Source organism: Salmo trutta, chromosome 32, assembly GCF_901001165.1.
Source record: "Salmo trutta chromosome 32, fSalTru1.1, whole genome shotgun sequence".
Taxonomy (NCBI): Eukaryota; Metazoa; Chordata; class Actinopteri; order Salmoniformes; family Salmonidae; genus Salmo; species Salmo trutta.
The window spans coordinates 23,739,413-23,996,692 of NC_042988.1; the positions used below are offsets into that span (position 1 = coordinate 23,739,413).

General features: G+C 45.3%; 11 protein-coding genes and 4 long non-coding RNA genes across 49 annotated transcripts; 7 read left to right on the forward strand and 8 right to left on the reverse strand.

The window, feature by feature from the left end:
- The first annotated feature begins 5,814 nt into the window (after nt 1-5,814).
- Nucleotides 5,815-6,613, forward strand: LOC115170624 (neurotrophin-4-like). Its single transcript, XM_029726879.1, has one exon. It carries the CDS (start codon nt 5,816-5,818, stop codon nt 6,578-6,580), a length of 765 nt encoding a protein of 254 aa, XP_029582739.1. The 5' UTR covers nt 5,815; the 3' UTR covers nt 6,581-6,613.
- A 4,454-nt stretch (nt 6,614-11,067) lies between these two features.
- On the reverse strand, nt 11,068-51,524 carry LOC115171480 (liprin-alpha-3). 4 transcript variants are annotated; one of them, XM_029728323.1, is made up of 32 exons: nt 51,491-51,524; nt 47,845-48,944; nt 39,893-39,994; nt 38,030-38,194; nt 37,731-37,805; nt 37,581-37,640; nt 37,287-37,421; nt 37,053-37,145; nt 36,376-36,428; nt 36,141-36,234; nt 35,795-35,929; nt 33,587-33,670; nt 32,995-33,126; nt 32,609-32,671; nt 32,441-32,523; nt 31,954-32,119; nt 31,524-31,720; nt 30,998-31,238; nt 30,170-30,303; nt 29,896-30,047; nt 29,652-29,748; nt 29,414-29,495; nt 29,098-29,298; nt 28,268-28,330; nt 26,066-26,092; nt 25,720-25,895; nt 25,136-25,233; nt 24,663-24,838; nt 13,023-13,091; nt 12,674-12,836; nt 11,516-11,579; nt 11,068-11,207 (listed from the first exon to the last, which is right to left on the reverse strand). In XM_029728323.1, exons 2-31 carry the CDS (start codon nt 48,181-48,183, stop codon nt 11,527-11,529), a joined length of 3,708 nt encoding a protein of 1,235 aa, XP_029584183.1. In that variant the 5' UTR covers nt 48,184-48,944; nt 51,491-51,524; the 3' UTR covers nt 11,068-11,207; nt 11,516-11,526. The 4 variants fall into 4 exon arrangements, with proteins under 4 accessions (XP_029584183.1, XP_029584184.1, XP_029584182.1 ...); XM_029728324.1 differs by lacking the exon at nt 51,491-51,524 and adding an exon at nt 51,361-51,484; XM_029728322.1 differs by lacking the exon at nt 51,491-51,524 and adding an exon at nt 51,318-51,484.
- LOC115171481 (uncharacterized) lies at nt 46,162-53,386 on the forward strand. The gene is made up of 3 exons (XR_003871204.1): nt 46,162-46,224; nt 52,950-53,035; nt 53,317-53,386. It is a non-coding gene; the product is annotated as an uncharacterized LOC115171481 (long non-coding RNA).
- A 3,970-nt stretch (nt 53,387-57,356) lies between these two features.
- Nucleotides 57,357-75,057, reverse strand: LOC115171482 (nucleobindin-2). Of its 2 annotated transcripts, none has more exons than XM_029728326.1 (13): nt 74,892-75,057; nt 73,977-74,109; nt 73,723-73,830; nt 72,373-72,505; nt 72,186-72,289; nt 64,425-64,610; nt 64,216-64,306; nt 64,077-64,135; nt 63,905-63,997; nt 59,438-59,527; nt 59,185-59,358; nt 58,941-59,055; nt 57,357-58,820 (listed from the first exon to the last, which is right to left on the reverse strand). In XM_029728326.1, the coding sequence occupies exons 1-13, from the start codon at nt 74,903-74,905 to the stop codon at nt 58,732-58,734; spliced, it is 1,389 nt and encodes a 462-aa protein (XP_029584186.1). In that variant the 5' UTR covers nt 74,906-75,057; the 3' UTR covers nt 57,357-58,731. The 2 variants fall into 2 exon arrangements, with proteins under 2 accessions (XP_029584186.1, XP_029584187.1); XM_029728327.1 differs by lacking the exon at nt 74,892-75,057 and adding an exon at nt 74,613-74,861.
- LOC115171484 (uncharacterized) lies at nt 59,635-61,586 on the forward strand. Its single transcript, XR_003871205.1, has 3 exons — nt 59,635-59,707; nt 59,749-59,881; nt 60,876-61,586. It is a non-coding gene; the product is annotated as an uncharacterized LOC115171484 (long non-coding RNA).
- Nucleotides 61,614-62,199, forward strand: LOC115171485 (uncharacterized). Its single transcript, XR_003871206.1, has 2 exons — nt 61,614-61,781; nt 61,996-62,199. It is a non-coding gene; the product is annotated as an uncharacterized LOC115171485 (long non-coding RNA).
- A 1,006-nt stretch (nt 75,058-76,063) lies between the features above and the next one.
- LOC115170698 (G1/S-specific cyclin-D2) lies at nt 76,064-77,585 on the reverse strand. Its single transcript, XM_029726933.1, has 4 exons — nt 77,340-77,585; nt 77,017-77,232; nt 76,504-76,824; nt 76,064-76,243 (listed from the first exon to the last, which is right to left on the reverse strand). The coding sequence occupies exons 1-4, from the start codon at nt 77,583-77,585 to the stop codon at nt 76,094-76,096; spliced, it is 933 nt and encodes a 310-aa protein (XP_029582793.1). The 3' UTR covers nt 76,064-76,093.
- A 2,709-nt stretch (nt 77,586-80,294) lies between these two features.
- On the reverse strand, nt 80,295-80,674 carry LOC115170625 (uncharacterized). The gene is made up of 2 exons (XR_003871075.1): nt 80,559-80,674; nt 80,295-80,450 (listed from the first exon to the last, which is right to left on the reverse strand). It is a non-coding gene; the product is annotated as an uncharacterized LOC115170625 (long non-coding RNA).
- A 131-nt stretch (nt 80,675-80,805) lies between these two features.
- On the reverse strand, nt 80,806-88,977 carry LOC115171486 (TBC1 domain family member 17). The gene is made up of 17 exons (XM_029728328.1): nt 88,869-88,977; nt 87,648-87,743; nt 86,337-86,414; nt 86,137-86,254; nt 85,833-86,016; nt 85,447-85,558; nt 85,198-85,368; nt 84,671-84,796; nt 84,442-84,545; nt 84,228-84,322; nt 84,012-84,128; nt 83,771-83,871; nt 83,556-83,655; nt 83,233-83,330; nt 82,976-83,092; nt 82,795-82,881; nt 80,806-82,678 (listed from the first exon to the last, which is right to left on the reverse strand). Exons 1-17 carry the CDS (start codon nt 88,896-88,898, stop codon nt 82,487-82,489), a joined length of 1,926 nt encoding a protein of 641 aa, XP_029584188.1. The 5' UTR covers nt 88,899-88,977; the 3' UTR covers nt 80,806-82,486.
- Nucleotides 88,978-92,009: 3,032 nt separating this feature from the next.
- On the forward strand, nt 92,010-95,693 carry LOC115171487 (uncharacterized). Of its 2 annotated transcripts, XM_029728331.1 has the most exons (7): nt 92,010-92,159; nt 92,909-93,133; nt 93,318-93,732; nt 93,903-94,167; nt 94,248-94,331; nt 94,403-94,575; nt 94,661-95,693. In XM_029728331.1, the coding sequence occupies exons 3-7, from the start codon at nt 93,343-93,345 to the stop codon at nt 94,796-94,798; spliced, it is 1,050 nt and encodes a 349-aa protein (XP_029584191.1). In that variant the 5' UTR covers nt 92,010-92,159; nt 92,909-93,133; nt 93,318-93,342; the 3' UTR covers nt 94,799-95,693. The 2 variants fall into 2 exon arrangements, with proteins under 2 accessions (XP_029584191.1, XP_029584190.1); XM_029728330.1 differs by having other exon boundaries at nt 92,909-93,732.
- A 1,347-nt stretch (nt 95,694-97,040) lies between these two features.
- Nucleotides 97,041-113,278, reverse strand: LOC115171488 (tripartite motif-containing protein 16-like). Its single transcript, XM_029728332.1, has 4 exons — nt 113,218-113,278; nt 98,485-98,547; nt 98,056-98,195; nt 97,041-97,903 (listed from the first exon to the last, which is right to left on the reverse strand). Exons 1-4 carry the CDS (start codon nt 113,276-113,278, stop codon nt 97,496-97,498), a joined length of 672 nt encoding a protein of 223 aa, XP_029584192.1. The 3' UTR covers nt 97,041-97,495.
- A 6,915-nt stretch (nt 113,279-120,193) lies between these two features.
- LOC115171491 (ER membrane protein complex subunit 10) lies at nt 120,194-130,478 on the reverse strand. 3 transcript variants are annotated; one of them, XM_029728361.1, is made up of 8 exons: nt 130,333-130,478; nt 126,910-126,976; nt 126,690-126,802; nt 126,482-126,592; nt 126,194-126,378; nt 125,961-126,051; nt 121,105-121,205; nt 120,194-120,437 (listed from the first exon to the last, which is right to left on the reverse strand). In XM_029728361.1, exons 1-7 carry the CDS (start codon nt 130,426-130,428, stop codon nt 121,116-121,118), a joined length of 753 nt encoding a protein of 250 aa, XP_029584221.1. In that variant the 5' UTR covers nt 130,429-130,478; the 3' UTR covers nt 120,194-120,437; nt 121,105-121,115. The 3 variants fall into 3 exon arrangements, with proteins under 3 accessions (XP_029584221.1, XP_029584220.1, XP_029584219.1); XM_029728360.1 differs by having other exon boundaries at nt 120,194-120,480; XM_029728359.1 differs by lacking the exon at nt 121,105-121,205 and having other exon boundaries at nt 120,194-120,480.
- A 12,619-nt stretch (nt 130,479-143,097) lies between these two features.
- On the forward strand, nt 143,098-190,648 carry LOC115171489 (myosin-binding protein C, fast-type-like). Of its 24 annotated transcripts, XM_029728333.1 has the most exons (35): nt 143,098-143,191; nt 158,938-158,973; nt 159,101-159,106; nt 159,256-159,276; nt 161,357-161,374; nt 161,691-161,705; nt 167,748-167,768; nt 169,213-169,233; nt 169,596-169,610; nt 170,297-170,371; nt 170,526-170,674; nt 170,893-171,010; nt 171,250-171,298; nt 173,420-173,476; nt 173,565-173,737; nt 173,957-174,089; nt 174,286-174,410; nt 177,799-177,904; nt 178,057-178,217; nt 178,356-178,521; nt 178,844-178,950; nt 179,081-179,110; nt 179,232-179,371; nt 179,564-179,723; nt 180,007-180,111; nt 180,317-180,505; nt 180,642-180,776; nt 180,943-181,110; nt 181,240-181,328; nt 181,766-181,961; nt 184,303-184,442; nt 184,684-184,843; nt 187,039-187,175; nt 189,236-189,422; nt 190,217-190,648. In XM_029728333.1, the coding sequence occupies exons 1-35, from the start codon at nt 143,170-143,172 to the stop codon at nt 190,255-190,257; spliced, it is 3,471 nt and encodes a 1,156-aa protein (XP_029584193.1). In that variant the 5' UTR covers nt 143,098-143,169; the 3' UTR covers nt 190,258-190,648. The 24 variants fall into 24 exon arrangements, with proteins under 24 accessions (XP_029584193.1, XP_029584197.1, XP_029584203.1 ...); XM_029728337.1 differs by lacking the exon at nt 169,213-169,233; XM_029728334.1 differs by lacking the exons at nt 161,357-161,374; nt 161,691-161,705 and adding an exon at nt 158,442-158,462 and having other exon boundaries at nt 143,118-143,191.
- Nucleotides 190,649-220,380: 29,732 nt separating this feature from the next.
- On the reverse strand, nt 220,381-249,340 carry LOC115171492 (leucine-rich repeat-containing protein 4B-like). Of its 5 annotated transcripts, none has more exons than XM_029728364.1 (4): nt 249,274-249,340; nt 238,581-238,730; nt 224,833-225,339; nt 220,381-223,168 (listed from the first exon to the last, which is right to left on the reverse strand). In XM_029728364.1, the coding sequence occupies exons 3-4, from the start codon at nt 225,076-225,078 to the stop codon at nt 221,222-221,224; spliced, it is 2,193 nt and encodes a 730-aa protein (XP_029584224.1). In that variant the 5' UTR covers nt 225,079-225,339; nt 238,581-238,730; nt 249,274-249,340; the 3' UTR covers nt 220,381-221,221. The 5 variants fall into 5 exon arrangements, with proteins under 5 accessions (XP_029584224.1, XP_029584222.1, XP_029584226.1 ...); XM_029728362.1 differs by lacking the exon at nt 249,274-249,340 and adding an exon at nt 248,709-248,809; XM_029728366.1 differs by lacking the exon at nt 249,274-249,340 and adding an exon at nt 248,597-248,644.
- LOC115170699 (vegetative cell wall protein gp1-like) lies at nt 239,953-241,383 on the forward strand. Its single transcript, XM_029726935.1, has one exon. It carries the CDS (start codon nt 239,953-239,955, stop codon nt 241,381-241,383), a length of 1,431 nt encoding a protein of 476 aa, XP_029582795.1.
- Nucleotides 249,341-257,280: the final 7,940 nt, after the last annotated feature.

The window sequence follows — 257,280 nt, forward strand, 5'->3', positions numbered from 1 at the left end:
ATGTGATTTCCGTATCACCAGGGAACGAGGCCCACAGAATGCAAGCACAAATGCATGGCTGATGTGTCATCTAATGTCCTGGTTCTTTCACTAATCACTATTGTGTCCCAGGTGTGGTCAGGTGTAGTGAATTTCCTGTCATTTCTCTTTCTCTCACTGTATCTTTCTTTCTACCTCTGTCTTTCTCTCTCACCTCCTACCTACTCCCCCTCTCTATCTATCTCTCTCTCCCTGCCCCTCACTCAGTCTCCCCCTTCCCCTTTCTCAGTCTGTTGTCTGGTCTGGGGACACCTGAAGGTAGCAGTAAACCCACATCCCAGACATTCTGAGCATTCTACCTTTTTTAACTCTTTCTAAATGTCATCCTCCCCTTTTTCACACAACAACAGATACATAGAAGTGACACATGACTCAGTCTTGGAAGTGGGTTAATCTTTTTCTGGGTGGAGGCCATATGCTCTCCCAGAGGAATCCTCATAATCATGGTTGACTAGTCCTACATGATGTGTGACACCATCATGATATGCCACATATGTAGCAGGCCTCTTCAGACAAAACGCAAACCAGAGGAAGGCATGTGTTGTTGCTGTACTGATCAGTGTTTCCCTTATATTACTTTAACAGTGGCGCATAGCCGCTGCTAAATTGTTGGCGCCAAATTCAGAGTGACAAGTTCAGAGCGACAAGTTATAACAAGTTACATATCTTCCTCAGATTCTTATCAGATCTTCCAAGAAACCTCCCAGGTAACTAGTTAACTCGTTTGTAATCCTGGAAGTGCAGCCAACCATAGAGATAGAGGACTCTAGTGCCCAAAATCCAGTTTGAGCATGGGCAGCGCCATTGAGGACTTTTACCATTTTGAAGTAGTCACCTGGGTGGGACTTCCTATGGGTTAAGGAAGGATCACATAATTCCATCCAGGTCATCGGGGCCATCACCTGCAGCCATAACTGCAGGTGACAGTAAATCACCAACCTTGGCTTTATACCTGTTCAAACAACACACTCCAGGTGTCAGTATGCGCTTTTTCAGTTTGTTTACCAACTCAGAAGTAGTAGAAGAAGAATGGCGCTGTCCATGCTCTCACAGACGTCATAATGGGACAGATACAATGTTGAATCCTCTATCTCTATGAGCCAACCCTATTAATACAGATGTAGGATCTTAATTTGATCACCCTGTTGCAGGATAACTTTCCTGCAATGCAGAACATTTTAAAACTTGTGTATTTGAGGTTTAAAAAGGCTTCTGAAGTTCATATATAATTGGCTGGTGATGTCATTGAGGTAATGAGATAAAAGGAAACTGTCCTCGATTTTCAGAAGAGTTCTAAAGGAAGAGAACATAATTACATTTTGGAGTAGAATGTCCTTTCAAAAATCCTTAATGTTACACTTTTACATGAAACTGCCAATCCAATGCAATAGTTGACATACTAATATGACATTGAAGCTCAGTCAATAGATTATTATTGTAGTACCATATTATCTTGAAAACGTATCAAGTTGAATATGATGGTGTGCTTTGCCCTCTGGTGACAGGTATGAGTGAGAGGACAGAGGATCAGGGAATTGGTTAAAATCAAATTTTATTGGTCACATACACGTGTTTAGCAGATCTTAATGCTTGTGTATTTAGCTCCAACAGTACAGTAATATCTAACTGTCACGACTTCCGCCGAAGTTGGTGCCTCTCCTTGTTCGGGCGGCGTTCGGCGGTCGACGTCACCGGCTTTCTAGCTGCCACCGATCTACGTTTCTTTTTCTATGTTGTTCTGTCTTGATTATACACACCTGGTTCCCATTACGTTATAATTTATTCCCTATTTAACCCTCTGGTTCTCACATGGTTTTGTGCGTGTTTGTTTGTTCTTTGTTTAGTGTTCAAGACTTCTGTGAGCTGGTATGTTTTTCCCTGCGTGGAAATTATTGTTTCTTTTCGAGTAAAGTACGTCTTTTACTCAGTTCTGTGTCCTGCGCCTGACTCCGTCCTAACCGCTGCACACTGATACTTGACAAACAAGTAATATCTAACAAGTTCACAACAATACAAACAATACACACAAATCCAAAGTAAAGGAATGGAATTAAGAATATATAAATATTTGGACAAGTAATGTTGGAGCGGCATAGACTAAGATACAGCAGAATAGAATAGAATACAGTATATACATATGAGATGAGTAATGCAATATTTAAACATTATTAAAGTGACCAGTGTTCCCTTATTAAAGTGGCTAGTGATTTCAAGTCTATGTATATAGGGCAGCAGCCTCTAAGGTGCTACTGATGGCTACAGTATTTAACAGTCTGATGGCCTTGAGATAGAAGCTGTTTTTCAGTCTCTCGGTCCCAGCTTTGATGCACCTGTACTGAGCTTGCCTTCTGGATGATAGCGGGGTGAACAGGCAGTGGCTTGGGGGGTTGTTGTCTTTGATGATCATTTTTGGCCTTTCTGTGACATCTGGTGCTGTAGGGCAGATAGTTTGCTCCTGGTGATGCGTTGGGCAGACTGCACCACCCTCTGAAGAGCCCTGAGGTTGCGGGCGGTGCAGTTGCCGTGAAAATAAGGGAGAGCCGCACACTCTAGGAGCTCAGATGCAAAAATGTAATATCCAACGTTTCAACAGCCAAGCTGTCTTCATCAGGGTATGATCACAAACACTGCGAGATGACTCGTTTATATAGTAGTATCAAAAGACACACAGGTGTCTGTAATCATGGCCAAGTGTGGCCTAATATCATTGGTTAATTCTAAAATATAAAAATTGCATACAAAGAACAGCATACAAAAAAACAAATGGATAGCATACGATAATAGATTAATTTTAGACTACACAAGCTTACAAACAATTACAATGGCAAAGTCACAATAATCACAAGAATGGCTTAAGATCAAAGTCTATGTTGAGACCGAAGGGTGCAAGGGTCTTTAAATTAAATTGCAGTTGCCGTACCAGGTGGTGATACAGCCCGACAGGATGCATCTGTAAAGGTTTGTGAGGGTTTTAGGTATCAAGCCAAATTTCTTCAGCCTCCTGAGATTGAAGAGGCGCTGTTGCGCCTTCTTCACTACTATGTCTGTGTGGGTGGACCATTTCAGTTTGTCAGTGACGTGTACACCGAGGAACTTGAAGCTTTCCACCTTCTCCACTGCGGTCCCGTCAATGTGGATAGGGGGGTTCTCCCGCTGCTGTTTCCTAAAGTCCACAATCAGCTTTGTTTTGTTGACGTTAAGTGAGAGGTTATTTTCCTGGCACCACACTCCCAGGGCCCTCACCTTTAGGCTGTCTCGTCATTGTTGGTAATCAGTCCTACTACTGTTGTGTCGTCTGCAAACTTGATTGAGTTGGAGGCGAGCGTGGCCACGCAGTCATGTGTGAACATGGAGTATAGGAGGGGGCTGAGCACACACCCTTGTGGGGCCCCTGTGTTGAGGATCAGCGAAGTGGAGGTGTTGTTTCCTACCTTCAAACCTGGGGGCCCCTTGCTTAATGAAGAGCTTGGAGGGTACTATGGTGTTGAATGCTGAGCTATAGTCAATGAACAGCATTCTTACGTAGGTATTCCTCTTCTCCAGATGGGATAGGGCAGTGCGATAGCGATTGCATCATCTGTGGATCTATTTGGGCTGTTAGCAAATTTAAGTGGGTTTAGGATGTCAGGTAAGGTAGAGGTGATATGATCCTTGACTAGTCTCTCAATGCACTTCATGATGACAGAAGTGAGTGCTACGGGGCGATAGTCATTTAGTTCAGTTACCTTTGCTTTCTTGGGTACTGGAACAATGGTGGACATCTTGAAGGAAGTGGGGACAGCAGACTGGGATAGGGAGAGTTTGAATATGTCCGTAAACACTCCAGCCAGCTGGTCTGCACATGCTCTGAGGACGCGGCTTGGGATGCGGTCTGGGCCGGCAGCCTTGCAAGGGTTAACGCTTAAAAGTCTTACTCAAGTCGGCCACGGAGAAGGAGTGCCCACAGTCCTTGGTAGCAGGCCACGTCGGTGGCACTGTGTTATCCTCAAAGCGGGCGAAGAAGGTGTTTAGCTTCTCTGGAAGTACTAGGGTAGCGGTTAAAGGTTTCTCTGGTATCACTCATCATTCATCATTGTGTTCAAAGGAGGTTGTGATGTAAACTTTCTGAGAATTGGCCAAGACAGAAAAACTGTTCTTCAAGTATTTCTGGTTTCACTTTTTTAATGTTTCCAAGTCTAAGTTCAGCATCTGTCACAACAACAATTAAGTGATTAGTTCAGTTATTACTGTGAAATTCCTTATTTTCTGCCACAAGGCAAAACATTTATTGGACCAAAGCTTGCGTATTTACTCGTATGCAACATGTATGTTTTTGCAAACTGATATGCACCAAACCAAATCTGTTTATAGAATTGACCAAAGGGTCTACTTCGCACACAACCATAGATTGTGCACAGAGGACCAACTGCAACTACAAACATTTGATGTTTTATGCCCATAAAAGTTGAAAAAAGCCTTTCGAAGGCCTCATTATGACTGCTTGAGTTGTAATTCATTTCCTTTGACTGTGTAATTTATGACCCACAATCTACACACATACCAGGATTATAGAGGCTCCATTTGAATGCCAACAACCGGGCGGCAGCCAACCGGGCAGCCAACCGGGCAGCCAACCGGGCAGCCAACCGAGCAGCCAACCGGGCAGGCAGGGGATCTGTTCTGCTGCATGTCCATTGTTCCACAATATCCTCACATGGATAAACTGAGCTTTCTGCAGTTTTCCCCATTTTCCATGAGTTCTGCTAAGATTATAAAGCTACCTCTACACTTCTAGAGTTAACAGTAAAGCTACAGGTTAGCACCAGTAAAAAGGCTTGTTTTACCTTTTCATGAGAGTTCCACATTTACTGTATTGAACACTGTTTTAACCCCATTTCTCTTTCTCTCCTCTTTCTCTCTCTCTCTCCCCATACCCGTCTCCATCCTCAGTTGATACGTGTTGGGAGTGATGCACTGGCTTCCCCTGGTTGCCATGGTGATCGCCTCGGCCCTGCCCTTCCCTCACAGCCCTGTGACCATTACTGTTGCTGCGATGACGGAGCCCGGCAGTAGCCTGGACAACCACACAGAAGACATCGATGACTCTTCCAGTCGCTCCCCCGGATCTTACTCCACACTTCCAGCTCCTCAGGCCTCTGTGGACTACAACTCCCACAGTAATGCCTCACTCAAGGACTACAATTTGACTGCTGATTCTGGAAGAGCAGACCGTACAAAACACCTCAGCGTGATGGGTGTCAAGAAAGACTACAATAACCTCTCCATAATTAAAGAGGAGGTGCAAACTTTGAAAGGGAAGCGAAAACAACAAAGTTATCTGTCAAAAAGCAATTTACATACAGAAAACCCGAACAGCGTTGGTTTAAATAAATATTCTAACACTGATGGAGGAAAACTCAGGAGCACCAATGGCAGCAGTCATCGGGACTACCCCTCCCAGGAGAACTATGTACAAGGGGACTATAAACCAGACAGCAGCAGAGCTGGTGATGACAGCAGCTTTAGAGACATGGCTCAGAAGGAAAACCATCATCACTCTCTAGACCCCAGGACCGATGAACAGGATCTCAGACCTCCCAACATGTATGTGGTGGAAACTTACAAACCTTCCACTAATGCTGGACACCACAGTAAAACTGGGCCAGATCCCTCCAGTCAGAGGACCCCGCAGAGAGCAGAGGCTAGGACAGAGAGCAGTGATAACAGGGGAGAGGAGGGAAGGGAGGGTGGGCCTGGGGCAGGGGCTGGGAAAGGTCCGGATCTGTCAGAGGAAGGAATGGAAGTAGGACTAGGGTTAGGGCAGGGTCAGGGGCTGAGAGGTGTAAAGGAGAAGCAAGAGCTGCTGTTTTTAGATGCACACCCGCGGGTCCTTTTCTCTGCCTCTCCTCCAGAGCACCCGCCCCTCCTCCTCATGCTGGAGTCAGGCATGTTGCCCATAGAAGGAGAGGACAAGGAGGACAAGGAGGAGGAGGAGGAAGTGTCGGACGCAGACGGACACATGGAGGGTCATGGGGACAGAGAGACGGACAGGAGTGTGCCGCTGAGCTGGGTGGACACTCTCAGGGGGGCCAGGGAGCCCCCTCGCCCCGCCCCCAGGCACAAGCGCTCACACTTGTCCCACACCAGGCGGGGTGAGATGCCGGTGTGCGAGTCGGAGAGCGTGTGGGTAACGGACAAGACGACGGTCATCGACGATAAGGGTAAGACAGTCAACATCGTGCCAGAGATCAAGACAGTCAAGGGGGCGCTTAAGCAGTACTTCTATGAGACTCGCTGCCGCCAGGAGGGGCAGCAGAGGGGCGGTGGGCCGCAGCGGGAGGCAGGGGGGGCAGTGACAGGGGCCATAGGTGTGTCCGGGGCCAGCTGCCGAGGCGTGGACATCAGGCAGTGGGTGAGTCAGTGTAAGGCCAAGGACACATATGTCCGAGCCCTCACTGTTGACAACAGCGGTCTGCAGGGCTGGAGGTGGGTCCGCATCAACTCGTCCTGCGTGTGTGTCCTACTGTCCAGAGTAACCAGGAAAAACAGAGGAAGGGAGTGAGGGCAGGAGATGGAGGAAAGGTGGAGAGGATAATGTGGAAGAAATGTTAACACAGATAATGCTTGGGACATTGGATGTAATGTCAATGAGACAGTAGGTGTTACTTTATAGGCCAGGGTACCTCTTATCCAGAGCGACTTACATTAGTGCATTCTTCTTATGATAGCTGCACTCTTACAATAAAAGGGTTCCAAAAGGGTTCTTCGGCTGTCCCCATAGGAGAACCCTTTTTGGTTCTAGGTAGAACCCTTTTTGAGGTTCTATGTAGAACCCTCTGTGGAAAGGGTTCTACATGGAACTCAAAAGGGTTCTACCTGGAACCAAAATGGGTTCTTCAAAGGGGACAGCCAAAGAACCCTTAGGTTCTAGATAGTCAAAGAACCCTTAGGTTCTAGATAGCACTTTTTTAAAAGAGTGTAGGCGAGACAACCCCTCCACCCATCACGGGCTCAGTGAGAGTGACTACACAAAAACAATAAAACCTCAACACTACAACTTAGGGAAAACTATCATATCAAAATAGTGATTTTAGAAAAGTACTGTTTGTTTCATAATTGTTTTGATATCATACATGTTATTGCTGAGTAATACTGTATGTAAGCATGAGTTTTAAATTAATATATTTCTTTATATATGTGTACAATATGTGAACAGTTTGCCTTTATGTATGAAAGTATGTATATTTATAGAGAAAGGTATGTGGAATGATAGGTTTGTTGTTGTTACATGATTCCAGCCTCTGGTGTCTGGCCTCTGCTCTGAATGGGAGAGGAAGGGACTGGCAGCACCTAGTGATTTAGCCTGATACTGCTCAACACTCCATACTGAGCACTGACCATCCCCAGTCCTCCTTTGTGAAGTCTCACAGAGAACATTATCACTGAGTGCTTTAATAGTAAGATAGAGAGGAGAATTGAGCCATGTATACTGTGAGCACAATGCTGGGTGTCATCATGATGCCCATACTGTTGTCATGAGAGCAACAGTCCATTTACAATGTAGCCAATCATATGTGATCAGAACATTTGAGTGACCAATAGAAACCATGCAGCAGTGTGACAACCACAGAAGCATTTTATCTCTATCTCTCCCTGTAGTTAGATCATTAGATGATTGAAGAATTCCATTCGCCGCAGTTTGAACTCTGCACTCTATAGTATATGCAGTACAACATATTTATACATCTGGCTTTTTGTAATACATGTATGTATATTGTAAAGGCCTGTTTCTTATTCCATAAGTAAAAGATAAACTATTATAACTTATTTTATCATGATTTTTATGCATAATGGTCTTTCCCGGCAAGTGTCAATGTTGTGATCTATCAGTGTGTGTTGTCTCTCTTTCTGTCATATACACATACAGTATATACATGCTGAACATGCTTCTCACAAATACACAAAGCACTGCCTCTCCTCCCCTTACACACTCTCCTGTTGTCTACACACATGCCAACTCCAGGTACACAAAGTGAGAACACACATTGGGATGTGTAGAACCACGAGTCCACTTTATTTTGTCTTTTTATCACCATCATCTTCATTACTGTTTATTTTGCAGGTGTTATTTTCAATTTGTATTATCATCTTCGTCATTCATATTTTTTTCCCCAATCATAACACAATTTGTTTTCAAAATGTACACATACAGTAGCATATTTTAATGACCATTTTTAATGTTTACTTTTCAAATTAGGTCAAATTAAATTAGTAAGAATTAAGTATTAAATGAACGTGTACATACAATTATTCAATACATACATACATACATACATACATACATAATGAAAATAAATATAGTTATCAGAAAAACATAAAAAATTAAAATAAAAATACATACATTTTACAAATTGTTCCCCAGGCTTTCATCATCATAGGTTAGATTTCTACAGATATATGTGTATCATCTTCACCCCCCAAAGTTGACTTCATTGTCATCTTGGTTGTTTGACATGCATCGTAACACAGAAGCTAAAGGTTTTTCTTGACTTCCAACGGTCTCTTCTCTCTTCCTGGATCTGCTTATCATCCTTCCTCTCTTGGTTTCTGTTATGGCTTGCGTGCAGTAAATGAATCGTCTCCATCCTCTTTTCTTTTGGTCACTTTGACTGTTTTATCTCGCCTTCGTCACACCTCTATCTTTCCCCTCGTCTTTCAGGGGCACCCAATGAACCTGAGCTGATGATGAGAGCTGTAAAGTCCACCACATCTAGAAAGCCATTACCCTGGGCTTTGTACTAGACCTGCAGTATGTAACCTGGCCTCAACAACATGTCCCCCCACTCTAATTTAACTGACTTTAGTGGATACCTACAAATGACTAAATTACATCACAGCCATTTAACACAATGACTGTGTGGCCCCCCATCCCATCGTATCCCCGCTGCTGTGGCCCCCCCATCCCATCGTATCCCCGCTGCTGTGGCCCCCCCATCCCATCGTATCCCCGCTGCTGTGGCCCCCCCATCCCATCGTATCCCCGCTGCTGTGGCCCCCCCATCCCCTCGTATCCTTGCTGCTGTGGCCCCCCATCCCATCGTATCCTTGCTGCTGTGGCCCCCCATCCCATCGTATCCTTGCTGCTGTGGCCCCCCATCCCATCGTATCCTTGCTGCTGTGGCCCCCCATCCCATCGTATCCTTGCTGCTGTGGCCCCCCATCCCATCGTATCCCCGCTGCTGTGGCCCCCCCATCCCATCGTATCCTTGCTGCTGTGGCCCCCCATCCCATCGTATCCTTGTTGCTGTGGCCCCCCATCCCATCGTATCCTTGCTGCTGTGGCCCCCCATCCCATCGTATCCTTGCTGCTGTGGCCCCCCATCCCATCGTATCCTTGCTGCTGTGGCCCCCCATCCCATCGTATCCTTGCTGCTGTGGCCCCCCATCCCATCGTATCCTTGCTGCTGTGGCCCCCCATCCCATCGTATCCCCGCTGCTGTGGCCCCCCATCCCATCGTATCCCCGCTGCTGTGGCCCCCCATCCCATCGTATCCTTGCTGCTGTGGCCCCCCATCCCATCGTATCCTCGCTGCTGTGGCCCCCCATCCCATCGTATCCCCGCTGCTGTGGCCCCCCATCCCATCGTATCCCCGCTGCTGTGGCCCCCCATCCCATCGTATCCTTGCTGCTGTGGCCCCCCATCCATCGTATCCCCGCTGCTGTGGCCCCCCATCCCATCGTATCCCCGCTGCTGTGGCCCCCCATCCCATCGTATCCTTGCTGCTGTGGCCCCCCATCCCATCGTATCCTTGCTGCTGTGGCCCCCCATCCCATCGTATCCTTGCTGCTGTGGCCCCCCATCCCATCGTATCCCCACTGCTGTGGCCCCCCCCATCCCATCGTATCCTTGCTGCTGTGGCCCCCCATCCCATCGTATCCCCGCTGCTGTGGCCCCCCATCCCATCGTATCCTTGCTGCTGTGGCCCCCCATCCCATCGTATCCTTGCTGCTGTGGCCCCCCATCCCATCGTATCCTTGCTGCTGTGGCCCCCCATCCCATCGTATCCCCACTGCTGTGGCCCCCCCCATCCCATCGTATCCTTGCTGCTGTGGCCCCCCATCCCATCGTATCCCCACTGCTGTTAGCCCCCCCATCCCATCGTATCCTTGCTGCTGTGGCCCCCCATCCCATCGTATCCTTGCTGCTGTGGCCCCCCATCCCATCGTATCCTTGCTGCTGTGGCCCCCCATCCCATCGTATCCTCGCTGCTGTGGCCCCCCATCCCATCGTATCCTTGCTGCTGTGGCCCCCCATCCCATCGTATCCCCGCTGCTGTGGCCCCCCCATCCCATCGTATCCCCGCTGCTGTGGCCCCCCATCCCATCGTATCCCCGCTGCTGTGGCCCCCCATCCCATCGTATCCCCGCTGCTGTGGCCCCCCATCCCATCGTATCCCCGCTGCTGTGGCCCCCCATCCCATCGTATCCTTGCTGCTGTGGCCCCCCCATCCCATCGTATCCCCGCTGCTGTGGCCCCCCCATCCCATCGTATCCCCGCTGCTGTGGCCCCCCATCCCATCATATCCTTGCTGCTGTGGCCCGGCCTTTGATCTCCACAATAGATTCCATTCAAAAGAGATTACACTAGAGCCTAGAGCCTCTCAGCTTTCAAGGTGCCAATGGATAAACCATGAGTAGAGGAGCGGCTTGCTGCCCCTCTGATGTGGCTGGAGCCAAGATGGTGGCCTGAATGGGGACATGGCTTTACTGCAGCACTCTAACCAACTTAGGAGAACCCCTGACAGCACCATAGAAGCTAACAGATAGAGAGCCACAATGGGTGACACTGGACACCAGTCTCCTCCTCCTCAGCACACAACTCCACATCGAACAATCACATATTGAGACAGAACAAAGAGAGAGATAAAACAGTCGTCCTGCCTCATCCTACTCTTCTATCCATGTACGTACAGTATATATCCTGTCAATATTTCATACATTCTTCATGTCCTTTTCCCTTTGTTGTTTCTCCATCTTCGTCATTTCTTCTTTATCTCTGTTATTGCAGAATGGTCAGACCAATAGATTTATATTTAATAAATGTATATATTCATAGCTTTTCTGCTGCTTTCCCCTCCTGTGAATGAATGAGAGGAGGGCAGTCCAGTCGTGATCCAGTCACCATGGCCCTGAGGAGAAACACAGGATTACTCTCACACACACCACTGTCCTCCTGACTTCACTCAAACCAAATCCCCACCAACCAATGAACCAAGCCCACCGCTAAAGACCTCACCCACAAACAATGATATAACCAAAGCTCAGAACACAGCACCACAACAAACAATGTAGCTTGAAAACAAGTCAAACCACTTCAATATGCACACATACAAGCTATCTGTCATGCCATGCCTGAAGGTTTTGTTGCAAATCATACCATGAGAGAACTCCAACTAGCTACTGCATGTGTTTAATGTGTTGGTTGAGGGCTTCTCACCTCCGTGTCTTTCAGCAAGAGTATGTCCTGACTGAGGCTGCCTCACCGCGAGGCCCAGAGTTCACTAAGAGAGAAGAAGAAGAGAGAAACATTATCAAAATAACGACAAAATAGCATTGAACTTTTCCATGATGTACTATTATAAAGTTGTGGGAGGAGGAAATTGTGGTAGCCCTGCCCTCTGAACCTGCTGTGTCCTGTAGGAATGAGCCACTGGAGGTTTTGCATATGAATATCCAAGCTAACGCCATCAGTGTTGGAACTAGCCCAATAATGGACTAAAGGAGCATAATGTTACTCCTTATAGTCCTTACATGTTCATACAAGGACCTTACATGTTCTGTTCAGAGACAAAATACTCCATCTAAACGTGATTCGACTCTCAATTCTGATAAGGTTAGAAACACAACGCCCTCTACTTTCATGTCACATCCAAATAATTTCACAAATGCAGAATATACACTTACTGTAGACTGTTTTAACTGGTTTTAAAACAGTTGAGCCGACAGTATCTTTCAGTGACAACACGTTTGTGGCGTCCGTCTTCCTTTTACACACAGTTGTCCTGAGACACCGAATGCTAATTAGCACAGGTAGTCTACTCAGTCTCCTCTGTCAAGCGCTGTAACATTGGAAATATGGCCGTATGGGAAGCCTAGAAATGTGTGTAGTAATTTCACCATTTGTTTTTAGAAAATGATTTCTCGCTGATATGAAAGACAAGTTCCTTATGTTACCAAAACTGTACCGCAAGCGATGCGTGTTAACGTTTAGAGCAAGCGTCATGGCTTTTAACAAAACTTCCCCAGACAGAAAATAATATTATCAATCGGCGCAAAAGTTAGTAAGCTTCTATGAATGGGGTACATCGGAACATACTCGCATGTGACACTGGTCTTACATTTCTTCTCTTACGTAACATGCAAACCGCTTCAAGACAAATATAGTTGTTTTTCTCGATTAATAAATCAGTATGACTAGCCCATTGTAAATATGTGTTATCCAGGGTTTTAAGGGGTCATAAATTGTCCAAAGCGTGACCTTCTGAGTGATAATAGAAGAATAGCCCTGGAGGTGTAAGAAGCGGAACAAATAGGAATCTGAGAGCGTGGCCAAAGGGAGGGGTCAGAGGTTAGGGGGAGAGGTCATCCTTCTCACCGTCACTCTGAACCTTTCTCAGGGTCACGGAGGGCGTGGAGATGGCGGAGGCACGGAAGTTAGCAGGCAGGTTCTCCGATGAGTCCGAGGTCACCCCCCTAAGGTCCTTCTCCCTGAACATCTTCCTCCAGGAAGGGGAGCGGGTGAAAGTCTTAGTCCCATCCTAATGGAGGGGGGTACAGAGAAGGGGGGAAATGAGGAGAGAAAAGAGGGGGGAGGGGAGAGAGAAAGAGAGAGAGAAATAATGTCAACATTGTCAAACTGTCAAGTTAGAAAGAATGACTTGTATGAGGTGGAAAATGCGGTCTTCACATAGTTTCTGAACTAAGCGTACTGCGTTCTTTAATACCTCATCTGGTCTTCTCTCTGTTCCCATAGAGATGAGGGAGTTGTATTCCTTCTCTAGGAGTTGTCTGGCCTAGAGGAAAGATGTGAGAGGGGGGAGTACAGATAAGAATCAGGCTAGTCACTTCATCTGATCTACACTACGATCAGTTTCACCTGCATGCCTGAGATACAACTGTCATCTACCAGCCAGCAGTTAGCCTGGGGACGCTGTTACTGAGATACAACTGTCATCTACCAGCCAGCAGTTAGCCTGGGGACGCTGTTACTGAGATACAACTGTCATCCACCAGCCAGCAGTTAGCCTGGGGACGCTGTTACTGAGATACAACGGTCATCCACCAGCCAGCAGTTAGCCTGGGGACGCTGTTACTGAGATACAACTGTCATCCACCAGCCAGCAGTTAGCCTGGGGACGCTGTTACTGAGATACAACTGTCATCTACCAGCCAGCAGTTAGCCTGGGGACGCTGTTACTGAGATACAACTGTCATCCACCAGCCAGCAGTTAGCCTGGGGACTCTGTTACTGAGATACAACTGTCATCCACCAGCCAGCAGTTAGCCTGGGGACTCCGTTACTGAGATACAACTGTCATCTACCAGCCAGCAGTTAGCCTGGGGAATCCGTTACTGAGATACAACTGTCATCTACCAGCCAGCAGTTAGCCTGGGGACGCTGTTACTGAGATACAACTGTCATCCACCAGCCGGCAGTTAGCCTGGGGACGCTGTTACTGAGATACAACTGTCATCCACCAGCCGGCAGTTAGCCTGGGGACGCTGTTACTGAGATACAACTGTCATCCACCAGCCGGCAGTTAGCCTGGGGACGCTGTTACTGAGATACAACTGTCATCCACCAGCCGGCAGTTAGCCTGGGGACGCTGTTACTGAGATACAACTGTCATCCACCAGCCGGCAGTTAGCCTGGGGACGCTGTTACTGAGATACAACTGTCATCCACCAGCCGGCAGTTAGCCTGGGGACGCTGTTACTGAGATACAACTGTCATCCACCAGCCGGCAGTTAGCCTGGGGACGCTGTTACTGAGATACAACTGTCATCCACCAGCCGGCAGTTAGCCTGGGGACGCTGTTACTGAGATACAACTGTCATCCACCAGCCGGCAGTTAGCCTGGGGACGCTGTTACTGAGATACAACTGTCATCCACCAGCCGGCAGTTAGCCTGGGGACGCTGTTACTGAGATACAACTGTCATCCACCAGCCGGCAGTTAGCCTGGGGACGCTGTTACTGAGATACAACTGTCATCCACCAGCCGGCAGTTAGCCTGGGGACTCTGTTACTGAGATACAACTGTCATCCACCAGCCGGCAGTTAGCCTGGGGACGCTGTTACTGAGATACAACTGTCATCCACCAGCCGGCAGTTAGCCTGGGGACGCTGTTACTGAGATACAACTGTCATCCACCAGCCGGCAGTTAGCCTGGGGACGCTGTTACTGAGATACAACTGTCATCCACCAGCCGGCAGTTAGCCTTATCCTGGGGACGCTGTTACTGAGATACAACTGTCATCCACCAGCCGGCAGTTAGCCTGGGGACGCTGTTACTGAGATACAACTGTCATCCACAGCCGGCAGTTAGCCTGGGGACGCTGTTACTGAGATACAACTGTCATCCACCAGCCGGCGTTAGCCTGGGGACGCTGTTACTGAGATACAACTGTCATCCACCAGCCGGCAGTTAGCCTGGGGACGCTGTTACTGAGATACAACTGTCATCCACCAGCCGCAGTTAGCCTGGGGACGCTGTTACTGAGATACAACTGTCATCCACCAGCCGGCAGTTAGCCTGGGACGCTGTTACTGAGATACAACTGTCATCCACCAGCCGGCAGTTAGCCTGGGGACGCTGTTACTGAGATACAACTGTCATCCACCAGCCGGCAGTTAGCCTGGGGACGCTGTTACTGAGATACAACTGTCATCCACCAGCCGGCAGTTAGCCTGGGGACGCTGTTACTGAGATACAACTGTCATCCACCAGCCGGCAGTTAGCCTGGGGACGCTGTTACTGAGATACAACTGTCATCCACCAGCCGGCAGTTAGCCTGGGGACGCTGTTACTGAGATACAACTGTCATCCACCAGCCGGCAGTTAGCCTGGGGACGCTGTTACTGAGATACAACTGTCATCCACCAGCCGGCAGTTAGCCTGGGGGACGCTGTTACTGAGATACAACTGTCATCCACCAGCCGGCAGTTAGCCTGGGGACGCTGTTACTGAGATACAACTGTCATCCACCAGCGGCAGTTAGCCTGGGGACGCTGTTACTGAGATACAACTGTCATCCACCAGCCGGCAGTTAGCCTGGGGACGCTGTTACTGAGATACAAACTGTCATCCACCAGCCGGCAGTTAGCCTGGGGACGCTGTTACTGAGATACAACTGTCATCCACCAGCCGGCAGTTAGCCTGGGGACGCTGTTACTGAGATACAACTGTCATCCACCAGCCGGCAGTTAGCCTGGGGACGCTGTTACTGAGATACAACTGTCATCCACCAGCCGGCAGTTAGCCTGGGGACGCTGTTACTGAGATACAACTGTCATCCACCAGCAGGCAGTTAGCCTGGGGACGCTGTTACTGAGATACAACTGTCATCCACCAGCCGGCAGTTAGCCTGGGGACGCTGTTACTGAGATACAACTGTCATCCACCAGCCGGCAGTTAGCCTGGGGACGCTGTTACTGAGATACAACTGTCATCCACCAGCCGGCAGTTAGCCTGGGGACGCTGTTACTGAGATACAACTGTCATCCACCAGCCGGCAGTTAGCCTGGGGACGCTGTTACTGAGATACAACTGTCATCCACCAGCCGGCAGTTAGCCTGGGGACGCTGTTACTGAGATACAACTGTCATCCACCAGCCGGCAGTTAGCCTGGGACGGCTGTTACTAGAGATACAACTGTCATCCACCAGCCGGCAGTTAGCCTGGGGACGGTGTTACTGAGATACAACTGTCATCCACCAGCCGGCAGTTAGCCTGGGGACGCTGTTACTGAGATACAACTGTCATCCAACAGCCGGCAGTTAGCCTGGGGACGCTGTTACTGAGATACAACTGTCATCCACCAGCCGGCAGTTAGCCTGGGGACGCTGTTACTGAGATACAACTGTCATCCACCAGCCGGCAGTTAGCCTGGGGGCGCTGTTACTGAGATACAACTGTCATCCACCAGCCGGCAGTTAGCCTGGGGACGCTGTTACTGAGATACAACTGTCATCCACCAGCCGGCAGTTAGCCTGGGGACGCTGTTACTGAGATACAACTGTCATCCACCAGCCGGCAGTTAGCCTGGGGACGCTGTTACTGAGATACAACTGTCATCCACCAGCCGGCAGTTAGCCTGGGGACGCTGTTACTGAGATACAACTGTCATCCACCAGCCGGCAGTTAGCCTGGGGACGCTGTTACTGAGATACAACTGTCATCCACCAGCCGGCAGTTAGCCTGGGGACGCTGTTACTGAGATACAACTGTCATCCACCAGCCGGCAGTTAGCCTGGGGACGCTGTTACTGAGATACAACTGTCATCCACCAGCCGGCAGTTAGCCTGGGGACGCTGTTACTGAGATACAACTGTCATCTACCAGCCGGCAGTTAGCCTGGGGACGCTGTTACTGAGATACAACTGTCATCCACCAGCCGGCAGTTAGCCTGGGGACGCTGTTACTGAGATACAACTGTCATCCACCAGCCGGCAGTTAGCCTGGGGACGCTGTTACTGAGATACAACTGTCATCCCCAGCCGGCAGTTAGCCTGGGGACGCTGTTACTGAGATACAACTGTCATCCACCAGCCGGCAGTTAGCCTGGGGACGCTGTTACTGAGATACAACTGTCATCCACCAGCCGGCAGTTAGCCTGGGGACGCTGTTACTGAGATACAACTGTCATCCACCAGCCGGCAGTTAGCCTGGGGACGCTGTTACTGAGATACAACTGTCATCCACCAGCCGGCAGTTAGCCTGGGGACGCTGTTACTGAGATACAACTGTCATCCACCAGCCGGCAGTTAGCCTGGGGACGCTGTTACTGAGATACAACTGTCATCCACCAGCCGGCAGTTAGCCTGGGGACGCTGTTACTGAGATACAACTGTCATCCACCAGCCGGCAGTTAGCCTGGGGACGCTGTTACTGAGATACAACTGTCATCCACCAGCCGGCAGTTAGCCTGGGGACGCTGTTACTGAGATACAACTGTCATCCACCAGCCGGCAGTTAGCCTGGGGACGCTGTTACTGAGATACAACTGTCATCCACCAGCCGGCAGTTAGCCTGGGGACGCTGTTACTGAGATACAACTGTCATCCACCAGCCGGCAGTTAGCCTGGGGACGCTGTTACTGAGATACAACTGTCATCCACCAGCCGGCAGTTAGCCTGGGGACGCTGTTACTGAGATACAACTGTCATCCACCAGCCGGCAGTTAGCCTGGGGACGCTGTTACTGAGATACAACTGTCATCCACCAGCCGGCAGTTAGCCTGGGGACGCTGTTACTGAGATACAACTGTCATCCACCAGCCGGCAGTTAGCCTGGGGACGCTGTTACTGAGATACAACTGTCATCCACCAGCCGGCAGTTAGCCTGGGGACGCTGTTACTGAGATACAACTGTCATCCACCAGCCGGCAGTTAGCCTGGGGACGCTGTTACTGAGATACAACTGTCATCCACCAGCCGGCAGTTAGCCTGGGGACGCTGTTACTGAGATACAACTGTCATCCACCAGCCGGCAGTTAGCCTGGGGACGCTGTTACTGAGATACAACTGTCATCCACCAGCCGGCAGTTAGCCTGGGGACGCTGTTACTGAGATACAACTGTCATCCACCAGCCGGCAGTTAGCCTGGGGACGCTGTTACTGAGATACAACTGTCATCCACCAGCCGGCAGTTAGCCTGGGGACGCTGTTACTGAGATACAACTGTCATCCACCAGCCGGCAGTTAGCCTGGGGACGCTGTTACTGAGATACAACTGTCATCCACCAGCCGGCAGTTAGCCTGGGGACGCTGTTACTGAGATACAACTGTCATCCACCAGCCGGCAGTTAGCCTGGGGACGCTGTTACTGAGATACAACTGTCATCTACCAGCCGGCAGTTAGCCTGGGGACGCTGTTACTGAGATACAACTGTCATCCACCAGCCGGCAGTTAGCCTGGGGACGCTGTTACTGAGATACAACTGTCATCCACCAGCCGGCAGTTAGCCTGGGGACGCTGTTACTGAGATACAACTGTCATCCAACAGCCGGCAGTTAGCCTGGGGACGCTGTTACTGAGATACAACTGTCATCCACCAGCCGGCAGTTAGCCTGGGACGCTGTTACTGAGATACAACTGTCATCCAACAGCCGGCAGTTAGCCTGGGGACGCTGTTACTGAGATACAACTGTCATCCACCAGCCGGCAGTTAGCCTGGGGACGCTGTTACTGAGATACAACTGTCATCCACCAGCCGGCAGTTAGCCTGGGGACGCTGTTACTGAGATACAACTGTCATCCACCAGCCGGCAGTTAGCCTGGGGACGCTGTTACTGAGATACAACTGTCATCCACCAGCAGGCAGTTAGCCTGGGGACGCTGTTACTGAGATACAACTGTCATCCACCAGACGGCAGTTAGCCTGGGGACGCTGTTACTGAGATACAACTGTCATCCACCAGCCGGCAGTTAGCCTGGGGACTCTGTTACTGAGATACAACTGTCATCCACCAGCCGGCAGTTAGCCTGGGGACGGTGTTACTGAGATACAACTGTCATCCACCAGCCGGCAGTTAGCCTGGGGACGCTGTTACTGAGATACAACTGTCATCCACCAGCCGGCAGTTAGCCTGGGGACGCTGTTACTGAGATACAACTGTCATCCACCAGCCGGCAGTTAGCCTGGGGACGCTGTTACTGAGATACAACTGTCATCCACCAGCCAGCAGTTAGCCTCGGGACGCTGTTACTGAGATGCAACTGTCATCCACCAGCCAGCAGTTAGCCTGGGGACGCTGTTACTGAGATACAACTGTCATCCACCAGCCAGCAGTTAGCCTCGGGACGCTGTTACTGAGATACAACTGTCATCCACCAGCCAGCAGTTAGCCTGGGGACGCTGTTACTGAGATACAACTGTCATCTACCAGCCAGCAGTTAGCCTGGGGACTCTGTTACTGAGATACAACTGTCATCTACCAGCCAGCAGTTAGCCTGGGGACTCTGTTACTGAGATACAACTGTCATCCACCAGCCAGCAGTTAGCCTGGGGACTCTGTTACTGAGATACAACTGTCATCCACCAGCCAGCAGTTAGCCTGCTGTTACTGAGATACAACTGTCATCCACCAGCCAGCAGTTAGTCTGGGGACGCTGTTACTGAGATACAACTGTCATCCACCAGCCGGCAGTTAGCCTGGGGACGCTGTTACTGAGATACAACTGTCATCCACCAGCCGGCAGTTAGCCTGGGGACGCTGTTACTGAGATACAACTGTCATCCACCAGCCGGCAGTTAGCCTGGGGACGCTGTTACTGAGATACAACTGTCATCCACCAGCCGGCAGTTAGCCTGGGGACGCTGTTACTGAGATACAACTGTCATCCACCAGCCGGCAGTTAGCCTGGGGACGCTGTTACTGAGATACAACTGTCATCCACCAGCCGGCAGTTAGCCTGGGGACGCTGTTACTGAGATACAACAGTAATCCACCAGCCGGCAGTTAGCCTGGGGACGATGTTACTGAGATACAACTGTCATCCACCAGCCGGCAGTTAGCCTGGGGACGCTGTTACTGAGATACAACTGTCATCCACCAGCCAGCAGTTAGCCTGGGGACGCTGTTACTGAGATACAACTGTCATCCACCAGCCAGCAGTTAGCCTGGGGACGCTGTTACTGAGATACAACTGTCATCCACCAGCCAGCAGTTAGCCTGGGGACGCTGTTACTGAGATACAACTGTCATCCACCAGCCAGCAGTTAGCCTGGGGACTCTGTTACTGAGATACAACTGTCATCCACCAGCCAGCAGTTAGCCTGGGGACGCTGTTACTGAGATACAACTGTCATCCACCAGCCAGCAGTTAGCCTCGGGACGCTGTTACTGAGATACAACTGTCATCCACCAGCCAGCAGTTAGCCTGGGGACGCTGTTACTGAGATACAACTGTCATCTACCAGCCAGCAGTTAGCCTGGGGACTCTGTTACTGAGATACAACTGTCATCTACCAGCCAGCAGTTAGCCTGGGGACTCTGTTACTGAGATACAACTGTCATCCACCAGCCAGCAGTTAGCCTGGGGACTCTGTTACTGAGATACAACTGTCATCCACCAGCCAGCAGTTAGCCTACTGTTACTGAGATACAACTGTCATCCACCAGCCAGCAGTTAGCCTGGGGACGCTGTTACTGAGACACAACTGTCATCCACCAGCCAGCAGTTAGTCTGGGGACGCTGTTACTGAGATACAACTGTCATCCACCAGCCGGCAGTTAGCCTGGGGACGCTGTTACTGAGATACAACTGTCATCCAACAGCCGGCAGTTAGCCTGGGGACGCTGTTACTGAGATACAACTGTCATCCACCAGCCGGCAGTTAGCCTGGGGACGCTGTTACTGAGATACAACTGTCATCCACCAGCTGGCAGTTAGCCTGGGGACGCTGTTACTGAGATACAACTGTCATCCAACAGCCGGCAGTTAGCCTGGGGACGCTGTTACTGAGATACAACTGTAATCCACCAGCCGGCAGTTAGCCTGGGGACGATGTTACTGAGATACAACTGTCATCCACCAGCCGGCAGTTAGCCTGGGGACGCTGTTACTGAGATACAACTGTCATCCACCAGCCAGCAGTTAGCCTGGGGACGCTGTTACTGAGATACAACTGTCATCCACCAGCCAGCAGTTAGCCTGGGGACGCTGTTACTGAGATACAACTGTCATCCACCAGCCAGCAGTTAGCCTGGGGACGCTGTTACTGAGATACAACTGTCATCCACCAGCCAGCAGTTAGCCTGGGGACTCTGTTACTGAGATACAACTGTCATCCACCAGCCAGCAGTTAGCCTGGGGACGCTGTTACTGAGATACAACTGTCATCCACCAGCCAGCAGTTAGCCTCGGGACGCTGTTACTGAGATACAACTGTCATCCACCAGCCAGCAGTTAGCCTGGGGACGCTGTTACTGAGATACAACTGTCATCTACCAGCCAGCAGTTAGCCTGGGGACTCTGTTACTGAGATACAACTGTCATCTACCAGCCAGCAGTTAGCCTGGGGACTCTGTTACTGAGATACAACTGTCATCCACCAGCCAGCAGTTAGCCTGGGGACTCTGTTACTGAGATACAACTGTCATCCACCAGCCAGCAGTTAGCCTACTGTTACTGAGATACAACTGTCATCCACCAGCCAGCAGTTAGCCTGGGGACGCTGTTACTGAGACACAACTGTCATCCACCAGCCAGCAGTTAGTCTGGGGACGCTGTTACTGAGATACAACTGTCATCCACCAGCCGGCAGTTAGCCTGGGGACGCTGTTACTGAGATACAACTGTCATCCAACAGCCGGCAGTTAGCCTGGGGACGCTGTTACTGAGATACAACTGTCATCCACCAGCCGGCAGTTAGCCTGGGGACGCTGTTACTGAGATACAACTGTCATCCACCAGCCAGCAGTTAGCCTGGGGACGCTGTTACTGAGATACAACTGTCATCCACCAGCCAGCAGTTAGCCTGGGGACGCTGTTACTGAGATACAACTGTCATCCACCAGCCAGCAGTTAGCCTGGGGACGCTGTTACTGAGATACAACTGTCATCCACCAGCCAGCAGTTAGCCTGGGGACTCTGTTACTGAGATACAACTGTCATCCACCAGCCAGCAGTTAGCCTGGGGACGCTGTTACTGAGATACAACTGTCATCCACCAGCCAGCAGTTAGCCTCGGGACGCTGTTACTGAGATACAACTGTCATCCACCAGCCAGCAGTTAGCCTGGGGATGCTGTTACTGAGATACAACTGTCATCTACCAGCCAGCAGTTAGCCTGGGGACTCTGTTACTGAGATACAACTGTCATCTACCAGCCAGCAGTTAGCCTGGGGACTCTGTTACTGAGATACAACTGTCATCCACCAGCCAGCAGTTAGCCTGGGGACTCTGTTACTGAGATACAACTGTCATCCACCAGCCAGCAGTTAGCCTACTGTTACTGAGATACAACTGTCATCCACCAGCCAGCAGTTAGCCTGGGGACGCTGTTACTGAGACACAACTGTCATCCACCAGCCAGCAGTTAGTCTGGGGACGCTGTTACTGAGATACAACTGTCATCCACCAGCCGGCAGTTAGCCTGGGGACGCTGTTACTGAGATACAACTGTCATCCAACAGCCGGCAGTTAGCCTGGGACGCTGTTACTGAGATACAACTGTCATCCACCAGCCGGCAGTTAGCCTGGGGACGCTGTTACTGAGATACAACTGTCATCCACCAGCTGGCAGTTAGCCTGGGGACGCTGTTACTGAGATACAACTGTCATCCAACAGCCGGCAGTTAGCCTGGGGACGCTGTTACTGAGATACAACTGTCATCCAACAGCCGGCAGTTAGCCTGGGGACGCTGTTACTGAGATACAACTGTCATCCACCAGCCGGCAGTTAGCCTGGGGACGCTGTTACTGAGATACAACTGTCATCCAACAGCCGGCAGTTAGCCTGGGGATGCTGTTACTGAGATACAACTGTCATCCACCAGCCGGCAGTTAGCCTGGGGACGCTGTTACTGAGATACAACTGTCATCCACCAGCCGGCAGTTAGCCTGGGGACGCTGTTACTGAGATACAACTGTCATCCACCAGCCGGCAGTTAGCCTGGGGACGCTGTTACTGAGATACAACTGTCATCCACCAGCCGGCAGTTAGCCTGGGGACGCTGTTACTGAGATACAACTGTCATCCACCAGCCGGCAGTTAGCCTGGGGACTCTGTTACTGAGATACAACTGTCATCTACCAGCCGGCAGTTAGCCTGGGGACGGTGTTACTGAGATACAACTGTCATCCACCAGCCGGCAGTTAGCCTGGGGACGGTGTTACTGAGATACAACTGTCATCCACCAGCCGGCAGTTAGCCTGGGGACGCTGTTACTGAGATACAACTGTCATCCACCAGCCGGCAGTTAGCCTGGGGACGCTGTTACTGAGATACAACTGTCATCCACCAGCAGGCAGTTAGCCTGGGGACGCTGTTACTGAGATACAACTGTCATCCACCAGCCGGCAGTTAGCCTGGGGACGCTGTTACTGAGATACAACTGTCATCCACCAGCCGGCAGTTAGCCTGGGGACGCTGTTACTGAGATACAACTGTCATCCACCAGCCGGCAGTTAGCCTGGGGACTCTGTTACTGAGATACAACTGTCATCCACCAGCCGGCAGTTAGCCTGGGGACGCTGTTACTGAGATACAACTGTCATCCACCAGCCGGCAGTTAGCCTGGGGACGCTGTTACTGAGATACAACTGTCATCCACCAGCCAGCAGTTAGCCTGGGGACGCTGTTACTGAGATACAACTGTCATCCACCAGCCAGCAGTTAGCCTCGGGACGCTGTTACTGAGATACAACTGTCATCCACCAGCCAGCAGTTAGCCTGGGGACGCTGTTACTGAGATACAACTGTCATCTACCAGCCAGCAGTTAGCCTGGGGACTCTGTTACTGAGATACAACTGTCATCTACCAGCCAGCAGTTAGCCTGGGGACTCTGTTACTGAGATACAACTGTCATCTACCAGCCAGCAGTTAGCCTGGGGACTCTGTTACTGAGATACAACTGTCATCCACCAGCCAGCAGTTAGCCTGCTGTTACTGAGATACAACTGTCATCCACCAGCCAGCAGTTAGCCTGGGGACGCTGTTACTGAGACACAACTGTCATCCACCAGCCAGCAGTTAGTCTGGGGACGCTGTTACTGAGATACAACTGTCATCCACCAGCCAGCAGTTAGCCTGGGGACTCTGTTACTGAGATACAACTGTCATCCACCAGCCAGCAGTTAGCCTGGGGACGCTGTTACTGAGACACAACTGTCATCCACCAGCCAGCAGTTAGCCTGGGGACGCTGTTACTGAGATACAACTGTCATCCACCAGCCAGCAGTTAGCCTGGGGACGCTGTTACTGAGATACAACTGTCATCCACCAGCCGGCAGTTAGCCTGGGGACGCTGTTACTGAGATACAACTGTCATCCACCAGCCAGCAGTTAGCCTGGGGACGCTGTTACTGAGACACAACTGTCATCCACCAGCCAGCAGTTAGCCTGGGGACGCTGTTACTGAGATACAACTGTCATCCACCAGCCAGCAGTTAGCCTGGGGACGCTGTTACTGAGATACAACTGTCATCCATCAGCCAGCAGTTAGCCTGGGGACGCTGTTACTGAGATACAACTGTCATCTACCAGCCAGCAGTTAGCCTGGGGACGCTGTTACTGAGATACAACTGTCATCCACCAGCCGGCAGTTAGCCTGGGGACACTGTTACTGAGATACAACTGTCATCTGGTTAGATGGGTGAGTACCTGTGTGTTCTGATTGGTTAGATGGGTGTACCTGTGTGTTCTGATTGGGTATCTGCAGCAGCAGGGCCAAGTCGGTGTAGTCGAAGGTGTCGTCCAGAGCCAGGAGGGCCCCATGGACCCCGCTCTCTGTCAGGTTGTCAGCGTACTCCTTCAGCCCGATGTTCTGCACCCAGCACATCACACGCTCGTTGGACCACACCATCACATCTACACAGAGGGGTAGTGGGACGAAGACATCTGTCAGAAAATATCAGAACACCTGATTCTCATTCAAAGAAACCCACAGGGTGACTGGATCTTACACTGACAGGGCCAATGTGTGTGCAGACTTTTGCTCAATCCAAGCAGTGAAACACCTGATTCTACTAATCATCAATCGAGGCTTTGATTTTTACTGAATGGAGGATTGGTTGGATGGATGGATGGATGGATGGTTGGATGGATGGATGGATGAGAAGCACTAAATTGGAACAAAGGATATAATGTCAGTGAGGAGGAACTCACCTTTGTTCTGGTGTTGGCTGTCTTCTCTCCTCCTCTCTAGCTCTTTGCGGTCGTAGTTCAAGCGCTTCAGGCACATTATGCCATAATGCAAACTAACCCTGAGAAAGGTCAAGAGAGGTCAAAAGGTCAGGCGGTTAATAGAGGGCATGGCGACTGACTCTCACCTGTACTCAGAGAAAGTATTAGAGCGCTCCGGTGTCTTTGACCCTGAGAAGGCCTGGAGACACACCTGCAGAGTGAGAGTGTCACAACAGCAGGAAATCTTTCAGCATATCCTTTAACACCTGCACGTTTCCCATGCCACGAACACACACACACCAGAGAGAGAGCTAGTGTGTCAACAGAGGAAGGGAGAGAAAGAATGATGGACAGAAAAGGAAAGGCAGTGAGTGAAGTGGGAGTGGGAAACAGTTGCAGAAGAAGAATTCATTGTTCATTTGCAGAAACTGGAATTTGTCTATTTGCTTTTCACCACCCCCTCGAGGCAGAAAACCGCCTACCCACCCAGGTGCCGAGGTTAATAACAGCAACAGAAAGAGAGAGTGAGAGCGAGAGACAGACAGACGAGAGCAGGCCATATGTACCTATGGAAGCTGTCCACCATTTTGAGCTGTCCCCTCAGCTCCTTCTTGGTCAGGTGGTCCAGCATGCGGGCGTCCACCAGGGACTCCATGAAGTAGGAGCGGTACTGGGGCAGACCCAGGCTGGGCAGCCAGTCATTACCCACCCATTCATGGTTCATATCCCCATAGGCCAGGATCTGAGATGCAGAAGAGGACTCCACTAGTGTCTCATTTGTTTCAGTTGTTGTTCGATTATTACTTATAGTACTTTTCTGTATTAATCATTTGTTTTTCAATGGCCACATACAATAGTGTAATTAGTGTGTTATATGTTGATGCCATTTAATACAGTGCTTCCATTCCTTACCTGATCCCAGCTAATCTCTTTCAGCTCCTTAGATGCAGCAGATAGACAGGAGAGAGAGAGACATGGGCAGAAAGAGCGAGAGAACAGAGGCAGAGCAGGAGAGGGGGAGCAGGCAAGACAGATGGATGGAGGAAAAGCAGAGGGAGGAGGGGAGAAGAGAGTAAACAGGAAGGACAAGACAAAGGGAGGAACAGTGTGTTAGTGAATGGGTCATTAGTGTGAAGCAGTTTAGTGAACGGGTCATTAGTGTGAAGCAGTTTACACAGAAACAGAAACTAGAGGAAGAGAAGAAGATGCTCAACACCAAGGTCTAGTAGTTCCACAAACTCAGAGAGAGAGCGAGAGAGAGAGAGAGAGAGAGAGAGAGAGAGAGAGAGAGAGAGAGAGAGAGAGAGAGAGAGAATGAGAGAGAAAGAAAGAAAGAGAGAATGAGAGAGGGAGGGTCAGAGGGAGAGAGATAAAGAGTTTGACTCCTAACTGAGCAGTATAAGTTATAACTGTAGAGCAATATATACGTACAGTGCATTCGGAAAGTAGTCAGACCCCTTGACTTTTTCCACATTTTGCATGATTTTTTTTTTCATAATCAATCTACACACAGTACCCCATAATGACAAATCAAAACAGGTTTTTAGAAATGTTGGCAAATTTATTACAAATAAAAAACTGAAATATCACATTTACATAAGTATTCAGACACTTTTGGCAGCGATTACAGCCTTAAGTCTTCATGGGTATGACGCTACAAGCTCGGCACACCTATATTTGGGGAGTTTCTCACATTCTTCTCTGGCTGGGCCACTCAAAGACATTCAGAGACTTGTCTCGAAGCCACTCCTGTGTTGTCTTGGCTGTGTGCAACTGTTGATGAGGTTGTTATCCTGTTGGAAGGTGAACCTTCACCCCAGTCTAAGGTCCTGAGCGCTCTGGTGCAGGTCTTCATCAAGGATCTCTCTGTACTTTGCTCCGTTCATCTTTCCCTCGATCCTGACTAGTCTCCCAGTCTCCCAGAAAAACATCCCCACAGCATGATGCTGCCACCACCATGCTTCACAGTAGGGATGGTGCCAGGTTTCCTCTAGACGTGACGCTTGGCATTCAGGCCAAAGAGTTCAATCTTGGTTTCATCAGACCAGATAATCTTGTTTCTCATGGTCTGAAAGTCCTTTAGGTGCCTTTTGGCAAACTACAAGCAGGCTGTCATGTGCCTTTTACTGAGGAGTGGCTTCGGTCTGGCCACTCTACCATAAAGGCCTGATTGGTGGAGTGCTACAGAGATGGTTGTCCTTCTGGAAGGTTCTCCCATCTCCACAGAGGAACTCTGGAGCTCTGTCAGAGTGACCATTGCTCAGTTTGGCCGGGCAGCCAACTCTATGAAGAGTCTTGGTAGTTCCAAACTTCTTCCATTTAATAATGATGGAGGCCACTGTGGTCTTGGGGACCTTCAATGCTGCAGAAATGTTTTGGTACCCTTCCCCAGATCTGTGCCTCGACACAATCCTGTCTCGGAGCTCTACAGACAATTCCTTCGACCTCATGGCTTGGTTTTTGCTCTGACATGCACTGTCAACTGTGGGACCTTATATAGACAGTTGTGTGCCCTTCCAAATCATGTCCAATCAATTGAATTTACCACAGGTGGACTCCAATCAAGTTGTAGAAACATCTCAAGGATGATCAATGGAAACAGGATGCACCTGAGCTCAATTTCGAGTCTCATAGCAAAGGGCCTGAATACTTATGTAAATTAGGTATTTCAGTTTTTTATTTTTAATACATTTGCAAACATTTCTAATAGCTTGTTTTCGCTTTGTCATTATGGGGTATTGTGTGTAAATTGATGAGGAAAAATAATAATTTAATCAATTTTAGAATAAGGTTGTAATTTAACAAAATGTGGAAAAAATGAAGGGGTCTGAATACTTTCCGAATGCACTGTTGATCACAGGAGGCTGCTGAGGGGAGGACGGCTCATAATAATGTGACGAATGGAGTGAATGGAATGGTATCAAACACATGGAAACATGTGTTTGATGTGTTCGATACCATTCCACTCATTTCGTTCCAGGCATTACTATGAGCCCGTCCTCCTCAATTAAGGTGCCACCAACCTCCTGTGATATATGTCAATGTTAGATGAACGTCAATGCTAAATGTCTGGAAAATGTTGAGACATTAACTTAACAGGACAAACATACTTACCGGTTTGGTGGCTGCGTTTAACGACTCCATCTCAGCATGGGTCATCCACACGTTACTGGTCGACTGTGGTCATAAGACAGGAAAGAAAGAAAACACGATCGTCAGAAAAACTATATTGTTTGTGTGTTGATAAGTCTGCTGTGAATGCAGGTAACATTTTTATGTTAATCTCTACACATAATGTAAATGTGCATATACAGGTAACTGCCAAAATAATGGAACCACTTCAGTAAATGAGGGACACAAAGTATATTGAAAGTAGGTGCTACCACACAGGTGTGATTCCTGAGTTAATTAAGCAATCACCATCCCATCATGCTTAGGGTCATGTATAAAAATGTTGGGCAGGCCATTATTTTGGCTACCATGACTATGCCCCCATAGGATGACAATGCCCCCATCCACAGGGCACAGTGGTCACTGAATAGTTTGATGAGCATGAAAACGATGTAAAACATATGCCATGGCCGTCTCAGTAACCAGATCTCAACCCAATTGAACACATATGGGAGATTCTGGTGTGGCGCCTGAAACAGCGTTTTCCACCACCATCAACAAAACACCAAATAATGGAATTTCTCATAGAAGAATGGTGTTGCATCTCTCCAATAGAGATCTAGAAGTTCGTAGAATCTATGCCAAGGTGCATTGAAGCTGTTCAGGCTCGTGGTGGCCCAACACCCTATTAATACACTTTATGTTGGTGTTTCCTTTATTTTGGCAGTTACCTTTATGTATATGTGTGTATATCAATATAGTATCATGTGTACCTCTATAATTGTGTCTACACGGTTTTTGTTCTGTGAGTGTGTACTAGTGAGACTACTAACAGAGCGATTGCTGGCCGGGGCAGATGGGCTGGTGAGGGACACCATCTCCTGGATGGCCAGTCTTAGTTTGAGGCGGTGCAGGGGGTTACTGATGCCAATCTCCCTCTGGATCTCTGTGTCAGACAGGTTGGCCATGATGGCACCACTCTTCACGTTGGCACGACAGGCTGCCACGTACCACGCTGGCATTCCCACCCACAGCTGGCGTAGAGAGGGAAAGAGGTGAGCTAGAAACAGATTGGCTTGAATGTAGTGATCGTGAGGGTTTATATGGCTATAAAGGTTTCCCATCTATCTATCAAACATCTATGAGTACCTCTAACCAGGAGACCACAGTGGGTCCATCCCAGGATGCAAAGGGAAGACCCTGACGACACGCCTCCTCCAGCAGCTCATGTCTGGGAGAGAGAGACCGGGGGAAACAAAGGTTGAATAAGCATGAAACGAAAAGTGATTTCTGAAAGAGAGGAAGAAAAGCAGTGGAACAGAGAGTGGAAAAGAGAAATGACTTCAGGAGAGAAAGGAATCGGAGGGAGATATTCCCTGAGACTCACTTCTTTTTGCTGCGGCGGTTGTCAACAGTTCCTGTCATGCTCCCCTTGGTCAGTCCCATAGAATCCCCAGTACCGAGGTCCTCAGAAGGCGTAGAGGCTGAGAGACACAGGGAGTCAGGGGTTACAAAGACTACAAATATGGGTGTCAACACCAGGTGGACTTTGACCTGTTGCAGTTCAAACACATTTAAAGCAAAGTCATAGGATATGTAGTTTTTCGAGTATAATTTCAATTCTCTCTCACCCAGAGAGGCAGACTCTCGCCCAGCCGGGCCCATCCTTCCCTTTTCCTTCTTCCCAAAAAGGCGGCCGATGGAAGACTTGATGCTTTTCTTTTTACTGGCTTTGTGGAGAGAGTCCTGACTGCTGTTGGAACTGCTGCCGTCTGCTGACAGACTGAGAGACAGAAGAGACAGAAAGAATAAGAGAAACAGGGAAGGAACGAACCATACATTTACATTTAAGTCATTTAGCAGCCATACGAGCACTACATCATCGATGATGATCGGCTGTCATACCTGCGGAATTCCCTGGGGTCGTCCATCATGGCCCCTGGGTGGGTGAGGGTCATCCTGTCTAGTCGCAGCGCTCGGGGGGTGGGTGGAGGGGTGGAGTCAAGAAGGGCAAGGGACCTATCATCCTCTTTGTTATTCTGGAGGGTAAAGTAGGAACACATTTAGGGGCCTTATACAGTATGTATACTGTACGCACGCATGTACACACACCACAGGAGGTCGGTGACCCCTTAATTGGGGAGGATGAGGTTGTGGTAATGGCTGGAGCGGAATGAGTGGAATGGTATCAAATACTTCCAAGCATGGTTTCATGTAGAAAAAGGAGGAAGGGTACAGGTACACAATAGTAGATTTTGGTAGACAGAAGGTGCTCTTTGGTAAAAGGGGTGAGTTGGTCATCAAAAAGAAAAGAGGACCAAGGCACTCTTCATATAATTCATTAAAATGCCTTTATTAGTATGGCATGTTCAATAGAAACAAAGTTTAAAAACTCTGACGCGTTTCGGCTGCATGCCCTTCGTCAGGGAGTACAAAGAAATGATAATACAATGTCCTCTTTTGAACAGCTTTTTCCAATAAACCCTGATTTAAAGAGGGAGTGGTTACAGCATTCATTAGACCACACCTAGTAAGCAATACTATACCCATTAAAAAGTGAAATACTGTAAATATGTTTTCAAAAATGTGTTTGTTAAATGCCATTTCATTCACTCTGTTCCAGACATTATTATGAGACGTCCTCCCCTCAGCAGCCTCCACTGACACACACGCACAAAGACTCACACATTCACAACACACCCACACACAGACACACAGACAGAGCAGCTGTACCTGTCTATCTGTCTCGCGGTGAGGGGAGTGGGGCAGGCGAGGGGTGGAGACCCCAGAACTGGGGGGAGAAGGGGAGGCCAGGGTGGAGGAGGTGAGGGATTGAGGGATGAAGCCGCGTCCCATACTGTCCCTCCCCAGGGAGGAGGGTGGGATGGGGGAACCGTCCAGAGCCACACTGCTAACCCTGCTCTCGATCTCCTCCGCCCGCAACTCTGTACTCTCCTTCTCTTCCTGGATCAGCCTGACAGAGAGAGGGGGAGGAAGGGAAAGAGGGAGGGAGAGTGAGAGAGATAGATAGCCAAGCGGGTCGGAGAGAGAGAGGGTAAACAGAGGAAAGTGAAAAGGGGAGAAGAGGGAAAGACGGGAAATTGAGGAGCATGTCAGACGGAAGACCAATGAATGTTGGTCTTGAATGAGAAAATGAAAAGAAACCTCAGATGAATCTTCTCCACCTGCATTTGACCTAAACTGCTTGTACACAATCACAGCACCCCTCTACCTGCATCCCTCCCTCCACCTCCCTTACTTGATCTCCTTGTTGATTGCCTCTAGTTGTTCCTGCAGCATGATGGCCAGTGTCTGGACGTCAGTCTGTCCGCTGGGAGACAGCAGCTCCGAGCCAAACAGTGTCTCTCTGTCGTCCTCATCGTCAGAGCAACCGTGGTCCACACCCCCCTCAATCCCGGTCCTCAGCAGCACTGACCCACTGTCCCAGTCCCTGTACTGCACACATACACACACGCACAAACACACATGCAAGCATGCGCACACACATACACACAGAGAAGGCTCAGTTTGTTGGGTTGTGATGCTTGCAACATAACAATTATTGGTTTAATTCCCAAATGGACAGACAACATCCACTGAATAGATGTGTTAAGTGTAAGTCAATGTGACTATATCATTATCAATATTAGACACGTCAAAGGTAATCATGTGATCATGTGACCTCTGACCTTGCTGGTGTCCTCCCGGGCTGTGCTCCAGCGCCCGCGGTGAGTCCGCCTGACCACGGCCACGGTGTTGGCGTTACCGTAGTGATCCAGGTGAGCGGTGGAGCCCGTGGGGAGGGAGCCGCCCCCGTGGGAGTACCTCAGCTCCAGAGCACTGCCTGGGAGAGACCTGAGAGACGTAGGGAGAGAGAGAGAGAGAGAGAAAGAGAGAGAGGGAGGGAGAAGAGAAAGATAGACTGATATAGACAGTGAGTGGGAGAGATAACTGAAATATACATTCATCCAGCCTCTCTGCTCCATATGTAGAGGCCACACCTGAACCTATACTGAGAGTTGGAGAGAGAGGTTATAGGAAGCACATAACACTACAAACCACTTATACTACTTGGTTACAATACTGCCAGCCACATTCATAGGCGGCAGCTGTATGAGGTGTGTTGGAGGTGTGGAGGTTGATGTGTAGGAGGTGTGTTGAGGAAGGGAGGGAGACCTGGAATAGCAGGACCCGCCGGGTCTCAGTCTGAGCTGGTCCAACTCCAGCTGAATCCTCTCCAGCTCGGCTATCAGCTGGTCCTGAAACAGGGAAAGAAAGAGAGAATAAGTTAATACAATTGAAATATTTAATAAAATGATTCAATGGAATTATCTCTTGATATACCTTGTTTGCTAGAAGGTCGTCCTGGATCTTCTTCATGTTAGAAAGTTCCTCAGAGAGAGCATTCTGAAAGGATCACCATTAAAAAAAACTTTTTTAGGTCTACTGCATAACAACAACATATCTGTAATTACACATTATCAATGCCATGAGGTCCGAACTGTATTCCATAGTAGCTGTTTAGAGCCAGAGTGGGTTTAATATTGAAGTGACAACAGTCTTGAATAGAAACTGGATGAAGAGGATTGTGTTGCCTGTTTTGAGTGGGAACTCAGGTGTGTGTGAAATGAAGGTGTATGGGTTTTGGTTGAAGTGTTGACTGTTTTGAGTGGGAACTATGCTAAGTGTGAAGAGGTGTGAGAGGGTGTGAGTGGGCCAGTAAGTAGTACCTTGTCCTCCAGGGCAGCCATCCTCTCCTTGAGATGGAGCTGAAGCCTTTCGTTAGACTCAGACAGCAGCTTGTCCACCGTGTCAGACAGACGCTTGTTGTGTTCATCATTCATCCGCTCCCTCTGCCTCGCCTAGGGAAAGGAGAGAAAGAGAGAAAGGGTGGGAGAGAGAGAGAGAGAGAGAGAGAGAGAGAGAGAGAGAGAGAAAGAGAAAGAGAAAGAGAAAGAGAAAAGAGGGAGATTAGGGAGCTAAATAGTGAGGTATTTTCATGTCTGTTATTGTTTCTACTGTTGATCCTGCTGCCATCTTGGACAAGGCCTCTCCAATTGGCAAACTCTGTGTGCCTCCCTTGCCCTGAGGCAGGGAGAGAGTAAAATAGAAAAATGTAAGGACAGAGGGTGGGTGGAGAGTTAACAGCGACCTTTCTGCTTGACTGAGTGAGAGAGAAGGAGATTGGGATCTGAATACAGACTGACAAATAGAGGGTTTAGAAAATTAGTATGCCATTGTAGAGTAAAGAGTGATAAAGGAATGGTATGAAAGAGGGGGTGGAAGGGAGAAAAAGAAAAAGGGAGAGCGAGCATGACTCACCCTCTGTAACTCCTGATTCTTCTCCTCTAGTTGCGCCTCCATCTGTCGCAGTCGCTCCTCAAAGTTACCATGACGCTCCTCAGCCTGTGATGCAAGAGGAGGAGGGTGGGGAGTCAAAACAGGCAGCATGTAAGAATGTTGATAGAACATAATTATGACTGCGCAACCTTGGGTTGGGTCAACCTTTTGATTTAAGTGATCCCCTGTCTGTGCAGATCATAGTCAAACACAGTAGGATGTTTTCTAGCATACACATTCACTTCTGATCTGTTTTCAGATGTCAGTCAGTGGCGGTCAGTGCTGTTTAAGATGTCGTTTTTCATGAGCATGGCCTTATTTCTATTACAGCACATTGGATGACTGTCATTCATATTCCATTCACCCAGTTCAATGTAACAGCGATAGGTTTAGGCTACTACAGGATACTCAAATTTTACCTATACCCCCATGAGGTTGCTACAACTTAGTCTTTGAATGAAAGTTTACAACGTAGGTGCACACAGGTCGAGAGAAAATGTTGAGGTGACAGACAGTGACACATGGATAGACAGTGACACATTCAATACCGCCTTGCACACTCTGGCCTGCATCTAGCTGATATAGGGTGTAATCATTAGTCCAACAGTTGCAAACAAGAGTTTCTATTGAACAAATTCAGGTATGTTCATCCCCGTTTTGTTCCATTTGCTTCCGTTTAAGAAACATTTTCCAACAGAATCGGCGGAATGAATACACCCCTGATCACACGTAAACACAGTTCACTTTCATAGCAGCCATTTTGTATTTCTTCTTGCATCCATGCGCTCTCCTCCTCTCACCTTGTCCCCTTACGTGACCAGGCGAAAAAACCTTTCCAAGCCAAACCATATCATAACCGCTACTCATAGCCTAGATGTTGTCACCATATTAGCTAAAGTAACATCATAGTCAACATAGCTAAAACAACTAACACAATAGTAAACCCGCTACAATCATGCAGTAACGTTACACCGGCGGGCCCCGGTGGCAATAAATTAGTAAAAGTTTACCTTGACTTGGAAGAGTTCCAGTGTTGTGTTGGATAGTCATAGCCAGCTAGCTAACATAGCATCCCTCTGTTTGAGCAGGGTGTTTGAGTAGGCTAAACTAGCTAGCTGCATTTGCTAGCTAAGTAAGTGAAACTGAAAGTGGAATAAATTAATTTGTTCAAAACTGTTCAACTATTGTCTTTCTCTCTCTTTGAGTCAGCTATCATGCAGTATTTTTCTGTTACCCAAAATAAATTCAACTACTCACCACATTTATGCACTGCAGTGCTAGCTAGATGTAGCTTATGCGTTCAGTACTAGATTAATTCTCTGATCCTTTGATTGGGTGGACAACATGTCAGTTCATGCTGCAAGAGCTCTGATAGGTTGGAGGACGTCCTCCGGAAGTTGTCATAATTACTGTGTAAGTCCATGGAAGGGGGTGAGAACCATTTTGGGGTTTTTGTATTGAAGTCAATGTACCCAGAGGAGAATAGAAGCTAGCTGTCCCCCAGCTACACCATGGTGCTACATTACTGAATGATGTTAATGCAAAATAGTGTGTTTTAATCAATTATTTGGTGACATGTGATTATATTTAGTATAGTTTTATCTAAAAAGGATATCTTAAATGTTTTACAATTTTTACAATTCACTGAGGAGGATGGTCCTCCCCTTCCTCCTCTGAGGAGCCACCACTGATGTCAGTGTACATGAATCTTATTTGGAGTGACATTTCAGCTATCTTGCCTCAACAACTACTACATAATTGGTTCTTTAGGGTTACGCTGATGATTGAGACATTTACATCTCCTTGACAATCATGTTTGTTATAAATGACAGTTTTATGATACAAGCAATTAATTATTATTCAGCTCTTGACATGTTCTGCACCTGAGGCTGAACTACAATGTAAATAGTGTGATGAAGCCAATCATTATCATGCAGGGCTCGTAGCAGCTATTTATTTATTTCAGATTTTGATTGGATATTTATTTGATTTGAGCGTGCTGTCAATTTTACACACGAATGCACGCTTGGATGCTCTCACGCACGCACACAAACGCATGCACACACACGCACACAAACGCACGCGCACACACACACACACACACACACACACACACACACACACACACACACACACACACACACACACACACACACACACACACACACACAGGTAGCGGAGGTGGTGTACCTTGTTGAGTGCAGCCACTCTCTGGGCGAGCTGGGCCTCTATCTCAGGCAGCGTCTCGGCCCTCTGCAGGGTCTGCTGCAGCTTCTGCTTGGCATCGTCTAGACGCTCCTGGAGCTGCCTGTTCTTCTCCTCACTCTGCAGGAGTGGAGGAGGACGAGGAGGAGGAGGAGGAAGAGGGAGAGGTAAGATGAGGAGGAAGAGAAGGAGGAGAAGGAATTGACCTCACAGTCAGTAACAAAAATAATTCTTAACCCTGAACGCAAAATGCAGAGCTTTTATCATTGCTAATCTACCAGTCCTCTCCACTAGCAGAAACAACCAGGAGAAAGCAGGTTGCTTCACCCACCTGCCTGTAGAGGGAGTCTTTACTGGCCAGGTCATTCTCCAGCCTGTCTTTAATGTCGTGGAGAGACGTCGCCTCCCTCTGGGCACTCAGGTACCTGCAGGCACACAGCACAATGACATACAGCAGACACATCTTGAAGGCAATGTCGTACAACTGAACACAACAGACACAATTGCCTATGGCAAAAGACATTCCCTGGTGTTTTCAGGGGGGGTGGATAGACAGTTGTATTTACCTGCGTTCTAAAGTAGTTATTCTCTCCTCCATGTCCTCTCTCTGACAAAGAGCCTGATAGAGAGGAGAAAGGGGGAGGGACAGACAGTCAGAGGAAAAGAGAGAAATAGAAAGAGGGAGAAAATAACATAAAAGTCGGGCATGATCAAAGGGACTTGGCGCTGCTGGCTAAACCACTATAACTGTAGCTGAAGTATGATAGTGGTTAGTTGAAGGAAGTTGTTGACAGAGGAAACACATCTCTGCCAAGTGACAGATGTTATTGAACAAGTCCTGGAGGAGGAGGAGGAGGGAGAGGAGGGGGAGGAGGAATGGGAGGGAGAGGAGGAGGGAGGAGGAGGTAGGGGGTGTGGTGACTGGGTGGCTCTGGGACCACTAGCCCCAAAATACCTCCCAGTCCCAAGCCACCAATCAGCTGTGTGAGTGACAGCGCCAGCTTCTATCCACGCGCTTGCCTGTTTACTAGTGATACTGTCGCCATGGCTACAGGGCAAGTCTCACACATACAGTACAGTACAGTAGCAGTTATTGCTGCCAAGTAGGAAAATGGCTCTGTTGCCACAGGAAACTGTTACATTTCTCTAATAAGAGTAGGGAAAACAGACACAAATTTCTCTCTAGCGCAATGAGATGCTGACACACACGTGTATTTTCAACCAATTGGGAAGTAGAGCTCACCTCCTTCACATCCCTCTGCAGTTTCTGATTGGCTTCCTCTGACTTGGTCACCTCCCTCCTAGCTGCAGTCAGCTGTTCCTCGATCTCCCCAACCTGGAGGGTGACATAATAGTTACACACAAGAAGCCACCATCTGGGTCAGTATCACATCTATGAAAGTGATATTCCTGTAAACACATGTATGTCTGGTGTATGTATGACTCAAACTGTTAGTTATCTCTATTTGTCACTCACCTGTCTGCACATGAGGGCCAGTCTTTCTTTCAGCTGGGCCAGCTCTGCTCTCTGCCGCTCTATCTCTGTTTCTCTCTGTCTCTCTCTGTCAATCTCTCCATCCTCCAGGATGGAGGAGGGTCCATTGGGCAGCCGCTGTGAAAGGAAGAAGGAGAGGAAAACGACAAGGAAAAGACAAGATCATGTAAAGATGGAAATGTGATGCGACTCCTTAAACTCCAAGCAAACTACGCAGCACAAGAGACACTAATACTTCAACATTTACTTCAGCCAATACAGCATAAATCCCCTCACCTCTTTCCCATTTTCTAAGCCTTGTTGGCGTCTTTTGATTTGGTCTCGTAGTGAATGGCACTAGGTAGAGATGGAGAACAGAAAGGTTTAGAAAAGACGCTTTATCTGTGGAGAGAGGAAAAGGAGAACGAGCAGAGGAGGATAACTCACCTCATTTGAGGAGGACTCCAGCTCTTCCTCTAAATCAGTCACTCGCTCCAGAGCCACACGTAACCTCTCTCGCACCTAAGGAAGTCCCAGACAGACAAAGGGGGAGAGAAAGATGATAGCGGAAAGAGAGAAAGAGAGTGGGAGTGAAGGGGAGAAAGAGAGGTGGATGTTAAATCCTGTGGAGCCAGCCCACTCACTCCTCCATTTAGCACCCAGACTGACCTTCTTGTCCAGCAACACACCACACACACACACACACACACACACACACACACACACACACACACACACACACACACCTTCTCGTCCAGGGCTTTGTGGTGTTCGAACAGGGACTTGAGGGCCTTGAGGACCTCCACCTCGCTGGAGACCCCGGCAGGAGACTGGGCCTGCCTCTTCACCACTGTCATCCTCAGACTGCGCTCATGACGAGACACCAGGCACTCCAGATGCTCCAGCAGCAGCTAGACACACAGAGAGCAGGGGCCACTTGGAATAAGGATCTGATCTACATGACAACAGAATTTCAGTGTGCTTATAGGGAAGGACACTCAACAAGCACAGCACTTACACAAATGACTGATGATTGGCTGAGAGAAATTGATGATAAAATGATTGTGGGGGCTGTCTTGTTAGACTTCAGTGCAGCTTTTGACATTATCGATCATAGTCTGCTACTGGAAAAACATGTGTTATGGCTTTACACCCCCTGCTACAAATGTGGATAAAGAGTTACTTGTCTAACAGAACACAGAGAGTGTTCTTTAATGGAAGCCTCTCAAATATAATCCAGTTAGAATCAGGAATTCCCCCGGGTAGCTGTTTACGCCCCTTGCTGTTTTCAATTTTTACTAATGACATGCCACTGACTTTGAGTAAAACCAGAGTGTCTATGTATGCGGATGACTCAACACTATACACGTCAGCTACTACAGTGACTGAAATGACTGCAACACTCAATAAAGAGCTGCAGTTAGTTTCAGAGTGGGTGGCAAGGAATAAGTTAGCCCTAAATATTTCTAAAACTAAAAGCATTGTATTTGGGACAAAACACTCACTAAACCCTAAACCTCAACTAAATATTGTAATAAATAACGTGGAAATTGAGCAAGTTGAGATGACTAAACTGCTTGGAGTAACCCTAGATTGTAAACGGTCATGGTTAAAACATATTGATGCAGTAGTAGCTAAGATGGGGAGAAGTCTGTCTATAATAAAGCGATGCTCTGCCTTCTTAACAACACTATCAACAAGACAGGTCCTACAGGCACTAGTTTTTCGCACCTTGACTACTGTTCAGTCGTGTGGTCAGGTGCCACAAAAAAATACTTAAGAAAATTGCAATTGGCTCAGAACAGGGCAGCACGGCTGACCCTTGGATGTACACAGAGAGTTAATATTAATAATATCCATGTCAATCTCTCCTGGCTGAAAGTGGAGCAGAAATTGACTTCATCACTACTTTTATTTATGAGAGGTATTGACATGTTGAATGCACCCAGCTGTCTGTCTAAACTACTGGCACACAGCTCGGACACCCATACATACCCCACAAGACATGCCACCAGAGGTCTCTTCACAGTCCCCAAGTCCAGAACACTATGGGAGGCGCACAGTACTACATAGAGCCATGACTACATGGAACTCTATTCCACATCAAGTAACTGACGCAAGCAGTAAAATTAGATTTAAAAAACAGATAAAAAAACACCTTATGGAACAGCGGGGACTGTGAAGCAACACAAACATTGGCACAGACACATGCATACACACACACATACGATAACATACACACTATACATACACATGGATTTAGTACTGTAGATGTAGTGGTGGAGTAGGGGCCTGAGGGCTCACAATGTGTTGTGAAATCTGTGAATATATTATAATGTTTTTAAAATGGTATAAACTGCCTTAATTTTTTCCTGGACCCCAGGAAGAGTAGCTGCTGCTTTGGCAGCAGCTAATGGGGATCCATAATAAATACAAATACAAACTGAACTGTATAACATATAGGTATACAGACATACTCAAGCGTAAACATATGCGTGCATGAATAGACATGCACACATCAATAGACACAAAGACGTACACTCAAGCCCACAATTCAACACACACGCGCACACACACACACACACACACGTGCACAGAAACAGACTAACCCGTGTGTTGTTCCTCTCTGCCTTGAGTTCTGCTATCTCCTCCTCTCTCTCCAGCAGCTGCTCCCGGCAGACATTCAGCTCTTTGGTCAGCACTGCAAACTCCTGCAGGGACACAAGGGGGCGGCGTTACTCACAATACACTGTATGTAGCCATAATCATATTCAGTACATTAGCACACATACATACAGCACAATTACAAACAGTTCAACAAGACACAACTAAGCACAAAAACATTTCAACAAGAAAAAACAAACATTTAAATTACAGACCTGTGACACACTGGTGAGACACATGCACACACAGTGGAGGCTGGTGGGAGGAGCTATAGGAGGACGAGCTCATTGTAATGGCTAGAATGGGATAAATAGAAGTGGATCACACACAAAGATATGGAAACCACATTTGACTCCATTCCATGCATTCCATTGCAGCCATTACAATGAGCCCGTCCTCCTATAGCTCCTTCCACCAGCCTCCACTGACCCCCCCATCACTGAGTCGACTACAGTATGATGTTGAGTTTCCAACTACGTATATCTGGGAGCAGATAATGTCTATGTTCCTGGCCTGGGTTGCTCATAACCCTCCAGTGAACACCTGATGGCCATTCTGTTGTGGCATGGCCATGGCGGGGCCAGCCATATTGTGTAGGCTAGGCTGACATTTGGCCACATATGACACTGTACCATCTTGGCTCAGATGGACTTTACCTGTGCGTGACCAAGCCGTGACACACATTCACTATCAGTGTCACAGTAAGGAAAGGCATGCAACCGCCCGTGTCCTGGAGCATGTGAAGACTGAATCATGGGCGTTCCCACAAGTCACTGAGAAGCATTGGTGCTCAGTCTAGCTCTTCCAGTATATGGTGTAATTCTACATGCCCTGGAGCATTATAACATAACACTGTTGATTATTGTGTTCAGTGGACTGGTAGGAATATTAGGGACTGGGCTGTCAGTGTGCACATCAGTGGTAACTACTGATAGAGAAGAAAGGGGAAAAAGAAGACAGGGGAAAAGGGAAAAGGAAGACAGGGGAAAAGAGAAAAAGAAGACAGGGGAAAAGGGAAAAAGAAGACAGGGGAAAAGGGAAAAAGAAGTCAGGGGAAAGGGAAAAAGAAGACAGGGGGAAAAGGAAAAAAGAAGACAGGGGAAAAGGGAAAAAAGAAGACAGGGGAAAGGGAAAAGACTACAGGGGAAAAGGGAAAAAAAAGAAGACAGGGGAAAAAGGGAAAAAGAAGCTAGGGGAAAAGGGAAAAAGAAGACAGGGGAAAAGGGAAAAAGAAGTCAGGGGAAAGGGAAAAAGAAGACAGGGGAAAAGGGAAAAAGAAGTCAGGGGAAAAGGGAAAAAGAAGACAGGGGAAAAGGGAAAAGAAGTCAGGGGAAAAGGGAAAAAAGAAGACAGGGGAAAAGGGAAAAAGAAGACAGGGGAAAAGGGAAAAAGAAGACAGGGGAAAAGGGAAAAAGAAGACAGGGGAAAAGGGAAAAAGAAGTCAGGGGAAAAGGGAAAAAGAAGACAGGGGGAAAAGGAAAAAAGAAGACAGGGGAAAAGGGAAAAAGAAGACAGGGGAAAAGGGAAAAAGAAGTCAGGGGAAAAGGGAAAAAGAAGACAGGGGAAAAGGGAAAAAGACTACAGGGGAAAAGGGAAAAAGAAGTCAGGGGAAAAGGGAAAAAGAAGACAGGGGGAAAAGGAAAAAAGAAGACAGGGGAAAAGGGAAAAAGAAGACAGGGGAAAAGGGAAAAAGACTACAGGGGAAAAGGGAAAAAGAAGACAGGGGAAAAGGGAAAAAGAAGTCAGGGGAAAAGGGAAAAAGAAGACAGGGGAAAAGGGAAAAAGAAGTCAGGGGAAAAGGGAAAAAGAAGACAGGGGGAAAAGGAAAAAAGAAGACAGGGGAAAAGGGAAAAGAAGACAGGGGAAAAGGGAAAAAGACTACAGGGGAAAAGGGAAAAAGAAGACAGGGGAAAAGGGAAAAAGAAGTCAGGGGAAAAGGGAAAAAGAAGACAGGGGAAAAGGGGAAAAAGAAGTCAGGGGAAAAAGGGGAAAAAAGAAGACAGGGGAAAAGGGGAAAAAGAAGTCAGGGAAAAGGGAAAAAGAAGACAGGGGAAAAGGGAAAAAAGAAGTCAGGGGAAAAGGGAAAAAGAAGACAGGGGAAAAGGGAAAAAGAAGACAGGGGAAAAGGGAAAAAAGAAGACAGGGGAAAAGGGAAAAAGAAGACAGGGGAAAAGGGAAAAGAAGTCAGGGGAAAAGGGAAAAGAAGACAGGGGGAAAAGGAAAAAGAAGACAGGGGAAAAGGGAAAAAGAAGACAGGGGAAAAGGGAAAAAGACTACAGGGGAAAAGGGAAAAGAAGACAGGGGAAAAGGGAAAAGAAGTCAGGGGAAAAAGGGAAAAAGAAGACAGGGGAAAAGGGAAAAAGAAGTCAGGGGAAAAGGGAAAAAGAAGACAGGGGAAAAGGGAAAAAGAAGTCAGGGGAAAAGGGAAAAAGAAGACAGGGGAAAAGGGAAAAAGAAGTCAGGGGAAAAGGGAAAAAAGAAGACAGGGGAAAAGGGAAAAGAAGACAGGGGAAAAGGGAAAAAGAAGACAGGGGAAAAGGGAAAAAGAAGACAGGGGAAAAGGGAAAAAGAAGACAGGGGAAAAGGGAAAAAGAAGTCAGGGGAAAAGGGAAAAAGAAGACAGGGGAAAAGGGAGAGTCATGTACAGATGGTACACAGCAGACCAATAGGAATTTGGAATTCTGGGATTGGTTCTAGCTGAAAAGACAGCCTTTGGCACCAATATCCCACAATTATATGCTTTCTCTCTCTAGAGTTCTCTCTTTCTATCCTTGTCTCACTCCCCCTCCACAGTCCAAGACACAATGTCATAAACTACCTCAAGGTGTCTCTCGACTGTACCGAGCCTCCATCTCTCCCTCTCATCCTCTCACTCGGCCTACTCCGCTCTCATCCTTACAATCCTTCATCCATCTCTATCTCTCCATGTGATAACCCAGAACACCTAAGAATAGACGCCAGAAGCTCCATCATTAGTATGCAGCAATATGCAAATTGGCCTGATTCGTTAGTCTGTGTGTGTGTTTCATACCACCAGTTCTCTCTCTGTACCATGCTCTTATTCTCACTCTGCAGCCCTCTCTCTCTATCAATCTGTCTCTCCACTCTCCCTCTCTCTCTCTCAGCAGTGGCGGCACACTCTGAGCAGACGCACTTAATGAACCCTGCTAGTGTTGAATCTATCACAGCGCTCTGTGCTGCTAGCCCTAGTGTTGAATCTATCACAGCGCTCTGTGCTGCTAGCTCTAGTGTTGAATCTATCACAGCGCTCTGTGCTGCTAGCCCTAGTGTTGAATCTATCACAGCGCTCTGTGCTGCTAGCTCTAGTGTTGAATCTATCACAGCGCTCTGTGCTGCTAGCTCTAGTGTTGAATCTATCACAGCGCTCTGTGCTGCTAGCTCTAGTGTTGAATCTAACACAGCGCTCTGTGCTGCTAGCTCTAGTGTTGAATCTAACACAGCGCTCTGTGCTGCTAGCTCTAGTGTTGAATCTATCACAGCGCTCTGTGCTGCTAGCTCTAGTGTTGAATCTATCACAGCACTCTGTGCTGCTAGCTCTAGTGTTGAATCAAACACAGCGCTCTGTGCTGCTAGCTCTAGTGTTGAATCTATCACAGCGCTCTGTGCTGCTAGCTCTAGTGTTGAATCTAACACAGCGCTCTGTGCTGCTAGCTCTAGTGTTGAATCTAACACAGCGCTCTGTGCTGCTAGCTCTAGTGTTGAATCTATCACAGCGCTCTGTGCTGCTAGCTCTAGTGTTGAATCTAACACAGCGCTCTGTGCTGCTAGCTCTAGTGTTGAATCTATCACAGCGCTCTGTGCTGCTAGCCCTAGTGTTGAATCTATCACAGCGCTCTGTGCTGCTAGCCCTAGTGTTGAATCTATCACAGCGCTCTGTGCTGCTAGCTCTAGTGTTGAATCTATCACAGCGCTCTGTGCTGCTAGCCCTAGTGTTGAATCTATCACAGCGCTCTGTGCTGCTAGCTCTAGTGTTGAATCTATCACAGCGCTCTGTGCTGCTAGCTCTAGTGTTGAATCTAAAACAGCGCTCTGTGCTGCTAGCTCTAGTGTTGAATCTATCACAGCGCTCTGTGCTGCTAGCTCTAGTGTTGAATCTATCACAGCGCTCTGTGCTGCTAGCCCTAGTGTTGAATCTAACACAGCGCTCTGTGCTGCTAGCTCTAGTGTTGAATCTATCACAGCGCTCTGTGCTGATAGCCCTAGTGTTGAATCTATCACAGCGCTCTGTGCTGCTAGCTCTAGTGTTGAATCTATCACAGCGCTCTGTGCTGCTAGCTCTAGTGTTGAATCTATCACAGCGCTCTGTGCTGCTAGCCCTAGTGTTGAATCTAACACAGCGCTCTGTGCTGCTAGCTCTAGTGTTGAATCTATCACAACGCTCTGTGCTGCTAGCTCTAGTGTTGAATCTAACACAGCGCTCTGTGCTGCTAACTCTAGTGTTGAATCTATCACAGCGCTCTGTGCTGCTAGCTCTAGTGTTGAATCTAACACAGCGCTCTGTGCTGCTAGCTCTAGTGTTGAATCTAACACAGCGCTCTGTGCTGCTAGCTCTAGTGTTGAATCTATCACAGCGCTCTGTGCTGCTAGCTCTAGTGTTGAATCTATCACAGCGCTCTGTGCTGCTAGCTCTAGTGTTGAATCTATCACAGCGCTCTGTGCTGCTAGCTCTAGTGTTGAATCTATCACAGCGCTCTGTGCTGCTAGCTCTAGTGTTGAATCTATCACAGCGCTCTGTGCTGCTAGCTCTAGTGTTGAATCTATCACAGCGCTCTGTGCTGCTAGCTCTAGTGTTGAATCTATCACAGCGCTCTGTGCTGCTAGCTCTAGTGTTGAATCTAACACAGCGCTCTGTGCTGCTAGCTCTAGTGTTGAATCTAACACAGCGCTCTGTGCTGCTAGCTCTAGTGTTGAATCTATCACAGCGCTCTGTGCTGCTAGCTCTAGTGTTGAATCTATCACAGCGCTCTGTGCTGCTAGCCCTAGTGTTGAATCTATCACAGCGCTCTGTGCTGCTAGCCCTAGTGTTGAATCTATCACAGCGCTCTGTGCTGCTAGCTCTAGTGTTGAATCTATCACAGCACTCTGTGCTGCTAGCTGTAGTGTTGAATCTAACACAGCGCTCTGTGCTGCTAGCTCTAGTGTTGAATCTATCACAGCGCTCTGTGCTGCTAGCTCTAGTGTTGAATGTATCACATTGCTCTGTGCTGCTAGCCCTAGTGTTGAATCTAACACAGCGCTCTGTGCTGCTAGCTCTAGTGTTGAATCTATCACAACGCTCTGTGCTGCTAGCTCTAGTGTTGAATCTATCACAGCGCTCTGTGCTGCTAGCTCTAGTGTTGAATCTATCACATTGCTCTGTGCTGCTAGCTCTAGTGTTGAATCTAACACAGCGCTCTGTGCTGCTAGCTCTAGTGTTGAATCTATCACATTGCTCTGTGCTGCTAGCCCTAGTGTTGAATCTATCACAGCGCTCTGTGCTGCTAGCTCTAGTGTTGAATCTAACACAGCGCTCTGTGCTGCTAGCTCTAGTGTTGAATCTATCACATTGCTCTGTGCTGCTAGCTCTAGTGTTGAATCTAACACAGCGCTCTGTGCTGCTAGCTCTAGTGTTGAATCTATCACAGCGCTCTGTGCTGCTAGCTCTAGTGTTGAATCTATCACATTGCTCTGTGCTGCTAGCTCTAGTGTTGAATCTAACACAGCGCTCTGTGCTGCTAGCCCTAGTGTTGAATCTATCACAGCACTCTGTGCTGCTCGCATCATGTGTGTATGTGCGTGTCCGTAGATGTGTGCACCATATTGATCCCCCTCTCAGTGAAGTAATATGGCCCTTTAATGTCCAGTCATTCTCAGTAAGAACACATTGTCCTATCACATCTGTTATTGCTTTCAATAGTTCAGAGAACATATGGGTTCTAACAAAATAAACCGCATCACTCCACTTAGGCATCCAGGGAGACTGCCTGTCTGAAATCCAAGATGGAGTCCTTTTCGCATGTTCAGTGGCGTCAGTCACACTAGAATGATTACTCCACGGGCATAAGGATGTGGGCTAATATTGGCCTGGGTATTATAGAGATCTTTACTCAATCGAATGGAACCGCCAATAATATGTAACAGTCTGTCATCATGTCTAAGTCATGATTCAGCCACAGCCCTGCTCAGTATGCACCAGAAGTGGTCCGTAGGAGCAGGAACAACCACATACCAACAAGAACAGACGGAACAACTCAGTAAAAAACTGAACAGCTCATTGGTGAGTCCAGTAGATAGCAGGATAGCTCAGTATGGATAAGAGAAGCAACATAAAACCAGAACCATGTTAAAGTCTGAGCATATAAAAACTGAAATATAACATTTACATAAGTATTCAGACCCTTTACTCAGTACTTTGTTGAAGCACCTTTGGCAGCGATTACAGCCTCGAGTCTTCTTGGGTATAACGCTACAAGCTTGGCACACCTGTATTTGGAGAGTTCCTCCCTTTCTTCTCTGCAGATCCTCTCAAGTTCTGTCAGGTTGGATGGGGAGCGTCGCTGCACAGCTATTTTCAGGTCTCTCCAGAGATGTTTGATCAGGTTCAAGTCCGGGCTCTGGCTGGGCCACTCAAGGACATTCAGAGACTTGTCCCGAAGCCACTGCTGCGTAGTCTTAGCTGTGTGCTTAGGGTCGTTGTCCTGTTGGAAGGCGAATCTTTTCCCCAGTCTGAGGTCCTGAGCACTCTGGAGCAGGTTTTCTGTACTTTGCTCCGTTCATCTTTCCCTTGATCCTGACTAGTCTCCCAGTCCATGTCACTGAAAAACATCCCCACAGCATGATGCTGCAACCACCATGCTTTACCGTAGGGATGGTGCCAGGTTTCCTCCAGACGTGACGCTTGGCATTCAGGCCGAAGAGTTCAATCTTGGCTTCATCAGACCAGAGAATCTTGTTTCTCGTGGTCTGAGAGTCCTTTAGGTGCCTTTTGGCAAACTCCAAGCGGGCTGTCATGTGCCTTTTACTGAGGAGTGGCTTCCGTCTGGCCACTCTACCATAAAGGTCTGATTGATGGTGCTGCAGAGATGGTTGTCCTTCTGGAAGATCCTCCCTTCTCCACAGAGGAACTCTTGAGCTCTGTCAGAGTGACCATCGGGTTCTTGGTCACCTCCCTGACCAAGGCCCTTCTCCCCCGATTGCTCAGTTTGGCCGGGCGGCCAGCTCTAGGAAGGGTCTTGATGGTTCCAAACTTCTTCAATTTAATAATGATGGAGGCCACTGTCAACTGTGGGACCTAATATAGACAGGTGTGTGCCTTTCCAAATCATGTCCAATCAATTACATTTACCACAGGTGGACTCCAATCAAGTTGTAGAAACACCTCAAGGATGATCAATGGAAACAGGATGTACCTGAGCCCAAACAAACAGGATGGAGTCTCATAGCAAAGGGTCTGAATACTTATGTGAATAAGGTATTTCAGTTTTTTTAACGTTTTGTTTTTATTCTAAAAACCTGTTTTCACTTTGTCATTAAGGGATATTGTGTGTAGATTGACGAGGGAAATATTTAATTATATCAATTTTAGAAAAAGGCTGTAACGTAACATAATGTGAAAAAAGTCAAGGGGTCTGAATACTTTCCGAATGCACCGTATACACTCACTCTCTCTTTTTCACACTCACAATGTGTTAGCAGCGAGGTAACAGGAAGGCCCCTATAGATTATTTTTCCAGATCTCACACTTAGTATGTAAACACACATATGACACACACTCATGCACACAGAAACACACACACACACACACAGGCAGCCACATACGCAAGTGCACACGCAAACACGGACGCATGAATGTACACACACACACACACACAGACACACCCCGCCTCCCCGTGTGTACCTGTGGTAGGGCGATGGACAGCTGTCTCGAGAGGGAGTCCTTCTCATGGCCCAGGTCTCGGAGTCGAAGCTGGGCAGTCCCCAGACTGTCCTGGGTCTCCCTCAGGCTGTCCAGCAGCCTCTCCCTCTCCGTCAGCATGTTCACCATCAGAGACTCCAGATTCCCTGTGCTGCCCCCCTCGTCACCTCCGCCCCGGGGCTCCCCTCTGCCCCCGTACCCACCCCCCATTCCCCCCATACCGCCTCCCATTCCCCCGCCACTCCCTCCCGGAGAGGAAGGCCCTCCCCCACTCCCGCCACGCCCATCCTCAGAGATGGTGGGCATCACCTCGCACATCATCTTGAGGCCGGAGAGTGTGTGGGGTGTTAGCTGAAAGTTGGTGGGTGTCGGTGGAGAGTGTGGGATTGTTCTGGGAGAATTTGCTTCAAGGACCCCACAGAATTGTTTTCAAGTGTGTGTGCTTGTATGAGGTAAGGTGTGAAGGGCACTCTATTCTCTTTTGTCTCTCTCTCTATTTCTCTCTGCCTAGCTTTGGCCCTTGGTCTCTCTCTTTGTTTGTGTCCTTGTCCTTTTCTCCTGTTACTATGTGAAAGAGGTTGGTAGAAAGGCAAGCAGAATGGTGGCACTCTGTTACCCTTCTCTCTCCTCTGTACCTCACCTCTCTATGAATAACATGTCACAGTCATCACTAACAAGCCTGTGTTTGGTTGGTTAATGGCTTGTCACTCTGTACCTTGCTACTTCCTCATCTCTACTTCCTGGCTTCACCGAATTAGCTCCTTTGGATGTATTGCTACAATAGGAATAGCTCTGCTGTGTCTGATTGGCTCTCTGCTTGTGGTGATAACAACTGATTGGTTGTCTCAGTGAGTCTGGCTGAGTGACAGGGCCCAGGTAATTGTGAGGTACCTTTAGGGTGCGGTGTGTGTCTTTGGGTGGGGTGCAGTTAGGTTTCCAAAGGCAGGGTCTAGAGTGGTAGGGCGAGTTAGGAGGAGGCCATGGGGGTGTCTAAGAGTTTAGGGAAGGGGCAAGAGGGAGGGCAGGTGTAGTGGAGGGCCTCGGACACCCCAGGGTGGTCTTCAGACAGATGAGAGAAGCAGCTGGAAAATAGAGAACAAGATGATCGGAAACCGGGGAAAGGAAGAGAGAAACAGGGGAAAGGAAGAGAGAAACGGGACAATAATAGAGAAACAGGGGAAAGGAAGAGAGAAACAGGGGACAATAATAGAGAAACAGGGGAAAGGAAGATAGAAACAGGGGACAATAATAGAGAAACAGGGGAAAGGAAGAGAGAAACAGGGGACAATAATAGAGAAACAGGGGAAAGGAAGAGAGAAACAGGGGACAATAATAGAGAAACAGGGGAAAGGAAGAGAGAAACAGGGGACAATAATAGAGAAACAGGGGAAAGGAAGAGAGAAACAGGGGACAATAATAGAGAAACAGGGGAAAGGAAGAGAGAAACAGGGGACAATAATAGAGAAACAGGGGAAAGGAAGAGAGAAACAGGGGACAATAATAGAGAAACAGGGGAAAGGAAGAGAGAAACAGGGGACAATAATAGAGAAACAGGGGAAAGGAAGAGAGAAACAGGGGAAAGGAAGAGAGAAACAGGGGAAAGGAAGAGAGAAACGGGGGAAAGGAAGAGAGAAACAGGGGAAAGGAAGATAGAAACGGGACAATAATAGAGAAACAGGGGAAAGGAAGAGAGATACAGGGGACAATAATAGAGAAACAGGGGAAAGGTAGAGAGAAACAGGGGAAAGGAAGAGAGAAACGGGACAATAATAGAGAAACAGGGGAAAGGAAGAGAGATACAGGGGACAATAATAGAGAAACAGGGGAAAGGAAGAGAGAAACAGGGGAAAGGAAGAGAGAAACAGGGGAAAGGAAGAGAGAAACAGGGGACAATAATAGAGAAACAGGGGAAAGGAAGAGAGAAACAGGGGAAAGGAAGAGAGAAACGGGACAATAATAGAGAAACAGGGGAAAGGAAGAGAGATACAGGGGACAATAATAGAGAAACAGGGGAAAGGAAGAGAGAAACAGGGGAAAGGAAGAGAGAAACAGGGGAAAGGAAGAGAGAAAGAGGGGAAAGGAAGAGAGAAACAGGGGAAAGGAAGAGAGAAACAGGGGACAATAATAGAGAAACAGGGGAAAGGAAGAGAGAAACAGGGGACAATAATAGAGAAACAGGGGAAAGGAAGAGAGAAACAGGGGAAAGGAAGAGAGAAACAGGGGAAAGGTAGAGAGAAACAGGGGAAAGGAAGAGAGAAACAGGGGACAATAATAGAGAAACAGGGGAAAGGAAGAGAGAAACAGGGGAAAGGAAGAGAGAAACAGGGGAAAGGAAGAGAGAAACAGGGGAAAGGAAGAGAGAAACCGGGGAAAGGAAGAGAGAAACAGGGGACAATAATAGAGAAACAGGGGAAAGGAAGAGAGAAACAGGGGACAATAATAGAGAAACAGGGGAAAGGTAGAGAGAAACAGGGGAAAGGAAGAGAGAAACAGGGGAAAGGAAGAGAGAAACAGGGGAAAGGAAGAGAGAAACAGGGGACAATAATAGAGAAACAGGGGAAAGGAAGAGAGAAACAGGGGACAATAATAGAGAAACAGGGGAAAGGTAGAGAGAAACAGGGGAAAGGAAGAGAGAAACAGGGGAAAGGAAGAGAGAAACAGGGGAAAGGAAGAGAGAAACAGATCTAATAATGCAACAGTATCCATGTAGCTATGTATCCATCGGTCTCTGCTCTTATCTGTCCATACAGCCGATTAGTCATAAAGCTAATCATGGATGCGCGTTATACACGGAAATGAGAGTCATGGAGGGTTACGCTGTAGCCTTAGACTGGCCATCTCGTTCAGTAGGGGGATCATGGGTAAAATAAACGAGCCGGATGTATCCCTTAATAGTCTACAGAGATAGACAGACCGATGTATTTATGCGGGGCAGTCTCATAACGTATTTGAATTTAAATTGTCATCATTGTAATTATGGACTATGTGTAGTCTGTAGAAGGGAATATATCTCTGTCTCATAATAACCTCTGTCTCACACTGTCATGTATGTTACAATCTGAAAATATATTTAGCGAGAAGGATCTATGTTAGGCCTAATAAATTAAAACCACAGTCACAACAGAAAAGCGACGTGAATAAAATAAAACAGAAGATGTCATGTGTTTAGGCTATGTAGCCTAGAGACTCTTCCCATCCGATTTCCTTCCAATGGTCTCTATGCAAATTATTCTGCAAACGAAATAAAGGCTATACGCACAAATGAAAGATTATGCATTCTTCTATTCTTAAATGCCCCAATTATATTGTAGGTAATGAAGCATCCCGTTACACCCCACCGCCTCGCCCCCTCTCCATCCCCCTCCTCAAAAACAGCTGGCCGATCATGCACAGCTCCATCTCACAACGTTAATTAAATGTCAGATACCAATGTTGTATTCATAATCTTATCTCACCCTTGTCATCGTCGAAAGCAAAAAATACATAATTCCCATTTACCCCATCCGGGCATCTCGCGGTTAAAAGTCGTATCGCCGTGAAAACCCAGTTGCCAGCAAGCAACCCCCTCCCCTCTCCCTTCTCACACATGTAAACGATGGCACTGGGCGCGAGCGACGTTACACCTCACCATAGACAACCTCCGTCTTTCTCTCTCCTCATTCTCTCCATCCATCCCTCCCTCGGATAAAAAGGTGTTGGGTCTTAAAGAAACAAACTCGCAGCTCTCACGCGCCCACTCACGCACGCGGGGCTATACAATTAATTGATCATGCATGGGAGCGCGCGCGCACACACTCATGAGGGCACAGTCGTGATTTAATTTTACATTGACACACATTAAAATTACACTCACATTCAACGTTAGACCCGACATGTATGGAAATCAGAGAAGGACTAATAACTTCTACAGCCTCATATTGTGGCTACAGTGAAACATTCTCCCCCTCTGGTGTCTAGTATGAGAACTGCGTCATTCACAGCTCAAAACTCACCTATTGCTCACATTGGCTTTTTGACCGTGACTCCCCATAATAAACTATGTATATCAAAAATATTCCTTTTTGTCTTCAACATATTTCACCATTTAATGTTTTGTTGTGCAGAGTGGGTCGTTAAATGTTTAGGCCTAAATATGGTTTATGATGAAAGACTGTTATTTTCAGATCTTTCTAAATTCAACTGTGTATATCATGGATTTTTAACGTATTTCTACAGACATGCAAATCGTCTATAAATGTTAAAACCAAACTACCCGCTAGTCATCTACACCTCTGTATTCTTCTCATGGTCGGACGCACAGACAGATGTGCAGTTGACACCAATCACCACAGGGCATCGGTTACACTTCAACCAACCGAAGGCAAGAGAAGGCGTTTTCTGGAACTGGCAGGGCCAATAGGAAAAATTGAAATTGGTTTCAGCTCAATTGGTTGGGGCGGTAAGAAGTGTCCCGGAAGGGATGACGTAATTTTCTCTTAGAGGATGATGTCATTGTAATGCACAGAGAGAGCATTCAAATAGGCAATAATCTTTTCTTTGGAGAAGAGACAGAAAGCTATTGCATCATCGAGACACTTAGTAGAATGAATGAGTCAATAGTCTGAGTAAGTCTGCGGGTCCCCACTTCAGATAAGTACAGATGTGATGTCAAGAACAATAATTGTCAGACAGAAAAGTGTGTCCATTGCATAGCTTATCATATAAAACACGCACACGCACACCCCTCTCTCTCCCTCTCTCCTTCCAGGTCAGACTAAGGTCAGGGTCAGACCAGAGGTGGCAGCAGTCTGACATAGAGAGCCAAACAGATCCTCAGTCCCTGTCTCCCATGATGCCCTTTCTATTCTTTCCTTATGATACATTCGTAAACCACCACTCTTTGGCCAAAGACCTTATTGAAAAGACACTTGATCTGCCCATTATCAACATTTAAATCCCTCGTCCAACTCATGCCAAATCACAAATACTGTTATTATTCCAAAGACTTGCTCTCTGAGATTCCACAGTGTGCAGATAGTGACAATAGATAGGACACATATGGCATAATACGTTTCAGCAACTCTCTGTCCTATACCTTGCTGTTGCAGGGAGAGGACTGGCTGACACTGATGCCTCCCCTCAGAAGACACCAGACCAGATGAGAAGTTCACTCACACACTGGGAATTGGAAAATGTATGTGCTTTTTAATCTACCTTTATCTGAATAAGGACTATTAGTGAAAGCTCAGCACAATGTCTGACAGAAAGCCCATCTGCAGGATTAAAGTGAAGAACTGGACATAATTAAATTGTATTGATCTGTAGGCATATTGGTTTGGTAAACAGCCCAAAGGTATGGGTCTTTTTCTACAAAGCTCTCAATAGGAGAGTGAGGCTAATGACAGAAAGAACTCTGTGTCCATATCTTTCCACATTTGTGCTGTTTCTGCACTGACTCAATGTCTCCCTCTGCAGGTAAATATGGATACTGCACCATGGCCTAATTACAAATAAAATAAAATAAAAAAACATGCGCCAAATACAACAGGTGTAGACTTTACAGTGAAATGCTTACTTACAAGCCCTTAACCAACTATGCAGTTTTAAGAAAATACCTAAAAAAAAGTAAACGATAAGAATAACAAATAATTGAAGAGCAGCAGTAAATAACTCAATGTGCTGGGCACCGGTGTCGAGATAATTGAGGTAATATGTACATGTAGGTAGAGTTATTAAAGTGACTATGCATAGATAATAACAGAGAGTAGCAGTGGAGTAAAAGGGGGAGGGGGGGGCAATGCAAATAGTCTGGGTAGCCATTTGATTAGATGTTCAGGAGTCTTATGGCTTGGGAGTAGAACTGTTTAGAAGCCTCTTGGACCTAGTACCGGCGCTCTGGTACCACTTGTCGTGCGGTAACAGAGAGAACAGTCTATAACTAGGGTGGTTGGAGTCTTTGACAATTTTTAGTTGCCTTCCTCTGACATCGCCTGGTATAGAGGTCCTGGATGGCAGGAAGCTTGGCCTCGGTAATGTACTGGGCTGTACGCACTACCCTCTGTAGTGCCTTGCAGTTGGAGGCCGAGCAGTTGCCATACCAGGCAGTGATGCAAACTCTCAGGATGCTCTCGATAGTGTAGCTGTAAAACCTTTTGAAGATCTGAAGACCCTGCCAAATCTTTTCAGTCTCCTGAGGGGGAATAGGTTTTGTCATGCCCTCTTCACAGCTGTCTTGGTGTGCTTGGACCATGTTACTTTGTTGGTGATGTGGACGCCAAGGAACTTGAAGCTCTCAACCTGCTCGACTACAGTCCCATCGATGAGAATGGGGGCGTGCTCGGTCCTCCTTTTCCTGTAGTCCACAATCATCTCCTTTGTCTTGATCACGTTGACGGACAGGTTGTTGTCCTGGCACCACACGGTCAGGTCTCTGACCTCCTCCCTATAGGCTGTCTCATCGTTGCAAATTGGAGTGGGTCTAGGGTTTCTGGGATAATGGTGTTGATTTGAGCCATGACCAGCCTTTTAATGCATTTCATGGCTACAGACGTGAGTGCTACAGGTTGCTAGTCATTTAGGCAGGTTACCTTAGTGTTCTTGGGCACATGGACTGTGGTGGTCTTCTTGAAACATGTTGGTATTACAGACTCAGATAGCGAGAGGTTGAAAGTGTGACAGAGTCTCTGATCTGGAGATGAGGGTGAAGAAGACGTGTCAGCAGCATCAGCACTATATCTAATACTAGGATCATTCCATAATGCTATCATTTCCTATTATTATCTGGTGATTCATTCAGGTTCCAGTGGGGTTCATTGGGGGTTCCAAAGGTCACAGGCAGAGAGACAGTCAGTTGTTCTATCCAGAGAACTAACACATGAGAACAGAGGCTGTGCTGTGCCTCAGGCTATGGACATTGGACACATAAGAACAAGGTAACACAGGTCACTTCCATAACCAACTCATGAAGTAACTAACCACCCTCCCAAATGCCAAGATGGAGGCGAGGAGCTGTAAATATCAAAGTTGAAAGATGATTCCATTATAGACAAAAAAGGAAAAACGGTTACATAAATCTGTGTGAGGGACACTCAGTTTGATCAGTGTCTACCATCATCTGCTGTGTTGCTCTGGTACTGCATGTTGTCCAACCATATACAGTGGGGAGAACAAGTATTTGATAACCTGCAAAATCGGCAGTGTTTCCTACTTACAAAGCATGTAGAGGTCTGTAATTTTTATCATAGGTACACTTCAACTGTGAGAGACGGAATCTAAAAAAAATCCATAAAAATCACATTGTATGATTTTTAAGTAATTCATTTGCATTTTATTGCATGACATAAGTATTTGATACGTCAGAAAAGCAGAACTTAATATTTGGTACAGAAACCTTTATTTGCAATTACAGAGATCATATGTTTCCTGTAGTTCTTGACCAGGTTTGCACACACTGCAGCAGGGATTTTGGCCCACTCCTCCATACAGACCTTCTCCAGATCCTTCAGGTTTCGGGGCTGTCGTTGGGCAATACGGACTTTCAGCTCCCTCCAAAGATTTTCTATTGGGTTCAGGTCTGGAGACTGGCTAGGCCACTCCAGGACCTTGAGATGCTTCTTACAGAGCCACTCCTTAGTTGCCCTGGCTGTGTGTTTCGGGTCATTGTCATGCTGGAAGACCCAGCCACGACCCATCTTCAATGCTCTTACTGAGGGAAGGAGGTTGTTGGCCAAGATCTCGCGATACATGGCCCCATCCATCCTCCCCTCAATACGGTGCAGTCGTCCTGTCCCCTTTGCAGAAAAGCATCCCCAAAGAATGATGTTTCCACCTCCATGCTTCACAGTTGGGATGGTGTTCTTGTGTTTGTACTCATCCTTCTTCTTCCTCCAAACACAGTGAGTGGAGTTTAGACCAAAAAGCTCTATTTTTGTGTCATCAGACCACATGACCTTCTCCCATTCCTCCTCTGGATCATCCAGATGGTCATTGGCAAACTTCAGACTGGCCTGGACATGCGCTGGCTTGAGCAGGGGGACCTTGCGTGCGCTGCAGGATTTTAAACCATGACTGCGTAGTGTGTTACTAATGGTTTTCTTTGAGACTGTGGTCCCAGCTCTCTTCAGGTCATTGACCAGGTCCTGCCGTGTAGTTCTGGGCTGATCCTTCACCTTCCTCATGATCATTGATGCCCCACGAGGTGAGATCTTGCATGGAGCCCCAGACCGAGGGTGATTGACCGTCATCTTGAACTTCTTCCATTTTCTAATAATTGCGCCAACAGTTGTTGCCTTCTCACCAAGCTGCTTACCTATTGTCCCTAATGTCCTTACACAGCTCTCTGGTCTTGGCCATTGTGGAGAGGTTGGAGTCTGTTTGATTGAGTGTGTGGACAGGTGTCTTTTATACAGGTAACAGGAGTTCAAACAGGTGCAGTTAATACAGGTAATGAGTGGAGAACAGGAGAAAAACTAACAGGTCTGTGAGAGCCGGAATTCTTACTGGTTGGTAGGTGATTAAATACTTATGTCATGCAATAAAATGCAAATGAATTACTTAAAAATCATACAATGTGATTGGATTTTTGTTTTAGATTCCGTCTCTCACAGTTGAAGTGTACCTATGATAAAAATGACAGACCTCTACATGCTTTGTAAGTAGGAAAACCTGCAAAATCGGCAGTGTATCAAATACTTGTTCTCCCCACTGTAGATGTTCAAAATGGTCACATATAGAACTTATGTTGCTCATAACTTAAGATTACATCCAGCTGTCTCTCCTTTATGTTGTCACATACTTGTCTCACCTACTACCAGACTGAGAATTAAAAAAAAAACATTTTGAAGAAAAATGATATTGCTAAACACACAGATATGTCCATCCCTGAGCAGTGATATCACCAGCAGCGGAGTGATTGACAGCTATCAGCTGTATCACCACCCAGAAAGAAGGGGCAGTGAGGTCATCATTGAGGTCACCAGGGGTCAGGGAAATGGACTGCAGGGTAGGAATGCACTGTGTGCCAGGGGACCCATTCCATGGGAGGCAACAACAATGAGCACATACTCCCCAGGGAACCATACCACTGGACAACAGCAGAGGAAAAGAGAGCACAGTACAGAGACACCGAAGGGATTCATTACCACATCAGAATGTTTAAAATACATTTCAAATAAGAAGGGTGATGACAGAAGGGACAAGGCTGGAATAACAATGTACAGAAGCATGCAAGATCCCAGTGACCAATAGACAAATGAGTCATTGGCACGAGAGGTCAAAGGTCAACTAGAGGAGTATGAAGGCAGAAGGGATTGGGAAGTAAATATTCAAACAATGTACCTCATCTGGGAAAGGGTTAGGGGTCACAAATCAGAAATTTGACATTTGGGAGGGGGGGGGGGAGAGTGGAAATAGTAAGCTAGGTATACAACACAGACAGACAACATAAGGGCAGAATATCTATAGACAGTCATTTCACAGGCATGACAGAGAATTAAAAAATGAAGAAGGCTAGGTCCATTGAGTTGAATAATTTATTGAGATGAAATGTAAACCACAGAGATAGGTTAACACCAGGACTGTGCCAGGGGACGATATGATGTGCTTGACTGACTGGGGTTGTGCTGTATGATGTCATCTGCTGTACCCATCTGGACATGTGTGTCAGTAAAAGAGATGTGTTCCTGCGAGAGCGTGTGTGTATCTAGGGTTGCACAGCTACCACAGTTACTGGAATCCTCCGTAATTTTGGTAAATAACAGGTGATCTATGGTAACTTTGGTGATTTATACTTGAACTAAAGAAATGTTATTCATATATAGTATAACATTTTGTATATCTGTGACCATAATGTCCATGAGTTTCTAGTGGATAGACTATATGGTTCAAGAGAAAAATAGCCAAAATCATTTTGGAAAATGTAATCTAATCAACAATTGCATTGTTTTCAATTCCCTCCACAAACTATTGTATTTTTTCACAACTGCCACCAGTTTGACCCCAAAATATTTACAACAAAGACATATTGACATAGTAAAATAAAAAAGTGTGTAAAAGAAACAAAGGATATTTTATTCTGAAAACCTGATATTAAACACCAATAACATTCACTACGTTGATGGTTTATATTTAGGATGTTTTACAGCTTTGTCATCTGATTTAGTTACTGTATATATTTGACATCTGATAAGGCCACAACAGAGGGCCAGAGATAATTCATGAGTATGTTTACATGCACATTAATAATTCGATATTAACCTGATTATGGCAGTAGGCCAAGTATGAAAATAGTAATGTGAACACCTTACTCTGCTTATCTTGAATCGGCGTACGGTCAAAATCTAAGTAAGCATACGCCGATTAAAACATCTGGTTTTCTAGGAAATCATTGAAATTATTGCATTCTAGCTGTGTTTTTGATTTGCAGCCAGCGCAAGACTCCCTCTTATGCGAGAATTTGGAAAAACAAAGTATGCATATTAGAAATTGTTTTCACATACAAACTTTATATGTCCCAACTCAGAATCAAAAAGGTTGGCAAAAAAGTTTGGCCACCGTGGTCAATTTTCTTTTTTAGATTGCTGATTCTCTGAATTTATCTGAAGTCCCATCAGTAGCCTGATTTCAGACGTAAACAGGATTATTAGGGAAATCGTTCTTCTTGCAAAGCATGTAAATGTTTTAAACAAAATCAAATGATGGTGCGCATGTAACCACGCTCACAAACACCTGTGATAATCTGAAGTACCAAAAAAAAAAAACACTAGATGTCATCTGATAATATTCCATATATTCCTTGAAAGTTACAAAAATTATGGTAGTTTACTGGTAAACTTAGAAAGTTTCCAGTAATATACCCTTCCATTGCAACCCTATGTGTATCAGGGTGCTGCATTAGGTGTGTATGGGCAGGTTCTGTGGTGGTTCTGCAGGCAGGTTATTCTGGGCCTCTTGGACTTCTTGTTCAACAGGAGCTTTAGCACCTGAATGAGAGCGCCAGAGAGAACATTCCATTACTGAAAGAACCCTTCAGATGAAACAAAAGCAAAAATGGTCCCAACTCACTCCATCCCTGCCCTTTTTATCTCGTCTATCCCGTTCACCTTGATCTTCCAGTTTCTGCATCTCTTGGTGGAACTGTAGTTCTCCGTTAGGACCCGTAGGAGGCTGCCCCTCCACTGCCTGTTTCTCCTTCCTCTGAGACATCTCTAGTACTGCCTGACAGAATCAGACAAACATTTCATCATATGGCTACTCATAGTTTCATATTCCATTGAAGATATAATTGTTACAGTGACAGTATGGCTTATTCTACAGTATTTGGCTGTTCATAGTATGGCTATCCACCTGTTGGTACTCTCGTCTCTGGGCCTCCAGGGCCTTGCCCCTCTCCTTCAGCAGATCCTGCTCCTGACGAAGAGACTCCGCCCTCCTACCCAGCTCCTCCTCCTTAGTCCTCAGCTCCGCCTCAAACCGCTGGAGCTCAGCCTCTGTGAACACCGGCTTGGTGTCATCTAAAGTCTGGAGGGATGGGGAAGACGAGTCTGACATGACTCAACACACAAACTAGAAAACGACCCAACGTCCCTCACTCACTTACATCCCATTCTTTAGGGTTGTTGAACTCTTTCTTGTCTGTTGATTTAAGGAACTCTTCCAGGCTGACGAGTCGATCTTGATTGATGTCCACCTGTCAAAACAGAAAACATCTGAAAAAAGTAATAGATAACAGACCGAGAGTGAACGGATGAGAGGTGAACCGACAGAGACTGAACCGACAGAGTGAACGGATTAGAGGTGAACCGACAGAGAGTGAACGGATGAGAGGTGAACCGACAGAGAGTGAACCGACAGAGTGAACGGATGAGAGGTGAACCGACAGAGAGTGAACCGACAGTGAACGGATGAGAGGTGAACCGACAGAGAGTGAACGGATGAGAGGTGAACCGACAGAGAGTGAACCGACAGAGTGAACGGATGAGAGGTGAACTGACAGAGAGTGAACGGATGAGAGGTGAACTGACAGAGAGTGAACGGATGAGAGGTGAACCGACAGAGAGTGAAACGACAGAGTGAACGGATTAGAGGTGAACCGACAGAGAGTGAACGGATGAGAGGTGAACCGACAGAGAGTGAACGGATGAGAGGTGAACCGACAGAGAGTGAACCGACAGAGTGAACGGATGAGAGGTGAACCGACAGAGAGTGAACGGATGAGAGGTGAACCGACAGAGAGTGAACCGACTGAGTGAACGGATGAGAGGTGAACCGACAGAGAGTGAACGGATGAGAGGTGAACCGACAGAGAGTGAACCGACTGAGTGAACGGATGAGAGGTGAACCGACAGAGAGTGAACGGATGAGAGGTGAACCGACAGAGAGTGAACCGACAGAGTGAACGGATGAGAGGTGAACTGACAGAGAGTGAACGGATGAGAGGTGAACCGACAGAGTGAACGGATTAGAGGTGAACCGACAGAGAGTGAACGGATGAGAGGTGAACCGACAGAGAGTGAACCGACAGAGTGAACGGATTAGAGGTGAACCGACAGAGAGTGAACCGACAGAGTGAACGGATGAGAGGTGAACCGACAGAGAGTGAACGGATGAGAGGTGAACCGACAGAGAGTGAACTGACAGAGTGAACGGATGAGAGGTGAACCGACAGAGAGTGAACGGATGAGAGGTGAACCGACAGAGAGTGAACCGACAGAGTGAACGGATGAGAGGTGAACTGACAGAGTGAACGGATGAGAGGTGAACTGACAGAGAGTGAACGGATGAGAGGTGAACTGACAGAGAGTGAACGGATGAGAGGTGAACCTATAGAGAGTGAACGGATGAGAGGTGAACTGACAGAGAGTGAACGGATGAGAGGTGAACTGACAGAGAGTGAACAGATGAGAGGTGAACCGACAGAGAGTGAACGGATGAGAGGTGAACTGACAGAGAGTGAACCGACAGAGTGAACGGATGAGAGGTGAACCGACAGAGTGAACGGATGAGAGGTGAACTGACAGAGAGTGAACGGATGAGAGGTGAACAGACAGAGTGAACGGATGAGAGGTGAACCGACAGAGAGTGAACGGATGAGAGGTGAACCGACAGAGAGTGAACGGATGAGAGGTGAACCGACAGAGAGTGAACGGATGAGAGGTGAACCGACAGAGAGTGAACGGATGAGAGGTGAACCGACAGAGAGTGAACGGATGAGAGGTGAACCGACAGAGAGTGAACGGATGAGAGGTGAACCGACAGAGAGTGAACGGATGAGAGGTGAACCGACAGAGTGAACGGATGAGAGGTGAACAGACAGAAAGTGAACGGATGAGGTGAACCGACAGAGTGAACGGATGAGAGGTGAACCGACAGAGAGTGAACGGATGAGAGGTGAACCGACAGAGAGTGAACGGATGAGAGGTGAACCGACAGAGAGTGAACGGATGAGAGGTGAACCGACAGAGAGTGAACGGATGAGAGGTGAACCGACAGAGAGTGAACGGATGAGAGGTGAACCGACAGAGAGTGAACGGATGAGAGGTGAACCGACAGAGAGTGAACGGATGAGAGGTGAACCGACAGAGAGTGAACGGATGAGAGGTGAACCGACAGAGAGTGAACGGATGAGAGGTGAACCGACAGAGTGAACGGATGAGAGGTGAACCGACAGAGAGTGAACGGATGAGAAGTGAACCGACAGAGTGAACGGATGAGAGGTGAACCGACAGAGAGAACGGATGAGAGGTGAACAGACAGAGAGTGAACGGATGAGAGGTGAACCGACAGAGTGAACGGATGAGAGGTGAACCGACAGAGTGAACGGATGACAGGTGAACCGACAGAGTGAACGGATGACAGGTGAACCGACAGAGTGAACGGATGACAGGTGAACCGACAGAGTGAACGGATGAGAGGTGAACCGACAGAGAGTGAACGGATGAGAGGTGAACCGACAGAGAGTGAACGGATGAGAAGTGAACCGACAGAAAGAACGGATGAGAGGTGAACTGACAGAGAGTGAACCGACAGAGTGAACGGATGACAGGTGAACCGACAGAGTGAACGGATGAGAGGTGAACAGACAGAGTGAAAGGATGAGAGGTGAACAGAGAGAGGAGAGAGGATGAGAGGTGAACAGAGAGAGTGAAAGGATGAGAGGTGAACCGACAGAGAGTGAACGGATGAGAGGTGAACCGACAGAGAGTGAACGGATGAGAGGTGAACCGACAGAGAGTGAACGGATGAGAGGTGAACCGACAGAAAGAACGGATGAGAGGTGAACTGACAGAGAGTGAACCGACAGAGTGAACGGATGACAGGTGAACCGACAGAGTGAACGGATGAGAGGTGAACAGACAGAGTGAAAGGATGAGAGGTGAACAGAGAGAGGAGAGAGGATGAGAGGTGAACAGAGAGAGTGAAAGGATGAGAGGTGAACAGAGAGAGGAGAGAGGATGAGAGGTGAACAGACAGAGAGTGAAAGGATGAGAGGTGAACAGACAGAGAGTGAAAGGATGAGAGGTGAACAGACAGAGTGAAAGGATGAGAGGTGAACAGACAGAGTGAAAGGATGAGAGGGGAACAGAGAGAGTGAAAGGATGAGAGGTGAACAGAGAGTGAAAGGATGAGAGGTGAACAGACAGAGTGAAAGGATGAGAGGTGAACAGGCAGAGAGTGAAAGGATGAGAGGTGAACAGAGAGAGTGAAAGGATGAGAGGTGAACAGAGAGAGTGAAAGGATGAGAGGTGAACAGAGAGAGTGAAAGGATGAGAGGTGAACAGAGAGAGTGAAAGGATGAGAGGTGAACAGACAGAGAGTGAAAGTATGAGAGGTGAACAGACAGAGAGTGAAAGGATGAGAGGTGAACAGACAGAGTGAAAGGATGAGAGGTGAACAGACAGAGAGTGAAAGGATGAGAGGTGAACAGAGAGAGTGAAAGGATGAGAGGTGAACAGAGAGAGGAGAGAGGATGAGAGGTGAACAGAGAGAGGAGAGAGGATGAGAGGTGAACAGACAGAGAGTGAAAGGATGAGAGGTGAACAGACAGAGAGTGAAAGGATGAGAGGTGAACAGACAGAGTGAAAGGATGAGAGGTGAACAGACAGAGTGAAAGGATGAGAGGGGAACAGAGAGAGTGAAAGGATGAGAGGTGAACAGAGAGTGAAAGGATGAGAGGTGAACAGACAGAGTGAAAGGATGAGAGGTGAACAGGCAGAGAGTGAAAGGATGAGAGGTGAACAGAGAGAGTGAAAGGATGAGAGGTGAACAGAGAGAGTGAAAGGATGAGAGGTGAACAGAGAGAGTGAAAGGATGAGAGGTGAACAGAGAGAGTGAAAGGATGAGAGGTGAACAGAGAGAGTGAAAGGATGAGAGGTGAACAGAGAGAGGAGAGAGGATGAGAGGTGAACAGAGAGAGTGAAAGGATGAGAGGTGAACAGAGAGAGGAGAGAGGATGAGAGGTGAACAGACAGAGAGTGAAAGGATGAGAGGTGAACAGACAGAGAGTGAAAGGATGAGAGGTGAACAGACAGAGTGAAAGGATGAGAGGTGAACAGACAGAGTGAAAGGATGAGAGGGGAACAGAGAGAGTGAAAGGATGAGAGGTGAACAGAGAGTGAAAGGATGAGAGGTGAACAGACAGAGTGAAAGGATGAGAGGTGAACAGGCAGAGAGTGAAAGGATGAGAGGTGAACAGAGAGAGTGAAAGGATGAGAGGTGAACAGAGAGAGTGAAAGGATGAGAGGTGAACAGAGAGAGTGAAAGGATGAGAGGTGAACAGAGAGAGTGAAAGGATGAGAGGTGAACAGACAGAGAGTGAAAGTATGAGAGGTGAACAGACAGAGAGTGAAAGGATGAGAGGTGAACAGACAGAGTGAAAGGATGAGAGGTGAACAGACAGAGAGTGAAAGGATGAGAGGTGAACAGAGAGAGTGAAAGGATGAGAGGTGAACAGAGAGAGGAGAGAGGATGAGAGGTGAACAGAGAGAGGAGAGAGGGATAAAGACACAGAAACAAGGAAAAACAGGAGGGTTAAAACAGAGAAGGTAGAAATCCAAACAATACTAACGTTCTTCATGACATGCTCCCTCATCCTCAGCCGCTCTTCCTCCATCTCCATCATATCGTCCTCCTCATTCTTTGGGTCGTAGACCTTCTCCAGCTGGTGGTAGAGGGCAGGAGAAGGCTGTTACTATACCGCACGGACACGGACACACACACGTGAGGGGAATGTGCGTTACCTCTTTGGCAAAGAGGGCCTCTAGTTCCTGCTCATCTAAAACACCATCTCCATTCGCATCTACAGGGAGGAAAATAAACATTATTTGAACACATACAAAATGTCATTATCATGTAATAGTAGAGTGCAGCTTAACTGACCATGCAGTTTGAAGAAGGTCTTTGGGTTAAACTCTGTGGGGTCCAGTCCATCAGTCTCCTCCCATACCTCACGCAGTTGAGCTACACTGCCCTGATGGAGAGACAGAAAAGAAAGGGAGAGAAAAAAAGAGAGAAATTCCATTCTACTGGTCTCGCATACAAAAAGCATTCCCTCCATCTTACTCGCTCTCTCCGTCTGTCTCTCTCACCGGAGCGTTGACCTTGGGGTGCTTGCGGTGTTTATCCTTTAGCTCCTCCATCCTCTTCTCCTCCTTCTCTCTCTTCTCCTGGTCTAGACCCTTGAGGTACTCCCGTCTCTCGTGCTCCTTCAGCATCTCATAGCGTTTGAACTCATCGTGTCTCTCTGCATCGTAGTTCTCTAGGTCTTTAGTGGCCTAGCAGGGAGACAGAGGACAAGGATGAGGGAGATACTGATGTACATTGGCCTAGCAGGGAGACAGAGGACAAGGATGAGGGAGAGACTGATGTACATTGGCCTAGCAGGGAGACAGAGGACAAGGATGAGGGAGATACTGATGTACATTGGCCTAGCAGGGAGCGAGGACAAGGATGATACTGATGTACATTGGCCTAGCAGGGAGCGAGGACAAGGATGAGGGGGATACTGATGTACATTGGCCTAGCAGGGAGACAGAGGACAAGGATGAGGGGGATACTGATGTACATTGGCCTAGCAGGGAGACAGAGGACAAGGATGAGGGGGATACTGATGTACATTGGCCTAGCAGGGAGACAGAGGACAAGGATGAGGGGGATACTGATGTACATTGGCCTAGCAGGGAGACAGAGGACAAGGATGAGGGGGATACTGATGTACATTGGCCTAGCTGGGAGACAAGAGGACAAGGATGAGGGAGATACTGATGTACATTGGCCTAGCAGGGAGACAAGAGGATAAGGATGAGGGAGATACTGATGTACATTGACCTAGCAGGGAGACAGAGGACAAGGATGAGGGGGAGACTGATGTACATTGGCCTAGCAGGGAGACAGAGGACAAGGATGAGGGAGATACTGATGTACATTGACCTAGCAGGGAGACAGAGGACAAGGATGAGAGAGATACTGATGTACATTCGCCTAGCAGGGAGACAGAGGACAAGGATGAGGGAGATACTGATGTACATTGGCCTAGCAGGGAGACATGAGGATAAGGATGAGGGAGATACTGATGTACATTGGCCGAGCAGGGAGACAGAGGACAAGGATGAGGGAGATACTGATGTACATTGGCCTAGTTGGGAGACAGAGGACAAGGATGAGGGGGATACTGATGTACATTGGCCTAGCAGGGAGAAAGAGGACAAGGATGAGGGTGATACTGATGTACATTGGCCTAGCAGGGAGCGAGGACAAGGATGAGTGTGATACTGATGTACATTGGCCTAGCAGGGAGCGAGGACAAGGATGAGGGTGATACTGATGTACATTGGCCTAGCAGGGAGCGAGGACAAGGATGAGTGTGATACTGATGTACATTGGCCTAGCAGGGAGCGAGGACAAGGATGAGTGTGATACTGATGTACATTGGCCTAGCAGGGAGACAGAGGACAAGGATGAGTGTGATACTGATGTACATTGGCCTAGCAGGGAGCGAGGACAAGGATGAGTGTGATACTGATGTACATTGGCCTAGCAGGGAGCGAGGACAAGGATGAGTGTGATACTGATGTACATTGGCCTAGCAGGGAGACAGAGGACAAGGATGAGTGTGATACTGATGTACATTGGCCTAGCAGGGAGCGAGGACAAGGATGAGTGTGATACTGATGTACATTGGCCTAGCAGGGAGCGAGGACAAGGATGAGTGTGATACTGATGTACATTGGCCTAGCAGGGAGACAAAGGACAAGGATGAGGGAGATACTGATGTACATTGACCTAGCAGGGAGACAGAGGACAAGGATGAGGGAGATACTGATGTACATTGACCTAGCAGGGAGACAGAGGACAAGGATGAGGGGGATACTGATGTACATTGACCTAGCAGGGAGACAGAGGACAAGGATGAGGGAGATACTGATGTACATTGGCCTAGCAGGGAGACAGAGGACAAGGATGAGGGGGATACTGATGTACATTGACCTAGCAGGGAGCGAGGACAAGGATGAGGGTGATACTGATGTACATTGGCCTAGCAGGAAGACAGAGGACAAGGACAAGGGGGATACGGATGTACATTGGCCTAGCAGGGAGACAGAGGATAAGGGGGATACTGATGTACATTGGCCTAGCAGGGAGACAGAGGACAAGGATGAGGGAGATACTGATGTACATTGGCCTAGCAGGGAGACAGAGGACAAGGATGAGGGAGATACTGATGTACATTGGCCTAGCAGGGAGCGAGGACAAGGATGAGGGTGATACTGATGTACATTGGCCTAGCAGGGAGACAGAGGACAAGGATGAGGGGGATACTGATGTACATTGACCTAGCAGGGAGACAGAGGACAAGGATGAGGGAGATACTGATGTACATTGGCCTAGTTGGGAGACAGAGGACAAGGATGAGGGGGATACTGATGTACATTGACCTAGCAGGGAGCGAGGACAAGGATGAGGGTGATACTGATGTACATTGGCCTAGCAGGGAGACAGAGGACAAGGATCAGGGAGATACTGATGTACATTGAACTAGCAGGGAGACAGAGGACAAGGATGAGGGGGATACTGATGTACATTGGCCTAGCAGGGAGCGAGGACAAGGATGAGGGGGATACTGATGTACATTGGCCTAGCAGGGAGAAAGAGGACAAGGATGAGGTTGATACTGATGTACATTGGCCTAGCAGGGAGCGAGGACAAGGATGAGTGTGATACTGATGTACATTGGCCTAGCAGGGAGCGAGGACAAGGATGAGGGTGATACTGATGTACATTGGCCTAGCAGGGAGCGAGGACAAGGATGAGTGTGATACTGATGTACATTGGCCTAGCAGGGAGACAGAGGACAAGGATGAGTGTGATACTGATGTACATTGGCCTAGCAGGGAGCGAGGACAAGGATGAGTGTGATACTGATGTACATTGGCCTAGCAGGGAGCGAGGACAAGGATGAGTGTGATACTGATGTACATTGACCTAGCAGGGAGACAGAGGACAAGGATGAGGGAGATACTGATGTACATTGACCTAGCAGGGAGACAGAGGACAAGGATGAGGGAGATACTGATGTACATTGACCTAGCAGGGAGACAGAGGACAAGGATGAGGGAGATACTGATGTACATTGGCCTAGCAGGGAGCGAGGACAAGGATGAGGGTGATACTGATGTACATTGGCCTAGCAGGGAGACAGAGGACAAGGATGAGGGTGATACTGATGTACATTGGCCTAGCAGGGAGCGAGGACAAGGATGAGTGTGATACTGATGTACATTGACCTAGCAGGGAGACAGAGGACAAGGATGAGGGAGATACTGATGTACATTGACCTAGCAGGGAGACAGAGGACAAGGATGAGGGGGATACTGATGTACATTGACCTAGCAGGGAGACAGAGGACAAGGATGAGGGAGATACTGATGTACATTGGCCTAGCAGGGAGACAGAGGACAAGGATGAGGGGGATACTGATGTACATTGACCTAGCAGGGAGCGAGGACAAGGATGAGGGTGATACTGATGTACATTGGCCTAGCAGGGAGACAGAGGACAAGGATGAGGGAGATACTGATGTACATTGACCTAGCAGGGAGACAGAGGACAAGGATGAGGGGGATACTGATGTACATTGACCTAGCAGGGAGACAGAGGACAAGGATGAGGGGGATACTGATGTACATTGGCCTAGCAGGGAGACAGAGGACAAGGATGAGGGAGATACTGATGTACATTGGCCTAGCTGGGAGACAAGAGGACAAGGATGAGGGAGATACTGATGTACATTGGCCTAGCAGGGAGACAAGAGGATAAGGATGAGGGAGATACTGATGTACATTGACCTAGCAGGGAGACAGAGGACAAGGATGAGGGGGAGACTGATGTACATTGGCCTAGCAGGGAGACAGAGGACAAGGATGAGGGAGATACTGATGTACATTGACCTAGCAGGGAGACAGAGGACAAGGATGAGAGAGATACTGATGTACATTCGCCTAGCAGGGAGACAGAGGACAAGGATGAGGGAGATACTGATGTACATTGGCCTAGCAGGGAGCGAGGACAAGGATGAGTGTGATACTGATGTACATTGGCCTAGCAGGGAGCGAGGACAAGGATGAGGGTGATACTGATGTACATTGGCCTAGCAGGGAGCGAGGACAAGGATGAGTGTGATACTGATGTACATTGGCCTAGCAGGGAGACAGAGGACAAGGATGAGTGTGATACTGATGTACATTGGCCTAGCAGGGAGCGAGGACAAGGATGAGTGTGATACTGATGTACATTGGCCTAGCAGGGAGCGAGGACAAGGATGAGTGTGATACTGATGTACATTGACCTAGCAGGGAGACAGAGGACAAGGATGAGGGAGATACTGATGTACATTGACCTAGCAGGGAGACAGAGGACAAGGATGAGGGAGATACTGATGTACATTGACCTAGCAGGGAGACAGAGGACAAGGATGAGGGAGATACTGATGTACATTGGCCTAGCAGGGAGCGAGGACAAGGATGAGGGTGATACTGATGTACATTGGCCTAGCAGGGAGACAGAGGACAAGGATGAGGGTGATACTGATGTACATTGGCCTAGCAGGGAGCGAGGACAAGGATGAGTGTGATACTGATGTACATTGACCTAGCAGGGAGACAGAGGACAAGGATGAGGGAGATACTGATGTACATTGACCTAGCAGGGAGACAGAGGACAAGGATGAGGGGGATACTGATGTACATTGACCTAGCAGGGAGACAGAGGACAAGGATGAGGGAGATACTGATGTACATTGGCCTAGCAGGGAGACAGAGGACAAGGATGAGGGGGATACTGATGTACATTGACCTAGCAGGGAGCGAGGACAAGGATGAGGGTGATACTGATGTACATTGGCCTAGCAGGGAGACAGAGGACAAGGATGAGGGAGATACTGATGTACATTGACCTAGCAGGGAGACAGAGGACAAGGATGAGGGGGATACTGATGTACATTGACCTAGCAGGGAGACAGAGGACAAGGATGAGGGGGATACTGATGTACATTGGCCTAGCAGGGAGAAAGAGGACAAGGATGAGGGTGATACTGATGTACATTGACCTAGCAGGGAGCGAGGACAAGGATGAGGGGATAATGAAGTACATCAACTCCAGTGTTATGATACATATTCATAACGCATTCCAGAGTAGGAATGCTGATCTAGGATTAGCACCCAATATAATCGCATTAATTATGATAAAAGATGGCGTCGACAGACAGACATGGCAGCCCTGCTTCTAGCGCTTAAGCAACTTTGCAGTATTTCGTTTTTTTGGGTGTTATTTCTTACATTATTAGCCCACAACGTTTTTTGTGTCATTACATAGAGCCGGAAATAACTTTTGGAAATCAGAGCGGCGGTAACTCACCAGCATTACAACCAGGAATACGACTTTCCCGAATACTCAGGAGGCTTGCACACCCTCCACTGCTTCCAAGTATATTACTCTCTAATGTTCAGTCTCTGGACAATAAAGTAGATGAGCTCAGGGCAAGGACCCCCCTCCAGAGAGTCATCAGGGACTGTAACATACTCTGTTTCACGGAATCATGGCTCTCTCAGGACATACTGTCCCCGTCCATAAAGCCAGCTGGGTTCTCAGTACATTGCGCAGACAGGAATAAAGAACTCCCAGGGAAGAAGGGCAGTGGTGTATGTTTCATGATTAACTACTCATGGTGTGATTGTGATAACATACAGGAACTCAAGTCCTTTTGTTCACCCGATTTAGAATACCTCAAATTCAAATGCCGACCGTATTACCTCCCAAGAGAATTCTCTCCGGTTCTAGTCACAGCCGTGTATATTCCCCCTCAAGCCAATACCACAACGACCCTCAAGGAACTACACTGGACTTTATGCAAACTGGAAACCACATATCCTGAGACCGCATTTATTGTAGCTGGGGATTTTAACAAAGCAAATTTGAGGAAAACGCTACCGAAGTTCTATCAAGACATTGATTGTAGTACTCGCTCTGATAAAACACTACACCACTGCAACTCTTTCGAAATGCCTACAAGGCCCTCCCCCACCGTCCCTTCGGCAAATTAGATCACGACTCCATTTTGCTCCTCCCTTCCTATAGGCAGAAACTCAAACAGGAAGTACCCGTGCTAAGGTCTAGTAATCGCTGGTCTGACGGTGACTGAGTTCATCAGGAAGTGTATAGAGGATGTTATTCCCACTGACTATTAAAACCCAAACCAGAAACCGTGGATAGATGGCAGCAGTCGCACAAAACTGAAAGCGCGATCCACTGCATTTAACCATGGCAAGTTGACTGGGAATATAGTCGAATACAAACAGTGTAGTTATTCCTACCATAAGGCAATCAAACAGGCAAAACGTCAGTACAGAGACAAAGTGGAGTCGCAATTTAACGGCTCAGACACGAGACGTACGTGGCAGGGTCTACAGACAATCACAGATTACAAAGGGAAAACCAGCCACGTCGTGGACAGCGATGTCTTGCTCCCAGACGAACTAAACACCTTCTTCGCCCGCTTTGAAGATAACAGTGCCACCAACGTGGCCTGCTTCAAAGGACTGTAGGCTCTCGTTCTCCGTGGCTGATGTGAGTAAGACATTTAAGCGTGGTAACCCTCGCAAGAATGCCAGCCCAGACGTCATCCCTAGAAGCGTCCTCAGAGCATGTGCAGACTAGCTGTCTGGAGTGTTTACAGACATATTCCATCTCTCCCTATCCCAGTCTGCTGTCCCCACTTCCTTCAAGAGGTCCACCATTGTTCCTGTACCCAAGAAAGCATAGGTAACTGTGAACTAAATGACTATTGCCCCGTAGCACTCACTTCTGTCATCATGAAGTGCTTTGAGAGGCTAGTTAAGGATCATATCACCGCTACCTTACACCCTAGACCCACATTAATTTGCTTACCACCTCAATAGATCCACAGACGATGTAATCGCCATCGCACTGCACACTGCCCTATCCCATCTGGACAAGAGGAATACCTACGTAAGAATGCTGTTCATTGACTGTAGCTCAGCTTTCAACACCATAGTACCCTCAAATTCCTCGGCGTACACATCACTAAATCTGAAATGGTCCGCAGGGCTCTTCAAAGGGTGGTGCGGTCTGTACAACGCATCACTGGGGGCACACTGCCTGCCCTCCAGGACACCTACAGCTCCCGATGTCACAGGAAGACTAAAAAGGACATCAACCACCCGAGCCACAGCCTGTTCACCCCGATATCATCCAGAAGGTGAGGTCAGTACAGAAGCATCAAAGCTGGGACCGAGAGACTGAAAAACAGCTTCTATCTCAAGGTCATCAGAATGTTAAATAGCCATCACTAGCCGGCTACCACCCGGTTACTCAACCCTGCACCTTAGAGGCTGCTGCCCTATAGACTTTACATAGACATGGAATCACTGGCCACTTTAATAATGAAATACTAGTCACTTTAATAATGTTTACATTCTGCTTTACTCATCTCATATGTACAGTATATACTGTATTCTCTTCTACTGTATTCTAGTCAATGCCACTCAGACATTGCTCGTCCTAATATTTATATATTTCTTCATTCCCTTCTTTTACTTTTAGATGTGTGTGTACTGTTGTGAATTGTTAGATACTACTGCACTATTGGAGCTAGGAACACAAGCATTTCGCTAGACCCGCAATAACATCTGATAAATATGTGATTGTGTACACAATCAATATGTGTATCAATAAAATGTTATTTGAAAAGGCTAAACTGATCCTAGATCTGCACCTACTCTTAGATGTTCTATGAATACAAATACAGGCCCTGGACTCTATGCTCACTGCATTACCGTTGAGATGAGCAGCTCAAGGTCTTTGGCCTCAAAGGTGTTCTGATTGTGTGGATCCAGGTGTTCAAACTGCTTCAACAGAGAGGCATGGTCCATCTGTAAACCTTGAGGATAAACAGAGGGGTTTTAACAAGTGACTGAGAAAACATATATAAACTTGGTCTTCCAGGCCTTTAGAAACCCTCACTCTGTGTGTTGGTGCTGTCCAGTTTGGCTTTGAGCAGCATCCTGAGGCGAGACACCTCCTGTCTCTTCAGCTCATCCAGACGAGTTCTAACATGGTGCCCCACAAGGTCCAGCTCCTTGCTGAGACGACCATTCTGAAGAAGATGGACAGTCAGTCAGACACATATCAGATTCACCAAGGACATTTACTGTACATGTACCAGCAACTTGACCCAGGGACTTGATGCTGCCACAATAAACAGAACATAGACAGAATACAGACAGAATGTATAGACAAAGAATTTATACATACTCGACATACAGTATGTACATTATAGATTAGGGATGGGCATTTTAAATTATTTCACTATTCAAATAATATGATTTTTTTTTTCTTCGGATACCTGGATTGTCAAAATACATGTTTTAAAGAAAACAGTACCCTACGCGGTTCAGCAGAAGGGTAAGTGAGGTGCGAGAGAGGAGCAGGGGCCGGTGTGTGACAGTCTGTGTGTGGCACAGAGAGAGAGAAAGTAGACAAACCGACTCGTGCTAGTTATAAAACCTATGGCAGCAACAAGTTATCTATCATACCATCTGGTAGTACCGGTCTTGACTGAACCAAATCGTTGTAAAGAAGCTAGCTGGATACAGTAGCCAGCTAAGTTAGCCAGCTAGCTAGCTAAAGTAGAAAGGCTAATTGAGGCTATTTTGCTGCACTCCCCGTAATTGTCTACAACAACTCCATTCATATGAAACAACAGCTTACATGTTGGTTGATCATTGTAGCCTACTCCTTCTCATTTAGCCAACTTAATTCCGTAATTGTTATTCTATTTTGCATTGATTAGAAATCTCCCACTTCCTTTGCTACACATTGAGCCTCCGACTGTAACGCCACATTGATTGACCAACAATAACAACAAGCTACACGTGTGAAGGCTACCGGAGCATCTTCTTTATGGGCCGCACTCATAAAAACTGTCATAAAACTGTTGTGTTATTAAAATGTTTAATGTAATGGTCTATCCTTGTAGGCTATGTAGCAATGTCACATAGATACTTTTATGGCATTTTAGACCAAGCCTTTTCATTGTTAAAATAGACCATTAAGTAATGGAATACTAAAGTCCATTCAGATATTCAAATAACCCGTGCCAATCCCTACTATAGATGGCTTGTGTAACATTATAGGTACTACACAAGGAGGTACTTAGTGAGTTAATACTTTGAAAAACGAATAAAAGGTCAGAAAGGTCAGAAAATATAAGACAAGGGCAGAAACAACAGAGAGAGAGAGAGAGAGAGAGAGAGAGAGAGAGAGAGAGAGAGAGAGAGAGAGACAGAGACAGAGACAGAGACAGAGACAGACCTTGATGTCCTCTGTGTTGGCAGTCTGGAGTTTCTCTCTGAAGTGGGGATCTGTCTCCAGCACCTCAATCACCTCTCTCAGATACCGGTCATAGTATAGGCCTGTGTCCTGCAACGGACAGGCAACCACACACACACACACACACACACACACACACACACACACATACATATGACATCACACATGGATACACACACACACACACACACACACACACACACACACACACACACACACACACACCAAAGGCGTACCACATTATCCTCCTGTTTGTCCTCCTGGGGAGGCTGTGCTTCCTGGGGGGTTGCATTGCGGTCGAGGGGCACTGACCAAACCTCCAGAGAGATGGATAGGAGCAGCAGCCAGCCAGGATCCAGGTTCATCCTGCTGCAAGAGAAGTATGAACATATAAGATCTGGCTATGTCAATTATATATTCAGACATTATTCAGCTATCTGTCATTTGGTACTGAACATCAACTGAATGATGTTTGACGGCTGACATCTGATAGACAGAAGCACATCACAGGAGGCGTATCCTGTTGCATGGACATTATATCGGAACTGGCAGACTGACCATCAGATACTGTGAGCTAGTGACGCACTGTGGGCTAATGCGAAACTTCGCTGAATGAAAGGTCTACGCTCTGATTTCGCGTGACAATATACAGCTTTTCAGTAGAAAGCTCAACAACACGCAACAGCAAAGACACTACCGCCCTCTTGAACAACAGCAAGCTAGCTAGCTACGGATGAGAGAGAGGCTTCCATCCATCGTGCATCCCCCATTCATATTAAATGCGCGAATCCCTCTACAAAACGTCTGGCAATGCCAACAGGCCAAATGTAGTATTATGTACACTCGGTGTGACATGAGGGATTCTCGCTTACCGTTACTTGTTGATCGGTGGCTAATTCTTGCCCGTTGTATTAGCCAGCTAACGTTAATTCCTTTACCGAAAGCTTTCCGAAATGAAAAAAAAATGTTTTTGCGTCGCAGCCGAAAATGACGTCAAAAAGAAGCGACAGTGTGTGACCGATCGTATGGGTCCGGTCCGTTGTTATAACGCGTTCAACTACTATTCGGAACTAGGAAATTCGTAAATTTCCGAGTTTGCTAGTTTCGAGTTTCCTAGTTCCGACTATTACATGAACGCGGCATTATTATACCTCAGAGTCCCCATCCCGTCCGTTCTTAATAACTGTAGCTCAGTGGTCTCGTCAGAGAGGAAGAGGCGAAGCGAGAGGATAAACTGCGCCTTTATCGAATAGAAGTTTCGTAATGTTTAGGCTGTTACAAATGTACTTATATAAGTGGGTTCACGTGGGATTCCAGCAACTTTGAGAAAAACAACTTAGTTGTGCCTGTTGGTCACACGCGTATCTTCCCTCTCATTGGCTAAAATGGTCTCACCTGATTTGTCCTGCCTTCCATCGTTGATGACATGTTTCCGTTGTTGAAATGGTCAGTCTTGTCAATATAATAGATAATCTTTGGTCTCGTTCCAATACAAAAAAACGTACCTTTCCTTTACATCTTCCTTATCTTATGAAAAACACCCACATATGCGAAGTACAGTTATTGTTTTGAAGTTAAATAAGGTAATAAATAAATAAGTGAAATTGTATTTTATTTAGATTGTAATTTTAATTGTAATCCCACTTCTGACACCATGTCTTGCTTTGTACGCTTTGTACAAATAATAAAACGCAGAACTACAGGATGTTTCTTAACATAACTCTTTATTAACTAGCTACAACTACATGTTCGCCTATCTCCAACCACGATCAACTGACGATGCCCTAACCGTCTGGGTGGTCTTAACCAATCCCTGCACAGTAGGATACGGCGGTAAAATGCATCCAATTATAATTCAGTATGTATTCACATATGAATATTACAGTGTCTTATTTCTATAAGGGTGTTTGTCCATCACACACATCACATATAAAGAGAAAATAAATAAATTATCAAATTCCAACAGGTAAAAGTATGTATTTATTTAATTAAAATAGATAGCTATGTATATTATTTCATCAATTACCTTGTCACTTCACATACAAACAGAAACAATGGTGAATTTAAATAAATTAACATGATGTAATTGTACATAATAAATAAATTGATAAATAATAGATTAAGGACATACTATCAACAACATAATGACAAAGAATCACAGTCATGAAACAGATAATAAATATGGCACAAGAAACACACAATTAATAAATAAACAATATTCAATTAAAATAATTTCAAAATATGATAATAAATTGTAGAGCATTTGAGGTCATAAAGAGTTTATATCAGTTTCACTGATGAGCTACATGCAGGACTTTGATTGACTCGCACTTTGCCTCACACAATTTAGTGTTTAGAAATCAATCTCTCTCATATCAGTAGGAGTGCCTGCTCTTTCATCCTCTATTTCTCCAGCCTTCTCCATGGCACTGTCTTGGAGTCCACCTCTGAGCCGTTGTTTGAGGGCAGCTTCTATCAATTCACTGTAACACTGCAACACCATCTGTGATCAAAGAAGAAAGATAAACACAGATTAGGATTAAAACCAGTACCCTTCCAGTCACACTAACCATATCACAACCAATCTGTAACTCAAACACTTAGTTCTGTGGTCCTTTCTTTCCAGTCCCATTTTCACCTCTAAATCAGTCTTTCATTCAGCATTGCTATTGAATAGAGTTGAACTGCAGCTCCTGGCTGTAATACAAGCGATATGTTGAGATATTTTATGTAGAGATATTAGAGATACTGCTAGGCACTCACCAGGTCGGTCTGACACAGTTCTGCCAGTGTAGCACTCATATGACCCAGATGACCTGGACCCTTGTTGCCCAACCCCCGGAGAGCAGAGTTCAGCGCTGCCGCAGCAACCAGGGATGGAGGGGCTCCCAGGAAACGGTAGTCGCAGACACACATGGCAACCAGGGTGTCACTATGCCGACGCAGTGTGGAGAAGAACTCCTCTGTGTCTGTCTTTCCATCCTTCCTCTCCCCTACAGGGGGAAGGAAATGTGGAATGAAGTCCTGAGGGGTTACCGCAGCAACGTCCCATCGAAGAGTCGCAAGGATGACACGTTCCATCTCCTTATGATGAAAGGGCAATAACATCAATATACATGTGTTTATGTGTAAAAACATTTTCATTTAGTGTATATATAGCCCACTGAATACAATGCATATAATAATACAGAGATGGTTTGCACTCACAAGGCCCACCATATTGTCACATACAGAGTTTTGAAAGTGTCTCTACTCTATATCAAAATGGTGACCTACCCGTATGTTGGAGGGCAGGAAGCTGTACTCAGCTGCAGCACAAAGAGAGTCAGCAGAGATTGTGTCACACTCTGTTAGTTTGGAGGCGATGAGGATGCAGGCTGCAGCCAGGCAGTAGGGTGAGACAGGAAAAGACAGGGAGGCAGACAGGAAGCGGTCCAACATAGAGATAGACAGGGGAAACACTGTTTCGTCACAGCCACACTCACAGCATACCTAGTAGAGAGACCAACAGGAGAGAATCAATTAGTGCCTCATCACAGTATACCAAAGATATTAATGAGGGGGAAAAAAAGATATGAAAATGGAATGAAAGTTCATACTTCCATAGCCCACTTGGCGAGCTCCTCTCTGCGCTCCGGCTCTCTCTGGATGAGGGCGACGTAGAGGGCGGAGGGCAGATATCTCTCCTCCACCTGTAGCAGCCTCTGGATGATCCGCTGCCCAGACACACTGGGGTCCCAGGGGGCCCGGAGCTGTGACTGGCCCCTGGCCTTGCCCTGCTGGGCTTCCTGGCCTTGTTGGCCTCGGACTTCCTCCTCACACCACAGAGACACAGACACAGACATCCCTCAGCTCAGCCCACACACAACTACCTAGTTGGGTTTGTGTTCCTCTCGGTCCAGAAAGTGAGATACAACAAGTCAATGTTACTCTGTCAGTGTAAGGAGAGAGAATGTAGGACCAATATGTGTGCTGAAGATCTGCAACTAATCCAACTCAATTGAACACTCTTCTTGTCACTGCTATGTTGGATGTCCTTTTATTTCCTCGCCCCTCTGTATGTGTGTGTTCCTGTGTGGCGCTGGTGTGAATCTTAGCCCGAACCTCCTCTGGCTGGGTTTTATACCCCTCGGAGAAAGAGAGTGACAGAGAGGGTGTGGTGAAGAGGGAATGAAAGAGAAAGAGGGTGGTAACATAGTGACTGACATAAAATAATAAAAAGACAACAATGCTGTCTGTACAACAATGGCATCAATAGGTGGAGAGAGGGAGAAAATAGAGAAGGAGAGAGAGGGAGGGGAGGAGAGAGGGTGCAGACAAGAGAGGGAGGGGCCCGCAGGGACAGGGCAACAGCTTGCCCCCAACAGTGAAAAAGAGAAGGGGAGAAAGGGAGAGAAGGGAGGAGAGAAAAGGTCATCTCCAAACTCTGACAATGGGAATGAATAACACGAGGAATAGGTTGTTTGTTGACAATATCAGAGGAGAAAAGAGAAAAGATGGAAATATATTTTATCAAACTGAAAGTTCAAATTCTTTCCCATTAAATAATATAAACTGTATAGAGAAATTTGAGATTATAATTGCGGTTAATTGGAAAAGCAACGTGAGGGTTTATGCTGTGTTGAATGGTTGCATTTTTACAAAATCCTTTTCAAAATCTTTTTGCCCTGTCCTGTTTGTAGCAATACAGTATTTATTGTGCTACGAACTAATATATATGTATAAAGATTTCCGGCCTCTAAATGTCTAACTTTTGGCATGAAACTCTCTCTCTCTAGTGCCAAGAACTCTCTGAGGAATCTCATTGTCAAAGCAACCTGTGTCCCGTCACTCTACTCCCCATTACCCCCCCCCCCCTCCCCGGACTGTGGCAATCTGCTCCCCTGTTTAAAGAGCAGTGAATCAACTGGGGAGGACAGGGTGAGGTATGAGCAACAGACAGTAGAGCAGGCAGGTCAATGAGCCGTATTGTCTCCTTTACAAATCAGTGTCAGACACCAGCCCCTGGCCTTCTGCTGGGTCCTCTCTCTCTCTGACATACACACACACCCTTCACACATTCATTGGACAGCAGACACACTCTCCCTTGCTCCTCGGGGACTCCCCTGACGGTCACAATGGGGTCACACTTACGAGTAGTGAATTCAGATTCTATTTGACACAGCGAGTCACTACAGGTGGTTTAAGGGACACATGAGGGCTTATGTTTCACAGAGACATTTGGGAAGCACTGAAAATGAAACAATTACACACCTCTTGAATCAGCCTTAAAATATCATAAGACAAAAGCATAAATTAAGGTTAGCTTGTATTTTTACTTGATTAAAGGGGAAATCTGCACATCAGAACCCAAAATATTACAGATTGTTTTATCCCAATGGTTGTAAACAAAGTAAATGCAAACAAACATGGTTAAAACTATCATATTGATATCATGGATGGTCAGTCCTTGCATCCATAGCTCTGTCTATGAATTTGAGAGTTGTTACATTTCTACAGCCCCATCCCTCAGCTTTTTACCAAAACAGGGGCGGGGAGTCACTTGTTTCAACTGCTAATTGCCACTTTAAATCAATCACTATAATCAGACCTTCAAATAGAGCTGCTGTAATACAGTTGTTTTCCTTTAAAATAGTATCTGTTTTATGCAAATGTTTAGCTGGAAATTATTTTCTGTTTCTCACTAACATTTACTGTGGAAAGTCAAAGCATCATTTCTGAGTCCTTTTGTTGAATCTCTTCGAAGTCGTGAGATTCCATTGCTGAAATATCCCTCTATCCCTCTTAATCATTAATCATCTGTGTGTGTGTTATTCATGGCTGCACATTCGCTGGAAAACCCCAAGAAGAATGCAAAAGGCATTCTTCTTTAGTAAGAGCACACTTATCTGGTACTTGAGATTTAAACCACAGACTTTATCTCCTCTGAGATCTCAAACACTCCAGATAAAAACCCTTCCAAGCGGTAACATAATCACAACAAGAGAGATTATCACCCCAACACACTGGGACCATTGTAGAATTAGAGGGGATGATGGCTGTTGAGAGAGACATCATCACTAAACAGTGATTGGATTAGCACTGAAAACAGATTGAGTTTGAATGAGAGCCAGAGTGAGTTTGGCTGTGGGAGTCAGAAGAGGTCAGGTCAGAAGAGAGAGGGCAGAGAGGGGCGTGGGGAAGAGAAACAGAGTGACAGATCGCCCGCCTGTTTAAGTACCCTGCTAAATTCATACATTGCAGCTGTATTCAAACTGAGACAGAGGAGAGGGAAGGAGGGAGAGAGGGGGACGGAGAGACGCATGGACGACCCAGTCGGTCTTGAGAGGGGGGTGTGTTTCTCCGCCCCTCATTTTCCACCTCATTGCCCGGGACAGTGGAGGACAGAGATCCCTTTTCACCTCACAGACACCTGCTGACGGGGAGGGGAAGGGGGTCTGCTCACTCAGTTAACACACTGCATAAACCATCCTACAGAACTGATAAACAACACTTTATCACTCTGAACTAAGTCAACCAACTAAGTGTTTTTGACACATTTCTGGCAAATGAGCTGTGTTTTACACTTAACTTTATTAGTTTACAACAATAACTACAGTGTAAACAACAAGAGTATCAAAACTCACAGACCATCTGACAAGACAATATTTGAATGAACCTTTATTTCAACAGGAAGTCATTAAGATCCAGGCCTCTTTTCCAAATGAGCCCTGCAGAACACATAAAATACAATTATTAAATACAAAATGCAATCAATAAATAGTAATACAATCAAACAGTTACCCCCAACAAACAGTTTCCCCACTTCAAATACATACTTGTATTTTAGGTTTCCGGTAAATCTTTCATTGTTTGCAATTCGATTGCTCTCTTACATGTACTAGCATTTCCATGTCTAAAACTTCATATGGAACTGAGATGAGGGAGAGGGCATGGACCAGTCACGCATTAAGATTCATGGGAGTGTTAGGATGAATAGTTTGGGAGGGTGGGGGGGGGGGGGTCACAAGGTCTGGTGGGAACATATGACTAGTAAACAACATCTGAAAAAAATGTCACCAGTAATTGATTGTTTTTGTAACCTTTATTTGGTAAGATTCAGCAATTTCAGGTAAGTGAAAATATTGTTATGACATAATACCAGTAGTTAAAAACCTTAAACATTATAGTACTGTAATGTATAACACTCTATAAGGCAGGCATTTTATAGTACTTGTAATGCTCTGTCAGTAAGATTATTCTTCATATTATATTTAGAATGACTTAGTAAGGACAGCAATAGAGAAGAGAGCATGGATAGAAGGAACAACAGGAGAACAACAGGGTGGAACTAATACAGTTTAGATCATAATGATACACCATTAAAAAGGGACAAATGGGCTGAGCTAGAAAGACAGGGATAAAACAATTTAACAGACAATTTTAAAATGGAAGCATTTCACACAAAGAAGCATTTGGAAGAAAAAAATGAAAAAAAGACAGAAATTCTCACGAGACAGGTACACAAATGGAAATATAAATGACTGGACATAACTTGGATACACACAAAATACTTAAGGGAAACAAAAAACTGTATTGCGGTATTTATAAAGACAAAGCACTGCATATATAGACCATTTCAATATTTTGGGATAGTTACATTCATGAAAAAACAACCTCTCACCGTTCACTCGATAATGCCCCGTCTGTCAGAGATGGTAACAGTCTGCAACCCTCATCCTGTACTACAGTACATTATCAAACTCTCTCTCCTATGCCCCATATCATCCAATATTTTATCCAATATACAATCAGGCGGCCAGTTTATTAGGTACACCCCCCCATTCACAAAAACAGTTAGCTCCTACAGACAGTGAGCCACATGGCCTGCTATATAAAGTAGGCAGACAGGCATCCAGTTACTGCTCCATTGAATGTTAGAATGGGTAAAACAAGTGACCTCAGTGACTGAGTGCGGTATGATCGTTGGTGCCAGGCACATCAGTTCCAGTACCTCAGAAACGGCCGCCCTCCTGGGCTTTTCACGCACGACAGTGTCTAGGGTTTACAGAGAATGGTGAGACAAAAAAAAAACATCCAGTCAGCGGCAGTCCTGTGGGAGAAAACAGCTCGTTGATGAGAGGTCGAAGGAGAATGGCAAGACTCATGCAAGCTAACAGGCAAATAACGGCGCAATACAACAGCGGTGTGCAGAACGGTATCTTGAACCTCAGAACTCGTCGGTCTGTTTCACGGATGGGCTATTGCAGCAGACGAGCACACCAGGTTCCTCTCCTATCAGTTAAACACATGAAGAAGCGGCTCCAGTGGGAACGCGATCACCAACACTGGACAATTGAGGAGTGGAAAAACATTGCCTGGTCCGTCAAATCACGATTCCTGTTGCGTCATGCTGACGACAGAGTCAGGATTTAGTGTAAGCAGCGTGAGTCCATGGACCCATCCTGCCTGGTGTCAACGGTACAGACTGGTGGCGGTAAAGTAATGGTATGGGGAATGTTTTCCTTTGCACATGTTAGGTCCCTTGATATCAATTGAGCAACATGTCCATGTCCCGAAGAATTCAAGCTGTTCTGGAGGCAAAAGGGTGTCCGACCTGGTACTAGATGGGTGTACCTAAAAAAAAAATATATATACAAAAAAAAAAAAAAAAAAAATGGCCGTTGAGCGTATATCTTCCTATATGAAACACCTCACATCGGATAATGGCTTTCTCTCCTCATGTCAATCACCCTGTCCTTCAGCGTTACGGGTAGGTAGGACGAGGGCGTGCTGCAGCAGCAGTGCTGTTACTTGACTGGCTTGTTTCCGTAGCTGCTGCCTGTGATTGGCTTTGAAGCTGCTGCGTCTCATGTGACTCTGATTCTGGGCTCGTCTCGTCATCAGGGCTGGGGGGAACGTACAGACCAATGACCTCCTGCACCTTCACCGGCAGCTCCTGAGAGACAGAGGAGGAATGGAGAGAGGAGAGGTTAGATCAGTTAGATGACAATACACAATATGTTAAATATATCATGTCCAAATGAATGTATCCTCCTCTAAGATATTCCCTACTTTGCAGCAGGCCAGCTGTAGGTAGTTAGCTTCTGCTCCTCGTAGGACTGTCTGCAGATCCAGCTTCATGGTCAGTTCATTGATGTGCTGCACATAGAGACACATACACAGTCCTTAGTACTGTACACACAAAAAGACAACATCATTAAGAAAAATAACTTCAAACACATTTCCAACAAACCTTCAAAATAGTGTTGAAGTCGTGGTCAGAGCCGATGAACTCCCCCCTCTGTGATTCCAGAATGGAAGCGGCCATCAGCAGATGGAAGTTTTCACAGGGCAGACGAGTCCAAAGAACCTAGCACAGAACAGTGCATTCACTGTGTGTTTACTTACATATATTGTAAAACAATGGGTGTTGTTTCCATGTAGTGTGTAGAGTCTACATGCGACTGTTTCTAATGAGTGTTGTGTGTTGAGTAGTATCCACCCACTCACCTCCCAAAGGGACAGGATGTCCTCGAAGGAGAACTCTCTCTTAAACCAGATCAGTAACCAACGGAAACAGAAGCACAGAGAGCCACTGTCCTGGGAGTCTGAAAGAGAGACAACTTAATAACATAATGTGAAGAATTTACTATGTCAATGGATTACGCATCCAGGTAGTGACATAACACACATTGAGTAAAGGTCAAATATAATCAATTGGCTGATTGGAGAATTGACTGCATGATGAATGTCTACCTCACTGAGTAAAAACACATTTGGGTTATGGTGAAGTGTGAGAGAAACACAGTAACTGAGTGATAGTCATTGTTTACCCAGGTAGTCAAGGAGCTCAGGGTCCAGAGCCTTCATCAGCAGGCTGAGCTGAAGGAGCTGCTGCTTCATGGCCTCCTGAGACTCCTCAAAGTTCTGGTGCTGAGGACCGGAGAGAGAGAGAGAACATTAAAATAGTGTATAAATGTATAATGTTATGTTTTAACACTATAATGTGGTAATATTTGAGTATTTAACAAGAGAGTAAGGTGCTTACCACCATCTCCATAAAACCTGTCAGACACCAGAAGGACTCGACTTCGTTCTGGGTGACAAAAAGGAGAGGAGCCAAGAGGTCACTCATCCCCTGGACATAGCCTGCAGGGAGAGAAAGAGAGACACAACAGGAACCACAAGGAGAGAGGAGAGTCAGGTGTGAGATATTGATAATAAATACAGTTGAAATGTGATACACTTGAAAGTTCAAAGCCATTGTAAGGACAAGGGGAGTGGCTTACCCAGATCAAAGTTGAACATGCAGTATGTCATCAGCACGTCATTGAGAAGAGTCAGGCCTGGGTTGTCGTTGCCAGAGAAGAAGGTGTTGTGTCTGTCCGTTCGACTCACGTCCCTTTCTGTCCAATCAAAACAACATGAACAGATAAGTAACAAATCATAAAATGTGTGTCAACCAATGAGGCGTGAGATCATGTTTAACAGACAGCAACACCGACCTATCAGGCTGCGGTATCCTCTGAGGAGGGAGTTCCTCATCTCCTGCTCTTCACTGACTGACTTCCACTGAACCTTCATTCTGAAATACTCATCTCTGAAGACAGAGAAACACAGAGGGGTTGAGGAGATGAATTTACTCACTCCCGTTTAGACAACAGTCCCAGTCTGTGATAAGAGAGCCATAACAAGCGAGGGAGATAATAAGAGACTAACGTTTTCATCCTCAGAATGTCCTCCCTCTCTTTCACAGTACTATTCCAGGGATAGAAACCCAGCAGAAACTTCCACACGTCCTTCCTCAGGGATGGTGTGATACCCTAGGAGAGGGAGAGGAGGGATGGTTTGAATGACATGGTGTAGACACTGTACAGCAAAACACATTTGGATGGAAGATGGTGTCAGGTGTTTTTTACAAGAGAGGAATTATACTGTAAGGTCTTACCCCCCTGAAGACCAGCTCTTTGATTCGCTGTGGGTCCTTCACACGCCCCTCTGGGTCCAGGAACTCCTCCCATTTGTCGAGAGGCTGTCCCCTGGTTACGTCTGGTTTAGGGCCAAGCTCCACCCCCTGGTGCCACCAAAAAGAAAATGCTCACCATTGATATCGCCACCCGTTATGTTACAGCCAACATCTGGATGATATCGCCACCCGTATGTTACAGCCAACATCTGGATGATATCGCCACCCGTTATGTTACAGCCAACATCTGGATGATATCGCCACCCGTATGTTACAGCCAACATCTCGCCCCCCGTATGTTACAGCCAACATCTGGATGATATCGCCACCCGTATGTTACAGCCAACATCTGGATGATATCGCCACCCGTATGTTACAGCCAACATCTCGCCCCCCGTATGTTACAGCCAACATCTGGATGATATAAAGTGAGGTCCTCTTCTCCATCTACTCCACAGATGTCAGGGCTAGTGATGAGTTTACATCTCCACCCCCATCCCCCCACTTACACAGGTGATGAGCTCAAAGCCTGGTTCGTCGTCAGCTGAGGGGGGCCCATGGTGGTCCTGAGGGCCACGGGGGTGGAAGGGGGAACCTGGTGGTCGTAGAGCCCCTCTGAAGAAATTGGTGACCTTGGAGAATCCCCCAAAGGTGGTGGCATAAGGGTCCTGGATAAACCTCTGGAAACAAAGAGATTAATATAATTAGAAACACACACATTACACCTTCTCAAAAAATAGCACACACAAAAGACTTACAGAGACGAGGTCGGAGCTTCCATCGTCAAAGAGGTGCAGCTCATCAAAGGACTGAGAGAGAGCCCCAGAGTCATGGGGATACGCTAGGAAGAGACGACCATCTACAGGTGATCTAAAACAAGAGAAACACACAGTCAGGCTGATAGTAAGAGACACAGACAGCGACAGAGAAGATATAGAATCTCAGAATAAAAGAAAACGCTAGCAAGAAAGAGAGAAAGTATGAAAAAGACGCTTCAAAATATATGTAGTAAGGGGGTTGGGTACAACAGCTGTTAAACTCTACTGTTCAGAGTCCAGTTAAATGCCAGTCAAATGCCTTGAATTCCTCTGAGGCATTGATCTGAGAGAGAGAGAGGGAGAGCTGGCTGTCTGCTGCTACTCACGGGGCCAGGATGATGTAACGCTGCAGGGCCCTCAACAGCTCCCTGGTACCCCCCCTGTGGAAGTGCAGAGGAGGGAGGGGGTGGCCACCCCTGCTGGTAAAAACCAGGAAGTTACGGCCCAGGGAGAAACGGGACCGTCGCAGAGAGTACAGCTCCGACAGAGGCAGGGAGAACGACCACTGGCCTGGGAACAGAGGGGGAGACATCAACATCAAGAATAGCAATATACACTTGCTGCAAACACACTTGTGAGTATAGCCTAGTATGAGAACTACAAACGCAGAAGTTATAAAAGTCTACGTACTTGTCTCTTTGACGGGGGGGTGCTCTCTGACTCGGTCTCTCTTCACTGTGCTGATGACTGCCCAGTCTGGCTCGTAGCCAGGGTCAAAGTTGGTGTCCTCCACCCCTCCTTCTCCATCCTAACAGGAAGACAGGCCGTATATAAAGAACATGAAGAAAACAGAGTGATGTGTGTCACTAGTGTATTAAACAAGCGCTCACCTTTTTAGTGTAGAATACAGCAGCCGCATTGCGGCCCTCGTCCTCTAGTGCGCTCCACTCCAAAGCTGGCTCCCCACCCTGTAAACATAGACAAACACCTTAGTCTAGTCCAGAATAATGTGTGATAGCCTAAAGCTAAGAAGAAAGGACATACTGTATATGATCTATAGGTCTATGTGTTTGACTAAAGGAAGCAAAACAAAGTTATTGATGACAAAGACTTCCACCACAGGGATGAGTACACTTTGAATATGACTAGAATTGGTTTTCCATCAACCAATAGTCACATTTTTATTTTTACCCCTTTTTCGTGATATACAATTGGTAGTTACACTCTTGTCCCATCGCTGTAACTCCCGTACGGACTCGGGAGAGGCGAAGGTCGAGAGCCATGCGTCCTCTGAAACATGACCCCGCCAAGTCGCACTGCTTCTTGACACACTGCTCGCTTAACCCAGAAGCCAGCTGCACCAACGTGTCGAAGGAAACACCGTCCAGCTGGCGACCGATGTCAGCGCGCATGTCCCCGGCCCGTCACAAGGAGTCGCTAGAGCGCGATAGGACAAGGACATCCCAGCCAGCAAACCCCCCACAACCAAAACAAACAGCAAATGCATCCAATAAGTTTGTAGGTTCACAAGCTTAATGTACTGATTGCATGCTAGGAATATGGGACCAAATACTAAAATGTTGACTACTTTAATACACATAAGTGAATTTGTCCCAATACTTTTGGTCTCCTAAAAAAGTGCTGTAACTCCTAAGCGGTTGAAAATACCCTCAAATTAAAGCGGACAGAGTCTGCACCTTAACCTCATATTCATTGTATCATTTCAAATCCAAAGAGCTGGAGTACAGGGCCAAAACAACAATAAATGTGTCACTGTCCCAACTCTTGGAGGGGGGGGGTTCATTTGTGGAACGTTCCAACAGGAATCTGTCCCAAAAATGTTGGAAATAACAAAGTTGCCAACAAACAACGCATACAAAGTTGTATAGCGGCAGATACTGGGTAGGGAGTGGGCTATTTCATTAAGTTTTTCACTTACCACGTTTTTTACAAAAAATGTCTGTCCTCACTCTGGTAGCCTATGGACAAACATTAAGAATAAGCTCCGTGGTGAGCTGATGCCTATTCGGCAGATAGTTAGCTAGGTGAATTGATCATGCTACTTTGTATGTGTTTGTTGGCAACCTCCTTGTACTTTACTTAGTTTTTGGACAGATTCATTTTGGAACGTTCCACAAATTATACCCACCCCTTTTGGAGCTCACTGTAAATATGGTGTCTATGGGAGAAGCCCAACTTACCCGTTCCACTATACGGATGAATCCTGGGATTGTGGTGTCCTGGTTGCTCCTCTTGGCATTGGTGTGAAGGTACACCCCCTCCTTCTCAAACACCAGCTGTGTGACAAAACAACATATGCTATTAATATAATATAATTTGTTGTGAAAACTAATGGCAAAATGTCATGTCATGGATTCCAGTGCAATGAATCAGAAAGTGTGATCAAGTGGGAATAGGGTGGGGAATGACAATCATATGACATCCCAAAGAGGATGAGTTAGCTGACTTTACTGTAGCCTACAAAATAGAGTCACATGAACACTATGAGTCACTCACGCAGTGATTCCACCTGTGTGCCTGCCAGGGGTTTCTTCCAGGTAGTGTCTGGTACTGGTACTCCCTGTCTATAGCTCCATTCCTGTGCATTTTATTCCTCTTGTGTTACCATTTTATTTTTAAACTCGGCATTGTTGGGAAGGGCTCGTAAGCAGCGTTTCACGGTAAAGTCTACACCAGTTGTATTCGGCGCATGTGACAAATAACACTTGATTTGTGTCTACTGCAGCTCAGAATCGAATTACCCTACTGGACTTAAACTGACTGAACCCAATTGGATAGATCTAGCTGGCTTCCATACAAATACAATATACCATCATATCTATCCTGAATATTACCCGAAATGTATAATCAATAATAATTTGCCAGCTGTGACATCAATTCAGGTGAAATATTATATAAGCCATCCTCCACCAACGAACTGCTCAAACGTTTAGTTAGTTAGATACCGTAATCACATTCACAGGGAAGTTTACAATGCTAATTCTATGGAATGGGGATCCTCGGGACCCTTTCTTCACTGTAAACAGGTCTAACTACTAACGTTATTAGTAGCTGTTAGAGAACCAGCAGTGCTTATTGCTTTACATATTGGAGTCTGCCGTGGAAAATAGCACAGCTATGATGATATCTCTAGTGACCAATTTATTGAACAAGTAATATATCACAGCAGCAAATATCAATTTAATCTGGAAATAATTATGAAGCTAGCTTGTTTGTTGTTATAATGTTAGCTAACTGTTACTGTAGTTACGTCAGCGTCCCCGAATATCACACGACTTTGTTGTGAAGGTGATATTCTAGCTACAATGGTGATAACTGAGTTTATTTACTTGGCGGCCCTTTAATACAGACCGAATGAATCAGACGAAGACGAAATCTAAACTTCAATACATTGCGCTTACCTTGTGACTAGTCTCGGCCTTTGTCTCCATTTTTCTTCCACTAGCCTTTTTTCCAAAACAAATTCCGTCAGAAGAAGACTTCCGCCTTCATAGACGGCACCGTCTACGTTACACGTCAGTCAGGTGGTCAGGAACATCAACCAATCATAGCTGGTGGCACGTCTACATTGGAATAGATGCCGCGTTCAGAACAACGGGGAACGCAGAACTGGGAAATCGGAAATCTCCGACTTCCGACTTCAGTGCGTTCAAAACAACAGGGAACTCGGAAAAAATGAGCTCCGACTCGGAAAAATCGATTAGAACAGTTATCCAACTCGGAATTCCAACTCGGGAAGTCGGGTCTTTTTCTAGAGCTCCGACTTTCCGACCTGAAGATCACCGATGTCAGGATTTGACGTATTTTCCCAGTTGTTTTTAACGTGGCAAGAGTACCACCATATGTATCATAATACCCATAAACCCTAGTGGTCAAAGCGGGAAATGGTTCCAATCTTTTTTCCACCATACATTTTTCTCATAGGGGATTTTAGAAACACTTAAAATAAGGCCTGTATTTCATTTAGGATTACCCTGGTGTTACGTTTTGATAACTGTGTGAATCTCGATTGGACAAGGTGACTTATCAATATTTTCACCTGTATTTACACCCCAAAAAGGAAACACTAATGAGGCTATTATAAAGAACTACAAATGCCATGATGATCTGGATGAGACTGCTGAATTGAGGCAAAGGTAAGAATCTCTGGATTAACTATCTAAATGTAGTAATGAATAAATTGGCTACATTTCTTTAAATGGACAATTCTGTGAACTGTCTTGTGCAAGTTTTAAATTGACACAATACCTGTTAACAAGGGTGTCAGCTAGCGATGATGTGCAGGAGCTTGCAGGGATTTGTAGTTTTGCATGATGTTCACCTTGATGCTAATTAGCATTTTCGAATCTGAGAGTAAATAGAGCCGAATATACTGATAAGTCATCTTGTCCGAGATTTACATGATTATCAAAACGTCACGCCAGGGTAAGCCTACACGAACACAGCCCTTTATTTGAAGTGTTTCTGAAATCCCATATGGGGAAAATGTATGGTGGAAAAACGATTGGAACCATTTCTCTGTTTGACAACTGGGTTTTATGGGTATTCAAATCAAATTGTATTGGTCACATACATACATATATTTGGCAGATGTTATTGCGGGTGTAGTGAAATGCTTGTGTTCCTAGCTCCAACAGTGCAGTAGTATCGAACAATACACACATCAAAGTAAAATAATGGAATGAAGAAATATATAAATATAAGGACGAGCAATGTCGGAGTGGCATTGACTAGAATTTATTTCTTTATTTTTTCTTTAACCTTTATTTAACTAGGCAAGTCAGTTAAGAATAAATTCTTATTTACAATGACGGCCAAACCCGGACGACGCTGGGCCAATTGTGCGCCGCCCTATGGGACTCCCAATCACAGCCGGTTGTGATACAGCCTGGATTCGAACCAGACGTCTGTAGTGACGCCTCAAGCACTGAGATGCAGTGCCTTAAACTGCTGGAATACAGTATATACATATGAAATTAATAAAACAGTATGTAAAAATTATTAAAGTGACCAGTGTTTCATTATTAAAGTGACATGTGATTCTATGTACATAGGGCAGCAGCCTCTAAGGTGCAGGGCAGGGTACTGGGTGGAGGCCAGCTATTGATGGCTATTTAACATTCTGATGGCCTTGAGATAGAAGCTGTTTTTCAGTCTCTCAGTCCCAGCTTTGATGCACCTGTACTGACCTCGCCTTCTGGATGATAGCGGTTGAACAGGCCGTGGCTCGGGTGGTGGATGATCTTTTTGGCCTTCCTGTGCCATCGGGTTCTGTAGGTTTCCTTGAGGGCAGGCAGCGTGCCACTGGTGATGCGTTGGGCAGACCGCACCACCCAGTGGAGAGCCCTGCAGTTGCAGGCGGTGCAGTTGCCATACCAGGCAGTGATACAGCCGACAGGATGCTCTCAAATGTGCTTCTGTAAAAGTTTGTGAGGGTCTTAGGAGCCTAGCCAAATTTCTTCAGCCTCCTGAAGTTGAAGAGATGCCGTTGCGTCTTCTTCACCAAACTGTCTGTGTAGGTGGACAATTTCAGATTATCAGTGATGTGTACATCGAGTAACTTGAAGCTTTTCACCTTCTCCACTGCAGCCCAGTCGACGTGGATGCGGGCGTGCTCCCTCTGCTGTCTCCTGAAGTCCACGATCAACTCCTTTGTTTTGTTGATGTTGAGGGAGAGGTTATTTTCCTGGCACCACTCCGCCAGGGCCCTCACCTCCTCCCTGTAGGCTGTCTCCTTATTGTGGATAATCAGGCCTACTACTGTTATGACACCTCCACTGTGGGGCTCTATTCTTCCAATATTTGTCAGTTTCATGTAATTATGAAAATGGCAGTTTATTAGGCATCAGTGGTGGTAATGAAAACCCCAATGCGAATAGTGAAACACTTCTAACAATGTATGAGTGACAATGAGTATCCTGGTGCTGCCACCAATGTTGTAAAGAACATAAAAATCACACCAAAAACAGAAGTGTTTAGGACAGAGAGAATTTAGACAGGGAGGCTAATGAAGGCGGCAAGTGGTTATTGTTGTCTGTCTTCTCAAAGTTACATCCCAGTTTTAGGACTCCCGAGTGGCACAGGGGGTCTAAGGCACTGCATCTCAGGGCTAGAGGCATCATTACAGACTCTGGTTCGATTCCAGACTGTATCACAACCGGTTGTGATTGGGAGTCCCATAGGGCGGTGCACAATTGGCCCAGCGTCATTAGGATTGGCCGGGGTAGGCTGTCATTGTAAATATGAATTTGTTCTTAACTGACTTGTCTAGTTAAATAAAAATGTAACGTTTTACTCTCATCTCTTTTCCTTCATCTGCACTGCAAAATTAGAAGACAGTTTAGGTGGGAATAATATAGAGATTGAAAAGCCTACCAAAAGCATTTGCTTCCACCTGTCAAGCTCTCCATGTCAGATCAGTGAGGATGAAGTAAATTATACCAGTAGAAGAAACCATGACAAACTATTGAGATGCGGCCAGCCCCAAGCCTCGTCCAAGTGCGCGTCCAAAACAAGACGAGTACGAGCCCGCCCACAGTCACGTGTAAAACGTGCGTCTCGTCTAGCGTCTAAACAGCAACGTCGGAGTCTAGGGGAGACTATTCTTGAGATGAAGAGTCAGACAAAGAGGGATAAAGAAACAGTTAGAACTAGAAAAACGCGTGCAACAGACGAAATAAGGAACTGAATGTGTAAGCTGACTTCTCTTCTTGCTGTTTATTTGTGTCTGTGTGTGCCAGTGTCTCTGCAAAGGCGAGAAATGGAGGTGAAATGTGTTCATGTTGGGAGGAGAGTGCACAGGAGACCAGTTGGCTAGCATGTTAGCAAACAAACAAGCACAAACAATCCGCAGTCATGAAAATTGCATTTTCATTGAAGTGCTTTCCTGGTAGTAATAATCACAGGGATGACATTTAGAAACGAGCTGGGTAAGTCTTGAGCAGGCAGTCACCCCACAAGGTTTTGGCAGAGCCAGTTCGTATGCTAACGAATCCACGAGATTGTGGGAGGGAGGAAGGGGGACGCTGAACAGTTCGCGAGACGTAACGACAGGTGGACAACGTCTTCCCACGGTTAGCATAGGTCTATTTTGGAACATCCTCAAACTGCCACTGAGATATTGACCACTGAGATATTGACCATGAACTCAAGTCATGCAACAAGGCAGTCTGACGTCAGAAAAGTTATATGGAATTGAAATGTATGTACAGTATTTGGATCATGTGAATTTTTCAAATTCTATGCTTGAGTTGAGTGTAGTCTAATTTAATGAAGTTTCGTCATGCATAAATTTATCAGATTATTATCTGAATTCTGGTTTAGTGATAATCTAAATGGTGCCTAGCTAGTGACATCAGCTAATATTGCTATAATGACTAACAATGCAAACAATTTTTTTTTGAGCAACTCAAGCTTTATTTCTCCATTTTGTTTTTTCCAGGTAACACCAGCAACATTTTCATTTCTCTCCCCTAGTTCGATCAGGCACACGGACATTAATAATATTAAACAATCACCTTGTGCCTCTGAAACCTGCTTTATAACAACTAAGGATAGTTTTATTCTTAGCTTTAACCAAACCACCAATAGAAAAAGGATCCTAACGTTTCCTCAGATTAGCCAAAAACACATCAACACTACAGCCTACAATCCAGTGAGAAAAAAGGTAAACTTATCACAAGACTTGTTAACAAAAATATATAGTATTTAATATCAAACTGCTGGCTGAGTCCTACAGGCGCCTGATTACACTAACCTAAACCATTTTAGCTATTGATCAATAAAAACAGTTACAAAGCATCGATACGTTCCATAAAAGCTAGCCCTAATAAATTAAACACACCCAACAGTCATTGGCAGTCCTGTTTACCCATCATGGCCTCCATCAACCAATCATCTGACCCCGAGATCCCAGACAACCACAAAGAGAGCTGGCTGGCACTACTTGCCGCGGCGGAGGGATATTGTCAGAAGTCAGGCTGCGACCTGGCTATTCTTACAGCCTGTAAGAAGTTCTGGCCATCTGTAGTGGAGGGAGATGAGAGGAAAAAGGAGAGTGGCAGTGGCTTGCCTGCCGGAGGCCGGAAGTGGGATTTCTCCTATCACGTGTGGGGTCAGGGGGCTTTGGCTGAGTCTTCGCGGCGCTACATGGACGACATTGCGGTGCTGCACTCCACATCTATGCTAACGGCGCATAGACATACACGTCTGAGTGCAGGAGACGGAGGAGCTAAACTGGGAGTGGACATGCCCACTGTCAGGGCGGTGAGTAGACTGTCAGTTATTTTGTGCCATTCAATGTGGCTGTCATTCATAGTGCTGTGTGTGATCGTAAAATAGTCGTATGTTTGAAAAATTGAAATGATTGCATTTTTGAGGTTTTTGTATTTCGCGCCACGCTCGTGATCGTAAAGTTCTTAACTTCTCTTCCACAGGGCCTAACAGGTGAGGGTGGGGTGGGAACCATCAGCCCCAATACCACACTCTATTCGCAAAGCTACCCATCAATCTACCACTCAGGGGCTGTCATTGGCCAAGCTGCTGGGCAGCATGGGAATGGAGAGAGGGAGCGAGAGATGGCTGTGATGATAGAGGAGGCTGGACGAGGGAGAGACATTCCTGGAATTGGGGACTTGGAGGAAGAGTGTGAGGAAGAGGAGGACATGGACGAAAGGAGCCATAATCTGAATGAGACTGCAGGTGAACACAGCTCTGTGGGACAATTTTTTTTATCTCAAGGTCTGAATGACTGTAAATATGAATCTCTCTCTCTGCTTCAGGAGTGTTTTCCATGGATGAGGACTCGCTGTCTCGTGACTGTGAACCATTCTTTGAGTCCGATGGAGAGGAGGAGAGCACTGATGGTGAGTGTATGTGTGTAGTAATATTAGTTAATGATCTAATGCTTTTAATATGTGCCTCCTCTCTGCTCCAGGCTCGTTAAGTGAGGACTGTCCTCCTCCCCCGCGCAGCATGGCCATGGGGCAGTCGTTCTCATCCCGACACCCCAACCCCATGAACATGGCCCGCTCCCTCCCTGTGTCTGTTCCTGTGTGGGGCTTCAAGGGCAACAGACCCCACCAGGGAGAAGGCCACAGTGGGGAACGGGTCAGTCAACCTTCATTTAAAAACATGCAGCTCACTTTCTCTGTCATTCTGACACACATACCCACTAACTGTCTCTGTGTTGCAGGCTGGCGTAGCTGACCTGGATCATATTGCTGCCAGCATGAAGGCCCTGTTGGCCCCAGGAGCCAACGACGGAACAGAAATGTTTGGAGGACTACCTCGCCCTCGCCTCAACACGGGAGACTTCTCCCTCAAACACTGAGAGAGCCAAAGAAAGTGAGGGGATGAAGGAGTGAGAGTGTGTGGATGAAAGAGGGCTAATTGATTGGCTGGCAGGTGGAAAAGTACCCCAGTGTATTAGCTAATCACTAACCCCAAATTTAGTAGGAACAACAGTGAACCCAGAGAGGATTAACTGACATAACATATGCTGGTATACACACTAAGATCATTTTCAACACATTACCTTACACCCATACACACTTAAACACTACATGACAACTCACTACACACAACTTAACTTCAAATGTGCTCATAGTGACCTACTGTACTGACCAACATGGACACTAACATATTGAAATGTTTCTGACACAGGTGTTGACTCTGTTGTGGGACTTTTCCAAGTAGATTCGTGGAGGATGGGTCACCCTTCTAGAAATGGTTGGCTCTAGGGGGCTTTTTAACATGAAGCCTGTAGCTTTTCAAATTGTGAGTGAAGGGCACCGTGTCTCCATGAAACATGCCTTTTTGTACTTCTACCTTGCCAATGAATGACTGACTGGTAGAACGATAGTAAGTGTACAATCTCTGATGTTGACACTATTATAATAATAATGTCCTCCAAATGTGTTGACTGTGAGAGCGAGAGAAAGCGAAGGATGGGAACAGAGATGTATCTATCATCTCCCAATTTTTCAAAAGCAGATAAATGTTTTAATTTGGGTACCTGTATGGTTTTAAATTAAGGAGCAACATCCGTGAATCAGACTGTTGGTTCTGACACTGAATATTATTTGGATGCAGTATAATGGCTGTCCTAGAGAGGGCAGTATCAGATTAAGAACTACACCGAACAGAAATAAACACATGTGAAGTGTTGGTCCCATGTTTCATGAGCTGAAATAAAAGGTCCCAAAAATGTTCCATACGCACAAAAAGCTTACTTCTCTTATTTTGTGCACACATTTCTTTACATCCCTGTTAGTGATCATTTTGCCTTTACCAAGATAATAAGATAATTGGCATCCACAGGTGTGACATAACAAGATAATTAAACAGCAATATCATTTCACAGGTGGACAGTGAAAGGCAACTCTAAAATGTTTAGTTTTGTCACACAACACAATGCCACAGATGTCTCAAGTTGAGGGAGAGTGCAATTGGCATGCTGACTGCAGGAATGTCCACCAGAGCTGTTGCCAGAATTGAATTTTCATTTCCCTACCATAAGCCACTGCCAACATCATTTTAGAGAATTAGATAGTACGTCCAACCGGCCTCACAACTGCAGACCACATGTAACCACACCAGCCCATGACCTCCACATCTGGCTCCTTCACCTGCGGGATCGTCTGAGACCAGCTACCTGGACAACTGATGAAACTGGCTTTGCACAACCCAATAATTTATGTCAGAAACCGTCTCAGGGAAGCTCATCTGCGTGCTTGTCATTCTCATCAGGGTCTTGACCTGACTGACTAAAGTAGGTAAATGCTAACCTTCAACGGCCACTGGCATGCAGGAGAAGTATGCTCTTCACGGATGAATCCCGGTATCAACTATACCGGGCAGTTGGCAGACAGTGTGTATGGCGTCGTGTGGATGAGCTAATGTCAACGTTTTGAACAGAGTGCCCCATGGTGGGGTTATTGTATGTGCAGGCATAAGCTAAGGACCACGAACACAATTGCATTTTATCTATGGCAATTTGAATGCATAGAGATACTGTGATGAGATCCTGAGGTCCATTGTCGTGCCATTCATCCACAGCCATGTTTCAGCATGATAATGCACGGCCCCATGTCGCAAGGATCTGTAAACAATTCCTGGAAGCTGAAAATGTCCCAGTTTTTCCATGGTCTGCATACTCACCAGACATGTCACCCATTGAGCACGTTTGGGATGCTCTGGATCAACGTGTACGACAGCGTGTTCCAGTTCCTGCAAATATCCAGCAACTTTGCACAGCCATTGGAGAGGAGTGGGACAACATTTCACAGGCCACAATCAACAGCCTGATCAACTCTATGCGAAGGAGATGTCGCGCTGCATGAGGCAAATGGTGGTCACACCAGATACTTTCTGATCCACACCCCTCCTTTTTATTTAAGGTATCTGTGATCAACAGATGAGTATCTATTCCCAGTCATGTGAAATCCATAGATTAGGGCCTAATGAGTTTATTTCAGTTGACTGATTTCCTTATATGATCTGTAACTCAGTAACATCTTTGAAATTGTTGCATGTTGTGTTTATATATTTTTTCAGTGTAAATAGTTGAACTCTATTGTTACAGTTGTATTTATTCATCACGTTCATACATGACCATGGTTCAATCCGATATAAAATGATACAAGCTATGAATTTAAACTACACACCCTACTTTAACACTAACAAACTAGTGCTGTAACAAAAACGACTGACAGTACTAATAAATAGTAATAGTCAATATAATTGTCATTCTAAATATCATAATATAACCTAGTAATTCATATGTATGTTGTCCTCATGCAAGAGGGATAACAGCAACACTTAAAACCATAGACATGATGTGAATCTTACAGATTACAACTGATTTCATGTTGTGAAGATTCCATTATTCTCTGCTTCAATTCTGGATTCTGACACCAGTGCTTTTTCTCCAAATATTAGAAACATATATCTTCTCGTTCACTCTACCTCCCTCTCTTACAAATTCCCTGACCCGTTATTCCATCTCTCCTTTCCTACACCCTTTTTGTTACTGTCCCTCTTTCTTCCGGATCCAACAGAAGGATTTACTGCCAACCCAGAAACAAGGCAGAATCTTCTCTTTGAGGTCAGTTTTGAACTTGTGTATCAGTCGCACCGCCTTCTCCGCCTCCCCTTCTCCTTCCACGATGAAGAACTTGATGATGCCAGCGGGCTGGTCCAAGTATATGCTCATGGTGTTGCACAAAGGGAGCTCGACCTCCACGTTCTCCCCATTGTGCCAGACGTGGTAGCAGGAGCCGGCCCAGCCCGCACCCCATGAGCTTTCGTTCTCCCCCAGCCCACATGGCCCGTCCTTCCGGCCCATGCTCTCGTACACTGCCCCAATCACCACCCAGCCGCCATAGTCCACCTCCCAGTACCCTCTCTGCCCCAACAGCCCCTCCTTACACAGCACCTGCACAGAGTAGAGAATGGATAGTAGGAAGGGTAGATTAGAGATGTCTTAGAGCCAGGCATGCACTGATGGCATGTCCAAAACGGTGGGCACACTTTAGTTACACAATGGCACTATGATGTGTGCCCTGTAACTGAGGATGGCAGACCAACCTGTGGCGAATTCTCATATCTCTCCGGTCTCATGGGGTATGGACACACCTCCTCTGACATACGCGACACCTTGAGGTTGCTCTCGGATATCCACAGCAGCTTCTGGGCCGTTTTGTCATCCAGGGAGAGGGGGATCCAGTCTGAGGGGAGAAAGAGAAACGATGAGGTAAAGAGAGAGGAGTTGAGTTGAGTGGTTGGATGAAGATGGATGAGATGAAAGGGTCGGAGAACAGATAAGGTCAGATGAGTACTGTGATATTATTGAGAAATGTAATCTCTTGTGTGTAGGCCGTAAAGCGGATATACTGTAAGCCGGGTCATAATTGTGCATTTCAACATTGTATAGGCTGTGGGCAAGCAGGATTTAGCATCAAATGCATTACAGAGAGTGAGGCCCAAAGTGATAAAGAGCCAATTACATGGCCTTACATTTCATAAGGTCAGCTCTGGTGGTGGGATCATGAATATTGGGCTCGTACACCGGTGGCACCTCTGTTATCAGGAGAGAGAGAGATAAAGTGTGAAATCCATTAACGGTATACTGATGACATAATCCAGTTTGAATTACACCACCGATCTAATGTAATTCCTGGGATGCCATTGTTAGTCAGGATTTGCAAAGGCTTTTCAGTACTTATACATGCAGTATTACAGAAATCATACCCGCAGCAGCTGCCTGGGATTTTCTTCCTACAGAAAAGAGGCAAAAATGAATTTTCTTTCCCAAGTAGAACATTATCTTGTGTCAGATTGTTGTTATGTATTTATTCACTGTGCATTTGTAGAGGTTGTGCTAGCTGCAGTTTGCAGAGGTTGTGCTAGTTGTAGTTTGTAGAGGTTGTGCTAGTTGCAGTTTGTAGAGGTTGTGCTAGCTGCAGTTTGTAGAGGTTGTGCTAGTTGCAGTTTGTAGAGGTTGTGCTAGTTGTAGTTTGTAGAGGTTGTGCTAGTTGCAGTTTGTAGAGGTTGTGCTAGTTGTAGTTTGTAGAGGTTGTGCTAGCTGCAGTTTGTAGAGGTTGTGCTAGTTGTAGTTTGTAGAGGTTGTGCTAGTTGCAGTTTGTAGAGGTTGTGCTAGGTGCAGTTTGTAGTTGTGCTAGGTGCAGTTTGTAGAGGTTGTGCTAGTTGTAGTTTGTAGAGGTTGTGCTAGGTGCAGTTTGTAGTTGTGCTAGGTGCAGTTTGTAGAGGTTGTGCTAGCTTAGGGTGACCATATTTTAGTTTCCAAAAAAGAGGACAGTGGGAGCCGGAGGCAGACGGACACGGTAAATACAAATGCTTTCACAACCATGCAACTATGTTATTGAACTTTAATACATAAAGTAATATATCCTTTAAATTCAACTGTTGGCCCTCAACAATAGAATAATAACAACAAACAAATAAAAAATAGTTTAGCTTTTAACACCTTTCTTTTCATGGCCATAGGTTAAAATAAAATTATAAAAAACAATTATAAAAAAAATCCACTATTTCAGTCAAAAATAATGTCAGTCCTCCTGATGCTCTCTGGTATACTTTCCCGAAGATCGAATCTTTCGCAACAGTCCTTGATTACCAATCAAGTAGGCATGAAAGTCTTTGCAAGACATGTTTTTAAAGTTGTATTGTGTACACAGAAGCCCCTTCAGTGACTCAACAGACAAGTGATTCCTTTCCTTTGTCCACTGGCTTTGCATCAGTGAAAAAACTCTCTACATTTGCATTGTGAGAAGGAATAGCAAAGAAAAACTGTGCAATCTTCAGTAGCTCTGAATGAAAATCTATGCTTTTGGGCCTTTCAAAATATTTGGTCCACTTGTTGTGTGCTTGCAGATTACTGAACTCTCCATCACTGTTCCACCTGTCAGTGAATTTCTTCAGGTTGGTGACCTGATCAAAGCACTTTGCATCATCAATTGGCACCCCCTTTTCTCCCAGGTGTTTTATACAGGCTCCTATGTCATTCCAGTCAGGTGTCTCACTCAGATCCATCCACATGAAAGAGGAGAACTCCTCCATGGGTGCCATCCATTTCTCCAGATACTCCAGGCATGAACTGTACAGACCCTGTACTTGAGCACTGAAATGGTCACAATTCTTACCAAGTCCATCCTTGTGCTTTTGTGCCAATAGTCCCTTAACTTTAAGGGACAAGAAGTTATTGGTCTTGTGTTCAAGAAGCATGGTGTGGACTTTGTTCAAAAGGTTCTTCACTTCCACAATTGAATTACTCTCCCTTTCCATCTCCTGAATGTGTGAATGAAACACACACATGAGTGAGTGCATGTGCCAGAGGTAAATTTCACTGAACTCATCTTCAAAAAACTTCTTGATCAAGGAGGGTGTTTTTTCCTGTGACAAAAAGAATGCTTTCAAGGCTGGAAACATCTGTAGCAGCCTCTCAATACCTGGGAATAATGACAGCCATCGCGTCTTGCTGTGAGAAAGGAGACTTCTGTATTCAACATCAACAAATTCACAGTACTCCTTCAGATTCTCTGTGCGCACAGTGTAGATGTGAAAGTATTGACCTATTTTGAAGATGACGTTCTCAATATCGACATCTAGTGTGTCTGCCTTGTAATGAACACAATTGTTCAAGATGTGTGCTGGGCAGCCCACACCACTTGTTCTGCAATGACTTCTTTAAGTTTGCGAAAACGTTCTTTCCTTCTTCATCACGCCGGATTCCCCCGAACATTGTATTGCAGTTGTCACCTGTAAATGCAATACATTTGGAAAAAATCCCATTATTTTCCAGTGTTTCTTTGATGTATTGCGCGAACGTATTAGCTGTCTCTTTTGGAGTGTTTTTAACTTCGACTAATTTACTTTGCACGCCATTCTTCCAATCAAAATACTGAATAAGCAGAGGGAATATTTTCACAGCACCGTGATTGCTCCCATCAGTAGAAACACCACAGTAAGGTATGTCTTCTAGTGCTTTCTGATGTATGTCGACAGAATGTGGTGTTATCACAGCGTTAACAATGCTTCGGTCTTAGTACGAGCGCTTGAAAATTTTCGCGCAGTCTCGGAATCAGGGAAAGCCTTTTTTAACAAGGCAGACGTGCAGTCCATTGATCTGTAGCTATTGTGATGCTTCGTGTTGTGGAATGCAAAAACTCCCTCCGCAGCAGTAACAGCATCTTTTGTTTTACCTGCTCTCACAAAATAGTCAGTTCATTTACCTGACGAACTCTCTCCTTTAGCTGCAATTTTGTGTTTTGCGGAGCTTATGTGGGCTTCTAGGTCGCTAGCGCCTTTATTTGACACTGACACGTACGTGCCAGCTTTGCAGGTCATGCATTCTGCTTCACACGGACCCCGACCAAGACGAAAACAGGGGAATTTTTTCTGTAAATCGTCTGTGAATTTACATTTGTGTTGGGGCATTTTTACGCTGTTCTGGAGCCATGTGCCACTGTTGACAAGCAAGCTGCTGCTCTGTCTCTTGGCTGTTGCCATGGTGAGGGTAATGATTGAGATGCAGTTTGACCAATGTTTGCGTAGGCCTACATGACCCACCAATGGTGGCGTGTGAGAAGGCGGGACCTAAAGAGAAAGGTCAAAGCAATTCGAAACCCCAAAAACGCACACAATGAATGGCGACTGTAGAAAGCAAAAGCCGAATCCCGGACATTTTGGGCGATTTAGAAATCCCGTCAGGACGCATTTTTTTTGGTCCAAAAAGAGGACATGTCTGGGAAAAAGAAGACGTATGATCACCCTAGCTGCAGTTTGTAGAGGTTGTGCTAGTTGCAGTTTGTAGAGGTTGTGCTAGGTGCAGTTTGTAGAGGTTGTGCTAGGTGCAGTTTGTAGAGGTTGTGCTAGGTGCAGTTTGTAGAGGTTGTGCTAGTTGCAGTTTGTAGAGGTTGTGCTAGTTGCAGTTTGTAGAGGTTGTGCTAGTTGCAGTTTGTAGAGGTTGTGCTAGTTGCAGTTTGTAGAGGTTGTGCTAGTTGCAGTTTGTAGAGGTTGTGCTAGGTGCAGTTTGTAGAGGTTGTGCAAGGTTCAGTTACTGTCCATGATTCCTTCTCTCCCTTCCTTCTCTTCATCTCTCCTTCCCTTGCCTCTATCTCCCTGCTCCTGTCACTCTCCCTTTATCCCCCCTCCCTCCCACTATTTGCCTTTATGCCATATATCACTTTGGAGTGTGTGTGCTATTCTGAGTCTTTTTTCTTAGCACTGATTAATGTAGTTTACCCATACCAGCCAAGGTTTAGGTTACAGCTTTACATCCGCTAAGGACACACATCACAGCCACTGACACCAGGGGTCAGGCTGTTATAAGATTATAAATTGTGTGTGATGGACGTTATTTCACGCCACTGACAGCATGTTTGTCTCTGCTGCTGAAGTACTCTGGCTGTTGTTTAATTCTGGTTCTCCCTCCTGCCCATTCGTTTGTCATCCCACTTTCTCAGAAAACTGGGTGCTGTTGCTGTTTCCAGTCTCCTTTCGTCTGTGGGTGACATTAGCTCAAATTACTTGATTTTCACAGGGTCATCCATCTCGTTTCAGCTCATCTCTCATTCTCACCTATCAGACTTAATCTGTTTTAATTGCCTCAACAAGGTTCACATTAAAGCTCCTTGATATACAGTGGCTTGCGAAAGTATTCACCCCGCTTGGCATTTTTCCTATGTTGTTGCCTTACAACCTGGAATAAAAATAGATTTTTGGGGGGTTTGTATCATTTGATTTACATAACATGCCTACTACTTTGAAGATGTTTTTTTTTTTTATTGTGAAACAAACAAGAAATAACACAAAAAAACTGAAGACTTAAGCATGCGTAACTATTCACCCCCCCCCCCCAATAGTAAATACTTTGTAGAGCCACCTTTTGCAGCAATTACAGCTGCAAGTCTCTTGAGGTATGTCTCTATAAGCTTGGCACATCTAGCCACTGAGATTTTTGCCCATTCTTCAAGGCAAAACTGTTCCAGCTCCTTCAAGTTGGATGGGTTCTGCTGGTGTACAGCAATCTTTAAGTCATACCACAGATTCTCAATTGGATTGAGGTCTGGGCTTTGACTAGGCCATTCCAAGACATTTAAATGTTTCCCTTAAACCACTCGAGTGTTGCTTTAGCAGTTAGCTTAGGGTCATTGTCCTGCTGGAAGGTGAATCTCCATCCCAATCTCAAATCTCTGGAAGATTGAAACAGGTTTCCCTCAATAATTTCCCTGTATTTAGAACCATCCATCATTCCTTCAATTCTGACCAGTTTCTCAGTCCCTGCCGATGAAAAACATCCCCACAGCATGATGCTGCCACCACCATGCTTCACTGTGGGGATGGTGTTCTTGGGGTGATGAGAGGTGTTGGGTTTGCGCCAGACATAGCTTTTTCCTTGATGGCCAAAAAGCTACATTTTAGTCTCATCTGACCAGAGTACCTTATTCCATATGTTTGGGGAGTCTCCCACATGCCTTTTGGCGAACACCAAACGTGTTTGCTTATTCTTTTCTTTAAGCAATGGCTTTTTTTCTGGCCACTCTTCCGTAAAGCCCAGCTCTGTGGAGTGTACGGCTTAAAGTGGTCCTATGAACAGATACTCCAATCTCCGCTGTGGAGCTTTGCAGCTCCTTCAGGATTATCTTTGGTCTCTTTGTTGCCTCTCTGATTAATGCCCTCCTTGCCTGGTCTGAGTTTTAGTGGGCGGCCCTCTCTTCGTAGGTTTGTTGTGGTGCCATATTCCTTCCATTTTTAATAATAGATTTAATGGTGCTCTGTGGGATGTTCAAAGTTTCAGATATTTTTTTATAACCCAACCCTGATCTGTACTTCTCCACAACTTTGTCCCTGACCTGTTTGGAGAGCTCCTTGGTCTTCATGGTGCCACTTGCTTGGTGGTGTCTCTTGCTTAGTGGTGTTGCAGACTCTGGGGCCTTTCACAACAGGTGTATATATGCTGAGATCATGTGACACTTAGATTGCACACAGGTGGACTTTATTTAATTAAATATGTGACTTCTGAAGGTAATTGGTTGCACCAGATCTTATTTAGGGGCTTCATAGCAAAGGGGGTGAATACATATGCACACACCACTTTTCCTTTTTTTTTGAATAAAGTTATGTTTTTCATTTCACTTCACCAATTTGGACTATTTTGTGTATGTCCTTTACATGAAATCCAAATAAAAATCTATTTAAATGACAGGTTGTAATACAACAAAATAGGAAAAACACCAAGGGGGTGAATACTTTTGCAAGGCACTGTACCTCTTTGACATGCCAGCGGTTGACAGTTTGGTCATCAGGTATATGCTTGATTTGCGGTAAATGGTTTGTTTACTTAGATAACTCATTGCGAATTGTCAATGAAACAGTAAAGCGGAAGTTGTTGCAAATGTGGTCCAAAGTTATGCTAAATGTGGCTTTGTTCATGTCATTTTGATTGGTCCAAATAGTTATTATGATACCTTGTGATGGCTTACAATACAAGGGTGTTCTTAGATACTTGAGTCCATAGATAATAAACAGCGAGTAGCAGCAGTATGAAACATAGGGAGGGGGTCAATGTAAATAGTCCGGGTGGCCATTTGATTAATTGTTCAGCAGTCTTATGGCTTGGGGGTTGAAGCTGTTAAGGAGCCTTTTGGTACTAGACTTGGCGCTCCGGTACCGCTTGCCGTGCGGTAGCAAAGAGAACAGTCTATGACTTGGGTGACGGGAGTCTTTCACAAGTTTTGGGGCCTTCAGCTGACAAGCCTAGTATATAGGTCCTGGATGTCAGGAAGCTTGGCCCCAGTGATGTATCGGGCCGTACGCACTACCCTCTGTAGCGCCTTATGGTCAGATGCCGAGCAGTTGCCATACCAGGAGGTGATGCAACCCATCAGGATGCTCTCGATGGTGCAGCTGTAGAACTTTTTGAGGATTTGGGGACCCATGCCAAATCTTTTCATTCTCCTGAGGGGGAAAAGGTGTTGTCATGCCCTCTTCACAACTGCCTTGATGTGTTTAGACCATGACCAGGAACTTGAAACTCTCGACCTGCTCCACTTCAGCCCGTCGATGTTAACGGGGGCCTGTTCGGCCCTCCTTTTCCTATAGTCCACTATCAGCTCCTTTGTCTTGCTCACATTGAGGGAGAGGGTGTTGTCCTGACACCACACTGCCAGGTCTCTGACCTCCTCCCTATAGACTGTCTCATCGTTGGGGGCAGCCCGTCAGGAAGTCCAGGATCCAGTTGCAGAGGGAGGTGTTTAGTCCCAGGGTCCTTAGCTTAGTGATGAGCTTTGTGAGCACTATGGTGTTGAACACTGAGCTGTTGTCAATGAATAGCATTCTCACATAGGTGTTCCCTTTTCCAGGTGGGAAAGGGCAGTGTGGAGTGCGATTGAGATTGCGTAATCATTTAGGCAGGTTACCTTCGCTTTCTTGGGCACAGGGACTATGGTGGTCTGTTTGAAACATGTAGGTATTACAGACTCAGTCAGGGAGAGGTTGAAAATGTCAGTGAAGACACTTGCCAGTTGGTCCGCGCATGCTTTGAGTACACGTCCTGGTAATCTGTCTGGCCCCGCGGCTTTGTGAATGTTGACCTGTTTAAAGGTCTTGCTCACATCGGCTACGGAGAGCGTGATCACACAATCGTCTGGAACAGCTGGTGCTCTCATGCATGCTTCAGTGTTGCTTGCCTCAAAGCAAGCATAAAAGTCCTGTATTGACGCTTTGCCTGTTTGATGGTTCGTCTGAGGGCATAGCGGGATTTGTTATGTGTCTGCCCTTTGAACCATTTTTTGTGGTGAAAGTGTTGGGATTGGTAAGAATTTCGAGCATTCTTTTTTTAGTGTCGTCATTAAACAGTTTTATGCAGTAATATTGCTGTGATTTGACTGTTTTATACAGTAATAGTGTGGTGATTGGTCAAATTTGCAACCCCTCATATATTATGCAGAATCGCAAAATTCCAAAATCCTGGAGGGACTGATATGGGTATTTTCTCCTTTACATAACACACACATGCACATATGGGATACCGGTACGCACATGTACCCATACACATCCACCCACGTGAGAACTAGGTACAGAGTGAGCGTTTCCATTTCTTTTCTACATCCATTGCGATGCCAAAGTGCTCTCAAATGCCCCAAATGCATGTTTGAGGATGTCGCTGGATAGCAAACTTTCAGTGATGGAGGGGATAGCATAGAGCGTGAGCGATATGTCTTCATGGTTCTTCCTGATAGTCTGCACCATTGCAGGAAGCCAGGGCCTTTGCTAACACCAATGGATTATTTTTTAGAGGACAGGTGGTCAACTGGTCATTGATCACGGCGGCCCTGCCAACACATTGCTGGAAGGATTGGCCAGTCTGTCCTTTTTGCGCAGGACAGTCCATGCTGGCACCTGTCTGAGGGAAACCTAACTCTCCAGCTTTCGCTATGTGTCTGCCCAGTGCTGAGAGGGAGCCGACAGGATGATGACCATGAGGAAAAATGTGAGCTTGTTACATCAGCAGAGGCCAAGCGAAACTGGGAGGATGAGCAAAGGAAGAATAAGGCTGAGAACTTCACTGTCTTCCTTGCTTGAAGCATGTGTACCAAAGAAGCTGCCACATTACTGTATGCCCAGTTTAGAGGTTATGATGTCTTTCAACAACTTCCCATCGTGGTTGGCTGAACTCTGATCCACTGGTCTTTCCAATCAAGCTTCCATGTTTGTGACTTACACTCCACTGTATGTGTCCTGAAGACTGAACAGCTGCACACTGACCCAAAGAGATTAAAATGACTTTGACAGAAAGGTATGCATATAATGTATATTGTGCTGAACAACAAGTAGAAGTAATGATCAGGGAAGGTTTGGCAAGAGAGAAAGGGAGAAGGACATCTGATCTCGGGAGTCGGGACGTGGGCAGTAGGAAGGAAAGGGGTTGATGACAGGTCACTTAATCCGTCATCCCTCCCCATACTCTCCCAGAATCCTCCCTTATAGGGACAGAGCGATGGGAGAGGGAGGGACACAGAGAAAAATAGCAAGAGTCGGCTAATGGGATAACCAAGGATAGTTAGTAGATGGCAAAAGCGAGACATTGATGTAGGGTGTCAACAAGGGATTCAGGAGAATCATTGCGAGGGTAGAGAGATTTAAATATACATTTTAAAGCAGGGATGGGCAATTGGCGGCTCCCAATTTTTTTTTAATAAGCCTTACTGTTGCAAGTTAGAATAATAGAATACACAAGGTGCAATTTTGAAATTTGGTTGTGCATCAGCAGTTTTTCCCTTGTTGTCAGACACTGATAGTCACTCAATTAGCCCAATGTCAGCAAAACATTTGTATATTGGAAAATTAGTCTAGCGGCCAGCTAGCTACTTAGTAATCATGGTTGAATTATTGGCTGGGGGGCCCCCATTGATTTTGTTAGTAAGTGATTTTGTTAGTCAGTCTCACTCAGATATCATAAAACCTGCAAACATTTCTCTCCAACCTTTAGAAAAATGTATAGAATTGCAGGAAATTAGCTGTCAAACAGCCAATTTTTTTCTCTCCGCCCCATGGCAAAATGAGTACAATTACATGAAATGAGTTATAAAATTGCTAAATTGTCTCTCCGCCGCATGGTAAAATGTGTAGAATTGCCGCAAACTTGCTTTAAAAGGGGGCTGCTAAAATGTTTTGCTAGCACAGTAATGTGATGGAGCATTTGACAGGCAATCTTGCTATTTGAAAGTGTCTGATCCTCATTTGAAGAGAATGTTTCACAGGCAGTGCATTCGGAAAGTATTCAGACCCCTTGACTTTTTCCACATTTTGTTACATTACAGCCTTATTCTAAAATGGATTAAATAGTTTTCCCCCCTCATCAATCTACACACAATACCCCATAATGACAAAGCAAAAACAGGTTTTTAGACATTTTAGCAAAAAGGGAAAGGGTCTGAATACTTTCTGACATCCAGAAAACATCCAGAGTCTCCATGGAGTGAGACATCACCCTGGCTGGTTATTATGAGCGGGGCCAGGCGGGGGTGGGGATATGAGTGGGCTCTGGCTCCCCTGTGGAGGATAAGCCCAGCCAGATACCCTGCTGCTCTCAGTGGGGTCACCAGCAAAGCCCCGGACAGATTGACAGATGGATAAACAGATACTCAGAGAGATTGATGCGTTGACACAGAGATAGAGGCATTTAAAGAAAGAGAAAACAAGTGGATGAATGTTCAGGCACATAGAGACAGTGACAGAAAATGACAAACAAGGGAGGTTGCTACCTCAGGTCAAACATATGGGTCAAATGCATTGGAATCCATTGAACCATAAATCTAATTGCGAAATCATAGGATTGAATTGGCAGGGGAAGGATTAGAATGGAAGTCCAACAGTATTGGGAACAGCATTTTAATAGATTTCTTCTGATCTTGGAAAAGTTTGTCCATTTAACCAACATTTGTCAATTTCTAGAGATGTTTTTGAAGATGAGTATGATGTTTATTCACAGTAACAATGACATTCAGGACATATGACAGGTGTGCTGCGGATGGACAGAAGCTAATCAGAGAATGAAATGAAGACTCCTCCCTGGTAATTGGAGGAAAGCCAGTCGGCCATGTTGAGGACATCTGACCTGGTAGAAAAGAAGCTGCTTATGTTGGACGTGCTCGTCGGTGGTCTGCGCGACCCCCCTGGATGAGATGGAGCGCTCTGCCCGGATCGGGTTCGGGAACAGCGGGATCTCCACTGATAGGGAGATCACGAGATGTGACGGAGAGAGGTGAAGGGAGCTGGCCAAAGCTCAGACCCATCCCTTTGCCCTCTGTTATGAAGTTTCTAGAAAACCCTTGCTGTGTTCCATGCCGATGATGAAATGGAGATGGATGGAAAAAGCATGGACAGAAAGATGTACAAACCAACAGGAGGATACATGACAGCATTCTTGAAAAAAAGGAGAAAGTCATTGGGAGGTTCTCAACATGAGATGAAATGTGATGGGCTCCAATTAGAGGTCTTCACTGGTCTAAAAAGTTGGACCAGAACCAGAATGGACCCAAGGACAACTCGACCTAGACCCAACCCGTACCCTAACTGGAACGAGTGACCAAAAAAATCTGCTTATCAGCCAAGTTGTTCTTCTGGTTAACAAATAGGTCTTTACAGTATATGTTGGCTAGGCCTTCTATAAGTCAATAAATTCACCTTATTAGCGTAAAATAAATATTCTAGAGGCTATGCAGAGCCGTGGCCGGGTCCAATCAAACAGGACCCAACCCGGACCTGAGGGACAAGTTAGAATTTCAGACCCGAACCTGATCAGGCCCTGGTCCGAAATCAGGTATATCGGGTCCACCCGGACCCGTGAAGACCTAGCTCCAATTGACTTTGTAATAATCAATGTTTAGCTGTACATTGTCATGAAAAGCAATGCAACTGTCTAAATGTAAATCTGACAATCTGAAGAAATATAATTCTTCATGAGTCAGAACTGAAGCAATCAGATACGAATCTCAGCAGTCAGATTTTCACAGAATCAAACAGCCATGAATAAAACGTAGTGTTTCACAGCCAGGTACTTGAGTTACTGTCCATGACTTCACACTTCATTACCATGGGAGCCAGAGATGGCAGTGATAGGGAGTGAGAAGGGAGTGATGGGACATTGAGGCCACACTGGGCTGGGACTGGATCCATGTGAAGGATCCATAGCAGGGTTGGATGGACAGAGGGATATATGGAGAAGCACAGAGTGGAAACTGGAGAGAGAGAAAGAAGATGGGAAATATAGCAATATAGAAAAAAAGTGGATGGGATCTTTGGCAGCATTCAGAGAGTTAGTTTCATGGAGCAAAGTGACAGACAGAGATGAGGTGTGAGACCTGACATGGCCAACGGGCCAGTGAGGCTGTGTGAAAGCTGACTGCTGAAAGAATGGATTTGATCCGGTGGGAACATTGTGGTCTGGAGAGGCGATGTCAGAAGAGGGGGAAACAGTTTGATGAGCTGATTGATGAGATGGGGGAGAGATTTGGCAGCAAGACAGGCGGAGAGAGGTACTTGGCAAAGTGTGCCTGTCAAAGGAACAAGATACAGCTTGTAACTAACTGGTGGCCAATAAACAACATGTTATCGACATCATACATTCATAATAAACACTATCTCTCTGCCTGTCTGTCTCTCTCTCTATCTGTCATATTTTGTCTATTCTGTCTCTCCTTAGCTAGCCTTATAATAAAGTCCATATGCCAAAACAGTAGTTAACACTTAAGATACCAAGTAGCTTAACCGTAACTGAACAACACTCTTATAAAAGTGAACCTGCACAGAAATGCTACTGTAAGAAGTAGGGTGTGAATATCATAGTACACACAGTAGCCTACATATAGACTCCACCATGCCACATAGCCTACATATAGACTCCACCATGCCTCATAGCCTACATATAGACTCCACCATGCCACATAGCCTACATATAGACTCCACCATGCCACATAGCCTACATATAGACTACACCATGCCCCATAACCTACATATAGACTCCACCATGCCCATAGCCTACATATAGACTCCACCATGCCCCATAGCCTACATATAGACTCCACCATGCCCCATAGCCTACATATAGACTCCACCATGCCCCATAGCCTACATATAGACTCCACCATGCCCCATAGCCTACATATAGACTCCACCATGCCACATAGCCTACATATAGACTCCACCATGCCACATAGCCTACATATAGACTCCACCATGCCACATAGCCTACATATAGACTCCACCATGCCCCATAGCCTACATATAGACTCCACCATGCCACATAGCCTACATATAGACTCCACCATGCCACATAGCCTACATATAGACTCCACCATGCCACATAGCCTACATATAGACTCCACCATGCCTCATAGCCTACATATAGACTCCACCATGCCCCATAGCCTACATATAGACTCCACCATGCCCCATAGCCTACATATAGACTCCACCATGCCACATAGCCTACATATAGACTCCACCATGCCCCATAGCCTACATATAGACTCCACCATGCCCCATAGCCTACATATAGACTCCACCATGCCTCATAGCCTACATATAGACTCCACCATGCCCCATAGCCTACATATAGACGCCACCATGCCCCATAGCCTACATATAGACTCCACCATGCCACATAGACTACATATAGACTCCACCATGCCACATAGCCTACATATAGACTCCACCATGCCTCATAGCCTACATATAGACTCCACCATGCCACATAGCCTACATATAGACTACACCATGCCCCATAACCTACATATAGACTCCACCATGCCCCATAGCCTACATATAGACTCCACCATGCCCCATAGCCTACATATAGACTCCACCATGCCCCATAGCCTACATATAGACTCCACCATGCCCCATAGCCTACATATAGACTCCACCATGCCCCATAGCCTACATATAGACTCCACCATGCCACATAGCCTACATATAGACTCCACCATGCCACATAGCCTACATATAGACTCCACCATGCCCCATAGCCTACATATAGACTCCACCATGCCACATAGCCTACATATAGACTCCACCATGCCACATAGCCTACATATAGACTCCACCATGCCCCATAGCCTACATATAGACTCCACCATGCCTCATAGCCTACATATAGACTCCACCATGCCACATAGCCTACATATAGACTCCACCATGCCACATAGCCTACATATAGACTCCACCATGCCCCATAACCTACATATAGACTCCACCATGCCACATAGCCTACATATAGACTCCACCATGCCCCATAGCCTACAAATAGACTCCACCATGCCTCATAGCCTACATATAGACTCCACCATGCCCCATAGCCTACATATAGACTCCACCATGCCCCATAGCCTACATATAGACTCCACCATGCCACATAGCCTACATATAGACTCCACCATGCCCCATAGCCTACATATAGACTCCACCATGCCCCATAGCCTACATATAGACTCCACCATGCCACATAGCCTACATATAGACTCCACCATGCCTCATAGCCTACATATAGACTCCACCATGCCCCATAACCAACATATAGACTACACCATGCCCCATAACCTACATATAGACTCCACCATGCCCCATAGCCTACATATAGACTCCACCATGCCCCATAACCAACATATAGACTACACCATGCCTCATAGCCTACATATAGACTCCACCATGCCCCATAGCCTACATATAGCCTCCACCATGCCCCATAGCCTACATATAGACTTCAGCATGTCCCATAGCCTACATATAGACTCTACCATGCCCCATAGCCTACATATAGACTCCACCATGCCCCATAGCCTACATATAGACTACACCATGCCCCATACACCAGTGCTAAAACTTGTGTTTGAGTATGACACAGTGAAATGGCTGTCGGTTCCTTTGTTAACTTAAAACAACAACTAGTTTCTTAATCCTGCGGCCCAGAAAAGCCTGGAGGCACTGGCCTTTTGCAACTGAGGTTGTCAGGCAAAACAACACTGGCACCATTGCACAGTACGATACTGGACTTACTCCATATTTGGATGTAGTTTTCAGTGAGAGGAAGGCATAGGAACTTGAATAACTTGATTTTCAGAAATACATCAGCCACAATAATCCTATATATTGTTATGTCTCAAATGATTCATCTTAGTTTGACAGTAACTCAACTAAATAATAAATAGGAAATAATTTAATTACCATTGGGTCATTTTTTTTTATTATACTTTTGAGATGACATTGTCAATGTCATCTCAAAAGTATTATAAAAAAATGACCCAATGGTAATGAAATTAATTCCTATTTATTATTTAGTTGAGTTACTGACAAACTACAATGAATCATTTGAGACATAACAATACAAAATGTCAATAAAGTAAAACAATCCAAAATGATTCATTATTTGCCTGGTGTTTGATAAAGTAAAACAATTTATAACACAACAAAACGCAAAACATGTATGAGAATGTGAATATTAATTATGAATGCTAATTTCTGAAAATGTGAAATATACATAAAAAAATGGTCATTTCTATAATTTATTGGGAAATCCAATAAAATGTTATATTAATGTAATACTGATTGACTGATTATTACATTTGCTTTAAAAATCTGTTCAACTGAGGAGGAGAGGGTTTTGGTCCGCTTTCAATTACATCATGTATTGACACATGTAAGCTCACAGACTAGATCATGAACCCTTACCTGCTTTCTTTGGCACAGGCATGACTTCCTTACTGCTTGGAGCGTAGTTTGGCAATGGCATGGTACCTATGGTCTTCAGCAGAGATAGTGGCTGATCCTTTCTCCATGAACACTTTTATTTCCTCAGGGAGAATGGGGAGGGGGTGACGGGTTAGGACAGGAGGTGCCCAGGTTGGGAGATGAGCGGTGTCTGGTGAAGGTTAGTTGGATGTAAGGGGTTACCGAAGGGTTGGTCCTGTCATCTGAAACTTCTGCAACCCTAGGGAACCTTTCTAGAGCGCAAAAAACACAAGCAAACACACACTGTACAGTATGTTACAAACACTATACTCCTTTTACATACAGTACCAGTCAAAAGTTTGGACACACCTACTCATTGAAGGGTTATTCTTAATTTGTACTATTTTCTACATTGTAGAATAATAGTGTAGACATCAAAACTATGAAATAACACATATGGAATCATGTAGTAACCAAAAAAATCGAAATATATTTTAGATTTTAGACTCTTCAAAGTAGCCACCCTTTGCCTTGATGACAGCTTTGCAAACTCTTGGCATTCTCTCAACCAGCTTCACTTGGAATGCTTTTCCAACAGTCTTTAAGGAGTTCCCACATATGCTGAGCACTTGTTGGCTGCTTTTCCTTCACTCTACGGTCCAACTCATCCCAAACCATCCCAATTGGGTGGAGGTTGGGTGATTGTGGAGGCCAGGTCATCAGATGCAGCCCTCCATCACTCTCCTTCTTGGTCAAATAGTCCTTACACAGCCTGGAGGTGTGTTTTGGGTCATTGTCCTGTTGAAAAACAAATGATAGTCCCACTAAGCCCAAACCAGATGGGACGGTGTATTGCTGCAGAATGCTGGGTTAGCCATGCTGGTTAAGTGTGCCTTGAATTCTAAATAAATCACAGACAGTGTCAACATTAAAGCACCCCCACACCATCACACCTCCTCCATGCTTCACGGTGGGAACCACACGTGGATATCATCTGTTCACCTACTCTGCGTCTCACAAAGACACAGCGGTTGAAACCAAAAATCTCAAATTTGGATTCATCAGACCAAAGGACAGATTTCCACCGGTCTAATGTCCATTGCTCGTGTTTCTTGGCCCAAGCAAGTCTCATCTTCTTATTGGTGTCCTTTAGTTGTGGTTTCTTTGCAGCAATTCGACCATGAAGGCCTGATTCACATAGTCTCCTATGAACAGTTGATGTTGAGATGTGTCTGTTACTTGAACTCTGAAGCATTTATTTGGGCTGCAATCTGAGGCTGGTAACTCTAATGAACTTATTCTCTGCAGCAGAGGTAACTCTGGATCTTCCTTTCCTGTGGCGGTCCTCATGAGAGCCAGTTTAATCATAGCGCTTTATAGTTTTTGCGATTGCACTTGAAGAAACTTTCAAAGTTCCTGAAATTTTACGGATTGACTGACCTTCATGTCTTAAAGTAATGATGGACTGTCGTTTCTCTTTGCTTATTTGAGCTGTTCTTGCCATAATATGGACTCTGTCTTTTACCAAATAGGGCTATCTTCTGTTTACCACCCCTACCTTGTCACAACACAACTGATTGGCTCAAATGCATTAAGAAAGAAAGAAATTCCACAAATTAACTTTTAACAAGGCACACCTGTTAATTGAAATGCATTCCAGGTGACTACCTCATGAAGCTGGTTGAGAGAATGCCAAGAGTGTGCAAAGCTGTCATCAAGGCAAAGGGTGGCTACATTGAATAATTTCAAATCTCAAATATATTTTGATTTTTTTAACACTTTTTTGGTTACTACATGATTATGTGTTATTTCATATGTGTTATTTCATAGTTTTGATGTCTTCATTATTATTCTACAATGTAGAAAATAGTTTTTTTTTTAACAACCTTGAATGAGTAGGTGTTCTAAAAGTTTTGACTGGTAGTGTATATGTGTGAAATTTGTTTTGATTTAGAATGGACCAATATCATGGACCTCTCTCTCGAAACTGTGGTTCATTTTCATGCCAGCCAGGTAGGCTATACTCCTGTTGTAAAGATAAGCAATGTGCTTAATATTAGGAAAGTTGAGAAAAAAATATAGTAGGCCTAGCCTATAGAAAGGTGATGGGATATTGTGAATGTGTAGTGTGGAGCTAAATGCGGAGCTATTTAATGACGATTGCATTGCCCTTGCAGATACTGTATGATTCTTGGGCTGCGGGCTTGTGTTGAAGTGTTCTAGCTTGTAATGTCAAAAGCCATGCTGTCGGCATCCTCAGATACTGCCTGGGAAGGTGCACCTTACCTGCCTCTTATCTCCAAATAATTTCAAACAGGAGGATTTCTGTATTTCTGTAACAAATCAACTTCCTGTCAGGACACAGTGTTTCATTGGGTCACTGTGTTCGGGGACATCTAGCTATTAGAAGAGGCATTTTAATGAAGTGTAAGTGCCTGCTTCGTGCTGGCCACCAGAAGACCAGATATGTTGTGTATGGTATGCTAATAAACATCAGCATTCAACACCCACAGCGTAGTGTTGTCAGTGTGTGAACTTAAAGAGTATTACACTAAGATCTTTCAGGTACTCCCAGGGTTACTATGCATCATTATTATATAGACTAATACCACCACGGTATATTCCATACAGGAACATGTCCACTCACTGAGTTATCTGATAGCTTGTGTTTTATTCCATTTGTTACGAGTTATGATAATGTTATAGTGGTATGGTGAAATGACTAAAATAATGGCACACTACGCATACTGTACCATATAGATTTAGAAGCATAATTGTATGTGGGACTGTAACGCCCTTGCGATCCTTTCCCTTTTTTGACACGCTGTTAGGAGCCTGTTACCAGCTGATTGAAAAGCCAGGTGCTTTCCTCCTCTCACGTTTCTCATGGTGGCTGTTTTTCTATGTGTGTTTTTGGGTCAGTACGAACTTCACAACCTTTCCAGCAACTTGGAAGGTGACTCTCTGCTTACACTGGCAACCCAGGACCCGCAAATGCAATGAAGCTCGTACGTGAACTTTACCAAGCTTGTTAATGCTGAATTTAAGCAATGGCTAATACACCTCTTGTAAAAATGATTACATAGTTTGCTACATGTACTAATGTAATGTATAAGAATTGTTGTTCATGACTTATATATGATAACGTGTTCTCATAAATACATGGAGGCAGGTTTTGCCGCATAGGTTAAGCCTAGTCTTGGACTAAAAAGCACTTTCAATGGAGATTCACTGTCTGGGAAACCATCCCATGGTGTACCATGTATACATAAGTTACAAACAGTTTACTAAGTAGGCCCTGGAAGGAATAGGACTTGGTATCCTACATTGTGCTTACAGAGCAGGGGTACAGACAAGGTAAACATGTAACGGCTGTCTTTGGAAGAAGAGGACCAAGGTGCAGCGTGGAATTTGTTCATCTTTTATTTTGGATGAAAAAAGGCACTTCACAAAGAAAAAACAAACAACAGCAAAACAGTCCTGTCAGGTATCCTAACACACTAAACAGAAATTAACCACCCACAAAACCCAAAGGAAAACAGGCTACCTAAGTATGACTCCCAATCAGCGACAACGATGTACAGCTGTCCCTGATTGAGAGCCATACCAGGCCAAAACAAAGAAATACAAAAACATAGAAAAAAGGACATAGAATGCCCCAAAACCCCAAAACACACAGAAAAACACCCCCTGCCACGCCCTGACCAAACTACAATAACAAATAACCCCTTTTACTGGTCAGGACGTGACAAAACATTAACCAGCATTAAAGATGTTAAAGATGTTTGCACTAAATATGTTTTCCCTATAGCTGCGTCAGAGCAACATAAACCCCATAATACTCCTTAATCACAGGATATCCCAAGCCGGAGGTCCCTGCCCACACACGGTGTCATGGTGACATTGTTGGTTTCTTAGTGAAAGGGAACCCAGAGATTTATGTGGCACCACCGGCATGCAGGCGGCAGCCCAATTGGTCTGTAAGATTTCTCTTACTCTCTTCACCCTTTACTCACTCTATCCTCTACCTTCTTTCTCACCCTTTCATTTCTTATCCTTCGATTTGTCTATTATCCCCCTTTCCTCTATCCCATGTGGCCATCCTCACTTTTCCAAATTTATTTTGGTTTCTCTTGCTTAGCTATCTGTGGCCTGTGATATATTCTCTGTCCTTGACACCATACACCACTCCATAGTGCTATGCAGAGCCTTATATATTGGTATATTGATATATATTGGTAGGCCATCATTGTAAATAAGAATTTGTTCTTAAATGACTTGCCTGGTTAAATAAAGGTTAAATAAATACATAGAAAATATTGAGAGGCTTTGGTGCTATGAACATGGCTGTATGCTGATAATATACACACCTCCATGGGACCCTGTATTACCCACTACTCAACGTGTGTGTGAGTGGGCAGGTTAAAGCATATGAGCTGGACAGGAAACATTTGAACTCCTCACATAAAACATCAATATACCGCTCACTTTTGCTGGTCGACATGTTCTGTAACAGAATTATCCAATTTGATCACACATCAAAACAGTGTTTCATCTAGAAACTACAGTATGGACTTGTTTATGCATTTTCTTAAATCCCTTTTTAAAGCTAAGCAACAAACTCATAAGATTCCATTCTTGAAGATTCCAACTCTCATGTGCACCAGTGTCATCTTCCCCCAGCTTCCTGGTAGACTGGTATTCATCAGGCCTGGTGCTGATAGGCTCCTCTGGATGCAACCTGGACTCATGGGTAGATGTAACATAGTAAATGTAAATCCTGACACTCCAATTAGTATGATATGTTACGTTTCCTATGGTATGTATTAATTTGTGGATGTCCATCATCCATTTCGTATGATATGTTATGAATTACAATTCGTATGATATGTTACAAATTGCAATTCGTACAATATGTAAAGCATTTGCTAAACTTATGACATGTTATGAATTCCAATTTGTTATGGCTAATGTTAGCCATTAGCCAGGTGGCTAATGTTAGCTAGTCTAGAAGTTAGGGTTTGGAGTTAGGGTAAAATGTTAAGGTTAGGGGAAGTGTTAGCTAACATGCTAAGCAGTTGCAAAGTTTCTAATTAGCTAAAATGCTATAGTTGTCCTTGATGAGAATCGAACATGAAACCTTTGGGTTACTAGACGTTCACGGTATACGCCCGACCAGCCACCCAACTTTCGTTTTTGCCTTAAGTAATCTTCTGTCTTATGTAACCATACCGAACTTAACATATCATACTAATTTGAGTGTCCTGGATTTACATTTACTTTGTTACGTCTGGTCTATGAGACCAGGCTGCTGGATGAGAGCTATTTGTGGAGAAAGTAAAAGGTGATCAACTGCCAAATGCTGATGGACAGGCTGGTGTTTACGAATCATTTATGAATAAGGATGGATTTTTCATTCAACAAAACATCAGTGGTTAGTTTGAGAGAGATTGGAGAGCTGCAATAACGTAAATATAGGTCGGGTATAACATTCAAAATCATATTCATTCAGATATATACATTGTTATAATATTTGTATTTCATACTTCCATATATGGGCTGCCACTAGAAAGAAGACAATCAGACATATTTTTCTGATATAACTTTCCCCACGTTGCTTGAGTGTTTTCTACCGTCATATGTCTTCCCACCTGACACAGTGGCATATCTTTTTTACTAACAAATTACTTTGTCGCTCTCTCCCTTCTTCCATTCAAGCTCTCCTTTTTCCTTCAGCTGTCCTCGTCGCCTCATCCCTTCCTTTCTCAAGTTAACAGAGCAAGGTGGGATGAACATGGAGATGGGGATAAGGTTGAGGTTAAAGGTTACAGGGCAGAGCCTAACATAATGCTGTGTGTTTGTAGGACCAAAGTGGTAGCTGGTGATGTGGGGTGGGGGGCAGAGCGATGGAGCTCAACACTGAGCCTCTGAAAATAAGGGGCTACACCTCACAGCTGTGTACATAGACTAAAAACAGACAAAGGAACGTTGAGGCTGACTGACGAGGGGTGGCCATGTTGACACAGGAGTTCCAGAACATTCTGTCTCTAAAGCTATACTGCTGGCATTCTACAATCCCCCTAGCCTGACTCATTCTTATAAATATGAGGGAGAGGAGAAGTGTGATTGGAAGACAGAGAGTGAGAAGGGTAGAGACCAATTGGGAGATGGGTAGAGACCGAGAGGAGTGGTAGAGAGACAGAAGGAGAAGGGTAGAGTCAGAGGGAGAAGGGTTGTAGAGAGACACAGGGGGATAAGGGTGGTAGAGACACAGAGAGAAGGGTGGTAAAGACAATGAGACAGAGTGAAACTATGGCTTAGAATTCAGCAAAGATGAGATGGGAGTAAAGGCTGTACCAGAGAGCCAGGCAGAGAATTGAATAGAAGATGGACAGCAGAAGGATTTTCACGAGGGACAGAGCAACAGATCAGAGAAGAAATTTGAGGAGAGGGGTTGGACTTAACCAGTGACTCAATAGTGTCCTGGCAACACTGTATTATTGGACTTTGAAGCATGACTGCTTTGATGTGGTTTTATGTGCCCGCTTGAATATGCGTGCCAGTCAAGCCATGCAATAAAATAAGAGATGAATGGCAGGACAGGGCATGTGATCTGAATGACAGTTCTCTGACACTGCAATAGCTAAACACATAAACACACCTTATTACACTACTGTATGCAGCTATTACACAACATACTTTTAAAAATGACCACAAACAAAATGCTGCAAATATTGTCCATGGTGACATGTTCACGAAAGTGACGATTTCCCTTTCCTCCATCGAATTACATCAATAAGGCATGATTCTGGATGGGCAGAGAAAGAGGACATCTAATGGAGTAGAGAAGACTGAAAACAACTCCCATTTCTCTTTTTACTCAGCATGTCCCCCACCCAACCCACTCTTGAATATATAGCCAGTGGCATCATACTGGCTAGTGGCTATCAATACCATAGTCAGACAGACACAGTTATCAGGTAGTAATAAATATTTTATTTTTCTCATCACTTCAATATTAAAAATGAAGTTCATGACATACGTTTTCAAGGTTAGCTCATCTGTCCATATTAGTCTATGTGTAACAGTGTGTTGAATGGTGTGCATTTCTCTACATAATTATTTACAAGTAGAAGAAACTGCTCCACATAAATCATGTTGGCATGGCGATCATCGGCCTCCTCCATTAGCTGCTCCACCCCCGGACTGATCCTGAGCTCCTGACATCATCAGGAAGAGAACGAGGGGAACAATGTACATCCACTGGAGAGAGGGAGGCAAATGTTCCTGTTATTATCAAATGATACCCTGAGTTAGATGAACATCTTGTAAGGCTGTGATTAGTGATGCTTCTCCTGCACAACAGTCCCACAGTTTCATCCTGTTCAATGTCCACCTCACTCAGCAAACGAGAGAAGGACAAAGAGTGGCTGAGAGAGTGAGGTGAACAGTGAAGTGAAACACATCTCAGGGTCAATGCCAATGTGTGTGTAAAAGAAGGAGGCACAAAATGACTGGTGACTTTGGCTACTTAAACTGTGATAATCTAATCTACTTTAGCAATTAAGGTGTGTATGTTGTCCAATCCTATTTTACCAGAGTGCTTCAGTTTATTACTAATCAATGGGACACACCTGGATTAATTAAAGGTCTGCAGTGACAAAAAAAAAAACTGATCATTAGCATTGACCTTGAATGACAAGGACAGGAGGGGAGGGACAAACAGGAAAAATGATTAGTGAAAAATGTTAGCGTTAATCAAATCAGTGAACAGTATAACACATATATACATAAGCTTGCAAGAAGCAGAAGAGACACGGAGCACAGCACAGACATAGGCTGACAGCCCAGAGTGAGTTGCTGAATGAGCCAAAGTGAGAACAGTACTTGAGTGGGAATCAGCTCTGCTGCTCTTCGGCTCCCCCTGCTGAGGGTTGTGCCGAACTGCTGGCCATGAGGAAGATTGCACCTCCCAGAATCAAATACCACTGGAACACAGCACAGCATAGCACTAAGTCAACAAACGGCACAGCACTGAGTCTACAAATGACAGTCACAATCAGCAACACAGACTCAGACAACAGCACTGATTAAATCAAACACAGCAATGGAAGCACAGCACATAAAACAACACAGCACAAAGCCCTATACCATGAACGCGGTTTGAGCAGTTAGTGAGGTAACGTTGGTCAACTGAGTTAAACTCGGGATAACTGGTACCACGGAAGTGGCTCACCTTTTCGCCAGGTACATTTCTATGGCAACAAATCCTTCAGAACTACCCTGCTCCCATTCAAGTTAACTCAGGGCTAACTCCATTTATCCTGAATGAAGTGTCTGAGCTGCGAGTCGAGGACCAACGCAATCAGATTCCCTCCCTCTCGCAAAGATTGCATCACCATCCCCTTCATTTGAGGAAGACGACTTTGTGTTAAAATACGTAGAGTTAGCGGCAGGAGGACAACAATATCAACCGTCGTAGTACGGATAAAGCCTGCGCTGGGATGTGAAGCTAACTGATGCTGGCTAGCTTTAGAAAACCCCGAGTAGCTTCAAATCGTAGCATACCACTCAGGACAGGACATATTGCCTAGGGTTAGACAAAACAAAGACACAAAACAACATGCAGATTTACCCTGAGTATACCAAACTTAAGAACACCTTCCTAATATTCAGTTGCACTCCCCTCTTTGCCCTCAGACCAGCCTCAATTCATCGGGACATGGACTCTACAAGTAGGGCTGTTACGGTGACGTATTACTGCCACACCGGCGATCGAGTCATGATTACAGTCAAATTCCATGTGACCGTTTAGTCACGGTAATTAGGCTTCGCCAAGCTCTGATGCGGCTGCTGGTCATTAGTAGCCTACAAAACTTGCTAACTGCTTGGTACTCAGCTCTCTATTGTCCCTCTAATCACTTTGACATCAACGCAAACGTAATTGAAAACCAAAACACTTAATGAGAGCCCATGTGTGTGATGGCCTCTATTAAAAAGAGGAGGATCCCGTCAGCTTTCTATAGGTTAGGCCTACTATATTTATTTCTCAACTTTCATAATATTAAGCACATTGCTTCTCTTTACAAAGGGAGCATAGCCAACCTGGCTGGCAAGAAAATGAATCACGTGGAAATTGTCCTCTATTCGCTATTTAAGTGCATAGATGACATGCATTTTTGCCCCTAAATGTTCCGACAGGTGAATGATAATGGTACATTCTAAATCAAATACTAAATAATGTGTGAAATGTACTTATGTAAAGACAAGAATAAATCAAGAATAGTCTGATGGGTGATGATATTAGCCTATCACTTGTGAATGATGTGTTATCACTTGTGAATGATGCCCAGCTTGTGTGCAGTAAGGAAAGAAACAGCGCATGCCTTTTTTTGGCAACTTTTTCAAATCATAGTCGCACACGTCATGTAGCCTGGCCTATATGTTCAGTTGCGATACAAACCATATCAAAGGGTGGCCAAATAACTTCTTAAAATTAAGCATATTAAATCAGTCAAGTTTGGGGGAAGACAATTTTCACCATAAAAATACACCTTTACATATACAGTGAGGGGAAAAAGTATTTGATCCCCTGCTGATTTTGTACATTTGCCCACTGACAAAGAAATGATCAGTCTATAATTTTAATGGTAGGTTTATTTGAACAGTGAGAGACAGAATAACAACAACAAAAATCCAGAAGAACGCATGTCAAAAATGTTATAAATTGATTTGCATTTTAATGAGGGAAATAAGTATTTGACCCCCTCTCAATCAGAAAGATTTCTGGCTCCCAGGTGTCTTTTATACAGGTAACGAGCTGAGATTAGGGGCACGCTCTTAAAGGGAGTGCTCCTAATCTCAGTTTGTTACCTGTATAAAAGACACCTGTCCAGAGAAGCAATCAATCAGATTCCAAACTCTCCACCATGGCCAAGACCAAAGAGCTCTCCAAGGATGTCAGGGACAAGATTGTAGACCTACACAAGGCTGGAATGGGCTACAAGACCATCGCCAAGCAGCTTGGTGAGAAGGTGACAACAGTTGGTGCGATTATTCACAAAAGGAAGAAACACAAAAGAACTGTCAATCTCCCTCGGCCTGGGGCTCCATGCAAGATCTCACCTCGTGGAGTTGCAATGATCATGAGAACGGTGAGGAATCAGCCCAGAACTACACGGGAGGAACAATGATCTCAAGGCAGCTGGGACCATAGTCACCAAGAAAACAATTGGCAACACACTACGCCGTGAAGGACTGAAATCCTGCACATATACATGCCCATCTGAAGTTTGACAATGAACATCTGAATGATTCAGAGGACAACTGGGTGAAAGTGTTGTGGTCAGATGAGACCAAAATGGAGCTCTTTGGCATCAACTCAACTCGCCGTGTTTGTAGGAGGAGGAATGCTGCCTATGACCCCAAGAACACCATCTCCACCGTCAAACATGGAGGTGGAAACATTATGCTTTGGGGGTGTTTTTCTGCTAAGGGGACAGGGCAACTTCACCGCATCAAAGGGACGATGGACGGGGCCATGTACCATCAAAGAAACGTCTGACCTCTGATTGCCAACAAGAGTTTTGCCACCAAGTACTAAGTCATGTTTTGCAGAGGGGTCAAATACTTATTTCTCTCATTAAAATGCAAATCAATTTATAACATTTTTTACATGCGTTTTTCTGAATTTTTTGTTGTTGTTATTCTGTCTCTGTTCAAATACATCTACCATTAAAATTATAGACTGATCCTTTCTTTGTTAGTGGGCAAACATACAAAATCAGCAGGGGCTCAAATACTTTTCCCCCCTCACTGTATATAAAAAAAAAAGCATTACATGCATAATCACATTTGCGGTCACCTTTGAGAATTATGTTTTCCCACTAATGGACATCCACACTTACAGCCTACTGCCATGTGCGCATTGCTGCGCTTATAATGTGAAGAAATGCCTAATAGTTTAGCAACATTTTAAACTAAATGTTCTGATCTGTTGTGTCAGCTTCATTACTTAAAAAAAATGTTTTGATGCTAGTGGTGGTATTCATTTGGGATCTATCCCATCCCACAACTGTCCCAGACTATTTTGGGAATATTTATTTATCGCACAGAATAGGTCAATTTTTGTACTATGGGGGATGGTAGATTGACATAGTCGAGTGCTTTTACTATTCGTTAGGCCTTCTCATCTTGTTGGCTGACGAAAAGTAAATGTGGACAGTTCTTCCAATATCTTCAATATGCGCCTCGGAATTGGATAAGGACGCGAGCAGTGGCGTCCCCGAAGTGTCTGTCTTCACTTGTAGCCTGTGAGAAAGACATGATCACGTGACGGAGAACCATTTGAGTGAGAGGTGCTTTGGATCATGCAGCCGGGAGAAGGGAATTAGAATTATTATATTCAGCCCAAGGGCACAACGGCCACTTGTGGCAATGGCATGGATTTTTTTAGGAGCAATACGGCCACACAAAGGGAATGCCGCCAGGAAATTCGAGGCATTATCAAGTGCTTGTCAAATTGTGAATGAGAGACTGATGTGCACAGCCTGCGCAAGAAACAAAGCAGAGCTCATGCGTTTCATGCGACTTTTTTCAAATCATCATTACAGTCGCATCATGCAGCCTTAGAATGTATTACAAATCAAAACATATAGCCCAACATTTGTATCACAACTAAAGTTAGATAAATGTCTCTAAATTAAGCATATAGGAGTACCTGTTTCTTTGTTAATTGCTCAACACAGAATAGCCGCATGTGCGCACTCCCTTAAATCAAAATATCCTTTCTATTTTATTCAACCATGTTCAATTGTATTCTTCATATTATAAAATAATGCCACGGAATTCTAAGCAAATCTTGTCTGCTAAATGAACTAGTGCAGCCCACAGCCATATGGCATAGCCAGATCAGGGCCTAACACTCAGAGTATGCTATTCTGTTCTGAAATAGACTACATTTTCTTCATATCATGTTTCTTTAGACCTGTCTAAAATAAATAATGGATTTATTGTGAAGGTGTAGGCTATATTACATGGATTTATTAGACTTTTTAAAATGTAGATGTTCCAAAGATCTCCATCAGTGGCTAGTAGGCTATGCGTGGAAGACAGGAGATGCTAAATGTGTTTATGTTAATTAATGGTAAATTACCGTGAGACCGGCAGTTATTTGCTTGACAATCACCGGCTTATGAAATTTCATTACCATCACAGCCCTATCTACAAGGTGTCGAAAGCGTTGATGTCCTTTGGGTGGTGGACCATTCTTGATACACGGGAAAGTGTTGGGAGCGGACAAATCCAGCAGCGTTGCATTTCTTGACACAAACCAGTGTGCCTGGCAGCTACATACCCTATTCAAAGGCACTTAAATCTTTTCTCTTGCCCATATACCCTCTGAACGGCACACATACACAAGCCATGTCTCAATTGTCTCGAGGCTTAAAAATCCTTCTTTAACCTGTCTCCTCCCCTTCATCTACACTGATTGAAGTGGATTTAACAAGTGACATCAATAAGGGATCAAAGCTTTCACCTGGATTCGCCTGATCAGTCTGTCATGGAAAGAGCAAGTGTTCCTAATGTTTCGTACACTTAGTGTATATATAACGGAACAGAGCAGCTCAAGACTGAACAGCAGAGCAGAGTTTAAAAGACTTGAAGAGCCCAGGGATAGACCCAATAGACGGTCATAATGACACAGTGCAGGACACAAACCACGGATGTCTATGCACACTTACATATTTGGCAAAGAAGGATTTCTGCTCCTGTGGCTTGCCTCTCTTTTCATGTTCTATGTCCATGCGCTCAATAAACAGAGCAGTCTCCGGCCTGGGGGAGAGGATGATGAAGGATATTGTTAGACAGAGAAAGGTTGAAGTCGACCCAAAAGAGTTAGAAAATCAAATCAAGATTTGATAGAGCCAGAACCATATTTCTGTAACCAGAACATCAATAAGGACTGATGACTCACTGGGGTGCATTGGTAGGCGCTATGATGGTCAGCGTAGTGTTAAAGGCCTCCAGATCAACTTCGTCCTCCACCTCTGTCCCCCGACACGCGCCTGGAATGGTCACTATGGAAACACCGATGAGGTAGCCAGAGACATCAGTGTGGAGGGTGATGACATCGCTGAGGTGGGACTCAACTAAAGAGCACTGAGGGAGACAGAGAAGAAACAGATATGTTTACAAAAGAAAATGCCAATGAGGTGGGTTGTCTTTTTAATTTCAGCTTGCTATGAGGGTGAGACACACATACCGCTCTGACGAACGCCGTCAGGTAGCCATCCATCTGGCGCTCTGTCTGCCTGTCTGTCAAAGACACTCTGGGCACTCGGATTTTGTACAGACCATCCACAGCAGCCACTTCCTGTGTCAGAGGGACAGGAGGGATACAGATTCAGAACAAAATCCTGACTGCTGACAGTAAACTCCAAACCACATCTGCCTCTACCTTCCTCTCCTACCTTCAGAGTGTTCCTGTCCTCCTCTGATAGCTGGCTCTGGGAGAGGGACACACTGGTTTCCCTCCCACCCCTTAACTGCAGAGCTCCACGCACACGGAACCGAGACACATCATCTGAAAGAAACAAATGGTATAACACACGATGAGCACCAAAATCGTGACCTCGATATCTCCTGGAACCTTGAAGAATAATGTATCACAGTTAGACAATACATACTCACCAACTTCAAAGGAATGCTCAAGAGGGACAGAGAATCCACTGAAGTCTGTGTCCAACCCATCACCAGTCTGCGGAGAAGGAAATAGATGCAGTTCTACTAGAAAGAATAGATTCCGACTCTTGCTTACAGGTACACTGTGGTTGGACAAGCTTCCTGTTTAGATTAAGACACCGCGGAGCTGGAGCAAGATATGGCTTGGAAAACGTACCTCACTCCACAGAATTGCGTTGTACTACGAATTGTCCAATTATCCCAAATGTCAGGCCGAGAATGTTATTTTTAATGGCAGTGTCTGTCAGCCTTTGTTGTGTCAAGAGTTGTCTGTTCTTTCGACCAATCGATTGACACATCCTATGTGTTTCAACTATATGCACAGAGCCTGTCTGATGCTTTAAGCGAACTGTTTGATGAAATAGTTAAGACACAAATGACTAGAGGGAGTCTGACCGCAATTGATTTGATTGTGCTGCCTGGCTCAGATTTGCTGCGCTGTGTTACAAAAAAAAGAGACAGCGAATGACTGTGTGACTAGCACCCGTTGTCTCTCTCTCCTCCCTGCTGCAGCGACCACCACAGAACATCAGTGTGTATAGCACTGTCTGTGTTCCTGAAGCTACAACATAATTACAGCCATTTCTGACTGAAAAGTTCTGTTACCGAAATTCCTCATTTGTTTAGGAAAAACTATCCCTATTCCCTCAACCTGTCCTCTCTTTATGTGACACATGTATGCTTCGCATGCACGTGACGTGACCAATAGGGCCTGACCTATAGCATATCATAATCACATCAATAAATTGGTTATAACAAACTCTGTACACCTTAACACATGTGACAGCAAAATGAATGCAGAGGACGTGACAAATAAACTTGAAGCAGGGGAACGTTTACTGGTTGTGCAGGAGGTAAAGGGGAAGCCAGATGTGTGGAATAAATTTTGCTAGTTGTGGAAAATACTGGAGATCAAGAAAAAGATGGTATGGAGCAAGCGCTGCGTGCGCCAAACAGGTGCTATTAGACTACAATATAATTTTTCGGACCATTTCGAACAATGTAAACAACACTAAATAAATTAGAGTCTGTTGTAATGTTTTTTTGTAAAGCCTTTATTACAGCAAAGACTAAAATCATTTGTGAATGCAATTTCCGAAATGAAACGGTTTAGGCCTATTTATTGTTTACGCTAATTATTAATTAAATCATTGCTTGTTATTTTATTTTAAAACTAAAATGCTTGATTCCATTGCTGTGTGATGACATGAACGGATAAATGATTGAGTGATGCAGTAGCCTATATAAGTATTGAAATATAGGCCTAAGTAAGTTATGGTATTAAGACTAAACAGGATGCACTCTTTGGCCTACAGCTTGATGGTGGTTATACAAGGTTGCTATACTATGCCTATGTAACAGTATTGCTTCCGTCCCTCTCCTCGCCCCTACCTGGGCTCGAACCAGGGACCCTCTGCACACAGAGAGCCACCCTTGAAGCATCGTTACCCATCGCTCCACAAAAGCCACGGCAAGGGGAACAACAACTTCAAGGTTTCAGAGCGAGTGACGTCACCGATTGAAACGCTATTAGTGCGCACGCCGCTAACTAGCTAGCCATTTCACATTGGTTACACCTACTAATGATAATGACATGACTTATTATTATAAGGATGATAATAATAACAACAACAATATGAAGGAGATCAAGGAAAAAGTGTTCGATTTTTTATTTAAAAAAGTATATTTTTTCACTCAATCTGGAACAGTGCAAACACTAAATAAATTCTAAATAATACCAGAGGCTGGTCTAATTAAAAAAAAGTGTAAAGCCTTTATTACAGCATAGCAAAATTTAAAAACAGCAGAATTTGTGAAATTGTTGGTGCTCACAGAATCAGTAGGCTATCAACTAAACACTCAAATAGGCAACAGAAGCAGGATCTGTCTTACGTTTAACAGTTAGGCTATTGATTATAGGCCTAATTAATTTGGCGTTTCCTCTCTCCTCATTTTTCTTAGACAATTAAGGCAAGGGCTGTTTTCTCCTCTCCTAACTCCGCTGCTGGCTCAGCCGCATTGTTCTCAACACCAATATGATGGTTTACTTTGCTATTATGCACATTGCAACATGGTCTAGGAAAAGGCGCCAATTCAACAGGCACTGATGTGTTTCAGAACTGCAGACTGCGACCACTATCCAACGTGGGAGAAAGCGCATTTGTTATAAAATAACCATTATTTGTGTTGCACCATTGTTCTTAAATAATATAACCATATACAAGTTTAGTAGCACATGTCTTAGACTGATAAACTGTGGCATTTCAACGGCCTCCACAATGGATGTTCACTCAGACAGGTGCGAATCAGACAGGTGTCTTGTACACCATGATTTTTTTTTTTTTTTACAAAAGAAATTTCAGTCGACCAACAACCAAACAATCGACCAATTGACTAAATAGGGTCAGCCCTATATTCAACACGACCTGTCATTCCATAATGGCTGCTGTGGCTACTGCTAGCTAGCATAAGGACGAAAAACGGCAGTTTTCCAAAAAAATTAGCAGTCCTTCATTCTTCTCGGTGTAACAGTTGGGATAATGGGACATTTTGAAGTGTAACGCATTTTCTCATCCCCCGTGGTGTATTAACCTAAACAAGAATCGAAACTATCCGACCCCAACGCAGCTGTAAACACCCGTAGGATCGGAATCTATTCTGGCTAGCAGTTTTACTTACTGCATTGGCAGTTCCCAGGGCAGATCTGCACTATGGGCTGCAGAACTATTTTGATTGGCTTTTGAAAGTTGGGGGTAGAACATTTTTCAACAGAAGTGCTGCAGCAAGAAGGAGCAAAAAGTGCAGTTAGCTAGCTAGGGCCCTATTGGATGCTGTAATAGAAATATCTACCCTGGGAACACTTTACAATGAGCAGTTCAGATGTAAGATGACATTTCCACAAATTGGTCCTGCCATTCAAACATAGTGGTATTGATCCGAATTCTTCTTGATTTACAGTGCGTATGTGTTGAACACATCCGTGCAATATTACAAATAACTACCATGGCGTGACAGAAATTGAGCACCACCACCAAGGCTGTCAAAGCCACCTACCTAGATAGCTAACTAACTACGGCTAGCTAAACAACATAATATCAATCTAGCTAGCGTTACTATAACGCTAATTTTGCTGACTACTTAGTCAACGTTACTTGTTTGATAGACGTTGGTGAAAACATTATCTGCACAGTAAGTAAAGCTGTATTTGATGCATATTGAACAGCTGTTTTGCATTCATGCGTTGGCCTTCATGAACTCATTTGGCTAGTTAGCTAAGGTCGGACGGTTAGCAAGAGCTAACAGCAAGCACACTAGTTGTCTAAATTAATGGAATTAGATATTGGCAAAGAAAAAAAAGTGGTTTTGTCATACCTTTCTGCCAGTGTTGCAACACGCAAAATCAGCACACAATATAAGTATTGTGGGAATAATTGACAGTAACAAAAACGACGGCGTTATTGAAGCCATTTTGTCGGTCCGTGCTTCAAAGTAAACATGGAACTACAATGTTACGCGATGACGTAGTACACTGGAGAACGAGCACCAACCTATAGTAAACTGCAGGTGGCGATAGAGTAGCGTTGATAGCAAACTTCATGCAGGACTGTTGAAATGTCTAAAACGGGAGATTGAAAAACGAAAGGTAGGCCTACTCTTTGGTGACTCAGGTGTGAAACGCCAACCCTCACAAACGACACAATTCAATAATGCTTAGGCCTAAATGTCTGAAAGTATATATTGTAGCGACACGCACAGACAGTTGTGTTAGGCTATTAGTTGGTTGTGTTGAACTTACCAGTACCGTGTTCGCGGGGTCCGACTTGCCAATCAACCTGCTATCTGCCAATCGTGGGAATGTCTGGAATGTTCTGATGCCGGGTTTCCTGGTGGTTGGTGGAGTGGCGTGGAGGAGGGTTGGGCAGGAGCATTGGAAGTTAATAAGACCAGGTTTAGCCATTGTTCTCTCTCTTACGCCTGGCCTTCACAAGAGAAGGTCACAGTTGTTTTATAGGTTGTCCTTCATTTATCTGGCGTGGCCAAACAGTAGCCTGTGTGAAGTTGGGTTAATAAACCGTAAACTCAAACCTCTGTCTGGACAATTGTTCCTCTATGATCTAGTCAGGTCATTAAAAAAAACTCAAACATTACAGTTCTTCAATGTAGGAAGCAAGCATTTTTGTAAACGTGTGGTTAGCGTGTATTTGAATACATTTTTTATTATGTTTAAAAAAAAGTCGAATAAGATAGTACTTTATTAATCTCCCAAAGGGGAAATTTGATAAAACAATAAAACACAACAAAACCGCACAGACGCTAAAAGCTGAACATCAAACGAATATAAAAAACGAAGTGTTCGTGTGACTTATTGAAGAACACGTTATAAGTCTTGTTCAAAACACACAATGTGTTGAGCTCCCGTTCTTTGTGTTTTAATTTCACTGTCATAATATATTACCATTATTTTACTAAATAATGTATAGGCCTAGGGTTATCCGTGAGACTATATATGTATATTATGGACTTCAAATATATTATTTGCTGTGACAGAGAGCGAGGGCGAGCATAATTCTAGTAAATGGGCTACACAGATACACTCACATTGTCACACATTCAATACAAGCAAAAGGCCCAGGAGTGTAGTCATGTACCATCCTGTTTCACTTGGAACCTGTATATTTTACCTTCCTTCCCGGGATTCCTGTTTCTGTCTGAATGTGTAAGCGTTCCTTATGGGACATGGCAACTCCCCTGCCATGTGATTCTCTCAAATTCTTGGTTTGAATCCATTCCCTCTCGCTGGGGCTGCCCATTACTCTCTGTCACCACTCTCAGACAATGGTACTGCCTCCCTGTACACCCCTCCATACTATTCTTAGGACAATCAGCACCATGTACAGAGCATGTCCCTTCATGTGAAACTGTAGAATGACCTTCAAAAATAATAATCTGGATGCATCACGAAACTAGAGCAAAATAAGATTTTCATGTAATTTAATCCACAGAGTAAGGATTGTTGACATATATTTGACATTTTTATCTTAAAGTATAATTGAGAAATAATTAATTGAATATGGATTTTTTTTTACATTTTGGCCTTACCCAGGCCTCCTTTAAGACTCCATAATGTTTAATTTGTAGCTGCTACAAAGCAACAATTGGTGTCAACAATCCTTCCAAAAGACCCTTCTATGGATTACATTTTGTGGAAATCTCTGAAATCACCTTCTTCTGTTGTAGTTTGTGAGGAATCACCCATTAATATCTTACTACTTACTACTGAGAAGTTAAGAACCTTGGAAGATCAGAGTAGGTGCACGAGTTGGTGTATGGTCCTTAACATGTATCTCAAATTAGAATTTTAGTGTTAAAAGAATTAAGTGTCAACCTCTACTATGGATCATTCAGTCCTCTCGGGACAGATCTATAGTAGCAGTTCACATCTTTAATATTTCATACATTTACAGTATTCAGCTGAGTTTTATGATAATGGAAATGTCATGTTTGTTAGTGAAATGTGAAATAGCCTGAATGGAGTTATGTATAGTCATATTAGAAAGACATTGTGTAGTTTTAGATCAAGATCTCATAACAAAACATTAATATATGACAGAGACTGAGATCTCTTTGCCTCTCATTCACCCTCCTTTCTTCCGCACTCCAGTTCACCCTCCTTGGACATTGTCATCTGAAGTTGCACACACAAAAAATAGAGAGGTCTTCAATCTCTTTCTATCCTTCTCACTCCCAAAAGTTCTATCTCCCAAATTAAAGTTATTAATGGCGATTATAGATATTGCAAGGTTATGGGCAAGTTGGGGCGAGAGCAAATAGTTGATAGAAAACGGAAGTCGCAATACTCAGTATAGATTTACTACCATGGACACATGGAATTATAGCCCACGTGTCACGACTTCCGCCGAAGTCGGGCGGCGTACGGCGGTCGACGTCACCGGTCTTCTAGCCATCGCCGATCCACCTTTCATTTTCCATTTGTTTTGTCTTGTTTTCCCACACACCTGGTTCACATTTCCCTCATTACGTGTCATGTATTTAACCCTCTGTTCCCCTCATGTGTGTGTGAAATTGTTTGTTGTAATTACTTGTGCACATTGTGACTGGGGCGCGACGGGTTTTGTACCCATATTTTGTTATTCTGGATGCCGTTGGTTTTGATAATTAAACTGCTCCAGTTATTACCAAGTTCTGCTCTCCTGCGTCTGACTTCCCTGCCACCAGTTACGCACCCCTTACAGAATTTCACAACCACAATATGGAGTCAGCAGGAGCAGGTGCCCCTGGTATAGGGGTCGAGGAGCGCGTCCGGGAGTACGTGGCGATGCTCCACCATCTCGGCGTCGCCATGGACCGCGTTGTCTAAACAGGGAGTTCCTCCAGCGCCTCCACCAGCACCACCAGGGTCTCCACTACTCGCCCCCCCCTTCACCCGGTCCTAGTGGGATTCGTCTCGCCTGTCCCTGGGAGTACGACGGGACGGCTGCACGCTGCCAGGGTTTCCTGTTGCAGCTGGATCTCTACCTGGCAACTGTCCACCCGGCTCCTTCAGGCCGTGAGAAGGTGTCCGCCCTCGTCTTGTGCCTCTCGGGGAAAGCCCTGGAGTGGGCCAACGCCGTGTGGGGAGGAGATGTGGCGCTGGACCATTTCGAGGATTTCACCCGCTGCTTCCGGGCAGTCTTCGACCACCCGCCCGAGGGTAGAGCGGCGAGTGAACGCCTTTTCCATCTGAGGCAGGGGATGAGGAGCGCCCAGGAGTTCGTGATGGACTTTCGGACCCTGGCCACCGGCGCGGGATGGAACAACAGGGCCCTGATTGACCACTATCGCTGCAGTTTTCGCGTGGACGTCCGTCAAGAGTTGGTCTGCAGGGACACCACCCTCACCTTCGACCTGCTGGTGGACCTGTCCATTCGGCTGGATAACCTGCTGGCTACCTGCGGACGTCCAGAGCGGGGTCTGTCGGTTCCATCCCCCAGCACCACCGCGCCGATGCCAATGGAGCTGGGAGGTGCTGCGTTCAGGGAGACCGGAGGAGGTTCCGTCTCGTGCACCATCTGTGGCCACAGAAGTCACACTGCCGGTCAGTGTTGGGTTGGTCCCTCTGGGGGTCGAGGCAGCAGGCAGGGCACTCTGGCATCACCCCAGGTGAGAAGGCACCATTTTCACCTAGAGCCCTCTGTTGCACACATGTTTTTGTTTGTTACTTTTCCAGAGTTTTCTCTGCATTCCTAGCATAAGGCGCTTGTCGATTCAGGCGTGGCTGGGGATTTTATAGACAGATCATTTGCCCATAGTTTAGGGATCCCCATCGTTCCAGTGGCCATGCCTTTCCCAGTTCACGCCTTAGACAGTCAACCATTAGGGTCAGGGTTGATTAGGGAGGCCACCGCTCTTCTGGGCATGGTGACGCAGGGGGGTCACAAGGAGAGAATCAGTCTCTTCCTCATTGACACTCCTGCGTTTCCCGTGGTGCTAGGCCTACCCTGGTTAGCTTGTCATGACCCCACTGTTTCATGGCAACGGAGAGCTCTCACGGGGTGGTCGCGAGAGTGCTGGGACATGTTTTTCACCCGTTTTGTTTTCACCCTTTCTTACAGACCAGGTTCCCAGAACGTGAAGGCAGACGCACTGTCCTGGCTGAATGACACAGAGGAGCGGCCCATGGATCCCACCCCCATGCTCCCAGCCTCTTGCCTGGTGGCGCCGGTAGTGTGGGAGCTGGACGCGGACATTGAGCAGGCGTTGCGTGCAGAGCCCGCTCCCCTCCAGTGTCCCGCTGGGCGTCTGTACGTTCCGTCTGCTGTCCGTGACCGGCTGATCTATTGGGCCCACACGTCACCCTCCTCTGGTCATCCAGGCATCGGTCAGAGTGGGAAGTACTGGTGGCCCACTTTGGCTAAGGACGTGAGGGTTTATGTTTCCTCCTGCTCGGTGTGCGCACAGTGTAAGGCTCCTCGGCACCTGCCCAGAGGTAAGCTACACCCCTTACCCGTTCCACAACGGCCATGGTCACACCTGTCGATTGATTTCCTGACCAATCTGCCCCATCACAGGGAAACACCACGGTCCTGGTTGTTGTGGATCGTTTCTTTAAGTCTTGCCGTCTCCTTCCTCTGCCCGGTCTCCCTACAGCCCTACAGACTGCGGAGGCCTTGTTTACACACGTCTTCCGGCACTACGGGGTGCCTGAGGATATAGTGTCTGATCGGGGTCCCCAGTTCACGTCGAGGGTCTGGAGGGCGTTCATGGAACGTTTGGGGGTCTTGATGAGCCTTACCTCGGGTTTCCACCCCGAGAGTAACGGGCAGGTGGAGAGAGTTAACCAGGATAAGGGTAGGTTTCTGAGGTCTTATTGCCAGGACCGGCCAGGGGAGTGGGCGGCGTTCGTGCCCTGTGCAGAGATGGCCCAGAACTCGCTCCGCCAATCCTCCACTAACCTCTCCCCCTTCCAGTGCGTACTGGGGTACCAGCCGGCTCTGGCGCCTTGGCATCAGAGTCAGATCGAGGCTCCTGTGGTGGACGACTGGTTCATGCACGCGGAGGAGACATGGGACACTGCTCATGTTCACCTTCAGCGGGCCGTGCTGCGCCAGAAAACCAGCGCAGTGAGGCCCCGAGTGGGAGGGGTACGGTCCGGAGGAGAAATGCATGCTGCTGAGAGCAGTCTAGGTCAAAGTCCTTGAAATGAAAGCATTTATGATTGCCAAAATCTATTCAATCAGCAATTATATTTTTGTATTTCAAGAAGAGAGAGAGTGTGTGTGTGTTTGGATGTTTGTCTGGGTATGCGTGCATGTGCTTGTGTGTTTGTGAGTGTGTGCGTGGAAGGATGCCTCCAGAGCTCATGACCTTCTATGACCTTGTCCCTCTCACCCCGATGTGAGGGCCACAAACCCCATAAACTATAGTGTGTTGACAGCCAGACTCACTGGAGAACAAATCATGTTGTTGTAGCCTAAGAACAAAATGTTTTTGCCCAAACAAAATTGGTCTCGACTCAATTTTATTTTTGATTGAGTGAAGAAAAGGTGTCTTTTATTCACAATCTGAAGTCTGAGTTTCCAGTTGTTTTGAACGTGGCAGAAGTCATGCTGGATTGACAGCATGGCCAATGTATTCAACCTTTTCTGGCCCATTGTGTTGCATGTGAATGTTTATCCTTTTAAGCTTGGAAAAGAGACCCTTAAACCCAGACTTGGACCACACACCCTCTCCACCGAATAGCAGGCTAGTGATTGCTTTGCAATGCTTGCAGTTAGCCACTGATTCCTTCCAAACCACTCATTGTTGAATTTGCGATTTCCAACTTGTTTTGTAATGTTTATGTCCAATGGCCGATGAGCACTGATACGTTTTTACATATATCTAAGGATTTGCCAGTAGATTGTCGACTTGATTCATGATGATGACTGCTTGTCTAGTTTGCTAGCTAAGATTTAGAAAATATTATTTGACATCATTTTATCTGTGGCTAATGACCTTGAGCCTTCTTGGCAGCACCCAATGGGCTTGAACTTTCTAGCTCTCCCTGTAGATTTTGCTGTGATGTAGTGTCTCCATGAGTGACAGAACACTGAGACATTCATGGCACAACTAGAGAACATTACCAACCCCTACACTCTGTATATTCCGCTAGCTGCCCCACCGCCACAGAAAGCACTGAGCTAGGCTGAAACACCTGCATTTTAGAGCTGCCTTACTCAAGAAAGCAAAAAAGAGACCATATTTGTATGGGACTTTATTAACTCAAATATTTTTTTTACATTGTTTGCAAACTGATATGTGATATGTATTAATGCCAAAATAACATGCAAAACAGGCAACAAAATGTTATATATATACACAGTACCAGTCAGAAGTCACGTGCGCCGAATACAACAGGTGTAAGACCTTACAGTGAAATGCTTACTTACAAGCCCTAACCAACAGTGCAATTTTTAAGTAAAAAATAGGTATCAGGTGAACAATAGATAAGTAAAGAAATAAAAACAACATTAAAAAGACAGTGAAAATAACAGTAACGAGGCAAAATACAGTAGCGAGGATACATACAGGCACCGGTTAGTCGGGCTAATTGAGGCAGTATGTACATGTAGATATAGTTAAAGTGACCATGTGTAACCGGTGCTGTACTGCACCGCTGTAACTCTGCGTGGTGTGTGGTTGATTGATACTATAGATGTGGACTTTGGAGATCAGGATGTTTTAATTAAGCAGAATTCACTCTGCATCCTGCATCTGCATCCAAAAGAAAATAAAACATTTGTAGAGCACATATGCTCTGCAAATCGTCACCTCTTTCTACAACAGATGCACAATACAAGGGACTGGGATCATTCGAGGAGCTAGCCATCGTTCACACATACAATAGCCTGCTAATACCTTAGATAGCTGTTAATCACATGTTGAATTCAGAATGTTAATATCATCCTAAAAAGTAGTTACAAGTGCATCTTAACAATACCATCCACTTATGAGTAACCTCTAAATATACAACATTATTCATGAACAAAACACTGTGTGTATGACTTTGTGCTTAAAATAATCAAACTTTTCTGAAGATGACAGAAAAAGCGTGCCTACCTCTCATAGTGCATCAAAATGATATGAGCACGAGTACGCAGGGCAAAACGTAAGTACACACTCCCCTACTCCCAGGATGCAGGCATGCATAATAACAAATCAACATGTAATATTAATTATATTAATATATGAACCTGGTGAAATTCACACAGTACTTTAACAACTGTTACATATGCATAGATGATAAACAGAGAGTAGCAGCAGCGTAAAAGAGGGGTTGGCGAGTGGGGGATGGCGGGACACAATGCAGATAGTCCGGGTAGCCAATGTGCGGGGGCACCGGTTAGTCGGGTTAATTGAGGTAATATGTACATGAATGTATAGTTAAAGTGACTATACATAGATGATAAACAGAGAGTAGCAGCAGCGTAAAAGAGGGGTTGGACACACACACACACACAATGCAAATAGTCTGGGTAGCCATTTGATTACCTGTTCTTATGGCTTGGGGGTAAAAACTGTTGAGAAGCCTTTTGGTCCTAGACTTGGTGCTCCGGTACCGCTTGCCATGCGGTAGCAGAGAGAACAGTTTATGACTGGGGTGTCTGGGGTCTTTGACAATTTTTAGGGCCTTCCTCTGACACCGCCTGGTGTAGAGGTCCTGGATGGCAGGCAGCTTCGCCCCAGTGATGTACTGGGCCGTACGCACTACCCTCTGTAGTGCCTTGCGGTCGGAGGCCGAGCAGTTGCTGTACCAGGCAATGATGCAACCAGTCAGGATGCTCTCAATGTTCCAGCTGTTGAACCTTTTGAGGATCTGAGGACCCATGCCAAATCTTTTTAGTTTCCTGAAGGGGAATAGGCTTTGTCGTGCCCTCTTCACAACTGTCTTGGTGTGCTTGGACCATGTTACTTTGTTGGTGATGTGGACGCCAAGGAACTTGAAGCTCTCATCCTGCTCCACTACAGACCCGTCAATAAGAATGGGGGCGTGCTCGGTGCTCCTTTTCCTGTAGTCTACAGTCATCTCCTTTGACTTGGTTACGTTGAGGGATACAGTGGCTTTCTAAAGTATTCACCCCCCTTGGTATTTTTCTTATTCTGTTGCCTTACAACCTGGAATTAAAATAGTTTTTTTGGGGGGTTTGTATCATTTGATTTACACAACATGCCTACCACTTTGAAGATGCAAAATATGTTTTATTGTGAAACAAACAAGAAATAAGACAACAAAAACTGAAAACTTGAGCATGCATAACTATTCACGCCCCCAACGTCAATACTTTGTAGAGCCACCTTTTGCAGAAATTACAGCTGCAAGTCTCTTGGGGTATGTCTCTATAAGTTTTGCACATCTAGCCACTGGGATTTTTGCCCATTCTTCAAGGCAAAACTGCTCCAGCTCCTTCAAGTTGGATGAGTTCCGCTGGTGTACAGCAATCTTTAAGTCATACCACAGATTCTCAATTGGATTGAGGTCTGGGCTTTGACTAGGCCATCCCAAGACATTTAAATGTTTCCCCTTAAACCACTCAAGTGTTGCTTTTGCAGTTAGCTTAGGGTCATTGTCCTGCTGGAAGGTGAACCTCCGTCCCAGTCTCAAATCTCTGGAAGACTGAAACGGGTTTCCCTCAAGAATCCCCTGTATTTAGCGCCATCCATCATTCTTTCAATTCTGACCAGTTTCCCAGTCCCTGCCAATGAAAAACATCCCCACAGCATGATGCTGCCACCACCATGCTTCACTGTGGGGATGGTGTTCTTGGGGTGATGAGAGGTGTTGGGTTTGTGCCAGACATAGCATTTTCTTTGATGGACAAAAAGCTACATTTTTGTCTCATCTGACCAGAATACCTTCTTCCATATGTTTGGGGAGTCTCCCACATGCCTTTTGGTGAACACCAAACATGTTTGCTTATTTTTTCTGGCCACTCTTCCATAAAGCCCAGCTCTGTGGAGTGTACGGCTTAAAGTGGTTCTATGGAGAGATACTCCAATCTCCGCTGTGGAGCTTTGCAGCTCCTTCAGGGTTATCTTTGGTCTCTTTGTTGCCTCTGATTTAATGCCCTCCTTGCCTGGTCTGTGAGTTTTGGTGGGTGGCCCTCTCTTGGCAGGTTTGTTGTGGTGCCATATTCTTTACATTTTTTAATAATGGATTTAATGGTGCTCTGTGGGATGTTCAAAGTTTCAGATATTTTTTATAAAGTAACCCTGATCTGTACAACCCTGATCTGTACCACAACTTTGTCCCTGACCCTGACCTTTCAGAACAGGTGTATATATACTGAAATCATGTGACAGATCATGTGACACTTAGATTGCACACAGATGGACTTTATTTAACTAATTATGTGACTTCTGAAGGTAATTGGTTGCACCAGATCTTATTTAGGGGCTTCATAGCAAAGGAGGTGAATACATATGCACGCACCAACATTCCGTCTTCTTTTTTTTAGAATTTGAAACAAGTTATGTTTTTCATTTCACTTCACCAATTTGGACTATTTTATGTATGTCCATTACATGAAATCCAAATAAAAATAAATGTAAATTACAGGTTGTAATTCAACAAAATTGGAAAAATGCCAAGGGGGGGGGGGGGGGGGGTGAATACTTTTGCAAGGCACTGTAGGTTGTTATTCTGGCACCACCCGGCCAGGTCTCTGACCTCCTCCCTTCAGGCTGTCTCGTCGTTGTTGGTGATCAGGCCTACCACTGTTGTGTCGTCTGCAAACTTAATGATGGTGTTTGAGTCGTGCCCGGCCACACAGTCGTGGGTGAACAGGGAGTACAGGAGGGGACTGAGCACGCACCACTGATGGGCTCCAGTGTTCAGGATCAGCGTGGCGGATGTGTTGCTACCTACAATCACCACCTGGGGGCGGCCCGTCAGGAAGTCCAGGATCCAGTTGCAGAGGGAGGTGTTTAGTCCCAGGATCCTTAGCTTAGCAATGAGCTTTGAGGGCACTATGGTGTTGAACGCTGAGCTGTAGTCCAGGTGGGAAAGGGCAGTGTGGAGTGCAATAGAGATTGCATAATTTGTAGATCTGTTTGGGTGGTATGCAAATTGGAGTGGGTCTAGGGTTTCTGAGATAATGGTGTTAATATGAGCCATTGCCAGCCTTTCAAAGCACTTCATGGCTACGGACGTGAGTGCTACGGGTCTGAAGTCATTTAGGCAGGTTACCTTAAGTGTTCTTGGGCACAGGGACAATGGTGGTCTGCTTGAAACATGTTGGTATTACAGACTCAATCAGGGACATGTTGAAAATGTCAGTAAAGAGACATGCCAGTTGGTCAGCAAATGCCCGGAGCACACGTCCTGGTAATCCGTCTGGCCCCACGGCCTTGTGAATGTTGACCTGTTTAAAGGTCTTACTCACGTCGGCTACGGAGAGCGTGATCACACAGTCGTCCGGAACAGCTGATGCTGCCATGCATGCCTCAGTGTTACTTGCCTTGAAGCGAGCATAGAAGTGATTTAGCTCGTCTGGTAGGCTCATGTCACTGGGCAGCTCGCGGCTGTGCTTCCATTTGTAGTCTGTAATAGTTTGCAGGCCCTGCCACATAAGACGAGCGTCGGAGCCGGTGTAGTACGATTCAATCTTAGTCTTGTATTGGCGCTTTGCCTGTTTGATGGTTTGTCGGAGGGCATAGCAGGATTTCTTATAAGCTTTCCTGGTTAGAGTCCCGCACCTTGAAAGCGGCGGCTCTACCCTTTAGCTCAGTGCGAATGTTGCCTGTAATCAATGGCTTCTGGTTGAGGTATGTGCATACAGTCACTGTGGGGACGACGTCCTCGATCCACTTATTGATAAAGGCAGTGACTGATGTGGTGTAATCAAAAGAATCCCAGAACATATTCCAGTCTGTGCTAGCAAAACAGTCCTGTAGTTTAGCATCTGCTTCATCTGACCGCTTTTTTATTGACCGAGTCACTGGTGCTTCCTGCTTTAATTTTTGCTTATAAGCAGGATTCAGGAGGACAGAATTGTGGTAAGATTTGCCAAATGGAGGGCGAGGGAGTTTTGTATGCATCTCTGTGTGTGGAGTACAGGTGATCTAGAATTGTTTCCCCTCTGGTTGCGCATTTAACATGCTGATAGAAATGAGGTAAAACTGATTTAAGTTTCCCTGCATTAAAGTCCCTAGCCACTAGGAGCTCCGACTCTGTGTGAGCGGTTTCCTGTTTGCTTATTTCCTTATACAGCTGACTGAGAGTGGTCTTAGTGCCAGCATCCATCTGTGGTGGTAAATAAACAGCCACAAAAAATATAGATGAAAACTCTCTTGGCAAATAGTGTGGTCTACAGCTTATCATGAGATACTCTACTTCAGGCAAGCAAAATCTAGAGCCTTCCTTAGATTTCGGGCACCAGCTGCAGAGGATAAGTTTATTAGAGTTATCTGCACCTCCGATTGCAACCCATATAAATGCTTCACAGAGTTCAAGTAACAGACACACCTCAACATCAACTGTTCAGAGGAGACTGTGTGAGTCAGACCAAGAAACACAAGCAATGGACATTAGACCAGTGGAAATCTGTCCTTTGGTTTGATGAGTCCAAATTTGAGATTTTTGGTTCCAACCGCCGTGGCTTTGTGAGACGCAGAGTAGGTGAACGAATGATCTCCTCGTGTGTGGTTCCCACCATGAAGCATGGAGGAGGTGTGATGGTGTGGGGGAGCTTTGCTGGTGACACAGACAGTGATTTATTTAGAATTCAAGGCACACTTAACCAGCATGGCTACCACAGCATTCTGCAGCAATACACCATCCCATATGGTTTGCGCTTAGTGGGACTACCATTTGTTTTTCAACAGGACAATGACCCAAAACACCCCTCCAGGCTGTGTAAGGGCTATTTGACCAAGAAGGAGAGTGATGGAGTGCTGCATCAGATGACCTGGCCTCCACAATCACCCGACCTCAACCCAATTGAGATGGTTTGGGATGAGTTGGACTGCAGAGTGAAGGAAAAGCAACCAACAAGTGCTCAGCATATGTGGGAACTCCTTCAAGACTGTTGGAAAAACATCCATCTTGAAGCTGGTTGAGAGATTGCCAAGAGTGTGCAAAGCTGTCGTCAACGCAAAGGGTGGCTACTTTGAAGAATCTAAAATATAAAATGTATTTTGATTTGATGAAAACAAAATTGGTTACGACATGATTCCATATGTGTTATTTCATAGTTTTGATGTCTTCACTAAACAGGTAGGTCTCCACTGATTTTGTTGGATAAACCTGGGTCAATGGAAACTTGCCTAAGGTGTCTTGTGTTAGACAGTCAAAAGTGATATAGAGAACAGTCAGACAGTCAACCTGTCAATCAATGCTAATCGGTGTGTCAATCAATTAGCTAATGGGCTGGCTCCCGCCCTACCGTGTTAACCAATTAACAGTTTCCAGCCGGGTCACCCTCTTCATTACTGCATCCAACCCCCATTCACCTCTATGCTGTCTTCCTTTCCTCCTCACCCTCTACCCCTTCCTTCATTCCTCAGAGCTCCTGGATCCCCTCTAGGTGTCATCTGACAGCCTTTTCCTGGGGAGGGGGACTGAAGTGGAGAGGGAGTTGGGAATAAAAAGGGATGAAGGAGTAAAAGCAGACAGACTAACAGACAAGGAGGGAGGGAGTCAGAGGAAGAGATAGACACACTATCGCAGCTATGCCCGAAGCCAAGAAGCCAGGTAAGCAGGTCATACACATCATAAGCTTCAATACTGTTGTACAGCTAGTGTCCTCTTTGGACATCTGTGTATCTATATTGGTCAGTGTTCTTCCTGTCATCGACCGAGACAGACTCTGTACTACTCCCATAGGCTGGTTCCCTATGTATGATAGTATGTTGTTGATAATGTGATACGTTGTTTTTGTACTTTATACCCCCATAGCGTTCACAGTAGTAATATATGAAGTTTATTGGCATATCTGTTGGGAAATGTTACGATAAGCATGACAAAGTGATGAAATCATCTGAATTAACTTAGGTTGCATTCATTATGAAGGTAGAGTGAGGTAAAGAGAAAAGTGAATGGCAGGAAAGATAGTGAGAATCTGTCTGTTTTTGTGATGGTGGAGAGTCCACACAGTGGCAAGGTAGAGGCCTATCTCGTCTCAATAGTTAGTTTGGAACTTTTATTATTATAGGCATTATGATAAGGGTTAAGGTTAGGTCTATGGTAAGAGTGGATAGTTAGTTAAAATGTTGTTGATAGATAATTGATCTACTGAACATCTACAAACCATCTATTTGGCACTATCGAAAATAGCACATATATGTTAAAATGAGGTTATAGGTTATAATAAGGTTCATGTTATTATTTGCACAGATCTGTGCTCTTTTACGTCAAAAAGTCTTCCCATGTCTGTAATAGACCCACACTGTTGATATGGGGGAAAAGTGGTTCAAGTGTGAGGACTTATACTATATTCAGACAGCATTAACACCAGCAATACGTAGGTCTTTTATGCATGGAATTGGTTGTTGTGAAGACCTAGACATTGCAGCTCTGGCATCTGTTGACAAAACATTGCCATAAGTGTCAGTGAAATGTATTGCCCGTATGTAGTAATGTTTGTCTATCTGAGGGGATCTAAAATATGTCATGGTCTCTTTTCAACAGTGACCTTAAGGCACTGTAAATCACATGGCAACATGACATTTGAGAGACTCAAACAGGGAGGGAGAGAGGGAGAAGAATCATTCTTAGAAAGAACGGTGCTATCTAAAACCTTAAAGGGTTCTTTGGCTTTCTCCATAGGAGAACCCTTTGAAGAACCCTTTTGGGTTCCATGTATAACCCTTTCTACAGAGGGTTCTACATGGATCCCGAAAGGGTTCTACCTGGAACCAAAAAGCGTTCTACCTGGAACCAAAAAGGGTTCTCCTATGGGGACAGCTGATAAACCCTTTTGAAACTCTTTTTTCTAAGAGTGTAGTGTGGAAGAACAGAGTAGAGCAGTAGCATAGTAAAGCTTACCGATAATATGAGGGCAGAAAGATGAACGAGATGATGTGTCGGAGGGGGTTATGCCATGTCAGCTGTGACCTCTTCACTCTGCACCTCAGAGGCTCAATCTATCTGACCCTGATTGCCTGTCTACATCACTTACACCTCTACTAAACTCTTTCATTGGGCTAACCGATTAATGTGGCCTGTTTGGATCCTTACCAAAGACTATTAACTATATACAGTAAATGTATTCAAAGGGCATACAGTATCTTGTACTGTATTTACTGTATGTTTCATTATTATTTTACTGTACTCTGTCTTACCTTACCTTAATCTTACCTTACACACCCTTCGTTTCACCACTTTTATTCCTGTTTATACTGCCTGCCTGGCTGGCTCAGAGTAATTCCACACCAATTTCTTTATGTCTCAGCCATGTGTTGCCAATCTAGCATCATGACATCATGTAGATCGTGTTCCTGTCACCACATTAATTCCATCCTTTAGACTGCTCTGTCTTACTTTTTCACCAACCCCAAATCCTTGCCCCCCCTTTGAACTTCAACTCAGCCCCGGAGCCTTCCCCTCCCCCATGGCGACTGTCTGGTACTCAAGAAGCCACTGGGACATGGAGAAAGCACGCTTCCCAATAAACAGCATTAAGAATAGTTCTGCAGCCTGTGTGCTGAGCCTGAGGAAGGGGATTGAGCACACCAGAGTGGGAATACCTGCGCTTGGCCAACCAAGTGTTGTGGAAAATATTCATATTTTATCAGAGATATTAATGATTAGCCATGAATGTCTTGTGTTTTGGACATACAGTATATGATTGTGAGACACATCGTGGTATCAATTACACTCAGGCTATATGAGGGGTGATAACAGGTGAAGAGTTGTTTGTTGACGCTGCTTCCTTTCATCAGGGGAGCGAAAATAACACAATTAATTACTCGCTGTAATGCAGTGAAAGATCAGAATCTTTACACCCCCCTCTCTGGGGGTCTGGAGCAGTGGACCGGTGCAGGGAAATGTCCCTAATAGAGTGTTATGATATCCAACCAACGTGTTTTGCCATGGGGAAATTTGATTAGTGAAAGTTTAGGGTTTCATGACCCCCTCAAGTGGAGGCTTTTCAGAGGAGGAAGGGGAGGACCATCCTACTCAGTGAATAAAAAAAATAGTGAAACATTCAAAAGTTATATTTTTTTAGATAAAACTGTACTAAATATATTCATGTCATCAAATAACAATTAAATCACTCTGTGAAGGTCTATGGTAGCCTTAACAGCACTCTGTAGGGTAGCACCATGGTGTAGCGAGAGGACAGCTATTTTCCGTCCTCCTCTGGGTACATTGACTTCAATACAAAACTTAGGAGGCTCATGGATCTCACCCCCTTCCATAGACTTATACAGTAATTATGACAACTTCTGGAGGACATCCTCCCACCTATCAGAGCTTTTGCAGCATGAACTGACAGGTTGTCCATCCAATTAATGGATCAGAGAATTAATCTAGAACTGAAAGTATAAGCTACAGCTAGCTATAGCACTGCAGTGCATAACGTGGTGAGTAATTGACTCAAATAGAAAGAAAGACAATAGTTGAACAGTTTTGAACAAATGGAACAGTGGAAACACGTTGTCTGGAATAATGAATCACACTTCACCATCTGGCAGTCGAATGGACGAATCTGTGTTTGGCGGATGCCAGGAGAACTCTACCTATATAATATAATAACCCACAAAACCCAGGAAGAAAAACCCCTACTTAAATATGATCTCCAATTAGAGACAATGAGGACCAGCTGCCTCCAATTGGAGATCAACCCAAAAAACAACAAAATAGAAATAGAAAACTAGAACTAAACATAGATATAGAACAAAACACCCCCTGTCACGCCCTGACCTACTCTACCATAGAAAATAACCTCTTACTATGGCCAGGATGTGACAGTACCCCCACCCCCCACCCAAAGGTGCAGACTCCGAATGCTCCTAAACAAAAACAAACAAAAACAAAGGGAGGGTAGGGTGGGCAACTCCTGTTTATGGCGGCTCAAATGCAGTCCACATAACCTTAACCTCCAGCAGAGGAGGCGGCTCCGGTTCGGGGCGTAACCTCCGCTCCACCCGCTGATCCCTCTGCTTTAGTACCACCGGACTGTGGATTGTTGTCGAAAGAACCGGACTGTAGATCATCGCTGGAGGTTCTGGGCTGCAGGCCGCCGCTGAAGACTCTGGGCTGCAGGCCATCTCAGGAGGTTCCGGGCAGCAGGCCGTCTCAGGAGGTTCCGGGCTGCGTCGCGTCGCTGGAGGCTCCGGACTGGGGAGCGTCGCTGGAGGCTCCGGACTGGGGAGCGTCGCTGGAGGCTCCGGACTGGGGAGTGTCGCTGCAGGCTCCGTGCCATGGATCATCACTGGAGGCTTTGTGCCATGGATCATCACTGGAGGCTCCGGGACATGGATCATCACTGGAGGCTTCGTGCCATGGATCATTCCTTCAGGCTTCAGACCATAGATCATCACTGGAGGCTTCTTTCGTGGAGCTGGAATAGGTCTCACCGGACTAGAGAATGTCGCTGAGAGTTCTGGACTAGGGAACGTCGCTGGAGGCCGGGTGCGCGGAGCAGGCACAAGGTATACTGGGCCGTGGAGGCGCACTGGAGGTCTGGAGCTTATGGCTGGCACAACCCGTCCTGGCTGGATAACCTCCGTAGCCCGACAAGCGCGAGGCGTTGTGACAGATCGCACAGGTTTGTGTTGGCGAACTGGGGGTACCGTGCGTAGAGGTGTCGCAGGATAACCTGGGCCGAGAAGACGCACCGGACACCAGGAACGCTGAGCCGGCACAATCCTTCTTGGCTGAATGCCAACTCTAGCACGGCAACGGTGGGGAGCTTGCACCGAGCGCACCGGGCTGTAGCTGCGCACTGTGTCGCCAGTGCGCAGCTATCTCCGCATAACATGGTGCTTGCTCGATCACTCACCCCCCACGGTAAGCACGGGGAGTTGGCTTAGGTCTCCAACCTGACTCTGCCAATCTCCCCGTGTACCCCCCACACATTTTTTTTCTTTTGGGGCTGTCTCTCGCACTTGCCTCTTGGTTGGTACAGCACCTCATAATAACGCCGCTCTGCTTTAGCTGCCTGTGTGGCAACAGTTTGGGGAAGGCCTTTTCCGGTTTCAGCATGACCTAATCGCCCAACATCAGTGCACGACCTCACTAATGCTCTTGTGGCTGAATGGAAGCAAGTCCCCGCAGCAACGTTCCAACATCTAGTGGAAAGCCTTCCCAGTAGAGTGGAGGCTGTTATAGCAGCAAAGGGGTGACCAACTCCATATTAATGCCGATGATTTTGGAATGATATGTTCGATGAGCAGGTGTCCATATACTTTTGGTCATGTCGTGTATGTTGACGTTAGCTAATATGGTGACAACGATGCAGGCTGTGTGTATCACTTATGGTATGAAGGTTTGGCTTGGATAGGTTTTTTTGCCTGGTCACAGACAGCTGTTGTGTTGTGCACTGAAATCTTCAAGCGAAGGGAAAATGTGAGAGGAGGAGAGCGCGTAGATGTGATGATGCTGTTTGTATGGCTGCTATGAAAGTGAACTGTGTGATCAAGGGTGTATTCATTCCACATATTCTGTTGCAAAATGTTTCTTCAACAGAAGCAAACTAAACTAAACGGGATGGACCTACCTGAATTTGTCCAATAAAAACTTGTTTTAGTTGCAAAACATAATGTTTTTAAACTGTTTGGACTAATGATGACACCCTAGATCAGCTAGATGCAGGCAAGAGTGTGCAATGCGGTATTGAATGTGTCCCTGTCTGTCATGTTGATTACACCAATTTGTCTCTTGACCTGTGCACCTACGTTAAACTTTAATTTGTAGGCTAGGATGTAGCAACCTCATGATGGGTATAGGACAAATTCAAGTATCATGCCGTAGTCTAAACCTATCGCTGTTACACAGAGCTTGGTGAAAGGAATATGAATGACAGTCATCCAATATACTGTAATAGAATTAAGGCCCTTAAAAGAATTAACCGTCCTCCCTAATCTTAAATGGCACCGACTGCCACTGACCCCTTCTACCCACACCCCTCCCACACCCCTTTCCACCCCTTCTTCTGGACTGGGCCCTGCTGCCTGGACAGATTGGCAGGGAAAGACTGGCGTCTCCTGAGCCTCCTCCCTCCTCTTCCACACCCTGCCCTCATGAAACCGAGGCAGTGAGTACAGCATTACCTCATACCAGGACCGTCACCATGCCCCCCCAGGTATGCAGCTCTGGCTTGATGGATTACAGACAGATGCAGAGTCAACAGAGAGCCAGAGGAGTTCACAATCAGAGTGTGAACCGTTAAGCCCCAATATGTCATTAACTAAGACTTTATAAACACTCCGTAAGCATTTTGTGGTGGATAGGAACAGTGGCAGTCGTATTTGGCAATGTCCTCTAATATAAAAGTTTTTTTCTGAGCTTTGAGCCAGACCTATTTTAAGCGCCCTCTGGTAAGGCACGGAGAGAGATGCGGAGGGAATGGTAATGAATGGAGATGAATGGAAAAGATAGAGGACAGTTTGGGATGATATTTATGGGGTCTCGTTTATTCCATTCTGCAGATTCTACTTCCCTAAAGAGGTGTCCTTTTCCTCTGTGCCAAAGTGTTTTTTGTTGAAAGCTTTCTATTTACAAGATGTTCTAAAATACTTGGTCATATTTACGACAATACCAAATAGTATTTGGTATTGTCCTCTCTCTCCGTTTACTTCTCTACCACTCATATTACCATGTCTCATTCTCTCTCCTCCACTGTTCCACTATAGACCTTCACCCCAGACGTGTGCCAGCGGATGGGGGGGAGGGGTAGCGAGAGAGACATCACTTGAGGAATGCATACAGGCTATAATTCTTATCATCATTACTGTCTGATAAAATACAGTGTGATATACTACCCTCCCAGGTTCCCTCCCAGGTTCTCTCCCCTCCCTTCCTATGTTCCCTTACAGGCTTACCTCAGTACTGTAGTACCCTAGTAAATGTCCTCCCACCTCTTCCTGTTGCCATGTTGGAAAACATGAAAGTGGTTCGTTAAACAGGTGAAGTTATAGTTGCCAGCCCGGTGACTTCTATAGCCCCCACATGCTGTGGTAAAAGACAGCTGCAGCGATTACACAGCACAACTACTGCACAGTGGAAACAAATACACCTGGCTGGGACCCACCACAACCTCCGCCAAGTTACAACCACAAATAATTACTACATTACAGTGGTATTAATGCTATTCATAGCAAGACCTGATGCCAGCAATATAGGCCTGCATATATGTTATGGTATTCATTCAACTTACATTACTCTCCCTCCACCATGCCACCTTCCCTAGTCCCCTACTACTACTCCTTAGAATATGCCCCCTCCTTCTGCCTTTGTTCAGAAAACACTGTATGACATATACCTCTATAACTCATCATCGGAACTGTCAAATAATATCACCAAATGATGGAGCGATATAGAGCAGAGGCTTAAGTGTACTCCCATGCTGCCAAAAGCATCACTCTCTTCATCCTCATCATAAAACGATGAAACTCCATCAGTCACACTCTGCCCCCAGCATAGATGCCAAATGCCAATAATACCATTGATACTCCACCACACACTCAGCGGTATAAATAGACCCTTTGAATATAAATCTCCCCTTTGAGTCCTTATGTGAATATGCCCGCTTGGTGCTATAGTTGAATATATTTATGAAAATGTGAAAATGCCTGACGTTTATTTTCATGATTCTTGCCCCGTATGCAGAACTGAGCTTTTTCCACTAGATGGGCCAGCTGCAAAGTCAAAATCGTCTGTATTGTAAAAATGAATGAAAATAAAAAAAATGAGCTTTTTGGTCTTAATTTAAGGTTAGGGTTAGGCATTAGGGTTAGCAGTGTGGTTAAGGTTAGCGTTAGGTTTTGATGACTTTGTGGCTGTGCCAGCTAGTGACCACACTTCAGAGCTGCCTCCAGGGCAAGATTCATGACAATAAATTCCAACCTGCGTATTATACCATGGTGACTTTTATAGATAAACAAGCACATGCTGATGTCTAGATAAAGATGTTTATTTGTATCACATACTGTATGTACTGTAGGTTATACACTTAGAAGTATAATTACTCATTGAATTACAATACTAGATACAACTACGAACACTAAACATTAAACACAGCTACAAGGAGGTTAGGTTTAGGTCCTCATGTTGAAGTTTATAAAGACCACAACTGATGTATAGAACAATCTTAAAATGATCTACTTTGGTTTAGAAACAAGCATCATGAAACCTCTTAACACAATCAATTAATTTGATTTGGTGAAAATCACCTGTTTGGACCTAACTCTTTTTCCATGTGGTTTCTTCCATGAAATGATGGAAGAAACCCCTTTGGCTCAACTTAACCCACTCTCCCATACTGATATGCAGGAGTTTATGGGGTGTGCAGCATCACATGTGAGTAATGTAATGAGACATGTACAGTGCATTCGGAAAGTATTCAGACCCTTTGACTTTTTCCACATTTTGTTACGTTACAGCTTTATTCTAAAATTGATTAAATTAATTGTTTTCCTAATCAACCTACAAACAATAGCCCATAATGACAAAGCAAAAACTGTATTACAAATTAAAAAACATACCTTATTTACATAAGTGTTCAGACCCTTTGCTATGAGACTCGAAATTGAGCCCAGGTGCATCCTGTTTCTATTGATCATCCTTGGTGTTTCTACAACTTGATTGGAGTCCACCTGTGGTAAATTCAATTGATTGGACATGATTTGGAAGGGCACACACCTGTCTATAAAAGGTCCCACGGTTGACACTGCATGTCAGAGCAAAAACCAAGCTATGAGGTCGAAGGAATTGTCTGTAGAGCTCCGAGACAGGATTGTGTCGAGGCACAGATCTGGGGAAGGGTACCAAAACATTTCTGCAGCATTGAAGGTCCCCAAGAACACAGTGGCCTCCATCATTCTTAAATTGAAGAAGTTTGGAACCACGAAGAGTCTTCCTAGAGCTAGCCGCCCGGCCAAACTGAGCAATCAAGGGAGAAGGGCCTTGGTCAGGGAGGTGACCAAGAACCCGATGGTCACTCTGACAGAGCTCCAGAGTTCCTCTGTGGAGATGGGAGAACCTTCCAGAAGGACAACCATCTCTGCAGCACTCCACTAATCAGGCCTTTATGGTAGAGTGGCCAGACGGAAGCCACTCCTCAGTAAAAAGGCACAACAGCCTGCTTGGAGTTTGCCAAAAGGCACCTAAAGGACTGTCAGACCATGAGAAACAAGATTGTTTGGTCTGATGAAACCAAGATTGAACTCTTTGGCCTGAATGGCAAGCTTCACGTCTGGAGGAAACCTGGCACCTTCACTACAGTGAAGCATGGTGGTGGCAGCATCATGCTGTGGGGATGTTTTTCAGCGGCAGGGACTGGGAGACTAGTCCGGATCGAGGGAAAGATGAACGGAGCAAAGTACAGAGAGATCCTCAATGAAAACCTGCTACAGAGCGCTCAGGCCTCAAACTGGGGCGAAGGTTTACCTTCCAACAGGACAACGACCCTAAGCAGCCAAGACAACACAGGAGTGGCTTCGGGACAAGTCTCTGAATGTCCTTGAGTGGCCCAGCCAGAGCCCGGACTTGAACCCGATCGAACATCTCTGGAGAGACCTGAAAATAGCTGTGCAGCAACGCTCCCCATCCAACCTGACAGAGCTTGAGAGGATCTGCAGAGAAGAATGGGAGAAACTCCACAAATACAGGTGTGCCAGCTTCTAGCGTCATACCCAAGAAGGCTTAAGGCTGTAATCGCTGCCAAAGGTGCTTCAACAAAATACTGAGTAAAGGGTCTGAATACTTATGTAAATGTAATATTTCAGGGTTTTTTTATACATTTGCAAACATTTCTAAAAACTAGTTTTTGCTTTGTCATTATGGGGTATTGTGTGTACATTGATTGGAGAAAATAACAATTGAATACGTTTTAGAATAAGGCTGTAACCTAAAAAAATTTGGAAAAAGGGAAGGGGTCTGAATACTTTCTGAATGCACTGTATGTCACACGTATGTCACACGTCTATAGGTTGTAGATATCTCTGTGGTGTTGTGAGGGACACCAAGTGCCATTAACACAACATGTTGCCTTTAACTCACGGTTGTAGACGTGTTAAAGTGTCACGCCTGCTCCCTCTCCCCTCCCTGGCGCTCGAAGGCACCACGCTCCCCAGCATTACGCACTCCTGCCACCATCATTACGCACACCTGCCTTCCCCTGTCACGCGCATCTGCAATTATTAATTAATGTTCGTATGGATTAATGTTCGTAGGATTAATGTTCGTATGTCATTGTGTGCTGATGCTGTTCCTGTCTTGTTCCATGTCTGTTCCTCATTAAATGTTCAACTCCCCATACCTGCTTCTCTACTCCAGCGTCGGCCCCTACATTAAAGAGCCTATAGGCAGGTATTTCAGAAGCCCTCTAACATTGGCTTAAGGGAAAGGAATCCTCACCAAGCATACTGTAGATGCATTACCGCAAGGCTAAAATATATAACTAATGGTAGTATAAAACAAACATATGTTCTTCTCAAGATATCACAGATTCAACTCTTTAAGACAACTCTTGCTAATGTATATACATTGTGACCTGGGTCAGTGATGAAATTAGCAAACACTTCAAAGATTAAGCCTTTGAAAGTGATTTATAAAATGAGGCCACACGTGGCAGTAGACAGTCTATGGTTTACTACTACTGTATCGGAGGGAGGAGAAGCACACAGAGAGAAGGAAGAGGGGGAAATGTCAAGAGAGATTAAGAACATTCCACGGAGGTTACCCTTCAAAGAGAGAGAGAGGGAGAAGTAGAGGGGAGAGAGCTGACAGAGTATATATATATATATATATATATATATATATATATAAAATAAATACTCAGGCTACCTGGTACGAATGTTGAAAGATTCTGTATATTTTGAGAAAGAATATGATGTCCTTAGTCCATATAACCCTGTGAGTGAAGACGTGCACTTTCATTTACTGTATAGCATAGTTCAAATGCCCCCCCCCCATGCATTTCCATTTAATATTGAATGGTAAAGAACTTGCCATTTTGATTTGTCCCTGATTTTAATCTGTAAACCTCAAATGATGATAATATAATATGATAGATTTTTTCCCAAAAAGATGAAGCACCACTTTTCAGAGCAGTGAGGCTGAGGCATGAATACAGAGAGAAGAAACTGTTCTATATCCTCCGTCATATATAAATATATGAACAAAAATATAAACGCAACAGGCAACAATTTCAAAGATGTTACTGAGTTAAAGTTCATATAAGGAAATCAGTCAATTGAAATAAATTCATTAGGCCCTAATCTATGGATTTCACATGACTGGGAAAACAGATATGCATCTGTTGGTCACAGATACCTTAAAAAAAGGGAGGGGCGTGAATCAGAAAACCAGTCAGTATCTGGTGTAAGCACCATTTTCCTCATGCAGTGCGACACATCTCCTTCGCATAGAGTTGATCAGGCTGTTGATTGTGGCCTGTGGAATGTTGTCCCACTCCTCTTCAATGGCTGTGAAAAGTTGCTGGATATTGGCAGGAACTGGAACACGCTGTCGTACACGTCGATCCAGAGCATCCCAAACGTGCTCAATGGGTGACATGTCTGGTGAGTATGCAGGCCATGGAAGAACTGGGACAGGAATTGTCTACAGATCCTTGCGACATGGGGCTGTGCATTATCATGCTGAAACATGAGGTGATGGCAGCGGATGAATGACACAGTGGTGTAAAAATACTTTAAAGTACTACTTAAGTCGTTTTTTGGGGTATCTACCCTACTTTACTATTTATATTTTTGACAACTTTTACTTTTACTTCACTACATTGCTGAAGAAAATCATTTACTTTTTACTCTATAAATTTTCCCCGATACCCAAAAGTACTCGTTACATTTTAAATACTTAGCAGGACAGAAAAAGGTTCCAATTCACACAATTATCAAGAGAATATCCCTGGTCATCCCTACTGCCTCTGATCTGGTGGACTCACTAAACACACATGCTTCATTTGTAAATTATGTCTGTGTTGGAGTGTACCTCTGGCTATCCGTAAATAAAATTAAAAACAAGAAAATGGCGCCATCTGGTTTGCTTAATATACGGAATTTGAAATGATTTGTACTTTTACTTATATTTTAGCATTTACATTTACTTTTGACACTTAAGTATATTTAAAACCAAATACTTTCAGACTTTTACTCAAGTAGTATTTTACTGGGTGACTTTCACTTTTACATTTTCTATTAAGGTATCTTTAATTTTACTCAAGTATGACAATTGGGTACTTTTTTCCACCACTTTAATGACACAACAATGGGCCTCAGGATGTGCATTCAAATTGCCGTCGATAAAAAGCAATTGTGTTCATTGTCCATAGCTTATGCCTGCCCATACCATAACACCACCGCCACCATGGGGCACTCTGTTCACAACATTGACATCAGCATACTGCTCACCCACACGACGCCATACACGTCTGCGGTTGTGAGGCTGGTTGGACATACTGCCAAATTCTCTAAAACAACGTTGGAGGCAGCTTATGGTAGAGAAATTAACATTCAATTCTCTGGCAACGGCTCTGGTGGACATTCCTGCAGTCAGCATGCCAATTGCACGCTCCCTCAAAACAAGATCTGTGGCATTGTGTTGTGTGACAAAACTGCACATTTTAGAGGGGCTTTTTATTGTCCCCAGCACAAGGTGCATCTGTGTAATGATCGTGCCGTTTAATCAGTTTCTTGATATGCCACACCTGTCAGGTGGATGGACTATCTTGGCAAAGGAGAAATGCTCACTAACAGGGATGTAAACAGATTTGTGCACAGCATTTGAGCTATATAATCTTTTTGTGCGTATGGAACATTTCTGGGATCTTTTATTCCAGCTCATGAAACATGGGACCAAACTTTACATGTTGCATTTATATTTTTGTTCAGTATATATTTAGAGGAAGGCTTGACAGTGATGGGGCAGCTTGGGTATAGAAATTGAGGAAATCAAACACTGGTTCATCAACTATCTCAAAAAATATTTGTTAAAAATATACCATGGTATCCATCTCTCCCATGACTAAATCTGATGGAGCTGACCCTCAAGCCCTCAACTGAACACTTCTCACCATATCTGACCCCTGATGGCCTTTCTCATCTCCCTCTAGCTCCTTCTCACTTTCTCTCATTTCTCACTCTCTTCTCTTCTCTCTTTCTCTCGCTCTCATCTTTTCTCTCTGTCTGTCATTCTGTCTGTCTGTCTCTCTCTCTCACACTCAATCTCTGTCTCTCTGACTTAACGCTGTACTTAGAACTTTTGGTATGAGTACGGCAGATAGACAGACACTGAGCCGGCCTGTGATAGAGAGAGTGCTGACAGGTCGTAACCAGAGAGAAGCCTTGGCCTAACAAGGCTGAAGGCCTGAAGTAGAGAAGGGGTTGGGTGTTGGTCTAACCAAAGACAATCACTTGTCAAATTCCGGCCTGTTTTTATAGTATCCTAAGGCATCTTATTTAGCAATGGAATCTAGGGATGGTCTCATCTATCAATTTCTGCAATCATAAATTTTCATGGGAATATGAACAGGGGATTTGACTGGTAACCACCGTTCTGGAACATACTGTAGTATAGGGACAGGATTTGTCATTTTGATTGCTGACTTCTACACTGTTGTCACAGAGGAGACCATGCAGTGATAGTCACCACATGTTCCATATTTCTCCTGTGCTTCACAACAGCCACTCATCCTGTGTCCTTTAACAATGTCATGATGGGTGGTTAAACAAATTCTTTGTGCCAGCTTAGGACACAAGGCCTTGTCATCGGGGCGTACCGTCTCATGGCATGTGCTCAATGGTGCATAACACCCATCCCAGTCAACAATAGTGGACTGAGCAACGAATGGAGCACCAGAACTTCACTGACCCACTTACCTTCCATCTATGGACTCGGCCTGCTAAAAAAGGCACAGAACCTGGGCTAAAGAAGGCATTTAATGCCCTGCGCGTCAAAGACCCCCCCCCCCCCCGAGACCTAAGACAGTGGGTGTTGCCAGGGATAAAACTAGATGTGCTGAGAATGTTAACATATTGCTGCCTGAAAAACAAACCTTTTCAAAAATAGACGTGTCGGCTGCTCAGTATGCCAATACTGAGACCACAGCCAGGGTCATTCAGCACAACCAGAGTGTCAAGGCCAAGGCTGAAATCTCAGAATTGCAGTTCGGTACACTCCTGGGACAATAGTTCTGAAAAGTCAGTTGTGATTGATCAGATGGAGATGGTTCGGGAGACTTGGTTGATGTTCTACATTCTGTGGTTGGGTAGTTTAATGGATTTAGCTGACTACAAATCCCAAGGCACTGAGACTATTTATGTTATCACTTTAACAAGTGCTCTGAACAAGGACAAATTATCTGTACAAATTATAGCTTTGGATGGCAGATCCATGTGTCCTGCCAGTTTGAGTCAGAGATCATTACCGTTACTGTGATGTTCAGTTTGTTTTTCAGTAACTAATTCTTAATATCTACATTCATTAGGCACCCTTGTGGAGGTATTGTTTATCTCAGATATCAGTACTTTGATGGTCTTAAACCCTATCAAAAGCATCGTAGTCTTGAGGCTGCGTTCTTTGATATTTTTCAGTCACATTATTCTTCATGATCCTTGACTTCAGCGATGTCATTTACAAAATAGCCTCCAACACTCTACTCAGCAAATTGGATGCAGTCTATCACAGTGCCGTCCGTTTTGTCACCAAAGCCCCATATACTACCCACCACTGCGACCTGTATGCTCTTGTTGGCTGGCCCTCACTTCATATTCGTCGCCAAACCCACTGGCTCCAGGTCATCTATAAGTCTTTGCTAGGTAAAGCCCCGCCTTATCTCAGCTCACTGGTCACCATAGCAGCACCCACCCGTAGCACGCGCTCCAGCAGTTATATCTCACTGGTCACCCCCAAAGCCAATTCCTCCTTTGCCCGCCTTTCCTTCCAGTTCTCTGCTGCCAATGACTGGAACGAACTGCAAAAATCACTGAAGCTGGAGACTCATATCTCCCTCACTAACTTTAAGCACCAGCTGTCAGAGCAGTTCACAGATGACTGCACCTGTACATAGCCCATCTGTAAACAGCCCATCCAACTACCTCATCCCCATAATGTTATTTATTTTATTTATTTTGCTCCTTTGCACCCCAGTGTCTCTACTTGCACACTCATCTTCTGCACATCTATCACTCCAGTGTTTAATTTCACCACTATGGCCTATTTATTGCCTTGCCTCCCTTATCCTACCTCATTTGCACACACTGTATATAGACTTTTTCGATTGTATTATTGACTGTACGTTTGTTTATTCTATGTGTAACTCTGTGTTGTTGTTTGTGTCGCACTGTTTTGCTTTATCTTGGCCAGGTCGCAGTTGTAAATGAGAACTTGTTCTCAACTAGCCTACCTGGTTAAATAAAGATGAAACAAAAATCAAAATGATCTTCTCTTTAAAACTACCCATCTCTATCAAGAATATACACACAGTAGCGACTGTTTCTATAGCATGTTGATGTTTATTGGGATGAATCTTGTCCTGGAGGCATAATTGAGTGATTTCCACAAGATGGGCCAGCTGCAAAGTCAAAATTAGCTATATTTGTAAAAAATACATTTTTAAGGTTAGGGTTGGGCATAAGGTTAGCAATGTGGTTAAGGTTAGGGTTAATTATTTTATGATTTTGTGGCTGTGCCAGCTAGCGACTACATGGCATAGCTGCCTCCAGTACATGAGTCATCCCAATGAATGCCAACCTTTTTTTCTATATACAGTGTACTTATTACATTGACTCCAATTCCAATACTCTTTCTTTGCCAGAGGCAGAGCCTGAAGAAATTGGTAAGAACTGCACAAAGCAAGGTTGAGTGAATGTGCAACTCCTCTGTGGTTACATTAGAACATGTATTTCTTTATCGTATGAACTTATGTGTTATGTGTCTATGTACAGGTATGATATTGTATGTACAATGTACATGGGAATGCATTAATGTATCAACATTCTCAATTTGCACTACAGTGCTGTGTGCAGACGTGGATTATGCATATCTAGACTTCTACATAATACATGTACATTCAAATCATTTGTGAATGTTTGTATGTATGCATGTTTGCACAGTGTGAAGTCAAATATTGGTAATTCACAGTGGTGATTATTTTATGTTAACTATATTGTAAGTTTAATGGTCCATGATGTTTTCGACATGGTATGGTTGGAATCTAACCTTTCCTCTCTTTACAGAACTTCTACATACAACTGATGAAAACATATGTCACTTAGTTATTCATTATCGTATATGTTTGTCTTTAATTGTAGCTGCCAAGACAGATAAGGCTGCAGCAGCACCTGCTGGTGAGTCCACTCATAACAAATGGATGCCAAATACTTATACATGAAATACTTCAATGAATGGTTAGGCCTATACTAAAAATCAATGTCTGATTAAATTTTGCTCCTTTTTTTTTTTTTTTTTTTACAGATAAGGGTGGGTGAGAACAGGGCATGTGTGTGTGTGTGTGTGTGTGTGTGTGTGTTAACCTGTGTCCCTTTGTGTGTGTTTGTGTTAGTCAGTAGGGCATAATCATCCCCTCATCATTCCAATGTAATGTCGGTTAACTGTTTTCCCTCACTCAGCGAAGCCAGCGGAGGATCATGGTAAGGCCTCTAAGACCAATCACAGAAGTAGCTTTCTGTGGGGATGAGACTGAGAGTGGCCATGCATGATTCTCACCACGCACCATGACAGTGTTGATCAGATAGAACGCCAATACACTTAACTTAGGCTTCACACGTTTATATTCACGCCTATCACAATTTCCTACTGGTTTATGCATGACAAAGCAGACTATATTCATTTAAATGATATATTAGTCATTATTCTTTTGATTCTTATTGTTTTTTTTTTATTACCTGAGATGACAGGTCACCAATCAGTTGGTAAGAACTACCTATGTTAAGGTTGAGGTGATGTTTGTTATGTGGGTTATTTTGGCACTGGAGTGTGTGTTTCTGGGTGCGTGTGTGTATCTGGGTGTGCGTGTGTGTATGGGGTGTGTGTGGTGTGGTCTGTGTGAGTGTGTTTATTATTATTTATTTTGTGTGTGTGTATGCTGTAAAAAAAAAATAATAATCTGTTGGTTCAACGTACATTTGTAAAACAACCAGCTGCAATAGGATTGTGAGTTTGCTCAACAAACTCACAACAAAAAACAATTGTACGTTGAATCAACATATTTTTGTTACAGTGTATACATACATGCATATGTGGAGGATTGTTCAGGAAACGGTTCGGATGTGTATTTCCTTTGACTCAGTATGTGAGTTTGTGTGAGTGTCTGCTACTGCAGTATACCGCCTTTACTACACACTTACTCCACACTGAAATCCTCTCATTTTAGTGGCAGAGGCCCAGCCTGCTGAAGAGAGTTAGAGCTGTTCTGTCTGATGTGTCATTTGTGTCGGTGTATGTATTGTATGTGGAAGTGTGCAGGTATAGGTTTTTGTCCGTGTTGTATGTTTGTATCTGTTTTTGTATGTGTGTGTGTGTGTGTGTGTGTGTGTGTGTGTGTGTGTGTGTGTGTGTGTGTGTGTGTGTGTGTGTGTGTGTGTGTGTGTGTGTGTGTGTGTGTGTGTGTGTGTGTGCGTGCGACTGTGTGTACATAATGCTAGCTCCAATACTGAAATCCATTTGTGTGTATTAACAGAGGCCCAGCCTGCTATAGAGGGGAAAGGTTTTTGTGGCTGAATGTATTACTTAAATATGTGCATGCAGCACGAGCACATAGGTTGGGCGTGTGTACACGGTAAGTTTGCATATATTGTGAGAGTGTTGTATGTGTACACCGTGCATCATGTCAGCTCTATTCAACAATGAAGTCCAGTCGTCCTCCCTGATAGCCCTGTTTATCTTTACTGACAGAAGCCGAACCTGCTGTAGAGCGTAAGAGCTGTTCTGGCTTAATATGGTCCTTCAATGTATAACACACACAGCATTAAGTTGAAGTCAGTGTGTTATCTACGATTCATCGGAGAGATGGTGGAGGCATTTGTTTGTGGGTATACGAGTAGTTTATGTGTGTGTGAGAGTGTATATGTACATGAAGGATCTTAATTTGAGCCAGATTGCTACAGCAGGAAAATAATCCTGCGGTAACTGGAAATGTGAATTATTATGTTGGTTATAATTCATGGATATTTTTTTGTAGGGATACATTTAATGTTTGATGTTTTAAAGTGGAAATTACAAACTTTAGAAGCCTTTTTAGACCTTGAATACACTACAAGTTTGCATTTCCTGCTGTGCAGGAAAATTCTGATCAACAAAAGAGTGGTCAAATTAAGAACCTGTATGCATACTGCATTGATGCTAGCTTTGGTACAGACTCAGATCATTTGGTACAGTCTAGTTCATATCACTGAAATTCTGTCATTGTATTGACAGTGGTCGACCTTGTTACGGAGGGTAAGAGCTTTTCTGGCTAAATGTGTTAGTTGTGTCTGTATGTGTGAGTTCATATTGCATCATGTAAGGCAACTCTACTCAACATTTAAGTCCGGTTCCTTAAACCCTCTTATTTATATTGGCTAAGAGCTTTTCTGTCTGAGTGTGATAGTTACGTGAGTGTATGCAATGTATGAAGATAGCAGTGTGTGTGTGTGTGTGTGTGTGTATTTATATTTACTAAGTAATTACTCAAGTTCCTCTTCTAAAAGCCCTTCGTTTTCTTGGCAGAAGCCCGGTCTGCTATAGAGGGTAAGAGCTTTTCTGGCCTAACATGTCACTTGTACGGAATGTGTGTGTGTGTGTGTTTGTCTGTGTGAAATAGGTGCAATACTACTTATTCAGTTCAACCCCAAAACCAGCCTGCTGCAGAGGGTAAGTGCTTCTCTAGCTGAATGTGTTACTTGTATGTGTGGGCATACTGTTATGTGGAAGAGTACCTGTATGTGTTTATGTATGTGTGGATAAGGTGCATCATGCTAGCTTTACAAATGGACAAAACAGTTTTTCTAATTCTACTCATGCTCAATTAATGCGCTGCCTAATATCTTATCATTTTCATTAGCAGATGGTGTTACAGATGGTAAGAGCTTTTCTGGCCTATTGTGTCACTTATAAAAATGTGTATATGATGTGTGTGTGTGTTTGTGTGCAGGACCGGCTTTAGCCTGTTGGGGGCCCTGAGCGAGGTTTTGGCTAACAAAATCAATGGGGATTGAGACCCCGACTGAGTTTTTTTGGGGGGGGGGGGGGGTTTGGGGGCCCACTAGCGGCCTGAGGCCGTAAGTGACCGCTTTTGGCGCTTATGCCTTGTGTGTACAAGTTGCGTCATGCTAACATTAAAATCATATAATTTTAATTAACAGAGGCCCAGCCTGCTCCAAAGGATAAGCTTTTCTGTCTGGATGTGTTACTTGTACAGAGCGGGTGTGCAATGTGCATCATGCTAGCATTACCAGTCATGTTAGTGAATGTGTGTGTATGTGTGTGCCTACTATTATGTGGAAGTGTACCTGTGTGATTGTATGTATGGGTGTCTGGTGCATCATGCTAGCATTACTAAGTTATTTCACCCCCTGCCTAATATGTTATCATTTTCTGTTATAGATGGCCTAACATGTCACTTGTATAGAGTGCGTGTGTGTTTGTGTGTGTGTGTGTGAGTGGTGTGTTTGTCTTTTTAAAATGCGTGCCTCATGCTTAACATCTCATGTTAGTTAAATGTATCCCCTAAATCCTCATGATCTTTTATTAACAGAGGCACAACCTGCTACTGAGGCTAAGATGTTTTCTGGTCTAACATGTCACTTGTGTATAATGTATGTGGGAGAGTGTCTGCGTTCGTGCGTGTGTGTTTTGTTTGTCTGTGTACGTACAAGGTGCGTTTTAGTTCAATCATCAGAGGCCCAGCCGCAACATTAACACAGGCCCAGCCTGCAACATTAACACAGGCCCAGCCGCAACATTAACACAGGCCCAGCCGCAACATTAACACAGGCCCAGCCTGCAACATTAACACAGGCCCAGCCGCAACATTAACACAGGTCCAGCCTGCAACATTAACACAGGCCCAGCCGCAACATTAACACAGGCCCAGCCGCAACATTAACACAGGCCCAGCCTGCAACATTAACACAGGCCCAGCCTGCAACATTAACACAGGCCCAGCCGCAACATTAACACAGGTCCAGCCTGTAACATTAACACAGGCCCAGCCTGCAACATTAACACAGGCCCAGCCGCAACATTAACACAGGCCCAGCCGCAACATTAACACAGGTCCAGCCTGCAACATTAACACAGGCCCAGCCTGCAACATTAACACAGGACCAGCCTGCAACATTAACACAGGCCCAGCCTGTAACATTAACACAGGCCCAGCCTGCAACATTAACACAGGCCCAGCCTGCAACATTAACACAGGCCCAGCCTGCAACATTAACACAGGCCCAGCCTGTAACATTAACACAGGCCCAGCCTGCAACATTAACACAGGACCAGCCTGCAACATTAACACAGGCCCAGCCTGCAACATTAACACAGGCCCAGCCTGTAACATTAACACAGGCCCAGCCTGCAACATTAACACAGACCCAGCCTGCAACATTAACACAGGACCAGCCTGCAACATTAACACAGGCCCAGCCTGTAACATTAACACAGGCCCAGCCTGTAACATTAACACAGGCCCAGCCACAGCATTAACACAGGCCCAGCCGCAACATTAACACAGGCCCAGCCTGTAACATTAACACAGGCCCAGCTACAACATTAACACAGGCCCAGCCTGTAACATTAACACAGGCCCAGCCACAACATTAACACAGGACCAGCCTGTAACATTAACACAGGCCCAGCCACAACAGAGGGTAAGAGCTTTTCAGTCAGTGTGTTAAGCCTTAATTGACACCCTATGCTGTATGCAACTACAATAAGCTAGGCAAAATGGCGATCCTCTATAGTTGCGAAGCTAAAATATGCAGACGTGTGCAGCCCCGCAATTAGAAACTTGATGCAAGTACGCAGGAGGATCGCCATTTTACGTAGCTAATTGCATTCGGAAAGTATTCAGACCCCTTGACTTTTTCAACATTTTGTTACATTACAGCCATGTTCTAAAATGTATTAATTAAAAATCTACACACAATACCCCATAATGACAAAGCAAAAGCAGGTATTTAGAAATTGTTGCAAATTTCTTAAAAACAGAAATTCCTTATTTACATGAGTATTAAGACCCTTTGTATGACACTCGAAATTGAGCTCAGGTGCATCCTGTTTCCATTGATCATCCTTGAGATGTTTCTACAACTTGATTGGAGTCCACCTGTGGTAATTTCAATTGATTGGATTGGAAAGGCACACACTTGTCTATATAAGGCCATGAGGTCGAAGGAATTGTCCGTAGAGCTCCGAGACAGGGTTGTCTCAAGGCACAGATCTGGGGAAGGGTACCAAAAAATGTCTGCACCATTGAAGTTCCACAAGAACACAGTGGCCTCCATCATTCTTAAATGGAAGAAGTTTGGAACTACCAAGACTCTTCCTAGAGCTAGCCGCCCGGCCAAACTGAGCAATCGGGGGAGAAGAACCCAATAGTCACTCTGACAGAGCTCCAGAGTTCCTCTGTGGAGATGGGAGAAACTTCCAGAAGGACAACCATCTCTGCAGCACTTCACCAATCAGGCCTTTATGGTAGAGTGGCCAGACGGAAGCCACTCCTTAGTAAAAGGCACATGACAGGCAGCTTGGTGTTCGCCAAAAGGCACCTAAAGGACTCTCAGACCTCGAGAAACAAGATTGTCTGGTCTGATGAAACCAAGATTGAACTCTTTGGTCTGAAATCCATGCGTCATGTCTGGAGGAAACCTGGCACCGCTCATCACCTGGCCAATACCATCCCTACGGTGAAGCATGGTGGTGGCAGCATCATGCTGTAGGAATGTTTTTCAGAGGCAGGGACAGGGAGACTAGTCAAGATCGAGGGAAAGATGAACAGAGCAAAGTACAAAGATCCTTGATGAAAACCTGCTCAGGACCTCAGACTGGGGTGAAGGTTCACCTTCCAACAGGACAACGACCCTAAGCACAGAGCCAAGACAACGCAGCAGTGGCATCGGGAGAAGTCTCTGAATGTCCTTAAGTGGCCCAGCCAGAGCCCAGACTTGAACCTGATCGAACATCTCTGGAGAGACCTGAAAATAGCTGTGCAGCGATGCTCCCCATCCAACCTGACAGAGCTTGAGAGGATCTGCAGAGAAGAATGGGAGAAACTCCCCAAATACAGGTGTGCCAAGCTTGTAGCGTCATACCCAAGAAGACTTGAGGCTGTAATCGCTGCCAAAGGTGCTTCAACAAAATACTGAGTAAAGGGTCTGAATACTTATGTAAATGTAATATTTCAGGTTTTTTTTATACATTTGCAAACATTTCTAAAAACCTTTTTTGCTTATGTAAATGTGATCTTTCAGGGTTTTATTTTTAATACATTTTTGCTTTGTCATTATGGGGTATTGGGTGTAGATTGATGAGGGACAAAAATTATTTAATCCATTTTACAATAAACAATTTAATCCATTTTACAATAAGGCTCTAACGTAAAAAAAATATGGAAAAGGTGAAAGGGTCTGAATACATTCTGAATGCACTGTATATTAGCCTTTACTTGTTTGTTTGTATCTTGTATACATATTTGCGGAAGTGTCGTGTGGGTGGGTGGGTGTGGGTATTTCAGTGTGTGCTTCTGCATATATAGCACCAGTGAAAGTTTAGACACACCTACTCAGGAATTATTTTTTATTTTTTTCTAAGCGCAAACCAGATATTTTCTACATTGTAGAATAATAGTGAATACATCAAAACTATGAAATAACACATATGGAATCATGTAGTAACCAAAAAAGTGTGAAACAAATCAAAATATATTTTAGATTTTTCAAAGTAGCCACCATTTGCCCTGATGACAGCTTTGCACACTCTTGGCATTCTCTAAACTGGCTTCATGAGGAATGCTTTTCCAACAGTCTTGAAGGAGTTCCCACATATGCTGAGCACTATTTGGCTGCTTTTCATTTTACTCTGTGGTCCAACTCATCCCAAACTATCTCAATTGGGTTGAGATCGGGTGATTGTGGAGGCCAGGTCATCTGATGCAGCACTCCGGCGCTCTCCTTCTTGGTCAAATAGCCCTTACACAGCCTGGAGGGATGTCTTGGGTCATTGTCCTGTTGAAAACAAATGATAGTCCCACTAAGCGCAAACCATATGGGATGGCGTATCGCTGCAGAATGCTATGGTAGCCATGTTGGTTAAGTGTGCCTTGAATTCTAAATAAATCACAGACAGTGTCACCATTAAAGCACTCCCACACCATCACACCTCCTCCTCCATGCTTCACGGTGGGAACCACACATGCGGAGATCATCCGTTCACCTACACTGCGTCTCACAATGACATGGTGGTTGGAACCAAAAATCTCAAATTTGGTGTCATCATACCAAAGGACAGATTTCCACCAGTCTAATGTCCATTGCTCGTGTTTTTTGGCCCAAGCAAGTCTCTTCTTCTTATTGTTGTCCTTTTAGTAGTGGTTTCTTTGCAGCAATTCGACCATGAAGGCCTGATTCACACAGTCTCCTCTGAACAGTTGATGTTGATGTGTCTGTTACTTGAATTCTGTGAAGCATTTATTTGGGCTGCAATCTGAGGTGCATTTAACTCTAATGAACTTATCCTCTGCAGCAGAAGTAACTCTGGTTCTTCCTTTCCTGTGGCGGTCCTCATGAGAGCCAATTTTATCATAGCGTTTGATGGTTTTTTGCGATTGTTCTTGACATTTTCTGCATTGACTGACCTTCATGCCTTAAAGTAATGATGGACTGTCATTTCTCTTTGCTTATTTGAGCTGTTCTTGCCATAATAGGGAGTTGGTATTTTACCATAGGGCTATCTTCTGTATACCACCCCTACCTTGTCACAACACAACTGATTGGCTCAACAAAAAAAATCCACAAATTAACTTTTAACAAGGCACACCTGTTAATTTAAATGCATTCCAGGTGAATATCTCATGAAGCTGGTTGAGAGAATGCCAAGAGTGTGCAAAGCTGTCATCAAGGCAACAGGTGGATACTTTGAAGAATCTTGTTAGGTGCCTCCTAAGAAGAGGTAGGTGCAGGAGTCAGGAGCAGGAGAGCAAGGAATTTCCAGTAGCACAATCGTTTATTGAACGTCCCAAAACACGACAACTACAGGTGGGGAAACACACCCAACGAATTCGCCACACACAGGGAAATAAACGTAACACACGGAGGAGAAACCTCTACTCCTAAATACATTACAAACGGTACAACAAACGGTAAAACCTGTAGCGCAGACACGCACCCCAAGCAGAGCAACAACAGCAAATAATCCCGCACAAAGACTAGCAGGCAGCTGAGGTTAATAAACCCACCGAAATTAACTAATAGGACACAGGTGTAAACAAAACAGACAGACACAAACGAAAAGGAAAAATGGATCAGTGGCAGCTAGTAGGCCGCCGCCGACGACGACCGCCGAGCACTGCCCGAACAGGGAGAGGAGCCACCTTCGGTGGAAGTCGTGACAAATCTGAAATATAATATATCACTTTTTTGGTTACTACATGATTCCATATGTGCTATTTCACTATTATTCACTATTATTCTGCAATGTAGAAAATAGTAAAAATAAAGAAAAGCCCTTGAATGAGTAGGTGTGTTCAAACTTTTGACTGGTACTGTATATATTAGCATTCTCCTCATACTTAACCATAAAACCTTTTACTTTCTTTTATCAGAGCACCCTGAGACAAGGAAGGGTACTGTAACAAAAGGATTGTAGTGCAGTGACTGTATGAATGCACAAATGTATCAAGTTTGTGTGTATTTGTATGAACCAGCATGTATGCCAGTGTCATCATGGGTAAGCCTATGTATTTTTATATGTCTTGTTTTTATGATCTAGTATTTCATATATTCATATATCCACAACTTTTTTCTCCGGTCACAGACTCCGTACACAGAGACAGTATATTTGGTTGTTGTTTAACCCTTCGCTGTCCGCAGTACTAATGTCTATGTACCAATTGTTTCTTTTCATTCAGAGGGAAGTGAGTGCAGAGATGGTAAGGAAAGGAAACAATACACAACTCCCCCTCTGTGTTTGTGTGTTCTTATGCTTCCCTGCTTCCTGTCAATCACCTGGTTAACGTGCATGTCTGTCAGTCTCAGTCACGGCACGGTGTGTCGGTGACCTGAGTGTCCGTCACGGTGGACTGACAAACGGAGACTACTGAATCCTGGGATTGCTCTGGCGAAGGCCTTCATAGTCTGACTGTAGCAGTACAGACCATTGTAGATGGCAGTCGGTAATGGAAGAGATCCTGCAGGCCTACTTTATGGGTTTATGGATACTGTATCATTTATGTAGAAATCTTTAGGAATCATCTGTTTAGGAGTTAGACCCAGAAAATCAGTCTGACAGATAGTTGTGATATCAGCGCCGACTGATACTAATTACTAGAGATCAGCGGTGAGTTTCCCAAAAACATAAAGATCATATTGGCAAAATGGCATAAAATCATCATTTTTCTATTGCTTATGAATGTACTTAAGATGATCTTTAGTGCTAAATATGATATTCATGTTTTTGGGAAACTCACCCCTGATCTGTTGAGATTAGACATTACATGATACAGTATCATGGTTTCGCCAAAGCATCCAAGTGAAGGAATTGTATTAAACATCAAATGACCTTGACTTGAAATTGATGCAGAGTGAAAACGTAATCTAAATTACAAATGACAAAATGATATATACTGTATATATTTACTCTGGGTATATATCGTGACCTGTGTGTATGTGTGCACTTACTAAGGTAATGGTTTAATAGAAGGATAAATTGATGATAAGTTTTGCTGTTTTGTTGAGTTAGTTCAAATACTGTTCCTGCACAATACCATATCCCCTATCATTAATCACTGTATTGCAAAAAATGTTGATGTGAAATATCAAGGTATTATCTGTTCCTGAAGTGTTACAGTAATAATGAATTAAGTGATATTTACCTACAATAATATTTCCCATAATACGCATTATCCCCCAAAATGATCTTAGTGAAGAATTGTTATGGTTTTGATGGTTGCCGGTTCTGCTCTTCCATTTGAGGTGTTTACCGCTGCACTCCCAACCTCTCACAGTTTCAAACCGCAGCGACTTTCCAATGTGAGAGTGAAATGGTGTAAAGAGCTGAAGGAAAAGTATCCCTTGGGTGCTGGTCCAGGATCAGCTTGACCTACTCACATTCTTACTGAAATAATTTAAATCACACTAGAGAACTGAGCCTGGATCTGTGCACAGGGGTCACTTGATTCCAATCAAATTAACCGAGCCCATAAAAGCAGAGAGAGGGGCATAGGCGGTGTGACTCTGAGTTTATGGAGGTGCATGACCTCACTTGATTCCTGACCCTTGTTCCATTCTCTCGACAACCTTTTCACCCAATCAATTGGTCAATTGATATGGCTTTTTACCTGCTTCTCTATGCTTATAAACTCTCTTTTTCCATAGAGCTCTTGTCAGATTCAGAAGGTGAGAGAACAAATAAATTGTGTTCCGTTTGCACCGCTAATAATTCCCCTAAATTCTCAATAATAATAATAATAATAATAATAATAATCATTGTAATGATGAGTACAGTGTCACCAACTGGTTTGAATTTGACGATTGTGGAAATTAACCGTCTAGTTTTTACCTCCATTTTGAAAAGAAAGGAAATGTTCATCCAAGTTAGAGAGGGAAGAGAGAGACGTTAAGTGTGTGTGTGAGAGAGCACCTGCAGGTCAGGTTTTCATGGCTGCTCAGTAAACGCTCATCTTTCAGATGACAGTAAAGATACTACAGCTAATGTGTTCCCCGCTGTGTTTCTCTCTCTCTCTTTCTCCCTGATACAGAATTGCCCGATGATGGTAAGACAAACAAATACTTGAGCTTGTATTTGTCTATCTGCTGACACAAAACAATGCAATCCTTTTTTTGAAAAGGAGGGAGCACGCAAAGGAACAGGAGCCAGCAGTCATGCTTTGATAATATCACAACATTAAAGAGCTATATTTACTTTTGTCAAAGTGGGACAAGACTAGTGGAAAGGGATGGATAAACACGTCTTCAGATGTGTTTTTAGTTCCTTGTTCATTCCCAGGTGGGCTTACCTTACTGCTGTTAAAGGCCCTCTTCTGGTGTTGACTAGACGCTTGGATACTGACCCTCAGATAAATACAAGACTGATGTCATGTCACATGATTTCTCATGATCATCCATTAGAATAGTGGAGACATTTCAGGGAGTGGAAACACATGCCGCAGCACTTTTCTGTCTTTGAGAAAAGCTGTTGCTAAATGTGGATACAAGACGTCTCAATAAGTCACAGGGTGAACAAAGACAAGCTTTACCTCTGACCTTTGATCTTGCTGCCTAGTAGACAAAATACCAATAAATGAATGGTATTTATAAACAAAGGTTAGGTGCTTTGGTCTAATGTTTGGTTTTCTGTCTCTATTTGTCTGTTCACTGATGTTGTGTCTATGATGTCTGATGAGCAGTCATCCATGACCTTATTCTACCCCTGACCTCTATGACCTCTCCCTACTTTTAGAGACTGTTCCAGGGGGGCAGTCCGAGCTGACCGGACTATTTGTAGAGAGGCCAGAGAGCACTACAGTAATCAAAGGTGAGTCCACTAACCTCTTCCCCCTCTCTGAGACATACTGTAACACTCTGAAGTTTGGATTGACACTCACATACGGATCATGCATAAGAACCCTAAAAACACCATTATCCAGAGGTCAGAATTTCTGATTGCTGATGTAAATTGTGGGTGGCAGGGAAGAACGTCACCTTTGTGGCTAAAGTGGACTCATCTGACCTGCTGAGGAAGCCCAACATGAAATGGCTGAAAGGGAAGTGGCTGGACCTGGGCAGCAAGGCTGGCAAGCACGTGCAGTTTAAAGAGGCCTATGACAGGAACTCCAAGGTGTGTGTCACTGTTTTCACATTCTCTCAAATCTGCACAAGTGAAAGTCTACTGTACATCTGTGTTACTCTTTTGTGTGTGTGTGTGTGTGTGTCTGTGTGTGTGTGTGTGTGTGTGTGTGTGTGTGTGTGTGTGTGTGTGTGTGTGTGTGTGTGTGTGTGTGTGTGTATATATATATTGTAAGGGTGTATGTCTTCCTCTCTCACTATCTCAACCAGGTCTACACATATGAGATGAGCATCATCAAAGTAGTGGAAGGAGATGCAGGTGGTTACCGCTGTGAGGTCACCTCCAAAGACAAGTGTGACAGCTGTACATTTGAAGTCACAGTGGAAGGTGGGTCCCTCCCAGGCCATCATTGTCAGCCATTTAGTCATGTATCTGTCACTTAACCTGTGGTCAGTGAGTTTGTCAGTAAGTCATTCAATATTTGATACAGAATGTATAATGATAAAGCAGGTAGTCTATATGTGTTTCAGTGTCAGTACTCAGTCCATTATTCATCCTGATTTTTCAACTGTCTGTCAGTTAGTCCAGTGTTCCTCTCACCGTTCCCTCCCTCTGTCATGTTTCAGCCGTACAAGAAGAGCAGCCCGCCAACATCCTGGATGCCTTCAAGCGATCGTGAGTGTCACTGTCAGGGTGGTTCCATTCAACATATCATCTGTCTTTCTCTCCCACCTCACATATGTTGGTTATTCTCTCTATCTTTGCCTCCGGGCATCTGTCCCACTCTGTGAGTATATCTTCCCCTGACTGTCTTTCTGGCTCCCATATCTGTGTTTGTAGGTGTCTATGGTATATCTGTGTCAGTCACGTTGTCTGTGTGCGTTTTGGCTTCACTGTATGTCTGTCATTGTACTATACATCTGCCTTTTCTTTATGTCTTTATCTGTGCATTCATGTCTATTTGTATCTCTTTGACTTACTGGTGTGTCTCTGTGACTTACTGGTGTGTCTCTGTGACTTACTGGTGTGTCTGTGACTTACTGGTGTGTCTCTGTGACTAACCTGTATGTTTGTTTGTGTGTTTTTATGTTTCAGTTGTACATTGTGTCCATATGTTTCTATTTCTGTGTCTGTTCACTATGTATATCCCTGTATTTCTGTATTCGTGTGTCTTCTCTTCCCTGTCTCCAAAGACTTGTTTCAATATGTGTGCAGCAGCTCTGTCTCTCGCTGTGAAGCTGTAGAAAATCCCTCTGTGTTTGTTGGCATAGTGCTGCCGCCAGTCAGTTCACTCTAGTTACTGTTTCAAATATGATTTCCTCTCCTAATCAGACAAAAAGACAAAAAAGCAAGGGTAAGAAAGGAAACACAACGTGCAAAGGACCATTTCAGATTGTGTTTTTGTGTTTATTTTGTGAATTTTGGTATGAAGAAAAGAAAAAGAGAATGAAAAGATATGAAAAAATAGATGCATTACAAGCGTGAATTAAAGTGTGAAAACCCAAGATGCCAAAAAACCTTCAACACCCCAAAAGTTGCTGGATGGGTTAGTGTTGACCTTGCCACAGTATGTGGGGGTTTTTACGTTCCAACTCCCACTGTCAGTAAGTATGGAGAATCCAGTCATTGCGATTCATCCGTGTGTACCCCCATCCTCCTCCTCAGCGATTCCGTGTCTGGCCTTGCTGCCTCTCTGTTATAAGGCAGCCTTGTCCTAAACTTCTTCCAGAACCTGAATCCACTGTGTGTGTTCAGAATATATTATTTGAGATTCTCTTCCGTGTGCTTCCATATTACCACCTTTGGAATTCTTCATCTGTCCACTGTGTGTGTTCAGATCTGAAATAGCCAGTGCTTCCCCTCATGTGTTCTTTGTCATGTGAGGCTATTTCTGGTACTATACGTCTGTCTGAGTGTGGCCCATTGACAAGGCCTCAAGTGGAACTGGTGTATATTTCCCATGGATTACATACATTAGAGATGCAATCATGAGGTGTCATGTGTGGATCTTTAAGAGAGTGTAAGAAAAGCGCTGTGTGGGTGTGTATCAGCAGTACCTGTGCGTGTACATTTACACAGAATTTACTGTGTATATATGTGTCAATGTACAGCCTTGTACATGTACAGTGTATCTGTGTTTGGGTTAGATACAGTAACAAATAGAGGTCAATACTGAACGTTCAAGTGTGTGTGTGTGTGTGTGTGTGTGTGTGTGTCTATATATACACACACACTAGTATGCTGTTTTTTATGTCCCATTGACTTTAGGTGGGCAAAGTGTCAGTATGCGCCTTATTGATTCCACTATGCTCTATATGCTCACTCATTACCATCCTGTTTTGTGTTATCAGAGGCATAAAAGGCGCCAAAAAAGGGTAAGAAATGGCTACAGACACTGTGCAACCACAGTGTACTGTCTATATATTTGTGTGTATATGGGAATTCCATCCCTGTTGTTATAACTTTTATATCAATACTATATCGTTGATGTGTCTTTACGTCAGAGAAAGTGAATGTGGGTATGTGTGTGCGGATGTACAGTGTACAGTGTAGTACCATCTATTGTATGTCCAGTACCATTATTTTACTTCCATATTTTATGTAAACAAACAATGATTCACTACAATAGCATTGAAATAGCACAGATATTAATTGTTGATTGATCTTATGTAAAACCTGGTATGTACAGTATACTGTATATTATGTTTGAAATGACCGACTCCTCTAACCTGACCTGACCTGACCTAACACTGTAGGAAACCTAATTCTCCCACTCGTACCCTTTCTTGTCCCCAGGGGAGATGCAGGAGAGGATGCAGGTGACCTGGACTTCAGTGCCCTCCTCAAAAAAAGGTAGGAGTGGAGTTAACTCCATTATGAGCAATCACACACACTCTCACACTCTCACACACACAATCAATCTCCTTCCCCTCTCTTTCAGGGAAAAAAAGGCGAGGGACGAGCCCAAAGAGGATGTGGATGTGTGGGAGATCCTGAAGGATGCTAAGCCATGTGACTATGAGAAGATTGCCTTTGACTATGGCATCACAGACCTCAGGGGCCTACTCAAGAGACTGAAGAAGATGAAGAAGGTGGAACCCAAGAAGAGTGATGGTGAGGGGAGAGAAATGGGGGGGATACTGGAGGAGGAAGTAGACAAGCTGTGGGCATTTCTACTTGAGAGTGATTGGGACAGGGAATGCTATATTATAGTGAATGTCCAAGGGGCTCTGAAAGGGAGGTAGTCTGGTGTAGTGTTGCTGGGGTTATTGTGGTTGTTGTGTCTGGTGTGTAAAGGCTGGAGACATAACATTGGTTCTTTCCCTCCATCAGCCTTCCTGAAGAAACTAGAGCAATGTTATTCCGTGGACAAGGGCAAGAGGACCCAGATGCATGTTGAGCTCCATGACCCCAACGTTCAGGTCAAATGGCTGAAGAACGGAGTGGAGATCAAACCCTCCGCCAAGTGAGACTGGCTGCTTTTTGTGTGTGTGTGTGTGTGTGTGTGTGTGTGTGATTGTCAGTATATTTGACTATATGAGCGTGTGAGTCATTCATTTGTCGATGAGTTGAGTGAGCGACACTCGGTCACTAGTGTCTCTGTCTGTCCTCTCTGTTTTCTGCCAGTGTCTCTCTCTGCCCCTGTCTGTCTGTCATGTCAGGTATGTGTTTGAGTGCGTGGGCAACAAACGGACACTCACCATCAACAAGTGCAACCTGTCTGACGATGCAGCCTATGAGTGTGTGGTGGGAGAGGAGAAGAGCTTCACTGAAGTCTTTGTCAAAGGTAAACACTCAGCATCTTTACATGGGGTGTTTGAGGGGAGGGAGTTGTTCCCTGCTTAGTTCAGTGTCTTTGAGTGTGTAGTGTCTGTCAACATTTACTGTGTATGCAGTACATGTCTCAATGTTTGTATGTATGTGTGTATTAATGTCTATGAACAGTAAGTTTGCACAACATTGTCGTCCTATATTTGTTGTCCAGTTTATAGCGTGTCTTATGTGTGTTCTGTGTGTCTCGTTGATTTTGGGAAGAGGGACAAAGATGCATTTGCTCCTCAATCATCACGTGCTTTGCTCTCTCTCTGTGCCCATTCATTTCATCCTGTTTTTGCATTTATCAGACCCTACAGCAACGGGTAAGCTTTCACCACACAGACGCCATTCCAGTGCGACAACCACAGTGTACTGTATGTTGTTGTCACAGACTTCTTCATCATCCGATGATATAGCGAAATCGTCGTCTGAAAATGTGGACCAATACGCAGTAGAGTTGGTGTTCATTTTCTTAATTTATTAAAGAACGTTGAACACGAGAAAAACAAGAAAACAATAAGCACGACGAATGACAGTTTTGCAGGCTCACAAACGCAGTGCAAAAACAATCTCCCACAAAAGACACATACAAACACACCCTAATATATGGGACTCTCAATCAAAGGCAAATGGACAACACCTGCCTTCAATTGAGAGTCCCAACCCCAATTAACCACACATAGACATACAACAGCTAGATCAATCATAGACATACATAACAAGGAACAGTGCCCAACAACCCCGGAATACACAAATCAAATCCCCTACAACAAACACACCACCCCGAATACCATAAAACAAATACCCTCTGCCACGTCCTGACCAAACTACAATACCAATTAACCCTTATACTGGCCAGGACGTGACAGTACCCCCCCTTAAAGGTGCTAACCCCGGAAGCACCTTAAGAAAAAACAAAAAAACAACAACCCCAAACAACAACAACACAAAAATTCCCCCCTACTAAAGGGAGGGAAGGGAGGGTGGCTGCCGTCAACGACGGCACTGTGCTACACCCCCCCTCCCCAACCCACCTATATCTGGAGGTGGCTCCGGTTCTGGCCGTTCCGGGCAGTCGGGCCACTCTGGCAGCTCGGGGCAGTCTGGCCAGTCTGGCAGCTCGGGGCAGTCTGGCAGCTCGGGGCAGTCTGGCAGCTCGGGGCAGTCTGGCAGCTCGGGGCAGTCTTGCAGCTCGGGGCAGCTCGGGGCAGTCTGGCAGCTCGGGGCAGTCTGGCAGCTCGGGGCAGTCTGGCAGCTCGGGGCAGTCTGGCAGTTCCGGGCAGTCTGGCCACTCCGGCAGTTCCGGGCAGTCTGGCAGTTCCGGGCAGATCCGGGCAGTCTGGCCACTCTGGCAGTCTGGCAGTTCCGGGCAGTCTGGCCACCCTGGCAGTTCCGGGCAGTCTGGCCACTCTGGCAGTTCCGGGCAGTCTGGCCACTCTGGCGGCTCCTGACTAGCGGGCGGCTCTGGCGACTCCTGACTGGCGGGCAGCTCTGGTGACGTACGACTGGCGGGCAGCTCCGGTGACGTACGACTGGTGGGCAGCTCCGGTGACGTACGACTGGCGGGCAGCTCCGGTGACTGTTGACTGGCGGGCAGCTCCGGTGACTGTTGACTGGCGGGCAGCTCCGGTGACTGTTGACTGGCGGGCAGCTCCGGTGACTGTTGACTGGCGGGCAGCTCCGGTGACTGTTGACTGGCGGGCAGCTCCGGTGACTGTTGACTGGCGGGCAGCTCTGGTGACTGTTGACTGGCGGGCAGCTCTGGTGATTGTTGACTGGCGGGCAGCCCTGGCGACTTTAGACTGGCGAGGCTGGGTTTACGCACTAGGTGCCTGATGCGTGGTGCTGGTACTGGATATGTCAGCTTTGAAACACACACCTTAGGGCTAGTGCGTGGAGCGGGAACAGGACGTACTGGACTGGGCTGACACACGATAATCCTGGTGCGTGGTGCTGGTACTGGATATGCCAGCTTGGGAACACGCACCTCTAGGCTAGTGCGTGGAGCGGGAACAGGATATATAGGACCATGGAGGCTTACTGGCGGTCTCGAGCTTAAACCTGGCATCGCCCTTTCTGGCTGAATGCTTACTACCCCCTGGCAAATGCGGGGCGCTGGTATAGCGCATACTGGCCTAAACACACTTGGCCTCGCCATAACACCCATTACCCCGAAGCATAAGACCTGTCCATTAACTGGCCTCCGAGAAACAGTCCGGGGATTTGGCCTGGGGCTCCAAACTTGCCCCGCCAAACTACCCATATGCCCCCCCAAAAAATGTATTGGGGTTGCCTCTCGGGTTTAATCACCAGTCGTGTTCCTCAGCAGCATTCCCGGTCTTTGCTCCATTTTTTCCATGGGCCCTCTCCGGCCATAACTTGCTCCCATGTCCATTTCTCCCGTTTATCCAATTCAAATTCCCTCTGCTCCTTCCTCTGCTGCTTGGTCCTTTGGTGGTGGGAGATTCTGTCACGTCCTGACCAAACTACAATACCAATTAACCCTTATACTGGCCAGGACGTGACAGTTGTTGTGTGTATTTAGACGTCTCTGTTGCTTCTGTCAGTGTTTATATCAATGCCGTACGTGTTGATGTATCTAACGTGAGAGAAGGTGTACGTGTGTTTAGCGGATGGTTGCTAGTGGAAGCTAGCTTAGCATCGATCGCACAGTTCAGTCACCTTCTGGAGACCTGGAGTACTGTCTCCCCCCCCCAAAAAAAAACATCCAGGGCTTTTGAGGTATAGCACTTTTGGCGGAAACTTCTGAGTACGTTGTTGTGTTGTTGTTGTGAGCATGGTACTGTATGGGAGCCCGCGGTGGGCGGGTTCATGTTACAGTGGTGCCGTGACTCAGATCCCAGAGTTGATGTCTGAGGTTGCTGCCGGAAAAGGAGGAGGTCAGAGCGAGGTGGATATAGAGGACGGCAGCTAACGGATGCTAGCTTAGCATCACGCATTGACACAGTGATGATGATGTCACCTTCCTGGAGAACTGAGGTACTGTCTCCCCCGTACCACAACAGCTCAGTTTTCTGTTTCTATAGCAGTATTAACGGAGACTATGGAGGACATTGTGTTGTTGTGAAACATGGTATTGAATCCTGGTGCGGACTGGTACATGTTAGGTGTGCGTGTCTTTGTGTTAGCACAGTATACAGTGCTGTGCCATGAAATCTTCAGCTTCATCATTCTTCCACTTCTTCCTCCTTATTCTTCTGCTTACTTTGGTGTTGAGTGACCAAGTCTTTGTTGGTGAGTTTTCCTGTAAGTGTGTTTGTGTGTGTGTATGTGTGTAACTTCCCCATGGTGTTTGTATGTGGTGTATGAGTTGTGTTGACGTCTGTGTCTATCCACAGAGCCCCCAGTCACCATCACCAAGCTGCTGGACGATGTGCATGTAGTGGTGGGAGAGAAGGTGGAGTTTGAGTGTGAGGTGTCAGAGGAAGGAGCCAACGTCAAATGGTGAGGGACTCATACTAATATCCTTTTTAATCAAATGACTAAGTAACTTAATCAATCAATCTCTGTTACAGCTGTGGCATTTGTGTGTGAATGTGTCTCTCACCGCTGTTAAACGCTATTTCTATGTCTATGTGTGTCTCACCCGTGCTCAGGATGAAAGATGGAGTTGAGCTGACCAAGGATGGGAAGATCAGGATAAAGAAGGATGGGAAGAAACACACTCTGGTCATCAATGAAGCAACCATAGAGGACATCGGGATGTACTATGTTTACACTAACGGGGGAGAATCCAAAGGAGAACTGGAAGTGGAAGGTACCACTTCCAGATATCATACAGTACACTAAAAAAGGAAATGTTTTATTAACTTCATTTTTGGAAGAGTCTGAAATGCTGTCTCTTTCTGTTTTCTCTTTCTCTCTCCTTCCCTTCATCTCTACCCCTGGTGCTCAGCCAAGGAGCTGGAGGTTCTGCAGAGTATAGCTGACCTGTCGGTGAAGGCGTGTGAACAGGCCATGTTCAAGTGTGAGGTGTCTGATGAGAAGGTGGTGGGAAAATGGTTCAAGGACGGTGTGGAGGTCAAACCCGGCAACCGCATCAAGATGTCACACATCGGAAGGTATGGCATCACATTGCTGGGGCCTTGGGGGGGTCCTCATTGAGTTGCAGTAACTTCAGACAGGCCTGAACATCCTCAAATTCTCCTTCTCCATGGGACCTTGTCAGTACAGTACATATTCTCACTAGCTAGACCCACCTATGGCAGGTGTTTTACCATGGCAACACTGGTCATGCAGGGAGAGAGCTTTCCCATGCGTTTTTTTACTTGATATTGCATAATGAAGCATGTTGCCAGGGTAACTGTGTGCTTTACATAATTGTGGGTGACTGCGAGTGTCTGTTGTCTCCTTGGTAACGTTGGGTTGCCTTTGGTTCTCCAGGATCCACAAGCTGACGATTGATGACGTGAAGCCGCAGGACGAAGGAAACTACACCTTTGTCCCTGAAGGATACGCACTCTCCCTCTCCGCTAAACTCAACTTCATTGGTGAGTGAGAGAGAGAGAATGAGTGAGAGAGAGCGAGAAAGAGAGAGACTCCTAAGTTTTACTGAGTACAATGAAGCAGAGCCTGCATTTTAAACGATACTGATTCATGTGTTTTCTCTGTTCATCTCAGAAATCAAGATCGAATATGTTCCACGCCAAGGTAGGTGTGGCTATTGTCACCTATCATCCGTTGGCATTACCTATTTATTACAGTGTATTTAATACTGTGATAATCACCCAGGACCACCTGTCCCTCTCTGACATTCCTCCGCCCCTCACAGACCCTCCCAAAATCCACCTGGACACCAGTAGCACGGGCAGCAAGAACACCATTGTTGTGGTGGCTGGCAACAAGCTCCGCCTTGATGTGGAGATCACAGGAGAGCCTGTCCCCACTGTGTGCTGGATGAAAGGAGACACTGTGAGGATTTAGTCTTTCTGTTACATCCTCCTCACACACACATCAAACCCCTGCACCAGCATGCCTCTCTAAGGAAGGCAGGGTGTCACTCACATTTACCAACCATTAGGCCATCCAGGTTACACACAGTAGCTGAATTACCAGACAATGTCAGTCCAGTTGTCTAAGTGCCCTCCCTGTTCCTGTCTCTAGGTGATATCAGAGGCGGAGGGCAGAGTGAGGGTGGAGACCAGGACCACTCTGAGCAGCTTTGTCATTGAGGGGGCGGAGAGGCAAGACGAAGGCCAGTACTCCATCATAGTGACCAACCCAGCCGGAGAGGACAGGGCTGAGCTCACCGTCAAGATCGTTGGTCAGTGGTACTCTCTCTCTCCTCTCTCTCTCCTCTCTCTCTTTCCAGTCTTCTACTCTCCTCTCTACACTCCTCTCCTCTTTCCCCCACATCTCCCTGCTCCCTCCCTTTTCTCTCTCTATGTCTTGTTCTCCCCTCTTATGCAATATATATGTAAACAGATATTTAAAAACAATTCACTAAGAGAGATTCAATAATAGATGTGACATTAAGTTAGAACCCATTCTGAGCTGGTGAGAACACCTCTATATTCTGTCCTGACTGTTCCCCCTGTCCCCTCCAGATGTGCCTAACCCTCCAGAGAACGTCAAATGTATGGGAGTTGGCGAGGACACAGCCACCATTACATGGGATCCCCCCAAATTTGACGGGGGTGCGCCCATCAAAGGTGCACCTTTCCTATTTTTACATCTATCTGTTGAGCTATCAGACTCTCTTTCCTCTGGGTTAACAGGTATCTGTTAACCTCTCTCATTACATTGGTAATATCTAATGATGTCGCTCTGTGATGATGTCGCTCTGTGAAGATGTCTCTCTGTGATGATGTCGCTATGTGAGGATGTAATGTCGCTCTGTGATGACGTCACTCGCAGGTTACCTGATGGAGAGGAAGAAGCAGGGTTCCTCCAGGTGGACCAAGCTGAACTTTGAGGTGTTTGAGTCAACCACGTACGAGGCTAAGAAGATGATTGAGGGTGTTTTTTATGAGATGAGAGTGTTTGCTGTCAACGGGATCGGGATCTCCCAGCCCAGCGGCAACTCAAAGCCCTTCATGCCCATCGGTTGGTAGACACTTATCACTAGAGCAGTGGAGAGAAGCCTTTCAATCTCCTGATACTCTACTTATACAGCTTACCTCTGTCTTCCTCTCCTCTGAACTATTCTCTCTCTGTCTCTGTCTCTGTCTCTGTCTCTCAGCTCCTACCAGTGAGCCCACTCGTCTGACGGTGGAGGATGTGACAGACAGCACCTGTGCCCTGAAGTGGCGTCCTCCAGAGAGGGTTGGAGCAGGGGGCGTTGACGGGTACATAATCGAGTGGTGCAAAGAAGGAGGTGAAGGAGGATTTGGGGATTGTTCAATAACATTATTATTCCTTCTAATTCACTAATCGCTCCCATAGAACTCCTCTATAGAATTCTTATAAAACCCTACAGATGAACCATCTCATTTCCAAGTGGATGACAATGAATACTCTTCTGCTATTGGTCCATCCCTCAGAGGATAACTGGGTGGCAGCCAATAAGGAGCCAGTGGACAAGAACACGTACCGTGTGAAGGGGCTGCCAACAGGAGAGAAGCTCTTGTTCAGAGTGGTGGCTATGAACATCGCTGGACGCAGCCCCCCCTGCACCATGAAACAGTCTGTCACCATCAGAGAGATCATGGGTCAGACTCACACACATGCATGGACGCACACACACACACTTCTCCATAGACCTCTGACACACACAGTATACACAGCCTCTTCCATTACTTCTGTGTTGACATTCTTCTCTGTCTCCCTCCATGTCTCAGAGTACCCAAAGATCCGCCTGCCTCGCCAGCTAAGAACCAAGTTCATCAGGAAAGTGGGCGAGAAGATCAACCTGGTCATCCCCTTCCAGGTCGGAGAACATCTAGCACCACACAGTAGTAACCTTCCCCGGGCTAGAGACAGGGCTGACTTCATGTTAGCTGGGTCTCAGTGTGTGAAAAGAAGAGCAATCATTGTCCTGTAACGCAAAAACGAACCAATCAGAAAATGGGATATTCTTGCCAGTCTACACCTTTCTCACTTTAGGGTGTTCCTCCTGCACTTCTCCTGTAGCAGCATCTCACTCTTTAATTAAATTTTACATTTACATTTATGTCATTTAGCAGACGCTCTTATCCAGAGCGACTTACAAATTGGTGCATTCACCTTATGATATCCAGTGGAACAACCACTTTACAATAGTACATCTATATCTTTTTTTGGGGGGGGGGTTAGAAGGATTACTTAATCCTATCCCAGTAAATGTCATTTTCATTCACTGACCATATCATCCCTCTCTTTCCCCAGGGGAAGCCTCGCCCCGTGGTCAACTGGTTGAAAGACGGTGAGCCCCTGGAGAATAAATCGGTGGGCATCCGCACCAGTGACTTTGACACCATCCTGTTCATTCGCTCGGCAGAAAGGGACCACTCTGGGACGTACACCCTGTCTGTCCAGATAGACAACATGCAGGACAAGGCTGACATACACATCCAGATCGTAGGTCAGTCACTGGCACCAACATCATTAGGGGCTCTGGTCAAAACTAGTGCACTATATAGGTAATAGGGTTTCCATTTGGGATGGAGGCCATATGTACAGTGGCAAGAAAAAGTACGTGAACCCTTTGGAAGTATCTGGATTTCTGCATAAGTTGGTCATAACATTAGATCTGATCTTCATCTAAGTCACAACAATAGACAAACACAATGTGCTTAAACTAATAACACACAAAGTATTGTATTTTTCTTGTCTATATTGAGTACATCATTTAAACATTCGCGGTGTAGGTTGGAAAAGGTATGTGAACCCCTAGGCTAATGACTTATCCAAAAGCTAATTGGAGTCAGGAGTCAGCTAACCTGGAATACAATCATTGAGATGAGATTGGAGATGTTGGTAAGAGCTTGCCTGCCCTATAAAAAACATTCACAAAATTTGAGTTTGCTATTCACAAGAAGCATTGCCTGATGTGAACTATGCCTCGAAAAAAATATTTTCTCAGAAGACCCAAGATTAAGAATTGTTGACTTGCATAAAGCTGGAAAGGGTTACAAAAGTATCCCTAAAAGCCTTGATGTTCATCAGTCACAGTAAGACAAATTGCCTATAAATGGAGAAAGTTCATCACTGTTGCTACTCTCCCTAGGAATGGCCGTCCTGCAAAGATGACTGCAAGAGCACAGCGCAGAATGCTCAATGAGGTTAAGAAGAATCCTAGAGCTTACAGAAATCTCTGGAACATGCTAACATCTCTGTTGACGAGTCTGCGATACGCAAAACACTGTTCATGGGAGGACACCATGGAAGAAGCAACTGCTGTCCAAAAAAAACATTGCTGCACGTCTGAAGTTCGCAAAAGAGCATCTGGATGTTCCACAGCGCTACTGGCAAAATATTCTGTGGACAGATTAAACTAAAGTCCAGTTGTTTGGAAGGAACACACAACACTATGTGTGGAGAAAAAAGGCACAGCACACCAACATCAAAACCTCATCCCTGTAAAGTATGGTGGAGGGAGCATCATGGTTTGGAGCTGCTTTGCTGACTCAGGGCCTGGACAGTTGGCTATCATCGATGGAAAAATGAATTCCCAAGTTTTTCAAGACATTTTGCAGGAGAATGTAAGGCTATCTGTCCGCCAATTGAAGATCAACAGAAGTTGGGGGATGGAACAGGACAACGACCCAAAACACAGAAGTAAATTGACAACAGAATGGCTTCAACAGAAGAAAATACACCTTCTGGAGTGGCCCAGTCAGAGTCCTGACCTCAAACCGATTGAGATGCTGTGGTATGACCTCAAGAGAGCGGTTCATACCAAACATCCCAAGAATATTGCTGAACTGAAACAGTTTTGTAAAGAGGAATGGTCCAAAATTCCTCCTGACCGTTGTGCAGGTCTGATCCGCAACTACAGAAAACGTTTGGTTGAGGTTATTGCTGCCAAAGGAGGGTCAATCAGTTATTAAATCCAAGGGTTCACATAGTTTTCCCACCCTGCACTGTGAATGTTTACACAGTGTGTTCATTAAAGACATGAAAACGTATAATTGTGTGTGTGTTATTAGTTTAAGCAGACTGTGTTTGTCTGTTGTTGTGACCTAGATGATCAGATCAAATTTTATGACCAATTTAAGCAGTCCAGGTAATTCCAAAGGGTTCACATACTTTTTCTTGCCACTGTAACTGTATGTCCCCGCTCACCCTTCAGTCACTATACCTAGTATGTTTTACTACTTATTACAGTCAAATATGGAGCCACCATGATGCAATGACTTAAATCTAGGATGACACCCCAGAGTTTAATGTGATGATAATTCCTCATTTAATCCTCGGAGGGGATCTAAGACTCCAAAGTAGGGAGGGAATCATCAAAGAGGCTGATTTCTCTCTTCTTCTCTTCTCTTCTTAATCCTGCCCTCCTGCCCTGACTGCCACCGTACCGTCGCTTTGCTCCCTCCCTCCCCTCTTTCCCTCCTTCCTGCTCCTTTTAGCACCCGTGTGAGGGTCAGGGTGCTGTATGGCTGGGTGGGTGGATTACGCAGTGGGGTTCCATTGGAATTATTGGTGTGTAGACTGGGATTAGGGTGGGATTAGGAGCCTTTGTCTCCTTTCCCCTGCTGGGAGGTGAGCTAATGAGAGGGCCCAGCCTCCTCAGATCATCCCCCACACACGTTTAGTCACAGCAGCAGCAGCACGGCAGAGACCAGGATTAATGACAAACATACTGGAGTACTGACGTACATGAGACACACTCCACATGCTCCATTTTCACTGTCTGTTTGTCTGTTAAAAGAGATCTTTTACATTTACATTTTCCTCCTTCCTACTCCCCACCACAGACAAGCCAGGTCCTCCTATAAATGTGATGGTAACAGATGTGTGGGGCTTCAACGCTGCTCTGGAGTGGAAGCCCCCCAAAGACACAGGCAACACTGATATCACCGGCTACACCATCCAGAAGGCTGACAAGAAGACCCAGGTCTCCAACTCCCTCTGTCTTTACTCACCTCTCTCTATAGCGCTCTCTTTCTTTGTATCCACCTCACCTCTCCTTCTCTGCCCTCTCTACACTCGTCCTCTGTTGTCAAACATCTACCTCTATATATCCACATATCCTCCCCTTTTTTTTAACCTCTCTACTTCTCCCTCCCTCCCTCCCTCCCTCCCTCCCTCCCTCCCTCCCTCCCTCCCTCCCTCCCTCTCCTTCTCTCTCTGGTCAGGATTGGTTCACAGTGTATGAGCACAACCGCCGGCCCAGCTGCACAGCGTCTGACCTGGTCATGGGGAACGAGTACTCCTTCCGTGTGTTCAGTGAGAACATCTGTGGCTTGAGCGATGAGGTGGCCTTCAGCAAGAACACTGCCATCATAGGCAAAACAGGTAACACACTACAATACTACACCATACTATACCCCCTGCACGCTCACGCAAACACCACGCACCATCGCTGCGCAAATGTAGCCTGTCATTACAGCCATAAACAGTGATGCACTTTCAAAAGGCAAGATCTAGAAATAAACTGAGTTTTACACCAGCATTTTGAGATTAAAGTCATTCATAGCTATTAGCAGCCAATATCAACTAGGGATATCATGTCACTTCTCTGGAGTCCAGAGCAAGATTGGCCTACCTGTATGTATCGGAGGTTGCAGGATCGGATGGAAAACATGGTTAGAGTAAGCACTAGCCTACAGTATGTCAATCTACAATCTACTATCCCCCATAGTACAAAAGTTGACCTATTCAATTGGTCAACTTGGCCTTCTGTGTGAGAAGTAAATATTTGTACAGTTGTAGGATGCGATAGATCCCAAATGAATACAACCACTAGCATCAAACCTTTAAAGGCAATGAGGCTGATGCAACAGATCAGAACGTTTAGCTTAAAATGTTGATAAACTATTAGGCTATTTCTTCACATTATAAGCGCAGCAATGCGCACACGACAGTAGGCTGTAAGTGTGAATGTTCCAAAATGTAATGAATTAGTGGGAAAACACCATTCTAAAAAGTAACCATAAATGAGATTATGCATGTAATGCTTTATTATAAAGGTGCATTTTTATGGTGAAAATGATCTTCCCCAAATTTGAAGCTCACACGCCGTCTATCTATGCCAGTTAGGCTCTACACTGGTTGTAAAGCGGATTTATGTGCTTAATTTTAAGAAGTTATTTGGCCACTTTAGTTGTGTGATACAAACCTTATCAAAACATTTAGGCCTATGGGCTAGGCTATATGAGGTGTGCGACTATGAAAAAGTTGCAAAAAAAAGGCATGCGCTGTTTCTTTCCTTACTGCACACAAGCTGGGCATCATTCACAAGTGATAACACATCATTCACAAGTGATAGGCTAATATCATCACCCATCAGACTATTCTTGATTTATTCTTGTCTTTACATAAGCACATTTCACACATTATTTAGTATTTGATTTAGAATGTACCATTATCATTCACCTGTCGGAACAGGCAGGGGGAAAAATGCATGTCATCTATGCACTTAAATAGCGAATAGAGGACAATTTCCACGTGATTCATTTCCTTGCCAGCCAGGTTGGCTATACTCCCTTTGTAAAGAGAAGCAATGTGCTTAATATTATGAAAGTTGTGAAATAAATATAGTAGTCCTAGCCTATAGAAAGCTGACGGGATCCTCCTCTTTTTAATAGAGGCCGTTAAAACTCTGTTTTCTCACGCATGGGCTTTTCTCATGGGCTCTCATGGTGTTTTGATTTGATTTTCAAATACATTTGCATTGATGTCAGAGTGATTAGAGGGACAATAGAGTGCTGAGTACCAGGCAGTTAGCAAGTTTGGTAGGCTGCTAATGACCATCAGCAGCATCAGAGCTTGGAGAAGCCTAATTACCGTGACTAAACGGTCACGTGGAATTTGACTAATCATGACTCGTGATCGCCGGTGTGGCAGTAATACGGTCATCATAACAGCCTAACCATGGTCTGTCTGTAGTCTTTTCCTTCCTCACAAATATCGTAATAAATTCACCAGAATATGTTACATCTTCATCCCATAAGTAAAAAAAGACTGTTACAGTGTTACAGCTATCTTTAGAAATATAGCCAGTACAAGCCACCCAAACCTTCTAAAATGTGAAAATAATCAATGAAATTGCCAGGTAGCCTATTGTTCTGGCAAAGATGTGGTCGTAGCAGATTGCTAAACTTTATGTAGTTGATTATGTGTGTGAAAAAAAATCTAACTTGCGACCCCCCCCTCCCCACCCCCCAAAACCTTCTTGCGAGCCCCAGTTTGAGAACCACTTCACTACACTACACCACACTACACCATACTATACCAAATGTAGTATGTAGATATAATAGACAACATGATATACTATGTGGTCCTCTGTAGCTCGGTTGGTAAAGCTAAAGCATGCTGCTTGTAATGCCAGGATAGTGGGTTTGATTCCCGGACAAGCCATACGTAAAATGTATGTACGCATGACTGTCAGTCCCTTTGGATAGAAGCACCTGCTAAATGGCATTTATTATTATTATTATATAGCCTAATAAACACAGCTATCACAGTCCCCATCTATATCCCTCCCTCAGATCTGGAATACAACAAACCAGCCTTCAAAGAGAAGGACATGAGCAGCTCCCCCAAGTTTACAGCTCCCCTAGTGGACAGGGTTGTCGTTGCAGGCTACAGTACTGCCATCAGCTGTGCTGTCCGGGCCTACCCTAAGGTGAGGGGGGGGGGTACTTTAATGAAGTGTTTGAGTGTGTGTTGAGAGAGCGAGAACAAGAAGCTGTTTGAAGGTGCGTTTGTGTGTCACAAGCTGTTTCCATTAACTTGTCCGGTGATTTTTCAACATTTTAGAAAGTTCGCATAGAAAATAGATGCGACAATTGCCTGCTAGGGTGTTTCCATTTAACGATCTTATTTTGATAAAAACAGCTGGACGTAATGATGTTACACCTAAAATACAAATGTAGTGGTTGAAGTGTTTCAATTACCCATTTAGGCAAATTTGACATGAATAAATTGGCAACAACCTGTATCCCCTCCCACCTATCTGTTTCATGTTTCAGGTAGCCCGCGAAAGCCAGCATGAATAGAATGCAATAATTGACTAATATATGCCATATTCTAATAATTCTCATGTGCCAACGTAACTCCACGGTCCTTGCCACTGTGAAACTTGCACTCCTGTAGATCTGAAATAGTTGGATGGTGAAACTTGCATCCAGCTAACCAGAAAAGCAAGGCGAAGCAATTCTTTATTTAACTAGGAAAGTCAGTTAAGAACAAATTCTTATTTACAATGACAGCCTACCCCGGCCAAACCCTAACCCGGACGACGCTGTGCCAATTATGTACCGCCCTTTGGACTTCCAATCACAGCCGGTTGTGATACAGCCTGGAATTGAACCAGGGTCTGTAGTGACGCCTCTAGCACTGAGATGCAGTGCCACTCGGGAGCCCGAATTCAGGCATTCCTGAAAGTCAGGACAATCCATGTACTGCAAAGAAACATTATTTTTGTACACTGAACAAAAATATAAACTCAACATGCAACAATTCTCAAGCTTTTACTGAGTTAGTTCATATAAGGAAATCAGTCAAATTGAAATGAATTCATTAGGCCCTAATCTATGGATTTCACATGACTAGGAATACAGATATGCATCTGTTGGTCACATATACCTTTTAAAAAAAAAAGTAGGGGCGTGGATCAGAAAACCAGTCACTATCTGGTGTGACCACCATTTGCCTCATGCAATGTGACACATCTCCTTCACATAGAGTTGATCAGGTTGTTGATTGTGGCTTGTGGAATGTTGTCCCACTCCTCTTCAATGGCTGTGTGAAGTTCCTGGTTATTGTCGGGAACTGGAACACACTGTCATACACGTGGAGCAGGCGTGACACCCACAGGTGAAGAAGCCGGATATGGAGGTACTGGGCTGGTCTAAAACAACGTTGGAGGCGGCTTATGGTAGAGAAATGAACATTAAATTCTCGGGCAACAGCTCTGGTGGACACTCCTGCAGTCATCATGCCAACTGCACACTCCCTCAAAACTTGAGACATCTGTGGCCATTGTGTTGTGACAAAACTGCACATTTTAGAGTGACCTTTTATTGTCCTAAGCAAAAGGTGCACCTGTGTAAGGATCATGCTGTTTAATCAGCTTCTTGATATGCCACACCTGTCAGGTGGATGGATTATCTTGGCAAAGGAGAAATGCTCACTAACAGGGACGTAAACAAATCTGTGCACAAAATTGGAGCGGAATAACCTTTTTGTGCATATGGAACATTTCTGGGATCTTTTATTTCAGATCATGAAACATGGGACCAACACTTTACATGTTGCGTTTATATTTTTGTTCAGTGTAGTTGGAAAAATGTATATTGTAAGCATAGAATTAGAATGAAATGTGGAGTGGAGCTTTATAGTTACTCGGTGACATGTGACCCGGGTACCTCCAAAATGATTAGGCAATCATCATTTATTCTGAAAAACATCATTTCCATCATCATTTTTTCACAAAGAAAGAAAAATCACAAAAATCCACCCCTGTTGAATGGATGAAACTGTTGTCGTTCTTCAGAAAATGTCTCCTATATCTGCCTTTCCATTACACATGTTACAATGATATTGCTTTTGTCGAATAAACCGGGGTCAATGGAAAATTGCCTAGTGAGTTGGTGATTTATATTTCAAGGCCAAATGTTTCCCCAATTAAAGTCCCTCCCTCCTCTCTTAACCCCCCCCTCTCCCGTCCTCTCCTCACCTCAGGCTAAGATAGTGTGGATGAAGAACAAGATGATCATTGGGGAGGATCCTAAATTCTTGATGCAGAACAACCAGGGGGTGTTGACCCTGAACATCAGGAAGCCCGGCCAGTTTGACGGGGGCAAGTACTCCTGTAAGGCCATCAACGACCTGGGGGAGGACGAGGTGGAGTGTAGGCTGGAAGTCCGAGGTACTGGCACACACACACACACACAGTCACGCATTCACACATAGACATGCACAAACACACTACAACTCCTATCATACTCAGTATGAGACATACTTTTATTGGCAGTCAATAGTTGTCTAACTAATCATCAGTTATCATCCGTTAAACCCATTATTACAAAGCTGGTCATGGATTCACAATCTATGACTTATGATTATCGCTTGTTGGGAACACTCTGATAGTATGTAATTTTCCCTAACAAGATTAAATGTAGAGATTGTGAGTGTATGATTCAGGCAGTTGTACAGAACAGAAATACAAATGACTAGACAGAACATAGAAATAAACTAACATAGAACAATCACCAAAACCCTGGACTAGTAAATCAAATACCCCTCTCTACATGGACACATACACACAACCACCCTGAACCACATAAAACAAATACCCCCTGCCACGTCCTGACCAAACTAAACACTAACACCTTTACAGGTCAGAACGTGACAATAGGCCCACCCACTTGGGAGCCAGGTTTTTCCTCACAAAAGGGCTTGTTACAGAAATGCTCACTAACAGGGATGTAAACAAATTTGTGCACAAAATTTAAGAGTAATAACATTTTTGTGCGTATGGAACATTTCTGGAATCTTTTATTTCAGAAATGGGACCAACACTTTGTTGCTTTTATATTTTTGTTCAGTATATATATATATATATATATATATATATATATATTAGGAGGGAGGGAGATTAAAGTAGGATAATCCCCCTCTAGCCTCTCTTTCATGGTGAGTTTCTCTCTCTGCCCTCCCCAGTCTTAAAGGAGAAGAAAGAAGGAGACGAGGAGAAGAAATGAGCGACAGAGTGACCGATAGAAGCACCAGAGGATACAGTTCTGCAGGAATCATAATGGATTATGTATAACAGGATAGACGTGAATAAATATGATTAGAATAAAAAAAACTGGTGAGGTTTTCTAAATATGCTCACTCTATCTCCCTCTTTCTCTCTTTCTTCCTCTCTCTATCCCTCACTTTCTCACATCCTCACCAGTGGCATGTCAAATACCATATCGGTAATAACTGAATGAATTATGATAATAACAGACCACTACATTGAGACAAGCTAATTGAGAGTAGTAATAGAGTACCTTAATAATAGCTGAATATTACAGCTCAGAGATAGATTCTTCTTATCTGTGACATGAACCTGTCAGTGCAACACACATAAAACAGTCATTTACCAAAGCATTGTCAGTGTTGTGTATGAGGTCCCGGGCGGGTTTATCACAGCTGGTGGGATTTATGATTGTAATTCTGCTTGTGTGTGTGTGTGTGTGTGGTGGGGGGGAAGGTAATAGGTATGGGGAGTGGAGGGTAGGTAATAGGTATGGGGAGTGGAGGGTAGGCAATAGGTATGGGGAGTGGAGGGTAGGTAATAGATATGGGGAGTGGAGGGTAGGTATAGGTATGGGGAGTGGAGGGTAGGTAATAGGTATGGGGAGTGGAGGGTAGGTAATAGGTATGGGGAGTGGAGGGTAGGTAATAGGTAGGGTAGGTAATAGGTATGGGAGTGGAGGGTAGGTAATAGATATGGGGAGTGGAGGGTAGGTAATAGATATGGGGAGTGGAGGGTAGGTAATAGGTATGGGGAGTGGAGGGTAGGTAATAGATATGGGGAGTGGAGGGTAGGTAATAGATATGGGGAGTGGAGGGTAGGTAATAGATATGGGGAGTGGAGGGTAGGTAGTAGATATGGGGAGTGGAGGGTAGGTAGTAGATATGGGGAGTGGAGGGTAGGTAGTAGATATGGGGAGTGGAGGGTAGGTAGTAGATATGGGGAGTGGAGGGTAGGTAGTAGATATGGGGAGTGGAGGGTAGGTAATAGATATGGGGAGTGGAGGGTAGGTAATAGGTATGGGGAGTGGAGGGTAGGTAATAGGTATGGGGAGTGGAGGGTAGGTAATAGGTATGGGGAGTGGAGGGTAGGTAATAGATATGGGGAGTGGAGGGTAGGTAATAGATATGGGGAGTGGAGGGTAGGTAATAGGTATGGGGAGTGGAGGGTAGGTAATAGGTATGGGGAGTGGAGGGAAGGTAATAGGTATGTGGAGGGTAGGGTAGGTAATAGGTATGTGGAGGGTAGGTAATAGGTATGGGGAGTGGAGGGTAGGTAATAGGTATGGGGAGCGGAGGGTAGGTAATAGGTATGGGGAGTGTAGAGTAGGTAATAGGTATGGGGAGTGGAGTGGAGGGGGGAGGTGTGTGGAGGGTAGGTAATAGGTATGTGGAGGGTAGGTAATGGGCATGGGGAGCGGAGGGTAGATAATAGATATGGGGAGGGTAGGTAATAGGTATGGGTAGTGGAGGGTAGGTAATAGGTATGGGGAGTGGATGGTAGGTAATAGGTATGTGGAGGGTAGGTAATAAGTATGGGGTGTGGAGGGTAGGTAATGGGTATGTGGAGGGTAGGTAATAAGTATGGGGTATGGAGGGTAGGTAATGGGTATGTGGAGGGTAGGATAGGTATGGGGAGTGGGAGTGGGAGTGGGAGTGGAGGGTAGGTAATAGGTATGGGGAGTGGAGGGTAGGTAATGGGTATGGTGAGTGGAGGGTAGGGTAGGTAATAGGTATGGGGAGTGTAGGGAGTGGAGGGTAGGTAATAGGCATGGGGAGTGGATGGGTAGGTAATGGGTATGGTGAGTGGAGGGTAGGGTCGGTGTAGGGTAGGTAATAGGTAATAGGTATGGGGAGGGTAGGGTAGGTGAGAGGTATGGGTAGGGTAGGTGATAGGTATGGGGAGTGGAGGGTAGGGTAGGTAATAGGTATGGGGAGTGGAGGGGAGGGTAGGTCGTAGGTATGGGGAGTGGGAGGGTAGGGTAGGTCGTAGGTATGGGGAGTGGGAGTGGAGGGTAGGTAATAGGTATGTGGAGTGGGAGTGGAGGGTAGGGTAGGTAATAGGTATGGGGAGTGGAGGGTAGGTAATAGGTATGGGGAGGGTAGGGTAGGTCATAGGTATGGGGAGTGTAGGGAGTGGAGGGTAGGTAATAGGTATGGGGAGTGGAGGGTAGGTAATGGGTATGGTGAGTGGAGGGTAGGGTAGGGTAGGTAATAGGTATGGGGAGGGTGGGGTAGGTGATAGGTATGGGTAGGGTAGGTGATAGGTATGGGGAGTGGGAGGGTAGGGTACGCTATAGGTATGGGGAGTGGAGGGTAGGGAAGGGTAGGTCGTAGGTATGGGGAGTGGGAGTGGAGGGTAGGTAATAGGTATGGAGTGGAGGGTAGGGTAGGTAATAGGTATGGGGAGTGGAGGGTAGGTAATAGGTATGGGGAGTGGAGGGTAGGTAATAGGTATGGGGAGTGGAGGGTAGGGTAGGGTAGGTAATAGGTAGTGGGAGTGGAGGGTAGGTAATAGGTATGTGGAGTGGAGGGTAGGTAATAGGTATGGGGAGAGGAGTGTAGGGTAGGGTAGAGTAGGTAATAGGTATGGGGAGTGGGGGTTAGGGTAGGTAATAGGTATGGGGAGTGGAGGGTAGGTTGTAGGTATGGGGAGTGGGGGTAGGGTAGGTAATAGGTATGGGGAGTGGAGGGTAGGTATGGGGAGTGGGAGTGGAGGGTAGGTTATAGGTATGTGGAGTGGAGGGTAGGTAATAGGTATGGGGAGTGGAGGGTAGGTTGTAGGTATGGGGAGTGGGGGTAGGGTAGGTAATAGATATGGGGAGTGGGAGTGGAGGGTAGGTAAAGGTATGGGGAGTGGAGGGAAGAGGCTCTCAGACCAAAGCCACTGAGCTGGATACACAGGCTGGGTGAAGGAGGTCACTACTCTCAGCCATGCGTGTCCAGCATCATATATCTTAAGAATTACTACTTACTTACAACCAAACTCACACTCACACATATACACGCACACAAATTAGGGTCTCATTAGCATAACACACTGGAGTCTAATTAAAGCACCCATCAACATTGCCCTAATTAGCTCTCCCACGTCATTACTGAGCAAACGAATTACCGCTAATTTACACACCCGCAAAACAAACACAGCACCGTCTCCGTTGGGAAAGACCGGCGCACGCCTTGCACACTAAATTAAAGCCTTGTACGGTGCGCTGCAGCCCCAACCAACCAGGCCCCTGGTGGAGCCCGCTATTCATCGGTCTGACAACACAAGATTTACAAAAGATAAAAATGGAGAGAACGCTGAGAGAATTTTATCAAGTGGGCTGAGTTGTGAGGACTAGGACTATCCAGAGTCATGTCTCTGCGCCTCTTTATGTTTAATATGCTTTCGCTGCGACTTCAGGGCTGTTGGCCATTGGACTGACTGACTGTAGCCTGTAGGCCTACGTGTTACCTCTAGAGGGAGTAAGAGTATAGTGGCTCAACCACTGAGGGACCCTAACACTGACCAGCCCATACAGGATCCTTTGATTGACAGGTCATTAACTACTTTATCAACCATAGCATCAGGCCAAGCTTTCATACTCTTTATAGCAATGTATTTTTTCTAAAGAAGATACAGTACATTATTCACGGCCTACACTTTATATAGACCGCTGTACTTAGGTATGGCCTACATAAGGGTCCATATTGAAAGTGAAAGAACTCAAATGTTTTGCCATTGGTTTCATGTTGGTCAAAAGTGAAAATAATGACGTTTGCACACTTCATTAGTTGAAATTGTAAAGGCAGAGGGAAACCCTGTGGCATTTGTTAAGTAGGACATGGTTGTTTTGTAGTAGCTTGGCTTACAGTAGAGCAAAAAACATTTAACTTTAAAACTAGCTCCACTGTATGCTCAGTCGAAGTGCATGTGTGATTCTAAATAGCTGTCCTTTGTTTTTTAAATGTTTCTATTTATTTTAAGTTTTAAGTGTTCCTGATTTAAAGCACAGAGCAGCTATGAAAATGTGATCTGAAAAGTTTAGGGAAACAACTCCTCGTGAACACTACAAACAAAGGAGATGTTCCAACCAATGCTCCGTCTGAGCTTTCTCACCATTTCACACTCTCTGGTGTCACTTTCTGTTGCTAAGCAATCAAACTAATTGTACCTGCTGGGACGACATTTGCAAGCTTTCACATATTTTCATTATTTTTTAATTTTTTTGAATACATGGGGAACCTACACCCCCACCCTCCCCTCTCTCTTTCTCACACACACACACTGTAGTTTTTTGGGAGTTTGGGGAAAAAAAGTGGCTTTGAAGAGAAATAATGCATTTTGTTTTGCTTCTCACAGTGACACACCTCAAGGTTTGAGATTCCTCAATTAATAATGAATAATTAATGATGAAACCGGGCCACTGCAGCCCAGGAGAAGACCAGAATCTCTATCATCATCCCAATATTAGCACAGCTCCTTCTCACACAGCTAGAGACAGAGAGACATCTACAGAGAGAGTGACAGACAGACTAACCCAGGGAGAGAGCGAGATGGGAGGGGGGTGAAACAGAGAGGTGTTCAGAAGAGACAGAGCTCCTGAAACAGTGAGATGGAGAGAACTATAATTATGCCACTAATTATATATGCAATCACAGAGTTGGAGGGAGAGAGAGAGAGAGGGAGAGGGAGAGGGAGAGGGGAGGGGGAGAAGAAGCAGGGGAGGGAGCGAGTCTCCACCGTGTAATTACAGTATAAGAACCAAATGAGACACAGAGGAGGAAACACAGGAACATCATACAGTACAGCTCATCCACTTATACATAGTCCACTCTCTCCTACCAACTCACTGCATAGATGTCTCATTACAGCATAGATACTCTAACACAACCCATGGTCAGTTGCTAAAACACACACACATGCACATACAGTACCAATCAAATGTTTGGACACACATACTCATTCAAGGGTTTTTATTTTTACTATTCTCTACATTGTAGAATAATAGTGAAGACATCAAAACTATGAAATAGCACATATGGAATCATGTAGTAACCAAAAAGTGTTAAACAAAATATATTTTATATTTGAGATTCTTCAAGGAGTGGGTGTAAATCTCACGCCTGGCCGTACCCATATCCGCAGTAGGTCTCCAAGGTGAACAGCCTCTGGCATGTTCAACTTTGAGGTGTGTCACTGTGAGAAGCAAAACAAAATGCATTATTTCTCTTCAAAGCCACTTTCCTTGAAGACTGTTGGAAAAGCATTCCAGGTGAAGCTGGATGAGAGAATGCCAAGAGTGTGCAAAGCTGTCATCAAGGCAAAGGGTGGCTACTTTGAAGAATCTCAAATATAACATATATTTTGATTTATTTAACACTTCTTTGGTTAATCCATTATTCCATATGTGTTATTTCATAGTGTTGATGTCTTCACTATTATTATACAATGTAGAAAATAGTACAAATAAAGAAAAACCCTTGAATGAGTATGTGTGTCCAAACTTTTGACTGGTACAGTACATGTGCGTTCACACAAGCATACATTCATAACCAATAGCTCAAAGCAAGATGCAAGACTGAAAAATAAACAGCCAGGTTATAGGTCTATCCATGCCCTGAGGACATCGGGAAATGCCGTCAAAGCCGGCCACTAGCGGTGACAGTGAGCGCTACTACCATCAAGTAGGCTTGGGCCAGAAGGTTGCGTGTTCGATCCCAGTCGTGGACACTGGCTTTTTATTTTACGTTTTAAACTTTCCCAAATCTTAACCCTTATCTTAACAATTCGGAATGAGTGCCTAAACTTAACCCTTAACTTCAAAATTAGATGTTTGGGGAAATGGAACATACAGAGAAGCAGGAGCAACAAAAACACTTCAAAATGTGATGTTTGGTGCAACTTTGAAATTTGGAGAATGTGGATGACCATCTAATTCTGCAGTGAGACAATGAGAGCTTTTTTTTACCTTTATTTATCTAGGCAGGTCAGTTAAGAACAAATTCTTATTTTCAATGATGGCCTAGGAACAGTGGGTTAACTGCCTTGTTCAGGGGCAGAACGACAGATTTTTACCTTGTCATCTCAGGGGTTCGATCTTGCAACCTTTCGGTTACTAGGCCAACGTTCTTACCACTAGGCTACCTGCCGCCCCGTTGTTGAAATAGAATTTAAAACACACTCATCCACCAACACAGTCTCATGTTTCTTTTTGTTGTTGTTACAGTATGCTCTACTGAATATCAGGCTGACTTATTCCATATCAGTGTGACTTATTCCCTGTGTCATTGTGTTCATTGATTAAAGAGAGAGAAAGAGCAGAGAGAAGGATAGATCACAATAACTACACGACGCTGGTGTGACTGGAAAGGACAACTTTGTGTTGATGCTTGGAGAAGTTGGAGAATGTAGCATTTTTCAAACAATTGACACAGCAATCTAGAGCCATAATCAGTACGCCTAATTCTATGTATAAAAAAAGATGTATATTTTTCTGCATAGGTCATCTAAACATACCTCTTTACCTATTCAATTGTCATTTTAATTAATGATGCACATTGATTCTTTAAGAACTTTCATGCCTTAGGAGTTGCCACACTGGTACAGTGCCTTCAGAATGCATTCATACCCCTTGACATATTCCATATTGTGTTCTGTTACAGCCTGAATTCAAAATTGATTAAATAGATTTTTTTCTAACACCAATGTACACACAATACATCATAATGACAAAGTGAAAACATGTTTTTAGAAATGTTTGCAAATGTATTGAAAATGAAATACAGAAATATCTCATTTCCATAAGTATTCACACCCCTGGGCCAATACTTTGTAGAAGCACCTTTGGCAGTAATTACAGCTGTGAGTCTTTCTGGGTAAGTCTCGAAATGCTTTCCACATCTAGTTTGTGTAACATTTTCCCATTATTCTTTTCACAATTCTTCAAGCACTGTCAAATTGGTTGTTGATCATTGCTAGACAACCATTTTCAGGTCTTGCCATAGATTTTCAAGTAGATTTAAGTCAAAACTGTAACTAGGAATATTCACTGTCTTCTTGGTAAGCAACTCCAGTGTAGATTTGGCCTTGTGTTTTAGGTTATTGTCCTGCTGAAAGGTGAATTAATCTCCCAATGTCTGGTGGAAAGCAGACTGAACCAGGTTTTCCTGTAAGATTTTACCTGTTCTTAGCTCCGTTCCATTTATTTTGTATCATGAAAAACTCCCCTGTCCTTAACGATTACAAGCAATCCTATAACATGATGCAGCCATCACTATGCTTGAAATGATGATAAAATGTGGACTTACGTTTAGTAATTAATTTAGCGTTAACCAGCGATAGCAGACACCCACATACAGTGAGGGAAAAAAGTATTTGATCCCCTACTGATTTTGTACGTTTGTCAACTGACAAAGAAATGATCAGTCTATAATTTTAATGGTAGGTTTATTTGAACAGTGAGAGACAGAAAAACAAAACAAAAATCCAGAAAAACGCATGTCAAAAATGTTATAAATTGATTTGCATTTTAATGAGGGAAATAAGTATTTGACCCCTCTGCAAAACATGACTATGTACTTGGTGGCAAACCCCTGTTGGAAATCAAAGGTCAGACGTTTCTTGTAGTTGGCCACCAGGTTTGCACACATCTCAGGAGGGATTTTGTCCCACTCCTCTTTGCAGATCTTCTCCAAGTCATTAAGGTTTCGAGGCTGACGTTTGGCAACTCGAACCTTCAGCTCCCTCCACAGATTTTCTATGGGATTAAGGTCTGGAGACTGGCTAGGCCACTCCAGGACCTTAATGTGCTTCTTCTTGAGCCACTCCTTTGTTGCCTTGGCCGTGTGTTTTGGGTCATTGTCATGCTGGAATACCCATCCACGACCCATTTTCAATGCCCTGGCTGAGGGAAGGAGGTTCTCACCCAAGATTTGACAGTATATGGCCTCGTCCATCGTCCCTTTGATGCGGTGAAGTTGTCCTGTCCCTTTAGCAGAAAAACACCCCCAAAGCATAATGTTTCCACCTCCATGTTTGACGGTGGGGATGGTGTTCTTGGGGTCATAGGCAGCATTCCTCCTCCTCCAAACACGGCAAGTTGAGTTGATGCCAAAGAGCTCCATTTTGGTCTCATCTGACCACAAAACTTTCACCCAGTTGTCCACTGAATCATTCAGATGTTCATTGGCAAACTTCAGACTGGCATGTATATGTGCAGGATTTCAGTCCTTCACGGCGTAGTGTGTTACCAATTGTTTTCTTGGTGATTATGGTCCCAGCTGCCTTGAGATCATTGACAAGATCCTCCCGTGTAGTTCTGGGCTGATTCCTCACCGTTCTCATGATCATTGCAACTCCACGAGGTGAGATCTTGCATGGAGTCCCAGGCCGAGGGAGATTGACAGTTATTTTGTGTTTCTTCCATTTGCGAATAATCGCACCAACTGTTGTCACCTCACCAAGCTGCTTGGTGATGGTCTTGTAGCCCATTCCAGCCTTGTGTAGGTCTACAATCTTGTCCCTGACATCCTTGGAGAGCTCTTTGGTCTTGGCCATGGTGGAGAGTTTGGAATCTGATTGATTGATTGCTTCTGTGGACAGGTGTCTTTTATACAGGTAACAAGCTGAGATTAGGAGCACTCCCTTTAAGAGTGTGCCCCTAATCTCAGCTCATTACCTGTATGCCTTTGTGCCCTGTATGCCTAATTGTATGAAATGTATGCATTCACTACTGTAAGTCGCTCTGGATAAGAGCGTCGGCTAAATGACTAAAATGTAAAAATGTGCCCCCTATGGGCATGAAGCCACTGCGTGTGTGTCCCCCCGCCTGTCTGTGTGTATTTGTTAGTGTCTCTGTGCATCTGTGTGTGTCTCTGTGCGAGTGAGTTTCCTCATATCATCCCCTATTCTTCTCTATCCAAATGGCTCCTCCTCATAAAGTCCCTACCTGACTTCCAGATCCTTGAATGTAAAACTCAGTGCTTCAGCCTGTATCAGTCATCTCTCTCATTACTGCGGCCCAACCCACTCACTCCCATCCCCAGAGTCCAGGGAGCTGGTTGAACCACCTACTAATCTCTGCACTTTGGGAGATAGGGCCTGTTCTCATGGGCCCCACAGCACTAGGAAAACCCTGTGTGCTCAATTCCATTTGCTTACTCTCTGCCCATCTTCAAAGACCCAGATAACTGAATATACCTTTTATTCATTTCAAGGCTTGGTAATTATTTTTCTCTCTCACCGTATAAATCCTGAGCAGGTCTTTGGGGAATTGACTTGTGAATAAAGTGCTTTCATCTGCAGTATGTTTATTACTGTGTTATGTTATATATGTAGTATTACTGGGGTACTTTACTAATGATTCATATTCTCACTACATTTTTATTCATGTTATTTGATAAACAGTAAAAACTGATGTGCTTTTTATTCTGTTTCTGATTGCCGTTTTTTCTTGGGGACACTTGCGTTTTAGGTGAGTGAACTCATCTGCTATCACAGACTGGCAGAAGGAAAACGCCCGGAGGCTTTTTCATTAAAACAATTACGCTAATTACACTTTACTGGCTGTGGGGGAATGGAAATGCTTTTATTTTAAGACAGAGCGGGAGAGAAAAGAACAAACGTTTGAAAATAAAAATTAAAAGGTTGGGGGGATGCACAGGGATATTCCCCCTGCTCTATTTCTCTCCCCCTTCTCCCCCCTTCTCTCTTTCTCCCCCCTTCTCTCTTCCCCCACCACTTCTCTTCCTCTCAAATTCTGAAATGTTTTTTATCTGTACATTTTAGACTGTGTAAAGAGAGTGATGTTATTAGTAGTGTTATTAGGTTTCCCATGTGTGTATAATCAGGGTCTTACAATCAGATCCAGGAGATAAAATCACAGCCTGCTGAAGCGTCTTAGCAGCAGTAAGATATCCATTATATCCAACCAATCTGAAGTAGGCCAGATTACATTTCACACTTTTGACAGCTGGTCTTTTTTTGGGGCTTTTGAAGTCAAGTCACAGAGAGCATTGTCTGTATCTGTGTTCTTCTTCTGTAGGAGACATATTTTTACCTTGCTAGTCTCACCGTCACAATCAAAGCCCTAACATGAAAGAAACACCTCTTACATCAACCAAACTGAAAAAAATAAACTCTTTGATGGTTGCTAGATGCTAACTCTGCAGCAGTAGTCATGGGATCAAGTTATGCAGAGACTTACTCAGGATTGCATGGTTTTAGAAACTCCAAAGTATTACTGTTGAAGAGCCTCCTCGAAGCAGTTAGCCATATGTAACCATTATGTTCTGGCTGTATCCTGGGCCTGGCCATCCATTCCCAGTGCTACACTATCCCACCTATCTATTAGGCCCAGTAAATGAGGTACTAAATATGGTTGACTGGATGAACCCTGTGGTGAGAGCCATTTGGCCTAAAACGCCTGTATACTTTGTGTGCTATCTGACTATAGTAAGTGAGCATCACTTGGCTGTGACATAAACCATCCGGTCTCCAACACGTACGGTTTACCATGGATTATGGGTACGATTTGGCTTTTTTCTCTCTCCCTCTCGCTCTTTCTCTCTGGTCATTGGTCCATGGTGTTGGTCCGTTGTGTGCTCTGTGGCAATCCCACCTGTAGCCAGGAGAGGGCTGCTCAGGCAGGCAGGTCTGGATGGATCCACGTTGCTCAGCTTCACATAGGAAGTGCAGCAGCAGCACTGTTCACGGTTCACGTGATCGAGAGAGAGACTGCATGCTATAAGCCAGGGTGAGAGGCAGGAGCCCAGGGGGAGGAGTTAGTTTGACAGACAGGTCAGTATGTTCTTGCGTAACACTTGAGAAGAGTCAAGGTGCAGGGAGGAAGGAGGGGAGGATTGGGAACACTCAGACATAATCATGCTTAGCTCACATGGCAGGTAGACAGCAGAAAGCATACACTCTCACACTTATGCAAAACGGCTTACATGCTCACTCTAACACTCCTGGAGACATTTTCACATGCTCACCAACACACAACCGTCACTAGCCAATTCTTGCACACGCTTACACAAACACACACACACACACACACACACACACACACACACACACACACAGACACTAGTTGACTGGATGAAATAGCAACACAGTGCCGATATGGAGGGAGCGAGAGAGAGAGGGGAAGGGAGGATGGGAGAAAAGGAGGTAGAGAGAGGGGGATGAATGCAGCAGTTTTGAAAGAGCGTTTGGCTCAATTCAAATAGTTGCCATGGTTTCAAGATGTTTCCATGGAAACACAAGCTGCCAATAAAATGAATTTGAACTGAATCTTTGCAGGGAGATGGCAGGAAGGTGAGAGAAGGGTAGGGGAGAGGATGGCAACGAGGGGGAAAGAGAGAGGGGTACTTCAGACCCTCAGACAGAATGAGCCCCTATGAATACAACAGTCACTTCACCGGGTTTAGGGGGTGGGTGTAGGGGCAAGGGCGGAGGTGGGGTGGGAGTTTCAGGTAACAAGGAGGAAGAGAAAAACAAAAACACGGCACGCTATGGAAGCAAAGGGGGTTAGAGTGGACTATTTTAGGCCACAGGTTGTCATAGTAACAGTGGCCTCACAGCAGAGGTGTGTGTGTGATGTGAGGGTGTGTGTGTGTGTGATGTGAGAGAGTGTGTGTGTGATGTGAGGGTGTGTGTGTGTGTGATGTGAGAGAGTGTGTGTGTGATGTGAGGGTGTACAATCATGATGTTCCATGCTTTAACAGCTCCTCTAAGTACAGAACAAGGCCTTTAATGTTAACTCAGTCAGTACGTCTGTTTTCGTTCCCCATGCTCTCTCTCTCTCTCTCTCTCTCTACCTCTCTCTCTACCTCTCTCTCTACCTCTCTCTCTACCTCTCTCTCTACCTCTCTCTCTACCTCTCTCTCTACCTCTCTCTCTACCTCTCTCTCTCTCTACCTCTCTCTCTACCTCTCTCTCTACCTCTCTCTCTACCTATCTCTGTACCTCTCTCTCTCTACCTCTCTCTCTCTACCTCTCTCTCTCTACCTCTCTCTCTCTACCTCTCTCTCTCTACCTCTCCCTGCTTCCACTTCTTTCTCTCTCTCTCACTGTCTCGCTACCTCTCCTTCTCTCTGAAGGACAGAGGTATTCCCACATTTCTCGGTCGCCATGGTAACGCTGCAGCAAGCAAGAAAGAGAGGCCGCAAGAGGAAGGGGGAGGGGAGACGAGGCTGGGGATGTGTGAACAATGCTAATGCTACTTCACTGATCATTGATTGTGTATTTTCTCTCTGTCTGTCTCTCTCTCTCTCTCTCTCTCTCTCTCTCTCTCTCTCTCTCTCTCTCTCTCTCTCTCTCTCTCTCTCTCTCTCTCTCTCTCTCTCTCTCTCTCTCTCTCTCTCTCTCTCTCTCTCTCTCTCTCTCTCTCTCTCTCTCTCTCTCTCTCTCTCTCTCTCTCTCTCCACCTCTTTGTATCCTCATTACTCTCTTCATCTCCCTGTGTCCCTCTCCCTGTGGTTTTAAAAGCCAATCTTTAAATAGTGCTGTCATTGTTATCATTATCATTATTGGGTCATTTAGCAGACGTCTGTATCCAGGGCAACGTGGAGAAGTGACATTGGTTCCTTGGTTAATACAAATATAGACAGGATCCATCAACATCCCTAGGAGTCATTATCAGTCTAATGGTGAAACTCTTCCTGTCCCATCCCACTATACATAACGCCATCTCATTACACCACTCCCACCAGTCCAGGAGTAAACAGGCGTGTGTGTGTGTGTGACCTCAGTGATGCTAATGCGCTATAGCTATCAGGGCAAGCATAGCATATCACACACCAGTAGCAGCAGAGGCACCTGGGCCTGCGGGAGCAGACAGCCAGGCAGGCAGGTAGGTATACAGGCAGGCAGTCAGGTATACAGGCAACCAGCCAGGCAGGCAGGTATACAGGCAGCCAGCCAGCCAGGCAGGCAGACAGGTAGGGAGCCAGCCAGGCAGGTATACAGGCAGGCAGCCAGTCAAGCAGGCAAGTAAACAGGCAGGCAGGTATACAGGTAGGGAGCCAGGCAGGTATGTATACAGGCAGCCAGGCAGTCAGGTATACAGGCAGGCAGGTATACAGGCAGCCAGGCAGGCAGGTTTACAGGCACACAGCCAGGAAGCCAGGTATACAGGCAGCCAGCTGCAGCAGAGCCTGTCTAAGAGGGCTGAGGCTGACTCAATACACCAGGTAGTGGAGTGAAGTAAATAAGAGCCAGTCTCTCAGGATGCTTCACACAGGTGTCCACCGCTGCAGGCTCCCCTAGTGGTTTTACATCCTGTAGTTAGTTAGCCTACCTGCTGTTCTCTCACACTCAGGCACACACGTACGGACACACACAAACAAACAAACAAACAAACACACACACACACACACACACAGTCTTCCAGGACCACATTGTCTGCTGCCTGTCATTACTCTGCAGCTAATCGATGGATTGAAGGTATTGATTAGAGGGTCACCTCTCCACCACCACCTCTCCACAGCCCCAAGTCACTCACTGGTGCAACTTTTTCAACCAGTTGACACTGAACCTTTTGATCTGCTGTGTACAGAGAGATTGCCTACCCTCAGTACATACAGTATATAATGCAGCCTAGCCACACTGTATACTGTATCTGCATGTCAATCACCACAGTAAATTACACTGTGTGCAGCAATCCACTCACTGTCAATTCACCATTTGTGCTGTATCTACGTTGATCTAGCCAATAAGTCGTCTCATCCATGTCAATCATCACTAATGTATAGGAAATCTGTGTGCGCCGGTACCCATAATTCTACAGGGCGTGCGACAAGCCGTCGTTTGTCGATTGCATGTCTAGTGTAGATATTAATGTGTTCATAGCCGGGTGTGTGTGTTCGGATGTTTACCAGTTGTTCTCTGTTCTAGTCTGGAATGCTGAATATGAGAGATAATTATCCTATCACACAGATAACAACAGTGTCAAATCCTCTGTCTGCAACACTCCTCCGTGGTCTCCTCAGTCAGAGCCCTGCCTGTCACACGGCTTCAGGATTTGGGGAGCCATGGAAACAGACGTGTGGATGAGTAGCTGTCAGTGTCACTGGGGTCTGTGCTGAAGCCGTGTGTTCTGTCATACTGTGATGAAAGTCAACAGTCCGCACAACTCTTCCTGCCACCTACTTTCAAGGGCTCTTTACCACGTAGTCACAGTCACACACACGTTGGCTGGTAGGCTAGTGTTGTGTTATGTTGATAACTCTGGCTGTGTGGCGTGGAGTGCAAACTGGGAACATATGTCTGCCTTCACATAAAAGACGTCTCTTCATGCATAGTTGTGCGTGAAATATGGTCCCTTGATAAATTCCTATAGATATTGCATGTCATGTGTTCTCTTTTCTACATTTACTGGTATACCTTCTGTCAATAATATATGAACCTGTCAGAGCTGCATGTGGGTAGAAAACATGCAGCTTGTTGAGATGTGAATAAATGAATGTGTTTGTACACTCTTAGAAAAAAGGGTTCCAAAAGGGTTATTCGGCTGTCGCCATAGGAGAACTTGCTTTCGTTCCACATTGAACCCTTTTTGTGAAAAGGGTTCTGCATGGAACCCAAAAGTGTACTACCTGGAACAAAACTTTTTTCTTCAAAGGGTTCTCCTATGGGGACAGCCGAAGAGCCCTTTTAAGTTCTAGATTGCACCTTTTTTTCTAGGAGTGTGTGTGTGTGTGTGTGTGTGTGTGTGTGTGTGTTATATACTGTCCTGAATGTCCAGTCATCATATATTGTGCTTGTATGTGTAATGTGCTTGGTGTGTCATCTCGTCATCTCGTCACCTCTCTCTCTCTCTCTCTCTCTCTCACTCACCTCTCCTGCTCCATGCTTTCTAATCAATAAGTCCTCTCTCGACGTCGATTACCCTCTTCCCCCACAGGAAAACAAACGTCCTTCCACAGGACAAACAGAGGAAAGTGAAAAGAGAGGGAGGAAAGGGAGAGGATAATTTTGCAAAAAATACTGTAAACCTGATAAAATACCTAAACAGCTGTCCGTGCCAACCCTGAGGAAGGGAGGAGAGCAGGAGAGAGGTGAGAAAGAGGGGGACATTGAAAGGGTAGTTATGGGATGGATGATTACCTCCTGTCTCCAAGGTTACACTTTAAAACTGTATCACCGCAGAGCGAGCAGGGAGGGAGGGAGGGAGGGAGGAGGGGGTGACATGGACAGTCCATCACAGGGGACTGAATTAAAGAAGGCAGAGGCACCTTCCTCTGATACTGACCTTCACATTGAGGATTAACGCTGGTCCTGACCTCCAGACTAAAACACCATGATCCCTGCGCCACTCAACATGGCTAACACTAACCATGACCAGCAGACCAGAAACCAAACAGAAACGATGGGAAGGAGAGGGATGGTGAAAAATGGGTGATATACGACAGACCTCAATAAGACTGAGCAAGAGAAAACGCTTAGATTCCAGCCAACTGCAAGAATTGACCTTTTAAAAAGGGAAAAAAAGGAAACTTGTTTGCTTCTCTCTGTCCCCTCCTCCCTCTGAAATCGCTATCCATCTCCTCTGTGTCCTTTCCTCCTCTCTCCTCATCCTTCCATCAGTTTCTATTTTCCTTTGCGGTCTGCTCGGTTAAAACTCCTTCAAACCCGACAGAACCGATTCTCACCGCAGAATGAATAAGGAGCTAATGGTTGGAATGAGTAAAACAAGTACTGCAATGTTCAGTTCTATTACATACGGAGAGCCTGGATTTCACACAGTCCGTTTTTCATCTTAAATAAGTAGTCGCTGCTGTACCCTTGAGTCATGCAGATCCCACCATCAGAGAGCTGAAAATTATAATTGTTAGGATTGTTTTGCATAATCTATTCAGTGTGACCGTGTACTGCACCATACAGTAGGTAAGGTGTATGCTATGGGAGTGATGTATAGCATCAGCAATTTGAAGGGCATGTTCACACACAAGACTCCCATGATTAAAATGCTTGTTGTTGTTTTTACTTACCTGGATTACTGCACATCTACAGATCTAGAGAGAGATACAAGGAATACATGCAGACTCACAAGGGCATACTGAAGACGCATGCACAAGAAGCAACCTGCAAACACATTTAAAATGATATGTTTAAATACACACATATGGATATGAACAGCACATACGGTATACAAAGCAGGCCACTGGTTTTTAGCTATTTTTCTTCTCACACAAACACACAAACACACACCCTTGGGTTAGCCAAGAATTGTAACCCTGAGTGAGAAGCTGACCCTTTGGCTAACCTCCAGTCCAGCCAGCACGAGAGCAGTGTATACCGCAGGCTAAAAACTATGACACACACAGACTCACACACACACACACGACTCACACACACACACAGACAGACAGATGTCAGGCGGGCGCAGGCGGTGGTCAGCCATTAGGGTCAAAATACACACCCCGCAGCCAGCCAGTCCACAGCCATACTGTAGTGTCAAATCAGCTTTAACACACTGACATGACGCCTTGCCTTTTAAACACACACACACACACACACACACACACACACTGGTACACACACACACTGGTACACACACACACACAAACTATGGTAGACACACACACACACACACACACACACACCCACACACTATGGTACACACAAAAAAACAGATGCACTCAAAAGGAAAACAAATATTTGACATATGCATTGAAGAATTACATAGTTCAAACAAAAAGCCCACACATATTTAAATCTTACATTTCAAATTCTAATTTCTATACACTGAGATTATACACACTCAATCAGATACAGATGAAGTCGGAAGTTTACATACACCTTAGACAAATACATTTAAACTCAGTTTTTCACAATTCCTGACATTTAATCATAGTAATAATTCTCTGTTTTAGGTCAGTTAGGATCACCACTTTATTTTAAGAATTTGAAATGTCAGAATAACAGTAATAATAATAATAATAATAATAATAATAATAATAGTATTTCAGCTTTAATTTCTTTCATCACATTCCCAGTGGGTCAGAAGTTTACATACACTCAATTAGTATTTGGTAGCATTGCCTTTAAATTGCTTAACTTGGGTCAAACGTTTTGGGTAGCCTTCCACAAGCTTCCTATAATAAGTTGGGTGAATTGTGGCCCATTCCTCCTGACAGAGTTGGTGTAACTGAGTCAGGTTTGTAGACCTCGCTAACACACGCTTTTTCAGTTTTGCCCACAAGTTTTCTATAGGATTGAGATCAGGGCTTTGTGATGGCCACTCCAATACCTTGACTTTGTTGTCCTTAAGCCATTTTTCCACAACTTTGGAAGTATGCTTGGGGTCATTGTTCACTTGGAAGACCCATTTGCGACCAAGCTTTAACTTCCTGACTGATGTCTTGAGATGTTGCTTCAATATATCCACATAATTTTCCTACCTCATGATGCCATCTATTTTGTGAAGTGCACCAGTCCCTCCTGCAGCAAAGCACCCCCACAACATGATGCTGCCACCCCCGTGCTTCAGGGTTGGGATGGTGTTCTTTGGCTTGCAAACCTCCCCCTTTTTCCTCCAAACATAACGATGGTCATTATGGCCAAACAGTTCTATTTTTATTTCATTAGACCAGAGGACATTTCTCCAAAAAGTACGATCTTTGTCCCCATGTGCACTTGCAAACCGTAGTTTGGCTTTTTTATGGCGGTTTTGGAGCAGTGGCTTCTTCCTTGCTGAGCGGCCTTTCAGGTTATATCGATATAAGACTTGTTTTACTGTGGATATAGATACTTTTGTACCTGTTTCCTCCAGCATCTTCACAAGGTCCTTTGCTGTTGTTCTGGGATTGATTTGCACTTTTCTCAGCAAAGTACGTTCATCTCTAGGAGACAGAACACGTCTCCTTCCTGAGCGGTATGATGGCTGTGTGGTCCCATGGTGTTTATACTTGCGTACTGAGGACGAACCAGACTTGCAGAGGTCTACATTTTTTTTTCTGAGGTCTTGGCTGATTTCTTTTGATTTTCCCATGATGTCAAGCAAAGAGGCACTGAATTTGAAGGTAGGCCTTGAAATACATCCACAGGTACACCTCCAATTGACTCAAATAATGTCAATTAGCCTATCAGAAGCTTCTAAAGCCATGACATTTTCTGGAATCTTCCAAGCTGTTTAAAGGTACAGTCAACTTAGTGTATGTAAACTTCTGACCCACTGTAATTGTGATACAGTGAATTAATTCTAAGTTAAATAATCTGTCTGTCAACAATTGTTGGACACATTACTTGTGTCAGGCACAAAGTAGATGTCCTAACTGACTTGACAAAACTATAGTTTGTTAACAAGAAATTTGTGGAGGGGTTGAAAAACGAGTTTTAATGACTCCAACCTAAGTGTATGTAAACTTCTGACTTCAACTGTAGATACACATAGAACTCTCTCTGGGACATTCAAACTTCACTTGTCACTCAAAATAACGACCAGCATCTCAACGGGGATTATGTGAAAAAACAACGTAATTTTTATTCCATAAATGTCTCAGTATGGCACATGAACAGAGGTTGAATGGTCTGAAAAAGATTTGGCACGGAACCTTTAAGCAGAACAAATGACCCCTCCTCCACACACACGTGACATGTGTCCAGTGTTAATACACACACCCATGGTTAGAACAGGCTAGAACAGAGTCATAAGAAACAATCACGAGAACAACCATAGTGAATATTGCAGAAGAAAAGAAGAAGCGAACCAAAAGAGCAGATGGAGTCTATGTTTAATTAAACAGAGGGAAGGAAATATCTCAAGTGTTGGCTTGTTGTAGTGTTAATTTTCCCTTTTTTCCTGAGAGAGGGTTAGGGTTGATGTAACGCGCGCACGCGTGTGTGTGTGTGTGTGTGTGTGTGTGTGTGTGTGTGTGTGTGTGTGTGTGTGTGTGTGTGTGTGTGTGTGTGTGTGACTCAGAGCGAGGCAGGGACAGGCAGAGACTGATGCTTTATCTACATTTCTGAGGGACAGGGTGAGAAAAGGGAGACAAGGAGAAAGGGGGTAAGTCAGCCATGCTCCTTCACTTCCCGTGGGTGAGGATTAGAGTCATCGGCCCCTCCAGCACTGGTTGACATATAAGCACCGCAGTGTTCCCCCTCATGTCCCTCTCTCTTCTTCACACACACACACAGATACACACGTTACATGCTCTCACACACGCTGCACACACATGCTCTTATACCCAAGCACACTGCACACACTCATAAACGCACAACTGTGCACAAGCACATGGGAATGCACGCACACATAGACAGGCACACACACTCGTACACACACAGATATACACAAATACAGTGTATATACACACAGATACAGTGTAGCATACCCAGGCCAGTACCCAGATAGGATAAGGAGTGACAGGACGTCTCAGTGTCCTCTGACAGTCAACCTCATCGCTCATTCCTCCTGCCTCTCTGTGAGAGGGAGTTGTCTGCCTGAGGTATACACTGTGGGCGACCATGTTGGATATATGAGGTAAAGCACAGGAGGCTGCTGAGGGGAGGACGACTCATAATAATGGCTGGAACGGAGCAAATGGAATGACATCAAACACCTGGAAACCACATGTTAGATGTATTTGATACCAATTCCCTGATTCCGCTCCAGCCATTACCACGAGACCATCCTCCCCATTTCCAGGTCTATGCCAAAACAGTTTGAGCTTCTAATTTTAAATATGAATCTCTCCAGAAATAAGTCTCTCACTGTTGCCGCCTGTTATAGACCCCCCTCAGCTCCCAGCTGTGCCCTGGATACCATATGTGAATTGATTGCCCCCCATCTATCTTCAGAGTTCGTTCTGTAAGGTGACCTAAACTGGGATATGCTTAACACCCCAGCAGTCCTACAATCTAAGCTAGATGCCCTCAATCTCACACAAATTATCAAGGAAACCACCAGGTACAACCCTAAATCCGTAAACATGGGCACCCTCATAGATATTATCCTGACCAATTTGCCCTCCAAATACACCTCTGCTGTTTTCAATCAGGATCTCAGCGATCACTGCCTCTTTGACTGTATCCGCTATGGGTCCGCGGTCAAACGACCACCCCTCACCACTGTCATACGCTCCCTAAAACACTTCTGCGAGCAGGCCTTTCTAATCGATCATGGCCCAGGTATCCTGGAGGGATATTGACCTCATCCCGTCAGTCGAGGATGCCTGGTCGTTCTTTAAAAGTAATTTCCTCACCATCTTAAATAAGCATGCCCCTTCCAAAAAATTTAGAACTAAGAACAGATATAGCCCTTAGTTCACTCCAGACCTGACTGCCCTTGACCAGCACAAAAACATCCTGTGGCGGACTGCAATAGCATCGAATAATCCCCGCGATATGCAACTGTTCAGGGAAGTCAGGAACCAATACACACAGTCAGTCAGGAAAGCAAAGGCTAGCTTTTTCAAACAGAAATTTGCATCCTGTAGCTCTAACTCCAAAAAGTTTTGGGACACTGTAAAGTCCATGGAGAACAAGAGCACCTCCTCCCAGCTGCCCACTGCACTGAGGCTAGGCCACACGGTCACCACCAATAAATCCATGATAATCTAAAATTTCAATAAGCATTTCTCTACGGCTGGCCATGCTTTCCTCCTGGCTACCCCAACCCTGGCCAACAGCTCCGCACCCCTCACAGCTACTTGCCCGAGCCTCCCCAGCTTCTCCTTCACCCAAATCCAGATCGCAGATGTTCTGAAAGCTGCAAAACCTAGACCCGTACAAATCAGCTGGGCTAGACAATCTGGACCCTCTCTTTCTAAAATTATCCGCCGCCATTGTTGCAACCCCTATTACCAGTCTGTTCAACCTCTCATTTTGTCTGAGATCCCTAAAGATTGGAAAGCTGCCGCGGTCACTCTAGACCCAAACTGTTACAGACCTATATCCATCCTGCCCTGCCTTTCTAAAGTCTTTGAAAGCCAAGTTAATAAACAGATCACTGACCATTTTGAATCCCACCGTACCTTCTCTGCTCCTGCAATCCGGTTTCCGAGCTGGTCATGGGTGCACCTCAGCCACACTCAAGGTACTAAACGATATCATAACCGCCATCGATAAAAGACAGTACTGTGCAGCCGTCTTCATTGACCTGGCCAAGGCTTTTGACTCTGTCAATCACCGTATTCTTATTGGCAGACTCAATTGCCTTGGTTTCTCAAATGACTGCCTCGTCTGGTTCATCAACTACTTTGCAGATAGAGTTCAGTGTGTAAAATCGGAGGGCCTGTTGTCCGGACCTCTGGCAGACTCAATGGGGGCACCACAGGGTTCAATTCTCGGGCCGACTCTTTTCTCTGTATATATTAACTATGTCACTCTTGCTGCGGGTGCTTCCCTGATCCACCTCTGCGTAGACGACACCATTCTGTATACATCTGGCCCTTCTTTGGACACTGTGTTAACAAACCTCCAAACGAGATTCAATGCCATACAACACTCCTTCCGTGGCCTCCAACTGCTCTTAAACGCTAGCAAAACCAAATGCATGCTTTTCAACTGTTCGCTGCCTGCACCCGCCCGCCAGACTAGCATCACTACTCTGGACGGTTCTGACCTAGAATACATAGACAACTACAAATACCTAGGTGTCTGGCTAGACTGTAAACTCTCCTTCCAGACTCATATCAAACATCTCCAATCCAAAATGAAATCTAGAATCGGCTTTCTATTTCGCAACAAAGCCTCCTTCACTCATGCCGCCAAACTTACCCTAGTAAAACTGACTATCCTACCGATCCTCGACTTCGGCAATGTCATCGACAAAATAGCTTCCAATACTCTACTCAGCAAATTGGATACAGTCTATCATAGTGCCATCCGTTTTGTTACCAAAGCGCCCTATACCACCCACCACTGCGACCTGTATGCTCTAGTCGGCTGGCCCTCGCTACATATTCGTCGCCAGACCCACTGGCTCCAGGTCATCTACAAGTCTATGCTAGGTAAAGCTCCGCCTTATCTCAGCTCACTGGTCACGATAACAACACCCACCCATAGCACGCGCTCCAGCAGGTATATCTCACTGGTCATCCCCCAAAGCCAACACCTGCCTTGGCCGCCTTTCCTTCCAGTTCTCTGCTGCCAGTGACTGGAACGAATTGCAAAAATCGCTGAAGCTGGAGACTTACATTTCCCTCACTAACTTTAAACATCAGCTATCTGAGCAGCTAACCGATCGCTAGTCCATCTGTAAATAGCCCACCCAATCTACCTACCTCATCCCCATATTGTTTTTATTTACTTTGCTGCTCTTTTGCACACCAGTATCACTACTTACACACCATCATCTGCTCATCTATCACTCCAGTGTTAATCTGCTAAATTGTAATTACTTTGCTACTATGGCCTATTTATTGCCATACCTCTTCATGCCATTTGCACACACTGTATATAGACTTTCTTTTTTTCTATTGTGTTGACTGTACGCTTGTTTATTCCATGTAACTCTGTGTTGTTGTTTCTGTCGCACTGCTTTGCTTTACCTTGGCCAGTTCGCAGTTGTAAATGAGAACTTATTCTCAACTAGCTTACCTGGTTAAATAAAGGTGAAATAAATAAAATAAATGTAAGATGCCACCAACCTCCTGTGAGGTAAATGTATGGTGAACACGAGGTAAACGTGTTAAGTAACACCAGGGTTTGAGCGCATTAGAAGCCACACTCTGCCAGCTGGTGGCTGATGGTGTGGAGCGGGGTAAAAATAAAGTATCAAAGGGGGGTGTCAGAGACGGAGGTTGAAGGAGACCGGCCTGAATAAATACATCAGCACCAATGAGGACAGCAGCACACCTCAAAACTGACAGGGGGAGGCAACAAGTTAAAAGAAGTGTCAAAGTTAAAAGAAAAAATCTATACCTCCAGTTAAAGGGCCTTATAAATTCACGTTGAAAGACCCCAAACACCAAATGACCTCAGGTTGCATCACTGATGATGTGTCCATGAGCATCAATAGATGTATTCATTCAATGTACGCATTGATTCTTGAAGAATCTAACTTCTAAATACCTCATGGGCTTAGTTCAACTCCAAACTATTAGCTTGTTTTACTCCAATGTTTATAAACAAAGTAAACGTAAACAAACACTGTATAGCCTTAAAACATAGTTAGAGCTAGAGTGTTGATATCATGGATGTGAGGTCAGTACTTGCATCCATAGCTCTGTCTATGAACTTGAGAGTGGTTACATTGCCTATGAATTTGAGAGTGGTTACATTGCCTATGAATTTGAGAGTGGTTACATTGCCCAATCCCTCAGCCTTTTACCAAAACAATGGCAGGGAGGTGCTTTGTTAGAACTGAGGGTTGCCCCATTAACCTTGATTTCATATTGATGAATGTTTACTGCTACTCTGCTTCTCCCTTTCAAGTTTGTTCATTGCATTGATTCTGGAGGTAATATAATAGAACAATTCTATGCCATTTAGCTAACGCTTCTAAGCGACTTAGTCAGGTCAGCCCTCAGAGCCCTGACTCCTCCTCCAGCTCTACTCTGCTGCCTGACTGACAGGGGAGGTTCGGACCACCAGTGTTGGCGTCTGGTTTGAACTTGACCCTGCATCACACTGGGTTGCGGGTACCAGTCTATCCCCACACAAGGAAACGACTATCAACACATGATCCCCTGGCTGCGTATTCCTCCCACACCATGGTTATTCTACACTGGCCCTCCATAGGGTGCAGCGGAGCAGACCGCCATTTGCACTTCAAAGCTTTGTAATGTACGCTATGGCCGCCGCCCAGCTTCAAACAAACATCAGACACCGTAGTGTGTGAATATGATGGCGAGCCAAGGCGCCCATAAACTGTAAATCTGTGTGCTGTGTTGCTGTGGAGGAGAGGAGAGCAGAGTAGCAGAGGGGGGTGAATGTGTGTTGCTGTTGGGAGACTTGACTGCGAGCCTGTCCTCTGAGAGGAGCACAGCTGCTGGCTCAGCACATCCTTTAATAATCGCCGATGGTTCAGGACATTCCGATATGAATCCAACAACTCCACAACACATCCCTGATCAACAGGGAAGGTTCCCGAGCATTGCAGGGGACGTCAGAGTGTTCTAGAACATCTGTCATATGCGGTTCCAATTCTCAAGTCTGGAACACTTTGGATTAGAGGAGTCAATTTCTCTAATCCAAAAACAAGGATCTTAATGTTCTAGAACCTTCAGAATGAAGTGTTCCATAATGTTCCTTCTCAGAACAGGGTGTTGTAAGACATGAAGAACAGTGTCCCAGCTGAACACCACAGCTACAGTGTGCTCAGGAAGGCCTAGCCTGATGACCAGATCCATTATGCTGTACTCCACAATTACAGGCTTTTCAGCATGTCCCATTAGAGTGTTGGAGTAACAGTGATGGCTGCTCCCTGTTAAAGGAGAATTTAGCTTTTTTGCAACCAAATCTCTATTTTTTGATGTAAATGGCAAGTTATAGAAAGGTCCAGTTTGCAGAAACGGATAAGCTCTCAAAATAGTGATGCAGGTCTTTAGATGTTATATACTGAGAGCTTTGCCGTTCCTAAAAGAACGTATATGGGTGTTTTTGGAGAATTTGTTCATGTTTTTTCAGAGCCCCCTTACGAGGATGAGGAAGTGAATCACTGGTTGGGGTAAGTTTGGGGTAAGTGAAATCTAAATAATAGTAGATTTGGTTATTAAAAATAAAACTTCCCCTCATATGAACCTCTCCACCTGAGGTTGCCTGACCTCTAGCACAGGACAGTCATCGACAGAAGATGAAGTCATCCACGATGAGACACCGCTAATCTCCCCCGCGTCACGGCACGCTAACACTCACATGTCAGCCGCCCAAGTCAACCAAAACGGACATCTTGTGACAGAGAACATGGTTGCCAAGGAAACAATGAAATAAGCCATATGTTAATGTCTTTCTGTTCTCAAATTAAGGACACCTTCACAGAACACAAAGCCCCAGCCTCTGAACCGCAGCCCTGCTGGGAGCTGGCGAGAGGTTTGTGTTAAGCCCACCGCACAAAGACACACATCATTAAGAAAGCCCCTTTCAATCAATCATTCACAATCAATCAGTCAGTCAATGTCAGTCAGTCAGTCAATTCGCAAATGTCTGTGCGCTCATGACTATATGTGCTTGTGCGTGTGTATGTGTGCACAGGTACGTATGTGCGTAGGCAACAGGGAGGCCTGTTGGATAAGTGGCTGCAGGCTCTTGTACAAATCACACGGACGGCGCAGACTGACGTCCATGAGCATCTGATCTCAACCTCCACAAAACCTCACAGGGAGAAGATGGACAGGAAATACTCTGAGCCAGCACCACACGCACAACTAGAATAACCAAGCGAGCATCTAAACACCAGCCTCGCAGAAGTAGAGTTGCTTAAAACCTATCTGAAGACCGACTGGCGTCATAGTAATAAAATCACCCACTGACTTCTGGTCTGACAATGACGTAAAGTTAAACTAGGAGACTAGAGACACACAGATCTGCATCTGAACGTACCACCGTCTCAGTCGCCATCATCATCATCATCATCATCATGATGTGTGACAATAGAAGCTGCAAGGTTTCTCTGGGTCTGTACTCATAGGCCATCTGATGGCCATTAAAAAATATTATAGCAATAATAATGCTTATAAATTACAGGTTTGACACTTTTGGCCTTGACAACTGGGAGGAACATTTGCATTTGGCGCTGGAGCGTATGTATCATTGACACTGAGTATCAATAATGTAGCGGCTCCACTGTCGTTTCACAACTATTTTTAAATGGAATTAAACTAAACTCTACGCGGGAAGATAACAACAACTTAATAATTCTATGGCTTATATCTGTCCACCACCCACATATGGGACCAGCTCCAATGGTGGACCTGGCTGGTTCCCTAAAGGTGTTGTCTCACCTAAACAAGGCTATGCTCACCTCAAGCTCAAATAAGGCCCCTGAAACATGACTATCTAAAAACACAAAGATCACCTCCCAACTCCTTAGCTCTTTGTGTCGCACTGCTTTGCTTTATCTTGGCCAGGTCGCAGTTGTAAATGACAACTTGTTCTCAACTGGCCTACCTGGTTAAATAAAGGTGACATAAAAAATAAACAAATTAAAAGGTGCTCTGATCAGAACACAGCAGGTTCTACCAATTAAGATAATTAAGATCACATCCTAAATATATCAAAAGCCTGATTAATATTGTCTCATTAGACCAGGACCTGAGCTAGAACAGCCAAACGTCAAGATAACCGAGGACATCGGCCCCTGTCCAATTAGGAAACACTATAGCCTTGATTGGCTGGTTTAACAGTGAGGATAACTAGGGCTGTGTGACACGCGACTTGACCACAAGCTCGTAACCTCAGATTGACTACGAGTTGAGAGAGGCAGAGACCAGTGGAATACTAAAGAGACTGGCGATGATAGAGCAGACCTTTGATCTCTAGGGCTTATCCCAATAGGCAGAGGGGAGAGGGGGGAAAACCCTGCTTAACTAGAAATCCCGTTTTTACTTAAAGTGTCAGTGAGAGGATCATAGAACAGCCTGGAGCAGAGGGAAACAGACAGAGAGCTGCTTTAAACTGGGGATTTAAAATGGAGGTCTGACTGGCCCCCTCCCTCTCTCTCTGCATCCTCTTTACACAACCCACACATTACATACACTCACCTAGCAGGCGCATGCACACACACACTGATATAGCTGCATTCGAAATAATGGAAACAATATCAAGTTGCCATAGTAATCGAAAATACTACTGTAGATACCATAACTGAACGAACGCACGCACGCACACACACACACACACACACACACACCCACCCTCGCACACATACATACTTTACTTATTCCCTGAATGGTTGCGCGAGCGGGTCTCTTCCTGCACAGTAAACACAGCATTTCCATTAGTGTTAAGTGTGTGTTCAGTGCTGTGTGACTCAGTCACTGCAGTGATGTTACTGGGACTGTGGGGCACTGGCCAAACTCGTTCTGCCACTAAGCCTTTCTAGCTTTGCTCTTCTCTGTGACACTTCATAAGAGCTTCATAAAGCTTCATAATGCTTTCTGAGGTGACAAGACAGGCAGGGAGTCACATCCAGAATACTGGGGGAATAGTTGTTGTGAGAACCACTGAACACACACACACACACACACACACACACACACACACACACACACACACACACACACACACACGAATATGTAAATAACTAGTGAGGGGATTAAAGATCCCTGGTGTTGGGAAAATAAATATGTTAATAACTGGTGCATGGGATATAAGTGTTAATCACAAGTGCAAGGTACATGAATACGTTCAGCACTGGTGTAGGAATATGCAACTGACATGTAGAAGTGATATAGACGATGCAAATCACTGCATAAGTAAATCAAACGTGTGTGTAGAGGATATAGATACAGGATGTAAGTCACTGGAATAAGCCAATGGAATATGTTCATTATTTCCATAAGCAACATGAATGTGTAAATCACTTGCATAAGCGCCGTGAAAAAATATAAATGTCTATTATGAGGACCATGGATATGTTAATAGCCTTCTATACTGTCTGTTCCCTCCTATTTGCATCAGAAACCCAAATCAAGATGCTATGATGAGGACTGTCGCAGCTGCAACAGTTGCCAGGGAAACCTGGAGGCAGGAACCTGTAGGGACATTGTGTTAGGATATGGGCACACTGTGAAAGGTGATTTGCTACTGTTGGAAGAACACTGGCCGGCTTGTAGAGAGATATGTTGTCTTAAAGGAATATGATTGACAGGGGGCATCGGGCACCATATGAGGTGCAAGCTGTGACGCTGTTTGGCGCATTATTCTGAGGGTAGGTAGTCATGGAAACAGGGTGTTGACTTAGCGAAATCACACTCGGAGCACTGATAGCTATGACATTCTAAAAATCACAGAGTGAGAGAGAGCGTGAGCAAGTTTGTAAATCAAAGCAGGATCTATCCTGTCCTCCTTGTTCAGGAAAAGACCCCTCGCCGGCCATTTCACATTCTGTGTGTCATCTCAAGCACAGCTGTATTAGCCAAAGGGATACACACAAACAGTTATATTTCAATTAAATGGAAAAAAACACAAAAAAACTAATGCCACCAAGTTTCACAGAGCTCAACCGCCATTTTGTGTGCCAGGTTTTTTAATTTTTCAATGTGACTTCTGCTGACAGAACATCTTTCAGAATTATAACCAGTGTAATTAGCGAATTATAATAACAATAACAATATTACAATTGAGATAACACTTGATTTAAAAAAAGATAAAGGAAATAATCAAACTAGATAAAAAAAACAAAATGAAAAAACACTTATAATAGCTTTTTTAAGAGATCTATACGTTTCTATATTTTTCATTTATTTGTCCTTTTCCTTAAAAAAACAAATCACCCATCACCATATGATTCATCTAGGCTTTCTGTCTCTTCACTGAATAGGTTTCTCTTACCTTTCAAACGCTTCAAAATGCTGTCCTCCTTTAGCTCCCTGCTGCTATGAATTCCATTCACACATGAGAACATTGAGTTCTGATATAATCCTCTGCAAACGAGCAGTCTTCGTCAAAGGTTCATGTCCTGTCTTTTACACAACAGAATAAAATGAGGGGTCCTGATCGGCTGAGACTGGTGTTGTTGTACAAAACAGAGGAGTTTGAGGAGGCATGGGCTGTGAGGATGCCATGTGGGAGCAGCCATTTTGAGGCCCATGTATTTCCTGTTTCTGCAGGTTGGTGTTTGGTGGAACACAGTCCATCCCCTGTTGTTGGAGTCAATATGGTGGTTGAAGGGATCGTCATCGTTCCATGTGTAATCAAATCATTCCCCACTGGATCAATTATAAACATCACTTTCATAAGGATTTACTAGGCTGCTCTGCCACCTATACACTGACCGTACAAAACATTAGGAACACCTGCTCTTTCCATGACACAGACTGACCAGGTGAAGACTATGATCCCTTATTGATATGACCTGTTAAATCCCCTTCAATCAGTGCAGATGAAGGGGAGGAGTCAGTTTAAAGACAGATTTTTAAGCCTCGAGACAATTGAGACATAGATTGTGCATGTGTGCTATTCAGAGGGTGAATTTGAACGGGGTATGGTAGTAGGTGCCAGGCGCACCGGTTTGAGTGTGTCAATAGCTGCAACACTGCCGGGTTTTTCAAGCTCAACAGTTTCCCGTGTGTATCAAGAATGGTCCACCACCCAAAGGACATCCAGCCAACTTGACAACTATGGGATGCATTGGAGTCAACATGGCCCAGCATCCCTGTGGAACGCTTTTAACACCTTGTAGTACATTCCCTGACCAATTGAGGCTGTTCTGAGGGAAAAATGGGGTTCAACTCAATATTAGGAAGGTGTTCCTAATGATTTGTACACTCAGTGTATGATAATAACAATAATAATAATAATAGTAATAATGATGATAATTATAATAATCATTTGTTCTCAATATCATGATATATTGCATACAGATATACCGAATGCATGAAGTTGAAACCGATCACATTGCAATTTTAGATATTACCACTTGAATCAGAGAGCATGCTAAACCTATATCTGTTTTTAAGAGTTATCTACAGTATACGGTTGATAAGCATTTACTGAATTATTATAATTATCATCATCATTATTATCATCATTACAATATCCATATTGTTTGTATCAAAGGGTGAAGTTTTGTAATCATATTTCATATGTTCTCATTAAATGGAGAGTAAAGATCCCCCTTCTCCAATGACCCTGTTAATGTAAATGTGGCATGAGAGGGAACGCTTTGTGATGCTACAAAAATTGAAGCCAAAATAAATTCAATCAAACACTGTGCCAGTTTCCAATTTTAGCTCTTGGTCATCCACAGCCTCCACTACAGTATGTCCCTTTCCAGCACAGAATGTCGGCCATCTTGTTTCTAGCCAAACAAAGTTTTCATAGTGATGACCGCTTTGACAGCAGTTCATATATTCTTCAGAAGCTGTGGCTATTTAGTCAGAAACTTGGTAAAGATTCTTCATAATTTATTTCTTCGAATGAAAATATATTTATATATAATATGTACTTTCACAGTTTATTTGTATCTTTCGTAGTCCTTTTTGCTATTACATTTTTTTTTTACGACGATTCACTTCATATACCTTCCTCTCCTTTAAAGAGAGTAGCCAGTCAGGTGTGAAAGAGAAAGTGAGATTGAGCCCACTAAGTAAAACACAACCGTTGCGGATATTGTTTCCTCTTCCTACACATTGCTTGTTGTCTGACACTAAACTGTGTTCTGCTCAATGGTTTCCCTTCTGTCCTGTTCCACAGAGTGCGTCTGGGCTGCCCTGTACTGCTCTGACACAGTCCCAAACACTTATCTGCCTACTTCAACAGAGTGACTCAGATCTTATCTCTATATAAACATGGTGACTTGGATTGTATCTGGTAATATACGAGGTGATCTGTATTTAGTTATAACCATGGTGATTCTTATTGTGTCTGAGTATTGAACCTGGTCACCTGATTCAGTCTGGGAATGCTGCTGATGGACATAAAGATTGCAAGGGCTTTTACTTTGGCACAGATATGCGCAAGTTTGGCACATAGTTGTCAATCTCATAATGCACTGTGTATGTGTTAGCTGATAGAATGTTCCTGTCCTTGTGTCGGGCTGTGTGTGTCTGTGTGGGTCTTGGAGTGTCTCAGAAGATGTTAATGCTTGGACGGGTGTTGAGCAGACACAGTAGAGGTGTGAGAACAATCTCTCCTCTCTCTCGCTCTCTCACTCTCTATGCACTAACCATACAAAGCAGTGTCTATGTAATATTTCATATTCTGCCTGCCTACACTTTCTATCGAAATATGGCCATGGGGATAGTACAATCAGATTCCTCTCTCTCCCTCCATCTCCCTGTTTTTCTGTCTCTTCATCTCTCTCTCTTTTTCCATCTGTCTCTCTCTTTCTCTCAGATCTGAGTCTCTTGCACATTCTCCTTGGAGCCACTCTTGAAGAGCAGAGGCTCGATCTGAGGGTTCTGGCCTTTCCCCATGAGCCCCTTCAGAGAGCTGTGGATGCCCAGCTGGGGCAGGGGCACAGGGGAGGGCAGCGAGCCACCCGTGGGGGTGCCACCGCTAGTGGAGGTGGGCCCCTGTGCGCAGGAGTTGGGGATGCTCTGGGTCTGGGAACAAGGGGAGAGGGAGGGGTTGTTGTTGTTGTTGAGGCCCATGCCCAGGCCCATCATCTTGTTGTTGAAGTGGTGGGCCTTGTAGTAGTGGTTGAGGTGCTCCTGTCTGGCCAGGTTGGGCAGGTTGACCATCTCCGGGTGATGCATCCTCAGGCTCTGCCCTCCTCCTACTCCTCCCCCATCCCGAGAGACGGTGCCACCCCCTGAGATGCCGCTCCCGCGTCCACCGGCACCGGCGCCAATCTCGTCCTCCACGTTGATGATCTCGATGGCGCGGGCGGGGCCGTGGTGCTTGTGCAGCTGGTGCTGCTTCCTCAGCTTGTAGAAGACCACCAGCATCACGGCTGCCATGAAGGTAATGGCCACGAAGCAGCCAATGATGATCTTGGTGGTCTTCATCACGTCATCAAGGCCAGAATAGCCCGTCTCGGCAGTGATGGGCACAGTAAAGGTGGGCCGGGTGGCCCTGGACGAGGACAAGGACCAGGCTGACAGGGAGGAGGCGGTGGTAGGGACCCCCCCCCTCCACTGGTGGCCAGACGGAGTAATGACGTATGACTCGTTGTGGCTGTTCATGACGCCCGCGTAGACTGTCGGGCCCTCGTTGGGCTCTACCGTCTCCACGGTGACAGTAGTGAAGTAGCTGACGCCAACGTCGGCGGCAGTGACATTAAGCACGGCGGTTGCCGTGGTGTTGCCAGCCGAGTTGGTCACCATGCAGGTGTACTGACCCGTGTCCCTCAGGGTGACGTTGGTAAAGTTGAGCGTACCGTCGTGCAGCACGGAGATCCGGACCCGGTAGGAGCCGTGGGTCATCAGGGTGCCGTTGGGCGTGAGCCAGTTGACCGAGGTCATGGTGGTGCCCGTGCGACACTTCAGCTCTGCAGCCATGCCCTCGGTAACGTTGAGGTCGGTGGGCGGCTCCACGATGACGGGAGCGTAGCAGGTGAAGTGGCTCTGGTCCAGCTCCCCGATGTACCGGCCCTTCAGGCCGGGGGGAGCGTGACAGCGGGCGCAGCACGTAGTGTTACTGGGCACCGTCTCCTTCAACCACCAGCTGAGCCACAGCACGTCACAGTTGCACACCCAGGGGTTGTGGTTGAGGTGCACCCGCTCCAGCTGGTGCAGCGGGGTGAAGAGGTCATGGGGCAGCGAGTGCAGGGAGTTGTGGGAAAGGTTGAGCTCCTCCAGGTTCTTCAGGTCGTCGAAGGCGTTGCGCTCGATGACCTTCACTTGCGAGTGCATGAGCCACAGCTTACGGAGTGACACCAGGCCCTGGAAGGAGCCAGGCCGGATGATCTCCAGACGGTTCCCAGACAGCTCCAGCTCCTCCAGACGCACCAGGGCCGTCAGGTTGGGGATGTCCTTCAGACCACACATGCCCAGGTTCAGGTAGCGCAGGTTGACCAGGCCCACGAAGGCGGCGTCTGAGATGTAGTCCAGCTTCTTGAGCTCTCCCAGGTCCAGCCGGCGCAGCGAGGGCACGCGGTGGAAGGCGTAGCCCGGCAGCGTCTCGATGGGGTTGTTCCGTAACCACAGCTCCCGCAGCTTGCTGAGGTACTCGAAGGCCTGTGAGGGGACCAGGGTGAGGCGGTTGTCGAACAGCTCCAGCGTATTGAGGTTGGGCAGGCCATTGAATGCTCCCACCTCAATCTGACTGATTTTGTTCTTAGACAGCTGCAGGATCTCAAGGTGCCTCAAGTGCTTGAAGGTGTCTGACTTGATAACCTGGTGGGGAGAGAGGGAGAGGGAGAATGTTAATATCTCACAACATGAAGAGTGACTAGACTGTGTAAACAGGGTGCAGCTCCAGTGGCTGTGACAGCTGGGTAGAGTGTGAAAGCAATAGCACAGGTGTGAATGCAGGGACACTATCAGAACATTACCATAATGTTTTACAAACATGAACATCAACTCAAATCTTACAGCGAGAGAAAACAAAAACTTCAAATCACTGATATGAGCCAAATTAAAATTCACAACACTACAAAAAAATGATGAACATAGAGGCTGAAATGATTAATTGTGGTGTATCCGTTTTGGTAAATGAACAGACAAGAGACATGGTTGTTTTTCTCAGAGAGAAGATGCTTGCTGGTGCACTTGGACTGGGTGGGCCCCTGGACACCCCACACCAGTATCTGGGCTGTCCAAACGGAGCTCATTTGGCCAGGCATCAGACACACAGCTAGTGAGCAGGACTAAAATCCCTTTAAATCTATTTGAATTGTTTTATTTAACCTTTATTTAACTAGGCAAGTCATCTATGGCTGTGTGAGATATGTGTGGGCAATGCTCTCAGTGAGGGAGGCAGTGAGAAGCTCCTGGAGACAGGCCACTGCATCCTCCTTATGTGGAGCAGGAGGGGGGAGGGTGATAGGGAGGGTGGGGGTGTTTAAGAGGGGAGTGGGAGCTGTCAAAGCTTTACTCTCAGGGTACTTGGGGGAGAGAAGAGAAGAAATAAGCCAGAGAATCTAGGATGCCTCCAGGTGTTACAATATTTTTAGATTTTTAATCATTTCAAGTGGGGCTTCGGGATACAACAAATCCAATCAGAATCCGTTGGCTAAGAGGGAAGTGTAATGAATAGTGTTATTATTTCTTTATTTTATATTTTAACAAGCTGCATCTCTTTAACTCCGTAAGACCAAAGCATGAGGGTTGATGTTCCCTTCTCCTTCTGTAGCCAACATATACAGTTCAATCATGTGCCTCTCTGAGTGAGATAGAATGGCTGTTTGTCCACTTCCTCTCTCTGCAGTCACTTTACTGATTTACCACAAACTTTGCCAAAACTAATGAGCATTAGCCTAAAACACTCTGTATCCAAATTCACAAATGGACTTAGCGTATTCAGCAACCTCGTGTCTGTGAAGTTGTCTAGACATTTCTAGAGTGCAGCACATTTCTGAGCGCAAAGTTCCTAAATACATAAACTGAAAACAGCAGGAATATGTATTCTATTACACGGCTGACATGCTGAGGAAGTTGACATTGGGAAGCTGAGGTTAAATGGAGTGTCCCAGTGCAGCTGTAAAACCACAACTACCTTGTGGTTCTGACATACAATCTGCTAACACATGTGTTCCTGCTTTTTTGCTGTTTGCTGTGTTACTGTTTGATTTCCATATTAACATGACCTCCCATTTGAATTGCAAAACGGTTGGGGAACACTTGTAGAACACAGGCATTATTCCATGGTTATTATGAGTGAATGACAGGTAATTACATTGAAACAAGTATATAAAAACAGGAATTTACATAATGATTACCAACATACAGTACACGCACACGCACACACTCATGCATGGGCATGCACGCACACAAACACACAGACAGTCAAACAAAACAAATTAACATAGTGGATAATGCTCAGTACAGTCCATATTTACCTCTATTGAATTCTCTTGCAGGTTGAGGTATCGTGTGTTGACTGATATGCTCTCAGGCACCCCATCCAGACCCTGTCTTGTACAGATGACTCGACTGGCCTGATTGGAGCAGCTGCAATGGGTGGGGCAGGGGGAGGCAGCCCCTACAAATTCTGGCCCAGACAGGAGGAGCCGCAGTAGCAGCTGGACCAATAGGAGGAGGAGGGGGGAGGGGCAGGGAAGGCAGGTCACCGTGGTGATTCGCATGGCAACTGGGACATGACCCTGCCCTTTCTCCGAAGATGTTGATCCCAAGATGATGGATTCCTCAACCAGGTTGACTTTGCTTAGTTTCTCCAGTGGCAATTTGTTCCTTTTAATGTTTCATTTTTAAAGGTGTTTTATCTTCCGTCTATCTCTGTTTTTTCCAGGGCGGTTTAACAGAAATATGTGCATAAACAGATGTTACTCCTTTTTTTCTGTCGTCTAGGGATTTGAGTGGGGCCTTTGAGAAGAATCCACGAGTTACTGTGAAAGAGAGAGAGAGAACACAGATATTAGAAATAGTACAGTATATCATGCTCCTCCAATTGTTTAGAAACATTTACACTGAGCAAAACTAATGGAAAATAAAATATTCTTCCAGGTATACGTTATTCTGAAAGAACTGTGTCATTGCTCATTAGTAAAGGTCAAGTCTTACAGCAAATCACTATAGTGAACAGCAGTGTCATTATACAACAGACATCTTTACAATATTGCAACTCTGGATCATACATTTCAGGTTACTGTCCACCCTTGGAATGAAAAGTAATATTGTAATCCTAACACTCATGACTATGTTATTCATGAATTGATTCTACAGTGTATGCACTCACACGTTCAAGACAACAGTTCTCAAGACGACAGTACAATACCAATAACATTGTTTAAACCAGTAGTTCTGAAAGTGAAGCTCACAAGCCAAAAGTGGTCCCCAAAAATTGCGTACTACGTCACATACTGTTTGAGCAGATATGTGCACTATGTCATTGCTCTCTCTCTCTCTGTGTGTGTGTACCTTTTGCTAGCTGTCACTCAAATGGCGAAGGGCTGAAGCTCCTTGGCTATAACTCGAATTTCTAGGGGGCTGGCCCACAAGGGGGAAAATGTAGGGAAATGGCACAGCACAGCTTTCAAACTAGGGATTTCGTGGCTAATTAAGGTAAGACAGTAATTCTGCTCATATATTATGCATATATGAACTACACATTGACACATCAAGCCCAAAGCTGGAGATTTAAAAAAAATACTTAGTAGTCGCCAAAGTTCCGGAGCATGTCTTTAAATCCCAGTGTCCAAACACTGAGCTGTGACTTCAACCCAAATCCTCTCTCTATTAGCATTGCACTGGTATTGGGTTGACAGTACTAATTCTATTTCCATACTGGCTCTGCATTACATGCTCTAGGGGCCACAGAATGGTGGTGAAGGGTGCAGTCTTCCTTAACACTGATAGATGGTTAACTCTACCCAGGCTCCTGGAGCCAGCGAAGGAGAATTGCTCTCTCTCTGCAGGTCATTTAGACCTGAATAACCTTAAATAAGGGCATACAGCTATACAGCCCACTATTATTAATGATGATGGCTGTAATGATGGGACTCAGACACACAAATACATTTCACACGCTTGGCATTCACACTTGGCTCAGGGTAAAAAACAAGAGGAGAGATTGAGAGAGAGAAAGGGAGAGAGAGGGATTATTAATCTGATAGATGACTGTACAGCTGAAGGGAGAGAAGGGAATTATCAACACTACAGTAATAGATTAATACTGAACAGTTGCAGAGAGGCAATGGGAGAGGAGAGGGGGGTGAAAGAGAGAGAAGAGAGCGAGGGAGAGAGAGAAAGAACAAGAGGTTGGGCAAAGTGGGAGATGGAGATAGTGAAACAGAGAGAGAGATGAGAGAGAGGGGTAGAGAAATAACAAGAGATTGGGGAGAGAGGGAGAGAAGGCAAGAGAGAGAGAGCAAGAGATTGGGGATAGAGGGAGAAAGAGAGGGAGATAAAGATAGATGGATGGAGTAGAGGGAGTGAGAGGGATGCTAGAGGGACAGACGCAGAGGAGAGAGAGAGAGGGGGGTAGAGAAAGAACAAGATATTGGGGATAGAGGGAGATAAAGATAGATGGATGGAGTAGAGGGAGTGAGAGGGACGCTAGAGGGACAGACGCAGAGGAGAGAGAGAAATAGTTGGGGGAATGAAAAAGAGAATGGCCGTAGAGAGAGGAAAAGATGGAGTAAGAAAAAATTAAGATTAAAAAGTAGGAGGGAAAAATAGATAGATAGATGGATAGAGGGAGGGATAGAGATGGGAAAGACTCAATAGAGAGATGAATTTAAAGTATACAGAGATGGAGGGAGGGGAACAACAACAGAGATGCACATAAAACAGAGAGAGCAATGGAGAGATGGAGGGGAAACAGCACCTTGACCATGTTCTGTTATAATCTCCACCCGGCACAGCCAGAAGAGGACTGGCCACCCCTCATAGCCTGGTTCCTCTCTAGGTTTCTTCCTAGGTTTTTGGCCTTTCTAGGGAGTTTTTCCTAGGGAGTTTTTCCTAGCCACCGTGCCTCTTTCACATGCATTGCTTGCTGTTTGGGGTTTTAGGCTGGGTTTCTGTACAGCACTTTGAGATTTCAGCTGATATATGAAGGGCTATATAAATAAATTTGATTTGATTTGATTTGATTTGAAAGACAATACAGAAGAATGAATAAAAAAGATGGAGATAGGTGCACAGAAGAGATTTCACTCACTGAACGGTAGATGAGTAGGGAAAGAGAGAAGGAGCAAAAGAGGGGTGAGATTGATCAATAATTTCTACGCAGAGTGCAATGACATTAAAACACACACAAGGACACCGTGATAAATCATATCTCCAGCACCATCTCTGTGTGATAGAAGTGAACAGGACACAGGTCCGGTCCTGACCTGCTGCTGCTGGGACAGTCACAGTTCTAGACCAGAACCAGTAGGATACTGGGACAGTCACAGCTCTAGACCAGAACCAGTAGGGTACTGGGACAGTCACAGCTCTAGACCAGAACCAGTAGGATACTGGGACAGTCACAGCTCTAGACCAGAACCAGTAGGATACTGGGACAGTCACAGCTCTAGACCAGAACCAGTAGTCACTATGGACATAACACTGGACCCTTATATGGCAAGCTTCTCACAATGTTAAATACAGATAAAACGACACTGGCATGACAAGGAATGGCAAGGAGTGGGATGTTAGCGCAAACAGACTGATAAACCCAGGCTACCTCAGATTTGGTACCTCCCTGCGTTTGCGTGAAACTTTGAGGCAAATCTCTTAGAAGCATACCTCCACATCATATGCTGTGACATCATCATATACACCATGACAGTTTCATTTAAATATTGTCTTTCAGTGCCAATCTCACAGGGGGAAAGAATCATTTAAATCTGGATTTAATGTTCTGAAAAACGAATCCCCGTTGTTTTTCTTCTCTATCGTGGCTATTATGTGCATCCCAGCATATGTAACATAACAACAGACTGCAGGCATTACCCTTGAAATGACAGCCACCTCTATGTTTAATTTTAGCCACCATTAGGACTGATGTGTAAGTACGGCAGTTATTTTGGGGAGACGACAGCTGATCCAAATCAAAGGCAGCCAAGGGAGATGGGATGAGATGTGAGGCTGAGAGAGAGATGCAGGCTGAGATAGTTTGGTTGGTTAGTGGAGAGTGGAGCAGAGTCCATCGAGGAACTGGAAGTAGTTGGAGTTGGCGTCTGCTTCACTGTTGTCGAACCGCTGTCACCATCAACATTTTAGTGGCCTCTGCCTGTCTCCATCTCTCTCTAGGTCACTCTCTTTCTGCTCTCTCTCTCCCTCTCCCTCCTATTTTTCTCTCCTCTCTCCCCATATGTTGCTGCTGTGTCCAGTGGCGGTGGAAATACTGCATTGACCTCTCAGTTTGATGAACGATTAACCTGCTACACTGACACATATTAACCCTTTGATCTCGGTTCTCTGTCTGCCTCGCAGGAGACCACTGTCGCTTCAATCCTCCCCGTTTTCTCACTTTCTCTCCAATCGAAACCTTAACAAGGAGAGTAACCATGGTTACCTATTCACCACACTCTGCCCCTTTCTCACTCTCTCTTCAGCTGTATCCCACCCTTTCCACATGCCCCTCCCCTCTGCCACTCATTAAAAAAAATTTTTTTAAAGGTAGACACAGGCACACCCATAATCACATATTCAGAAAGAAAGATACTAACACTTAGACAGATAGCCAGTCAGTCAGACACACAGACACACAGTCAGTCAGACACACAGACACACAGACAGACAGACAGACAGACAGACAGACAGACAGACAGACAGACAGACAGACAGACAGACAGACAGACAGACAGACAGACAGACAGACAGACAGACAGACAGACAGACAGACAGACAGACAGACAGACAGACAGACAGACAGACAGACAGTTTGGAACTGGGAGCCAGCCATCAATAATGAGTGTTCAGACACCAAGATGTCCGCTCAGTAGACAGAGCCCAGGCACCCAGTAGACAGACAGAGCTCCTATCTATTCTACTATCTGTATGTAGAGAGGAGACCCCTGACCTATCTGATCAGACTGACACCTAGGGCTCCGTTCAATCTGGATCACTGAAGCGTTACAGATTGCCCAATAGAAATGTTAAGGTCCTTTTGATTGAGCCGACACATGCAGCGTTTACCATGAATGCAGTCTCTGTTAACGCGGGAACATTGCCTTTACATTTCAATCACGCTGTAACGCTGTCCGCGACACAGATTGAATAGAGACCCTGGCCAGGGTTAGAACATAACACACAAGACGGTGACAGATCACAGGCCGTCTTCTTCTTCACATGTAAACGCTATCTAATGACGTCTCCTGTTACCAACAACAAGTTCAATGTTTACAAACTCATTTTCAAGAGCTCGAGTATCATGAAACTGATGAAAGTTACTGCAGAGAGGTCTATCGTTTCCCCGCCCTCCTGCCTAACTTCCACAGTGAGCCCGCTCTCTGTTATCATGTGATCTACACTGAACAGCTCACAGCGGAGAACTGTAAGATATGATAAATCAGCACTAATATGATTACCCCGTGTGTCTGCTGGTTAACATTGGCTGTTTTTTTACTCTCCGCACTACAAGAGTCCCCAGCCCACAATCTCTCTCTGTTTATCCCTTCTAGAGGAAAAGCAGCTCATGCAGGATAATAGTCAGAAGCCAACCCCAAAATAAAACCATGCCACCAAAGAAAAACTAAATCCCTTGATACAGTATTTATTTGAAACAACTATGTAGAGAACATTTCAAATGCTGTAACTTTAAGCTACTGATTTGTTGTCAGATATTAGCAGCAGTCTTCTTGTTTTGTCTCTACAGCAGTTCTCAGCCATAGAGGTGCTTGGTTCACGTTATTCTACATATTAAACTTCTGTGTAATCCAATAGAATGACTACACACAATCTAGCCTAAAATGTTGGGCTGATGTAGTCATCCTGCTTCATTTTACTCTCACAGTAGACAACTCACTGGGTAGTCTACCAGACCCCAAGCATACTCTATACAGAGGCACTTGTAAATGTTTAAAGCATTTGAATAACAGCCAAGTGAAATTCACTCTGGGACCAAAGACCAGGAGCTTTTACATAAATGAAAAGGAGAATACTGCATCATGACACAGTCCCCGATTTAATGGAAAACAAAAAAATGGTTTTATTCTGCAGGAGGAACACAGTCACGCACAGACTAGTGGACGGAAACCAACGGAAAACACAGTCTATTATTTTCTACTGAGCCAGTTACTCCATGTTCACATTCTTATCTATTATTATTTCTTATTGTTGTCACATTGTCCAGAAGGAACCTGCAAGTCAGCATTTTGTTGGACAGTGAACATGTGTATTCTGTACATACTGTCTGACTAATACAACTTCAAACTTGAAAAAAAACACACACATACACACAGACACAGACACACACACACACACTGTCTGTGTGACTGAACACCTTTTCAATAGGCAAAACAAAGCTACACCTGTATGCCACTGTCTTGCTGACCTGGGTACACTGAGAGGAAGCCTATAGGAAGCCTCCTCCACCTTCACCCCTACCCCGATACACCTCTACCTGCACCCCAACCCTACTACTCCTCCTCCTTCACCCCTACCCTGATACGCCTCCACCTGCACCCCAACCCTACCACTCCTCCACCCCTCCTTCACCCCTACCCTGATACGCCTCCACCTGCACCCCAACCCTACCACTCCTCCACTCCTCCTTCACCCCTACCCTGATACGCCTCCCCCTGCACCCCAACCCTACCACTCCTCCACCCCTCCTTCACCCCTACCCCGATACACCTCCACCTGCACCCCAACCCTATCACTCCTCCTTCCCCCCTACTCTGATACACCTCCACCGGCACCCCAACACTACCACTCCTCCTTCACCCCTACCCTGATACGCCTCCACCTGCACCCCAACCCTACCACTCCTCCACCCCTCCTTCACCCCTACCCTGATACGCCTCCCCCTGCACCCCAACCCTACCACTCCTCCACCCCTCCTTCACCCCTCCACCTGCACCACTTCTCCACCCTTACCCTGAAATGTCTCCATGTCACGTGTGCTCCATCTCCGGCCTCTAGGTCACCAGGCTGCTCGTTAGGGCGCACACCTGTCACCAGTGTTACACGCATAATGACACTCACCTGGACTCCATCACCTCCTTGATTACCTGCCCTTTATATGTCACTCCCTTTGGTTTCATCCCCAGTCGTCATTGTTTCTGTTTCATGTCGGTGCTCTGTTCGTTGTTTTGTTCATTTATTTATTAAATGTATTCACTCCCTGAATTTGCTTCCCCGACTCTCAGTGTACATCGTTACACTCCACCCCAACTCTCCTCCACCCCTACCCTTACACACCCCCTCCCTACCCGGATACACCTCCACCCCAACTCTCCTCCATCCCTACCCTGATACACCTCCACCCCTACCCTGATACACCTCCAGCCCTACCCTGATCCACCTCCATCCCTACCCTGATACACCTCCACCCCTACCCTGATACACCTCCACCCCAACTCTCCTCCATCCCTACCCTGATACACCTCCACCCCTACCCTGATACACCTCCACCCCAACTCTCCTCCATCCCTACCCTGATACACCTCCACCCCAACTCTCCTCCTCCCTACCCTGATACACCTCTCCCTACCCTGATACACCTCCAACCCTACCCTGATACACCTCCACCCCAACTCCCCCCCAATCCCTACCCTGATACACCTCCACCCCTACCCTGATTTCCTCCACCCCTACCCTGATACACCTCCACCCCAACTCTCCTCCACCCCTACCCTGATACACCTCCACCCCAACTCTCCTCCTCCCTACCCTGATACACCTCCACCTCTACCCTGATACACCTTCAGCCCAACTCTCCACCCTACCTTGATATACCTCTACCCTGATACACCTCCAACCCTACCCTGACCCGCCTCCACCACTAAACTTATACACCTCCACCTCAACTCTCCTCCAACCCTACCCTGATACGGCTCTACCCCTACCCTGATACACCTTCACCTCCACTCTCCTCAACCCCTACCCTGATACACCTCCATCCCTACCCTGATACACCTTCACCTCCACTCTCCTCAACCCCTACCCTGATACACCTCCATCCCTACCCTGATACACCTTCACCTCCACTCTCCTCCATCCCTACCCTGATACACCTCCATCCCTACCCTGATACACCTCCACCTCAACTCTCCTCTACCTCCACCCTGATAACACTCCACCCCAACTCTCCTCCAACCCTACCCTGATACATCTCCCCCCTACCCTGATATGCCTCCACCTCCACTCTGCTCCCCCCTACCCTGATTCACCTCCACCTCCACTCTCCTCCTCCCCTGATACACCTCCAACTCAACTCTTCCCCAACCCTACCCTGATACTCCTCCAATCCAACTCTCCTTCAATTCTACCCTGATCCATCTCACTCCTACCCTGATATGCCTCTACCTCCACTCTGCTCCAACCCTACCCTGATACGCCTCCACCTCAACTCTGCTCAACCCCTACCCTTACCCTGATACACCTCCACCCCAACTCTCCTCCAACCCTACCCTGATACACCTCCAACCCTACCCTGATATGCCTCCACCCCAACTCTCCTCCATCTCTACCCTGATACACCTTACACACCCAGTGTAATCCGCAGGAGGTGCACTGGCCTTGTTGTTGAATGACAGCTGACAGCTCACATGCCCACACACACACACACACACACACACACACACACACTGACACATAATTCAGGGTGTGCTGTAAGCAGCATGACTAATAGTGTGCTAACTTCCTGCTTTGTGTTGGCTCAGTAATACCTGATTTATGTGGATCTCAGGGGAGGAAGCCCCCAGGTTATTGAAATATTGTGCGCAGGGTTCGAGTGGGGATGTTAGTAAAGGGAAATCAATGGTGACAGTCAATACCCTACCTGGGCTAAAGGCACAGGAGGACAGGAGAGGATTGTGCCAGTCAGCTACCAGATTCAGCTGAAAACACTACTATTGTGCTGCATATTGATTTCAACCATCATCCCGCATTTTTTACACACACAGGTTTCTATAAAGCACATGTTTGTATGTCAGAGAAAACATCTGTTTTTGACGGTTGGTAATCCATATTAAGCAAATTACGATACAACATAATGTATCATAAGTCATTGAATAAATATTGCAGAGTTCTCGATTTATAAATGATGAAACAAACCTTAACACCTTCAAAATAGCCGGGATAAATTGTAAAGCAAGACCTTATTTGTTGAGACTTAGCACTACACATTCACTGGACTTCACACACACACATTCACTCTATACATAGACACATCAAGCAGTCTCTCTCAATGCACACACAGTCTGTGGGCTTCATTAGAATTCAGGATGCAAAGTGAAGGCCTGATCTATTCAGAATTGCTCATACAGGACAGAGAGAGAGAGAGAGAGAGAGAGAGAGAGAGAGAGAGAGAGAGAGAGAGAGAGAGCTAGCCCTCCTCCCCTTCAGAGAGAGGGACATGAGCAGCAGATTAAAAGTCAGTGTGTTCATCACCCTTCTAAAGCACTCCCATTAGCACACATTACATTACCTTCCCCACATGTTCAAATCCCTCACTGCAAGCTTCATACGACTCATCATTGCATGCCGGGATGAAAGACCTTTTAATGTTAACATCTTAACTCTAACATTCACTAGATGCCTTCAAAAAGTATTCATACCCCTTAATTTATTCCACATTCTGTTGTGTTACCGCCTGAATTCGAAAATTCTAAAATCTTGCCCACCTACACCCACTAATCCATAATGACAAAGTGAAAACATGTTTTTAGAAATTTTTGCAAATGTATTGAAAATGAAATACAGACATATCTAATTTACAAAAGTGTTCATACCCCTGAGTAAATGTAGAAGCACCTTTGGCAATTAAAGCTTTGAGTCCTCTTGGGTATGTCTGTATCAGCTTTGAGTCCTCTTGGGTATGTCTGTATCAGCTTTGAGCCCTCTTGGGTATGTCTGTATCAGCTTTGAGCCCTCTTGGGTATGTCTGTATCAGCTTTGAGCCCTCTTGGGTATGTCTGTATCAGCTTTGAGCCCTCTTGGGTATGTCTGTATCAGCTTTGAGTCCTCTTGGGTATGTCTGTATCAGCTTTGAGTCCTCTTGGGTATGTCTGTATCAGCTTTGAGCCCTCTTGGGTATGTCTGTATCAGCTTTGAGTCCTCTTGGGTATGTCTGTATCAGCTTTGAGCCCTCTTGGGTATGTCTGTATCAGCTTTGAGTCCTCTTGGGTATGTCTGTATCAGCTTTGAGCCCTCTTGGGTATGTCTGTATCAGCTTTGAGTCCTCTTGGGTATGTCTGTATCAGCTTTGAGCCCTCTTGGGTATGTCTGTATCAGCTTTGAGTCCTCTTGGGTATGTCTGTATCAGCTTTGAGTCCTCTTGGGTATGTCTGTATCAGCTTTGAGCCCTCTTGGGTATGTCTGTATCAGCTTTGAGTCCTCTTGGGTATGTCTGTATCAGCTTTGAGTCCTCTTGGGTATGTCTGTATCAGCTTTGAGCCCTCTTGGGTATGTCTGTATCAGCTTTGAGCCCTCTTGGGTATGTCTGTATCAGCTTTGAGTCCTCTTGGGTATGTCTGTATCAGCTTTGAGCCCTCTTGGGTATGTCTGTATCAGCTTTGAGCCCTCTTGGGTATGTCTGTATCAGCTTTGAGCCCTCTTGGGTATGTCTGTATCAGCTTTGAGCCCTCTTGGGTATGTCTGTATCAGCTTTGAGTCATCTTGGGTATGTCTGTATCAGCTTTGCACATCTGGATTTGGGGATTTTCTCCCATTCTTCGTTGCAGATGTCTTTCCACAGATTTTCAATGGGATTTAAGTCTGGGCTTTGGCTGGGCCACTCAAGGACTTTCAGATTCTTGTTCTGAAGCCATTCCAGCGTTGCTTTGGCTGTATGCTTGGGGTCCTTCTCCTGTTGTAACATAAATCTTCGCCCCAGTCTATGGTCGTTTGCACTCTGAAGCACGCTAGAAATTGTTTTATACCCTTCCCCAGATATATACCTCGTCACAATTCTATTTTGGAGAAGTACGGACAGTTCCTTGGACTTCATGGTATTAAGGATTTTCCTGTATTTGGCTCCATTCATTGTTCCCTCTATCCTTACCGGTCTCCCTGGCGATGAAAAGCATCCCCGTAGCATGATGCTGCTACCTGTCACGTCGGTTGAAAGGAGAGGACCAAGGAGCAGCGTGGTGAGCGTACATATTCTTTTTATTAGAAAAGACGGTGAACAAAACAATAAACACTACCCAACAAACCGTGAAGCTTAAGGCTATGTGCCATAAACAAAGTCAACTTCCCACAACACAAGGAGGGAAAGGGCTACCTAAGTATGGTTCCCAATCAGAGACAACGATAGAAAGCTGTCCCTGATTGAGAACCATACCCGGCCAAAACAGAAAATAAAGAACATAGAAAAAGGAGCATAGAAAGCCCACCCTAGTCTACCCAAAATAGAGAATCAAAAACCTCTCTATGACCAGGGCGTGACACCACCACCATGCTTCAAGGTAGGAATGGTGTTATATGAGCTGTGCCTTGCTTTCTCCAGACATAGCGCTTTGCATTCAGGCCAAAGAGTTACGTTTTTCTCTTATTAGACCACACAATCTTTTGCCTTATGCTATCAGTGTTTCACATGCCTTTTTGCAAATCCAGGCATGCTCTCATGTGCCTTTTTCTCAGAAGTGGCTTCAGTCTGGCCACACTCCCATAAAGCCCAGATTGGTGAAGTGCTGTACAGACTGTTGTCCTTCTGGCAGGTTCTTCCATCTCAGCCAAGGAACTCTGTAGTTCTGTCAGAGAGGTCCTTCTGGTCCGGTTGCTCAGTTTGGTCAGACGGCCAGCTATAAGAAGTCCCCCACCCCCCAATGATGGAGACCACTGTGCTCTTGGAAACTTTCAACACTCTACAAATTGTTGTATACCCTTCCCCAGCTATGTGCCTCATCACAATCTTGGAGATGTACAGACAGTTCCTTGGACTTCATGGTATATATTCTGCTCTGACATGCACTGTCAACTGTGGGACCTTAGAGAGGTGTGTTTCTTTATAAATCATGTCCAAACAATTGAATTGGCCACAGGTGGACTCCAATCAAGTTGTAGTGACATGCTGGTCATTTATGAACATTTTTATGAACATTTTAACATCTTGACCATGTTCTGTTATAATATCCACCCGGCACAGCCAGAAGAGGACTGGCCACCCCTCATAGCCTGGTTCCTCTCTAGGTTTCTTCCTAGGTTTTTGGCCTTTCTAGGGAGTTTTTCCTAGGGAGTTTTTCCTAGCCACCGTGCCTCTTTCACATGCATTGCTTGCTGTTTGGGGTTTTAGGCTGGGTTTCTGTACAGCACTTTGAGATTTCAGCTGATATACGAAGGGCTATATAAATAAATTTGATTTGATTTGATCTCAAGGATGATCAAAGGACATTGGATGCACCTGAACTCAATTTGGAGTGTCATAGCAAAGGGGTGTGAATGCTTGAAATTAGATATTTCTGTATTTCATTTTCAATAAATTAGGTGAACCAACGTTCCTCTTCAAATTATTACTGTCCGCTCTGTTCCGGAGCCTTAGTTGCGAGATGCCAATTTTGTGAACAATTAATCTGTATTTAAGGGTGTTAAGCATGTTGATACAGTCAATTCCTGTGCACTGAGGGGGAAGCCGGAGTCAGCCGTTAATCAAAATGTCTCTCAGCCATTTACAGAGCCATGTAAACGGCCCCCTTTCCCCGGCTCCGTTCAAAGCCCCCTCCACACACAGCATAGCTCAGCACTGCTTGTTGCTCCAAGCTATTTTTGTGAGAACTTGCTTCAGCATTTTTTCCATCAAACCTTGTTTTTCAAGTTGCCTTTTCCACTGCAGGGGAAAGGCACGCAAGCATACGTGTAGGATTGTTTTTGTGGGGTCAAAATATGATGTGTTTTACAGAATGCATAGAATGTGTTTGTGTGAGTGTTTGTGCATTTATCCTCACTTGTTCTATGTGTGTTTACATTCCATGTGTGTCTACATTCTGTGTGTCTACATTCTGTGTGTGTAACATTCTGTGTGTGTAACATTCTGTGTGTTACATTCTATGTGTCTACATTCTATGTGCCTCTACATTCTATGTGCGTAACATTCTATGTGTGTCTACAGTGCTATATGTGCATTTTTAAATGTATGTCCTTATGTGTGACCACATATTGTGTGTGTTTGGGAGCGTGTGGCATGTGAATGTTTGTGTATGTGTCATAACACATTTCATATGTGTGTGTGTTAAGATCCTACAGTGCTGTGTGAGATTGTGTGCATTTTTGGCGAATAAGCATAGTGTGTGTGTATTTGTGTGTATATGTTTTGTGTGATAAGTAACACTCCCCCATCCATCCAGGCCTTGCCCCAGCATGCTCTATGACTGACACACTGACTAATACACAGACAGATAAACACCCTCACTGACAAACACGATAAGGATTCGCCTAGGAAACACTGACACAGACTGACTGATGGACGTCTCCATGGAGACCAGTCACCAAGACTGACACCATGTCAGTCTTTATCACAGCAGAGTGCCGTGCCAACCAAATCATTACGAGAGAGAGAGAGAGAGAGAGAGATGGATGAATTGAAACATGGAAAATGTACTGTATACGGAGTGAAAAAGGTATTGGCTGAGAATATGGAGGAGTAAACAGGAAAAAAACAAGCTTGTATACCTGACAGCAGGGCACCTCTTTATCACAGGACACGTCCCTGTCATCCCTCCCTTCTGCTTTACTGTTCTATCATGCCTTCTTGGTCTCACCCCATCATTCACATCTCACTTAGTTTTACTCCATCCACTCCCTCTATCATCCCTCTTCTTTTCCTCTGTGATCTTTCAATCCTCTCTTCATATAATGCTTGTGTCTCTCTCTCCTCACCCCTTTCAGTCCGACTGCTCTTTCCACACCTCTCCTCTCTCCGCTGGTTTCTACACCATTCCCCTCTCCACGATCTCTCTCCACCCCCCTCTCCCACGCTGTGCGAAATAGAAGTGCTCGCGCAGACTCGGGTTGCCATAGTAACCTGCTCACTCACCATCTTGCGTGTCTCCGTCACATCAGCAGCAGGGGTGTCCGTCGCCTGGGTCTGCAGTTCCCAACACGGGGCAGCTCCATCACTCCACACTGAGGCCTGGCCTGGGAGCTGGGGCTCTCACTCACTGGTGCTGCTGCACCCAGTAAAAAACTAGGAGAGAAAAAAATGCAAGAGTAGCAAAATATATAAATAAATGAGTACAACTGAGTCAACAGTCTCCGTATAACCCCATCCTGCAGACCCCTGAGAAGAGGACAAATAAAATAATAAAGGCATGTGTGTTGTTCACCATGGCACTCAGAATAATCATCCTTCCTAACCATAGGGCAGAATCAGTGATTTATCGCAGTAATCATGTATGACGTCACTAGCTGCAGCCTGCCTGCTCCTCTCTGGCCTTCAGAGAGCTCTACTAGGAAACACTGGGGGCTGCTCTCCCCCACTGTCACATTCTCCCTGTGACATCACCAGCCTGGGTGTGTAGCCCTCTGCCTATGTGTCCTTCTCAGTCATGTTCCCACTCAGCTTGTTGAGCATTGTTGGAGTGACCTCACCAAATAGTCAACCAAAAATACCACGTGGTAAAATACCACGCATTTTAGTCATTTAGCAGATGCTCTTATCCAGAGCAATTAGGGTTAAGTGCCTTGCTCAAGAGCACATCAACAGATTTTTCAACTAGTTGGCTCAGGGATTCGAACCAGCAACCTTTCAGTTACTGGCCCAATGCTCTTAACCATTAGGCTTTCTGCCACCCCATGATGCTTTGTGGTCATCATAATCATGGCAAGATCATTGCAATGTCTAGTTGCTGCATTACTACCATTATCATCATCACCATTACACTGTAATAAACATCATCATCAACATCCTCGCAGGCATGCAGGCGCTAACTGTAGTGCTCTCTGATCACACACAGCCAGTCAAGCAGACAGAGGAAAAGCCCCTAGCCTCAGTTTGTCTGACTTTGCATGGCTGTATTGAGCTCTTATGTTGCCACTGACCCGAAACAAACTCCCTCAAGATACTGTGCCTTGATGCAGCCAAGCTGCCATGGCTCCAAAGAAGAGAGGTCACTGAAAGCTTGACTGCTTTCATTACCCCACCACATTTACTAACACGTGATCTAACCAAAGTCCCCCACCCCACTACCATCACCCAACCGGCTTAGCCAATATACGACCAAACCATGTAAAACTGACCGCTTTCATTACACAACCAATTTTTAATAACACGATCCAACCGTAACCCTCCCGCTTCCAGGCACCCATGTGACACATGAGTGAGCAGCAGCATGATCACGTTCCATTATGTGACCGGCTTTACTAACACATGGTCAAACCTTATAGTATAGTCGACCACTCTCACTCCCATGGAGCACATGAAGGAAAACCATCTATGGCCCCCAGTCTCTACACAGCGGTCCCTACCCAGCGGCCCCTGGGTGGTCCCTACCCAGCCGCCCCTACCCAGCGGTCCCTACCCAGCGGTCCCTACCCAGCCGCCCCTACCCAGCGGTCTCTACCCAGCCGCCCCTACCCAGCGGTCTCTACCCAGCGGTCCCTACCCAGCGGTCCCTACCCAGCGGTCCCTACCCAGCGGTCCCTACCCAGCCGCCCCTACCCAGCGGTCTCTACCCAGCCGCCCCTACCCAGCGGTCCCTACCCAGCGGTCTCTACCCAGCGGTCCCTACCCAGCGGTCTCTACCCAGCGGCCCCTACCCAGCGGTCCCTTCCCAGCGGTCTCTACCCAGCGGTCCCTACCCAGCGGTCCCTACCCAGCGGCCCCTACCCAGCGGTCCCTACCCAGCGGTCCCTACCCAGCGGTCCCTACCCAGCGGTCTCTACCCAGCGGTCTCTACCCAGCGGTCCCTACCCAGCGGTCTCTACCCAGCCGCCTCTACCCAGCGGTCCCTACCCAGCGGTCCCTACCCAGCGGTCCCTACCCAGCGGTCTCTACCCAGCGGCCCCTACCCAGCGGTCCCTTCCCAGCAGTCCCTTCCCAGCCGCCCTTACCCAGCGGTCCCTACCCAGCGGTCCCTTCCCAGCGGTCCCTACCCAGCCGCCCCTACCCAGCGGTCCCTTCCCAGCGGTCCCTACCCAGCGGTCCCTACCCAGCCGCCCTTACCCAGCGGTCCCTACCCAGCGGTCCCTTCCCAGCGGTCCCTACCCAGCGGTCCCTTCCCAGCGGTCCCTTCCCAGCGGTCCTTACCCAGCGGTCCCTACCCAGCGGTCCCTACCCAGCGGTCTCTACCCAGCGGTCCCTACCCAGCGGTCCCTACCCAGCGGTCCCCTACCCAGCGGTCCCTACCCAGCCGCCCCTACCCAGCGGTCCCTTCCCAGCGGTCCCTTCCCAGCCGCCCCTACCCAGCGGTCCCTTCCCAGCGGTCCCTACCCAGCGGTCCCTACCCAGCCGCCCTTACCCAGCGGTCCCTACCCAGCGGTCCCTTCCCAGCGGTCCCTACCCAGCGGTCCCTTCCCAGCGGTCCCTTCCCAGCGGTCCCTTCCCAGCGGTCCTTACCCAGCGGTCCCTACCCAGCGGTCCCTACCCAGCGGTCCCTACCCAGCGGTCTCTACCCAGCGGTCCCTACCCAGCGGTCCCTACCCAGCGGTCCCTACCCAGCGGTCCCTACCCAGCGGTCTCTACCCAGCGGTCCCTACCCAGCGGTCCCCTACCCAGCGGTCCCTACCCAGCGGTCCCTACCCAGCGGTCCCTACCCAGCGGTCCCTACCCAGCGGTCCCCTACCCAGCGGCCCCTACCCAGCGGTCCCTACCCAGCGGTCCCTACCCAGCAGTCTACTAGAGCCGACCACTGTCACTCCCACAGTACCTTTCATTAACACTAGAAGGTAACCCATCTATGGCTCCCAGTCCCTACCCAGACTCCCCTGCTGTAAGGGACATAGACATGAGCACATCCTCCCCAGGGGAAATTCACTATTTCCCCTGGGGAGGAAATAATCACTATTTCTAATGATGTCAATTCAATGGATTATGGTATTCATTTGATATCATTAACCATTGTCATTCCCCCCAACTATTATTCAATAATTAATGCCAGTCATCATGGCCCCAGAAGGGCCGACACCCAGGCCTAGGCTGGACACTCAATCAAACCAATCACAGCTAATTATATCTGCTCTGTCATCAGTGGCAGGCGGCTTAGCAGCTCTGCTGAGAATGGGTCAGTCAGTGCTCATGCAATATCCATGCAATATCCAGACTCTGGTTATTAAGATTGAAGTGATGCCAGATCATGCAAAAGGAAACCTAGATCTTTGTCCTTCCCTCCTGTGGTTAGGACAATGTATAGGCACATGAGGGGACAATGTATAGGCACATGTTGGGACAAACGCTGATATGTGTGACATGATAACAGAGTCTGTAAAGCCATGCGGTTCATCACACTGCATTATTCAGGGACAGCCCTAGGTTGTTCCCACAAATTCAGCCTATCATAGCTGATCAGCAAGTCTCTCCAGCATGCTAGCAGTCAACTTCAACCTCCATCCTGTCAACACCAGCAAGTTGGGCTGCTATCAATCAATGACAATCCCAGCCTATATAGAGATCAGCCAACTTCTTGCCCTATTGAGAATAGTGGCAGTCTCATCTACAGTGGGGGAAAAAAGTATTTGATCCCCTGCTGATTTTGTACGTTTGCCCACTGACAAAGAAAGGATCAGTCTATAATTTTAATGGTAGGTTTATTTGAAAAGTATTTGACCCCCTCTCAATCAGAAAGATTTCTGGCTCCCAGGTGTCTTTTATACAGGTAACGAGCTGAGATTAGGAGCACATTCTTAAAGGGAGTGCTCCTAACCGCAGCTTGTTACCTGTAAAAAAGACACCTGTCCACAGAAGCAATCAATCAATCAGATTCCAAACTCTCCACCATGGCCAATACCAAAGAGCTCTCCAAGGATGTCAGGGACAAGATTGTAGACCTACACAAGGCTGGAATGGGCTACAAGACCATCGCCAAGCAGCTTGGTGAGAAGGTGACAACCGTTGGTGCGATTATTCGCAAATGGAAGAAACCCAAAAGAACTGTCAATCTCCCTCGGCCTGGGGCTCCATGCAAGATCTCACCTCGTGGAGTTGCAATGATCATGACAACGGTGAGGAATCAGCCCAGAACTACACGGGAGGATCTTGTCAATGATCTCAAGGCAGCTGGGACCATAGTCACCAAGAAAACAATTGGTAACACACTACGCCGTGAAAGACTGAAATCCTGCAGCGCCCGCAAGGTCCCCCTGCTCAAGAATACATATACAGGCCCGTCTGAAGTCTGCCAATGAACATCTGAATGACTCAGAGGACAACTGGTGAAAGTGTTGTGGTCAGATGAGACCAAAATTGAGCTTTTTGATATCAACTCAACTCGCCGTGTTTGGAGGAGGAGGAATGCAGCCTATGACCCCAAGAACACCATCCCCACCGTCAAACATGGAGGTGGAAACATTATGCTTTGGGGGTGTTTTTCTGCTAAGGGGACAGGACAACTTCACCGCATCAAAGGGACGATGGACGGGGCCATGTACCGACAAATCTTGGGTGAAAACCTCCTTCCCTCAGCCAGGGCATTGAAAATGGGTCGTGGATTGGTATTCCAGCATGACAATGACCCAAAACACACAGACAAGGCAACAAAGGAGTGGCTCAAGAAGAAGCACATTAAGGTCTTGGAGTGGCCTAGCCAGTCTCCAGACCTTAATCCCATAGAAAATCTGTTGAGTTGCCAAACGTCAGCCTCGAAACCTTAATGACTTGGAGAAGATCTGCAAAGAGGAGTGGGACAAAATCCCTCCTGAGATGTGTGCAAACCAGGTGGCCAACTACAAGAAACGTCTGACCTCTGTGATTGCCAACAAGGGTTTTGCCACCCTAAGTCATGTTTTGCAGAGGGGTCAAATACTTATTTCCCTCATTAAAATGCAAATCAATTTATAACATTTTTTACATGCGTTTTTGTGGATTTTTTTGTTGTTATTCTGTCTCTCACTGTTCAAATAAACTTACTATTAAAATGATAGACTGATCATTTCTTTGTAAGTGGGCAAACGTACAAAATCAGCAGGGGATCAAATACTTTTTCCCCCCATTTTTTTCTTTTTAAAAAGTCAAAAGTTTCTTTCTCACACACACACACACACACCCACCCACACAACCACATTTATACAGTAAAAGACACGTCTTACTGTGGTATTCTCTCTCTAACGTAACACTCCAAAATGGTGAACAGAGCTGTGCAGATTGACAATGTTCAAGTCTGAAAGCACTTGATTCAGGTGACAAGAGCCCTGACAGAGTAAGGCATTATCTCCCAGTCAGCTTTGCTCTTGGCTAGGTGTGCAGGTGTAATCTCCCCTGTTCCTGTTTGCTTGTTTTCATCTGCCTCATCAGTTATGCAGTGATGTGACTGAAATGAAAGTGCAGGCTGGCCTGATTTCTCAAATGACTGAGATCACCCATCCCACACTTCATTTGTGACAACAACAAAGTTATGACTCTGAGCTTGGTTTTGGCAGTTCAAATTAGTCTGCCAACTGGGCATAGTTGACCTGTCCGCTCTTCTCTTCCTGGGTCAAACAGCCAACCAGGAGCTTGTGTGGATTCTGTGGGCTTGCTAACACAGTGATGTTCCTTTATTCTTTACTGTATAACTAAAATCTAGCAAGCTATATATTAAAATCTAGTGAGCTCTATATTAAAATCTAGTGAGCTCTATATTAAAATCTAGTGAGCTCTATATTAAAATCTAGTGGGATCTATATCAAAATCTAGTGAGCTCTATATCAAAATCTAGCAAACTCTATATTAAAATCTAGTGAGCTCTATATCAAAATCTAGTGAGCTCTATATCAAAATCTAGTGAGCTCTATATCAAAATCTAGTGAGCTCTATATCAAAATCTAGTGAGCTCTATATTAAAATCTAGTGAGCTCTATATTAAAATCTAGTGAGCTCTATATTAAAATCTAGTGAGCTCTATATTAAAATCTAGTGAGCTCTATATTAAAATCTAGTGAGCTCTATATTAAAATCTAGTGGGATCTATATCAAAATCTAGTGGGATCTATATCAAAATCTAGTGAGCTCTATATTAAAATCTAGTGAGCTCTATATTAAAATCTAGTGAGCTCTATATTAAAATCTAGTGAGCTCTATATTAAAATCTAGTGAGCTCTATATTAAAATCTAGTGAGCTCTATATTAAAATCTAGTGGGATCTATATCAAAATCTAGTGAGCTCTATATCAAAATCTAGCAAACTCTATATTAAAATCTAGCAAGCTCTATATTCAAATCTATATTAAAATCTAGCAATCTGTATATTAAAATCTAGTGAGCTCTATATTAAAATCTAGCTGAGCCCTATATTAAAATCTAGCGCGATCTACATTAAAATCTAGCAAGCTCTATATTAAAATCTAGCAAGCTCTATATTAAAATCTAGTGAGCTCTATATTAAAATCTAGCAAGCTCCATATTAAAATCTAGCAAGCTCTATATTAAAATCTAGCAAGCTCTATATTAAAATCTAGCGAGCTCTATATTAAAATCTAGCGAGCTCTATATTAAAATCTAGCGAGCTCTATATTAAAATCTAGCAAGCTCTATATTAAAATCTAGTGAGATTTATATTAAAAGCTATGGAGCTCTATATTTAAATCTAGTGAGCTCTATATTAAAATCTAGTGAGCTCTATATTAAAATCTAGCAATCTGTATATTAAAATCTAGTGAGCTCTATAATAAAATCTTGTGGACTCTGTATTAAAATCTAGCAAGCTCTATATTCAAATTTATATTAAAATCTAGATGAGTGCCATATTAAAATCTAGCAATCTGTATATTAAAATCTAGTGAGCTCTATATTAAAATCTAGCTGAGCCCTATATTAAAATCTAGCTTTCTCTATATTAAAATCTAGCTTTCTCTATATTAAAATCTAATGAGATTTATATTAAAATCTATGGAGATCTATATTAAAATCTAGTGAGCTCTATATTAAAATCTAGCGAGCTCTATATTAAAATCTAGCAAGCTCTACATTAAAATCTAGCGAGCTCTACATTAAAATCTAGTGAGATTTATATTAAAAGCTAGTGAACTCTATATTAAAAGCCAGTGAGCTCTATATTAAAAGCCAGTGAGCTCTATATTAAAAGCCAGTGAGCTCTATATTAAAAGCTAGTGAGCTCTATATTAAATTCTAGTGAGCTCTATATGAAAATCTAGTGAGCTCTATATTAAATTCTAGTGAGATCTATATTAAAAGCTAGTTGACTGGGACAAAGCGAAATGATGTCAATTCTGAGCAGTGCTCCTTAACAACAACAACTCAGTTTGGGTGAATGGGGTAAGAGTTCAAATTCATGGGATGTCCTACAGCAGGTCAACTATGTCTTGAATAAAATATTCCACTTGCACGCTATTAAGTAATCTGAGTTAACCTTTCCTTGTGAATCATGACATTGTTTAATTTTAATAACACGCATATTCAGTAAAGAGGTGCCAATGGCTGTGCACTGTCAAGACTGAAAAGGATTCTGGGGCAGCCTGGGCCACAGCTACATGACAGATCCCTAATAGTTCCAAGGCCTTTACTAATTCAGTGTAGCAGGTTTCTGGATTTGCTGGGAGTGTGAAGCCCGGGGAAATTATGTCTAAACCCTTCAATCCATAGAGGACAATGCTTAATAAATAATGTTCTTGTTTTCCTCTGACTGTCCACCGCTTGCTATTGGTCACCTTTTGACCCAGTCTGGTTTTAATCTATTTCAATTCATCTCAAGGACATTTTTAGGGAATATCTTTGGTGGGGGGATGGGAGGGAAGGAAGGAAGGGAAAGAACCACTTGTGTGTGTTTCAAGAGCTAGATTTATCCTTGTCTTTACAGCTACGAGATGTCTTGATCTTTTTAAAACCCTGCCCTTGGCTAAAAGGCCTTGTCTCTAATGTGATATTTAAAGTGACATTCTTCTCCTCCCAGGGCCACTCTGTGACTTGTACTGGTCCTATGAGTGGAGAGGAGAGGGATGTGCACTTTGATTACCCACACAGCTCCACCTCACATGTACTAACAGGCCCGTTTGATCTGAGCACTTTAAACATCTGCTATAAGGGAAACATTAAAAACTTAACGTCATCTTAAATTTTTACATCTGTAGTTACAAGCAAAATGGTTAAGATTAAGCACAGAGGCTTGTAGTTATAATGGCATACATCACAGTCGTTCACTGAGCAATTGAGAGTGAAGCAGTGATACAGTGGGTACTAACAAGCATCAAATCTGACATGGTGCCAATGTTTAATGAAAACTATTTCCACAGATGTAACAGCAGTGAGACTGGTTTATGAGACTGGGTCTATGTTTAAGACCAGCAGTGGATGAGGTTTGGACGATTGAGTGGACCAGAGATGAGTGTAAAGTCAGACACATGTAGAAAATGTTTTTAAAAAATGTTCATTTTGCTCACTACTTAATTTCTTGGGGAAAATATTCTCTCTAAAGTTGTGTATTTATTGGTTTATTAACTTTTTCTGCCCATTGCTCTCTATTTCATATACTTAACCCTTAACCCACAATTCACAATTAAATAACTTATCAGAATGGCAGCTTTCCCCCAGTCATATCTCAAACAGAAATGCATCTGAGCACTGCTCCAAAATTAGCTTGGAGCTGAAATCCAACTTCAGCCATCCACCACCAGCTGAGTGGCAGAACTGGCCCAGGACCAGTGCTTGAAGGGCCTCTTTTAAAGCACTCTCCTCTCCCCCATTCTAGCCTAACCACCCATCTCACAACACACTTCACCCTCAATCTAATCCTGCCCAGTTCCACTTTGCCCCCTAACGCCCCATTAATAACTTAGCCCCTATCATAAACTCACGAAATCAAACTGTGCCCACTGACTGCTGTGCCAGGCAGCAATCTCATTCTGCCAGACTGCCCACCCACAACACACTGCTGCACATTAGCATTTCAATCTGCTCGTAACCGTATCGTTGTGTTGCAGATAGAGGCGGTAGATCTTCATTCATCAGCCCTAATCTATCTGCTCCTTGTTCTCAACCAGAGGGGCTCCTCTGTGGGCCACAGTTATAGTGGCTTAACCTGCATGCCTCAGTCATGTGCCGCGCACGGTGCCTCCGCATTATTCACACTATTTGGGGACACTGATCATTGTCAAGAGCGAATAACCAAACAAAACAGATTACCGCAAATAATGTGGCTTAATAGTACCCACTGTGCACACACTGGTTGACTCAACGTTGTTCCCACGTTATTTCAGTGAAATTACGTTGAACCAACGTGGAATAGACGTTGAATTGACGTCTATACCCAGTGGGTATAGCGTAATAAGTTTCTCTGAACTATTGGCCTATTGAATAGGAAATATTAAATATGCCACGCATTAGGCTACTCAGCAGAACTGTGAAATACGAAACATAACAATACAATTACTATAATTATTGTCAATAATTTTTATTTTTTTTAATTAGGCTACTGCCCTGTGCATTTATCAATTGTTATCAATGCCATTTGCCAAAGACACGACACCAATGTCAGAAACAGGCAATTTAACGAGACCCGCGTATGTCTTCTTATGAATTAAGTATGAAGTACACGAATCACTTGACTTTCCTGTTTCATTAGTACGCACTCTCACCAAATTAAATGTATCGTCTCGCCACAATTCATGGTTAAAGGCGCCGAAACTCCTCACATTTCAGGACGATAATGTAGATTATCTGCTTGTTTCTTTCCAGAAACATGATTGATATTCCGTCCTATCAATTCTGAAACGCGGTCCTTATTAAAGCAATATCCTTAACATTTATCAGTTTACATTGATGCGCGTCGCTGCGTGCACGCACAGACGAACACGCACACAAATCCACACATACAGACACCGCCGCATTAATTCGTTAACGACAACCGCAAATGAAATATATTGGAACAGCGAAAACTATTCAGCAGAGAAAGAATAGGCTGGTCATACCCCAACGCTGCTTTATGAAAGCTGAGAATCCAAAGTCAAACAACGGGATTTGTTTAACATGCGACACACGAATAACGTCCCTTATACTCTAATACCATTTAATGAATCTTACCTTTCCTTTTAATATATTCCTTAAACTGCAGAGGCGTAGCCTATAGTCAGCGTCTTCTCTCCCCTCTCACTCTCGTCCTTTCTCTCTCTCTCTCTCTCTCTCTCTCTCTCTCTCTCTCTCAAATTGATTCACCCTTTTTCGGCGTTTGTACCACAGTGCCGTGTTTTCCCGACCTAAGAAAGCAGAGCCCGTTCATCTTACATGGCCAGATGGAAAAATACAACCACTGAAAGTGGGTGATGGAAAAATCATGACGAAACATAGGCCTAGTAAACTATTTCGTGTAAATACGAATCGTTGAGGATAAATATAGACGTTCATAGAAACATGTCCGTTTCTCCAGGCATGCGTAGGCCACTAATAAACACGCGCGCACGGCTGGAAGGAATGAGAATTTACAACAAACGACAACAAAAAAATGCACCTTCTCCCATTGATTGAGACCAGTCTGGTTGAATAGGATTATTTTCCCTTGTCTCAGAGGCAGGACGATTAATAACTTATATAACTTTATTCAATATGTAGGCTAGTCTCTCTTATTATGTTATACAATTAAGTACTGCACCTCTCTTGTGTAGATGCACCTTGACATTCCCTGTATCCGACGCGTAGGTGTTTACTATTGTTCCTATTGCGCTTTGGTGGTGCACATCCCACTCCTCTCATTGCGATGTAACGAGGACGCAATGACTATTGCTATATAGATTCACACACCAGCAGCGTCCTAAACACGTTTTGTTATTGTGCTGAATAGTTTACTTTCTCAAAGTTGGGGCAACAATATCAATCAATATAATTAAATGAATCTCAACGTTGTTGTGCAAATGAAAGTCACACACTCCAAGACGCAACAAATTGAGTATTTGAAAAGGTGGCCATATTATCCAAGTTTTATGATGCAGGTGTGTGAAGGTGAACACACATTTGTCACATGTCACAAATAGCAGATCATGCAAGACACATTCTCACTGCTGTGGCAGGGCCTGCAAACTTTTACAGACTACAAAGGTAAGCACAGCCAAGAGCTGCCCAGTGACAGAGCCTACCAGACAAGCTAAATAACATATGCTTGCTTCCAGGCAAGTAACACTGAAACATGCATGAGAGCATCAGCTGTTCCTGAGGACTGTGTGATCATGCTCTCCACAGCTGATGTAAGACCTTTAAACAGGTCAAACATTCACAAGGCCAGATGGATTACCAGCACGTGTACTCCGAGCATGAGCTGACCAACTGGCAAGTGTCTTCACTGACATTTTCAACCTCTCCCTGTCTGAGTCTGTAATACCAACATTTTTCAAGCAGACCACCATAGTCCTTGTGCCCAAGAACACTAAGGTAACCTGCCTAAATGACTACCAACCTGTAGCACTCACGTCTGTAGCCATGAAATGCTTTGAAAGGCTGGACATGGCTCACATCAACACCATTATCCCAGAAACCCTAGACCCACTCCAATTTGTATACCGCACCAACAGATCCACAGATGATGCAATCACTATTGTGCTCCACACTGCTCTTTCACACCTGGACAAAAGGAAGACCTATGTGAGAATGCTATTCATTGACTACAGCTCAGCGTTTAACACCATGGTGCCCTCAAAGCTCATCACTAAGCTAAGTGTAACAGTGTAGGTTCCGTCCCTCTCTTCGCCCCAACCCGGGCTCGAACCAGGGACCCTTGCACACATCAACAACTGACACCCCACGAAGCATCGTTACCCATCGCGCCACAAAAGCCGTGGCCCTTGCAACGCAAGGGGAAACCCTACTTCAAGTCTCAGAGCGAGTGACGTCACTGATTGAAACGCTATTAGCGCGCACCACCGCTAACTAACTAGCCATTTCACATCGGTTACACCCACCCCCCCTTTGACCTCCTCCTTTTCCGCAGCAACCAATGATCCGGGTCAACAGCATCAATGTAGCAGTGTAGGTTCCGTCCCTCTCTTCGCCCCAACCCGGGCTCGAACCAGGGACCCTTGCACACATCAACAACTGACACCCCACGAAGCATCGTTACCCATCGCGCCACAAAAGCCGTGGCCCTTGCAACGCAAGGGGAAACCCTACTTCAAGTCTCAGAGCGAGTGACGTCACTGATTGAAACGCTATTAGCGAGCACCAACGCTAACTAACTAGCCATTTCACATCGGTTACATAAGGAAGGTCCCTGGAACTAAACACCTCCTTCTGCAACTGAATCTTGGACTTCCTGACGGGCCGCCCACAGGTGGTAAGGGTAGGTAACAACACATCCGCCACACTGATCCTCAACACGTCCCAGTCCCCTCAGTCCCCTCTTGTACTCCCATGACTGCACGGCCACGCACGACTCCAACACCATCATTAAGTTTGCTGATGACAACAGTGGTAGGCCTATCACCGACAACGATGAGACAGCCTATAGGGAGGTCAGAGACCTGACAACCTCTCCCTCAACATGATCAAGACAAAAGAGATGATTGTGGACTACAGGAAAAGGAGGAAGGACCGAGCAGTCCCCCATTCTCATCAAAGGGGCTGTAGTGGAGCAGGTTGAGAGCTTCAAGTTCCTTGGCGTCCACATCACCAACAAAGTAACATGGTCCAAGCACACCAAGACAGTTGTGAAGAGGGCACGACAAAACCTATCCCCCTCAGGAGACTGAAAAGATTTGGCATGGGTCCCCAGATCCTCAAAAGGTTTTACAGCTGCACCATCGAGAGCATCCTGATGGGTTACATCACTGCCTGGTATGGCACTTTCTTGGCCTCCGACCGCAAGGCACTACAGTGGGTAGTGCGTACGGCCCAGTACATCACCGGGGCCAAGCTTCCTGCCATCCAGGACCTCTATACCAGGCGAGGTCAGAGGAAGGCCCTAAAATTGTCAGACTCCAGCCACCCTAGTCATAGACTGTTCTCTCTGCTAACACATGGCAAGCGGTACCGGAGTGCCAAGTCTAGGTCCAAGAAGCTCCTAAATAGCTTCTACCCCTAAGCCATAAGACTCCTGAACAGCTAATCAAATGGCTACCCAGACTAGTAGAAAGAGGAGGAAGGGAAGCGCTACTAAGGTCCACAATAGTAAATGTTGGTAGACAGAAGGTGCTCTTTGGTAAAAGGGGTGAGTTGGTCATCAAAAAGAAAGGAGGACCAAGGCACTCTTCATATAATTCATTAAAATGCCTTTATTAGTATGGCATGTTCAATAGAAACAATGTTTTTAAAAAACCGACGCGTTTCGGCTGCATGGCCTTCGTCAGGGTGTACAAAGAAATAATACAATGTTCTCTGTTTAACAGCTTTTCCAATTAACCCTAATTTGAAGGGGGAGTGGTTAAAATTGATTGGACGCACCTGGTAAGCAATAGTATACACACTTTAAAGTGAAATGCTGTAGCTATGTTATCATAAAAAAGTAACTCCAAGCTAGAAGTATCAGAACACTTAGAAAGGTAGTTCTAACCTTAAATATGTCTGGGCGAAGTGTCAAGAATAAGAAAGCAATATATTCCACAGTACACTAGAACACAGCAAAACATGAACAACAAGAGTCTAAACATAGCTGAGGGCAATTGAGCAAAATATCCACTAGATGACAGCAAATGTACCCATCACAACCCTACAGGAAGGGTGAGAAATCCATATCTTCATTTAAACCCGGGTATTTAGTGGCCTGTAGTTTGTAAATCCAAAAACTTTCCATTTGGTTTAACTGTTTAAGACGGTCCCCTTTTCTAATAGAGGCTGGGATATGATCAATACCCATAGCTTGTAGGGAGGCAGGGTTGCCATGGTGTAAGGACTTGTAGTGTCTTGCCATGGGGTAGTCTTCATTGCCTACCCGTATGGCATACTTGTGTTCCGCTAGGCGATCTTGAAGGCGTCTCTTTGTCCGTCCAATGTAGAACACCTTGCACTGTGGACATTCCAATCTATAGATGACATGAGCTACCCAGACTATTTGCATTGCCCCCCCCCCCACTGGAATGCTGCTGCTACTGTCTGTTATATCTATGCATAGTCACTTTAATAACTCTACCTACATGTACAACATATTACCTCAATTACCTCGATACCAGTGAACCCACACATTGACTGTACCGGTACCCCTTGTATATAGTCCCGCTATTGTTATTTACTGCTGTTCTTTAACCATTTGTTATTCTTATCTCTTACTTTTTTTTGTATTTTCTTAAAACCGCATTGTTGGTTAAGGGATTGTAAGTAAGCATTTCACTGTAAGGTCTACACCTGTTGTATTGTGCGCATGTGACAAATACAATTTGATTTGATTTAGATCGAAAAGCGTGTGCCGATGTGAACAGTGGAGGCTGCTGAGGGGAGGACGGCTTATAGTAATGGCTGGAATGGAGTCAATGGAATGGTATCAAACGCATGTGTTTGATACCACTCCATTGACTCCATTCCAGCCATTATTATGAGCCGTCCTCCCTTCAGCAGCCTCCAGTGATATACATATAATCCTGACAGAAAGCTGATGAAGATAAATGTGCATTTGTGTGTTTTTAGTTGTTACTCTACAGGTTATACTCAGGGTTTGAAGTTGAGTGAGTGAGTGAGTGAGAGAGAGAGAGAGAAGGATAGAGTGAGGGATATATACAGAGAGAGCATATGAGTGTGTGTGTGAGAGAGAGAAAGTGAGGGGGGATAGAGAGAAAAAGAGTGTTTGGGTGTATGTGTGTGAGTGAGAGGTAGAGAGAGAGGGGATAGAGAGATTGGGAGAGAGAGAACGAGTGTGTGTGAGAGAGAGACGGATAGAGAGAGTGTGTGTGTGTGTGTGAGAGGGGGGAGGTAGAGATGCACGTGTGCTTTTATTAGGGAACGTTCTCTGCTGTTTGGCTCTGACAGGTTCCCTTGGCAACGATCAAGCACATACAGTACCTAGAGCCCCACCCCCAGCACACACATTCACTTATTGCTATGAATCTTTCAGAGCGGGTCTGTGTCCTCTCCATTTAGTATGATTTCTCTCAAATATAAGATCAATATTGTGATACTCAGGGATGGAAGGGGGAGTGTCAGTGGGAGACAGCGATTGGGGGACAGAGAGGTCATTGCAATGAGAGACTGTGTCTGTGGAATTGAGAGAGAGAGAGAGAGAGAGGGAGGGAAGGGGGGCCGGGGATAATCAGATGGGCGATTAGTGGTGAATTGATAACGTTCTATATTCAGACATGGTGAATCAGTCTTTTTCACAGCCACTCTTCTCTCAGTCTCTCTCTCTCTCTCTGATACACACACACACACACACACACACACACACACACACACTCAGAACTTCTGTTTGTGCGAAGGCAGCCTGCTTCATTGTCATGTCCTATCTCCCTATACCTTCCTTGTCATTCCACGTGAGTAACGGACCATTTCATGAAAGTCAGTACGTTACATGTGATTGGGGCTCCCTCTAAGGTCTGTGTTTGGAATGGTGCCCCCTCAATGCCCCCATTATGTACATGGCCTAAGCTGCCCCCTCCAACCCCTTACCCCCCACCGTCTCTCTTCCGTTTACCCCACCAGTCCCACTCGCTGCAGTACACAATAGAGCACTCACTCCACTGACATATCTATACCATTAGCTTTCTTTCTCCCTCTTCCTCTCCTCCCTGTCCCCTACCCCCTCCATCTCTCTATGCAGTAACGGTGTGGCATTGTTCACAGCCTATAGAATTCCCCTGGAATTCCATACCAATGTGCAGCGCTTTTTCATTGCATCGCTCTCCCTAGCTCTCCCCTCCTCCTCCTCCCCTGCATGCCTCCCTCCATCCCTTTCTCTATTAAATTTCCAGTCACACAACAGTGCAGTGGATATCCCTCCCTCTAACTCACACACACACACCACATCCCTCCCTCCCTTCTTCTCTCTCTCTCACACAGAGCTGTTGTCTGTCTGCCTGGATCTCTATCACTGCCTCTTGATATTGACTGTTCTTTCTCCACTTTGAACCTCTCAATCTCTCTCATCCTTGATATAGACCGCTCTCTTTTCACCTCCAATCTCTTCATCTCTCCACCCTCATCATTTAAAAGAGCCACACACACATCCACTCCTCCTTCCCTCTCTCTCACTCTCTTTCTTTCTCTCTCCCTGTACCGCAGTGTCTGCTCAGGCTGTATGATCAGGAGTGACCCCCCCCTCCCTCCCGCGCTGGGTTCTGTTCTGGCCGTCAGGGCAGCCTATAAGTGACTGATTGAGTGAGTGGACACCACAAGCCGTTAAATGAATAGATGGGAGCCGCTGGAAGGATGCAGTTCATATGAAGGTAGAGCACTTGCAACCTAGTATCTGCGGTTCTGCGTTTTGGTTAAAGCTCTGTCCTGCTACGCTGGGTTCATATTCCTGTTCCTCTCTGTGTTGGGCTGTGTTAGCACATTGAGATGTGCTGCAATGTTCAGATCTCATGGCTGCGGTGGTGTGGATGTTGCTGTGTTTGTGAGTTAAGTGTCTGTTAGCGTTAACGGTTAGCGTTGGGATCTGTGCCATGTTAGCACTCCGCTGGGCCGCAGCAACATGGAGACTGTAGGGTATGAAGTGAGCCAGACACACTGGCCGTGCAGGAGGCACCCTGTTTCCCTTCTCAGTAGTTCAGCGCTGAACTCTGCATCATCTGGAGGCCTTGGGAGACCTTTGGTCTTTATCTGATGGGTTAACAGCATGGACCCCAGCAGTAGACAACAACCTATCCTCTTGTGATACATACCAAATTCAACATTCATCTCTCGTGACTAGCCAGGCTAGGATCCATCCATGCTCTGAAGCTTAGCTTTACACTCTGAAAGAGGAGCTGCACTCTGACAGAGTTAACCAAGCCTGCATCTCCACCACTGAGTCGATAGACCTCCATCACAAACAACACCATCTGGCACCCCACATCCATTAGGCTGCATTGACCTCCACCACCAGGCCCAGTGCACCTCCACCACCAGGCCCAGTGTACCTCCACCACCAGGCCCTAAAAAGTAAAGACCAATCCAATTTAAGGCATGATATGATCCCCTCTCCAGGCTAAATGTAGCTGTACCAGAAGGCAGTAAAAACACATCCATTCACCGCTAGGCCTGATAACACTCCTCCTCTCATCCAGCATGCCATAAAACAAACTCTGCCCCCAGGCCCATAAACCCCATCAGGCCCAACAACACTTCTGCCACCAAGCCAATAAACTCCATCTCCAGGCCCTATAAACACCCAGGCTCATACAATGGCCCACTGTCCCCTTGACAACCAGGACGGACAGACCACAGCTAGAGGAAGTGTCAACAGTCCCATTCAATAACATAGGCAAAAGAGCTAGGTCACATCTGCTCTAACAACTCAATATATATTACAACAAAATCATCATACTTTACTTTTAGTCTCATGCGCACTATTCTGCTACTTCCCTGCTCATATGGTAGAAGCAACATTTCAAAGACGTGTAGCTGGCATTAAAGGACACGCAGTGATGTCGAAATACGGAGAGATTAACTCAGCCCATTAGAAAGACAGACAAGAGAAAGGGGAAGGGAGAGAGAAAGAGAGTGTGAGAGAGAATGTCAGCTCACAGGGTCGTCCAGTGATGGAAGGAGGGAGGCAGATGAGAGATGAACGCCAGCAACTGGGGGACTAGTCAGTGTCTCTGTCTTTCCGTCTGTGTGAGTACGTGAGGGAGAGGTGGAGAAAAAAAAGCTTAGAAACAAGAACCCAGTGTCATGGTATCTAAGCAACCATCTCCGTCTCCCTGGTGACAGGGACTGACATTACTTCCCGTCTGTGCATCTGCACAGGGCTAACAATGTGTTGGTCTGTGGGGTAATAAGGTTCAAGTGTACATAATGTTTTGTTTTTCAGCATGTGTATACAGCTCACTGGACTGTGTGCAGTTAGTACAGGTGTCTGTGTATAATACACGCTACAGGATTTATTGCCAACAATATTTAATGGACGAGTTGAGTTATGTGAGTGTCCGCAATGTGTATGTGTGTTTAGTCTGTTTTTAGCAGTGTGAAGCTCATTTTGGGCACATATGTGGACACTGCCATGTGCGCATGCGGTCAGCCTGATTGTGCATTATGCCAGGGAAAACATGGCCAAGCGACGCCATCTGGTATAACTACTTGGCACAGGAGGCCTCGGTATGGTTCCACAACATATTGGAGTAGTTAGAATTAACACTGACACCATTTGGCAGAAACACACTTCAAACTATATATCGGTGTGTCTATTTTAGTCATTCTCACACACTGCTGTAGTGTTAATACACACACATACAGACAGACTACTGTCAGAAAGAGTTGGATAACAGGCATTCGGGCACAGATCAATCTATGTCAGGCCTCTCCAACCCTGTTCCTGGAGAGCTACCGTCTTGCAAGTTTTTGCTCCAGCTAATTATTAGAATCAGGTGCACTAGATTAGGACTGTAATGAAAGCCTACAGGACGGTAGCTCTCCAGGAACAGGACTGTAGTGAAAGCCTACAGGACGGTAGCTCTCCAGGAACAGGACTGTAGTGAAAGCCTACAGGACGGTAGCTCTCCAGGAACAGGACTGTAGTGAAAACCTACAGGACGGTAGCTCTCCAGGA

What these genes read in the sequence shown, in the direction of transcription:
- LOC115171491 (XM_029728359.1), bottom strand. Translation starts at nt 130,428, where the DNA reads ATGGCTTCAATAACGCCGTCGTTTTTGTTACTGTCAATTATTCCCACA. An exon ending in AGGACAGGAACACTCTGAAG is followed by an intron (nt 126,593 to 126,689) that starts GTAGGAGAGGAA and finishes CCTCTGACACAG; the next exon opens with GAAGTGGCTGCTGTGGATGG. An exon ending in AATCCTTCTTTGCCAAATAT is followed by an intron (nt 120,481 to 125,960) that starts GTAAGTGTGCAT and finishes CCCTCTCTCCAG; the next exon opens with TGGATGTACATTGTTCCCCT.
- LOC115170698 (XM_029726933.1), bottom strand. Translation starts at nt 77,585, where the DNA reads ATGTCTGTGTCTGTGTCTCTGTGGTGTGAGGAGGAAGTCCGAGGCCAA. An exon ending in TCCTGCCCTCCAACATACGG is followed by an intron (nt 76,825 to 77,016) that starts GTAGGTCACCAT and finishes TTTCATCATAAG; the next exon opens with GAGATGGAACGTGTCATCCT. An exon ending in AACTGTGTCAGACCGACCTG is followed by an intron (nt 76,244 to 76,503) that starts GTGAGTGCCTAG and finishes CTTTGATCACAG; the next exon opens with ATGGTGTTGCAGTGTTACAG.
- LOC115170624 (XM_029726879.1), top strand. Translation starts at nt 5,816, where the DNA reads ATGGAAGTAGGACTAGGGTTAGGGCAGGGTCAGGGGCTGAGAGGTGTA.
- LOC115171489 (XM_029728333.1), top strand. Translation starts at nt 143,170, where the DNA reads ATGCCCGAAGCCAAGAAGCCAG. An exon ending in GAGCACTACAGTAATCAAAG is followed by an intron (nt 170,372 to 170,525) that starts GTGAGTCCACTA and finishes TGTGGGTGGCAG; the next exon opens with GGAAGAACGTCACCTTTGTG. An exon ending in TGCCATCATAGGCAAAACAG is followed by an intron (nt 184,844 to 187,038) that starts GTAACACACTAC and finishes TCCCTCCCTCAG; the next exon opens with ATCTGGAATACAACAAACCA.
- LOC115171482 (XM_029728326.1), bottom strand. An exon ending in CCAACACAGAGGACATCAAG is followed by an intron (nt 72,506 to 73,722) that starts GTCTGTCTCTGT and finishes CATCTTCTTCAG; the next exon opens with AATGGTCGTCTCAGCAAGGA. An exon ending in GGGAGCATGTCATGAAGAAC is followed by an intron (nt 59,528 to 63,904) that starts GTTAGTATTGTT and finishes CTGTTTTGACAG; the next exon opens with GTGGACATCAATCAAGATCG.
- LOC115171492 (XM_029728364.1), bottom strand. Translation starts at nt 225,078, where the DNA reads ATGCGAATCACCACGGTGACCTGCCTTCCCTGCCCCTCCCCCCTCCTC. An exon ending in TGCAAGAGAATTCAATAGAG is followed by an intron (nt 223,169 to 224,832) that starts GTAAATATGGAC and finishes TCTCCCCACCAG; the next exon opens with GTTATCAAGTCAGACACCTT.
- LOC115171488 (XM_029728332.1), bottom strand. Translation starts at nt 113,278, where the DNA reads ATGCCATTGCCAAACTACGCTCCAAGCAGTAAGGAAGTCATGCCTGTG. An exon ending in GCCTGTGCCAAAGAAAGCAG is followed by an intron (nt 98,548 to 113,217) that starts GTAAGGGTTCAT and finishes TCCTGATAACAG; the next exon opens with AGGTGCCACCGGTGTACGAG. An exon ending in GATATGAGAATTCGCCACAG is followed by an intron (nt 97,904 to 98,055) that starts GTTGGTCTGCCA and finishes TACTCTGTGCAG; the next exon opens with GTGCTGTGTAAGGAGGGGCT.
- LOC115170699 (XM_029726935.1), top strand. Translation starts at nt 239,953, where the DNA reads ATGGAGCACATGAAGGAAAACCATCTATGGCCCCCAGTCTCTACACAG.
- LOC115171487 (XM_029728330.1), top strand. Translation starts at nt 93,343, where the DNA reads ATGGCCTCCATCAACCAATCATCTGACCCCGAGATCCCAGACAACCAC. An exon ending in TAATCTGAATGAGACTGCAG is followed by an intron (nt 94,168 to 94,247) that starts GTGAACACAGCT and finishes TCTCTGCTTCAG; the next exon opens with GAGTGTTTTCCATGGATGAG. An exon ending in AAGGCCACAGTGGGGAACGG is followed by an intron (nt 94,576 to 94,660) that starts GTCAGTCAACCT and finishes TCTGTGTTGCAG; the next exon opens with GCTGGCGTAGCTGACCTGGA.
- LOC115171480 (XM_029728323.1), bottom strand. Translation starts at nt 48,183, where the DNA reads ATGATGTGCGAGGTGATGCCCACCATCTCTGAGGATGGGCGTGGCGGG. An exon ending in ATAACTACTTTAGAACGCAG is followed by an intron (nt 36,235 to 36,375) that starts GTAAATACAACT and finishes GTGTGCCTGCAG; the next exon opens with GTACCTGAGTGCCCAGAGGG. An exon ending in GCGAGAGTCTGCCTCTCTGG is followed by an intron (nt 29,749 to 29,895) that starts GTGAGAGAGAAT and finishes TGTGTCTCTCAG; the next exon opens with CCTCTACGCCTTCTGAGGAC.
- LOC115171486 (XM_029728328.1), bottom strand. Translation starts at nt 88,898, where the DNA reads ATGGAGACAAAGGCCGAGACTAGTCACAAG. An exon ending in CTGTATTCTACACTAAAAAG is followed by an intron (nt 86,255 to 86,336) that starts GTGAGCGCTTGT and finishes TCTTCCTGTTAG; the next exon opens with GATGGAGAAGGAGGGGTGGA. An exon ending in AAGAGCTGGTCTTCAGGGGG is followed by an intron (nt 84,546 to 84,670) that starts GTAAGACCTTAC and finishes TCCCTCTCCTAG; the next exon opens with GGTATCACACCATCCCTGAG.